Source organism: Perca fluviatilis, chromosome 13 (genome assembly GCF_010015445.1).
Source record: "Perca fluviatilis chromosome 13, GENO_Pfluv_1.0, whole genome shotgun sequence".
In the NCBI taxonomy this organism is placed as follows: domain Eukaryota; kingdom Metazoa; phylum Chordata; class Actinopteri; order Perciformes; family Percidae; genus Perca; species Perca fluviatilis.
The window spans coordinates 31,815,310-32,103,667 of NC_053124.1; the positions used below are offsets into that span (position 1 = coordinate 31,815,310).

The 288,358-nt window shown below is 41.3% G+C and overlaps 10 protein-coding genes and 3 long non-coding RNA genes across 17 annotated transcripts; 5 read left to right on the forward strand and 8 right to left on the reverse strand.

The window, feature by feature from the left end:
* Positions 1-31,745: 31,745 nt before the first annotated feature.
* LOC120570794 lies at positions 31,746-34,031 on the forward strand. Its single transcript, XR_005641131.1, has 3 exons — positions 31,746-31,873; positions 33,684-33,778; positions 33,871-34,031. It is a non-coding gene; the product is annotated as an uncharacterized LOC120570794 (long non-coding RNA).
* An 11,604-nt stretch (positions 34,032-45,635) lies between these two features.
* Positions 45,636-55,079, forward strand: LOC120571697 (E3 ubiquitin-protein ligase RING2-A-like). The gene is made up of 7 exons (XM_039820763.1): positions 45,636-45,922; positions 47,609-47,701; positions 48,153-48,313; positions 51,645-51,860; positions 52,029-52,349; positions 53,137-53,380; positions 54,607-55,079. The coding sequence occupies exons 2-7, from the start codon at positions 47,624-47,626 to the stop codon at positions 54,766-54,768; spliced, it is 1,182 nt and encodes a 393-aa protein (XP_039676697.1). The 5' UTR covers positions 45,636-45,922; positions 47,609-47,623; the 3' UTR covers positions 54,769-55,079.
* A 6,346-nt stretch (positions 55,080-61,425) lies between these two features.
* On the reverse strand, positions 61,426-66,536 carry rps18 (ribosomal protein S18). Its single transcript, XM_039819456.1, has 6 exons — positions 66,427-66,536; positions 65,061-65,159; positions 64,331-64,417; positions 63,553-63,654; positions 62,833-62,924; positions 61,426-61,552 (listed from the first exon to the last, which is right to left on the reverse strand). Exons 1-6 carry the CDS (start codon positions 66,427-66,429, stop codon positions 61,477-61,479), a joined length of 459 nt encoding a protein of 152 aa, XP_039675390.1. The 5' UTR covers positions 66,430-66,536; the 3' UTR covers positions 61,426-61,476.
* Positions 66,537-66,572: 36 nt separating this feature from the next.
* On the forward strand, positions 66,573-102,534 carry vps52 (VPS52 subunit of GARP complex). 2 transcript variants are annotated; one of them, XM_039819454.1, is made up of 20 exons: positions 66,573-66,865; positions 69,088-69,169; positions 71,684-71,736; positions 74,325-74,400; positions 74,776-74,843; positions 76,121-76,296; positions 76,955-77,105; positions 78,164-78,264; positions 80,615-80,747; positions 81,675-81,732; positions 86,770-86,903; positions 89,263-89,418; positions 89,561-89,679; positions 90,456-90,579; positions 92,506-92,601; positions 93,494-93,601; positions 95,013-95,078; positions 98,119-98,230; positions 100,726-100,844; positions 102,018-102,534. In XM_039819454.1, exons 1-20 carry the CDS (start codon positions 66,770-66,772, stop codon positions 102,162-102,164), a joined length of 2,175 nt encoding a protein of 724 aa, XP_039675388.1. In that variant the 5' UTR covers positions 66,573-66,769; the 3' UTR covers positions 102,165-102,534. The 2 variants fall into 2 exon arrangements, with proteins under 2 accessions (XP_039675388.1, XP_039675389.1); XM_039819455.1 differs by having other exon boundaries at positions 69,091-69,169.
* A 4,988-nt stretch (positions 102,535-107,522) lies between these two features.
* On the reverse strand, positions 107,523-117,763 carry lgals17 (galectin 17). Its single transcript, XM_039819458.1, has 7 exons — positions 117,634-117,763; positions 116,637-116,680; positions 113,036-113,404; positions 112,662-112,752; positions 110,196-110,374; positions 109,056-109,109; positions 107,523-108,930 (listed from the first exon to the last, which is right to left on the reverse strand). The coding sequence occupies exons 1-7, from the start codon at positions 117,657-117,659 to the stop codon at positions 108,848-108,850; spliced, it is 846 nt and encodes a 281-aa protein (XP_039675392.1). The 5' UTR covers positions 117,660-117,763; the 3' UTR covers positions 107,523-108,847.
* Positions 117,764-118,682: 919 nt separating this feature from the next.
* LOC120571701 lies at positions 118,683-136,884 on the forward strand. 2 transcript variants are annotated; one of them, XM_039820767.1, is made up of 5 exons: positions 118,686-118,928; positions 121,369-121,716; positions 126,338-126,448; positions 135,769-135,830; positions 136,153-136,884. In XM_039820767.1, the coding sequence occupies exons 1-5, from the start codon at positions 118,892-118,894 to the stop codon at positions 136,297-136,299; spliced, it is 705 nt and encodes a 234-aa protein (XP_039676701.1). In that variant the 5' UTR covers positions 118,686-118,891; the 3' UTR covers positions 136,300-136,884. The 2 variants fall into 2 exon arrangements, with proteins under 2 accessions (XP_039676702.1, XP_039676701.1); XM_039820768.1 differs by lacking the exon at positions 126,338-126,448 and having other exon boundaries at positions 118,683-118,928.
* LOC120571700 lies at positions 131,511-134,683 on the reverse strand. The gene is made up of 2 exons (XM_039820766.1): positions 134,157-134,683; positions 131,511-133,176 (listed from the first exon to the last, which is right to left on the reverse strand). The coding sequence occupies exons 1-2, from the start codon at positions 134,484-134,486 to the stop codon at positions 132,670-132,672; spliced, it is 837 nt and encodes a 278-aa protein (XP_039676700.1). The 5' UTR covers positions 134,487-134,683; the 3' UTR covers positions 131,511-132,669.
* Positions 136,885-138,843: 1,959 nt separating the features above from the next.
* Positions 138,844-151,802, reverse strand: LOC120570725. 2 transcript variants are annotated; one of them, XM_039819216.1, is made up of 8 exons: positions 151,562-151,802; positions 148,812-149,054; positions 143,862-144,125; positions 141,888-141,950; positions 141,081-141,128; positions 140,878-140,991; positions 139,262-139,318; positions 138,844-139,172 (listed from the first exon to the last, which is right to left on the reverse strand). In XM_039819216.1, the coding sequence occupies exons 1-8, from the start codon at positions 151,641-151,643 to the stop codon at positions 138,976-138,978; spliced, it is 1,068 nt and encodes a 355-aa protein (XP_039675150.1). In that variant the 5' UTR covers positions 151,644-151,802; the 3' UTR covers positions 138,844-138,975. The 2 variants fall into 2 exon arrangements, with proteins under 2 accessions (XP_039675150.1, XP_039675149.1); XM_039819215.1 differs by having other exon boundaries at positions 148,812-149,057.
* Positions 151,803-153,954: 2,152 nt separating this feature from the next.
* On the reverse strand, positions 153,955-170,235 carry LOC120570929. The gene is made up of 8 exons (XM_039819626.1): positions 170,148-170,235; positions 169,196-169,272; positions 165,143-165,455; positions 163,553-163,783; positions 156,750-156,815; positions 155,315-155,380; positions 154,550-154,609; positions 153,955-154,332 (listed from the first exon to the last, which is right to left on the reverse strand). Exons 1-8 carry the CDS (start codon positions 170,233-170,235, stop codon positions 154,256-154,258), a joined length of 978 nt encoding a protein of 325 aa, XP_039675560.1. The 3' UTR covers positions 153,955-154,255.
* A 9,456-nt stretch (positions 170,236-179,691) lies between these two features.
* Positions 179,692-188,371, forward strand: LOC120571558. Of its 2 annotated transcripts, none has more exons than XR_005641241.1 (5): positions 179,692-179,835; positions 183,978-184,256; positions 185,617-185,847; positions 186,590-186,743; positions 188,186-188,371. XR_005641241.1 is itself a non-coding variant. In XM_039820575.1 (5 exons), exons 1-4 carry the CDS (start codon positions 179,781-179,783, stop codon positions 186,151-186,153), a joined length of 612 nt encoding a protein of 203 aa, XP_039676509.1. In that variant the 5' UTR covers positions 179,692-179,780; the 3' UTR covers positions 186,154-186,184; positions 188,186-188,371. The 2 variants fall into 2 exon arrangements, 1 of the variants encoding a protein (XP_039676509.1); XM_039820575.1 differs by lacking the exon at positions 186,590-186,743 and adding an exon at positions 186,107-186,184.
* A 22,068-nt stretch (positions 188,372-210,439) lies between these two features.
* Positions 210,440-228,060, reverse strand: LOC120570930. The gene is made up of 5 exons (XM_039819627.1): positions 228,006-228,060; positions 226,859-227,131; positions 223,630-223,875; positions 223,050-223,136; positions 210,440-210,615 (listed from the first exon to the last, which is right to left on the reverse strand). Exons 1-5 carry the CDS (start codon positions 228,058-228,060, stop codon positions 210,440-210,442), a joined length of 837 nt encoding a protein of 278 aa, XP_039675561.1.
* A 43,682-nt stretch (positions 228,061-271,742) lies between these two features.
* On the reverse strand, positions 271,743-273,726 carry LOC120571559. Its single transcript, XR_005641242.1, has 3 exons — positions 273,660-273,726; positions 273,048-273,143; positions 271,743-271,988 (listed from the first exon to the last, which is right to left on the reverse strand). It is a non-coding gene; the product is annotated as an uncharacterized LOC120571559 (long non-coding RNA).
* Positions 273,727-273,800: 74 nt separating this feature from the next.
* LOC120571560 lies at positions 273,801-275,736 on the reverse strand. The gene is made up of 3 exons (XR_005641243.1): positions 275,674-275,736; positions 274,323-274,568; positions 273,801-273,869 (listed from the first exon to the last, which is right to left on the reverse strand). It is a non-coding gene; the product is annotated as an uncharacterized LOC120571560 (long non-coding RNA).
* Positions 275,737-288,358: the final 12,622 nt, after the last annotated feature.

Sequence of the window (288,358 nt, forward strand, 5' to 3'; positions counted from 1 at the left end):
CAGAGGTTATTGTCGTTGGGCCAGATGTTGTTGGGACAGAGGTTATTGTTGTTGGGCCAGATGTTTTTGGGACAGATGTTGTTGTCGTTGGGCCATATATTGTTGTCGTTGTGGCAGCGGTTGTTGGGACAGATGTTGTTGGGACAGAGGTTATTGTTGTTGGGCCAGATGTTGTTGCGACAGAGGTTATTGTTGTTGGGCCAGATGTTGTTGGGACAGAGGTTATTGTTGTTGGCCCAGATGTTGTTGGGACAGAGGTTATTGTTGTTGGGCCAGATGTTGTTGGGACAGAGGTTATTGTTGTTGGGACAGATGTTGTTGTCGTTGGGCCAGATGTTGTTGTCGTTGTGGAAGCGGTTGTTGGGACAGAGGTTATTGTCGTTGGGACAGATATTGTTGGGACAGAGGTTATTGTCGTTGGGCCAGATGTTGTTGGGACAGAGGTAATTGTTGTTGGGCCAGATGTTGTTGGGACAGAGGTTATTGTTGTTGGGCCAGATGTTGTTGGGACAGAGGTTATTGTTGTTGGGACAGATGTTGTTGGGACAGAGGTTATTGTCGTTGGGCCAGATGTTGTTGGGACAGAGGTAATTGTTGTTGGGCCAGATGTTGTTGGGACAGAGGTTATTGTTGTTGGGCCAGATGTTGTTGGGACAAAGGTTATTGTTGTTGGGACAGATGTTGTTGTCGTTGGGCCAGATGTTGTTGTCGTTGTGGCAGCGGTTGTTGGGACAGAGGTTATTGTCGTTGGGCCAGATGTTGTTGGGACAGAGGTTATTGTCGTTGGGCCAGATGTTGTTGGGACAGAGGTTATTGTCGTTGGGCCAGACGTTGTTGGGACAGAGGTTATTGTTGTTGGGCCAGACGTTGTTCGGACAGAGGTTATTGTTGTTGGGCCAGAGGTTATTGTTGTTGGGCCAGATGTTGTTGGGACAGAGGTTATTGTTGTTGGGCCAGAGGTTATTGTTGTTGGGACAGATGTTGTTGTCGTTGGGCCAGATGTTGTTGGCGTTGGGCCATATGTTGTTGTCGTTGGGGCAGCGGTTGTTGGGACAGAGGTTGTGGTAGTTTTGACAGTATTACACAATCTCCTCCCACAACAGGATACTCCAGTGGTTTTGACAGCACTTTGCAAGAAAGGTAGACTACCCAGTCTGGCAGCTGCACACAGGTTTGCAGAAGCGCAGCCAAAGGCTAGAAAACTGTTGGACCCAATCGTCACTGTAGATGAAAATTCCCTGTTTTACTCTGCAGCTTTGGTTGTTGTCAATTATCTATTTTCAGGAAGAAATATTCAGATCCTTCACTTAATTAACCCTTGTGTGGTCCTTCGGGTCCCAGTGACCCGAAGGACCACACAAGGATTATGTACTTCCCTTTACTTTGTTGAGAATTGCTCTCTAAACCCTGTTTGTGTAAAGTAAGTAAGTAAAGTTTATTTCTAGAACACATTTAAACACAGTTTAAGCTGACCAAAATGCTGTACAAACAAAGACTAAGGTGCTGTATTAACCCTTGTTTAGAGAGCAATTCTCAACAAAGTAAACGGAAGTACATAATCCTTGTGTTGTCCTTCGGGTCACTGGGACCCGAAGGACAACACAAGGGTTAAAATTAGCAATACCACAATTAAAAAATATATGTTAAGTATCAGAAGTACCATTTCACAGTGTTCTTTTATATACACTTACATATAACTATATTGTTGGTTTATATTGTGTAACTGATTGATGTGGACCTAATTTCATGTCTCAACTGGTTAATTTTAAGTTGTTTTTATTGAACATTCTGTACCGGTCTACATCAACACTTTAGGTTCACCTCTTCCTCTTACTATTTTAAGATATTAATATATCACAAGTTGGAAGGGGGACGGAGCCAGACTTTGTAAACATTCAGGGCTCAGCCCAAGACTCGGCAGCGGTTGTTGGGGCAGAGGTTGTGTTAGTTTTGGCAGTATTACACAAACTGCTCCCACAACATGATGATCCAGTGGTATTGACTACACTATATAAGTGTGTGTGTGTGTGTGTGTGTGTGTGTGTGTGTGTGTGTGTGTGTGTGTGTGTGTGTGTGTGTGTGTATATATATACATACACACGTCACTTTATGGAGCTACTCAATTCCGAAAACTTTGAAACAAATTGACAATCGGCAACGATTTTCGCAAGACTGCCTATATTCAAAATGCGTGTTGTCTTATTTGCACGTGTTGTCTTATTGTTGCATGCTGTGGTTTATTTGCACGTGTTGTCTTATTAGTGCGTGCTGTGGTTTATTTGCACGTGTTGTCTTATTAGTGCGTGCTGTGGTTTATTTGCACGTGTTGTCTTATAAGTGCGTGCTGTGGTTTATTTGCACGTGTTGTCTTATTAGTGCGTGCTGTGGTTTATTTGCACGTGTTGTCTTATTTGCACGTGTTGTCTTATTGTTGCATGCTGTGGTTTATTTGCACGTGTTGTCTTATTAGTGCGTGCTGTGGTTTATTTGCACGTGTTGTCTTATTAGTGCGTGCTGTGGTTTATTTGCACGTGTTGTCTTATTTGCACGTGTTGTCTTATTAGTGCATGCTGTGGTTTATTTGCACGTGTTGTCTTATTAGTGCGTGCTGTGGTTTATTTGCACGTGTTGTCTTATTAGTGCGTGCTGTGGTTTATTTGCACGTGTTGTCTTATTTGCACGTGTTGTCTTATTTGCACATGTTGTCTTATTGTTGCGTGCTGTGGTTTATTTGCACGTGTTGTCTTATTGTTGCGTGCTGTGGCCTCTCAGGGCCACCGTAGATTGGCCATCGGGAAAACCGGGAACAATCCCGAACGGCCGGTCCATTTCAGGCCGAACCGACCGGTGGTCAAAACGTTTTTTGTTCTTTTTTCTGTCATACGCGACCGGCCTAGCCGGCCGTTCAGCTGCAGCGGAGCGCTGTGTCTGTGTGTGTGTGTGTTTCAGACAGGGCCAAACCAATATTTTCAGTCTTGAGGGGGATATGAGCGGCCCCTCCTAACTTGGACTGATCCTCGTTTTTCCTGACATCCGATTGGCTCAAACTTAAGGCGAAGAGTTTACTTTCAGTCAGGTTTTGATTCGGTAATGTGAGGTAGATAGCAGGAGAGAGGAGGAGGAGGAGCAGGAGGAGAAAGGAGGAGGAGGAGGAGCAGCAGGAGAGAGGAGGAGGAGAGAGAGGAAGAGCAGGAAACAGACAGGTAGAGGGGCAGTGTGCAGGGCTGGGTAGGCAATCATATTAGGCATATCAATCAATCAGATATTTACAGTGCCTTGCGAAAGTATTCGGCCCCCTTGAACGTTTCGACCTTTTGCCACATTTCAGGCCTCAAACATAAAGATATAAAACTGTAATTTTTTGTGAAGAATCAACAAGTGGGTCCCAATTATGAAGTGGAACGAAATTCATTGGCTATTTCAAACTTTTTTAACAAATAAAAAACTGAAAAAGTGGGCGTGCAAAATTATTCAGCCCCTTTACTTTCAGTGCAGCAAACTCTCTCCAGAAGTTCAGTGAGGATCTCTGAAGGAGTCCAATGTTGACCTAAATGACTAATGATGATAAATAGAATCCAGCTGTGTGTAATCAAGTCTCCGTATAAATGCACCTGCTCTGTGATAGTCTCAGAGGTCCGTGTAAAGCGCAGAGAGCATCATGAAGAACAAGGAACACACCAGGCAGGTCCGAGATACTGTTGTGGAGAAGTTTAAAGCTGGATTTGGATACAAAAAGATTTCCCAAGCTTTAAACATCCCAAGGAGCACTGTGCAAGCGATAATATTGAAATGGAAGGAGTATCAGACCACTACAAATCTACGAAGACCCGGCCGTCCCTCTAAACTTTCAGCTCATACAATGAGAAGACTGATCAGAGATGCAGCCAAGAGGCCCATGATCACTCTGGATGAACTGCAGAGATCTACAGCTGAGGTGGGAGACTCTGTCCATAGGACAACAATCAGTCGTATACTGCACAAATCTGGCCTTTATGGAAGAGTGGCAAGAAGAAAGCCATTTCTTAAAGATATCCATAAAAAGTGTCGTTTAAAGTTTGCCAAAAGCCACCTGGGAGACACACCAAACATGTGGAAGAAGGTGCTGTGGTCAGATGAAACCAAAATCAAACTTTTGGCAACAATGCAAAACGTTATGTTTGGCGTAAAAGCAACACAGCTCATCACCCTGAACACACCATCCCCACTGTCAAACATGGTGGTGGCAGCATCATGGTTTTGGGCCTGCTTTTCTTCAGCAGGGACAGGGAAGATGGTTAAAATTGATGGGAAGATGGATGGATCCAAATACAGGACCATTCTGGAAGAAAACCTGATGGAGTCTGCAAAAGACCTGAGACTGGGACGGAGATTTGTCTTCCAACAAGACAATGATCCAAAACATAAAGCAACATCTACAATGGAATGGTTCACAAATAAACATATCCAGGTGTTAGAATGGCCAAGTCAAAGTCCAGACCTGAATCCAATCGAGAATCTGTGGAAAGAACTGAAAACTGCTATTCACAAACGCTCTCCATCCAACCTCACTGAGCTCAAGCTGTTTTGCAAGGAGGAATGGGCAAAAATGTCAGTCTCTCGATGTGCAAAACTGATAGAGACATACCCCAAGCGACTTACAGCTGTAATCGCAGCAAAAGGTGGCGCTACAAAGTATTAACTTAAGGGGGCTGAATAATTTTGCACGCCCAATATTTCAGTTTTTTATTTGTTTAAAAGGTTTGAAATATCCAATAAATTTCGTTCCACTTCATGATTGTGTCCCACTTGTTGTTGATTCTTCACAAAAAATTACAGTTTTATATCTTTATGTTTGAGGCCTGAAATGTGGCAAAAGGTCGAAAAGTTCAAGGGGGCCGAATACTTTCGCAAGGCACTGTACATATAGGATAAAATGCCAATAGTTCCACATACTAGATAATAACTTGACTGAAGCACAGATTGAATTAGAAAATGTTTCATTCTTTGTCATATTTATAACTGATGTTCTTCTCATACATATGTAGCTGCACAATCAGTAAGCAGAGGCAGGGTCCATCACAGGGGAAGCTGAGCCAGGGAGCCAAGCTGAGAAAGTAAGGACACACACACACACACACACACACACAGACAAATCTCAATTTTATGGGACTGCATTGTAGTTTTTGAGTATATGAGTGTGAGTATTTGTAACTATTTGATCACTCCAACTGACTGTGCACATGACATGCTGGTAGTTAGCAGTATACTGTGACTTATGTGTTGGAGATTAGGTTTTGCTGACCTGGTTGTGTTCAGTGCAGTGGTGACTTGCTTATACAACCTGAGGAGGCAGGTGTCATCCTGAAGTTTCTTGAAGGTCTTCAGCGTAATCTGATTCTCTTTATAACAAAAACACTATTAGAATTAAAATAACTGCAAAAAATCCTTCTGCTCGTGCACCAAGGGCACTCGCGTAAAAGGCCTCTCCATCTTAAAGTCCCGGGCTGAATTTCAGTCCCAGTACGGCCCTGAGTGTCACTAAATGAAATTTGAGCGTGTCAGAAGATGTCAGAATATCTTAGGCTACACTGTTCACACCTGGCCTCTTTTTTTAAGCTGCCAGCGTCTGTTTTGCATTATAATCCTGTGGAGTAAACTGTGTTTTCAAAAAAGTCCTGAGCGGGGGGGAACTTCCGGCGCATGAAAGGATGTAGACGTGTTTAGTCAGCGTTCCTCTCCGCTACTCACAAAATCTTCTTCGTACCGCGTCTCTTTTTGTTCACAAACCCGCAACTGTGTGTGTATATACCTTCCTAAGAACTCGTTCAAATTGGAAGTCCAAAATGCCGAAGCCGAACGTCTCCAGCAAAGCCAAATCCGCCTGTGGTCAGGCTACTGGAGCTAGCACCAGCGATAGCTGCGATCCTGCTAACCATTCTCCCACCAGGCCGGACAGGCCTCCAGATAAAACTTATGATATGTGTAAGGAGCTGTGCAAGGAGGTGTCCGTGTCAGTCCTGCATTGCATTAATGAACGTTTTGATGCCTTTGAGGCTAAGTTTCAGTCACTCGCAACTTCGCAGGCCGAACTGCAAGCCCGTGTGGCTAACCAGGAACAAGCTACTGGCGACCTTGACGTCCGCATTTTAGCACTTGAAGCTAAATACACTGAGCTGGTGGGGCGCAACACCCAACTCCAGACCAAGGTGCTTGACCTGGAGGCCCGCTCCCGGAGGCACAACATCAAAATTGTGGGGATACAAGAGGGTGAGGAGGAAGGTAAACCCACTGAATTCGTCTCCAGGCTAATCCCCAAGCTGCTCGGTGACACGCACTTTCCGCATCCAGTTAAAATTGACCGGGCTCACCGCTCCCTCCAGCCGAAGCCGGCCACCGGCGCCAGACCGCGTACCATCCTGGCGCGCATCCATCACTTTCAGGAGAAGGAGTTGATTCTTCGCCTGTGCAGGCAACAGTCCATGGAATATAAGGGAGGTAAGGTCCTTACCTTCCCAGACTACACCAGCGAGGTCATGGCTCAGCGCCGTGCCTTCAGATAAGTGCAACAGGCCCTGCGCGATGAAGGAATAAAACACACACTGCGATACCCGGCCAAGCTCCATGTTTACCCCGCGAGGGGGTTGGCTAGATCTTCGCGGACCCGAAGGAGGCGGCGAAGTCCCTGGAAAGGAATAATGGACGATCCACACACTGACTTTTTTCTATTTAATTCACGGTTGCGCCCAGGTGAGGCAACTATATTTGTTCACAGCAGCTATAGCTGCCCGTTTTGTTTTATATACACTATATTACAACGAACCACTTTGAACTGCTGTCATGTTCATACAGCCTGAGGTGCTGATACTGCTCATATTTTCACTACTTTGGCTGCTCTGTATCGCGGTATCATATAGTTTGTTACTACAACGTCGCGGAGGGGGAGTGCTAGTGGTAATATTCTAGTTATCAGCCCAGTAGCTCCTTACGAGATGAATACGGGATGCTATGTGCCAGGTTCGGGGAGGCACAAGGCGGGCTGGGAGGGGAGGGATGATGTTATTGTTCTCTTTTTTCTTTTTCTTTCTTGTTTTTCGCTATTTTTCATATGGTCAGTAGGCTACTTACACTACTTGGTAGTAAGGGACGCACTTGTCAAGTGGAAAGGGCAATATTTCTGTGAGATTATTTGCTGTTGATGGACAGGGTGGTGAAATTTGTGAGCTTTAATGTGAATGGGTTAAATGGACCTGTTAAACGAAAAAGAGTCTTAACATATCTGAAAAAACTAAAAATAGATATTGCCTTTATACAGGAAACCCACCTGACACCCCTGGAACATAGAAAATTGAAAAGGGAGTTGGATGGCATGTAATATCATCATCCTTTAACTCTAAAGCCAGGGGAGTAGCCATTCTGATAAATACGAACATCCCTGTAACACTTGGAGAAACTGTTGTCGATGCATTTGGAAGGTACGTTTTGGTGAGTTGTCAGATTTACCGGAACCCTGGACTCTCTTAAATTTTACGCACCCAATTATGACGATGAATGCGTTTGGTCCAAGATATATTTTTGAAGGTGTCGGAAGGGCGGGAAAATATTCTTATAGGGGCGACTTTAATTTCTGCCTCAATCCTATTCTGGATAAATCATCTTCATCAGTATCCAAATCTAGAGCAGCCAAAACTACCATAGAATTCATGAAGGAACTAAATTTAGCGGATGTCTGGAGACAAATGCACCCTCAAACTCAAGATTATTCTTTCTACTCTGGGCGCCACAACTCTTTCACTTGGATTGATCTTTTCTTGCTGTCGATGCAGCTGATTCACAGAGCAGTAGAATCTGAGTACTTATCTAGAACATTATCGGACCACCCACCTCTGACCCTGTCCATTTATATGCCTGAAAAGACTACTAATATGTATAGGTGGCGTCTAAATCCTACTCTCCTTCCAAAGCCAGATTTCTGTAAATTTATAAGAGATCAGATTGGCCTGTTTTGTGAGACAAATTGTGCTTCTTCTCCCAATAGTTTTATATTATGGGACACACTAAAAGCCTTTTTAAGGGGACAAATAATATCTTATACCAAAGGTATCAAAAAGAAATACATGGCAGAAATAGAGGAATTGGAAGCAGACATTTTGAAATTGGAGAAAGAGTTTCAACAATCAGGGTCTAAAAAAATACGGCAGTTGTTGGTATGTAGAAAGCTTAGATACAATACTTTTTGATTTGGCAATTGAGCCTTTAGCTGAGGCAATTAGGCAAGATCCGGATATGTATATAGGATATATAAGGGCTTGCGGGTGGGTCAGGCAGTTCATAAAATTAATCTTCTGGCAGACGATGTTATTCTGTACTTAAAGGACCCTGGTAACTCTCTTTCCAAATTACAAACCGTACTAAGCACCTATGGTAATATTTCAGGTTATAAGGTGAATTTGGAAAAAAGTGAAATTATTCCTTTGACAAATTTTGATCACTCCAAACTCCAGCGTACAAGTCCATTTAGATGGCCTATGGATGGTATAAAATACCTTGGGATATTTGTAGACAACAACCTCAAAAACCTGTACAAACTGAATTATCTCCCGCTGCTCAGCAAGATCGAGGATGATTTACGAAGATGGGTGGGCTTGCCTCTCACCTTGTTAGGCAGAGTTAATTGCATTAAAATGAATGTACAATCAATATTGCAGTATTTGTTTCAATCCCTGCCCATTCCACTACCACAATCTTTCTTCAAAGCTCTCAATAGATGTGTAAGACAATTTTTATGGAATTGTAAAGTACCCCGGATATCCATGGGAAAGTTAACATGGGACTATGGCTCAGGGGGACTTTGACTACCAAGCTTTAAAAATTACTAATTGGCAGCTCAAATGAGGTTCATCTCATCCCTCTTTGAGGGCAGTGACGCCCCCTCGGACTGCACCCCCTGAAAGAAAAGGTCAGCGGTGACTTCATTTATAAGCATAATTCTGGAACTGTACACAACAGGACAGACAACCCTATATTGAGGCATCTGATTAAAATCTGGTATGAGGTTCACAAAAGTCTTGGATTGACGGTGGGATTGTCACCTAAAACGCCTCTAAAGCAGAATGAACTCATACCCATGACTCTTGATAATAAGATCTTGGACATATGGCATCATAGGGGAATCCAACACTTGGAGAACTGCTTCGACAAAGGGACTTCTCATGTCATTTGAGCAGCTGAAGAGGAAATACAACTTGTACACAACCTTTTACTGTTATCTCCAATTAAGATCCTTTCTGAGAGCTAATCTGGGTCCTGAAATGACTCTGCCTGTCATGAATGTGGTTGAAAGACTTCTCTATGATGGGAACACACATAGATTTATTTCCAAAATGTATCGCCTGTTGTTGAACGAAAGTGCCCAAAACCAGGGGTGCATAAGTCTAGAATGAAATGGGAGTCAGATCTCGGTGTCACAATTGAGGAACAGTCTTGGACAGAATTATGTCAAAACAGCTTGTCAACTATTATCAATGCCCGTATATAATATTGATTAACTATAATATCTTACATCAGTTATACCTTACTCCAGAAAAATTACATTCATTCAAACCTAACCTGTCAGAAATGTGTTTCAGGTGTGATAGTGAAGTTGGGTCCTTTTTGCACTGTACCTGGCTGTGTATGAAAGTTAAGCCCTTTTGGCAGGATATCAGCTCCACTTTAACCAGGATCATAGGAGTTGATGTTCCTGTGGACCCTGAATTTTGGCTATTGGGGAACTTTACAAGTATTCGCCGCTCTCTAAACAATACACAACTCAAATTCATTGAAATTGCTCTATGTGTGGCTAAGAAGTGTATTGCAGTGTAATGGAAATCTGACTCCCCTCTTCTTATTGATAGATGGACTGTTGAGATGAATAGCTGCATTCCCCTGGAAAAAAATCACTTACTGTCTCAGGAAACGATATGACACCTTTTTGAAAATTTGGCAGCCATATTTGGACCATATCAGTACATCTCTTACTCCAAGCACATGATGTAGTCGTTTGTATTGAGCTTGCTCACTGACCCTTTTATTTATTTATTTATTTATTTTTTCTTTTTCTTTTTCTTTTTCTTTTTCTTTTTCTTTTCTTTAATTTTACAAGGAGGGCTATAAGTTACGGGGGTTTATCCGCCATGTTTTGCCCTGTGTTATGTCGCTATACTGTTGGTGTACTGACATGTTTGTACGCATTATATATGAAACTGAAAATAAAATATTCCAAAAAAAAAAAAGTCCTGAGCGCTTTTTAAACGCCACCGCCGTCTTTTTTTCTGCAACTCAGGGGCATCTGTTTGAAGTTGAAAAAATGTAAATTTTCTGAAAAAAATCTCCCTACATCAAGCGCTTTTTGGACAGCTGACCAATGACAAGCGGAGTAGCCAGACCTGTCGTTTCCATAACCGCAAGAAAAAAATGGAGTCGGAGCACAGCAAGTTATATATGACCTGGTGCTCCATGTACAGGGAACTCACTTTGTTTTATCTAACAATAGCACCTCTCTCTCTCTCTCTCTCTCTCTCTCTCTCTCTCTCTCTCTAGCTCGCTCCACCGCTTTGTTTTATCTAACGTTAGCACCTTTCTCTCTCTCTCTCTCTCTCTCTCTCTCTCTCTCTCTCTCTCTCTGTTCTTTCTCTAGCTCGCTCCACCACTTTGTTTTATCTAACATTAGCACCGCGCTCTCTCTCTCTCTCTCTGTTCTTTCTCTCTATTTAAAGCATTGAGAGATTGTTGTAGCAACCAACGTAATAATAACTTAAGATTCATATAGCGCATTTCATGAAACCCACGGACTCTTTACACAAGTACAGGGGGACAAGGGAAAAGAAAATAGTGGGCCAACAAAAGCTAAATCGAAGAGGGCATAATATAATGTAGGCTACTGACATACAACCACATCGCTCAATCTAAAGTTATTTTATGAACAAAATAGACGTATTACATACCTGAGGGCCAATTCGGGGACGGTTTTGTATCATTTACAATCCCGTAATTGTCTCCATCTGTTAAAAACCTGACTGAGATTGACTCATTTTCGCCTGTTGTCTTTCACTTTCTCTTTTAGCTTTTAGTTGTTTAAATACTTCTTTCCTGTGATGGCTCTGCCCCGGTATCAGCCATAACTGCAACAGATAACTTGTAAAATAACATTAAAATACAATTAAGCCTATATAAAGAAATCTCCTACTTCCTTTTACCTGCATACTTACTAACACAGGATTTTCCAGTGAAATCTGTGACCCATCAGAATGTGTGAATGTAGCGCCGTCTACCTGCCGCAAATCATTTTGTGACTTTGCGGGAAAAGTCTGACCCAGGCAGAGGCATTGATAAAAACTATATAAAAACAGTGTTCTTTTCACTGTTAGTTTTGTTTGCTGTTACAGGACATTTGTGATCATCAGATGGGAAATTACACAGTTTCAGAAAACATTTAAAAGTTACATAGTCACTTTAAACAAGCTACATATCCATCTGTACTTACTAGGTAGAATATCAATGTTGCGGTTATCTGTGTTGCAGCACTTAGCAGATACAACTGCACTCTCAAAACCAAAGTTGAATGAAAATGTCTGAGAGCCTGGGGCTGGACACAGGGAGGATGGTGCACATGCCTTGTAGATTTTCTCTTTTGGAGTTCCAGCGATTTGGGCTACAAAATCAAAAGTACAGTTTATGAGAACACACATAACTTCACAGTACATGTCACTGAGAAGTACTAGATGACATTAAGAAATGACCACCTCGAATGGAAGCTGTTATGCACGCTGTCTCTGAGGAACATGTTCGTGGTTCTGTTTTGCACCACTTATCTGTGCAAGTTTGACACCGAAGTGCTCCAGCTGCAATGAGGAGAAAAACAGTCAATGAATGACGATCACATCTCAAATGTCAAGTGTTTTGATGGTCTGTAATGGCTGAAAACTCTTCTTGTGTACAAGGATTTTAAATGACATGAAGTTGTAATGGTAGGCTATATCTACGACCATTCCGGCCGGATGTCTGTTTCCTTCCACTTTCTTTGTGTTGGCGTTCTAAACTCTGGTGGATTTATGAGGACTATGGTTAACTGCTCCTCAGATCTCTGCAGGGTAAATCCAGACAGCTAGGCTAGCTCCAAAGGGTCCTGCCTTCAAGGAAATTAGCACTTGTCAATGGAGAGTGGCCAGAATCTCTGTACAAATGAAATGTACCAGAGTCTGGTAGGACCAGGCTAGTTTCTGAGAGATATTTGAAAACACGTCTGACCCTGTTATGGTTTGGAATCCGCGGGTTAGTGTTGCAGTCTCAACGGCCGCAAACGGAGAACTTTGGTAACACCAACACTGAAGCCAACGCCTTGCCACCTGATTGGGTCGTATCGGTCATGATGTCTTGTTCTCTGTAGTCGCGCTTTATCTTATCTTATCGTATCTTCCTCCACAGTGCTGTGAAGGAGGGTCTGGCTAGTCCACACAGCATTCCAGGGATGGGAGAGAAACGTGCTCTGGTTTATTGGCATTTCTTTAAACCAATCATAATCTTCTTGGGCGGCACTACGCACTGGAAAAAGCCACAGTGCTGCTGCAAAATAGCCTCTGTTATGGACACAGCTGGCTGTGTTGGAGGTCGGGGTGATGGGTGGGTGTTAACGTACAGGAATTTCAAGCCATAGAGCGCAGTTCACTCCCCAGGGAAAACTAAAGTCTTTCATCCAGGAAATGTGTGTTCCTTGGGAGTGTTTTAATCCAAACCACGATCTTTTTCCTAATCTTAGCTGGTCGTTTTGGTGCCTAATTTTAACTTTCGTTGCGGCAAAACACTTATATTTTGTGGACTAAATTTAACCATTTAACTGCAGTGTCCGCCGAAACGACCGGCAGCTTGCAGTGCCCTGTACCCGGCACTACATGAAAAGTAGGATCTTCGTCAGTAAGCAGCACTGTAGATTGCCGTGGAAGTTCAAGTTTATGACTGCACACGGCAATTTACAGGCAACACCGAAAACTGCAGTGAATTGTCGGAAATTGACGTGGGCTTGCTTGCCGGTTATCCCCCCATGACCCCTCTCCCCTTAATTCTAGGAGAGGCTTTAACATGTAAATGAAAATGCTGTGAGCTATACACATGCCAATCAGGGTAGAAGCAGGGGGAGTTTTACCCCAGGTGATATTTTTCTAAAAGGTATTAACTTCATTTTAAGAAACTTTCTTGAATCTTGAATGTGTGATTAATCTTACAGGTACTCTATCTACAAGATCATCTGGAGCATCGTTATAATCGCCTCCAATAGTCAAGTGTGCATCCTTATATTTGTTTTTAAAGGCTTCAAGTTTCATACAGAGTTGTACAAACATATTTTTCGCTAGAGCGGTAGTGTTGTAGTTATATAAATTGCAAACTATAAAGAAGGAATTGTCTAATTTGAAAATCAAGATTATCCATCTGCCCTCATTTTAGATCACTGATTCAACTATATTGCCTTTAAAATTGTTAAGGAGAATGGCGACACCTGCTGATTGTTGAGAGGCATGACAAAAATAACATTTATCGCCCCATTGAGCATTCCAAAAATTCACATCACTGTCCATGGAATGAGCCTCTTGTAAGAATATCAAATCAGCATTATTTCGTCTACTGAACAAAAAGATTAATTTCCTTTTGGTGCTCACACGTATACCCCTGACATTAAAAGATATTATTTTTAAGGAACTAAAAGGGAAGTCTGTCATAATGAAAGAAAAAAAAAGAGAAAAAATCTGAACTGGATGTCTCTTAAAGTGATGGTTCGGAGTAATTTCACCCTAGGGTCCTTTGCACCATGACCTCGAGCCAAACACTCCCCCAGAAGCTTTTTTCAGCTGGGTCGAACATTGGGAGAGTTAGCATAGAGTAGCGTTATCAGCTGAATAGCTTAGCGCAGGGGCTAATGGATCCGAAGTGTCTCTTAACATTACCCCACTAATAATGACCGAAATGATACCAAACGTCTACAGTAGTACAAATAGGTTATGCACTCATAAAACGATGGATTGTAAAGTTTGTAAGTACACCAGAAGTTTATGAACACTTGCCTGCTGGCTTCTGCTCTCTGCTGCTGCTGCTGTTACTACCGGGCAGTAAGAGTGCTTAGGGCCGTCTACAAATTACAACACCGAAAAAGATGCAACAAAAATATTTATTAATTTAATGATTAAATAAGGTAATGTCTCCAAACCTACCTACCTCAATTATAACTTGTCTCCTGCTAGTTATTCTACAGTACTTACTTTAAAAAATAAGTGAAATTTGTATGCCGAAAGTTGTAATCGGTGCATCTCTAATTTTCAATAAGTCAATGTAAAACATTGGTACTCTTCTTGGAGCTCAGAATAAGACGTCTGCATAGGTCGCCATCTTGGATCAATCCCCTGCTATGCTCTTTCTTCCCCCTCTCCCGGTTGCGATATTACGAATCCCACTATGGCCACACCAAGACCCACCCTTCAATAGCATTTATTTTCCAGGCGTCCATGCTTATGCAAGGTAACGTAACCCCATTTGTACAGGTCCTATCCCCTAACCAATCAGCTATCCTAACCTTAACCACTCGAGGTCAAATGCCTAACCCCAACCAATCGAGCTGCTCCGTAGGGAGGCTCTTGGTGTGGCCATAGTGGGATTCGTAATTTCGCCTCCCAGTCCCCGCCTTCACTGCTTTGATTTGAAAAATAGCAGAGGCAGATGAGTCCTCCAAAAGTTAGACCAAAAGCTTCCAAAGTATAGGAGTATTTCATGCCAACTGGTAAAAGAATGGTCTACTCTGTACACCCTTGTCAAACTTCTCTTACTTATCACGGGAGCACAACCACACACCTAAAAAGGAAACACACAGGAGCTGTTCAAGATGTGCGCACAGAATAGGAAAAGACAACATAAGCATATTATTATTAATGAAACAGCGAGCTTGAATTTACTGTTTGTAATGTTTTAAACCCCGCCATCCATGCAAGTTTAAGAGCGAGCAGCACAGCTGTATGCCTGCCTGCTTTCACCGCGATTCATTATTAGGCAGAGCTAAGTGTAAGTTGCTTTATAAAAGTGTATTTTTTTGGTCTTGTAATTTACAGGAAGCAGAACGCCGTCTTCACAACTCAGAGACAAATTGTAGGCACTGCAAACCGGAGCAACGGTAAGATTTAAAGAATATGCTTTCATTCTTCTGTATAAGGAAATAGATACGTTAATATACCGATCTTAACCGTACATTTTGTTTTCACAGACTAACCTCGCCTCATAATGAGGCCGTGACCTATATTTGCTCGGAGCAAGTCCAGATTTACATGATGCTGACAATGATGCCATTGTGTGTAAGTAACTTTTACTGTTTTCTCCTTCCTTGTTTAATTTTACTGTGACGTTCTATTTTTTTTTATTCATACCACTCTCATGAGACAGAAGGCTACACAGGAGCTTCAGGTAGAAACAACAGATCTTGCATTGCAGGCAGAAGCTGTGAAGAGATCAGCTCAGAGTCGAGCAAGAAGAAAGAGGGTAAGACTTAATTAGATTAGATCCATTTTTGGTCAATGTGACTATTGTTCAGGTGCATTTAATAGATGTGTTGTGTCCATACGCAGTGCATCGCGCAGTACTGATTGTCTTTATTGATTGTTTTTACAGCTGCTGGAAGCAAGACAGAGTGTGCTGGATGGATTGTGCGACCTCCCACTTTTTCGTAGCCAGGAGCTCACCGAGCTGCAGTCAAGATTAGAGGCGATCCGAAGTACAGGGCAACGCACCACAGACGTCTGCAAAATGGACCGAATTAAGACCGAATGCCGCCTATAATTTTTATCATAGGTACACTTCAACTGTGAGAGACGGAATCTAAAACAAAAATCCAGAAAATCACATTGTATGATTTTTAAATAATTAATTTGCATTTTATTGCATGACAAGTATTTGATCACCTACCAACCAGTAAGAATTCCGGCTCTCACAGACCTGTTAGTTTTTCTTTAAGAAGCCCTCCTTTTCTCCACTCATTACCTCTATTAACTGTACCTGTTTGAACTCGTTACATGTATAAAAGACACCACACACTCAAACAGACTCCAACCTTTCCACAATGTCCAAGACCAGAGAGCTGTGTAAGGACATCAGTAGGGTTGGGTATCGTTTTTTTTTTTGATTCCGGTGCTAAATTGATACTTTTAAAACGGTGCCGGTGCCTAAACGGTGCCTGAACCGGTACTTTTCAATAAAGTTAAAAAAAAAGAAGAAGAAAAAAAATAAGGGTAGTAAACAACAGTCAGTGACTTGTTTATTGCTAAGGCCATGGTCAAAATTAAAGATTTAATAATAATGTAATAACTATAACAATAACTTATTTCACCAGTATATTGCTGTTGAACCCCAGATGGGAAAAGGGTATTTTACAATTACTGTGAATGCACCACGAGGCTACCTGTTTTAAGTGAATGCACCGTCTGTGTTGTTTAATTCCGACAATGGCAGCTGCAAGTAAAAGCTCCGTCTGTGTTGTTTAATTCCGACCATATAAACATAGTACTACTAGTACTACTACTGTATATCTATGAATTCCGACAACGGCAGCTGCTGCGCTGCATTGCAGACTGTTACATCCCGCTGTTGAAGTCCTCCACAGTGAAATACAGTCACACTTTACACTGTTTAACGTTAGCTTTCAGCATTTTACCGGTGTTTAATCCAGCTGCTAGCTAAAGGTAGGCTAACGTTACATGCTGTCAGGTGTAGTGTAAAGTCAAGCACCGAAATGAGGCACCGAAACTTTCGTTCTTATTCGGTCTCGTTACTACCGTTTACGTCGGCACCAGTTCCCTATTGGCACCGAGTTTCGGTACCCAACCCTAGACATCAGGGATAAAATTGTAGACCTCCACAAGGCTGGGATGGGCTACAGGACAATAGGCAAGCAGCTTGGTGAGAGGGCAACAACTGTTGGCGCAATTATTAGAAAATGGAAGAAGTTCAAGATGACGGTCAATCTCCCTCGGTCTGGGGCACCATGCAAGACCTCACCTCGTGGGGCATCAATGATCATGAGGAAGGTGAGGGATCAGCCCAGGACTACATGGCAGGACCTGGTCAATGACATGAAGAGAGCTGGGACCACAGTCTCAAAGAAAACCATTAGTAACAAACTACGCCGTCATGGATTAAAATCCTGCAACGCACGCAAGGTCCCCCTGCTCAAGCCAGCACATGTCCAGGCCTGTCTGAAGTTTGCCAATGACCATCTGGATGATCCAGAGGAGGAATGGGAGAAGGTCATGTGGTCTGATGAGACAAAAGTAGAGCGTTTTGGTCTAAACTCCACTTGCCGTGTTTGGAGGAAGAAGAAGGATGAGTACAACCCCAAGAACACCATCCCAACCGTGAAGCATGGAGGTGGGAACATCATTCTTTGGGGATGCTTTTCTGCAAAGGGGACAGGACGACTGCACCGTATTGAGGGGAGGATGGATGGGGCCATGTATCGCGAGATCTTGGCCAACAACCTCCTTCCCTTAGTAAGAGCATTGAAGATGGGTCGTGGCTGGGTCTTCCAGCATGACAACGACCCGAAACACACAGCTAGGGCAACTAAGGAGTGGCTCCGTAAGAAGCATCTCAAGGTCCTGGAGTGGCCTAGCCAGTCTCCAGACCTGAACCCAATAGAAATTTTTTGGAGGGATCTGAAAGTCCGTATTGCCCAGCGACAGCCCTGAAACCTGAAGGATCTGGAGAAGGTCTGTATGGAGGAGTGGGCCAAAATCCCTGCTGCAGTGTGTGCAAACCTGGTCAGGAACTACAGGAAACGTATGATCTCTGTAATTGCAAACAAAGGTTTCTGTACCAAATATGAAGTTCTGCTTTTCTGATGTATCAAATACTTATGTCATGCAATAAAATGCAAATTAATTACTTAAAAATCATACAATGTGATTTTCTGGATTTTTGTTTTAGATTCCATCACTCACAGTTGAAGTGTACCTATGATAAAAAAATTACAGACTTCTACATGCTTTGTAAGTGGGAAAACCTGCAAAATTGTCAGTGTATCAAATACTTGTTCTCCCCACTATATATATATATATACATTTTATTATTGGGGTTTACATTTATAATGACCCAGGGTGACCAATAGTGATTTGTTGGCAGTGATCTGCCAACTAATAAGGTGTGATTTGTCTTGTTTAAAAGTAGTGATTTCAGCCAATACCTGAGTGAGGGAATTCAAGCCAGGCCAGACAGTCTGTGGCTATGCGCAGTTTAGCTGCTATTCATATGCTAATTAGAGCCATTCGCTCTTCCACGGGAGCTCTCCACATACGTTATGGTTCGTTTCCGTCAATATGTGGCACAGACAAAAGCGACATTCACAGGCTGTAAATTGACTTTAACTGCCAAAAATAAGGGAGATTTACGGGGCATTTACGGGGATGAAAATCCCACTTTTCATGCAGTGTAGCTCACAGCCACCTATTTTCGGGCAACCGAACCACCAACTACTGCTGATACAACACGGAGGTCTGTAGCCGAGGTCACCAAGGTCTAGCGGCTTAAACCACTAGCAACTGCTGCTCGGTAGCTTGTAGCCAACCAGCGTCTCCTAATTTCATAGGATATCATACGTTTTCGTGTGCATACGATATCATGAGATGTTCATGAGAATGCGTTCTGAAAACTTTCAGAGAGATCAGACATTTCTCAGGCCTTGGATGTTTCATAGCCAGATTACAAATTTGCACAGTTCCTTTTTTGTTTCCATCAAAACTGAGACATGGTAAGGCAAAAGAAAATATGATTTGCACTTACCAGTTGTGTAGTCTCTTTTGGAATCCTGTTCGTTGATGTCACTTTTTATTGAAAAACTCAGCAGCAACTCGACTCTGGACATGTGGAGAAGGTTTGGGAGACTTTGATCACTTACACAACATTACGCATTTAAAGAAATTTCGTTTTATGGCAGTCAAAATGTTGCAGATGCTGCCACTTTCTGACTTTGTTACTTTGCTGCAACATATACCAAAAGTGAAACAAAACAGCCAAAACAATGATATTACAGCTAAATGTAGTAAATGCAATGCATAGATTTTCATTTGCACATTTGAAAAGTATTGGAGTGTACCAACTAACTTTCTTTAACCCAATCACAATCCTCTTGGGCAGCACTATGGACGCAATAATGGTGCCTCTGCAAAATAGCCTCGGGAAGGAACTTGTTTTGGTGGAACGTGTATGTGTAGTAAATAATGCATAGATTCTCATTAGCGCATTTGAAAGTATTGGAAATGGCACAACTAACTTTTTGGAGAAAACGGATGAACTTTTCATATTTGTCTTCGCAAAGACTTGGGAGAACAATTCTTAAAAAGCAAAGGTCTTTTTCATTATGATCAGTCTCTCCCACAGCAGATGGCCCGGCTGCAGCTGCCACTCATTTACACTATTGTGTCGTCATTCATTTCAAAAGCACAGATTACAACTATCCTGTCTACTAAATTCTTAGTTTTCTAACTTCCTCTTGGGTTTAAATCCAAAAGCTCATGTAGTATTAAGTTTTTTTTTTATAGTTTTAATAAAGACTTTCAAAGCAATCTTTAAAGAAATGTAAGGGGAAAAACTACAGCTAAACATTAACATTTCAGTATTGGCAGTTCCTGATGATGTAGTTATTTTTTTTTGTAAAAAGAAGAAAATAAATTGCAATCAAAGTTTTCACTTCCTCTTTCGTGCCACAAAAATGGGGCATATCAAAGCACATTTGAAAAAACTGTTTGTTTTTATAATTTGTGGGATGATAATGTGGGATCCTAAATAACCCATGTCAAATTGTAATTTAGCATTTCTTTCACACTTTAAACTTTTTTTAAACTAAAAATGTTCCTTTGTAAAATAAGGGTGAAAAAAATCTGCCTACTAAATAATTTACTTTTCTTTTCAACTTGTAAGTCAGATTCAAGATTCAATTCAAGATTCAAAACTTTATTTCCATATCTTAGTGAGCTCACTTCAACAAAGACAGTGAAAGAGAGAAAAAGTAAAGCTACTCACTTAGGGTGTAGGATGTGTGAGAAAATGAAGAGGGGTGGGGGGGGGGGGGGTTGATCATGCAAAACATGCAATAATTAAATCCCCCTTCCAATACCACCATGGATATAGAGCCACTCAGCTGGCCGTGCCAAAGCACTTATCTATGAACTTCAATATTCAATGGAAATTAATCTCAAAATGAAATAGCACAACATGGTGTCAACCACCACCACATTATTTAACCCTCACGTTACACCTGTATGGCCAAGAGTCAATAAAAGTACATGAGCACCTCTATCCACATATTTTAGTGTATTTCTTTTCCAACAGTGTTCTTCCAATTTGTCAGCAGGTGGCGCTGCAGGAGAGACAGAGAGAGAGAGAGTGAGAGAGCCATCAAGATAATACAGGCTTCAAACTTCATCCCCAAGAAGAAACAATCACGGAAAGAAAAAAAACACTACATTGAGTCATTTTATACCTTCGACAAACCACGTGTGATAGATTATACATCATTAAATGTGAGATCATATCAATGAATTATATTTATTTTATAGGCACGTGTGTGTTTTTTATATGATCTGATCTAAGACAAAATTTTGAACTCACATTTTCTTTTTTTTTTGTTATGACAGTTGAATCCACATTAATGAGGAACGAGTGGACTTTTCTCACATGGGGCCCTATCTTGTACCCGACGCAAAGCCCAATGCAAAGCCCAACGCAAAGCCCGACACAAAGCTTGACGCAAAGCCTGACGCAAGTGTCTTTGCTATTTTAAGACCGTCCAGCATCCACGTCGTTTAAACAGCAAATGCACCCGCACCCATCTGTGCGTCCATGGGCGTGCTGGTCTTACGGGCAGGTGTGTTCAAGTGCATTCTGGGCGTATTGCTATCTTGAGGCAGCGGGAAGTGATTGCGCCATTGACCAACAAAAACCTGGTCTAAAGTCAATAGCGCAGCATTTCATTGTTATTTTAACAGCGCATTAGTAAAATGTGCCTAGGCTCCTGCACAGCGCGCGCACACTATGCTTGTTACACACACAGAACACACATGCAAAAGATTAAAAATAAAATGAATACGGTGCAAATCCTCCATCATAATAGCAATGCGCCGAGGTCCAAACGCGCCTGGCTTTTAAAGGGAATGGGAGATGACACTGATTTGTTTAGTGCATGTTATGCCCAAAACACACCTATGAATTAATGAAGACACTAAGTACAGCCCTTTTGAACCATGCACCTGGCGCACAGACCCTTTTTTATGCCGTCAAACTAGAAAAAGTGGATTCGTACACGCCCTAAACACACCTGCGCCAGGCTCTTCACGCCATGCGCTTAGATTGTTAAAATAAGGCCCTTGAAGTTTCACAGGAAAAATAAATCACCTGTCTAGAGAGAACTGTGTTTAAGAAGTAATATACTGGCTGCAGTATAATTCTCCATCTTTTCCCTTATTTCCCCAATAGTAAATACCTGTAATCTGTAACATTCGCAGATAGTGCTGTAATATCATTATTTTCTCCCAGAATGATCTGTCATTTACAGTATGATCCTGTATAACATTAAAACAGTACGATGCTGTGAGATTTTAGTTTTACATTTACATCAAAGGTTTACAGTGATATGATCATACATACAAACAGTTGACATTCAGTAAAACTTAGGGTTCTTGGGGCCCTCGGGGGTCCGTCCAGCCTCGATGCTGACACAGACGGTAACTGACGAGTTCCTTTTTCCTTCCAAATGTTAGGTTTCATTTCTATTACGTGAACCCGCTAATACAAAGGTCACAGCATTTCAAACCAGTGACACGTTAGTGGCATGTTTAACAATGCAGTATTACTAAGTGTGGGTTGAGGAACATACCTAAACTTGCACCTGCATTCCTTCTAAAGATAAACCATGTGACCCAAAATACCCTGCACTTTCATTTCCTGCACTTTGTGTTATTCGCTGTACCTTTTTTCCTATTGTAAGGCAATTGGCCAAAGGTATCCGCCCACATTATTTCAGGAGCTCCAGTGGACAAAAGATATCACGTTTTGGGGGCGTTCCAATCTGCCCGCAGACACGTCAAGGGGGGGGCCCAGAAATTAGAAATATGATTGCCAGCCCCTGGTGCCCTCCCCCCCCAATCCATTGGGCTTGAGAGCTGTGAATCTGACAAATGTGATTTCCATTGGATCAGAGTACTGTCACTTTGCTGCCCGTTCTGCCAATCGCTGCCTTTCCATTTGGTAAATGGATATATACAGTACAGGCCAAAAGTTTGGACACACCTTCTCATTCAATACATTTCCTTTTTATTTTCATGACTATTTACATTGTAGATTCTCACTGAAGGCATCAAAACTATGAATGAACACATATGGAATTATGTACTTAACAAAAAAGTGTGAAATAACTGAAAACATGTCTTATATTTTAGATTCCTCAAAGTAGCCACCCTTTGCTCTGATTACTGCTTTGCACACTCTTGGCATTCTCTTGATGAGCTTCAAGAGGTAGTCACCTGAAATGGTTTTCCAACAGTCTTGAAGGAGTTCCCAGAGATGCTTAGCACTTGTTGGCCCTTTTGCCTTCACTCTGCGGTCCAGCTCACCCCAAACCATCTCGATTGGGTTCAGGTCCGGTGACTGTGGAGGCCAGGTCATCTGGCACAGCAAATAGCCCTTACACAGCCCGGAGGTGTGTTTGGGGTCACTGTCCTGTTGAAAAATAAATGATGGTCCAACTAAACGCAAACTGGATGGGATGGCATGTCGCTGCAGGATGCTGTGGTAGCCATGCTGGTTCAGTATGCCTTCAATTTTGAATAAATCCCCAACAGTGTCACCAGCAGAGCACCCCCCACCATCACACCTCCCTCCATGCTTCACGGTGGGAACCAGGCATGGAGAATCCATCCGTTCACCTTTTCTGTGTCGCACAAAGACATGGGTGTTGGAACCAAAGATCTCAAATTTGGACTCATCAGACCAAAGCACAGATGTCCACTGGTCTAATGTCCAGTCCTTGTGTTTCTTGGCCCAAACAAATCTCTTCTGCTTGTTACCTCTCCTTAGCAGAGGTTTCCTAGCAGCTACTTGACCATGAAGGCCTGTCTATATGAGTGTCTATTACTATGTACAGGCTATGAACAGACTATGACTATGGTAATACAGAATAAATAACTAGACCGTATGTAAGCCTACAGCGGTGCAAATTGTGAGTATTGGAGGACTTATACAATATGTACAGCGATATACAATTTCAGAAACACATTTACAGCTAGTTTACATTAATACAAATATGTACATCAATAAAATGATCATGGGCTCAATCATTCCCACATTCTAAAACCAGAGTAAGTTTGAAGCCTACACACACACACACACACACACACACACACACTACACCAACCCTTTTTACAGTAATTAATTTATACAGTCCCCTTTATATTTATAATAATAATAATCTTTATTTGAAGAGCACTTTTCAAAATCCACTTTACAAAGTGTTTCATTAAACAGCAAAATAAAACAGATCAGTCATAAAATCATCAGGTTTTTAAATCAAAAAAACACAAAGAATATAAGGTGTATAAAAAAGTATGGCTCACTTAAAAAAAGCCTTGAAGTAAACACAACTCCCAATGCAACCACTTACCTCACTTTTTTATGAGAAAAAGCTATTACTTTTTAGAGTGTACAGTGTAATAGTAAAAATCATAAAAAAAAAAGAAATAAGACAATTCAAAGGAGGTTTAGGCTAAAATTAAATCAGGAAAGGCTCTCCAATGAAAGTCTGTTTTGGGAGGGACCTGACATCTGCTGAAAATACTGAAAAGCTGTTCTCTCCCTGCCCTGTTTTGGGTGCTTTTTCCCTGTGTGTCTGTGTGCTGTCTGCGCTTGGCCCATTCAACTTTGCACAGCCGTTCTTCACAGCTGCAGTTCATCGCCAAGATTCAACCCCGCAATACTTAGGGCCCTATTTTAATGATCTGAAACGCAAGTATCAAACGTGAAACGCAAGTTTTCTTTGTGGGCGGATCTCGGGCGCTGTTGCTATGATACCGGCGGGATAAATGACTCTTGCGCCAGACGCAAATCTAAAATGGGTTGGTCTGAAGTAGCTAGGTGTGGTTTGGGCGTAACGTGCAATAAAACAATCAGAGCGTCATCTCACATTCCCTTTAAGAGCAGGCACGCTTGGTTCCATGGTGGATTGCTATTATGAAGTTGGATTTGCCTGGCGCACGCCAGCAGGAGCTGTCCGGCATGTGGCAAAGTAATAAATGCCCGTCTTGACCGGGTGGCGATGTTGCTGCGGCCTCTCGGGCGCATCTCCTCAAGTCTGGAGAGGATTGATGCAGGCATGGAGCGTGGGCCTCCAAACGCACCACCTGCACCTGTTGTGCCCCTTCCTCCTCTCCCCACTCCATCTCCGTCCGCCCGCTCCACCAGGAGCGCATTGCCACTCCCTGACAGAACTAGCCCTTAACAAAACGAAAGAAAAGAAACTAAACAAAATGGATGTATATTATACACACCACATTAATGATTGGGGAATCTTAAATGAATCTGCATTGAGACAGAAAAGGCATGAAATGTTTCAAGCTTTCCAAAAGAAGAAATGACTTGTAGTTTGAAAACCACTGTTTTATGCAACATTTCAATCAACAATTATACACACTGAGTGCACAGAATCGATGCGCCAAAAAAGATTTATTGAGTACATCTCCATAGTTTCAACATTACGTCTTCTTTAAGCAATTGATTTAAAGTTTTAATTCAATAAAATACAAGAATAAAAGTTACGGTGTGTGTCCACTGTCAGGGTCATTTCCACGCTTCCCATTTATTTCTATGGTAGCAATGCATTCTAGTAGCTGATCTTAAATAAAGACAGATTCAGCAACTGTTCAGCCTATTTCTCGTTTAAAAATAAAAACACGTTTCGGTGAACTATTTTCGTTAAATGAGAGATTGCATTCCAAAGGAGCCGCGCGCCTGGGTAGCTCACCTGGTAGAGCGAGCGCCCATATATAGAGGTTCATTCTTCCAGTGGCCGCGTGTTCGACTGCGACCCACGGCCCTTCACTGGAGTCCATTCCCTCTCTCTCTCGCTCCCCTTTCATGTCTTCAGCTGTCCTATAAAAATAAAGGCCTAAAATGCCAAAACAAATAATCTTAAAAAAAAAAAAAACATGCCGCCATTATGGTCGGTTTTGAAATTCGGGAGCAGCCAGCCCCACGTGACGCGTTCGTCCAATAGGAAGGAGGGTGTAGCCTATTTTCTTTGCTTGTCAGTGGTCAGTGAAGAGAAACTTGTGGCAAGCCCACTAGCGTGCAATGCTGGGAAGCAGAGCGATCCCTTCGGTGAAAACAACGCATAAATGTACACATACCATTACAGTGCAGTGTAGAAAACTAACTGACAGCCACTATGGCCCTTCAATAGCATCATATTTAATAAAGTGCAACAACAAACCTTAACTCAAAGTAATCTTTACTTTAGTCCGACCATGCCTTTTACCCTTCTGACTTCAGATGGGTCAATGATGAACAACAACAGTAATTCCTACCCCACTGCACAAGACTAGTGTTAATTTTGTCACCTATTTTTAATTTAGTCTTAGTCTTAGTCTTGTGCCAAAAATTTTTGTTAGTCAAGTTTTAGTCGACTAAAAGTCTCATCATTTTAGTCTAGTTTTAGTCAAAAGAGAACTCAAGGTATCTTAGTCAAGTTTTAGTCGACTAAAAGTCTCGCCATTTTAGTCAAGTTTTAGTCAAAACATTTTAGTCTTTTTTTAATAAAATTATTTCTGATAACCATTTCAGACAAATAGTTATAAAAATAAATAAATGCTATATATATATAAGTTATATAAATATTGAGCCTCTTCCTTAACGACAAAAACAACCACTGCATGAGGAAAGGATATTTTCAATAAAATAAATGCAGCACAAAACTGGCGAGGCGTATTTCAAGTGAACGCAACATGTGTTGTTTTTCAGACAACGGCAGGTGCAGACTGTCGTACGTCTCGTGTTGGAAATAGAGACAAACCTTTACACCGTTTAGCTGTCAGCATTTTAACTGTGTTTAATCCAACTGCTAGCTAACGGTAGGCTAACGTTACCTGCTGCCAAGTGTAGTGTTAACTAGCGCCCCGTGCAGTGATGTTTCGATTGACTCTAACGTCCGATTAGGAGCATCAGAGAGAAGCGCAGGCTATTTGGTCCGGTAGATAACGGTCGTTAGGGCACCTGTCGGTGCCGTAGCGCCGGGTCTCAGTAACAGCTGAATATTCTATCTCATGATGAAAAAGTAGACGATTGTAGACGAAAATGAAGAGAGATTTTATCTTAGTTTTTATTTTATGCCAAACATTTTAGTCTCGTTGTTTTTCGTCAACAATAATGCATGTTAATTTAGTCTTAGTCAGCGTTTTTGGACATTGGCGCAGTCTCGTCATCGTCTCGTCTTAGTCATGGAAAAAAAGGTCGTTGACGAACATATTTAGTCTCGTCTCGTCTGACGAAATTAACACTACACAAGATTGAGACACAATCAAACCTGCACATGCACAAATTATTTTAGAACATACCGACACGCCTCGGGTGTCCCCTGTAATTATGTGAATCTTCATCATCATCACAGGTAGAAATGAATTCCTGCAAATCAAATATTTGTGTTGGTCTCTTGTATGAATGTTCCATTGCGTTTATACAAAAGACCAACACAAAGATTTGACAGGCTACGCCCTCCTACACATATTTTTAGCCTTTATGTCGAATTATCTGGCTTCACTCATGATGTTGGTGTTAACTGCCACACAAATATCATATAAAAAACAATCTAAAAATAACAATAATTTGGTTTACAGCCAATTGTTCTTCTCAGGACAAAGGATATTGGCATAGGATATATATAAGGATATAAGGATATATTATTATGTGATCTCATGGGAAGGCGTATCATAGCATGTCACTTTTAAGGACATTTTACATGCCACAAATGTTAAGCTTTTCTCATGTCATGTAACAGCCTGTTCTCATTACCAGGTCCTGTGTTTGTTTGACCCTTCCTAATATGCAGACTTTCTCGCTCTTAATACTGGGTCACAAAAATGAGTCAGTAGAGACTAAATAGTGTGGAATTACACCTGAAAAGCAGATGTTACCTAAACCCAACTAACCATATCCCCTAACCCTAACCCCCCTAAACCCGAATAACCCCTAGCCATAACGCACCTAACCCTTTACCTGAACCCAACTGTCCCATTCTGTTTTTCCTAAACCCAACTAACCATAACCCCTAACCCTAACCCCCATAAACCCAACTAACCCCTAGCCATAACCCACCTAACCCTTTACCTGAACCCAACTGTCCCATTCTGTTTTTCCTGAACACAACTAACCATAACCCCTAACCCTAACCCCCTAACCCCAACCCCAATAACCCTTTTCCTAAACCCAACTGTCCCATTCTTCTGTTCCTAAACCTAAATGCCACAATGGGATTGAGAATGTGTTGCCATGCAATGAAAAGCTTACTTTGCCAGTCTTACTTACACAACAAATTAAAAAGGAGAATTGAACAATAGGGCTCAAACAGACAATAAAAAAGTTACAATAAAATAGTTTTAAAAGGGGCAAGATTAAAAATGCGTACATTAAAACGTTAGTGTGCCCTTCTCAAAATGCCAAGAAGCTCACTAAACATGGACTTAAACAATTTGAAAATGTTGCAATTTTTTTTATCAAAGTAGCCGGGTTTTTTTCACTGCAAATTGTTGCCATGTGTATGACTTTAAGTTTAACCCTCTGAGGCGAGTCCAAGGGAAGTTTCACAGAACTCCTACTCAAAAAGCGATATAACAAAATTTCATTTTAGACATTTATTTACTATTTCTTTCATATATTACGCTACTTTTCTGAACCCAAGGTCCCAGGTCTAAGGCAGCTCCAGATTCCTGTGTGTTTTTGCAAGCCATGGCTCAATGCAATGTAGGTGTGGTGCAATGGATGATATGCAATTATGATTAGTTATATAAAAACATCAGTTATGTGTACGTCTGCCAAAGGAGTGGCTGCAGTGTGTACTTAATGTACTGAACAAGTACAGAGACAACAAACAAATTTTCTAAGAAACGGCATATATCAACAGAAATATCAACAGTGTCCTCGGACAGAGATCTCTACTTTTATTGAATTTTGGTTGTTTTATTAAATTTTTAAGCATTTTAATAAATAATTGAAATGTTTTGAAACGGTATGCCGACGTATATACCCTTCTGTGATTATCCTTCTTTTAATATTAGTCTAAATAATTCATAATCTCTTTTTTTTAACTCAAGAATTAGGTATAATTTCCGATAAATGAGGTTTATTGATCATGAATTTCAAAAATAATTGTAAAACTAGTAATACATTGGTGTTAGTGGTGTTTATACATGGTAGTAAAAGCATTTAACCTCAAAAAATGCGCCAAAAACATTGAAAAAAGAGACAAAAACAGAAGTCAAGAAGACACCATACAGACAGCTAGGGCAACAAATAAGCTTTCTCAATAAGCCATGCAGAGCTACAGGAAGCAGCAAGCCATTAGCACAGTTACACATTAACAGTATCCCCATTCAGTACAGGAAGCCATGCAAGCATCAAAACACAGCCAAGCATCACAGACCCGAGCCATCTTCTTGCACCGTAATAAAAGGATGAAATCACTCATGAGGGAGGCGTTAATACAGCACAGGTTATGTTGACAATCTGGTCCGTGCAGGATTTGTTCCTTCCTGTTGGCCTCTCATCTTTTGATCCACATTTCTTCCATCCTTCCCAACAAAGGTTTTCAAGTAATTTCTTATAAAATGCACAACTATCACAAAAGCAGTCGCTGTCAATGACAATCTTGGACCTCGCACCCCCTCCAACAATGCTAATTAAATATATATAAACAGAGGAAATAACCAAAATGCAAAAAGAATCTATCTAAAACATAAAATAGACCTATAACATCATAAAAGTGAAAGCCCAATTACTTTGAATACCAAATGATGGAAACTATGAACATTGTAACAAAATTAGTGACTGGAATATATTAACGGGCAAGCCCCACATTTAAACTTTGCTACAAAATGTGATTGCTGTTGCAGAATAAATGTAATGTGTTCTTGGTGACAGGGTTTAAATGAGTTTATAACTTTTTTTGTATACCCCCTCTTCCAGTCTTCTTAGATCATTTTGATTGTCTATACCAGGGGTCTTCAACGTTTTTAAGCCAAGGACCCCTTATCTGAGAGAGGGACGGAGCGTGGAGCCGCTACTCCATATTTTATAAAATGAAGTTGCATATTAAACTGGCAGAGATGGGAAGTAACGAAGTACAAATACTTCGTTACTGTACTTAAGTAGATTTTTGGGATATTTCTACTTTACTTTACTATTTTTTTTGTGGCGACCTTTTACTTTTACTCCTTACATTTTAACACGAATATCGGTACTTTCTACTCCTTACATTTTAAAAATTGGCTCGTTACTTTAGTTTTGTACAAGAGGTCGTAATGTCGGAGAATAGCGCGGACACGCGCCTCACACCGCGAGCGGGCGCGTGCGCCACACAGAAAAAAAAGTGAGAAAAAAGAAAGAGAGACTGCTGTCCGGAGGATAATCAGTTGAGATGGTGTGTGTGCGTCCTTGAGAACTGTAAGTCGTATAACTTATGTTGTCAGTTCATTTAAGCCTGTTGTTGTATTGGTCTATAGTTCCTGCACAGTTAAAGTAGGTTAGCTAGTGATTTAGTTGTTTGTGTTCTTCACCTGTTAGCTAGGTTTCACGTTGCTACACGCAACGTCATTCCCAAGCATCAAAAGAGAGAAGTTGTCCGTGTTTTTACAGACACACCTGGGGGGGGGGGGGGCGAAGTTTGAAACCAGCATCAGCTTTAAATACGGTCCTAATCTAGTCCTCACTAGCAAGTTTCAAATAATTTCACTGGAGTTACCGTTATTATTTTTCACGTGATCAATACCGAATTCAATCTAATTGGATGGGAATATACTGTAGGCTACGTTGCATGTAACGCACCACTACAAGACGACTCGACAGATTCGGCCGCATTCTGCATTCATTTGCGGCAAATAATTGCAGCTTGATGGTGGTAACGTTAGCACTAGTAGTATGGACGGCGACATGATTGAAAATGAAGAAAACAGAGATCCCAGAGATTAGGCAGACAAGCAGCAAGACATTCCCAAAAATCCCTGGCCTTATCTGAGAGAGATGTTTGAGAAGCTAGGTAGGCATCAAGTATGACTCCTGGCCAATGTGCTGTGTAACTCTAAAAGTATGGGGAACTTCTTAATTAATCTATGTTTAGTAATTCATATTGTATCCTTTATTTTATTTCTATATTTGAGCACACACACATGCATGTCGATTCCTTTAAATGTTAAGGGGACGATTAAAAAAGAGAAACTGGATCATTGAATTCATATCTTGCTACTCACATCTCATATCTTGTAACGTGTGTGGTCCAGGTAGCTTTGCATAAAAAGTGGTTGTCATTCGCAAGGCTACTTTTACTTTTATACTTTAAGTACATTTCAAAGCCTGTACTTTGTTACTTTTACTTAAGTAAAGAAGTTAAATCAGTACTTCTACTTTTACCAGAGTATTTTTTAACACAAGTATCTGTACTTCTACTTAAGTACGGGAAGTGAGTACTTTTGCCATCTCTGTAAACTGGGCCTACAATACAATACAAGCCTAAAGCCCTTATACATACATTTTTAGTGCATAGAAAACTAAGCTATAAAAAGACTACTAGAAAACTTTTTAGGGGCCCCACACCCCCTGTTGAAGATATCTGGTCTATGCTATAATTTATCATGTTGGTCTATTCTGTACACAGAACATCTTTTATATCTGTCCTGGAAGAAGGAAGACTCCCTTTTTTTCCCCCCGTTAAAGGAGTTTTGGGGGTTGAGGGGAGTTTTTTCTGAAGCGAGGGTCAAAGGACAGAGGGTGTTGTATGCTATGCTGTACAGATTGGGGGAAAAAAAGCCCCCTGAAGCTGATTTTTGATATTGGGCTATATAAATAGAATGTACTTGACTTATCAGAGGAAAGATGCAAACAGAGCAGGGTCTGGCTAGAAAAACAATGAACATGTTATGAAAATGGGACTAAAATGATACACACAAGGCATCAAATATATATTTTTTTAATTCAAAGAAATGATCTGGCCATGACACATATGGGGTTTGGGCTTATTGTATGTAGTAGCAGCAGTTTTGATACTTGAAACCACACACACACACACACACACACACACACACACACACACACACACACACACACACACACACACACACACAAATAGGAATAAAAACCTATATACTTTCAGGATAAATGCTCCATGAATAGTACAACTATAAAAATGTCCCATTGTGATGCCTTTATGAACAGGTCACGTGTCCTGAACATGTGCTCCTGCAATTAAAATTGTTGCTAACCATAAAATAAACAATACATTGCACTGTCAAATTTGCATGTAATGTCACTCGACAAGTCACACATCTCTATTAACCACTGACGCAACTATACAAAACTTTGCATGCAATAATTAGTCGGACAGAAATGGAGTGGCACTATCCTTAGTCTGGGAGGGCTTATATAATTACTATCCTTAGTATTAATCAGTCATGTAAGGTGAGTCCTACCATATAAATAGAGCAGAAGACAGGGAGCAAAAGACAAACTCAAGGAGAGGAGAGACACAGCAAGATACGCCAAGGAAACAGAATCAATTCACTTTGCCTGACTTCACTACAACAGCCAAGTAAGATAATTTAAAATCACTTTGGTTTCTGAAACCTCAAAGTCTTATCTGCTTGAATGTCTTATTTTTATCATTTGCAGCAGTTATATTGGCATTGTTTCTGAAAATAAACCTGAAGGAGAGATGATCATATGCCTCTCTCTCTCTCTCTCTCTCTCTCTCTCTCTCTCTCTCTCTCTCCCTCTCCATCATTTGTGAATTTGCCCAAGGGTTCCAGTGGCTCCGTTATCCATTTGACTGAATTGAAATTAATAGAATTATTTGTATTACAATTTGTAAGCTTTAAAAATACATAAATTTGGATTTTTGGAGAACAAACGTTTTGCTTTAGTTTTGTAACTCAATTATTAGTGTGGTAAAGAAAATCCACGATTATTTGTTTTCTGCCATTTCAACTAGCATGTTGTGAGTTTTACTATCTTTTTTATGGTAGATTATCGTAACTTCATTGCTTGTTCTGTTTAAGAACATAATAACAATAATAATAATGACATTTGTTGGCTCTAGCTTTTCTGATGTGAGGATTTGCTGCCAGTGTTTTTGACTGTTGGGACTGAAAAGAAATTGAAGGCATTACTTTGGCCTCTGAGCATGTTTGTCAATCATGACTTTAAACAGATTGTATGCACATTTTTTTCACATCACAAGTGGTTCACAGTCATGCCGACTCAGCCAGAGGGCTGTCTAACTGCTCCTTACATATTTGGTTGAATATTTATCAGATCAGAGGGAACTGACAAAATGTCGGAATATGTTGCCATTGTGTTGGAAGTTGTCCATCTCTTGTGCATTTGAATTCTTAGAGCAAAGTTGTGGTGTGCTCCCCATCAATCACTCAATGCTGTCTGTGTACAGAGCAACAAAATGCTGATGAGACTTTTGAGGATTTCTCAGAGCTTTTTCAGGAATGTATGCTGCTGTTTTAGTACTAACGTCATATGAATTCATAGCAACAGTCATATAAGGGAAGGTCGTTCTAATTGTAATTGATTATATCTTCTTTTTTTGTGTTGGGTGTAGCTGCAGTTACAGTTTGAACTATTAGACGCTCCCACCAGAAGTACTAATGTAAACCACAGCTACTCACAAGAAACAGGCTTTTATCTTGAAATTTGGAATACCACTTTAATTTCTATCTGCAAAAAAAAACTTTTTATACATTTACATTTGATACAAAAAGGAAATAGTGGAAAACCATCAACAGCTTTTTCTTTAATTAAATGAACTAGATATGACCCCTTCTTATAATTCTCAAGAGAATCCCAAATACAATTATTTTCCCCATGTATTCCCAGTGGGGGAAGGACACTTGGGAAGATCCAAGCTCCCCCATTCAAAAGCCTGCCAAATTTCCCAAAATGTGGGAAGGCTAGACCTCGACATTTGGCAAGCTTTTAAATGGGACGTTTGGTCTTCCAAAGTGTTATGACCCATAGGGCAAAATTCTCAAATTTTGTTCCCATTTTGAGGTCCTTGGCATGGATCCGGGACCACCAAAATTGAATCACACATTATACAGAACATCATTTTTGATACTGAACAGGTTCTTCAAGTCTAGGTTCATTTCAAAAGATCATCAAGCCAGATTTTCACTTACACTTAGCCTACTGATCTGTGCACTCTGAGGCACATACATGCATCCCAGCCACCCCCCTGGTATTCTCAGTTGGGGAAGGACATTTGGGACTACTCTTGCAGTTTGGGTCAGGAAACTTGAGTAGACCCAGCCCCTTATTTAAAAGCTGGCCGAATGTCCCTATGCATGTAGAGATTAAAAATCTCCTTTTTACTAATTTTCCTTATCTTTCAGGAGGTTCATCTGAAATTCTGGAAGAGAAAGTGGAGGAGAAAAGAAACAGTTCACAATGATCATCAAGACGTTTATCGTTGTCCTTACACTTCTTGGTAAGTGATAAAAAGTAATATAGTAATTGGAAACCACAACTAAATGTGACAATGTGTGACTGAATTCTAACCAAACTCTTAACTTAAAACAGCATTCAACAGTCAGCCTGCTGAAGGAAGCCTGAGACAGAAATGTCCCACAGGAAACACCACTATGGCCCCAACAACAACACCATCACACGCAGAAATTGCAGCAACTGCAGCAATAGCAAGTGCGAAAGCAGCAGCAACAGCGGCATCAATAGCAGCAGCAGCAGCGGCAACAGCAGCAACAGCAGCAGCAACCACTTCTGGACCCACCGCTGTAGCAGCAGCAGCTGCTGCAGAAGCTGCAGCTCAAGCCGCACAGGGCGCAGCAGTAGCTTCTTCACTCGTCATAAATGGAACACTATCACCAATAGCGGCAGCAGAACTGGCAAACCAAGCAACAGAAGAAGCTAAAATAGCATTAACTGCAGCAAAAAATGCTATTGAAGCATCACCAACAACAACAGCAGAAGTAGCACGAAAGATTGCAGAGGCGTCCGGGAATGCATCAGCAGCAGCAGATGAAGCAGCACAGGCAGCAGATAAGGCTGCATCTGCGGTGACAGCAGGAACTGCAGCGGAAGCTACAGCAGCTGCAACACAGGCAGCAGCAGACGCAACCAAAGCTCTAGCAGCACTACTAGCAGCACTAACCGAAGCTAAAGACCAAACCACTGGACCAAGCAGCGAAACAGCAATAATCCAACAATCAATTGCAGCCATAGAAGCAGCAGCAGCTGCCGCAAACGCAACAACCCAAGGAAAAGCAGTTGGAAATGCAACAGAAGCAGCTAAAATAGCTAAAGAAGCAGCCACAGCTGTGTCCAACGTTGTAGCAACACCATCAGCAGTAGCAGCAACTGCAGCAGCTGCAAGTGCGAAAGCAGCATCAACAGCAGCATCAATAGCAGCAGCAGCAGCGGCAACAGCAGCAACAGCAGCAGCAACCACTTCTGGAACCACCGCTGTAGCAGCAGCAGCTGCTGCAAAAGCTGCAGCTCAAGCCGCACAGGACGCAGCAGTAGCTTCTTCACTCGTCATAAATGGAACACTATCACCAATAGCGGCGTCAGCACTGGCAAACCAAGCAACAGCAGAAGCTACAATAGCATTAACTGCAGCAACAAAAGCAATTGAGGCATCAACAACAACAACAGCAGAAGTAGCATTAAAGATTGCAGAGGCGTCCAGGAATGCAGCAGCAGCAGCAGATGAAGCAGCACAGGCAGCAATAAGGCTGCATCTGCGGTGACAGCAGGAACTGCAGCGGAAGCTACAGCAGCTGCAACACAGGCAGCAGGAGACGCAACCAAAGCTCTAGCAGCACTACTAGCAGCACTAACAGAAGCTGAAGACCAAACCACTGGACCAGCCAACCAAACAGCAATAATCCAACAATCAATTGCAGCCGTAAAAGCAGCAGTAACTGCCACAAACGCAAAAACCCAAGGAACAGCTGTTGCAAAGGCAACAGAAGCAGCTAAAATAGCTAAAGAAGCAGTCGCGGCTGTGCCCGACTTTGTAGCAACACCACCAGCAGCAGCAGCAACTGCAGCAGATGCAAGTGCGAAAGCAGCATCAACAGCAGCATCGATAGCAGCAGCAGCAGCGGCAACAGCAGCAACAGCAGCAGCAACCACTTCTGGACCCACCGCTGTAGCAGCAGCAGCTGCTGCAAAAGCTGCAGCTCAAGCCGCACAGGACGCAGCAGTAGCTTCTTCACTCGTCATAAATGGAACACTATCACCAATAGCGGCAGCAGAACTGGCAAACCAAGCAACAGAAGAAGCTAAAATAGCATTAACTGCAGCAAAAAATGCTATTGAAGCATCACCAACAACAACAGCAGAAGTAGCACGAAAGATTGCAGAGGCGTCCGGGAATGCATCAGCAGCAGCAGATGAAGCAGCACAGGCAGCAGATAAGGCTGCATCTGCGGTGACAGCAGGAACTGCAGCGGAAGCTACAGCAGCTGCAACACAGGCAGCAGGAGACGCAACCAAAGCTCTAGCAGCACTACTAGCAGCACTAACAGAAGCTAAAGACCAAACCACTGGACCAAGCAGCGAAACAGCAATAATCCAACAATCAATTGCAGCCGTAGAAGCAGCAGCAGCTTCTGCAAATGCAACAACCCAAGGAACAGCAGTTGCAAAGGCAACAGAAGCAGCTAAAATAGCTAAACAAGTAGCTGCGGCAGCTGTGGCAGCATCGCCAACACCAATCTCCATAACATTGACTCCAACAGCAGCAGCTACAGTGACAGCGGCAGCAGCTTCTGCAGCAGCAGCAGCAGCTTCCACAGCAGCGGCAGCAGCAGCAGCAGCTTCGACAGTTGCCGGAGCAACATCATCCCCAGCTGCAGCAAAAGCAATTGCAGCTGCAGTAGACGCAGCCAGATATGCTACATTAGTGGCAACAGGACAAGCACCCCCGACATTGGCTGCAAGGGCAGCAACGTTAGCTGCCAAGGCTGCCATATCAGCAGCGGCAGCAGCAGCACAAGAAGCAACAACAGCCCCTGCATCGAAAGCACAAGCAGTTGCCCAACTATCAATGGTATCATTAAAAGCATCAAAGGCTGCTGAAAAAGCAGCAAAAGCAGCAACATCGGCAGCACTGGGCAATACAGCAGCGATCGCCCAAGCTACAGAAGCTTCAAAAGCAGTGGCTAACATATCAATAGAAGCAGCTGAAACATTACAATCAGAATTATCATCCGCCAGTGGGGCAGCAGCAATATCAATCTCAGCAGCGCTAACGGTGGCAGAAATAGCAGAAGCAACAGCATTGACAGCATCAACAGCAACTGGAACAGCAAAAACAGAGGACATTGCAGAAATATTGGTATCAGCAGCAAAGGCAGCAGCAAAAGGCGCAGAAGCAACAGCAACAGCTGCATTAGCCGCACTCCCAACTGCAGCCACCAATCCACCCACAGATGCATCACCGCCAGCAACAACTGTGGCACCACCACCCACAGAGAGACAAATCACAGCAGTGTCAATGTCAACAGCCACAGCAGCAGCAGCAACCGCATTGGCAGCCTCAACGGCAGCAGCCGCTGGAGCACCAGCATCCAAAGTAGAAGATGCAGTAATAGCTGCACAACGTGCAGCCAGAGCTGCCACATTGGTAGCAGCAGGACAAGCCCCGGTAGCACTGGGAGTACAAGCAGCCAGAAATGCAGCACAAGCAGCAGAAGCAGTAGCACAAGCTGCAATACAAGCACAATCGCCATCTGCGCCATCAGAAACAGCAAAGGCGGCATTAAAAGTAGCAATGGCGGCAAGCAAAGCAGCAAACGCAACAGCGATGGCAGCTTCGGAAACAGCGGGAGCAATTACAGCTGTAGCAGAAGCTGCGAAAACAGTGTCGACAGAAGCAGAAGGAGCATTAACAGCATTATCAGCAATCACAGGGCTAGAAGCAGCAAAACTGACCGGGACAGAACGTTCGGCAATAGACACAGCAAAAACAGTGGCAGATATAACCGTAGCAACAGCAATAACAGCAGAAACACTAGCAGAAGCTGCAGCAGCAAACAACACCGCAACAATTGCATCAGCAGCACAAGCGGGAGCAAGAGCTGCAACAGCAGCAGCAAATGCAGCAAATGCCACAAATGCCGCAAATGCAGTACTGCAAACGGAATGCCAAGTGACAGCACCAGCTGCAGGCGTACCTGGAACAACCGCAGCGACATCACAAGGAACAGCTGAAGCAAAGCAAGCAGCAGTGGCAGGGTGTACGGCGTCGGCAGCAGCAGCAGCGGCGGCAGCCTCTGCTGCCGCAGCGGCTGCTGGCCCAGCAGCCAAAGTAGCAGCAGAAAATGCAGCAAACGCTTCAAAATTGGCAGCAAGTGCAGCCACGTTACTTGCACAAGGGGCAATAACAGTGGAGGTGGCAGCTGATGCAGCAAAAAATGCGGCAGAAGCGGCAAACACAGCAGCCCTAGCAGCAATACAAGCAGCATCAGCAGCACAACCAGGATCGGCGGCACTGAAAACAGCCCAAATAGCAGCAGCAGCGCTAAAAGCAGCAGGAGCAGCAGAAACGGCAGCAAATGCAGCAAAGTTGGCAGCGGCTTCCAATTCAACACCGGAAATACTCGCAGAAGTTACAGCAGCCGCCAAATCAGTGGTCACGGAAACGGGAGACGCAGCAGGAGACTTGGCGGCACTATTATCAGACCCCACAGGGTTGACAGCAGCACAGCGTGCATCAGTACAAGACGCACAGTCGGTGGCACAGATAGCGCAAGCAGCAGCAATGGCAACGGCAACAGCAGTAGAGGCAGCAACAACGCGAACTGCAGCCGACCTAGCAGCAGCACTGACTTCAAGCACCCATGCGGCGGCAACAGCAGCAGCAGCGGCAACAGCGGCGGCAACGGCAGCAAGTGGGATGGTATCAAGAGTTTCCTCTAGCAACGCAGCAGCATTAACAACAGCAGCAGCAACAACAACAGCCAAACCCGGAGCAGGAGCAGTAGCTGGATCAGGAGGAACATTTCAATTTGAAGCAGGAACAGGAGCCCATGCAGCTGCAATCAACAACCAACTCAGTCTCATTTCTGTCACAGTGGCTGTAATAGCTGCCGTGCTTCTATAAAGAGCGAAGTGATACAGCTACATAAGGATACAGGATTGATGGACTCATAGTTTACCTGTTGGATACAAATATGTAGTTATTATTTAGGTGTATATTTTACTTATTCAATTTATCACTGTTTAGCACTAAATTATGACTCTTCAATAATGTTGTATAAAAGGCAGAGAAGGCAGATGATCAAAGACAGGAGAGGAAGGTTCAGTCCTTACTCTGGGTACAGTGATCAAAGTTTGAATAATTACTTTCACATGTTTGCCACTGTCACTTTAGTAATACTGGCCAACATGGCTGATAGTTCATCCTTTGAATAGGTGTAAATTGTTCTATTTATTATACTATTTATTGTGTGCATGTGTGCATTAGAGTGTACATTAGGTGTATAACTGAAAGTGATCTCTAGAGTCATTTCAGGTCAAGATATAGCACTGTCTTTGTATTTGTGATTATATGAAATTATGTAAATATCTTATTCTGTAGTTTATTGTAATTATTATTTTGAATTGTGAGCGCTTGTGAATGTAAACAGCTGCACTTAACCCAACTCATTAAGGATATGCTATCTTCTTAATCAATGGGCTAATTTATTCATTAATAAATTAATGATAACTGAATTTTTTTTTTGCCTCATTCTGTTTCATTCAACCCCTTAACGAACAGATCAAACTTAACTTTATTTAAAATTCTAGTAGAGATTCTAAAGTTTTCAAAGCTAAATTAAATACATTTTGGGGAGTCTTGGAATATGATTATTTGAATATTCCACGCATATAAACATCATATAGCTTCGATGAAGAGCTGAGACACGATGATACAGATTATATGATGTGACAGCCGACATTCGGGGATAAGATGGTTTCTCCTAATTTAAAGTGTTATGGTAAATATTAACCCTTTAATGGTCCCACCCAGCAAAAAAACTAAATCTGTTTTTGCATTTGCATTTCTTAGTTCCCTTGGGCACTAAAAACGAAGTGTTCTATGAGGAGGAGGTAAAATGGTTGACAAATTGGACTTCATAGCACATACGTATATAAACACTTCATATGTCCTGATATCTGATATTAATAACTCCCAGTGCCTGAATTGGTCCTAAAAAGGTGCCAGTACCCAAATTGAGCCGTTGCATGACATGATCATTGCATGTGTTTTTGATATATTTATATTCATTTGTATATCAGTCCACATTTCAATCTAAATGTAAATGGACTGCATTTATATAGTGCTTTTCTGGTCTTAATGACTCAGGGTTCAGTGTCTTACCCAAGGACACTTCAACATGGGACTGCAGGGCCAGGGATTGAACCACCAACCTTCCAACTCGCAAGCAACCGCTCTACCAGCCACCTCTAAGGAGCCTGATTATACTACCAATCTCACAGTTGAGTCGTCAAAGTGTCTGAAAATGTGGTTATGAAACAAATAAACATTCCATTCGGCCTATATGGGGGGCTGAATATCTGATTTTAAATAGATTTACTTGTTTTTCTCCCATAAATCATTATATATATATATATATATATATATATATATATATATATCCCATTTTGGTATAAATATCAGCCTTGGCCACCTGGGTAGCTAACCTGGTAGAGTGCACGCCCATAACACGGCCAGTTGTTCAAAGGTAATCTGATCGGATTTTAGTTATCGGATTGGATCAAATCTTGAAAATGGGTTGTTCAAAAGGGAAAGAAGGTTTCTGAAATCCGATTAGATTAGTGAATCCAATCCTAGTTTTAATCGGGATCAAACCTTCAGTTTGTTTTGTTCAAAACTTGTCAGTAGGATTTGGATAACTTTGATCCAAAAAAACAGGATTATCCTGATCCCAACAGGGGGTAGGATTTCAAGGTGGATTCCAGGAAGAAAATGTAGTAAAACTTTAAAATTGGTCAAATAATACATTTGTATCATGTAGTGTATATACTTTTATTTATATTTTGCACTTGACTTGTGTAACCGTTGTAACAGTGATAAAGTAGATGAAGTAGACATAGGCTACCAATTAAGCTATTCAGTATAGTAAAGTAAAAATAAAATAAAAATAGAAATGATTTTGTGTAAAAGTGAAGTGAAAGAGCAGAAGCACAGATACTCCTGGCAGAGGAACTAATCAAGCTGACCAAACTGCACCAAGAAGAACCCTGAACGTTCTTTATTTTTTTAACTATTGGACATTTAGCCTTTTGTTTTGTTTTTAAGACATTTTCAAAATATCCACAATATATTTGTTAATGTATATTTGTTTTTATTTGTTGTAACTCAGATGAGGGGTCATCAAAGAAATTATGAATGGAAGTGGATGGTTATGTTATTTTTGTGTTTTGTCTCAAAATAAGAAACACTTACAGTGACCCCATGTTGGCTCTCCTACCTGTTCTTTACATAGCTGGTAGCCCACATTTTGATATGTTGTCCCATTTAGAGCACTGGTAATCCGGATTTGGTAATCTTGAAAACTGTCTATCTGGATCAGGGTGATCCAATCCAATGTTGCTTTGAAAAACCGGCATAAAAGTAAGACGGATTACCTGATCCTGGATAGCTAAAAATGGGATTTCAAAATCCGGATATTTTTTATCCAGATTAAATGTTTTGAACAACTGGCCCTAGAGGTTTACTCCTCGACGAGGGGGCCGCAGGTTCAACTCCGACCTGTGGCCCTTTACTGCATGTTATTCCCCCTTGTCTCTCCCCTTTCATGTCTTCAGCTGTCCCATAAATATAAAGGCCTAATCTTTAAAAAAAAAAAATATCAGCCTATTAATAATACTGTTCATAAAAATTAGAAGTAAGGGTACTCATGTGGACAAAAATCAGAAGTGCCGGTACACGGTATACTGGTGGGTGCTGGCACATTTCAGGCACTGAAAGCAGCTTTATATTCTGTCATAAAGCATATTATGTAGAAAATAATATTCTTTTGAAAGTTTCTTATTTAAAAAATTACAATAAGTCTGAAAAATATACATTACTATGAATTCAAAATTTTAATAGCAAAGATAAATTGGACTATTTGTGAAAAAAAAGTTATTTACACATAAGGCTTACTATAGGTATGTAGGTAGCCAATATAGTTAAGCTTAAGGAGTCACTGTTCCTTCCAGATGGATGTTTACCTTAAAACATGATGCATAAATAATATCCATTTTACATCCATTCTGCCCTGTTTAATATGCAACTCAATTGTGTACAATATATGCGGTAGGGGGTCCCTACTCGCTCTCTCTTTCAGCTTAGGGGGCCATGGCCTAAAAGACGTTGAAGACCTCTGTTTTAGGGGGCTTCAGTGGGTCCCCAGTACAACAGAGAATAATTTATTTTCAATTTAATTTCACCCATAAGTAACACAATGACAAAATGTAGGCCTGTGACTAATTTGGTCATGGGGTTTCATACACTTTCTGTAATAAAACATCTAGAAGCAAAAATCCTATCAGATGGGGGGGGGGGACCCTGGGACAAACTCTTATCAAATGGGGGTCCATGGTCTATATTTGTATCAGTTCATTGGTCTTTGAAGTGAAAACATTTGGGAACCACTGAGCTACTCTATATGGATGTATTAGTACTTTATGTACTTTAAATAGGTGTCCTTGTCACGTCAAGTCAAGTGAACTTTATTGTCAATTCTGCAATATGTGCCAGACATACAGAGCAATTAAAAAAAACGTTTCTCTCTGACCCACGGTGCAACAAGGACAGGTATAATAAGTATAATATAAAAGATAAGTAATATATACCAGGGGTCTTTAATGTTTTTAAGCCAAGGACCCCTTATCTAAAAGTGAGATGGAGCAGGGACCCCCTACTACATATATTGTATAAAATGAAGTTGCATATTAAACTTGGCCTACAATAACGTGTAGGGCGGCCTAAAGCCTTTAAACATACAATTTTAGCATATAATACTAAGATATTAAAATAATAAAAGTAGGCATGATTGTATAAATCATGTTTTAATGTTAAACATACTGTACATGTGGCACAGTGAATCCTCAGGATGAACTGTATCTGTGGATGGCTACCTTAGTTACTACCTTACCTATAAGCCAGTGGGCCTGTCCTCAGTGGCTTTGGCGAATTGCCAAGATACTGCACCCTCCATTCCAGTTGGTGAGGTGATGCCTGTTTGTTGTCAAGTGGCAAAAATAGAAAACAAGAAGAAGCATAATAACTGTCATGGAAGCACCTGCTGCAGGCTCTCATGGTAACAGACGATGTCCACCCCGACGACAGTGGCGATGAAGATAACGTTACGCACCTAAAGTTCATAATCAAAGTTTTTTTTTTACTTTTACTTCTAATACTTAAGTACATTTAATATAAGAACATTACTTTTGATACTTTAAGTACAGTAAATATCAGATACTTTAAGACTTTGACTCCAGTAATATTCTAAAAGGTGACTTTAACTTCTACCAAAGTCCTTTTCTGGTAAGATACTCGTACTTTTACTCAAGTATTGCTTTCAAGTACTTTATACAAGACTGTGTATACTAGTATCCCTGTACGGATCTGATAGGATTGCTATCATTGTTGTACGTTCTGGCTCAGGTCAAACGTTTTGGGAAACATGAACTATTACAGACCATAAACGCCATAGAACTTTCTTTTTATTATCTGCTTTGACAGTGAGTCGTAACAAAATAAGAGCATACATAAACTACTTTAAAGTACATTTTCTTCAGGGCTAAATTAGGTGGCATTGGATCGTTGCATAAACTCCAGCGTAAGTTAAATGGAAAATGAGTTCCTGGCTCACTCCCATAACATTCTTCCGAAGTGGTTAAACGAACAATGTCAGGCTGGTACACCGCGAGGCGTGGTGCAGGCAGTTACATGTTGGAAGGTTAATACCAATCAATTTGTACATTCCTAACACATGTTATGAAAAGGACACCCATTACAACACACCCCACACTCCCTGAAACCTAAATAAAAAATTATATGTTTTCATCACCACTCATTAGAACTGGAACAATTGTTTAAGATGTACCTCTGTTGTTGGAGAATAATGGTGGGCAGAAGGCAAGGCGAGCTTATTTGAGAAACACCTTCCAAACATAAAAGCACTTCAGAAGGGCATATTTAAAACCCAATTACACTATGACTATATATTATAGAGTGACTCAGAGGGATGAACGTTTCTGTAATTTCATGTAATAACTGTAATAACAGAAATCTTTTTTGTTTTTGTATTTCATCGCTAAGCACGTTATGTTTTCAGTTTGGTTCGGTTAGAGTTGAGGGCAGGACAGCAGAGCAAGCTTAGATGAGAAAGACCTTTCAAACACAAAGGCAATTTCAGAGGGGCGTAATTAAAACACAACGAGACAGACAATATTAGAAATTGACTCAGAGGAATTAAGGGTTCAGTGTAATTACAGAAATCTGGACCTAGATTCCTAGAAGAGCACCTTGCCACCCGTTCTCACGCCGAACTCATAAAATACGGACGTTTGGGCAAAAAGCGCCCTTCAGTGTGTTTGTAGAACGCACTGGGGAGAGCAGCAGCTACACAGGGTTTGAAGATGACGTAGCACTAAGAGCGACTACGATAGCGAGTAGTATGAAAGGCCGAAAATACGCATAGCGAGGTTGGTTGGGGTCGTGGATGGGTCAAACACAGGATTTTCACCCAGGAAACCAGGGATGGTGTCCCGTGTGTCATGTTTCCTAAACCCAACTGTCCCGTTCTTCTTTTCCTGAACCCAACTGTCCCATTCTTCTTTGCCTAAACCCAACCGTCCAGTTCTTCTTTTCCTAAACCCAACTGTCCCATTCTTCTTTTCCTAAACCCAACTGTCCCGTTCTTCTTTTCCTAAACCCAACTGTTCTTCCCGGTGTGTCTTGGAAACGTAAGCCCTACCATGACCTTTTCCTTAACCTAACTGCATCAAAAGTGACGCCAATAGTCCCAACCCAGCGCCTTTAGATATGGCGCTAAAGGAGACTTTTAGGGTCAATGGCACCTGACCAAGCGTCCGTATTTTACGCGATGGGAGTGAGAATGTGTTGCCCGTAGTGTGGACCATACGGGGACTTGAAACAGCGACCCTCCGGTTCCCAACCCAACCCCCTACGGACTGAGTTACTGCCACCCCTTTAAATGGCCTTAAAGAAGTGGTTCCAAAGTACCATGTAGCATTTTCAATTTCTATTTATTTTATTTTTGTGGCTTTCATTGCCTTTACGTATAGGACAGATTAAGACAGGGAAGTGGGAGAGAGAGAGAGGGGGAGTGACATGCAGCAAAGGGCCCGCAGGTCGGAACCGAAGCGGTGGCCGCTGCGACAAGGACTGAGTCTCCGTACATGGGGCGCACGATCAACCACGTGAGCTAACCAGGCGCCCCAATTTCTTTTTCTTTCTTCTTTTTTGGACAAAGAAAGCAAAAGGCATGTTGACATAGCTACCCGGCTGCCTGCTGTTATATGTAGATTGTGTTGTCTGTATTTGATGTCTTGTTGTTGTGCTGTTTTAGCCTGTGGCGTGATGCGTGTTTTACTAGACGACCCAAATGTGAATAAGCCTTTGGACTTTATTGTGTTTTTATCCTTTGAGATTTTTTTTATGTCGGCCTATGTAATTACTGCTGTGCGGTAGGGGTGGGAATCGCCAGAGGCCCCACGATACGATATGATCACAATACGATGTTCTAGAGATTTTAATTTTATTGCAATATTCTTCAATATGTTACAATTATTACCCGTTTTCCAACTTCAAATTATGTCCCCAAAGGAAAACTTTGTCAACATCAGTTTTATCTAAAAAAATATACATTTCTCTGTGGCTTAATCTATAATAATACAACATCATTTATTAGTTGATGTATATTTTGTATTAATAATCTGAAAAAAAGTAACTAAAGCTGTCAAAAAATTTTTTGTGAAAAGAACAATATTGGCTTCCAAAATGTTGTGGAGTAGAAGTATGAAGTAGCATAAAATGGAAATACTCAAGTAAAGTACAAATACCGGAACATTGTAGCATATCACTATCTATCTATCTATCTATCTATCTATCTATCTATCTATCTATCTATCTATCTATCTATCTATCTATCTATCTATCTATCTATCTATCTATCTATCTATCTATCTATCTATCTATCTATCTATCTATCCTGTTGTTGTTATACACCGACTGGCCGCTGGGGGCCACTGTAGCTAAGAAGGGGGCGATGCGTTCGCCAAGCAGCGCCGGGGAAAAGGCGAGTTGTTCCGGGGAGAAGAAGAAGAAAGATGTCCACCGTAGCTAACGTTAGCTAGCATCTGGGGCTCGAAAAATGATGCGCCGTTCATCATTTTGTCGTTTTTTCTCTTCGAGCGAGCCACAGCCATAACTAAAACATCCCTCCGTCGACTGTATAAGAACATAACTACGGGAGTGTGTTATTAGAGTGATTCATAACGTAGTTTTTGGGAGGCTGTGTGTGTGTTTGTGCAGGGGGGGGGGTGGGGGTCTCGTCAGGTCAGCTGTCCGTCAGTTAAACGTCAGGTGAGTTTACAGTTTGATTTTCTGCTTTTCCTACTCTCTAATTTCACGTATCCATCGAGGAATAGGAAGATGTTAATGTTTATTTGTAAACCATGCACACATATACAACTTTGCAAACTTGTTTATTGATTGTAACCGTGATGAAGAATCACCGTTTTGTCCCTGTGGCAAGTTTGCTGTTCAGTGTGTCAGCGGGTCTCAGTGGTGTGTTTTATTTTTGTCACAACGATATGATATCAATATAACATCATTGTGTTAATGTAACTTCGCTCTGTTGTTAATGTAGTTTTACTCTAAATGTCTTAATTTTCCTCATGAATTCACTGTAGTTCACAACACAATTCATTTATTCACAAATACCACTTGAAACATTACAATAATACAGTTGGGGGTACAAGATTAATTGGGTAAGTGAATGGGTCCCCAAAAAGCTAGAAAAGCTTATAGGTGGGGGCCCATGATTCAATATAAAGTAGTGGAACAAAGTATAGAATACACAATTTCCACAAATGATGATGACTAGATGCACTAGGCTCTAGTACATACATGACACTACATATACATACAATCATACATACATCCCAGTAGTCCATGAAAAAATAGTTTTAAATTAGATATAGGTTAATAAGAAATATTTTTTAGTTGTCTTTTAAAGTTGATATTCATATAGAGAATGTATCCTCATGTGCAGTGGCTTGCATAAGTTTACACACCCATGCTAAAGTTGTCTTAAAAAGAGGAAAAAAAAACCCCATCTTTTGGAAATTGATCTTAATGCCTTAATTAAAAAAATTAGGAAAAATCCAACCTTTTAAGGACACCAATTTTCTTTGTGAATGAATAATGTTTCGTAAATAAATAAATGTTCTTCCTTAAAGTACAGGGGGCATAAGTATACACACCCCTATGTTAAATTCCCATAGAGGCAGGCAGATTATTATCTTTAAAGGCCAGTTATTTCATGGATCCAGGATACTATGCATCCTGATAAAGTTCCCTTGGCCTTTGGAATTAAAATAGCCCACACACATCGTCAGGTACCCTTCACCATACCTAGAGATTGGCATGGAGTACTTTCCATAAAATCATCTCTCAGTGCAAATCACACCAGCTATTAGGCTAACTGAAATAAAACCATGCCAATCTCTAGGTATGGTGAAGAGTATACGATGATGTGGGGCTATTTTGGATTCTTCAGCATAAACCAAGAACAACAAAAAAATGAACCATGAAATAAAATACAATAATCAGAGGAAATAGTGCATTTTTTGGGGACTATTTTCAGCGGTGGAGTAATCCAAGTTTGGTGCTTAAGTGAGTATTTGTGGCAGCAGGACGGTGTATGTGGGATTGAGTCATAATAAACAGCTGTGTGTGTGTGTGTGTGTGTGTGTGTGTGTGTGTGTGTGTGTGTGTGTGTGTGTGTGTGTGTGTGTGTGTGTGTGTGTGTGTGTGTGTGTGTGTGTGTGTGTGTGTGTGTGTGTGTGTGTGTTCAGTTTGGCTCACTGATGTGTTTTTATGATACATCAGGCTTGTTAGTAGATACATTCACTGTTGGTTTGAGTCTGGAAAAATTTGTGTGGTGTGTTGCTTGGGACTAAGGGCCCTGACAGGTACAGGTGTATAGTTTTTTTTATATATATGTGTGTGTGTGTGTGTGTTCTCTTTCTCTCTCTCTCGGTCCAGTGAGAACCAGTCGTCATGGCGGCTCCGGTAAACATCCAGACTCCCAGTAAGACCTGGGAGCTGAGTCTGTATGAGCTTCACAGGAGCCCTCAGGTAAACCTGTGTGTGTGTGTGTGTGTGTGTGTGTGTGTGTGTGTGTGTGTGTGTGTGTGTGTGTGTGTGTGTGTGTGTGTGTGTGTGTGTGTGTGTGTGTGTGTGTGTGTGTGTTCTGATGTTTCATTTTTTCAATTGTCATATGCTGGTTTTGTTGGTTAATGTAGAAGATGTTGGAGAACTACTGAAGAAGCCTCCATATTAGCACTTTAACATAAAAAAAAAACAGGACATATGGTCCACACTACAGGAAAAATGTGGAAAAGGTACAAAATGAAAGAAGACAACGCAAAATAAAAATACATTTGACTCCTGGGACAGAATAAATGTACACTCTTCCACCATGAAAACCAGCTAAATATGATTTTTAGGATCCTCCTTTAACAAAAATGGGCCCAAAAATGAATGTGTGTCTCTCTGTCTGTCTGTGTGTCTCTGTTTGTCTGTTTAGGAGGCGATCATGGATGGGACGGAGGTGGCGGTGTCTCCCCGCTCTCTGCACAGCGAGCTGATGTGTCCCATCTGTCTGGACATGCTGAAGAACACCATGACAACCAAAGAGTGTCTGCACCGCTTCTGCTCTGACTGTATCGTCACCGCGCTGCGATCCGGGTGAGCGCAATACAACCGCGACTCCTCGCTATTGGTTCTTTTGGATGAATCGACTGTTGGTCTCGCGTTGCCAGACCTTCCTCCACAGCGCTGCGAAGGAAGGTCTGGGTAGTCTTTGTAAATTACAGAGTGTGGTCTAGACCTACTCTATCTGTAAAGTGTCTTGAGATAAGTCTTGTTATGATTTGATACTATAAATACAATTTGAATTGAATAGTCCACACAGCATTCCTGGATAGGAAAAAAAACTCACTGGGTTGTTTGCATTTCTTTAAACCAATCAGAATGGTCTTTGGTGGCGCCAAGCTCCGGACGCAGCGACGGTAGCTCTGCTAAATAGTCTCTGGAAGGAACTTGTTTTGGTGGAACATTTGCACATTGTAAAAGATAACGCCCCATACAATATTAAATGAAGTGAACTGTTGACACAATACAGTAACGTGATCTATTTAAATTAGCTGATACATGGTTAAACCTCATTGGCTCTTACCAGTGTATCTCCGTGTGTACTTCGTCCACAGCAATCCCACCAATCACTCCCAAAACGTCCCAGTTAGAGGAAATGCCCTAAACATATTCTTTGTAAATCACTACGATCATTCCCTAAAAGAACCGAGCAGGTCTGCCTTGTTGCAACATCCAAATTTTCCTTAAAGTGCTCATATTACGCTTTTTGGCTTTTTCCCTTTCCTTTATTGTGTCTTTTTTTTGTGCACGTTATAGGTTTACAAAGTGAAAAAGCCCAAAGTCCCCCCCCCCCCAAAGGGACTTACCATCTCCAACAGAAAACACTGTTCACCAACTGCTCCAAACAGCTCTATTGTAGTCCAGCCTTTACTTCAGAGACAAACGAGGTCACTTTGTAACACATGTTATAATGCTCGCCTAGCAGCTAGCGTTGCACGCCCTCATACTCTGCTTCTGGCTGGCTAGTAGTCCTTCCGTAGCTACTGTCAGGGCATGCCCTCATACTCTGCTTCTGACTGGCTAGTAGTCCTTACCTAGGTACTGTCAGGGCATGCCCTCATACTCTGCTTCTGACTGGCTAGTAGTCCTTACCTAGCTACTGTCAGGGCACGCCCTCATACTCTGCTTCTGACTGGCTAGTAGTCCTTACCTAGCTACTGTCAGGGCACGCCCTCATACTCTGCTTCTGACTGGCTAGTAGTCCTTCCGTAGCTACTGTCAGGGCATGCCCTCATACTCTGCTTCTGACTGGCTAGTAGTCCTTACCTAGCTACTGTCAGGGCACGCCCTCATACTCTGCTTCTGACTGGCTAGTAGTCCTTACCTAGCTGCTGTCAGGGCATGCCCTCATACTCTGCTTCTGACTCGCTAGTAGTCCTTACCTAGTTACTGAGGCTGTGCGACTCCCAACAAAGATGGAACAGAAGTGCGATGCCTCATTCTAAAACAGAGAGCTCAACACACAGGGTGAAAAGAGGAGCTGCAGCAATGTGCAGTACAACAAAAATATGGTGTTTTTTGAAAATGAAAACCATGTAAACCTATTCTGATATAACCTCTAAATACAATTATGAACCTGAAAATGAGCATAATATGGGCACTTTAAAGCTTGCCATTTTCAGACCTGCCAACCTGTACGCATGTTGTGTAGTAGATACGCATTTTGACATCAAAATACGGTGATAGGATTTGTCACTTTAAACTACGCGAAAATCAGTTGACTGTTTTGAGTTCACTCGTTGACGTGCAGCCGTCTCAGTCTAACTCTTGATGATAGTAGGCAGCTAAAACTTATGGCTAAAACAGCGTAGCAGCCACGAGCATGCTGGAAAAAAAACTAAAGAAGAAGAGTTTGACCAATCACACCTTCGGGTCCCTTCCTCTAATGTCAAGTGGGGATATCGGCTACTGATAGTAAAACGAAAGCATCAAATGCAAGTGTTATTCATTCCTCTCTCATTCCCGTTTAGTTTCCCCAAGTTAAACACAAAAGGTTAAAACTGAGCGGAGGATGTGCGGAATGTGTCGGTATCTGTCGGACTTTGGCTGGCCGTTCGGCGCCTTCAGACAAAGCTCAAGCTAACAGGCTAAAGGCTTATTAGCTAGCCAAACACCGAGCGGTAACCTCGGCAAAGATTGGCTCTGTGGGCGCATCAATCTGCTCGGTGTGCGTAACAGAGCGAGCAGCCGCCGGACTCTAACACCTGTTGATCCGCGCAGGACTTCACTGTGAGCGGACTGTTTAGAGACGATGTGACCGGCAGGTAACGTTAAAGGTTATCTGCTACTGTAGCAGAGCTGCAAGTAAACGCTGAACTGAGCTGTGTGTTTTCAGTGTTAACCCTTGTGGTCCTTCGGGTCCCAGTGACCCGAAGGACCACACAAGGATTATGTACTTCCGTTTACTTTGTTGAGAATTGCTCTCTAAACCCTGTTTCTTGTAAAGTAAGTAAGTAAAGTTTATTTCTAGAACACATTTAAACACAGTTTAAGCTGACCAAAATGCTGTACAAACAAGAACTAAGGTGCTGTATTAACCCTTGTTTAGAGAGCAATTCTCAACAAAGTAAAGGGAAGTACATAATCCTTGTGTTGTCCTTCGGGTCACTGGGACCCGAAGGACAACACAAGGGTTAAACACTGCTGCAGGTGTTCATGCACGACTGTTGTTGGTGATTTTCCAGAGGAGGAAGACTTACTCACATCATGTATTGCAGTAAAAGTAGAAAAAACAGTGTTGTAGATTTACAAATGACTTGTCCGTTACAAGTCCTGCATTCAACATCTTCCCTAATATGTAATAGTACAAAAGTATTATCAAAATATACTTAAAGTACCAAAAGTGAAAGTGCTCATTATGCAGTGTAATTTATTTTATTGGATTATATTATGGTCAAATTAATTCTATTAAATATGACTGATGATTTAAATAAAATGTTTTATTTAATTCAAGTAGCCTACTTGAACATAATTATTTTCTAGGGTTTAAAATGTATACAGATTTGAGATTTAATGGCACATTTTTTCCACGTGCGTGCCGCCATGTTCATGAACCAGAACTTCGACAATAAATCAGTAAGTTGCTACTCTCAAAAAAGTTTTTCAAGGTTGGCAGGTCTGCATTTTCAGCCTGCAACGTTGTTTCGAGGTTCCGGTTAATGTGGCTTGATGCCACCGGAGTTTGAAGTTAACTAAAAGAAAGTCTAAAGTGAGGGACATCCGGCGAAATTTTTGACGGCGCCGGAACTATCCCGTAAATATAGACTAATCTCCTAGACTAATACGTTTCTGTCAATGCTTTTTAAAGGCACATATTTTGACTGGAATGCCGTGCAGATACTTTTACCGTCTCCTCCTACCGCAGGAACAAAGAGTGTCCGACCTGCAGGAAGAAGCTGGTCTCCAGGCGTTCGCTGCGCCGAGACTCCAACTTTGACGCGCTGATCTCCAAGATCTACCCGAGCCGCGATGAGTACGAGGCCCACCAGCGCCGCGTCCTCGAGAGACTCAACAGGCTGCACAACAAGGAGGCGCTGAGCTCCAGCATCGAGGAGGGGCTCCGACAGCAGGCCCGCTACAGGTCCGAGAGGTGTTGGAATTGCAATAAAAGTATTTTTTTCTTAAAAGAGTCTACCGAACGAACGCTGGAGATCAGTGAACACGGTGACATCCGCAAAAAAACATGTCTGATAGGCAAACGTATCCAAGCAGATTATCCAGAATATTGTGTATCCCCTCCGCCCTGCAGGAACCACCGGGTGAAGAAGCCGACTCAGGAGAGCGACAACACCACCTTCAGTGGCGGGGAAGACAACGGCGACGCCCGCTCCCACCTGTCCCATGACTCGGCGCCCTCGCACACCCCTCTACCCGCCGGTCAGACCCCGTCGGAGGCCGGCCCGAGCCGCAAGCGGCCGCGGGCGTCCGAAGACGGCTCGGGGCCCGAGGCGGACAGCGGCAGCCCCACGCCTCCGCTGAGGCGCCACAAAGAGGGGCCGGCCTCGGAGATCGAGCTGGTGTTCAGACCCCACCCGGAGCTGGTCCACGCCGAGGACTACAACCAGACCAGGTGAGGCCGACGCATTTGTAACATATGTCAGTTAAAGGTGCGGTAAGCGATGCAAAGATGGTTGATATTTGAACTCAACTGCCAAACAAATGCATTTGTGTTGTAGCTTTTGCGTTCGTGTTGTGGATCACCAGAGTCATATAAGCAACAAATAAGCAACTCAAATAATATTGTTCATGTCCAAAATCAATCTTCATTTATATAGCACCTTTCCAACGTGACAATATGCAATTCAAAGTTATTGAAAAACATCAGATAAGATAAGAAAAATTATACATAAATGGGTTTAGAAACCAATGCACACTAAAATAAAAAAAAATAAAAAAAATGAATAAAATATATTTAAAAAACATTGAAATGTTTAAAATAATAAAATGATAAGACACTACTTGAAAGCCAGACTGAATAAGTAGGTTTTTAGTCTCCGTTTAAAGGTATTTATATTACCGTTCCCTCTCAGAGGAGCTGGAATTTAAGAGGGAGAACCTCCCCCCTTCTTAATTTTCATTATTCATAATAGAAATTGATTTGGCATCCATCAGTGTCCATGTTCAACTCAGTCGGTTTGAACAAATCCACTCCTAATATCCCCCACAGGCCGTGGATTTCTTGCCTTTCGGCATTCTTGGCTTCCGCGATGCGTCTTCGCCATAGCTGAGCACAAATGCCCCCGGTTACGTATATTTCAAATGATAAACGCAGCTCTTTCAGCAGCCTACCCCTGGCATTACGCCACATGACCGCCCCTTCCCTCATATCTCATCAACTGTGCTATCCCTTTGACCAGATACGTGAAGACGACCGCCAACGCCACGGTGGACCATCTGTCGAAATACCTTGCTCTGCGCATCGCTCTGGAGGACAGACGGACCAACGGAGAGACAGAGGACAGAGGACGAGAGGAGGGAGGAGGAGGAGGCGGAGGAGAGGAAACAGGAGGAGCAGCAGCAGGTGGAGAGGGGTCGAGTCTGAGCGCCATCAGTGAGAAACAGTACACCATCTACATCATGACGAGAGGAGGACAGATCTCTGTGAGTAATGTCAATTTTATTTCTATTGCACCATTGTAAATAGTCTGTATTCATGTTTACTCTTAACGAATGATCAAAGCGCTTTTACATAGTACGGGAACCATTCAGCATTCGCACACATTTATACGCTCAATGGTGTTTTAAGGCCCCAATGTCGACTTCAAGGCACCTAACCCTAGTGCTTTTCCAGGCAGCGCTGCCTGGAAGACGACGTAGGGGGCTTAAACCGCCCATTTATACACCGTGGCCGAGGCTGCCGTGCAAGACCTCGTCAGATAAACATTCGCACACATTTACACTCTGATGGCGCTGACAGTAAATATAATAATAAAAAAAATGTTACACCAAAACATTCAACTAAATATTGCACATTCGATTAATAATATCGATCGCATTCTTTCAAGTCTCGATTTCGATTTGAAAGCGATTAATCGTTCAGCCCTAATTATAACCCTGCTATTTACTGACAATTGTTCTTCTAATAACTGTTTTGTGGATTTGAACGCAACTTTATAATCACTTCGGTTTCTCTGTTATTTTTCCTTTATTCAACAACCCTCTCTCCATTCTTTCCTTCCTTCCCACCCTTCTATCCCACCCTCTATCCCTCCCTTCTTTCCCTCCCTCCCTCCCTTCTTTCATTCCCTCCTTCCCTCCCTTATATCCCACCCTCCCTTCTTTCCTTCCCACCCTCCCTTCTATCCCTCCCTTCTTTTTCCTTCTTTCCCTCCCTCCCTCCCTTCTGTCCTTGCCTCCCTCCCTGCCTTCTGTCCTTGCCTCCCTCCTTCCCTTCTGTCCTTGCCTCCCTCCCTCCCTCCCTTCTTCCCCTCCCTCCCTTCTGTCCTTGCCTCCCTCCCTCCCTTCTGTCCCTCCCTTCTTCCCCTCCTTCCCTCCCTTCCGTCCTTGCCTCCCTCCCTCCTTCCCTTCTGTCCTTGCCTCCCTCCCTGCCTTCTGTTCTTGCCTCCCTCCTTTCCCTTCTGTCCTTGCCTCCCTCCCTCCCTCCCTCCCTTCTTCCCCGCCTTCCCTCCCTTCTTCCCCGCCTTCCCTCCCTTCTGTCCTTGCCTCCCTCCCTTCTGTCCCTCCCTTCTTCCCCTCCTTCCCTCCCTTCCGTCCATGCCTCCCTCCCTCCCTCCTGTCCCTTCTTCCCCTCCTTCCCCTCCCTTCTTCCCCTCCTTCCCCTCCCTCCCTCCCTTGTGTCCTTGCCTCCCTCCTTCCCTCCCTCTCAGACTCTGAACGGCTCTCTGACTCTGGAGTTGGTCAACGAGAAATACTGGAAGGTGAGGAAGCCTCTGGAGCTTTACTACGCTCCCACCAAGGACCAGCCACCGCCGCCGCCACCACCACAGCAACCGCAGCAGAAGTCCCCTCCCCCACAGAGGGAGGGATGAGGGGGAGCGCTGTCCTGCTTTTCTCTCCAACCGCACGTCTTCTTCTGAAGGTGGAAGTTCAGTCTGCAAAATAGAGCTCAACAGCACCCGCCAATTTGTTTTTTTTTTTAACGGCTCAGGTTCCCGGAAGTGTTTATCCCCGTTCGATTGTTCCATTGACGTTTTTCAAAAATAATTGCGGGTTGTATAAAGAATTTTACGTCTGGAACCGAGCCAACCAGAAAGGGAGGAATCATCACCATGACACATTTGATTCAGCACGAAAACCCCCCAAAAACATTTTGAAAACGTAAAAAAAAAAAAGGCAAAGGTACAAGACTGTGTGTACAGAAACGATCATAGACTTCTATAGAGAGCCGAAGTCACGCCCCGTCCGGTTGGACCTCATGGGACCTTAACTCGGAAAAAATATAAACGGGGAGAGGCAGATTATTTTTTGATCCCGTTATGAATTGAGCCGTGGATTACAAATGTGATGTTCGTCAATTTAAAAGAAATTAAAGTCCCGTGGACCGGAAGTAGAAGGAGCGTGACTTCGGCTCTCTATTGCAGAAGCTCGCTCTAGCGGTTTGCGGGTACGGTGACCGTTTCCATGGTAACAGCGGGTTGGACCAATGGAGACGTAGCCGTTACGCTTAGGATTGTGGTATTTCTCCACAAGATCGGGAACAAAACATGTTTTTCTTAAAACCAGGTTGATTTCATACGGCAGGGGTCTTCAACGTTTTTTTAAGCCAAGGGACCCCCTTAACTATTCCTGCGGCGTCGCTGTGACGACCAGCCACGCATGAGGCGGTACTATAGCTCACGAAAAAGGAGGACAGGGCACCGCGGTCGAGCAGAGCTGGTACTAGCAGTGGGTAAGCGCCATTAGTGACTGCCTTACCTATGTAGGCCGGTAATTCTATTATTTTCACAAATTGCAAAGCTGATTTATATTTGCAAATAATTTATAATATTAAGATATTAAAATTTTCTTGGAAACTTTCAAAATAAAATGAACAATAATTTGGCAGCGGCCCTGCAGTAACTCTGAGGACCCCACCTAGGGGTCCCGGACTCCCCTGTTGAAGATCCCTGTCATACGGACTCCACAACCTCGGAGCTCAGGGTCAGTCTACCTCGGATATTTAAGACATTATATATATCTCAATTATAGAGAAAATCAATGGGATTTATTTTTTTTTTTCTTCCTTCTGGAACCACACTGTTGAGCTCTATTTCACAGCTTATTATCATCTTATCTTTTTTTGAACAAAATGTACTGGCATTAAGGTTTTTGAAGGAAGATTTATCAAGAAGAAGAGACTACTAAATAACAGCTGGTAAATCTTTGCTTTTGTGTACAAAAAAAAAGCCTTCATTTGAAGATAATGTTCTGACAGTTTATTGGTAATTTGTTCCAGTCGTCAGGGGAGATTTGGGATTATAAACTCCCTTTTTTTTTTTTATATGAAGCTCCTGCAACTCGTTAGCTTTCTGTTTTGAATATCTTATTACTTACAAAACTCAATAACTGCGCACACTTAGAGACAAAAGCTATGGGGAGATCCTTAGGCTTACCAAGCCACCTTCCATCTGAAGCGTTTAAAGACTCTATTTGTCCATTGTTTATTTCTAAAGAAACACGACAATGTATAAAAGGCTCCATTACCTTGTATCTCACGTTATGGCACCGTAGCAGCTGTTTTTGTAAAAATAGGCTAACGATTGTGTCATAAGCACACGACTTTCTGTCACACTGTAATTGCCATATAATCAGGAGAAGCTCGCAGGCAATAGGTCTCCACTTCTCCTCCGGTAAGACCCGAGAGAAAATAGAACAACAATCAAAGACGGTTCTTGGTTGTAAAAACTAGAATAAATTAAATAAATTGTTTCTTAGAGTAATTTGATCTGAATTTAATGTCTGAATGAATCTATTTATGGAATATTTTGTATAATTTAATTTCTAAGAACATGACTGAAGCTCTTTCGCTACTTTCTGCTCTCACGTGGGACGTGTTGCGTCGCTGATGGGAGCTTTTTCTGCAGTTGGATCTAAACTCAAACTTTTAGTGCCGTTTGGATTAAAGACCCACCGCTGTTAACGTAAATGAGCTTAAAGACGCACACGTTCAGTCCTTCCCGTTTCCTGCAAATGCATCCATTGATTTTCTTCTGAACTGCTTATCCTGTCAAGGGCTGGAGCCTATCCCAGCATGCAGTGGGGTGGGACAGGGTGACTACACATTTTAGGGAGCAATGTTGGATAGATGTCAGGGTAATTTCGTTTTTTTTCCCCAACCTGGACCGTATTTTCCGATGTTTTTGTGTGTAACTGACAATAATAGGAACGACAGTCTTTGACATTGGTCTAGTATTGAGCGTGAACGCTGTAACCGGCAGCCACAGGCCGGGCTGCAATGTAACTCTATGGGGCAAATGTGCATCGTCAATTTGCATTATTTTGACACTGACAAGCTCAGATTAATATTCTAAGTGTCTGACGACATTACGGGAAGGATGCCTCCAGAGATAGACCTTTAAAACCTCTTTGAGACCTTTCTGTTTAACCAGAACCAGCTCTGAAGTCGCTAGCGCTAAAACCCACCAGACTCCATTTAAAAAAAAAAAAAAAAAAAGCCAACATATTTTCACATGTAAATCGGTAAACTGTGTGTTTATTTCAACCAAAACTAGAGTTGTGATGGTTGGAAAAGTGGAAAGACAACCCAAAACGTCTTTTCACAGTTTTATTTTGTTTCTGTCAGCTTTGAATGAAGTGTGTTTTACGATGCTAAAATTAGTGTTTATTTACATGGAGTCTGGTGGGTCTAGCGAACGCAATTTCGCGGCTGTTTTTACGTTTAAAAAAAGGATCTTACTCTTTTACAGGAAGGTCGACCTCCTTAGAAATCCTTTCCATAATGTTGTCAGACACTTAGAATATTAATCTTAGTCTGTCAGCGGCAAAACAAGCACTTTTGTGAAGGTAAATCCAAGCTGCGCAATCGCCCTATTAACTTACATTGTAGCTTGTTTCGCCGCTGCCGACTGCAGCGATCTCGCTTAATACTGGACCGATGTCAGAGATCGTTGTTCCCATCAGTCACTCAGACACAAACACATCAGGAAATAAGGTCCAGGTTGAAAAAAAAAAATGGTAGTTACCCTTTAAAGACACAAGCGTTTCCTGCGAATGCATCCATCGATTTTCTAAACTGCTTATCCTGTCAAGGGCTGGAGCCTATCCCAGCATGCACTGGGGTAGGACAGGGTGGCTACACATTTTTGGGAGCAATATTTGAGTTGGTGTAGAGATGTCAGGTAGTAAACCTCGTTATGAAGAGGATGTGTGCAGGTCCTTTGCTGGTTTTATTTCTAAATGTCCTGTAATGTGTAACTTAAAAGAGCTATAAAAATGTGTACAGGTACCTTACACCTGTCTGCTATATTTTACTATGACGTACACCGTTTTCTCATGTTCCACCTTTTAAAGATGTAGCTATAACACCCACCTTACCTCCTGTTTATTTTTTTTCCCGCTGCGAACACACCAAGATTTTGTTTCCTATAGAAAAGTATTTGGTCGACAAGTTTGCATGAAAATGTCACTTCAAACTCACCCTTTAACTCTTCAAAAGCCATAAGCCTCGGTTGGAGTTATTCACCCTCTAGACTCTTCATTTTTGTCTTTATGCACTTTATATTTCCTGCAGCCATATACGTTTTCCTAGCTTACCTCAGTTTTTATGGAATATTTGTATATTATGATTAATGCAATATTTCCTTTTGTTTCTGTTGTATGATTCTCAGTACTTCTGTCAGCAATGCAGCACAATAAACCAAACAAATAACCCATTCTGTGTGAAATGTGATTCGTTTTAAACGGATGCTCTGATTAAAAATTTACTGCAAAATGTTACACGGCTAACGGAGCGGATCAGTGTATTTATAGGTTCTCTTTATCATTTCATTATTGGCACGTGCTATTAAAGGGTAACTACCGTTTACCGTTCAACCTGGACCTTATTTCCCGATGTGTTTGTGTGACTGATGGGAACAACAATCTCTGACATCGGTCCAGTGTTAAGCGAGATCGCTGCAGTCGGCAGCGGCGAAACAAGCTACAATGTAAGCTAATAGGGCAATTGTCCAGCTTTTACCTTCAAAAAGTGCTCAGACAGACTCAGATTAATATTCTGAAAAAGTTATGGAAATGATTTCTAAGGAGGTCAACCTTTCTGTTAAAGAGTAAGATTATTTTTTTAAACATAAAAACATCCGCGAAATTGTGTTCGCTAAACCCACCAGACTCCATGTAAATAAACAGTAATTTAAACCTTGTAAAACACACTTCATTCAAAGTCGAGAGAAACAAAATAAAACTGTGAAAAGCCGTTTTGGGTCGTCTCTCCACTTTTCCAACCATCACAACTCTAGTTTTGGTTGAAATAAACACACCGTTTACCGATTTACATGTGACAATGTGTTAGCTCTATGCACGCTAAAAGTATTGCTTTTTTAAATGGAGTCTGGTGGGTTTAGTGCTAGCGACTTCAGAGCTGTTAAAGGTCTCAAAGAGGTTTTAAAGGTCTTTCTCCTTTAAGGCCAGACATTACAGGCCAAAGCATTGGGCTATTTTGCTTTCATAAGTTTTAACAATACATATCTGTAAAGGTCATTTTCTCAAAATGAGTTCTCAGACTGATCCAGAAATCTCTTAGCCCGGATGCCAGACGAACTTAGCCCTGCCCACAACATTTGACGTCGGGAAGTTCGGTCTGGACTTGATCCGTTGTGGAGCAGCTACGCTCGAGCCAGAGCTGTTCGGACCAATCAAATCGCTAGGGCGGGCTTTATACGACGATGGACAGATGATCAACGGTAACGTAATCAACCAAAGAGCGCTCAAGGAAAATTCGTTTACGACAAAGGTGGCTTCCACAGGAGAATTGAGATGTGTAGATTCCGCCATCGCGTCTGTTATAGAAGATATCGACAGCGCGTTCATTTTAAAAGAGTAACAGAGAACTTGCGATCGAGGCATTTGTCGATTGGAAAGATGTTTTTGCCGTCCTTCCTACGGGATTCGGCAAAAGTTTAATTCAGCTGGCCCCGATGGTCGCTAAGAAGATGGGGCGCGCAATGAAACATACGTCACATACTCCGTTGCTCTGATTGGTTGTAGGTCTATCCGTTGCTCTGATTGGTTGTAGGTCTATCAAATTGAGAGCATAGGCATTTTCTTTCCTGGTTGGGTTGAAACACGCCCCATAATCACAGCCCACCGGAGCAGCATCAGACTCATATTCTGACTAGAATCGGAGTAGGACCACGTCAGGCTAGAAATCTGTCCCGACATACACCAAACTTTTCCACTTTTCATTCCCATCTACAGTACCAGTCAAAGGTTTGGAAACACTTTCTCATTGGGAAAGTCGTGTCCAAACAGCCTGATTTATACATGTAATAGTTCATTAAAACCTGGCTATCCATTTTCTTAGAGCTGTTGACAGTATTTTCTGATTCATGGAGTGATGAAATGAAATCCAAAGGTCCCTCTGAATACAGCTTTTATTGAAACATTCACATTTCTGTTCTGAAAATGTATGTACATTAGCATATTTTAAACAAAGTTTAAAAAACCTTGTCATTAAAAAATAAATGTCTTAATCTCAAATATGTTATTTAATTTTACTTTATTCACCTGTTGTGTTCTGCATTAGCAGAGTTCTCCTGACTGGATTTCTATCTGGTAAGTCAACATTTTATACAAGATTTGTTTCAGTAGGACAGGAAATGAGGAGTGTGTGTGTTCAGGTGCACAGCTGTGACAACAGGATTGTTTGAAGGATATGGTCTTGCTTCAATTTTGACATTTGTCTTTTGAGCCCCTAAACTTAATGGAAGTAACCGTTTCTGCACATTTCACCAAGTCAAATTTAAGACTAAGTCCATTATGAATGATATTTAAGACCTTTATCACAACATCAACTGAGCCCTAAATTCAGTTTTTTTTTTCTTCAAGCCAAGTATCTCTAAACTTGTACTTCCCCAAAAGCTGAAGAACGAATTCAGTTTTATGTCTGTGGTACAATCTGAAAGACGTGCGCCAATCACACGAAAGCTGATTGGCTGCAATAGAAGTTGCACCTTGGTCTCGTTTGTAGTCGTAATGCAGCAAAGTTCCATTTGGACTAGCGACAGAAGGAACTACAACACCACGGAATAGAAGAATAAAAAATAAAATAATGAAGATCCATTTAAATACCTATAACAATAGTATTGTGCAATACGTACAGGGATGTTCCAATTAGAAACTGCCACTGAAAGGAGTTAATATGCTTACTATATAAAGCATATAGTATGTATATGAGAGCATTGTGTTGCATGAGAGTATGTGTTGAGAGATGCTTATTTTCTGTATTTCTGTAAAGCTGCAGAACGGACAGAGTCCAAAACTAATTTCCCTTCGGGGACAATAAAGTATCTTATCACACAAGACTTTAAAAGGCCTAAAATTTTGAAATTCTAGACTTTTAAAAAGCCCCCCCAGAAACCACACGTGAACCCCTTTAACACGACTATATGAAAGTGAAATTCCCCAGAAAAAATAAAATACAAGATAGCACCAGTGTCTTGAAAACAAATGAACGAGCGCTGGGACAGAGATTTTTTTTGTCAACTGTGGCGTTTTATTGAAAACAAGGGAAGCAGGGGAGTTTACTTCTTCTTGGACACGCCGACGGTGCGACCGCGACGGCCGGTGGTCTTGGTGTGCTGACCGCGCACACGGAGACTGGAAGACAAAAAAAATAAAATAGACAAGATTGAGTTAAAACAACATTAAGAACCTCAAACGTTGTGGCTTTTTAATTCTGTGAAACGAGCCAAGACTCTGCTAGAGAAATCTAACAGTAGGTCGAGTACCACATTCATCAGATGCCACTCTCACTCATAAGTGCCGTCGACTTAAGTGAACTTTTAAACATTGCTTTATGACTATAGACCTTTTCCACACCAGACATGTTGACATGTCATAGTAGGAACAGCACAGGTGTATTCAAACCCATTACTGATGGCTGCATTCCACTTAGAGGTCCTGGTATTGTGCATGCTGACTCACTGAAATATCTTACTGGGACACTTGATGGAACTGAGCCATCGTTAAAGTTATGGTTATTAACTACAGCTGTGCTTTTCCTACTATGACAGGTCAACATGTCTGCTGTGGAAGAGTTCCATGGGCATCCGCACTTGAAATAATTCAGAAAAGTGTAGGCAGTATTGGCTCTCTGCGCCACATCTCCTTTGACCCGCCCCCCAGTTACGTCTCTCTCGAATTTCACAGACGTGAAGACCGCGCGGCTTCCCATTTCCAGAGAGAACGCACTTGAGCCCACAGAGAAGCTACGCCAACGGTCGCCAAGACCGTCATGTGTTCACGAGATGCCGTGGTCAGACTCAACGCCATTAAATTTTGCAATCTGATGATTCATCTTAAATTGCATGACAAACATTTTTTAACTGTATGAAGTCCAAATTAAAAACGTACGATATATGATTAGGGTTGGGTATCGTTTGGATTTTTACAATTCCGACGCCGAACCGGTACTTTACAAAAAAAAAAACGATTCCTAAACGTATTCTTGAAAAATGACATCAAAGACGCTTTAGGTTTACTAGCGATCCCGTGCAGTTAATATGCTTTTGAGTCAGTTTTTGGTGAGCCCAGAAGTGGAAAATATGGCATTTTGAAAGTAGCCTACATTTACGTTAGCTAGCTAACTGTAGAATACAGAGAAAGTGGGATATTTTTACATCCGTTTTGGAGCAACAGAGGGAAAATATTTCAGTCGACATTAAGTGGAACCGAAACGTGCGTTCTAATTCGGTCCGATTCCTACCGCTTACGTAGGAACCGGTTCCATAGTGGAACGGGTTTCGGTACCCAACCCTATATATGTGATGCAACAGTGCACTCTCCGGCAGATGGGTGCAGAGACTTGACGTTTGTCTAACTTTGGACTGAAACCCCTAAAAGCGTGTCCCAACTCGGGATCGGATCGGCTCCCTTACCCCCAGAAGTGCCTGAGACCACGGTGAGCCCGGATCTTCTTCAGCCTCTCCAGATCTTCTCTCAGCTTGTTGTCCAGACCGTTGGCGAGGACCTGAGACGAGAACAACAGTCAGGTTCCACAATTCACACCACAGAACACAAGTGGAGCGTGAAGAAAAGTATGCCCTGGAACCACATTCCTGCGGCGACTTTCACACCCGCGGCTCCGTATCGACACGCCCTAGGCGTTAGGTTGGCACGCCGCTCGCCACTGGGACATGCAATGGCAATTAAAAAAAGTTAGCCAACTCACTCAGGCGTTTGACTGACGTGCAAGTAAAAAGTGACCTGCCAAAATCTGCAGTCAGAAGGCTCAACACGCGATAACTGAGTGACACGTGTATGTTTTTTCAATCATTATTCAGTCCTACACCTGCTCATGTAACTTTAGACTTTAAAAGATTTTTTTTGGGTGGATTTTTAGGCCTTTATTCGACAGGACAGCAGAAGACCTATGAGAAAGAGAGAGATGCAGCAAAGGGCCACAGGTCGGAGTCAAACCCAGGCCCGCTGCGTCGAGGAGTTTGCATCTACATACGGGCGCCCGCTCTACCAACTGAGCTATCCGGGCGCCCATAACTTCAGACTTAACGTGCGATACGACACTATCCTAAAGACCCGGGGGAAATGACTTTACGACATTTTCACGGGATCGTGGTTCTGGGCTCGGCGCCACCTACTTGGCTGTATTTGCCATCCTTGACGTCCTTCTGTCTGTTGAGGAACCAGTCTGGGATTTTGTACTGGCGAGGATTCTGCATGATGGTCACCACCCGCTCAACCTGGAGGAAAAAAAAATAAAAAATACAAACAAAACAAATACAGCCGTTACCTCACAGGAAAATTAATTGCGTGTGCCAAAATTCTAACTTGGGAGGCACAATCGGACGATTACTTCCCTCGGCGATAAGTCTGTCACAGAGGAGTGAAGAAACTAGAAAATACATTTAACAAGCTGGAAATAGAATTTTTACAGATTACCAAATAGACCCGGCGATTAATTTAATAGTTGACAACTAATTGATTAAATCTTTGCGGCTCTAAATCCGAGCACAACAGATCATTTCCACAGACAACAGTCAACGCACTGTAGTATCTACAGACGCACGAGTCTCTGCATACAAAAATACAACGCCAGAAAAACAGTAACATACAACACAGACCGAAGCATTCATACTGGAGGCTTTAACCTGTGCAGTAGTTTCATTTATTTATGACATATTCTTAGGCCTTTTAGGGAAGTACAACATACTCATTTTTACTTTATTCTATTTTTGATGTGTATATGTTATGTCTTACATATAATAGTGCTGTAGATGTCTGGTTCAATGTTTGTGTTGTAGATTATCTGTCAGTATGCCTGTACTGCACGACAAATTGCCTTTCGGGGACATTCAAGTTCGCCAAGTCTAAGTAACCTTTTAAAAAACAACAACACACAAATGGACATGGACTCACCTCATCATCAGTCAGCTCTCCGGCCCTCTTGCTGAGGTCGATGTCGGCCTTCCTCAGGACGACGTGAGCGTAACGTCTGCCAACACCCTGAGACCGAGACAGGCAACGTTAAGGGTCACTGCACACCCGACGACACAGGGAGGATGTCTGACGTAGGGCTCGGATACGGTGCTACAAAGACTAGATCTGTCTCATATTTTGGATCTTGACATCGTAAATGCCTCCAGTGTTGTCTTTTCCTGGTTATCGAGGCTGCGTTACAGTTAAGTGATGTCATTTTCTGAACTTACCGGACTAAACTAGCTGTTCTACCATTTGCCTTGGCCCACTTCGTCATTATATCCACATTACTGACATTTATCTAAAAAACAAAACAAATCTAGGCTAATCGTGGAGCTTTTGTTAAAAAGCACCAATTTGTCAAGGCTACAATATTATCGCAATATCGCCATCAGGGTATTTGATCAAGAATATTGCGATATCCGATTATCTCAATGTCGCTCAGCCCTAGTTTTATGTGCAAAATAACCTAAAAGAAAATTAAAAATAAGAGACCCAGAACAGACAAATTGCACAAATAAGCTGCTACAACACATGTGTGCTTAAATACTACAAATTTGAGAATGATCAAGCTGGTCTCATACCGACACGCAAGTATAAAGAATGACGCTCTGAGTTCACGCGAAACCATCCCACAAAGCACTGTACACATTTCAGGAGGAGACCTCACCTTGATGGCAGTGATGGCGAAGGCGATTTTCCTCCGACCATCGATGTTCGTGTTGAGAACACGGAGAATGTGCTGGAACTTCTCAGGAATGACCAGAGACTGAAAACACACAGAGCAGACAGGCGATCAGGGAGGAGGCACGAATCTCACCATCAGCTAGTGAACATTAAATATTGAGCACTTGGGACAACCGTCGATACCAGCACGCTGTGCCCCTTTGGGTGCCCTGGTCGGCCGACTTAACAATATTTCTATCCATCAGTCGGATTTGATCAAATCTAACATTGGCCTTAAAACAAATCCATGAAACGCACTACTGAGGTAAACCCACCAGACTCCCATGTAAATAAAAAGTTATTTAAGCATCGTAAAATACACTTAATTCAAAGTCAACAGAAACAAAATAAGTTTATGAAAAGCCGTTTTGGGTCGTCTTTCCACGTTTCCCCAACCATCACGTCTAGTTTTAGTTGAAATAAACAGTTTATCGATTTACATGTGAAAATATGTTGCTTTTTTTAAATGGAGTCTGGTGGGTTTAGCGCTAGCGACTGCAGAGCTGTTAAAAAGGTCTCAAAAGGCTTACTGCTCAACCACCAGAGTAGAGCCAAAATAAAATGCTCACATGAATACCTTGTAAAGCGGTTATTTCATATTCAACCATGTACCTTACAAGGAGTTTTTGGGTCTAATCAGAAGTGAATGTGGGCCAAATACTGCCGCTAACATTTTTTTGGCTCCAGCTAGCATTGCGAACGGTACAAGAGCGTTTGCTGCTCTAACTACCGACTTGTGTGCATCTCCAGACCTTTCAAAGTGACTCAGACCCATGGAGCTCACTCAGTAAGCAGCAATCCAAAAGCAACTCCAACTGATCCGGCTGCATGTGCATTCACACCGGTGTAACATGCACGCTGCCCCTCAGTCTGATGATACCAACATGCTAACACCTTGCCATTGGAGAGTATGAAGCTTTAGCTCTAACAGCTAGCCGCCTTCAATTGTAAGTGGTTCTTCAACTTTAACAACACCGGTTACGTGAGATGCTTTGTCTGGTTACAGCTTTGCTTAAACAGAGACTACACCGAACAAATGAAATGTTAAGTATAAGCCACAAGCAGAAAACACTTAACAATTCGCGCTAGCTTGTTTGCTGCAGTCAGTCCATACACCTCAGCTCAGCGTTGACAGTAAACTGCGTTAATATGTCAATTTCTGCGACTAATATGCCAACCATTTAACATCTGTCCGGTCGCACAAACTGTACGCGACTCATTAAAACGTCTAAATGGGATAAACGAGTGAGATTAAAGATAGATGATTACGGATTTCAAAACTATACCAGGTTGACAGAAAATGTACTCACCATCTTGGAAGTAGGTTCCGTGCGAAGAGGAAGCCGTTAGGATCTCGCGAGAGTTTGACACTGCCGGCGAACGGAAGTCGGTCCATCACTTATATTCTTTCTGACAAAAAAAGTTGAACACCGGTTAAATCAAACACACAAATATGTAGCTTTGTTAACGCAGTCACACGGAATAACGTTGCATATTAATTAATTTAATGCATTTACTTATCTAGCACAGTATACAGTCGTATTTATATATCTCGTTTCGGTTCATAAACGCAACGACGCGTTTTCGTTGACGACGACCCGGAACCTTATATTGAAGTTTTCTTTTTTTAATTAAACGTTAAAATTGGCCGCAATGGCGGAGGTAGCTACTGCAGTAGTTGGAGCTGTTCCCGATGTAAACACAGCTGGAAACCCGACAGAAAACGCCATGGCGTATTTACAAGACGAGGTGACATTTGACTAACGTTACTTGTATTTGAATCTTCAGTTGTAGTCACAAATAAAACCAACGGTTGCGCTCTTACAGACCTGTAACCTGTTAGCTAGCATTCATAACAAGAAGCAATCATTATCAATAAACTGTAACGCTAACGTTTACTTTTAGCCAACTGAAGTGTGTCTTGCTTTAAAAAAAAAAAAGAAGCTGTGACAGTGAATTATATCTTTCCAAAAGTTGTATTGTGACGTAGTGTGTCCATGTCGCTTGAAGCTAATGTAGCTGTTAGCAAAAAATAAATAAAAAATGTAGCTGTTAGCTGTTAGCATCCTGTCAAAACACTGAAAGGCTCAAGGATTTTCTGAATGTAACCGGTGGCAACAGAGTTAGTCGACATTTGGTCGACAGCAATTTAATAAAGCAAAGCCTTGTTTAAAGAATATTTAGTCTATCTGGGATAATTATTAAAGATTCGACCAGCATGGAAATAGACCTAGTCAGATGTGGTCTAGGTCTGAAAAAATGCAGTGAAATATATATTTCATAAATAGAATAAAGGTTTTACAAATTGAAAAAAATGTTTTTAAAGAGTCTCTAGCTTCTTTGAGATAATCTAGTCCAGGTTTGACAAGTCTCTGTATTAGGGCTGGGCCATAATTCAATATGATAATTTACCGTCTTTCAATGGAATCATATCGGGATGAAATTATATATATCGCGATTTACAATTATGTTGTCTAAATTGATAATAACAAGCACATACTAACTACCTACATTTTCTCAGGAAATCTGTTGGGAAACATTTTTGAGGGAATATCATTTCACTTTTTTTAACATCACACTATTTTTGTGCATGCATGTAAACATAGTCAGCATGTAACTGGAAAAAAAGATTTTTTTTTCACTTTATTTATTTAAAATGTCATTGTAAAAAAATATTTTGTAAAAGCACCAATTGTCAACCCTACAATATCATCGCAATGTTGACATCGATGTATTTGGTCAAGAATATTGTGATATCTGATTTTCTCCGTATTGCCCAGCCCTACTCTGTATAGTGGGGTTTGACCTGCTCTAGATGTGAAAAAGGCAGTGATATCTCCCAATTTTTGCATTTTCACAAATAGAATAAAGGTTTTACAAATTAAAAAAGTGGGTTTTAACGAATGTATAAAACTCTGGGATAATCTGGTCCATTTGACAAGTTTTGGTAGCCTACAGTGTTTTTTTTTTTAATTTTTTATCTGGACCCAGGGAACAAATTAGCACCACTTAACTGCCAAATGCTGTGGCTGGTAGATTTGCTTCACTCACCAGCCCAAAAGACAATTGTAATCTATTGGTTGGCGTCACTAGCCATTTGGCTGATGGACAAATAAGTTAATTTTGCACCCTGTGTCTGGACCTGGTCCAATGTGCTCTACATGTGAAAAAAAACAATAAGTGTAATCTCCCTTTCCTGCATTTTCACAAATAGAATAAAGGTTTTACAAATGTGAAAGTGTGTTTCAGACAGCGTTAAGGTTTAGTCTAAAATGTAACACGCCTTCACAGCAGTAATAGCGAATCGGAAGCAAACTTCAGCATAGTTCTGGGAACTTGTGACTAGGGCTGGGCATCGATCAAAAATGATACTGGTACCGACAACAAAACTGCGACTTCGATACAGGTTCCTAAACAATACCTTTTTCGATGCATTTTTTTAATAAAATAAACAGAAATTACAACATTACAGCGCACTTGTTTTTATTTATTTTTCAGCTCCTACTACGTGAGTCCGTCTCTGTGTAACGTCGAGTTTTTCCTGCGTGTCTCTGCGATCTGTAACGTTAGACAGCCAATCACAGACATTATTAGATCTTGGTAGAAGCACGCTGCGTGCTCATTGGCTCACTGACGCTGATGAGATTTACTCCTTAGGTGTTGAATGACGAGGCTTTTTTCAATACTCTGTACTTCAGAGGCAATTCGGTCAGTGCCTAAAAAGGTATTGAATTCGGTACCCAGCCCTACTTGTGATGGATGTGTCTCCCTATTTACTGAGCCTTCATTGACTAAACAAGTCATTGATGAATCTGTCGATCACAACGATAATCGTTCGGATTTGTGGTGATCCTTAACTTACAGGCGTTAAAGACAGACGTGCCACCACAAACAAATTAGTTGTGCAATAATAATAATATCATTTTTGTTTAAACAATTATTTGTGTGACTGTCTGTCTGTTTTTCTCTAGAAGACTGATGAAGACATCGCAAACCTCAACCTGGGAGAACTGGACATCACCACCGATGAGTTTATCTTGGATGAAGTGGACAGTAAGGCAACATTTATCATTGATATTTCTCATATTGGGATCGGGATACAAAAGAGAACAACACACATGAATGGAGCTACCATGTTGGCCTGCCGCAATCAGTATTATTATTTTAAGTGCTCATATTATGCTCATTTTCAGGTTCATAATTGTATTTAGAGGTTATATGAGAATAGGTTTACATGGTTTAATTTTCAGAAAACACCATATTTTTGTGTGAGGCATCGCACTTCTGTTCAATCTTTGTTGGGAGTCGCACATGCTCATAAGTACTGCTAGCCAGTCAGAAGCGGAGTATGAGGGCGTTCCCTGACAGTAGCTAGGTAAGGACTACTAGCCAGTCATAAGCAGAGTATGAGGGCGTGCCCTGACAGTACCTAGGTAAGGACTACTAGCCAGTCAGAAGCAGAGTATGAGGGCGTTCCCTGACAGTACCTAGGTAAGGACTACTAGCCAGTCAGAAGCAGAGTATGAGGCGTGCCCTGACAGTACCTAGGTAAGGACTACTAGCCAGTCAGAAGAATATGAGTATAGTTCTGCCTGACAGTACCTAGGTAAGGACTACTAGCCAGTCAGAAGCAGAGTATGAGGGCGTTCCCTGACAGTACCTAGGTAAGGACTACTAGCCAGTCAGAAGCAGAGTATGAGGGCGTGCCCTGACAGTACCTAGGTAAGGACTACTAGCCAGTCAGAAGCAGAGTATGAGGGCGTGCCCTGACAGTACCTAGGTAAGGACTACTAGCCAGTCAGAAGCAGAGTATGAGGGCGTGCCCTGACAGTAGCTAGGTAAGGACTACTAGCCAGTCAGAAGCAGAGTATGCGGGCATGCCCTGACAGTACCTAGGTAAGGACTACTAGCCAATCAGAAGCAGAGTATGAGGGCGTGCCATGCTAGCAGCTAGGCGAGCATTATAACATGTGTTATAAAGTGACCCATGTCTGTCTCTGAAGTAAAGGCTGGACTACAATAGAGCTGTTTGGAGCAGTTGGTGAACAGTGTTTTCTGTTGGAGATGGTAAGTCCCTTTGGGGGGGGCTTTGGGCTTTTTCACTTTGTAAACCTATAACGTGCACCAAAAAAGATATATAACCCAATAAAGGAAAGGGAAAAAGCATAAAATGAGCACTTTAAATAATACGATTTCTGTGTCTTTTAGGGTTAAAAACACATCATCAGTACTGTGACTTAGTAAAGATTCAGTTGCCACATGAAGGTATTGAAAGAATATCCCATTTCTAACGGTTTTACAACCTGCAGCAGCTCCTTGCATTTTGGTAAAGCTGGATCCAGCTCTTCTAAAACCTCTTGCATGAAGGGAACTATCAGTTTACATTCATAACGATGCTTCTGAGCAGGGGTTGACCCATACGTTTTTTTCATGGCCGATAACGATACTGATTATTAGTAGTTATTAAAACCCATAACAGATATTTGTAACCGATATGCATTTACAGTAAAAAGGAAAATCTTTTAGTCAGAATTAAGATTTTTTGGACTGTGTTACGTCCCAAAGTGCTAGGGGTATTGGGGCTATCAGGACATAAACATAAACCAGATGTAATTGGTATTTTGAAAGGATATCTATTTTGAACAAGGCAAACAGAACTCACAACGGAAAGAAATGGGCCAATGGGTGCTGTGGATATCAACAAAGGAATATAACAAAAGGAGATCCTCAAAAGGAAGACGTCTACTCAGCTACAGGAAAATAAAAGGATGAACCAAAATCCTGTCTTACTAAAAGACTTTGCAAAACAAAAACACAACGCGCACAGCACCCCTGAATCTAGTGTAGCTAGACAAGACAAACCTGTTGAGTGCAAGAGAGCGGTTTCAGTTTTGAAGCCTAAAACCCTGGCCCACTTCCTCACGCACACACATACCACAACGAGACAAGCCAATCAGGTCTGAAGGCTGCCCTGGACTACCAGCCAAGCGGGCTATTTGAGCCGGAGGCGGACTTCACCGGAGCTCCTCGATTAGGGGCAGCGGTGGCATGCCGCACCAATCGGCTAGGCGGGACTTCCTTTAGCCAACCAATCCGCAGCATGCAAAATGGCACAGCCTGCTCCGCATTTCAGATAAAACGCAATCGCAGTTAAAGACACACACGAGGGTGCCGGCGGCAGCCGTAACAACGGTTACAAACGCCAACACAAGTAGCAATGCCACAGTGTAAAAATAATCGACTACAAGTATATGTCTTGCATAAAAAAAATCTTTAATAAATGTTATTGTAACAAAAAAACTAAATGTAACTGCAGTAAACGTCAATTTCAAAATAATATCTAACTGCTGAAGTGTTAGGGGCACGTTAGGGAAGGGCACGTCGCAAATACAGATCATCTGCAAAAGTGCCAAATAACGGCCCGATGATGGGTCTGTCCCTACTTCCCAGTCCAGCTTTACCCAATCATAAAGAGGAGCTGCAGCCTGGTGAAGACCATCTGCTGTCCAGAGTTGCTGTGCGATGTTTAAATTTGTTCTAAGCGCTGCTCCTCTCTGTCTCCTGCAGTTCACATCCAGGCCAATCTGGAAGACGATCTCGTGAAGGAGGCGCTCAAAACGGTGAGAATATCCCGACGCTAAGGCCGGCTACACACTGGCTGGTCTCAGGCGCGGCACGTGCCTGCTAGAAATAGAACCGAGGCCTATTTTTCACGCGACACGCGAGCGTGTTGGAAGCGTTTCCAGGCAAAATAGAATAGGAAAAGATGTTTATACAGTACAGGCCAAAAGTTTGGACACACCTTCTCATTCAATGTGTTTCTTTATTTTCGTGACTATTTACATTGTAGATTCTCCCTGAAGACATCAAAACTATGAATGAACACATATGGAATTATGTACTTGAAATAACTGAAAACAGGTCTTATATTTTAGATTCTTCAAAGTAGCCACCCTTTGCTTTTTTTGATAACTCTGCAAACCCTTGGTGTTCTCTCAATGAGCTTCATGAGGTAGTCACCTGAAATGGTTTTACCTTCACAGGTGTGCTTTGTCAGGGTTAATTAGTGGAATTATTTCCCTTATTAAAGTGATGGTTCGGAGTAATTTCACCCTAGGGTCCTTTGCACCATGACCTCGAGCCAAACACCCCCCCAGAAGCTTTTTTCACCTGGGTCTAACATTGGGAGAGTTAGCGTAGAAATTAGTCACTGAATAGCTTAAGCGCGAAATGGATCCGAAGTGTCTCTTAACATTACCCCACTAATAATGCCCGAAATGATACCAAAGGTCTACACTAGTATATATAGGTTATGCACTCATAAAACGATGTATTGTAAAGTTTGTAAGTACACCAGAAGTTTATGTAAATAACACTTACCTGCTGGCTTCTGCTCTCTGCTGTTGTTGTTGCTGCTGTGAGACGAGTGCTTAGGGACATCTACAAATTACAACACCGAAAAGAGATGCAACAAAAATATTTTTTAATTTAACTTATTTTTTAAAGTAAGTGCTGTAGTATAACTAGCAGGAGACAAGTAATAATTGAGGTAAGTTTGGAGACATTACATTATTTAATCATTAAATTAATTAATATTTTTGTTGCATCTCTTTTCGGTGTTGTAATTTGTAGATGTCCCTAGCAGCTTTACTGCCCGGTAGTAACAGCAGCAGCAGCGCAGCAGAGAGCAGAAGCCAGCAGGCAAGGGTTATTTACATAAACTTCTGGTGTACTTACAAATTTTACAATCCATCGTTTTATGAGTGCATAACCTATTTGTACTACTGTAGACGTTTGGTATCATTTCGGGCATTATTAGTGGGGTAATGTTAAGAGACACTTCGGATCCATTAGCCTCTGCGCTAAGCTACTCAGCTGATAACGCTACGCTACGCTAACGCTCCCAATGTTCGACCCAGGTGAAAAAAGCTTCTGGGGGGGTGTTTGGCTCGAGATCATGGTGCAAAGGACCCTAGGGTGAAATTACTCCGAACCATCACTTTAATAAAAAAAGCAAAGGGTGGCTACTTTGAAGAATCTAAAATATAAGACATGTTTTCAGTTATTTCACACTTTTTTGTTAAGTACATAATTCCATATGTGTTCATTCATAGTTTTGATGCCTTCAGTGAGAATCGACAATGTAAATAGTCATGAAAATAAAAAGGAAACGCATTGAATGAGAAGGTGTGTCCAAACTTTTGGCCTGTACTGTATGTCATTTAGACAAATAAATATTAATAAATGACATCTCTGACAGTCTCTAGGTTTTGATATAAATACGGACATATAAATGTAATTTAAAAAAATCGATTTTCTAATATTGCACCTGTCAATACAGAACAAAATATTCTGGAGCCTATTTTGCCGTCAATACTGCCGACGTTGTCTTTGCTGTAATCAGATCAGTATATATTTATGTTTAACATGGTATTTCATTTTATCAGTGGGAAACATGTGTACAGACAAGGCTAGCAGCAGCAGCGCCGCGTCAGATGCGTTTCTGGTGTGTAAAGACGTAGAAAACGCCACGCAGCTGACACGCAACAGAAACGCCACGCTCACGCCGCGCAGGCAGTGTTTAACCGGCCTAATGTTTGACTAGCGCCGCGTAGCTAGACCTATCTCCACAGCGCTGTGGAGTAAGGTCTGGCTACACCTACACCACAGACGCATTCTTGGATAGGAGGGGGGAAAAAAGCATTTGTATGGCTAAACCAATCACAATCGTCTTGGACGGCGGTGGACTTTGGGCTTTTTCATTTTGTAAACCTATAACGGACACAAAAAAGATATATAACGCAATAAAGGAAAGGGGAAAGCCAAAAAGCACAATATGCGCACTTTAAAGTTGGATAAAATAACAGAACTAATCAAACAAAATAAAAGTCCTTGTTTTAATCTTACCACGTTATCATACACTTAACCGCGCTCAAAACACTGTGACCTTGCTGAGCGCAACACAGCTGAACCAGTTAGGCCACATTTAAATCAACTTTTCCCGCCCCCAGCGTCGCACGCTGGTCGCCAATGAAACGGCTCCAACAATATTGATTCTTGGGAAAAGAATCGATTTTCCAAATCGTTGCAAAAGAAATCGCGATACATATGATTTTCGATTTTGTTTCCCTCCCACCCCTACAGTGTGTGTATTATATATGTGATGACGGTGGCGTTTCCTCCTGTGTGTATGTGTGTGTGTTCTCAGGGCGTTGACCTCCGTCAGTACTCCAAACAGGTGGAGTCGGAGCTGCAGAGGATCGAACAGGCCTCCATCAAAGACTGTATCCTTTTACATTACATGTCATTTAGCTGACACTTTTATCCAAAGTGACTTACAATTGCTATATCAGAGGTTGGACGCCTCTGGAGCAACTAGGGGTTAAGTGTCTTGCTCAGGGACACATTGGTTGATGTATTGCAGTGGGAATCGAACCCAGATCTCCCACATCAAAGGCATGGGTTATATCCACTGCGCCATCACCACCCATTGAATGAATGAATAAATGAATGTTTTTATTTTTGTGTCTTGCCGCTTTCACGACCCGTCCGTTACACGAGCTAGAGACGTGAAACTTGTCACCGTAACTCGACGGTGATGCGATCGTGGGTTGGATTGAAAGTCCGTCGTTTCGCTTTCCTGAGCGTTCACCTGTCAGACATCAAGGAGAGTCAGAACATCGCTCTCCTGCACAACCAGATCACCGCCTGTGACTCCATACTGGAGGTAAGACGAGATCCCACAATCCACTGCACGCCCAGGTCAGCGTGAGAATAAGGGACAGTGGACGGCTGCGTTTTATGTGGCACAAAATTGAGGCCCGCTCAGATAACGGACCAATCAGTGAGCCCTAGATGCTGTAAATATAAAAAAGCCTAGCCTAGCTTAGCACAGATCCTGGAGGTAACCTGCTCCATCTAGCCTACTGCTCCAATAAGTGACAAAATAACGCAGACATTTTCCTATTTACATGTTGAGATTTGTATAGTCACAGTGTCTTCTAACCGTATACATACTGGGAACTATATTCTCAGAAAGGCGAAGCACTGCTACTCTGCTACTTGGGCGGAGTGATTTGCTCGCAGCACCTGAGAAGCCCCGTGGTGAGGAGCAGAGAGGAACAACGGTGCTTTTCAGGTGTTGCGCTAATCACTCCGCCCAAGTAGCAGAGAGTAGCAGTGCTTCGCCTTCTGAGAATATAGTTCCCAGTATGTATACAGTTAGAAAATGGCTGTGTCTCATGAGACCTTGTTGTTTGTACACGCTGTGACTATACAAATGATGGAGCCGGTTACCTCCAGGATCTGTGCTAAGCTAGGCTAGATGGAGCCGGTTACCTCCAGGATCTGTGCTAAGCTAGGCTAGATGGAGCCGGTTACCTCCAGGATCCGTGCTAAGCTAGGCTAGATGGAGCCGGTTACCTCCAGGATCTGTGCTAAGCTAGGCCAGATGGAGCCGGTTACCTCCAGGATCCGTGCTAAGCTAGGCTAGCGGTGGAGGCGTATAGGGTATGTATGGACTTATCTAACTCTGGGGGAGATACGGTGAATAAGCTAAAATGTTAAACTAAGTACAGTGTTTTCTCTAGGTTTGTGGAAGACTTTTAGGTGCATGTATTTGACAGGGGGGTGTTTAGGGTTCCTCCCTCTAGAAAACGTTACGTTTTTCACAGAAAAAAATATGCCATTTGACATCATTTTGGACCATTACTATCACCATGTTTGTGTGTAAAACGTTGGAAAAGCTAGAGCAGATTATAAATAAGTAACGCTCAAAAAGCTTAAAGACAAAACTTGCTAAAGAAGTCCGACTACAATCTTTAGATCTAAGAAAAGTCATTTAGTTAGTATAGGTTTAGGTAAGTAGGTTTAGGTGCTGCCCAAAACGGCTTGGGCGCTGCACCTTAACCTCATAAACGGTAGCGAAAACCCTGGATAAGATAGACCTTTCGATTTTGAGTTTGACAGCAGCTGTTCTCTGTCTGATTCCATTGGTTGTGTCAGCGCATGGAGGGCATGCTGAGCGGCTTCCAGAGCGACCTGTCCTCCATCAGCAGCGAGATCCAGACCCTGCAGCAGCAGTCGGTGAGCATGAACGTCCGGCTGAAGAACAGGCAGGCGGTGCGCAGCCACCTCAGCCAGCTGGTGGACGAGCTGGTGGTGCCCGGAGTCATGATCTCGTAAGTGGGGGCAGAGTATCGATTTCATCCTTTACATTCTTTTGCCCTCTCTGCCTGTAGCCAAGTAGCCCACATGTCAATAAAATAGTATAAATCTACATCCCTAGATGCTATTATTCTTTATATATAGCCTGCCTATCAATTGGTTTTAAGCGCAATAAACACAAAAATATTTGACCTGAACTTTTTCCATTTGACTGGTAAAATTAAACCTTACTAAAAGAAATTGTGTCCAACAGACTAAAGAAAAACATCTGTGTTTGGTACAGATCCTCGCAAAAATCACACTATAATCATTTTAATATTTGTCAATGCAAAGGAGAATAACGATACAAAAAAAATGTCATTCCCTCCAATATATAGTGAATCATATCGCAATTTAAGTCAAAATCGCAATTGGATATTTTCCTCGCATCGTGCAGCCCTCATAGAAAGTATTTCTATATTTATTTCAAAATAAGGCGTGTCTTGAAGATGACCATATGTGTGGATATTTAGTTTATTGTTTATAAAGGTTCATATGCTCCTGCAGCTAAATTTAAAAACCCGTAAGTGTGAAAAAGTAGAGTAGTGTTGGCCTGCCGTTGCCCCGTGTCGTCGCAGCACCCATAGATATGATTTTTATACATATATATAAAATGTTTTCTGTCTATGGCAGCACCATCCTGGACAGCCCTGTGACGGAGCAGGAGTTTCTGGAGCAGCTCCACGAGCTCAACAACAAGATCAACTTCGCCAAGGAGCTGAGCTTCAGAGAGACGCTGGCCTGCTCCGACATCCAGGACATCGTCGACCGCCTCAAACTCAAGGTGGGAAACAGAGAGAGGAGGGGGGGGCAGGGGGGGGGCAGTTTATAACAAACTCCTCACCAGTGGATATGTTGCTCCTAGAGGTGTGACGAGATCAAGGCAACGAGGCAACTTGGTCATGCCTAAAACAAGATGAATTCAGAACCCAGCCCTTACTGAGACATTAGATCACAATATCCTACAGCCTAAAGTGACTTCATCAGATCTCTGTTGTCAGCCCAACCCCCTCCAACCCCCCCCAAAAAAAATTCAATTAACTACAATGTAAGACCAAGAAAAGCCAATTCTCACATTCGAGAACTTGTAACTAACTTACCCTTAACAGCTTGAACAGGAAATTGAAAATTAAAATAGTTGGATATACATTTCTTTTAATCTGTTAATCTGACTAATTGTTGCAACTTTAAAGATAACCGTTGGATGAAAAGCCACCAGTAATGCAAAAACACATGACATTGTACAAATATTTAGTGCAGCACAAACATTCTGTAGAGTCATTGTTGTCTCTTTTATTTGAAGAAACTGGTTCCCCCCTGATTTTCTATTTATCCTTATTCTTCTGTAAAGTTACTCTGTTAATTGTATATGTATACTAGCTCAGATTACTAGCACAATTGTGGGGAAACCCCCAAAACACCTGACCCAAATATACACTGACAGAATGAGGAAGAAAGTTAGGAAAATAAGTGCAGATAGTACACACCCTCTTTCCAGCCAGTTTGATTTCCTGAAGTCTGGGAGTGCCTCTGGCAAAAAGTGTTTTTAAAAAAAAATACTTTATTCCAAATGTTCAGTACCCTCAACCAAACCAAGTGATCAAACTGAGCCGCTATTTTAATGTATTTAAGCATATTTATTTATTCTTTTTTAATCCTGATATTTTTCATTTCATCTTTTTTTATACTCCACTTACTATGTGTGAGATGTCTGTATGTTTATCTGTCTTGTATGTCTGGTGAGCCAAATAAAAATGTCAACCCTGGTGGAGAATAAAGATTTAGTCTGTTCTTTTCTATTAATAACCTGAAACTAAAATGAATATTTCTTTCTCACTTCAGGCGGTGTCAAAGATCCGAGAGTTCATTCTTCAGAAGATCTACTCGTTCAGGAAGCCGATGACAAACTACCAGATCCCGCAGAACACTCTGCTGAAGTACCGGTGAGCACAGCGCCACCTGCCGCGTCTCGCTTCCCGTTCTTACAGACAGTTTCGGCTCCTCTGCTTTATTTGGTTCTTTACTGGAGGTTTGATTGTGTAAAAAAAAAAACAACAAGAAAAGTGAAACATTTTATGACTTGTCAGTTTAAATGGACTTTGAGTCTAGGCCTTCACGATTTAATCTAATGGCAATCGGGATGGGACTCGGCAGTGTTTGTAGTCCAGACCACCTAAACCGAGACCAGGTCATTACCAGGACCGGAGTGTATCGAGACTTTGAGACTGAAACAAGACCAGGGGCCCTATTTTGCAAAGCCCGACACGAGTTGTCCAGCGCCCACGTCGTTTAAATGGCAAATTAAAAAAAATGCGCGCACACTATGCTTGTTAAGCACACAGGGACGCACGTGCAGCAGCGCGCACACACACGCATTCAGAAGATTGAAGATAAAAACGCACGAGCAGATCAGTTTCTTCTCCTGAAAATCCCTCCTTCCTGCTCAGCAAATCCTCCATCATAACCGCAATGCGCCGAGGTCCAAACGCGCCTGGCTTTTAAGGGGAATGGGAGATGATCTCTGATTGGTTTATTGCATGTTACGCCCAAAACACACCTCTGAATTAATGAAGACACTAAGTACGATTCGGACACGCCCTAAACGCACCTGCGCCAGGCATTTCACGCCGTGTGCTTGGATCGGTAAAATAGGGCCCCAAGACTTTGAGGGGTCGAGACCGAGTGAAAACCAGACTAGACCACACAACTTAAAGAAACGGTCCATACACAACTAGCTAATATGTAAAGCTAATATTCGCTAAATCCCTTTGGGTGAAGAGATTTATGGAGAGTTTTGGTACAGAGGCAGATTGATAACTTTGGCTAGCTAGCTTCGCTAGCGTCACTTACACCGATCGGATATCTGCTCAGCAATTCGTCCTGATGGAGTCCTGTGTGGCGCCGACGCCCGCCGACGCAATCTGAAACCGTGTCAACGGGAACACGTGCAGCTCCAGGCGCGCCTCACATACCGACCTCAAGAACACCCGGATCTAGTGTCTGCTCAGCAATTAGTCCTGAGGGAGTCTCGTTCGGCGCCAACACAAACTGAAACTGTGTCAACTGGTTTTCATACAACACGTTTAGCTCCTTGACTTCCTGCTGCAGGTTTCTCCTCCAAACCGTCTCTGAAGAGCAGGAACACCATCTTCACTCTGGGCCAGAGGGGGGCATCCTGAGTCCCGTGGAGCTGGAGGGGCCCATACTGGTCCCACATACAACCTCTATATATGGGCACCCGCTCTACCAACTGAGCTATCTGGGCGCCCTCAAGAATTTTTTTTTTTAACTACAGTTAAAGGTGCAGTAGGTAGGATTGTGAAGATCCAGGACTTAGCCCAAATATTTGAACATCGACAACTTCTCAGTCCCCCCCCCTTCCGCTAAAGCCCAAAATGGTCTCCTAAGCCCATGTGTGCATGTGCATGGGCAGTGATAGACACGAAGTTAGACACACCCCGGCCCTGATTGGTGCATCTAAACAGGGAGCGGTGGATCTTTGCAAATCGCACTACAGGCTGTAGGTGGTGCCAGAGGAGCCATATTTTTATTTAAATGACCTGCTTTGTGTAGTTCTTTGCTGAATAAAACTGACAGAAAGTTAGTTTTATGAGGCTTACCTACTGCACCTTTTAATGTACGAAGTCTGTCTTACAGCTTTGTTAAATTTAGAGATGCACCGATTGCCACTTTCTGAGGAAAGCGTTTTTAAACAGTAACGTTAATACAGCGTGTCGGAGGAATACAGCGTCTCTTTTATTTTTTATTTTTTTGTCTCTTGCAGCCGGACGTCAGAGGCAGAGGGAACGTCACCGCAGCGTTAGCTAACGTTAGCTTCTTGTCTCATCTGGGGTCTGATCAACAGTAAATTCATCAAAGTCAGGGTGCCCAACGCTATTTTCCGATAAACTGTAGCTGTCATATTTCACGGGACCCGCGGTTTTCATGTTCCTCAGCCTCAGAGGGGAGAGAGAGCGAGATCAGTAGAGCAGACGGCTCTGCAGAGCCGTGTAGAATAACAACTTCATAACATTTCATAAACAGCTGATTGAGCGGCGGTGCGCGATGTTAATCACACGGCGCCCGAGTGCATTTGACCGGCATAAAATCGGCATATGTCAGACTGACCTGCCGGTCGCCGGTCATGGCCGGGCACGTGAAAATCGGCCAATTCCGGTCACTGGCCGGTCAATCGGTGCATCTCTAGTTAAATTCTCAATTTTACGATTCCATCCATGATACATTTAAACTTCCGCCCTTTTTGACTCTGTGCTTTGTTTCGTCTCGCTGTAGATTTTTCTACCAGTTCCTTTTGGCCAATGAGAGAACGGTTGCAAAGGAGATCAGAGACGAGTACGTGGACACGATGAGCAAGATTTACTACAGTTACTTCAAGTCGTACAGCAGCCGGCTGCTCAAAGTGCAGGTCGGTGGATTCTGTTTCATCAAACTCACACACGTGCAGTTTTAGGGATCCTTACAACAAGAAGACTCAGCCTCGTCTGGTCTCCTGTGCTTTATTTTAGACACAGCTTTGTTAGTATACAGATTAGGGCTTCTTTTATATATTCCTTTAACACAAGCTTACTAATCAAAATGTAGTTTTCTAGACAGATGTAGCATATGTTGCCTCATAGGGCTGGGCAGTATGACAGTGTATAGTGTAAACAATATCAAAGTGTTTAGCTTATATATTTTTCCATATTGTTTCTATCGCGATGTTGAAAAACCAGTGGCCGAACTGCGTTACGGCAATATTTACGTCCATACAGTGAATATGAGATAACATAACCTGTATCTGGATAGAATATTTTGGCCATATCTCCCATATCTGATCAAATAAATAGATATCCGAATTTGAGCCGCAAAGATTAATCGATAAATCATTTAGTTGTCAACGATTAGTTCATCGCCAACTGTTTTTATAATCAATTAAAATCACTTTGAGTCATCTTTTGAGAAAAAAAAAAAGCTTGTTAAGTGTGAACATTTTCTAGTTTCTTCACTCGTGTGTGACAGTTAACTGAATATGTTTGAGATGTGGACAAAACAAGACATTTGAGGACGTCATCTTGGGCTTTTGGGAAACACTGATCCACATTTTCCCCATTTCCTGACATTTTATAGACCAGACAACTCATCCATTCATCAAGAAAATAATTGTTAGTTGCAGCCCTGATCAGAATACACTGTAAAACAGAAACATGTTGAATTCAATCAAATAAATATAATAAATTCAATCAAATAAAGCTGAAAAAGAAGAGATTATTTCGGTAAGTCGGGCAGGAATGTTGTATCAGCAGCTACGCGTTTTCAGTATTTGTGACGTGATGTTTCTGTGTCCCGTCGGCAGTACGAGGAGGTCGCAGACAAAGATGACCTGATGGGAGTAGAAGACACAGCCAAGAAAAATATCCTTTTTACGGAGTAATGTGCCACAAAAACGGGGGGAGAAGAAGACTGCTAGCTAGTAAACAGTGATTGATATTTATATACCTATGGTGAACATTGTTATGGGAAAACTCTGAAGTTCCTGTCTTCCTGAAGGTGTGTTTAAACTCCTGCTGGATGGGTTTAGTTTAGCTGGACCTTTTTAGATAAACAAAGAGATTGCAGGCGCCATAAACTAGATGCACCAAATCCAGATTTTTGGGGTTCGGCCGAATATCGAATCCACTGGTTAAGATTCTGCCGAAACCGAATACTGAGTCCTCCTCCCATCCTCAGTCCATTAACACAGTAAACGCATCAATGAAGTAAACAACATCCACAGCAGTGTATTTTTCATTTAATTTCATTTTAACTGTAAAAAAAACAAAGATTTTTTTGTCTATTTATTTATTTTTTATGCGCTTTGACGTTTTTTTCCCCCCACGTTTTTGAATCTTTTCCGACATTTTTGTCACTTTTTTCAACGTTCTTTTATCGTTTCCCCCTCCCCCCCCAAATGCTATAAAATTGAAAAAATTAAAATTCAATGAAATTAGTGAACTGATCATTTATTTTAGTTGTGAAGAGTAACAGTTGTAGGGAAGCATCCAAATAAAAAAAACTGACAGTTTGGTTGAAAGAAAACCCAAATTTCTGATATAGAAGCTTTTTGAAAATGGGTCAAATTTGACCCGAGGACAACAGGAGGGTTAAAAAATTATCATTCCAATGGAATAGTTTTTTTTTTTTTCTTCTTTTGGGAACCCAAATTTAACACGCACAAGTTTTGGTTTCCGTAGCAGCAAACATCCTTCCAGGCTTGTTGCGTTGCAGCCATGGAGCGCAGGAAGTGGCTTTATTTTACTTTGAAAAAGTCCGCTAAAACTGTAAACCACAATCGAAATCAAAATAAAGCGTTCCTCTCATCTGTGAAAATAGGCATGTGACCGGAGACCGGAAGAGCAGGAACTCCATGTGAATGTAAATCACCGAGGCAAACTGCAAGGCATTAGCCCAGTGGTTCCCAAATGTTTCCATAAACTGACACAAATTAGACCACTGACCCCCATTTGATGAGATTTTGTCCCAGGGGAACCCCCTTAAGAATCTCACTTTAGGACAGGGGTCTTCAACATTTTTTAATCCAAGGACCCCTTATCTAAAAGTGAGATGTCCTGTAGCTAGGGGTATCAGGACATAAACATAAAACCGGATGTAATCGGTAATGGAAAGGATATTTATTGTAGAATCAGGCAAATTAACAAAAGAATGGGCCGGTGGGTGCTGTGGAAATAAACAACAGAATAGAACAAAAAGAGATCCTCAAAAGGAAGACTATTTCTACACTAAAAAGTTCAACAAAAATCCTCTCTAGCTAAAGGTACTTTACAAAACAAAACACAATACTCCCAGCACCCCTAAACCTAATGTGACTAAACTACAAACCTGTTAAATGCAAAGATGGAATCAGTATTTCAAACTCAAGCCTTGGCCCCCTTCCTCACTCAAGCAAACATTTGCACAAACGGTCTGGTCTGGCAGCTGCCCTCAGCTGCAATCAATCAGGCCCTTTTACTTGGAGGCAGCCTTCCTCAATTGGCCGGTCAGTGGTGGCATGGCTCATCAATCAGCTTCCTCCTCCAGGAACTGGGCGGGACATCCTCTGTCCATCCAATCCTCAGCATGTGATGGCACAGCCTGCTTTGCATCTCGCATATTACACTCAACTAAACATACACGTGAGGGTGCCGACGGCAGCCGTAACACAGGCGAAGTGTTAGAACACGTGGCACTGAAACAACAGTGGCTGGCTGCTTTCCAAGAATAATGACGACAAGAGCTGGCAGATAATAGAGGAAGGAGGTTTGAAATTAGGCCTACACAGTTGCACAGTTCAGTGTTTGTAATATATATGCTGACCTAATTACCCAGGCGTGCCTCACATACCGACCTCAAGAACACCCGGATGTAATATCTGCTCAGCAATTAGTCCTGAGGGAGTCTCGTTTGGCGCAAACGCCCGCCGTACAACACGTGCATCTCCTCCACGTTTCTTCTCCAAGCCGTCTCTGAAGAGCAGGAACTCCATCTGAGTGTAAATCACCGAGGCAAACTGCAAGGCATTAGCCCAGTGGTTCCCAAACGTTTCCATAAACTGACACAAATTAGACCACTGACCCCCATTTGATGAGATTTTGTCCCAGGGGAACCCCCTCAAGGACCCCAGAATCTCACTTTAGGACAGGGGTCTTCAATGTTTTTTGACCCCTTGGAGCAGAGACCCCCTACTACATATATTGTATAAAATGAAGTTGCATATTAAACTGGGCCTACAGTAACGTGTAGGGCAGCCTAAAGCCTTCACACATACTATTTTTGCATAGAATACTAAGCTATTCAAATAGCCTACTAATTGTTGGCATGATTTCATAAATCATGTTTTAATGTTAAACATACATGTGGCACAGTGAATCCTCAGGATGAACTGTATCTGTGGATCTTAGTGACTACCTTACCTATAGGCCAGTAAGCAGAGGGGATTTATATTTGCTAGGGGGTCCCGGAAGCCCCTGTTGACGATCCCTGCTTTAGGAACCCCTGCATTAGGCCGAGTCCTCCTAAAGGATATTTACCTAACCCTGACAGGCCATATCATTGAATCCAGTTAATATATACGTTGATCTGGTTATGATCGTCAGCGATGATAGGTCGGACCTGCGTCTTTTGGTCACGCTTCGTGTGCAGCAGCTGTCTTGGAGGGGCTTTAGTTGAGCTGCAACGTCATGAGTCATAGAGCCACGTTCTGTTTGGAGACCGATAACAAGCAAGCAAACGCACACAGATAGGATGAGTTATAGGCTGAGGTCCGATTTGTTTTCATTACAGTGTGAACAGCCCAAGTCACAAGGCATCCCATCTTTTCTAGTTGTGATTTGGGCCACTTTCATATGTGGTCCAAATCCATTACAGGTCAGATTCTTTTTTTATTTATTTTTTAAATGCGAGCTCAGTCTAGACCGTCAGATCATGCCCAGTTGAGTCTGATGCGGGCCACATTTTAATAAAAAATAACGTCAGTCCAAAAAAAAAATCGTAATTGAGCATTACGGCCTGCAGTCTGAACGTAGCCATAGTGGGACTAACATGTTACTAACGTAACATTTGAATGCAGTCACAAGGCCGTAATTTTTTATATATTTTTTAATAGTTTCCTTGACACAGGCGAAGTGTTAGAACACGTGGCACTGAAACAACAGTGGCTGGCTGCTTTCCAAGAATAATGACAACAAGAGCTGGCAGATAATAGAGGAAGGATGTTTGAAATTAGGCCTACACAGTGGCACAGTTCAGTGTTTGTAATATATATGCTGACCTAATTACCCAGGCGTGCCTCAAATACCGACCTCAAGAACACCCGGATGTAATATCTGCTCAGCAATTAGTCCTGAGGGAGTCTCGTTTGGTGCAACCGCCCGCCGTACAACACGTGCATCTCCTCCATGTTTCTTCTCCAAGCCGTCTCTGAAGAGCAGGAACTCCATCTGAGTGTAAATCACCGAGGCAAACTGCAAGGCATTAGCCCAGTGGTTCCCAAACGTTTCCATAAACTGACACAAATTAGACCACTGACCCCCATTTAATGAGATTTTGTCCCAGGGGAACCCCCTCAAGGACCCCAGAATCTCACTTTAGGACAGGGGTATTCAATGTTTTTTGACCCCTTGGAGCAGAGACCCCCTACTACATATATTGTACAAAATGAAGTTGCATATTAAACTGGGCCTACAGTAACGTGTAGGGCAGCCTAAAGCCTTCACACATACTATTTTTGCATAGAATACTAAGCTATTCAAATAGCCTACTAATTGTTGGCATGATTTCATAAATCATGTTTTAATGTTAAACATACATGTGGCACAGTGAATCCTCAGGATGAACTGTATCTGTGGATCTTAGTGACTACCTTACCTATAGGCCAGTAAGCAGAGGGGATTTATATTTGCTAGGGGGTCCCGGAAGTCCCTGTTGACAATCCCTGCTTTAGGAACCCCTGCATTAGGCCGAGTCCTCCTAAAGGATATTTACCTAACCCTGACAGGCCATATCATTGAATCCAGTTAATATATACGTTGATCTGGTTATGATCGTCAGCGATGATAGGTCGGACCTGCGTCTTTTGGTAACGCTTCGTGTGCAGCAGCTGTCTTGGAGGGGCTTTAGTTGAGCTGCAACGTCATGAGTCATAGAGCCACGTTCTGTTTGGAGACCGATAACAAGCAAGCAAACGCACACAGATAGGATGAGTTATAGGCTGAGGTCCGATTTGTTTTCATTACAGTGTGAACAGCCCAAGTCACAAGGCATCCCATCTTTTCTAGTTGTGATTTGGGCCACTTTCATATGTGGTCCAAATCCATTACAGGTCAGATTCTTTTTTTATTTATTTTTTTTAAATGCGAGCTCAGTCTAGACCGTCAGATCATGCCCAGTTGAGTCTGATGCGGGCCACATAAAAAAAAAATATAATAACGTCAGTCAAAAACAAAACAAAAAATCGGATCTGGCAATAAATCGGAATTGAGCTCTACGGCCTGCAATCTGAACGTAGCCATAGTAGGACTAACATGTTACTAACCTAACATTTGAATGCAGTCACAAGGCTGTAACTTTTTTTTTAATAGTTTCCTTGACACAGACGAAGTGTTAGAACACGTGGCACTGAAACAACAGTGGCTGGCTGCTTTCCAAGAATAATGACGACAAGAGCTGGCAGATAATAGAGGAAGGAGGTTTGAAATTAGGCCTACACAGTGGCTGTGTGTGCACGTGTTTGTAATGTTTATGCTCAACTAGTTACCCAGGCGGCGCCTCACATGGTCGGTATGTGAAAGAACACCCGGATCTAGTGTCTGCTCAGCAATTAGTCCTGAGGGAGTCTCGTTCGGCGCCAACACAAACTGAAACTGTGTCAACTGGTTTTCGTACAACATGTGCAGCTCCTTGACTTCCCGCTGCAGGTTTCTTCTCCAAACCGTCTCTGAAGAGCAGGAACACCATCTTCACTCTGGGCCAGAGGGGGGGCATCCTGAGTCCCGCGGAGCTGGAGGGGCCCATCCTGGTCCCACATACCGCTCAGAGAGGAGACAGCAGGGTGAGACGCCACAACACATTTTCACCCCGTTCTGCTGAGTAGGAGTTAGAATTAGGGTCCCTTTTTTAAGTCCTCACCGTTAGCTGGATAACTGCTTATTCTTTTCTTTTCAATAATTATCCATCACAAATTACAACAATTAGTTTACAAATTGGATTGCAGGGATGAGTCATAGTGGTGGTCTGATTTTTTTTATTTATTTATTTTTTTTCAAAGGAACTGGCAAATAATCGAGGAAAGGTTTGAAATTATGCAAAAAGACACGCCTCAGGTACATGCTCACCTAATTACCCAGGCGTGTCTCACATACCAAACAAGACCAATCAAACCGTCAATCAAGATTTATTTATATAGCACTTTGCAGCAACCAGCAGGTATCTGCTTCACAGCAGTAACAAGAATAAAACAACATATCATTCATCCAAAGGACTGAAACGTAGAAAACAGTAAAACCAGAAAAGGTGACATAGAAACAGGAGGAGGAGAGGGAAATTGTCACACCACTACTACGTATTAAAAGCCATTCAAATACATTCACAAATAGGTTTTGAGTTTGGACCTTTAAAAGAGCTACATCCGAAATAGTGCGAATATCAGGCGGTAACTTGTTCCGGAGTCTCGGGGCAGCAACTGACAACCTTGATAAACCTACCAAACATAAGAACCCCCAGATCTAATATCTGCTCAGTAATTAGTCCTGAGGGAGTCAGATACCCGTTTCAATACCTGAGCTTGCCTATTGGCCGATATTGAGTACCAATCCGATTCCAGTGCGTTTAATATATATTACATCTATGTTATTAATATTTTGTACTAATATGTTTTTGTATACTACTATCCCCGTGGGCCTGGCTCGGGTTAAACCCTTTGTAAAACATTGACAAATGCATACCCTGAATGCATTTCATAGAACTCTCTTTTATCATCTAGTTTGACAGTCTGACTGAAAAATAACATAAACTACGTACTTTAAAGTTTTTTCCAGTTAAATTACATGGTGTAGGATCGGTGCATAGACCGTACCGTACTTACCGATACGTATAGCATTTATTGTGTCGAGATGCATCTCAAAGTGCATCACAAAACAGGATGGAAGGACATTTTCATGTTCATGCCGCTCAGGAACAAAACTCTTTGTACGGCTGGCAAACACACAATAAATGACAATTAAATGTTCAACAACAAAGACCCTAAACCTTAAGAACAATAACCGATAAATAGGAATACATTTTTTATTAATTAATAGCAGAAAAATATAAAACCCAACCCCAAATCGGAGGTAGTAGGACTATCCAAATTTCCAAATGAAAAAGTTGACTTTAGTTTCTTAAATTTCCGAGATTCAAGAGGAGGCTCAGTTTAGGGCCATAAAAACCGAACATCAGAAACATGACGGGAGAAGAAGTGAAACTAAACTGTTGATCAGCACTGACATCTTGTGGCATCTTATACAATATGTTTTTGGAAATTCAGAATGAAAGGTTTTAAAATTAGGGCTGCCCCCCTCCATTATTACTCTAATCGCTCGTTTTGGTCTTTGGTCGACTGAGATTTCATTTTTTTAATAGTTTTTTTTTCTCTGTTGAATGGCTTTTTTTTTTTTTTTTTAACTGATCTGTCGATTTAATCAATTAGTGGACAAAATCATGGGAGTGTTATGTGAGTCAACTAAGAATTGATTTAGTCGAGGACAGTCTTACTAATCAGTAGGGGTGTAAGAAAAAATCGATACACTTGAATATCGCGATATTTTATTTTGCAATACTGTATCGATTTTCAAAAAGGCAATATTGTTTTTGTTTTTTGTTTTCGTTCAAAAATATTCACGTAAGACATTGGTTCACGTTTATGATGGCTCTGCTGAGAAGCCCCACTAGTGTCCTTGCCTAACAGTGCCTAACAGTGTCTGACTTTTTGCTAGAAGCTAACAACGTAGCTATGGCTAAACTTTGGCCTACTTCAGCAAATGCATATTAGCTCACTAAGAACCTGGGAACCACAATCCCAAACTGGCAGTTTGATTTTCTGTGTACTGAATTGTTTACCTTAATTAATCTTCTTTGACTTTTATGCACATCATGTCTTTTTTTTAAATATTAGTTTTTCTAAAATTATACTTAAAAAAAAATCTCAATATATCGCCTTACGCACAGTATCGAAATATATTGCAATATATTGAATCGTGACCCGTGCATCGTGATATGTTTCGTATCGCCAGATTCTTGCCAATACACAGCCCTACTACTCAGGGAGTGACATTAAATGAATTTCAGTGTAAACTGACAATAAAGTTGTATCGTATCATTACAGAAGATCATGTAAATAAACGGTATATGGAATGCTGATCTTTCTCCTCCAGTATCCCTACGAGACGCTGTTCCGCAGCCAGCACTACGCTCTGCTGGACAACGGCTGCAGGGAGTACCTCTTCCTCTCCGACTTCTTCATGGTGACGGGGAACTCCGCCCTCGACCTCTTCAACAGCATCATGGGGAAGACTCTCAGCATGTTCCTGGTACCGACGACGCACCTTTTTGGTCTCGTTCGAGCCTCAAGTTCAGGACTTTTGAAATGTTTTTTAATGCCGCATGGAGACAACAATGGCGCCATGTTGTATAACTCATGTCCTGTTCTCTGTGTCTGCTCCGTCTCTGCAGAAGAGTATGTCCACGTACGTGTCCGACTGCTACGACAGCATCGCCGTCTTCCTCTGCATCCACATCATCCTCCGGTTCCGAGCCATCACCGCCAAGAGGACCATCCCCGCTCTCGACAAGTCAGTGTCCCATTTGTGGCTAAAAGAGTGTGCTTGAAATTCAGTTATTGTTAGTCTGTTTTAGGGCCTCAAAGGTATTGTAACTCACTCCGCATGTTCCAACCAGCAGCAGTAAGATGTATCTTTTTAACCTTTTAAAGCTACAGTGCGTAGTTTCTGTCGCCCCCATGAGGAATTCTAAGTAATGACAACACTGTCGGCGCGTCCACATGATACAAGCCTTCCTTGGCCGCGCACCTTTTGAACGTACACGTTCCATCAAAAACAAGTTCCTTCCCGAGGCTATTTTCCAGCGCCACCAGGGCTCCGTGCGGCTATAGCGCCGTCCAAGACGACTGTGATTGGTTTAAAGAAATGCCAATAAACCAGAGCAAGTTTTTCCTCCCATCCCGGAATGCTGTGTGGACTTGCCAGACCCTCCTCCACCGTGCTGTGGAGGAAGGTCTGGCAAAGCGAGACTACCCTAGGCCGTATTGGAGAAAGGGAGTGAAAACGTGTATAGAAAGAGGCGCATACTTAGTGTTTTCGACCATTTAGACAAAAGGTAGATAAAATCATCCTGAAAAAGATTAATGAAATCGCTCCTAAATCACAATCCTAGCTTGAGCGCTGCTTACAGTTTTAAACCTATATCAAGCTGTGTGTGTGTGTGTGTGTGTGTGTGTGTGTGTGTGTGTGTGTGTGTGTGTGTGTGTGTGTGTGTGTGTGTGTGTGTGTGTGTGTGTGTGTGTGTGTGTGTGTGTGTGTGTGTGTGTGTGTGTGTGTGTGTCTGTCAGGTACTGGGAGGCCGTGTTGGAGCTGCTCTGGCCAAGGTTCGAACTGATTCTGGAGATGAACATCCACAGCATCAGAAACACAGACCCTCAGAAACTAGGAGTACTGGACACCAGACCCCACTATGTAGGTCTACACACACACTCACATACTAGGGCTGGGCAATATATCAATATTGTGATATGAGACTAGATACCGTCTTAGATTTTGGATATCGTAATATTGTGATATGACATGAGTGTTGTCTTTTCCTGGTTTTAAAGGCTGCATTACAGTAAAGTGATGTACTTTTCTGAACTTACCAGACTGTTCTAGCTGTTCTATTATTTGCCTTTTCCCCACTTAGACATTATGTCCACATTACTGATGGATTATTTATCTAAAATCTAAGTGTGAAGATATTTTGTTAAAGCACCAGTTGTCAACCCTAGAATATCACCGCAATATCGGTATTGAGATATTTGGTCAAGAATATCGTGATATCTGATTTTCTCCATATCGCCCAGCCCTAACACACACACACACACACACACACACACACACACACACACACACACACAGACCCTGCATGTGTTTGATCACACATGTATCACCACATACATCAGTGTGAAAGGGTTGAAGGAAACTGAGACACTCGGAGGGTAAAGTTTAGAACTTGCCCTGATGAAACCCTAAATGGCTGAAACGTGTTGTCGTGTTTTAATGATTACGCTAGAAATATATTGAATATTTGATGATTTAAAAATCATATATATATATATATATTTATTTATTTATTTTTTTTTTAATCCAGAAATTCGTAACTTAAAGGAACACACCAACTTATTGGGAATTTAGCTTATTCACCGTAACCCCCAGAGTTAGACAAGTCGATACATACCCTTCTCATCTCCTTGCGTAGTTGTAAAGCTGTCTGATCGGCTCCAGCGGCATCAGCCCATAACAGAACAGGCAGGTGAATGGTTCCAGAAATCCTACTGCTCGAAATAAGTGAAAAAACGCCCATTTACATGTTGTGATTTGTAGAGTCACAGCGTGTACAAAAACAACGTAACATGAGACACCGCCATCTTCTAACCGTAAACAAACCGGAACTATATTCTCGGGCGGAAGAATATAGTTATCGGCGGAGTGATATGCCTCGAGCAAGCCTGTCTGGTGCTCTTTACGTTGTTTTTTACACGCTTGTGACTCTGACAAATCACAACATGTAAATAGGAACATGTTGGCGTTATTTTGTCACTTTTGTCACAATTCGGAGCAGTAGACTAGTTGGAACCAGTTACCTGCAGGATCTGTGCTGGGCTAAGCTAATGCTGGAGACGTCAGACAGCGTTACAGCACGCACAGAGATGAGAAGGGTATGTATGGACTTGTCTAACTCTGGGGGTTACGGTGAATAAGCTAAATTCCCAATAAGTCGGCGTGTTCCTTTTAAGATATGAAACTGTGTTGCCAACAGTGACGTTGTAGAGCACCCTCTGGTGGAAAAACTATGCAACGCCAACACTCAAACATGGTTGAAGGGGGTTTCGTCTGTTTTTATTTAATTTTTTTAATATTCAATTATCAGAATCATTTTTCATTTGTCATAAATGATTCTGATGAATGAATATAAAAAAATATATATATCAGCCATTATAAATGCCAATACCGATAGTTTGGAAAGTATATGTGCGCCCATATCTGCCCACTGACCCAACCCGGCCATGAATTTGAAGGAGTGGAAACCCTGAATATTACGCTTTACTATAAGGAAGCCACTATTAGGTTCATAATCAAAGTTTTTACTTTTACTTCTAAAAAATTACGTACATTTTATAACAGAAAATTACTTTTCATACTTAAGCACAGCAAATATCCTATACTTTTAAGACTTTTACTCCAGTGATATCCTAAAAGGCGACTCTTAACTTCTACCAAAGTCATTTTCTGGTAAGATACTTGTACTTTTACTCACGTATTGCTTTCAAGTACCTTATACAATAGACTGGTGCAGACTGCATCGCGGCATATGCCAGTGTGTTTGAGTGTGTATTTTTTTCATTTCAGATCACTCGTCGCTACGCGGAGTTCTCGTCAGCTATCGTCAGCATCAATCAGACATTTCCCAATGAGAGAACCCACACTCTGCTGGGGCAGCTGCAGGTATAACACACACACACACACACACTCACACAAACGCACTTTAATATAACTAAGTAAATGGATAACAACAGATTTACATAACAAATCAAGTAGCTAGAACAGCAGTAACGTTTTACAAAGTATGATAATAACAATTAATTATGTAACCAAAACATAATTAAGTATATAATTCAGTAAGTAACAAAGCAGTTAAGGTTCGGCAGAAACCGATCCCCGTCAAAAAGCCCAATATTCGGCCGAATCCGAAGCCGAATCCTGGATTCGGTGCATCCCTAGAAAGAAATAATCTGCATGATCGACAGGATAGCTTTCTAGTCAAATAATGTGGGAATTGTGTAGAAGTGCACACATTCAGAGTCACTCCAGTGTCCCCTGCACTCATGTTCCTCTTACTGTTGTAAGATAGATAGATAGATAGATAGATAGATAGATAGATAGATAGATAGATAGATAGATAGATAGATTACCAAAAATGGTAAATTACAGTGTTACAGCAGCAAAATATCAGATACACAGCACACATACAGAATATACATGAAATAATAGGATACAATATACATGAAATAATAAATAGGATAGAATACAAGAACAAATATTTAAAATATATACAAGTTGGGAATAAAACTGTAACAGTAAGTTTTTGATCATGAAGGGTTTTGCAGGTTAACCGTTTTTCTGGATTTTAACCAGTTTTTAGTTATCTATTTCAAAGCTATTCCATTTAAGTACACTGTAAAGCAAAGTATTGACCCATTTTAATGTCAAAATAAAAGCTCTGAGAGATCACAGTGTCCTGAAGTGAAATAAATGGTAGATTTTATTTTATGACTCTCCTCCACAAACTGAGTGGGTCACGTATGGTTTAAAAAAACATGACTTATTTGTTTTGCAGGTCGAGGTGGAAAACTTTGTGCTAAAGATGGCGGCGGAGTTCCCCTCCCGACGAGACCAGCTCATCTTCCTCATCAACAACTACGACATGCTGCTCAGCGTCCTCATGGTGAGCTGGGTTGGCCTGCGTCTTCACCGCACCTCCTTCTCATCCTTACAGTGCGTTCCATTTACCTCGGAACTCGGAAGCCGAAGCTGGGAATGATGTCACACCCTAGTTGAATGCAGGTTTTTTTTATCGTGGGGTTGTTATTGTTACCAATACCAGTTGATTCCTTTTTTTTCTTTTTTTTTTTGTGTGCATACAAATATACTTAACAACATGTCCACAGATAGAAGTTGGACAGGACTGTGTGTACGGCTGATTTAGAGAGACACAAGGAAGACCGAAGTGCTGATAAACTGTACGCTACTACAGCTTTCACTACTGTTGATGCAGAAAGCAGCCATGTTGTTTTTTAGTTTTAGTTTTGGAAAGATAATTTTTTGGGGGGCATTTTTAGGCCTTTATTGACAGGACAGCTGAAGAAATGAAAGGGGAGAGAGAGGGGTGAATGACACGCAGCAAAGGGCCGCAGGTCGGAGTCGAAACCGGGGCCTGCTGCGTCGAGGAGTAAACCCTCTATATATGGGCGCCCCGCTCTACCAACTGAGCTATCCGGGCCCCCGCCATGTTGGTTTTGGAGCTCGTGGTACGGTCAGTACACGATCCGTGCCGCCTGCACGATCCGTTCTGCGCATGCGCAAAATGTTTGCGCATGCGCTGTTGTACGAGGATTTACGACACTGCACGATCTGTTCCACGCTTCTGGTCGACAGCCTCCACAGGCAAGCTAACGTTAGTTTAGCTAACGGCTAATTCGGCTAACCGCTAGCTGATTGTAGCGGTCTGCCGTTAGCCTCTACAGGCAAGCTAACGTTAGCTTAGCTAACGGCTAATTCGGCTAACCGCTAGCTGAGACAGCATGTAATAACTTTAAAAGACCCTCAAAATAAAACTTGAAAATAAACGTTAACCTATATAACAGCTGTTACGTCAGTTCTACTTTACTTGTGCTCATTTAAAATACAATCACCCAATACTTGTCTTTATTGTTATTACTGTAAAGTCTTAATTTAGCTGTAGCCTGCTTTTCCCATTAAGTTTGACTCAATGTTATTTTAGACTGTCAGCTAGCGGTTAGCCGAATTAGCTGTTAGCTAATCTAACGTTAGCTTCCCAGTGGAGGCTAGCGTGGAACAGATCGTGCAGTGTCGTATCCTCTGTAAAACAGTCTTGCGCATGCGCAGAACGGATCGTGCAGGCAGCACGGATCGTGTACCGACAGGTACTGCGAGGTTGTCCGACTTCCCAACTCGGAAATCCGGGTTCAGGGGGACTGTTTCCGACTTTGACCTCGGAAATTCCGACCCGTCCCCCCGCCTCAGAGTACAAATGCAATGCACTATTACACGTCAGGACTTAAAATCTCCTTGTGGTGAAATCCCTGTGTGGTGATTGCTGTTCCCTGTTTGTCCAGGAGAGGGCAGCAGACGACAGTAAAGAAGTGGAAGGTTTCCAACAGCTGCTGCTGGCCAGGACTCAGGTAAACGTCTAATTTGACAAACTACTTTTTTTTTCAGGGCCTTGCGGTCCAGGATGGTGCTGTCTCCGTACCGTACACTGATGTTCCGCGTCAATAATGCAGGAGTAGAAATTGTTCAGTATTTGAGGGGATACCCAGACTTTCCTCAGGCGCTCTGAGGTTTTACGGTCTCTGCCTTGCCTTGAGTGAAACCTTTTTTTTTTTTTTTTTGACCTAGGGGAATTTACGTTGCACAAAGAACATACCTATACAGTACATAACAGCACATAGTATAACATTAAACATAAAAAGCATGGAGATCACAAGAACATTCATTAAATAGGCAGAAATCGGGAAATGGATTAGAAAGTTCACCATTTTCAGAACATGTTTTTTTTTTTTTTTAAACTGGACCTTATTTTCCTGTGTTTTTGTGCCTGACAACTACAACAATCTTTCAAATTGCTCCAGTATTAAGCGTGAACGCTCTAACCGGCAGCCACAGACCGGGCTGAAATGTGCGATGCTGTGCATCGTCAATTGACCGTTCACAAAAGCCACGCCCCCTAGTTCTTGTTACTACGCCCGTCAAACAATTGAGAACCAAACACATAGCCATGGCTGGGTTGAGCTCCATACCTATTGGTATAAGTGATTGGTTTTGGAGTAGCAGACATATCCTCCAGGGCACGACAGAAAGGGCTGCAATATGCAGTGGAGGGATATGTTCAATGACCGTCAACCTCTTGCTAAATTATCTGTGTCGACCTCTTGCTAAATTATCTGTGTCGATAGCAACATGTGCTTGACAGGCTAACCGCTATCAGGCTGCCTGAATTTCCTACGGAATAATAAAGTATCTAATGTTCTAACTTTACTACTTTCGATAATAATGCTATATAGAACCGCAACTGTTAACTTAAGTCCAGTTTTACAGATTGTTGTTATGTACTTAGCTACTTAAACTACTTATTGATAATTGATATAAGTTAGCTCGCTAGCTTTACTTACCTTGGAGCAGACATATGTATGCTTATTAGTCTTCGAGGCATTTAGCTGTGAGTGAGGTCTCCCACACCGCTTAATCCATTGTCGGCATCTTTCCGCTTGGGTCTTGGGCTTTGGAAAGGCGAAAAAAACGACCCCTCCCTCTAAACCTTTGTGGTACCTGGTGTCAGACTTGCGGGTGCCATAGGTGCATCGTTTCCCCATCTTGCTGAAATCGCAATGTTTGACGGGGGTCCTTCTCCTTAGTTACAGTTGCTGAGCTAGGATTGGACGAGGACCGTTCGAGGGAGGGGTTTTGCGAACGGTCAATTTGGTCCACTAAAAGTGCATTTTTGCCAGATTAATATTCAAAGTGTCTGACAACATTATGGAAAGGATCCCCAGATGTGTGCCTTTTTTAAAACCTCTTTGAGACCTTTCTGTTTAACCAGAAACAGCTCTGAAGTCGCTAGCGCTAAACCCACCAGACTCCATTTAAAAAAAACAATACTTTTAGCGTGTGTAGAGCCATCATATTTTCAAATGTAAATCGGTAAACTATGTGTTTATTTCAACCAAAACGGCTTTTCATAGTTTTTGTCTACTTTGAATTAGAGATTCACCAATTACAACTAGGGCTGCTCCCTCTTAGTCGATTAGTCGATTAATCGGTCGTTTTGGTCTTAGTCAACTTAGATTTCTTTAGTCATTTAGTCATGTTTGATGCTTTTTTCATGCTGAATGACTTATTTCCGAGAAACGTACGAGCACATCTCTGGTAAACACAAGAATTAAAGTGCTTTTGCGTGACTCTTTGCGGAGAAACTCAGATTTACAGATCTGTCGATTAAATCAACTAATCGATTAGTCGGTACACCTGAATGAGTGTTAATCGACTAAGAAGTTCTTCAATCGAGCACAGCACTAATTACAACTTTCTAGGCCGATTCAGATTTTCTTTGAGTTAGACCAGCCGATACCGATTTTAGCCAATTCCAATTTAATTTTTTCTAAACACTTTACAGCACACGCAAATATTTATTTTCTATCTTTTCTTTAATAGAACATTCATCACAGAACATAGAACATTTTTGGAACAGATAATTGATCGCTATAAAATAGAACTATATAAATTACTCCTGGTTTGGGACATTCACACACATCTAAAGAGCAACGTTAGAACCATTTCCTTCTTTTCACATCTGATATCGCACTAAAGAAATGTGATTTTGGTTTTCGGTGTGGTCCCTCCACGCCCTACTTTCTCCTTGCAGGTGTTGCATTTGGCAAACTTGTTATCTTCTGCACACACGCTGAAGAATGTCCAAACAGCTGACGTGCTACAGGTTAATTCACGAGGTTCCCTACAGGTGCGAGAATAGCGCCGACACGCGCTTCACGCCGCAAGCGGGTACGCACGACAAACGGAGGAAAAGTTGAGAGAAAGGAGAAAGAGACCGTGCTGTGGCGTCCGTGTGTGCGTGCGTCCTTGAGAACTGTAACTCGTATAACTTCTTTTGACGGTTAATTGTAGCGTTGACCGGCATGAAATCGCCATATGTCAGACTGACCTGCCGGTCGCCGTTCACAGCCGAGCACGTGAAAACCGGCCAGTTCCGGTCACCGGCCGGTCTATTGTTGCATCTCTACTTTGAATGAAGTGTGTTTTACGATGCTAAAACTACTGTTTATTTACGTGGAGTCCGGAGGGTTTTGCGAACATAATTTTGCAAATGTTTTTATGTTTAATAAAGGATCTTTCTCTTCAACGGAAAGGTCGACATCCTTAGAAATCCTTTCCATAATTTCGTCAGACACGTCGAAGTGGACATCAGGGAACGTAAAGCTGTCCACCGAGGACCTGTTTATATTAAGGGGGGGGGGGGCTCATTGTATTTATTTTTTTTAAGATTCTGGCGGTTTTCACAGTACGTCACAGTCATTTTGTATTATTTTTTTTCTTGTATTTCTATGCTTTATTATAGTTATTGTTTTGGCTTTTTCTACCAACAGCATTACACAAAATATATTCAAAAAAAAAATGCCACCCACTGGTGTAATTTTTAACCTCCAGGAGTTTATCGAGGAGATTCTGTCTCCCCCCTTCGGAGGGATGATCGCCTTCGTGAAGGAGGCCGAGGCTCTGATGGAGAAAGGGCAGCTGGACCGTCTAAAGAACGATGAAGGTGAGAAGGGTCGGTTTTGTTTTGGTTTGATATTTTCTTTTATTCACAATTTTTAAAGGGATACGCCACCGTTTGTTGAAATAGTTCTTATCACGGTCTCCCCTGGCTGTAGATAGGTGGGCCAACGCATTTTTTTTTTTTCTCAGTGCAAGTAATTCGTTTTTTTTTTTTGGCTCACTTTTACTCACAACATGCTAACCGGCAACATAGGATTCCATTCACTACGCTAAGCTAACTAGCGGCGGCCCTGCCGGTGTTGCACCGGACTAAAACGATGCATGCACTGAAACTGCGTTGGCCCACCTATCTACAGCTAGGGGGGACCGTGATAAGCCCTATTTCAACAAACGGTGGCCCTTTAAGGTTAATCAAACCTTGTACTTTAAAGAAAGAAGGAGGAGAAGGAGGATATCTGGAACAAGCCAAAGTAAAAAAATAAATAATAAAAATGGCATTAAATGAACATTGTTACGGAGCCCCCCTGGTCCCACTTTGTCATAAAAAATGAATTATAACTAAAAAGAAGCTTTATCTCATGGCCACGAGATACTGTCTCGTGGCCATGAGATAATTCTTCTTCATATTTTATAGTCTATATTTATACTTTTTACATGTGTATATATGTCACAAAGTGGAGCCAGGCAGCCAGAGTTTTCTTATGTTGTATATAGTGTGGTGTTTTGGGTGTTTTTATTTTGTATATAGTGTGGTGTTTTGGGTGTTTTATTTTGTGTATAGTGTGGTGTTTTGGGTGTTTTTATTTTGTATATAGTGTGGTGTTTTGGGTGTTTTATTTTGTATATAGTGTGGTGTTTTGGGTGTTTTTATTTTGTATATAGTGTGGTGTTTCGGGTGTTTTATTTTGTATATAGTGTGGTGTTTCGGGTGTTTTATTTTGTATATAGTGTGGTGTTTCGGGTGTTTTATTTTGTATATAGTGTGGTGTTTTGGGTGTTTTATTTTGTATATAGTGTGGTGTTTTGGGTGTTTTTATTTTGTATATAGTGTGGTGTTTTGGGTGTTTTATTTTGTATATAGTGTGGTGTTTTGGTTTGCCTGGCACAGAACTGAAGACTCCTCCCAGCGCACCTGAGGCAGATCTCATCAGGAGAGATGCTGGAGGAACACGAGAATATTGTACAGAATGTGAAGTATTGCACTACACTACAGGGTCCAGTTTAATAACAAAGGGTCCATGTGTCAGACACTTTACTATCTTGAGATAGTATCTCTTGGCCACGAGATGGTATCTTGAGGCCTCAAGATACTATCTTGAGGCCACGAGATAGTCATAATTAATTTTTTTTTGACAAAGTGGGACCAGGGTGGCTCCGTACATTGTTAAATACTGCCACTGATTTAAAAACTCAGCGTCACAGAGCTGCTTCTGTTGTCAACAGACTCTTGAAATCCCCAACATCCTGACTGATGATATCACAGCGTGAGCGGCGTTCTTTCGGTTCATGCTTTGGTTTCGTTTTATAGAGTAATGACCAGCTTTCTTTCTTCAGCATTCAGCCGTCCTCTCACTTTTCTTTCTCCTCTTGTGAGTCTGAGGCTGCAGAAATTTCTGCCCCGTCTCAGACCTTTAGCTTCCCACATCCTGTTTTTTTTAACACAGTTCTTGCTCTGTTTCCTCTCACACTCGCATCTAACCCGCCCACTTTTTTGTGTGTATATACATATACATATATACATACATACATATATATATTTATATATATTTATATATATTTATATATATATATATATATATATATATATATATATATAGTTGTCTTCCCGTCAACCATGCAACTTTTGGATTTTTCTCGGTCAGAATTTCAAATGCAAACTTTTTGTCAACGTTTTGGCCTCCTTCCCAATGTTTTTGTAACTTTTCCCAATGTTTCAGTCACTTTTCTTTCCCAAATTTTGAGCTTTTCCTGACATTTCTTTGTCACTTCTGTCAACGTTATTGTCACTTTTCTGATGTCTTTAAAACTTTCCCCAATATTTTTGACATTTTTGACGCTTTTCCCGACGTTTTTGTCACGTTCTTCCAAATTCTTTTTTGTCACTTCTTCCGATGTTTCTGTCGATTTTTTTTTTTTTTTTTTCCTGCACTTTTTTTGGACTTTTTTGTTGTTTTTTCCCCACGTTTCTAAAAGCTATTTCCCAAATTGTTGTCACGTTTTTTTCAACCTTTCATAAATTTTTCTTCAAATGCTATAAAATTTAACAAAACACCCAAATTCGATGAAAGTAGTGAACTGATCATTTATTTTACTTGTGAAGAGCGTTGTATGGAACCATCCACGTTATTGACAATTTGGTTGAAAGAAACCCACATTTGTGATGTAGAAACCTTTTGGAAATGGGTCAAATGGGACCCGAGGACAACGGGAGGGTTAAATCCGTACACGCTCACAAACTTGTCAAAGTAGAAAGAAACTGTGTGATCACCTGACGTCAGAGACGGGATTCAGATCCCTTCCTGTCTGTGTGTCCCGCAGCTCGTATCACTCAGCTGGTCCGCGGCTTCTCCAGCACGTGGAAGCAGTCGGTGGAGTCCATGAGTCAGGACGTCATGAGGTCCTTCACCAACTTCAAAAATGGAACCAGCATCATACAGGTGAGGCGGCAGACAGGCGAGACAGGTCAGGCAGCAGACAGGCAAGACAGGTCAGGCAGCAGACAGGTGAGATGGCAGACAGGCGAGACAGCAGACAGAGGAGACAGGCAAGACAGGTCTGGCAGCAGACAGGTGAGACGGCAGACAGGCGAGACGGCAGACAGGCGAGACAGGTCAGGCAGCAGACAGGCGAGACGGCAGCCAGGCGAGGCGGCAGACAGGTGAGGCGGCAGACAGGCGAGACAGGTCAGGCAGCAGACAGGCGAGACAGGTCAGGCAGCAGACAGGTGAGATGGCAGACAGGCGAGACAGCAGACAGGCGAGACAGCAGACAGAGGAGACAGGCAAGACAGGTCTGGCAGCAGACAGGTGAGACGGCAGACAGGCGAGACGGCAGACAGGCGAGACAGGTGAGGCAGCAGACAGGTGAGATGGCAGACAGGTGAGACAGCAGACAGGCGAGACAGCAGACAGAGGAGACAGGCAAGACAGGTCAGGCAGCAGACAGGTGAGACGGCAGACAGGTGAGGCAGCAGCCAGGCGAGATGGCAGCCAGGCGAGGCGGTAGACAGGTGAGGCAGCAGACAGGCGAGACGGCAGCCAGGTCAGGCAGCAGACAGGTGAGATGGCAGACAGGTGAGACAGCAGACAGGCGAGACAGCAGACAGAGGAGACAGGCAAGACAGGTCAGGCAGCAGACAGGTGAGACGGCAGACAGGTGAGACGGCAGACAGGTGAGACAGCAGACAGGCGAGACAGTAGACAGAGGAGACAGGTGAGGCAGCAGACAGGCGAGACGGCAGCCAGGCGAGGCGGCAGACAGGTGAGACAGGAGACTGGTGAGACGGCACACAGATAAGACAGCAGACAGGTCAGGCAGCAGACAGGTGAGACAGGCGAGGCAGGAGACAGGCGAGGCAGCAGACAGGCGAGGCAGCAGACAGGCGAGACAGCAGAAAGGTGAGACGGCAAACAGACCCAAAGATACAACTATGGAAAGAGGCAAAACAACAACAAAAAGACCCAGAACAATTAAAAGAGGCTAAACAACTGTAGTTTGTGTCTGTCTCTTCTGTCTGTCTGTCTCTGTCTGTCTCTTGTCTGTGTCTGTCTCTCTGTCTAAGAGAAAGTGAGTGGTGTAATGAAGCAAACACTGTCCTGTCCCCGCCGTAGGGCGCTCTGACCCAGCTGATCCAGTACTACCACGGCTTCCACAAAGTCCTGAACCAGCCGACGTTCCGCAGCCTGGCCGTCCGCTCGGAGCTCATCAACCTGCACCACCTCATGGTGGAGGTGAAGAAGCACAAACCCAACTTCTGAAGGGGGGGGGGGCTCCGTCAGCGGGGAGCTCCTCCGCTAAAGGATCGACAAAACCAGACTGGCTGGCTGTTTTTGAAACATCAGCATAATACCTGAAGGTGTTGATTCCTTGCAGGTATCCCCTCTCTCCCTCCCTCCATCCCTCCCTCCCTCCCATCTGAAGAACGTGAGTCATACTGTACATTTATTTTGGGAGGCGTTAACAAAGCAGACATTTTCCACTCATCTGAAGAACAAGTCGTATCATAGATCTGCAAGTGTCTGCACAGAGACACAAGCTGGATATGAACCAAGTCATTTTCAATGTTTCTATTTTATTTCACTTTACGTCAGTCATCAAAGGTGCTGAAAAGTAGAGGGGTGGCAGGCAGATATCCATAATAATAAAAATAATCAAGCCGTAGAGCCACTGCTTGTCTGTAAAATCAGTTTTAATTTAATATTGTAAAATTGAAGTTATGATCCTGAAGATTTTAATCACGGTTTTGGGCGCCGGTGGTCTCCGGTGGTAGCTGCAGGCGTGTCGTGCTCATGGATATATTCTGAAAGACCTGGACGCAGCGTTCGAGGCGGACCCGCGTATTCCTATGAGAGTTGCTCGGTGGCGCACAAAGCCAAAAAAGTTCTACTGCAGCGTATACGATTACCCGGATGATCGGCACCGCTACCTGCGGCCCATAAAGCAGGCGCACTATAGACGTAGCGCTCCACTTACTTGAATGGGGATTCAATGATGTAATCGTGCGGCTCTTCTAGTATTTTGATCCAGTTCTATTAGTAAAACGAGTCATTTCGCGTGGAGGGTCGTGACGCTCCAAAATACGTCTCCACTGATTCACAGACGTCAATAAGTCTGTGAGGCTGATATCTGTGAGATCAAATTATCACAGAAACACTGGATTATGTTCCTATTTATGTGAGGGCAATTTGAATCCAGCACAAGAATGAAAGGCAGACCCCTCCGCCGCTAACGGTGAAAACTGCACTGCACTATATAGAGAGACAGGTATGTACGTTAAACAGCCCTGCCATAAATAGTGATTAAAATCTTAGGGATTATATCTTTAAAAAAAATGAAATGTACTGGTGTAAAATGTTCCTGTTTTTATGATGAAAATATAAAAACAAGAAGTTTAGTAAAGCAACACAAGCAACTTGTAAATCGGCCGAAAGTTAGGCCGCCTGTACGCTGGCTGCGTGGCATGAGCGTGGCGTTTCTGTTGCGTGGCGTTTTCTATGTCTTTGCACACCAGAAACGTGTTTCCCGTCGATAAAATGAAATGTTAAATATATACTGATTTGATTACAGCAAAGACAACGTCGGCAGTATTGACGGGAAAAATAGGCTGCAGGATATTTCGTTGTGTATTGACAGGTGCAATATTTGAAAAATCGATAATTATTTATTATTTTATTTAATTAAATTTATATCTGCATTTATGTCAAAACCTCGAGACTTTCAAACATCAAAATGTCATTTATTAAATGTATTTGAGTCAAAATGACATATAAACATGTTGTTCTGTTCTATTTTGCCTGGAAGCGCTTCCAACTCGCTTGCGTGTCGCGTGAAAAATAGGCCTCGGTTCTATTTCTAACAGGCACGCGTTTTTGGCGCGGCTCGAGCCGCAGCCTGAGACGGGCGTGTCACGCAGGCAGTCTGCAAGCTCTAACCTGTAAAACGGACACGCCACGCAGCTGACACGCACGCTCAACGCCACGCAGCCAGTGTGCAGGCAGGCTTATATGAGAATTTGGGACGTTGGTTACGAAACACTGAACAGATGTTTGTTTCTGTTTTTTCTTTGTCTTTTTAATTTAATCCAAAAGAAGAAATCATACGCCTATAATAAGATTTGATTTATAACATTTATAACCCTGCACTAGTGAGAGAAGCTCTTGCAAAACTTTTTTTTTTGTCCATCTGTGATGCAGCTTCAATGAACCTCAACAGGTGAGACTGAACGTTAAAGGATACAGCTGCTGATATTCTGTATTTGTCCTATTGGCTCTCAGCCTTGTTAGTGGTGTAGAAATAGAGATTTCTTTTTACTTTACCCATGGCCCCGACAACTAGCGTTATAAGCTAATTAGCGGTTTGCGCTAAAACTGGTCACATTCGATTAGCATGAAAACATATCCCAGAGAACGGTCGACTCGGTACACGTGTTATTAAGGTTCATTTTGCGCCGGATTTCTCCTTGATACTTTTAATAACGCAGCAGGTTAGAGGGAACCTTGTACACTTTTAGAATCGCTTTTCATATCCAAGCAGAATTGGTTTTGCAACTGAAATACCCAGAATGGACATTGAATCGGAAATCACCAACCCAATCGGGATCTGTGAATCGGAATTGAACCAGCCAGCCCTAGTTAGCTGTGCGTTTGCCGGGGGACTATTTTCAGCAGCGGATTAATCCACATTTGGTGCTCTAGTGACAAAACTTGTTAATAGATACAGTGCTCAGCATAACTGAACACACCCATGCTAAAGTTGACTAAAAAGAGGAATAACAAACCATGTTTTGTAAATTGATCTTAATGCCTTAATTAAAAAAATTTGGAAAAATCCAACCTTTAAGGACACCAATTTTCTTTGTGAATGAATAATGTATCGTGAATAAATAAATGTTCTTCCTTAAAATACAGGGGCATATGTATACACACCCCTATGTTAAATTCCCATAGAGGCAGGCAGATTATTATTTTTAAAGTTATTTCATGGATCCAGGATACTATGCATCCTGATCAAGTTCCCTTGGCCCTTGGAATTAAAATAGCCCCCCCACATCACATTGGGGCTATTTTAGAGATTGGCATGGTTTTATTTCAGTTAGCCTAATAGCTGGTTTGATTTGCATTGAGAGATGATCTTGTGGATTTTTTTATTCCTCTTTTTAGTCAACTTTAGCATGGGTGTATTCACTTATGCTGAGCACTGTACATTCAGTGTTGGGTTTGAGTGACTATGAGAAAAATACAGAGTACCACCAGACTTATCCTTTAAGGATTCCTCCCTCACCTTGTTATAACACACTGAGGGAGCGCATCTTGAAGTTGTTGTGTGCCTTAGCTCGTTTATGTAGCTGTGCAGAGTTCATCAAGTTGCATTCATTTTGTGTGGATCTGTATGTGAAGTCATTCCAGTGTGAACCGACCAGTCTGTGGGGTATTAACAATGAATAATGGAAATACGACATGATTTTGTTTGCTTGTTTTATTTTCATTTATCAGAGAAAAACAAATTTTAATACTGTAAACTAAATACCGTAAATATGACCAATCACATCACATCAAACAAATCACAGTTCAGTATCTACAAACAACATATATTTTTATTTGTTTACAATAATGATCATTTAGATTCTAATGGAAATGAAAAAGCAATGGCTTTCTGAAAGACAGGAAGTTAAAGGGTAACTACCGTTTTTTTTTTTTCAACCCTATGTTTCTGTGTCTGAGTGACTGATGGGAACAACAATCTCTGACATCGAGATCGCAGCAGTCGTCAGCGGAGAAACAAGCTACAATGTAAGTTAATAGGGCGATTGTCCAGCTTGTATTTACCTTCACAAAAGTGCTCGTTTTGCTGCTGACAGACTCAGATTAATATTCTAAGTGTCTGACAACGTTATGGAAAGGATTTCTAAGGAGGTCGACCTTTCTGTTAAAGAGTAAGATCCTTTTTTTAAACATAAAAATCCGCAAAATTGCGTTCTCTAAAGCCACCAGACTCCATGTAAATAAACAGAAAGGTCTCAAAGAGGTTTTAAAGGTCTATCTCTGTAGAGATCCTTTCCATAATGTTGTCAGACACTTAGAATATTAATCTGAGCTTGTCAGTGGCAAAACGAAGGTAAATGTGAAGGTAAATACAAGCTGGACAATTACTATTAACTTACATTGTAGCTTGTTTCTCTGCTGCCGACTGCTGCGATCTCGCTCTCGACCTCGTCGATCAGGTTGAAAAAATAAAAAAAGGGTAGTTACCCTTTAATCTAGTTAGTATGTAATTAGTTAAATAAATATGGTTATTGTGTGTGTGTGTGTATGTACATGCACATGTATACATACGCATGTACATACATACAAAGTCTTTTTCCAGTGTCAGATAAACCAAAAACAATTTTGTTCAAATTTTTTAACTTTTGACATCTCCAAATTATGAAATTGCACCCGTTTTGAATGTAATCCCTCCATTGAATGGGCGGTTATCAGCCTCATAGTTACTGTAAGGGTTAAAAGGGCACTGCTACACTAACTAGTGGGCTCAGAAGGCCGTTAACATCTATTCACGGGGTAGAAGGCGCCGCTAGTATGGCCAGGAACCTCTTGGCGACACTTTTTAAACACACTGGGAGTCCCAGAACTAACTAACTTACTTGGTTGGTTAGGTTTAGTAAAAGATCGTGGTTTGGGTTGAAATGCTAATGTTGGTTAGGACCGTTACATAAGGGGGAGCGTGCCTATGTTCCCACAGCCCAATGTTCCCACATTTCCAAGATTTTTTTTTTTTTTTTTTCAAAATTAGGCCCTATGTTCCCACATTTCCTTTTTCATAAATTTGTATCAGATTTTATCCCCCTAACCCTAAAAAAAAAGGATCGGGCTTAAATTGATGGGAAATGTAGGAACACAAGACCTAATTTTGAAAATGTCCTAGAAATGTGGGAACATAGGGCCTAATTTTAAGAAAAATCTTAGAAATGTGGGAACATAGAGCCTTATTTTAAGAAAAATCTTAGAAATGTGGGAACATAAGGCCTAATTTTAAGAAAAATCTTAGAAATGTGGGAACATAGGGCTGACCCCACATAAGGAAAGTTACGTAAGAAAGTTAACTGACTTAACTTAAAAAAAAAAAATGTCAACGTTCATATTTGGTTTCACACTAACACCTGTCTCCCGGGTGAAAGTCCTGTTATTGTTTAAACATTACGTGAGAAAGTTAACTTACGTAGCCTACGTAACTCCTAAAACGTCAACGTGGACTTTTTGTTTCACACGGGACACGGAACACCGGTCTAATGTAATAATATGATGTTAATACGAAGTACTTCCTAATCTAAACTAGTCGTTTTGGTGTCTAAACTTAACGCCCCACCACCCCAACCTTCCACACTTTATTCTACGTCATCTTACAGCGCCGCAGTGGAGCAGTTGCTCTGAGCGTCTAATGCTGACGCGGATGGGTTATCCAGCTTTACCAATAGATGATAACGTCCTACTGAGCAAACTAGAAGGCAGAGTAGGGCCCTAGTGCCTCATTTCTACGGTAGTGATGACTCCTATTCAATCGGCCGATGACGTTCAAAACGGGTGAAGTTGACCACTCGTAACCCTCGCGTGTTAAAATGAAATCATTGTGAAATTACAGTTGGCCCGGTCAAGAAATACTATTGCACATATTCTCCAATACAAAAAGAAAACATGTTTTTTACACTTGTATGGATTTCACAAATTGGAGCATGTTAATTAATGAGCGTTATGCCGAAAACACGCCAAGCCTCAGGCGTCCTGTGTCATGTTGACCTGTTTACAAAGAATTTCTTTCCCCGCTTGAAACGAATGAAAACGCCTCCCGGCCGCAGAAAGGTCTATTTATTGCGGTGTTTTTCGGCATTAGAAATGCTGGTTTGGTGTATTTCTGAATAGAGCCAGGCTAGCTGTTTTCCCTCTGCTTCCAGTCATTGTGCTAAGCTAGGCTAACCACGTCGGGACTCCAGCTTTATATTTAACGGACAGATATGTGAGCGATATTAAGGTTGCTTTCACACCTGCCTCGTTTGGTCGGATTGTCCGGTTGGTTTTGGGGGGCCGGTTTGAAAGCTCATCCCAACTCTGGTGCGGACCAAACAAACAAACAAACTGTGGTCCGCTTGAAAACGGGGTCACGGTTTAGCTTCCAAGTGAACTAGAATTCGCTTCACTTCAGGTGAGAACGCAATTCGACCCAAACACAGGAGAGAGCCAACAACAGAGCATTTAACTAGCTTGTAATTTCAACCTTACACACAATTTAGAGACGTATATATGATTGAAGCGATGATAACTTTTAAGATCCATAACCGGTTCTGACCCTACATCGTTGGTCATCATGTGTGACATCATGATCTTTCTCTCCTTCACTCGCTGTAATTTTGAAAAGTGTCGAGTTTCGGATATTCTGTCCAATAAACAAGCGACCGTCCCGATCGCGTGACCTGTGTCAACAGCGTTTGGCGCGATAAAAGTGCGTTGTGAACGCAAACCGAACTAAGTGGATTATGTAACAATGTTGCAACTTCGCTCGCCAAATCCCACTGAGTCCACCGAACTATAGCTGCGCAAGCACCCTGAGGGGTCTCATCAAACTCTCGAAGTTAATATATTTCCAAAAATTGCAGAATTCTTTTTAATTCCTTTTAAAACACATTTTCTTTTCAAACCGTAAATTTGTTTTAGACGTCAGCCTGTCGAACAGCAATACAAAGTTGTTGTTGTTTTTTCAATCACATCTCACACACTCTGTCACTCTACTTAAGTTACAATCAACACTCCCACCCATTAGAAATGCAATTCAAAAAGTTCAGAAACACGCTACAATATCTGACCGAAAGACGGCCTTTATATGATTTGCTGGCTACAGTGTGTTATGTAGTTGTTGTGCATCTATGTCCAGTTATTTTGCAGAGGAGATCTTCTCAGAGCAGATGAATAATTTGGAAACCCGTGACAAGAACAGACAAGATGAGGAGTGCTGAACAGCTGCTTTTGGCAGCGTCATCTGGAACACATGAGCAGACGTGGAGATGGAGGGTTTATTAATACTTTTGAAACCTCATTCCCTTCATGCGAGTTGTCTTTTTAAGTTTGCTTCATGTGCCAGAATATAAATGTGGTTTTTCTCACCTGTTGGTACTTGATTTTCCTGGGTCTGGTAGAATTTCCGAGCAGTGTACTTTTCTGTGAAACAGTGAACAAGTTGCATGTGACAATGATGCAAATCGTAATTCAAAACAGCTTGAGGTAAGATTTTATGCAAAACAACATATGGTTGTCGTTTCCAGTCTGTACACAAACCAGGGATGGACCCAAAGGCAAAACTCAGAGAGCAGTCGGGTAAAGTCAGATGTTCAGCTTTACTTGTAGTCAGAAAGCAGAAAACAGGCATGAATCGTGGTGTATATATGCTGCACGGCTTAAAGGGTAACTTTTTTTTTTTTTTTCCCCAACCTGGACCCTATTTTCCTATGATTTTGTGTCTAAGTGACTAAACTAGTCCAGTATTGAGCAAGATCACTGCAGCCGCGATACAGGCTGCAATGGAACCACTCCGGGCAAATGTGCAGCTTCAATTTAAAAAATTTTTTTTTTTATAAAAGAACGTTGAAAAAAGTGACAAAACAACGAAAAAAGTGACAAAAACGTCCGAAAAAGATGCAGGAAAAGTTGCATAGTGGGCGGGAGGACAACACGAGGATTAATACTGGACTCATTTAAAAAATTGTCATCAGACTTAAAAACCTGGGGAAACTCCAGGTCCAGGTTGGAAAATACCGAAGTTACCCTTTAATGAGGAAGCGGGAACAGGTGTGCAGGTGGGTGGGTGGGTGGGTGGGGGGGGGGGGGGCAGGCGACTGGGTATGGAGGGAATGCGGGGGTTACTGCAGGGCAGCAGGATCTGAAACGACAGGAGAGTTCATGTTTGGCAAAAGCAGAGAGCAGCTGTGGCACAAGAAAACGCCTCGTTTGAAGTCAACGAAGTGAAACGTGCAAGCTTAAACAACCGAAGAGAAGCCTTTCCAACAAAACATTTCCTGGTTCAAAGTCGGTGATTTCAATCTTTATTCACAGTGGACTGGCATTACCAGAGGACATTCCGTGATATTTACTACCCATGACTAATGGCTAATATTCTGGACAAAAGCAAAAAAACAGAGAAAAGCTGAAAATCCTCTTATTTTACAAGCTGTAATCAGAGAATATTAGGCTTTTTTTTTAAATGACTTAAATAACAAAGATTGACTAATGGATGAATTGGCCACTCACCGTTCACAGAGAGCTGCACGGTGCTGACAGCGAGGCCGTTTGCATCCAGAACTTTGTACGTCCCTTCATCCGAGCTCGCTAACTTCTTAATGGTCAGCTGCTCGTTGAGCGGATGTTTCTCCAGACGCGGAGAGTCTTCGTCCCCCCTCATCCACATGTCCGACCACTCCGAGCTGTTCCTGCGGAGCACAGAGTTCAGGACCTGTTAGTGGGCATTTTATTTCAAAATTCACGGTTTTCCGTCCGATCGTTTACAGATTTCGACGATTACACAAACTCCGGGGGGCAGTTCCGAGCTTGTGTTTGGTGTTTTAAAAACTTTCTCGTGGCAGCCATAGAGGCAGTGATGTTTCTTATTTCCTGTTTCCTGTGCCTCCAAACACACCGACAAGTCTGATCTCTGGCATAGTGTCACCCCCCCTCCCCCCTCCGAGAGTAAACTTTTAAATTAGGGTTGGGCGATACTGTATACCGCGATATTCGGTATTACCTGCGATATAGAAAACAGATGTTAAGGTGGACTCAGTTCTGCCTTTCTGCTGCTTTCAGTGTTCTGATAAAAAACAACAAATTGCTTGTTGAATTTAAAACAAATTAAAGGAAATCATTTCCAACTTTCTTTTATCGAACATGTTGAACACTGAATAAATATAAAAGGCAGCGCTTAAAGAAAATTAAGTTTTTCTACATTATTTTCTTTCAACTCTTGACAAATCGTCCTGCCAGCGTGTGCGAGCAACAGAAAGGCACCTCGGCATAATAAAAGCCTGGAGGGACTCATTCAAATTATTGTTTTACTCTGAAGTAAAAGGCTGTAAATATGACTTCCTGGTTCCTTTGTCTGCTGTGGATCTTAAAAACCCCAAAACGGTACATGTTCCAGAAAACGTCAACACAACACGTCAAGGTCAATAGATAATTAATAGGTAAAAACAAATGTAAAGGTTAAATTCCTAAATTAGATCTACCTACTTTGGAAAAGTCCCCTACGTAGATAAATGCATTTTCCAAAGCCTGCGTGATTCGGACTCTGTATTTTGTAAGCAGACCTCATCGGGTGACTCAAAACTTTCCCAGCAGCCTGTAATCGGGGTTAGTTTGATGCAAACAGCAATTATGTAGGAGGTTTAGGGGGGGGGGAATCAACCTATCTGAGTGGGTAACTTGAGTGTGGCAACAGAGACGAGACAAGTACGTAAGCGATGAGAGTGTGTGATAATTCGAAAAGAAGAAATATGAGAGCATACACGATAGGGGGTGTTGAAATTAGGGATGCACGGAATCCAGATTTTTGGGGTTCGGCTGAATACCGAATCCACTGGTTTAGATTCTGCCAAATCCGAAACCGAATACCGAATCCTACTCCCATCCCATCAAGTTTTTAGCTGTGACTGTCCTTCCTTTGCCGTACCTGAAGTTGCTGCGTTTCGCCTGCTGTCTGGAGATTCCTTCGTGCACAACTCGTATTCTTTCGGATGTTTCGTACCAAATGTTGTAACAGCGTCTATGTTGTGTGTTGTTTAGGGTCCTCGCCACCACCAGACAAATCGCCGTTGCAAATTGAACATGTAGCTGCACTTGAACGGCCTTCTTTTGACTGAAAGTACTGCCAAAGAACAACTTTTTCTGCTCACCAGTTCCATTTCCACTTCCTCGCAGCCTACTGCATTGAACGCTCCACCTACGTAAACACCTTCCCGTAATCAACGGCGCCGTCATCACGTCGGCCAGCGTTGGCGCGCGTAGTGCAATGTAGGGTTCGGTTCGGTGTACAAAAATCCTGGATTCGGTGCATCCCTGGTTGAAATGTATACTTTCTATGATGCATCGCGATGCGGACGTGGACAGAACATCATTGATTATATATGGCCAGAATGCACCCGAACACACCTCCCTGTAAGACCAGCACGCCCACGGGCGCAGGTGCATGTGCTATTTAAACGACGTGGGCGCTGGACGGGAAACTGACAACTGCGTCGGTCTTTGCGCTGCGCTGCGCCGGGTGCAAGATAGGACCCATGGAGCGTTAAGAGCAACAACGGAAGCGAGTAGCATGAAGGACCGAAATGTCCTGGTAAGGAGGTTGGTTGGGGGTCTGGGTCAAACAACACAGGACTTTCACCCAGGAGACCGGGGTGCGTGTCCGCATGTCAGTTAAACGTACATCCTGGCGCTAAAGGAGACTTTTAGCGTGAACGACAAACCCTAAAGGCACGTGACCAAGCGTCTGTATTTTTAAGCGATGGGAGTATATATGCTCAGATATATCAGATTGCTTGAATTGGTTGATGAAAACCATGTGTAGCATAATAATATAATGGTATAATAATATAATTAATAATTAGGTGACGCATCATGATATCGAACTGAATGGAATCGTTGACCGGATAATCGTAATCGAATGAGGAGACCGGTGAAGATTGACACCCCTAATACATGAGAAATTGGGAGGATGGGACAGCTCACCTGCCCTGGAAGACGACTCTCACAGAGTGCCGGGTGTACAGATCCAGGACCAAGTCCTCCCCTGGACCTCGAGACTGAAGGGATTTGTGGTCTAAAGAGAAAAAAAACGAGAGCAAAGACGTGTCAGCCAGAAGCTCCACCTCTCGTAGAGCAGCGCTGTCTAAACTCAATTTCACTGACAAAACTTTTAGAAAAAGCAACAAAACAACGAAGAAGCTCCAAAAACTAGGTGGGCCAAAATGCATTGTGAACCTCAATTGATATGCGGGCCGGATCTAAATCTGCGAGGGGCCAGATTTGGCCCGCGGGCCTCCAGTTTGACACCTGTGCTGTAGAGGATATGAGATGAAGAAAAAGGAAAGACCTGGACTAACCGAACACGGACAGCTTGACGCTCTGAATGAAGACCCTGGTCTTCACGTTCCTCCGTCCGTCCACCACCAAGAAGCTCTCGTATCGGCCCGTGTCTCCGATCTGAACGTCGCTGATGATCAGCGAACAGTCGCCGGAGCCCAGCTTCTCCTCGGAAACCTCCGCGCGGCCCTCGAACTCCTCGGCCTGCCACTTCTGCTCGCCGCGCTGCTCGAACACGGTGTCGTCCGGCGTGGCCCACTGGATGTGGCAGGAGGCCGGCGGCGCCTGCGCGCCCAGGCGCTGCTTCCAGCTGCAGGGAAGGACCGCCTGGTTCCCCACCAGGGAGGTGACCGACAGGGACTCGGGGATGGAGGAGAGGGAAGAGGAGTCTGGAAGAAGAAGAGGAGGAGGAGGAGATGAAGGAGAGTGTCCTCCCCGACATGGAGGTAGCCTACTTGAGAGGATGTGTTGTGCACGATGCAGGGTTATTCTAGTACACTATCAGGAAACTAAATACTGCGGAGCCCCCAAAAGGGGGACATGGGGGATTTTTTTTTTTGTTTTTCTGGAGCGCACGAGAGACTTTCTGGTGTGCACGAGAAACCCAATCTAACGGAGTGAGTAATACTTTCAAAACATTTCAAAATCAAACGCCTAGGTTCATGGTGATTTGGGCTGAATTTGACTTATCGCAGCGACACGCCCTTCGACCATGATGCAGCTTTTTGTTTTTCTGGGTCAAAATGTATAAAAAGATTTTTTTTCAATATTTTTCAGCACATTTTTGACGTTTTTGAAGATTTTTCCCAGCATTTTTGTCACTTTTTCCCCATGTTTTTTTTTCCACTTTTTCAAATTCAATGAAATTAGTGAACCCTAGTGTTGACTTCGGGTGAAATTGACCCGGTTTTCAATTTTAGTTTTATATCAGAAAACATGGGGCGTAGAAATGAGCGCTGAAAATGTGTAGAAGGAAAAAAAAAAATAGTGTTTTTTTCAAGGTTGACGGGAAGACAACACAAGGGTTAACTTGTGAAGAGCGTTGTATGGAACCATCCACATTACTTTGTCTTAAAATTTGGTTGATAGAAAAACCCACATTTCTGATATAGAAACTTTTTGAAAATGGGTCAGATTTGACAACAAGGGTTAAGATCTCTATCGTGAGTGATGTCGTTTATTTCATTCTTTTATTACTGCTTGTTACTACTTTGCATGATGGAAGATGAAGATGGCTCTGGTCTGTGTTGCTCGGCTGTGTGGCTTCTCGTCCTAAATGGGGGGTACTGTTAATGTGTAACTGTGCTAATGTCTTGCTGCTTCCTGTAGCTCTGCATGGCTTCTTGAGAAAGCTTATTTGTTGCTCTAGCTGTCTTCATGGTGTCTTTCTGACTTCTGTCTGTCACTTTGAACCTGTACTAATTAATGTCTTGCTGTTTCCTGTCGCTCTGCTCTCAAAACATCTTGCCAAAGGACTACAGTTCAAAATGAGTACATGTATTTAACAGCTGGAGTTACTCACGTTTATCCATAACATATACAATATAAGTTACAATATAAGGGGCAGTGGTGACCTAAAGGTTAGAGAAACCAAGTGGCCGTCGTGGGTTCAATGCCCATACCGACAGGATTAAAATCTGGGTGGTGGGAAAGTGAAAGAGGCAGCGCTTTTGTCAGCATTTCCCGTCTAACCTTGTCAGATTAATAATTGTTTAACCCTTGTGTTGTCCTTCGGGTCCCAGTGACCCGAAGGACAACACAAGGATTATGTACTTCCGTTTACTTTGTTGAGAATTGCTCTCTAAACAAGGGTTGATACAGCACCTTAGTTCTTGTTTGTACAGCATTTTGGTCAGCTTAAACTGTTTAAATGTGTTCTAGAAATAAACTTTACTTACTTACTTTACAAGAAACAGGGTTTAGAGAGCAATTCTCAACAAAGTAAACGGAAGTACATAATCCTTGTATTGTCCTTCAGGTCACTGGGACCCGAAGGACAACACAAGGGTTAAGGCCCCAAAAGGTCAATTTATTATTATTTCTTCTTTCCTCTTCCATCAATCTTCTCTGACGAGCCCTCAGCTTTATCCGGTGACCCCTTTGCGGTGGCCTGAACTGAAGTTCAGCGACCGTATCGCTGGTTGCTGAGGAGCGAATTTTAGAAGAACAACAGTGTGATTCATCATTCATCGTCCAGCTGCACTACTTTGAATGACAGTTTAAAAATGATGCTACGCATTCTCGTGAACGGGTCTGTATGATAACGGTATGATATGACAAAAAAAACGTGTGAATAACAAATTCTGGTCGCATTACAGTGACGTTTATCCAACAAAAGGTTACTGCAAGCAGGCTTCAGGCGGACGTTTCTGCAGCTGTTGACCCTGGAGGTAACCGGCTCCATCTGGCTTGGCTTTGCACAGATCCTGGAGGTAACCGGCTCCATCTGGCTTGGCTTTGCACAGATCCTGGAGGTAACCGGCTCCATCTAGCCTAGCTTAGCACAGATCCTGGAGGTAACCGGCTCCATCTAGCCTAGCTTAGCACAGATCCTGGAGGTAACCGGCTCCATCTGGCCTAGCTGACAGATCCTGGAGGTAACCGGCTCCATCTGGCCTAGCTTAGCACAGATCCTGGAGGTAACCGGCTCCATCTGGCCTAGCTTAGCACAGATCCTGGAGGTAACCGGCTCCATCTGGCCTAGTTTAGCACAGATCCTGGAGGTAACCGGCTCCATCTGGCTTGGCTTTGCACAGATCCTGGAGGTAACCGGCTCCATCTAGCCTAGCTTAGCACAGATCCTGGAGGTAACCGGCTCCATCTAGCCTAGCTTAGCACAGATCCTGGAGGTAACCGGCTCCATCTGGCCTAGCTTAGCACAGATCCTGGAGGTAACCGGCTCCAACTAGCCTAGCTTAGCACAGATCCTGGAGGTAACCGGCTCCATCTAGCCTAGCTTAGCACAGATCCTGGAGGTAACCGGCTCCATCTAGCCTAGCTTAGCACAGATCCTGGAGGTAACCGGCTCCATCTAGCCTAGTTTAGCACAGATCCTGGAGGTAACCGGCTCCATCTAGCCTACTGCTCCCAATAAGTGACAAAATAACACCAACATGTTCCTATTTCCATGTTGTGAATTGTATAGTCACAGCGTGTAGAAATAACAAGGTCACATGAGACACAGCCATCTTCTAACCGTATACATACTGGGGACTATATTCTCAGAAGGCGAAGCACTGCTACTCTCTGCTACTTGGGCGGAGTGATATGCTCACCGCACCCGAGAAGCCCCGTGGTGAGGAACAGAGAGTAGAAGTGCTTCGCCTTTACAGAGAGGGATTTATCTTTTATTTACTTTTTAATTTTTTTATTTACATGTCATTCCTTCTTTCTTCTGTATGTACCTGCATAAATATGTACATATGTGCGTACCTGTGGCCTACATATTCATCTAATTTCATAAGTGTACAAATAATTTCTGCTTTTATACTATGTGGGACTTGGGGTGGGGGTGAAATAGTAAAAACAATAATAAGCCCTTATGTTTATAGTAACATTTCCAGTGAAAATCAATAAAAACCTATTCATAAAAAGAAGAAGAAATGTGCCGTTGATACTCACCAACTAAACTGCCAATCAGGAAACAGTGTAGATGCACGAAAAACCTGAAAGAAAGACGTGATTCATGAGGAAAATGCTGCTTTATTCTTTTCATAATCTGTCAAACAAACATCACAACACATAAATAAGATTTGATACGAGTAGAAGTTAAGGAAACGACAGCAGAAGAGAAAAGAAAAGGGTGATGTTTCTCCTTCCTCCAGAGGTCACTTTATGGTTTTATTTAAAAACATTCATCATTTCATTGGACTGATTCAGAAAAGCTAACAGACCTTATGAAAAATGTCCATATTTATTCAATATGAGTGAATATCACTTCTGATGCAGGGTGGAGTCACAGCAGAATGTAAATAAAAAGAGTGATACGTCCGTATTTAACGTTTAAAAACAATGAAATAGGTTATAATATATTCATATAGAAATCCTTTTACATCATCAGCAGGGACATTATATCTTTAAAAACAGAATGCAAATTAACACCCTCAGCTGTACACTTCAGGCTATTATTTACATTTGTTTGAAAAGAGCTGACTTTGAGATTGTATTATATATATATATATATATATATATATATATATATATATATATATATATATATTATAATGTTGTAATCTGACATTTAATGAGCATCCCTGTCCATAATTAGTCAGCCTATCGCTGACTCTCACTCTAATCTCCTTCCAGTTAAGTTTCGTTTCTTTGCATGCATTTGTTTCCCCAAAAACGAAACAGCTGCTGTGTCACCAAGCGCTGAAGTGAGTCTGTATAAAAATATGCTGATGCTTTTATTTTGCACATATTGATATATCTTTTCAATCCTGCAGCCTGTAATAATCTCATTCACTGCCCTGTTTAAGTTTAGAAAGCTATTTGTGATTGTTCTGCATGAACATATGGGAAAACGGTTTCTATTTTTTAAATGCAACTAAAGATTCAGAAGTCCCTGTAGGCTAAAGGATGCTTTTAGTTTGAAAATAAAGTGAAATGTTTGTCTTACCATTGTCGCTTTGGGATAGTTTTCATTTTGTCTTCTGTTTGGAAACCTGTTCAGTCCTCTTCTCTTTGCTCCGCAGGACGCTGTCTGAGGTGTGAGTGTGTTTCTATTTACACTCCGCTGTAGATCACACTCAAATCAGCTGGCAGCTGGAAGTTTCGACTTCCGGTATGCGATGTTACAAAATAAAAGTTTTTTTTGTTTTTTTTAACCTATAGGTTTCAAGATGACGGATGAAATAATGTTCCTGTTCAGAAAATATCTTGTGTTGTGTTAGTACTCTGAGTGAAACTAAGAGGCTTTATTTCTTTAGTGTTATTTTACAGAAATGAGTTTTTATCTGCGCAACGTTTTTTAAATAAGTTTTTGTTTCTGTTGCTTTTTGTGAAGCTCCATTTAGGCTCGTTTATATATTTATTTTTATTTTTTTTTTTTTTATATTTTTTTTTTTTTTTTTTTTTTTTTTTTTTTTTTTTTTTTTTTTTTTTTTTTTGCAATTGTATGCGATGAAATTGCGGGAACTTGCAAAAATTGCGGTTTGATGAAAAAGAGAAAAAAAAAAATGATTCTATTAATGATATTAATGGACGTGAGCACGTGTGACGTCACCCATTGGCTTGTGGAGATCTGCTATGAGAGGATTTGAGACGAGAGGGAGGAGTGAGAGTAATTCCATTTTAATATAATTGTGTAGGCTATGCATTGAGGGGAATATAGTTCTAACGTCCCAGAAATGTAAAGAAAGATTTTGATATTTTGTTTCCAGGGATTTTTTTTAAACTTTTTTACTCTCCCTGTGTTGAGCCAACAAGCTCTTCTTCTTTTTCTCACGAGGTTAAAATGTTTTTATTTCTCGCCTCCTTAGAAGCACAAGGCTCTTATTTTGAAGGATTTCCCGTTAATATGACATTTACAGATACAACTTGACGGATCTCCGCAGAAACGAAACCTAAACGGCTGAAACGTGTGTGTGTGTGTGTGTGTGTGTGTGTGTGTGTGTGCGCGTGTGTGTGTGTGCGCGTGCGTGCGTGTGTTTGCAGCTCTGTGTGTGTGTGCGCGCGGGTCTGCGTCTGTATGTTTAGTGGAAAATCTTCAGTCTTCCGTTTTCTAAAGATTCTGGTGGTCTCTACTTTCTATCTGTCTGTCTTGCTGCATAATAAAGTCCCCGCTCACTTCCTCCCACTTAAATCACTGTTTGTTCACTTAGTGAAGGGTTCAGACCTCGTGCTCCTGCAGCCTGGAGAATACATTGTTTCACTAAATGATGGCAGGTGTCACACGGATCCTCACTTTCATTTGTAAGTTACTGAATTATTTCGTTTTTTATTTGATTATAATATGTGTTGATTTTAAATGCAGACAGGCAGGGCACAATGCTTCCCACGCTCACTTTGGATATTAAATTCAAGGGTGTGTCAATGACTCTCACAATGCTGTGTGCAGAAATGTAAGAGCTTTGGGGATAAGCTACATTTAGAAGAGTATTGTTTCTTTTTATCGTGTCTGGTTTGTTTATTTGTGTTTGTGGTCATGATTTGGACTCATGAATCAGGTGGTGGATGTGGTGAAGTCACTCCGTGGTAAAATAACCAAAAACTAAACTGAAAGAAAACAAAGTGGTGGGTCTGAAATGGGACATCTGGGAGCTGTGGGACTTCTTTTCTTAGTCTCTGGGTTTCAGAGGACACACCCATGTCTCTGTGCTACAGCTGGCCCCTGCAGTCCCTCTGAGGCTTTAGGCTTTTTTAGGGCTGCACAATTAATCGCAGTTTTATGGAAATGGCAATATTACATTACATTCCATTACATGTCATTTAGCTGATACGGAGCCCCCCTGGGGACAGCTGATAGAAAATTCTGTTCCCTCGGTTTTATAAACTGTACGCACTGATTCATATATATGCTCTAAACGTAAGCAAAATTAGAACGATATTCACATATTTGAACTTCTGGGATCAATTTTCTACAGTGAAATGTTACACATTATTGGGCTCTATGAGCAGCCAGCGGCGAGACTGCAGTGAGACGAGTGCTTAGGGACTGTCTACAAACTACAACACCGACACAAAACTATTAATTTAATGTTTAAATAAGGTAGTGTCTCCAAACCTACCTCAATTATAACTTGTCTCCTTGTAGTTGAACTACAGCACTTACTTTTAAAAAATAAGTTTGGAGACACTACCTTATTTAATCATTAAATTAATAAAAAAAATTTGTGTGTTGTAGTTTGTAGATGGTCCCTAAACGCGCCCGGTCTGACTGACTGCAGTCTCACCGCCGGCTGCTCATAGAGACCAATAATGTTATTTCTCCAGGTCGGAGGACGGCTCGTTTTGATGAAAATGAGTTTGTAGCTCGTTGTTTACCTTACTTTAGGAAAGATGCGTTGTTTGGGATTTATAGGTCCCATGACATGGTGCTCTTTGGACGCTTTTATATAGGCCTTAGTGGTCCCCTAATACTGTATCTGTGGCCTTGACCAACTGCCACTTTGCTTGTTTGAAAGCCATGATGTCTCTCTCTCTCTCTCATGGATGGGCCAAATTCTCTGGGCGGGCAAATCAGAGAAAGGGGAGGTAACCTTTCCTCTTATGACCTCATAAGGAGAAGATTCCTGTTTGGTCCATCTGAGCTTTCATTTTCTCAAAGGCAGAGCAGGATAACCAGGGCTCGGTTTACACCTTTCACCATTTCTAGCCACTGGGGGACTATAGGCAGGCTGGGGGAACTCATATTAATGTTAAAAAACCTCATAAAGTGAAATTTTCATGCCATGGGACCTTTTTAATAACATTTCACTATAGAGAATTGATCCCAGAAGTTCAAATCTGTGAATATCTTTCTAATTTTGCTTACGTTTATAAAACCGAGAGCACAGACTATGAATCTGTGCGCACGGTTTAGTTTTTTCTAACCCCAGGGGGGCTCCGTAAACTGACGCTTTTATCCAAAGCGACTTACAATTGCTATATCAGAGGTTGGACGCCTCCGGAGCAACTAGGGGTTAAGTGTCTTGCTCAGGGACACATTGGTTGATGTATTGCAGTGGGAATCGAACCCAGATCTCTTGTGCACACAGGGGCAAAACTAGAAAACTTTTCCCACTTCGGTCCCCCTACAGGTTGGAAGCGGAATTGTCCATCACCGCGATGAGAATCACGATTGTCAAAGTTCCTTCTAATATCGTGAATCATATCGCAATTGCAATATCAGTCAAAATAAAAACAATTAGTTTCCTCATATCGTGCAGCTAGCTGATGCAATTGAGAGGTGGAAACCTTAACGCAGTACAGAGAGTTGGCGACCCCTCCTGCTGGGGGCGGGACTTAATGCTGCTCTTTATCTATACTGTAGAAATTGTTGACTATAAACTGAAGAAGGATCCCAAGTAGGGCTGCACGATATGAGGGGAAATTGCGATACACGATAACGCTGAATACCGCGATAACGATATTACCTGTGATATAGAAACGGGTGTTAAAGTGTACGCAGTTCTGCCTTTCTGCTGCTTTTAGTGTTCCTATAAAATACAACAAATTGCTTTGTTGAATTTAAGACAAGTGGAAATAAATAAGTTGAAGAAATTGAACATTGAATTGAACATAAAGGCAGCACTTAAAAAAAGAGAATAACGGTTAAATTTTAAAGTGCAGTTTTCTACGGAGATTTCCTTTCAACTGACACCAAAGCGTCTTTCTCTCTGACCTCTCTCCTCACCTGTCCCGCTCTCCTCAGGTATCGCGGGATGTCACCTGTCGGCAGCCTCGCCCGTCCCCCGCCCCGCCCTGGTGGTCCCAGCGGGACAGAACGTCTCGCTCCCCTGCAACCTGACGTCCGAGATCACCTGGTACCACCTGCGCTCTGACCAGCTGCTGCCTCTGCTCACGGTCTCAGCATCCAAATTCGGAGAGGATGTGGTCACCCCTCACGCCGCGGACGTCGGCCGCTTCCAGAGCCTCAGCGGAGCAGGACGCGGTCTGGACATCCTGGAGGTGGGGGAGCGGGACGCCGGGCTCTACTTCTGCATCGGACGGTGCTCAGGAGCCGTTTGTCTTAACAGAGGAATCAATCTGGTGGTCGACGGTAAGAACGTCATTTATTTACTAGGGTTGGGGGTCAATACGGCAGAGTATCGCAATATTTTCTGTGGTAAGGGACCGTTCGGTATTTATGGAATGGACCACCAGAGGAAAATAGGGGAGGGTCATGTCTTTTATTCTTTGTTGAGGGGAGGGTCATCCATGTAGCCCTCAGTCTCGAACATTTCACATTTCATGTGAATACTAGTTTATTAGAGCAGTAACTCAGTATTTGAAGTAATGCAGTAATGCAGGAAGTGTGCATTTAGGATGCATCAGATGAGAAAGCAGAGGGTTAATCACGTATGTCATGGCTGTAAAAAAGCAATGGGAATCTGTATATCTTTGCCAAGCACAAACCAGTACAGAAGGTGGGGGACGCTCATCCCTTTTTTCCAAATCGTTTTGGAGGGTCATAGAAAAATTATTACTGGCGAGGGGAGGGTCATGTCTATTTTGACTAAAGGTCCCAAAATTCCTCCGGTGGCCCCTAAAATAAATAACAAACAGTCCCTAATACTGTTTGGATACACAGACGCCGAGTATCGATTAGGGCTGCATGATATGAAGAAAATAATGCAACGTGCAAAAAAAAGTCTCCCCTGTATGAATATATTTCGACTTAATATTGTGTCAAGTCTTCGCTGAAAGGTTACATGTTGTTTGAGTAAAACTCAATCAGTCCATGTTTCTGCACACTTCCCCAAAATTGAGTCTGACATATGTAGTATATGAACATGAAATAAAAGTATGTGGGTTTGAACAACAATGGAGACACATTGGTTTTGGACGAAGCCGCACACTTTAGTGTCAACTAACAAAACAAATAATCTAATTTCCTCACAGAAACTAATAATAGGTTTGAAAATAGCAACACGTTGAAGGCTGAATAAAGTGCAGCCGCTCAGCTGACCTAACGGTCGTGCAGACATTTCTGTGGAAAGCAGTGGTTTCAGTGGTGGCAGCTTGAGAGGAAATGTTCTGTTTTGTCATCAGTGGTTAGCTTGATGTTGACGCCAGTTTATGAAGTGAGCAGCACTTTATCAACCGTCTTTTCCTCTCTGCACTGGATGAGGTTTGGAATAGATTTTTTTTTTTATATCAGGGGCGATTCTAAGGATCAGAGCTTTAGGGGGTGCCTGGCGCCCTTTTTTTTTAACGAAATTCTGTTAACCCTCCTGTTGTCCTCGGGTCAAATTTGACCCATTTTCAAAAAGTCTCTATATGAAAAATGTGGGTTTCTTTCAACCAAATAGTCCCAAAAAATAAATAATGCGGATGGTTCCATACAATGTTCTTTAGTGCAAAAATAAATGATCAGTTCAATACTTTCAATTAATTTGGGTATTTTATTAGATTTTATAGCATTTGAGAAATTCTTTTTATAGAAGGTTGAAAAAAGTGACAAAAATGCTTCAAAAACATGGGAAATAAAAACAGAAAAACTCCAAATCGACAGACATCAGAAAAAGCTTAAAAAACGTGATTTAAAAAATAAATAAAAAGACGACAAAAAATGTTGTTTTACTAAAATTGCACATACTACTGTGCAATTTTTGCGATATTTATTCTCGCGACAAATGCAATATCCCCCATAGTTGTCACAGACCCATTACCCTTAGGATACTGTTTATAACCTGTATATATGTATTACTTCTACTGTACATATTGTATAAGCCCTCCAATACTCTCAATTTGCACCGCTGTACATACTGTCTAGTTATTTATTATGTATTACCATAGTCCTAGTCTGTTCATAGCCTGTACATAGCTGTAGTAATAGACACTCGTATAGACACATCTGTATACTTATATATCATTCATATCTTGCACTCCGTAAACACTGTAGCACATGCTATTTAAATATCTTATTTAATCACTGCTTAAAGCACTTCTGGTTAGACACCAACTACATTTCGTTGCTCTGTGCTTGTGACATGTGCAATGATAATAAAGTCTAATCTAATCATCTATGTTTATAGCTCCTGATTTACAGTGGTACTCTTACTCCAGTTACAGCATGTATGACTTTGGCCTGTGTTAAATGTCCAAATAGTTGAAATGTTCAGACACCACAAAGTTAAACTGAAAGATTTCAGCGCACATTAAATCTGGTTTGTTTTCAATGTCAATGAAATACACGTACGAGAGCTCCAAAAGGGATGTTGCTGGTCCCTGTTCAAGCAGCAATTAAGACTCATATTTACCTTTTTCGTAATGGGTTAAGTGCAGCGGTGGAATGTAACTAAGTACATTTACTCAAGTTCTGATGTTTGATTCTAAAGTAAACTAGCCAACAATATAACGGACTACAAGTCCAGCTGAGATGATGAGACCATTAAACACACAGCTGGTTGGGTCCTTTACACTTTCTACAATTGGAGGATTTTTATTTACTTTTAATACTTCAACTACATTTTCCTGATGATACTTACAGACTTTTACTGAAGTAACATGTTCAATACAGGACAATTTTTAACAGGGTGGTATAAGTACTTAAACTTAAGTCAAGAATCTCAATACTTCTTCCACCGCTGGTTAAGTGGCCGTAGTAGTTATGACGAGAGCCAATCAGGAAGTAATGTGACAAAGTATAAGAGTGCTGAGGCAGGTCGCGTTGGTTTATGGGTCAAATAAACACAGGACTTTGACCCAAAAGACCGGGATTTGGGTCCCGTGTGAAAACAAAAGTAAACAGCGAGGAACAAATGGAGCCACATCACGTTCATGTCTATATCTCATGGGTGACGTAGCCTATCTGGATCTGGGATTCTTTGTGCACTTATTCCAAGCGTACAGTTACAAAATATTAGAGCACAGCAGCCATGACACTGGTCAGCACGTTTTGTTTTAAACTAATGTGTTTCAATGGGAAGGATCTTTCGTGGTCACAACACGAGCAAAAGTAGCGAGTAGTATGAAATGCCGAAAATCCGCGCAGGGAGGTTGGTTGGGGGTTGCATGGGTCAAACAATACAGGACGTTCACCCAGGAGACCGCGGACCGTGTCCCGCGTGGGACGTTTCCTTTCCCCGTTCTCCCCTTCTTTTCCTAAACCCAACCTCCGTAGAGATGCTTCCCATTACGTGCTAACTAGAGTACTGAGCGGGCCGCATTTTTCAGTCCGAGCCCGGCCCGCGTCCGACAGAGCAGTAACCGAACCCGGCCCGAGCCCGACAGGCATTAAGATATTTATGTCTGAGCCCGACACAGTTAAAATCTTGTTTTATTCCCCTCATACTAATGACACGTGTACGTCTGTTTGTGTGGAAAGCCCGCTTTTATTAAAGTGATGGTTCGGAGTAATTCACCCTAGGGTCCTTTGCACCATGACGTCGAGCCAAACACCCCCCGAGAAGCTTTTTTCACCTGGGTCGAACATTGGGCGAGTTAGCGTAGCGTAGCGTTAGCCGCTGAATAGCTTAGCGCGGGGCTAATGGACCCACGTTTGTATCTCTTAAATGACCCCACTAATAATGCCCGAAATGATACCAATGGTCTACACTAGTATATATAGGTTATGCACTCATAAAACGATGGATTGGAAAGTTTGTAACTACACCAGAAGTTTATGAACACTTGCCTGCTCTCTTCAACTCTCTGTTGCTGCTGCTGCTGCTACCTGCAGTTAGACGAGTGCTTAGGGCCGTCTATAAATTACTACACCGAAAAGAGATACATCAAAAATATGTATTCATTTAATGATTAAATAAGGTAATGTCTCCAAACTTACCTCAATTATTACTTGTCTCCTGCTAGTTATATTACAGCACTTACTTTAAAAAATAAGTTACATTAAAAAATATTTTTGTTGCATCTCTTTTCGGTGTTGTAATTTGTAGACGGCCCTAAGCACTCGTCTTACAGCAGCAACAACAACAGCAGAGAGCAGAAGCCAGCAGGCAAGTGTTATTTACATAAACTTCTGGTGTACTTACAGACTTTACAATACATCGTTTTATGAGACAACTATATATACTAGTGTAGACCCTTGGTATCATTTGGAGGTCGATACGAGATACAAGCGTGGGTCCTACTCCGCTAAGCTATTCAGCGACTAGCGCTACTCGTTAACTCGGTCAATGTTAGACCAGGTGAAAAGCTTCTGGGGTGTTTGGCCTCGAGGTATGATGTGCAAAGAATAGGGTGAATTACTCGAACCATCACTTTAAGCAATAGTAGGAAGGCATTGGAAGGTCAACAGCTGAGTATATCGCCCACGGTGGCAAAGGCACGCGTTAACACAGGCGCGCACCTACATAATAAGCTGTTTAATTTAAAATGTTCAATGCCTTATCGCGCTGATGTGACCGAGCCCGACCAGAACATTACTAAATATCCATCCGACAGGCTCGGTTCGGGTAGCCATCCTCTAGTGCTGACCACCACCAAAAACGAGATAAACGTGTCCGTGTACACGAATCAATAGATTCCAAATAACGCGTCCATTTGGCGAACTGCCGTGAGACCGGGTTGTCTTAAAGCTGTGAGATTTCACATGAAAACAGTAATGAGTACTGCAGCGCTAATATTTCCAAAACTGTTACAAATCGGAGTCGTAACGGAAGACCAGAAGTGGGAAAGTCATCAGTCAGTGAACTGCTCCTGTGTTGTTGTGTTTCCAGGAGTTGACCGGGAGTCAGCCAGGCAGCCATGTTGGAGTCTGGCGATCTGCCTTCTTCCTGCTTTACTCGTCCTCTGTTTCCTCTTCATCGTTGGATTCTACCTGTGCTCAGGTGTGTGTGTGTGCGTGTGTAGGAAATATTCCTGTGTGTAATGCGCGCACCGTGTCTTGTGTGTGTGTGTATTATTATTATTATTGTGTGTGTGTGTGTATTATTGTGTGTGTGTATTGATGTCGCGTGTGTTGTATTATTGTGATGATATTGTGGTATTGTGTGTAGAATATTACGTATTGGTGTACAGCTCTGTGTGTATTATTAGAATATTCCTCTGTGTGTGTGATGATGTATTATTATTGATATTATTATTGATAGCGTCGTGTGTGTAGAATATTCCTGTGGTGTATTGCTTGCAGGCTGTGTGTGATGATATTGGGTATTCCTGTGTGTATGCTTGCAGCTCTGTGTTGTTGTGTTTTGTGTGTATTATTGTGTGTGTGTTGTTTGTAGAAATATTGTGTGTGTTGTGTATGTGTTAGTGTGATATAGCGTGGTGTTGTTGTGTAGGAAATATTCCGCTTCGTGTGCTTACAGCTCTGTGTGTATTATTATTGTAAGATATTCCTCTGTGTGTGTGTATTATTGATATTGTTGTGTGGGAGAATATTCCTCTGTATGTGTGTGATATGTGTTATTGTGTGTATTGTAGGAAATATTCCTCTGTGTGTGTGTGTGTGTGTTTGTGTGTGTGTTATTGTTTGTGTTTTGTGTAGGAAATATTCCTGTGTGTTGTTGCAGCTCTGTGTGTGTGTATGTGTGTGGGGGTATTCCTGTGTGTATGCTTGCAGCTCTGTGTGTGTTTGTGTGTGTGTGTGTTGTTTTGTAGAAATGTTAGGTATTGTGTTATTGTTGAAAATATTCCTGTGTGTGTGCTTGCAGCTCTGTGTGTTTTTGTGGGTGTGTGTGGGAAATATTCCTGTGGTATTAGTGCTTGCAGCTCTGTGTGTGTTTATTATTGTGATAGCGTGTGTGTATTAGGAAATATTCCTGTCGTGTGCTTGCAGCTCTGTGTGTGTGTGGTAGAAATATTCCTCTGTGTGTTGTGTTTGTGTGTGTTTGTTTTTGTGTAGGAGATATTCCTGTGTGTGTGCTTACAGCTCTGTGTGTGTGTGTGTGTGGGGGTATTCCTGTGTGTATGCTTGCAGCTCTGTGTGTGTTTGTGTGTGTGTGTGTAGGAAATATTCGTGTGTGTGTGTGTGTGTGTGTGTGTGTGTGTGTGTGTGTGTGTGTGTGTGTGTGTGTGTGTGTGTGTGTGTGTGTGTGTGTGGGAAATATTCCTGTGTGTGTGCTTGCAGCTCTGTGTGTGTGTGCGTGTGTGTGTGTGTGTGTAGGAAATATTCCTGTGCGTGTGCTTGCAGCTCTGTGTGTGTGTGTGTGTGTGTGTAGGAAATATTCCTGTGTGTGTGCTTGCAGCTCTGTGTGTGTGTAGGAAATATTCCTGTGTGTGTGGTGGTGTGTGTGTGTGTGTAGGAAATATTCCTGTGTGTGTGCTTGCAGCTCTGTGTGTGTGTGTGGGGGGGGGGTATTCCTGTGTGTATGCTTGCAGCTCTGTGTGTGTTTGTGTGTGTGTGTGTGTGTGTGTGTGTGTGTGTGTAGGAAATATTTGTGTGTGTGTGTGTGTGTGTGTGTGTGGGAAATATTCCTGTGTGTGTGCTTGCAGCTCTGTGTGTGTGTGTGTGTCTGCGCGTGTGTGTGTGTGTAGGAAATATTCCTGTGCGGTGCCCTGCTCTGCAGCGCGCGTGTGTGTGTGTGTGTGTGTGTGTGTAGGAAATATTCCTGTGTGTGTGCTTGCAGCTCTGTGTGTGTGTGTGTGTGTGTGTGTGTGTGTGTAGGAAATATAGTATAGTAAGGGGGTGAAAGTGAGGACAGTGTCCCCACCCAGTGGTTGTAAGTACTCAGTACATGCACTCGATACTGCACTTGAAGCACATTGTTAAGCTATTTGTTAGGTTGTCTTATTTTGCATTTGAACGCATCATGTAGAGAGCTCAACTGCTGCTCACATTTCTGTTCAATGTACACAGAAGGATTCACAGCTGCATGTTAATTTAAATTTTTTTTTATTTTCAAGTAGTTACTCAACAATGCTGTGTGTAAAACAGTTATTCTATGTTATATTTCTACTTTACCACATTAATCTGACAGCTTTTCTTACTTTGCAGAATCAAATTATTAACACAACATAACTAATTACGATGTGATATTAAGCCACCCAGCAGTTTATACAGTTACACAGTAAATCACAGTGCATGTGCTTGCAGCTCTGTGTGTGTGTGTGTGTGTGTGTGTGTGTAGGAAATATTCCTGTGTGTGTGCTTGCAGCTCTGTGTGTGTGTGGGGGAAATATTCCTGTGTATGCTTGCAGCTCTGTGTGTGTGTGTGTGTGTGTGTGTGTGTGTAGGAAATATTCCTGTGTGTGTGTGGTGTGTGGGGGATATTCCTGTGTGTGTGCTTGCAGCTCTGTGTGTGTGTGTGTGTGTGTGTGTGTGTGTGTGTGTGTGTGTGTGTGTGTGTGTGTGTGTGTGGGAAATATTCCTGTGTGTGTGTGTGTGCTTGCAGCTCTCTGTGTGTGTGTGTGTGTGTGTGTGTGTGTGTGTGTAGGAAATATTCCTGTGTGTGTGTTTGCACGTGTGTGTGTGTGTGTGTGTGTGTGTGTGTGTGTGTGTGTGTGTGTGGGAAATATTCCTGTGTGTGTGTTTGCACGTGTGTGTGTGTGTGTCCTCTACCTTTGTGAGGACCAAAAGTTTAGACAGTGAAAGTGAGGACAGTGTCCCCACCCAGTGGTTGTAAGTACTCAGTACATGCACTCGATACTGCACTTGAAGCACATTGTTAAGCTATTTGTTAGGTTGTCTTATTTTGCATTTGAACGCATCATGTAGAGAGCTCAACTGCTGCTCACATTTCTGTTCAATGTACACAGAAGGATTCACAGCTGCATGTTAATTTAAATTTTTTTTTATTTTCAAGTAGTTACTCAACAATGCTGTGTGTAAAACAGTTATTCTATGTTATATTTCTACTTTACCACATTAATCTGACAGCTTTTCTTACTTTGCAGAATCAAATTATTAACACAACATAACTAATTACGATGTGATATTAAGCCACCCAGCAGTTTATACAGTTACACAGTAAATCACAGCCGCATGTTCATTTCATTTTTATTTTTTTATTTTCAAGTAGTTACTCTCATCAATAATAACAATGCTGTATGTAAAACAAACCCGCAGAGTTAAAGTGATTTATACAGAGCTTGTTTAAAAGTAAAAAAAAAAAAAGGAAGTTTAGGGTAAGTAGGTCAGCAGGAAGTCCTTAATCCAGCAAGGCAGTGAAGTAAGGTTGCCATTTGAGAGGGGGCGGGTTGATGCAGAGACTGTATAAGTGAAGCCAAAACATCTGGATCGCCCAAAGATGGTTTCTGTCATTTCGGGGTAGTTCTGATCACACTGGTGTTAGTTCAAGTGTTAATTTTTCTGATCAGTGTTTTTTTTTTTGTTACTTAATGCTATAAAAGCAGGGTGAAACCATAGTGATTGACAGCTGGGATTGACTCGTGATTGGTCGGGCAGGTGTGTGACCGGGACTTTGATGCTGCTACATCCGTGGTTGATGCTCCACGCCCTTGACCGGCAGCTGATTGGATGAATGCGTCACGTGGGTCTGGCCGCTCGAGAATTTCAACCGAGCGTCACGGCGGCCAGTTACGAATACGATCTCGTATTTTACGAAAATAGGTCACCAGGATGTTTCTGAAAACATTTTAAGCGAGTTGTATCGTACAGTTGCTGAAATCTGTCTTCATTTCAGATCGACAAAGGTCAGTTGGAAAGATTTTCGTCTACTTCTACTGGATGGTCGCGTTTCATTTGCATAAAGATGGGCATCGGCCGGATTTTTGGACGCGCAGCAATTTTCAAATGCAGCGCCGCCTTCCCAGGATGCTTTGCGGGCGCGTTAAAGTCACTTGACGTCACCCAGAGGAATAAAGCGGAGCGACAGAAGCCTCGCACGGACAAATGGATCAGCACTGTATGGTTGAGAGGGAAAAGCAGCATTATTTTTGATCAAATGTAAGAAAAAAGGCAGTACTGGTTCGTGGGTTTTTCTTACACCCCTCTAAATCTTGATCCATGGTCCTGCGGAGGCTCCCCGCAGCCTACGTAAGTTTATACTTGGTGCGTTGGTGTGCGCGTCGATTTCTTAAAAGAAAATGTTTCAAATATTAGGGTGTAGCGTCGGTATCTCAGATCGCAGATTTAACGCCGAAGCATAAATCACGCTTTATAAACAAAAACCGCGTCAGGAGCCTTTACTTGTTCACAGTGGGAGGGTGTAAATCATTTTTTACGTGAGGTTTTATGTTGATAATTGAGAAAACTTCAGGTTGAATTAACTTCCCTGATAAATAGGGCCTGGGTATCGCCAGTGATTTCCCGAATCGATTCGATTCTGACTCTTTAATATTAACATTCATTCAATAATATTTTGAGATCTCTACTTTTGAGTAAAAATAGAAATTTTGAGCATATCAAACACTTCATTTCCTGCCTTCTGGTGAATTGTTCTGCAACAATTTGTGCCTTTTTTGCATCAAGTTATGGAGCAAATTTTTTAAATGTAAATTAAATTATAATAGGTTTTTTGGGGGGGGTTGCACCGGCCAGTTTTGATTATTAGTGGGGTTGTAACCCCCATCCCCCTTTTAATTTACTTATAATTCACCAGGTATTACATATATTAAACATATCAAAAGATCGATTTGGGGATTTTATTAACCCTTGTGTTGTCTTCTCATCCAATATGCACGTTTTTCTGCAAAAAATTTAAAATTAAAACGTTTATTTTTTCCAAGTCTTTTGTCACTTATTCTGTTTGTTGATTTTTTTTTCTGCGCTTGTTTTTTGACATTTTTGTAGTTTTTTTCCACTTTTTGAAGCTTTTTTTCCAACATTTTTATCATTTTTCTTTTTCTTCGAATACTATAAATTAAATAAAACACCCAAATTCAATAATAGTAGTGAACTGATCATTTATTTGACTTGTGAAGAGCCTTGCATAGAACCATCCATGTTATTTTTTTGGACAATTTGGTAATTGTAAAACCCAAATTTCTGATGTAGAAACTTTTTGAAAATGGGTCATATTTGACCCGAAGACAACAGGAGGGTTAATCGATAACAGATCACAGATTCAAACAAAGAAAAAAACTAATTTAATTTGAGAATGGATTATTTGAACCCAGCCCTACTGATAACAGTGTTTGGTGTCTTAAACCCCCAACGTCGCCTTCCAGGCAGCGCTGTCTGGAAGGCACAAGGATTAGGCAATGGTTAGGGGCAGGGTTAGCGTTAGGTGTGTCACTGCCCGATGCGAGTCGAGTTCCGATGTGAGTCGCGCATGCGTCACTTTGCGACAAGTAGCCGCCAAGATGCTAACGGCTTTTTGAGCTAACGCACAGTCTATGAGCTGACGTTAGCAACTGCTGCTGCTGCTGGCTACAAGTTAGCAATCAAACACAACAAAGGCTGTCACTTGAATGGCGTTTTGAGCTAACGTTAGCAATCAAACAATCATAGCTAGCTACCATGTTTTTGAAATGACTCGACTCACATCGGGCAGTGACAAGGTGTCTTGAAGTCAACGCTCGCAGCGCTGCCTTTAAGTCGACGTTGGGGGCTTAAACAAACAAAGAAAAACAAACAAAGAAAAAACAAAGAAAAAAACTAATTTCATTTGAGAATTAAATAATTTGTACCCAGCCCTACTGATAACAGTGTTTGGTGTCTTAAACCCCCAACGTCGCCTTCCAGGCAGCGCTGTCTGGAAGGCACAAGGATTAGGCAATGGTTAGGGGCAGTGTTAGCGTTAGGTGTGTCACTGCCCGATGCGAGTCGAGTTCCGATGTGAGTCGCGCATGCGTCACTTAGCGACAAGATGCTAACGGCTTTTTGAGCTAACGCACAGTCTATGAGCTGACGTTAGCAACTGCTGCTGCTGCTGTCTACACGTTTTTGAAATGATTTCCATCTTCTGCTATTGTATGTAAACGTTTATTATTTTATGGATTTCACAAATTTCAGTAAGACACGTTATGCCGTAAACCGTTTGAATCTGAGCATGCCCGACTCACATGAGCACTCGACTCACATCGGGCAGCGACAAGGTGTCTTGAAGTCAACGCTCGCAGCGCTGCCTTGAAGTCAACGCTCGCAGTGCTGCCTTTAAGTCGACGTTGGGGGCTTAAAACTCCATCGAGCGCTGATAACTCGTCCTCACACCAGCTGCAGCAGCAGCCCGTACGGTCGGATGGACTCCTGCACGATGGCTCTCGCCTGGACGTCGTTGCACTCTTTGGGGACGTAGACCAACCAGACGTCCTCCCGCTGGCACTTCACCCTCTTCGACGGGTTGATGCGGTTCTGGAGAACCACTTTGTACGTCTTCCCGTCCACTTTGGACTTGAACTGCTTGCAGTACTTCTCCGCCAGCTTGATGTCCGGCGTGGAGTACGCCCCTCGGCCCCTCGTCTCGGCGTTGACCAGCGAGGCGGCGGCGGCTTCCAGGAAGCAGGGCTCGTCGCCGGGGCTACCGCCGTGGGTCAGGATGATGCCCAGGGAGCCGTCCATGTTGTGTCCGTGGTAGGAGACGGGCCAGGCGTCCTTCCCCGTCCCGAGCCAGGTGTCCCCGTCGTACTTCCGCACGACCTGCAGCGCGGCGCGGTTCCAGCCGCAGGGACGGATGTACGGCTCGTTGCCGCGCAGGAACGTCTTGCTGCCGTCCTGGAGGGAGGGGGCGGGGGGGGGTCCAACAGGGTCAGGGGGAAACGTTAATTATGCTACATGCTTGGGGGTTACTCCCTTCCTCCATTCTTCCTTTCCTTGTCCCTTCTCGCTTCAAAAAATGCACCCCCCCACCCGGTCATTGTCCACTCCTTTACGAGGATGGTGTCAGTTTACTTAAGAGGAATTCAGACTATTTCAAACCAGTCTAACTGCCTCCATTATGTCAGTATAACCTTTAACCGCCTTATATGTCAGTGTTTTGAGTGTGTGTGTGTGTGTGTGTGTCACTATGTGTGTTATTTTGCCAGGAACAGCCATTCTTTTAAGATGACTGATCTCCACTGTACTAGTAAATATTCCTCACTCCTTTCTTCACTCACTCTATCCTTCCTTCTCTCTTTCCTTTAATCCCTCGCAATCTCCCTCCCTCCCTCCCTCCCTCACTCTCTCCTTCCGTCCCTCGATCTGTCTTTCCCTCCCTCACTCACTCACTCCTTCACTCCTCTCCCTCCTTCCCCCTTCTCTCTCTACTTTCTCTCTCTCTTTCCTTTTTCTCTCTTTTCTACTCTCTTTTTTCTTCTTTCTCTCTTTCCTTTTATCCTCTCTCTCTCATCCCCTCTCTCCTTCCCTCCTCTCTCTTTCCCTCCCTTAAACCCCTCTTTCTTTTTTTCTTTTTTTCTTCCACTAACTCTCCCCACCCTCTCTCCATCTCTCTCCTTTCTTTCTTTCCCTCTCTCCTTTACTCCCTCCCTCTCTCTCTTTCTTTCTTTTTTTTCTCTCTCTCTTTTTTTTTTTTTTCTCTCTTTCCCCCTTTTCTTCCCCCCTCTCCTTTCCCCTTTTTTTCTTTTTCTCTCTCCTCTTCTTTTCCCTCCCTCTCTTTTGTTTTACTTTTTTCCCCCCTTGCAAAAATGCATCTCTATGATCGGACGCATGATTTATTCAAAAAAGAAAAGCCGCAAGAACAAATCGCCGTCCACCTTAATGTTGGTGAAGTCGTAGTCGTACTGCGGATCGAAGAAGTCCTGCGGGTTGATCTTCACCGTGGTCCTGAGGCTGGGCTGCGGCCCGGCGGAGGACGGGCCCTCAACCAGACACGGCGGGGAGCTGTACAAATCCTCGTCCTGCAGGGACAAAGTCCCCAGGCTCGGGTACTCCAGCTGTTTGAGCCCCTCCTGCTTGTAAAACTCCTTGAGGGCCACGATGTTGACAAAGTCCTGCGGGGTGAGCTGGGAGGCCCCCGCTGTCGGCTCGACGTTACAGCCGGAGAGGGCAGACAGGGCCTCCAGACACAGCTGACGGTCTGGCATGGCTGCTGACAGGCACAGGAAGGCAGGAAACAACCTTTACTACAACTGCGTCAAGTAACTGCTCTTTTCTTAAGAGTTTGAGCTGTTTTTTGTCTTGAGGAAAAGGTAGAACGCGAAGAGGGGAAGCCACTTTGTCTGCGTCGACACAAACAGCTCGCCCAAGTTTCAATTTCATGCTTTCACTTTCAGTAGCAGAGTGTGAGTCACAGCCGGCTCGGCTCTGAGGGGCGGGGCTTAGTCATGCACACATTACTCATAGATAAGGAATGAAAGGACGGAGGAAAAGAAAGGAAGCATACGAGGAATGAAAGGACAGAAAGGACAGGGATAATCAAATAAACAAGGAAAGAAAAAAAAAAAAAAAAAAAAAAAAGAAAAGAAAGGACTGAAGGAAGGACGAAAAGAAGAAGGAAGTAAACAAGGATTGAACGGATAGAAGGAAGAAAAGAAGAAGGTTATAAACAAGGAAAGAAAGGATAGAGGAAAGGAAGCAAATAAACGAGGAATGAAAGGACGAAAGGAAGGAGGAAAAGAAGAAGGAAGTAATAAAGAGGAAAAGAAGAAGGAAATAAACAAGGATTGAACGGATGGAAGGAAGAAAAGAAGGTTATAAACAAGGAAAGAGGACAGAGGATAGAGGAAAGGAAGGAAATAAACGAAGAAAGAAAGGACTGAAGGAAGGAGGAAAAGAAGGAAACAAAGGACAGGAAGAAGGAAATAAGGGAAGAAAGGACTGAAGGAAGTAAAAAAGAGAGGAAAAGAAGAAGGAAATAAGGATTGAAAGGCCGGAAGGAAGAAAATAAGGTTATAAACAAGGAAAGAAAGGACAGAGGAAAGGAAGAAAATAAATGAGGAATGAAAGGACGAAAGGAAGGAGGAAAAGAAGGAAATAAACAAGGAATGAAAGGATGGAAGAAGGGAGACGAATGATTTCAGAATTTTCCTCAATTTTTTTTTTTATATTATATTTTGGGCTTTTCCGCCTTTAATTTTTGACAGGACAACTAGGGGAGAAAGGGGAGAGAGAGGGGGAAGACATGCAAGAAATTGTCACAAGTCAGATTTGAACCCTGGACCTCTGCGTCGAGGCATAAACCTCTCAGTATATGTGCGCCTGCTCTACCCACTGAGCCAACCCAGCCACTTCTCCTCATATTTCATCTACATTCAGAGCCAGTGAACTGTTGAATCCTAAACCAGATCCAAACAGAAGATCAGCTGTTTTTGCCGGTGTAATCTTTCCACCTTGTGCTTAACACCCCCTCTCTCTCTCTGTCTCCAGGGAAACCAGCTGTTTGCTGCTGTAATCCAATGAGAAGCAACACAAGGCAGAGCGTCACCGAGGTGTGTAGATCCTTCTGTCCTTTCATTCCTGGTTTATTTCCTTGCTTATTTCTTTCCCTCTTCCTGTCTTTCTTCCTCCCGTCCTTTTATCCTTTGTTTGTTTCCTTCTTCTTTTCCTCCATTTTGAGAAAACATGTCGTTCAACCCGGAAACCGTAGCAAAACGTTGCACACTGTTGTAAACTTGAACGTGCCACAGATTTTTCACAAGCTACTTGTTTTTAAAAATATAGATACGTTTATTGATCTTAAATAATTGATCTAATATGAATGCGAGTTTTCCTGTGTGAATGTGGAGGTTAACTAGTGTCTTGTCTCTGCAGGAAGTGTCTTTGCACTATTCCAGTCTGAAGCATGCAGACAAGCACCGCCCCTCGGGCCGAGGAGGGACAGGATTGGTCGAAGAGGACGTCACGTACTCGGCAGTGACCAGTCGCAAGAACCCAACTGGTTCCCACGGGAACAGATAAAACGACTCACTGTTGTTATTTGTGTTTTTAACAGAAGAAGAAAAATTCTCTGCTTTCAAATATGATTCATTTGAGATTTTATAAACGTGGCTTTTTATAAACAATTACTTTTTTTTTTTTTACTGTTTCTGCTCTTTAAACAAGTGGAAACTTTCCTTTTTAAATACAAGTTTCTATAACTGATCTCTCTCTAAAGCCAATTTCAAGAACTATTTTTCCCCCAAAATATGCTGGAGTAATGAAAGCACTGTCCTGTGTAAGTTTTCTTTAAACTGTGATATTTCAAGCTATTTCACTGATAAGCTTTTCACATTAAAATGCAATAGACTGTGTGAAATGTGTTCAAATGAACATCGTTTACATACACGTAAACACAACAGAAGAATGGTAAAATGTCACTGTACCACTTTAGATACATATAATGATAGAAAGTTTATTTGTACAAACCATGTATATCGGAGTAGTATGTAGCATCCACTGTGATTTGTGTGTCTGTAGCTTAGTATCTGTCAACAATTGTAATTTCCCCACTGGGGATCAATAAAAAAGTATAGTATAAGTATAGATTAAAAAGAATTAACCGTAAATACATCACTTTGTTTTTTTTAAATCATTTTTAATAAATACATTGTGATAAGAAAAGCTCCGGTCTTGTTTAATTTCTACAACCCGTCCTTTATGTACTGAGCCCCTAAAGGGACATGGGGAATTATTTACTTTTTTATTGTACTTCTCGTATGCACGAGATAATTTATGGTGCGCGCGAGAAACTTTTACGTGAGCAGGAGACGCACGCGAAAGCATCTTATGCTCACGAGATACCAATCCGAGGCTAGACGCAAAATGATGCTAACAAAGTACTGCTAACGTTATGTGGCTAGAGTTAATATTTCACATCCACAGCATAAAATTGGTTACAGGGTTTCCACCGGGTCTTAAAAATTCTTAAAAAGTCTAAAATTTCAAAATCCAAATTTGAGGCCTTAAAAAGTCTTAAATTCGCTGAAGTTTTGTGTTCTAGGCTTTCAGCTTCCATGTGATTGGCGCGAGTCTCTTTCGGATTGTACCGCAGACATAAAACTGATTTTATTCTTCAGCTTTGGGGAAGTGAAAGTTTAGTGATACTTTGCTTGAAAAAAAAATATCATTCATTATGGACTTAAAAAAGTCTAAAAAAAAGTCTTAAATTTGACTTGGTGAAACTTGCAGAAACTCTGGGTTAACAGTAACCTTATAATCTTTCGTGTGCTCACGAAAAAAGTTATCTTTGCTAACGAAAAAGTTTCTCCGACCCAGAGTGTTTTTTCCTCCTATCCCAGAATGCATCTGTGGTGTAGCCAGACCTTACACCACAACGCTGTGGAGATAGAGCTGGCAATGCGAGACTAAAACGCGTCTGACACGGACAATCTCCTGTTGTGTGCTACATGTGTGAAACGGAAACTCCGGACCTGATTCTCCGGACATTGTACGGATTTCATTTGAGAAAACGGCTCAGGTCTGGTATTAATCTTGTCATCTAACTCTTAGCAAGAAAGCAAGTAGGCTAATATCCTAAAAGGGACATGGGGAACGATTTATTTTTTCTCGTACTTCTCGTGTGCAAAAGATAATTTCTGGTGTGCACGAGAAACTTTCAAAATGATGGTAACAAAGTACTGCTAATGTGGGAGCATGCCTATGTTCCCACAGCCCTATGTTCCCACATTTCCTTTTCCATGAATTTGTATCAGATTTTATCCCCCTTTCTCCCAATCTGGTAGCCAATTACACCCAACCTATTATCCAGTAGCAATGGACTACCGATAGAATGTAGCTTTTAGCTAAATCTGGTGGAACCCTAACCCTAACCCTGGAACAAACAGTAGGGCTGTGGGTATATAGGGCCTAATTTTAAGAAAAAGCTTAGAAATGTGGGAACATAGGGCTGTTGGAACATAGGGTCTAATTTTAAGAAAAAGCTTAGAAAAGTGGGAACATAGGGATGTTGGAACATAGGGTCTAATTTTAAGAAAAAGCTTAGAAAAGTGGGAACATAGGGATGTTGGAACATAGGGTCTAATTGTCAGTGGAAAAAAAATTCTTAGAAATGTGGGAACATAGGGCTGTGGGACCATAGCTGTGGGAACATAGGGCTGACCCCGCTATTATGTGGCTAAATTAACATTTCACATCCACAGCATGACAGTAACCTTACCCCCACCCTTATAATCCTAGTTTGTTGATGACACTATCAGGTAGACATTTCGTTGTGCTTTCAGGAAGATGAATTCCTCCTCCTCGGCAGCCATCCTGACTGGTACTCTGATTGTTTTTTTCTCGTGGAATCTCCGGACATTGTACGGATTTCATCTGAGAAAAAGGCTCAGGTCTGGTATCAATCTTGTCATCTAACTCTTAGCAAGAAAGAAAGTAAGCGTATATCCTAAAAGCTCGGACAATTACCCATTTTATAAGAACCTATTTTATGTATTCATGTGTTTTTAATAGCTGTGCGAGGGAAATTTCACTTAAAGGGGCAATTGAGTAAAGTTAAAATAGGTATACACGGTACATAAATGTTTTAATCACATTGGGATACATACAGTACTGTAGGAAAGTGCATTAACATGTAGGTTAAGATGAAAAACAGCCTCTCATTGTTTCATATTTAACATTTTGTTGCTCTCCTGACTGTCAGATGGCTGCGACGGGATGCAGCAGAAAGCGTTTCTGTTGGGCAGCCGGTCTGGTGATGACCGAAGAATAGATGACGTCGTGGTGGTTCTGGTCCGGTGGAGGCCTGCTGGGTCTCTCCCTCCAGTTCTGTCGGCCCAGAGAAGCGTAATGGATCGTCTCCTCCGGCAGGGATGGACTCTCTGGAACCTCCCGCTCTGCAGAGACACCGGTGTGTACGGTATGTACGGTGAAAACTGATATGAGGATAAATGTAACGTACGGTGCAAAGGGTGGATGGTTTTACCGGTTTGCGTGTTGGACGTATTCCACGGCTGCAGCTCCGTGTCATCAAGCTTCTGGGCTGCAGACAAACAGAAGACAATGAAAGAAATGCAAAACAACCTATCCCAGAATGCATCTATTTTATTTATTTATTTATTACAGGGACAGTGCATATTAATATACATTTCTGTCAATATGCTAGAGTTAGCCAGAAGGCTATTTTTCATCTGCAGTCCCTATACAGATGGTAAAAGTCACCCTAAAAGAGAGTAAAATTACATAATTACATAACAATATAACAATACATTTGGTAAAAATTACTATTAAGCTAAAATGTACAATAGAAACATAGCAGACCAACAATCAGGCAAACATCAGACAAAGACATTAACACATGCACACACACAAGGCAAGAAGTCAGCAGGGGGCAGCGAGAGCAGTTCTAAAAGTTAATGATAATGTTGACAGCTCTGATTATCAATAAGCCATTTCTTTAACTGGATCTTGAATGTACTATATTTATTTAGATTTCTGATGGTTATGGGGGTGAGGTTCCACTCAGTAGCAGCTGGAACAGAAAAAGCAGTGTGGCCTAAATGGAATGATACAATCTCCCCTCGCTGCACCTCTGGCTCTGCTCTGATCAGATGTTCGGATGTTGACAAACTGGTAGAGAGGAGGGGATGATAAACCGGGAATCATTTTATAGACATGACATAGATTTGAATATTTGACCATGTTTTCCCAGTTGAGTAATCTGTGTTTTTGTAATATTGGACACTGATGAAAAATGCTTGGTTTCTTGTCCAGAATTTTAACAGTTTGTTTGTAAAGTGACTGCAGAGGTTTCAGAGATGTTACACTAGCTTGGGACCAAATGGGTAAACAGTAAGTGATATGTGAGAAGATCATACAGTGCATGCACGTTTTTGCTGCCTTTGTGGACATTTGATGGCGAATGTATCTAAAGTTACTAAGGTTGAATTTGATTTGATTACAGACCCTTTTTACATGTGATGTAAATGACAACTTTGAATCAATTAAAACCCCCAGATATTTGTATTCTGACACGATCTGCAGCCTTCCCACTAACACTAAAACATCCGGCTCAACGCTGAAGTTTCTGTGGGACTTGGCGAAGAACATTGCTACTGTTTTTTATGTGTTCAACTGCAGGCAGGATTGTTTCAACCAAGCTGTAATATTAACCATGTAGTTAGTGAGCTTCTCAGCCACCTGAGATATATTACTACCATGAACGTAGACTACGGTGTCATCAGCGTACATCTGCACAGAAAAATCTGAACGGATGGACGGGAGGTCATTTATGTAAAGTGAGAACAACAAGGGTCCCAAATTTGATCCTTGAGGAAGACCAGTGGACAGACTGAGGACCACTGATTTAAATGACTGGACTCTGACATGTTGGGAGCAGTCAGTGAGGTAAGACTCGCGCATCTGAGGAAAAATTTAAACTGCGTAATTTTGTCAGCAAGATTTTATGATTGACTCGTAGACAATAGTGTCTGTGGTGTAGCCAGACCTTACTCCACAGCGCTGTGGAGATAGAGCTGGCAATGCAAGACTATACGAAGGGTAAAGCATTGTGAAACGCTTTCTGTCTGTATCTTCAGATACCTGCACATCTGCGTTTCTTCTTCCTCCTGCAATTCATGCCGGTCAGTAAAACACAGACGCCGACCATGAGGAGAATCATTACCGCCAACCCCACGACCGCAACCATCAGCAGCGCTGTGAGACCACAAACACAACATCTGCTCAGCAAAACATTCAAACATCTGTAAACTTTCTGCTTGAGACAGGTGATGGTGCTGACTCACCATTCTCAGTTCTCTTCTTCTCCTCCTCCGTCTTTGTTTCAACCACATCTGATGAACACAGCAGGAAGTTTAGTTTAGCAATCAATACCCGTTTTATCAAAATAATGTCAGGTATAGACAGCAGCGGTTCTGGACCATTTCAAATTGATGGACCAGGCTGCACTGTGAGAATTATTTATTTATTTTTTTTTACGGAAAATCCAAAAACTGAGGTAAGACTCGCGCATTCTGAACATTTACAAAAAAATCCTCTGTACCTTTAAGCAGACATTTCTGTTAATCCAAAAAAATCAAAATATGGAAAAACACCTGGGGAAAATCATTACAGAAAATTCCTTCATACACAGTATATTAGCCCGTATTTCTACGGACATTTCCAACAGTGTGGGGCCTACATGTGATAAGTCTACGTGATACGCAGGTATACACAGTATACCTACCACATTACATTAGACTACACCACTGCCACCAACCCTCCATAGGTCTTCTTCTACAAAAGACAAACGATACACATATAGCAGTAGACCCAAGAATACTCATTCAGTGTTAACCTACGTTTTATTTATCACTGCACATGAATAATATCCCCTCTTTGGGGATAAAAGTGGGTTTAAAAATTTATGGAATTTTTTGCCACAGTTAGGGGGTTAGAGGGGGGTCAAGGCTTAATATTACGGGGGGCACTTGCCACCCTTCCCTCCCCCCACCCTTAGAACCGCCACTGGGTATAGATCATGGATAAATGAATTCAAACTTAGCAGAGGAACTAAATTATGTGCCCCTGAGCTGGTGTTCAGAACATCCTACCTGTGACAGCAGCTGTTGCGATCGTACCGGTGGTTTGCTCGATGCTGGTCGACTCCGGCTGCACTGATTTATCAAAAAAGATATAAAGATATATATGTGAACAAAGGACACTTTTTTGTTTGTTTGTAAATGTCAAAGTTCATCAAGAAAATACAAACAGTTTAGATCGAACGTGACGTCTCACTTACACAACAATCACTTCCGGATAAGTCTATATCAGGCGTCGGCAAACCTTAGGCACGCGTGCCACCATGGGCCCGCCGGGACCTTAACCAATGGCACGCTGGCAATATGTGTGCAAGAGAGTTATTGATGTGTTGAAATCATGGTTGAAATGCTGAAGCACTCAACCAAATTACAACGTTCACAGTTGCGCGACCTGTTATTTACAGTAGTTTGATTGACTCATATCTCTCACTGGGAACAAAACAAAGAGGATTACCAACGGACGCAGGGGCAGATGAACTAACGCTAGTCTCGTTACTGTAAGTAGGCTACGTTAAAACCTTCGTGAGTTAAAAGCCAATACTTATCAATGCACTCACCTGTGTAGACCGACATAAACACGTAGAAAGCGATATTTCAATCTGCTCTGTCTGCTCAGTTCACTCTTGTCCTCCGCGCAAACACAGCTCTACTCTGCAAATAGCAAATTTTTTACAAAACAAGCTAAAACAAAAGCTGTCGGTTTATAGTCTGTTTATCTTAGTTTGCAGGGAATCTTGAAATTTTGACAAATTCTTAGGAACTTAAGCTGGCTGAAGAAACCATCCTCTCCGATGGGGCTACTTAATATGCACGTGAATGACGCAATCGTTATGTTCCTCTACTTCATTCTTGATAATGATGCTGGTTATTGTGTTATTATTATTTTTGCCATAGCATCGTTTCATTGAAAATGAGGCATACAGGACCTGCTTATCAGTACATTCATCATTAAAGCTGGGCTTTTCCACTCAACTTTTCACTTCAGGTTCTTTGACAGTGATATTTTTGTCAGCCCATTTTCCACCAATCAGGATGCTGCATACTAAAACCATGTTTCCATAATCATAATAATAATATACAATAATAATAATTACAAGGTCCTGATTATGAGAAATAAATGTTATCAAATGTTGCTATGGAATAAAATTACAGATTCCCTGGATATTACATTTTGATGTGATGTCATAATTAAACTTAATGTTGACATGGCACACTAATAAACAAGACATTTTGAAAAGGGCACTTCATATCAAAAAGGTTGCCGACCCCTGGTCTATATCCACAACGTTCCACCTCCAGGATTGCTCCCTTGCCGACGGAAATTCCTCATTTAGGCCGGATGTACGTTACCTTCCTCTTTCTTTGTGTTGGCGTTCTAACCTCCGGTGGATTTATGAGGACTATGGTTAACTGCTCCTCAGATCTCTGCAGGGTAAATCCAGACAGCTAGCTAGACTACCTGTCCAATCTGAGTTCTCTTTTTGACCGTACTCATGTTCCACCAAAACAAGTTCCTTCCTGAGGCTATTTTGCAGAGGCACTGTGGCTCTGAAACGATTTTGGAAACATTATTTTAAGGTACAAAAGAATCTTTGGTATTGCTTTAAAAAAGAAAATGCTGTTGACTTTTATTTATACAGGACATGAACCCTGGTCTCCTGATTGAATGTTTTGTTTGATCCATCCTCCACCCCAAACTGCCTCCTTATGCAGAAATGTTTCTCTCTTATACTTTGTCACCTTACTTCCTGCTTTGCTCTCTTCATTACTACTACGGCCACTAGAGGGCGCCGCCACTAAAACATAAATACAGGTCGGAATTGTTGATGAAAAAACAACATATTGGGGTGTTTTTCAGAAGAGGATAGTCTTTTTTGGTACAAAACAAAGCATGATAACCTTTTTTCTATAATAGATTTTGTAAATTAACTTTTTTAGGAACATTTACATCAAATCAAGTAATTAAATTCCAGCTAAGAGAACCACCTGTCAGGACGGTGAGTCTGGCCAGCAGCTCTCCGTTGCACTTATACACTCCGGCGTCCTCCGGCTGCAGGTCCTCGATCTGCAGGGCATTGTTCCCGAGGCTGAGCCGCGACCTCTCTGCTCTCACCGTGCCATTTTTGAACTGGGTGAGGACGGTCACCCACCGCGCTCCTTCCCTCCGGTGGGACCACTTCTTCTGAGTTCTGGAGGAGCCGCTGCAGGGAAGCAGCAGCGTCCGGCCTGCAGACACAGCGAAGTCAAGGCCTGAGGGAGCAGACACAAAGAGGCGTAATTTACAACCCCTCCAATAATCAAAACTGGCTAGTGCAACCCACCCCAAAAACCTAATGGGCCCTATCTTGCACCCGGCGCAGCGCAGCACAAAACCCGATGCAAGTGTCTTTGCCAGTTTAAGAACGACGCAGATGTCAATGTCCCGTCCAGCGCCCGCGTCGTTTAAATAGAAATGCACCTGCGCCCATCAGTGCGCCCATGGGCATGCTGGTCTTACAGGGAGGTGGGAGGTGTGTTCACGTGCATTCTGGGAGTATTGCTATCTTGAGGCAGCGGGAAGTGATGGTGCCATTGACCAACAAAAACCTTGTCTAAAGTCAATAACGCAGCAATTCATTGTTATTTTAACAGCGCATGAGTAAAATGCGCCTAGGCTCGTGCACAGCGCGTGCACACTATGCTTGTTACACACACAGGGACGCACAGCAGCACACAAACATGCAAACGATTAAAAATAAAACATTTACAATGTGAAATAGTATTATGAAATGATCTGCTCACCTGCTTTCACTTCACGCACAAGCAGATCAGTTTCTTCTCCTGAAAATCTCTCCTTCCTGCTTAGAAAATCCCCCTTTTGAACCGTGCACCTGGTGCACCGACCCTTTTACCCGCCGTCAAACTAGCAAAAGTGGATTTGTACACGCCCTAAACGCACCTGCGCCAGGCGCTTCACGCCGTGCGCTTAGATCGTTAAAATAGGACCCAATATAATTTCCTTTACATAAATAAGGACATTTGCACATTAAATTGTTGCAGAAAAATTCCCTGGAATGCAGAAAATTAAGTGTTTGACACTCAAAAGTAGAGATCTCAACCTCCGCCCAATGTTGAACCCAAAGTTACGCCCTTGGCAGACACACAGAGGCCATTGGTACTTTACACAACTGACAGGATTTCACCTGCAGTATTTCTATGTAATCATCTGATGAACCTAAATTCTGTCTGAGTCACTGTAGACTCCTTACTTGTCTGTTGTGCATGCATCATGTTCTCACATGTTCCTTATTGGTGGTTTAAACAACAAGCCATGACAATATGCGGTTTATTCCTCCCCTCTAATTTTAATACAACCCACAGGAGTGTTTTCTGTCCTCATATTTAAAAAAAAAAATTTAATTTTTTTTTTTTAATTTTTTTATTTTTTTTTTAAAAAAATACTGTTTTTTTTTTTTTTTTTTTTTTTTTTTTTTTTTTTTTTTTTTTTTTTTTTTTTTTTTTTTTTTTTTTTTAAAATAAAATATAATAAAAAAAAAAATATATAAATTATAATATATTATTTATAATTTGAATTTGAATCATGAATTTAAAAAAAGAAAAGAAATCGGGATGTGTTTTCATCCAATTTTACTTAAATCCACACACAAAACATATTGATCCAAACGATTTCTAAATGTAAAAACACAAACAAAATACATCTTAACACTCCATAAAGTTGATTGAACTGGGTGTCAAGGCGTTTGGATAGTTTCATCTGCAATACAATGGTGTCCTGTGGGTTTGGACCGGACGTCACGTAACGTGATAGGAGCATCACGAGCGTACAAAGCAATGATGCGAAAGACAGAAGCCTTAGCTTTCTGCCGCAACAAGAATGGATGCTCTAGCTCAGTGGTTCTCAAGCTTGTTTTCAATAATGTTCCCCCTTTGAACAGTTTTTTTAAGCCATGTACCCTCTAACCAGCGCGAATAGATTTTGGTAGAAAAAAAAGTCTCTATAAAGAAGAACAATACAGCGATGTCAGCGATAGATTTACTAAACAACAGCCTTGGACCTGGAAAACATTTTTAAAAAACGACAAAACCTTGGAAATAGATGGTAGAAAGAAGGAAGTAAGGCAAGAATAGGTCAAAAATAGTAATAAAAACTTTGGAAAAAAAAAAAACAGTAGAAAGAAGGAAGGCAACACCTGGGCGAAAAAAGGGAAAAAATTCAAATAAGCGACAAATTTGAAAAAAGAGACAAATAATTCAAAGAAAAAAAGACAGTAGAAAAAAGTAAGGAAGAAAGGCAAGAAACAAGTGACAGAACATTTCAAAAAAGGTGACAAACTTCAAAAACAGCGACAAAAACTTTGAAAAAAGCGAGAAAAAACAAGACAGTAGAAGTAACTACAGCATATGAACTGAAAAAGATTTTGCAAAAAATGTTACGTACCCCCTGCAGTCCTCCAGAGTACCCTTAGGGGGACACGTACACCCTGCAGTCCTCCAAAGTAACCCTAGGGGGACACGTACACCCTGCAGTCCTCCAGAGAACCCCTAGGGGGACATTTACACCCTGCAGTCCTCCAGAGTACCCCTAGGGGGACACGTTCACCCTGTAGTCCTCCAGAGTACCCCTAGGGGGACACGTACACCCTGCAGTCCTCCAGAGTAACCCTAGGGGGACACGTACACCCTGCAGTCCTCCAGAGTAACCCTAGGGGACACGCATTACCCTGCAGTCCTCCAGAGTACCCCTAGGGGGACACGTACACCCTGCAGTCCTCCAGAGTACCCCTAGGGGGACACGTACACCCTGCAGTCCTCCAAAGTACCCCTAGGGGGACACATACCCCCATTTGAGAAACACTGCTCGAGCTGTTATAGTTTTTTATTTTAGATTGATTTAAAGAGGATCATAAACAATGACCTCCAGCGGCCACCAGCGGGGGGTCTGTTTAAACCACGTTTGTCAAACTCTAGCCAAATCCGGCCCCACGCAGATTTTGGTCAATTTAGGTTCATAATAAATTTTGGCCCTACCTAGTTTTTTTTTCGACCTTCTTTGTCGCTTTTTTCCTTGATGGCTAAGTAACTTTTTGGGAGGATTTCTGTTGCCCGAGCTGTAAGTGAGAAAACTATACCAGACATGCAATAATACAGTAAAAGATGCTTGACTTTTTCAATGAAAATAAAAGCATGTGAATAAAACTCTACATGTCTGGCCCTTGATGTGATGCTGCATTTCCCAGTGTGGCCCTTATTGAAATTAAGTTTGACACCCCTGGTTTAAACACTTTGTTACGTAATACATTCTGTATCAGAGGCAGGTTTTTAAGTCTGCCTGAAGAAATCCCGCTAAAACTGATATGATTTGAATTTGTCATGAGTCAGTTAAAGTAGGTAAAGGAGGTCAGATGCGGAAGATCCGGAAATGCATTACCAATCAGAGCAGACTGGGCATTTTCGGGAGGGGGGCTTAAAGAGACAGGCCCCAAATGAAGCTTTGCAGACAGAGGGTGAATACAGGTATATTCAGGGAGACAGTGAGAGAAATATAATGTGTTTTTTTGAACATTAAAGCATGTAAAGATGTTCTAGTAGAAACCCAAAATACAAGTATGAACCTGAAAATGAGCATGATATGGAACCTTTAATCAATAAATAAACATTAAAGGAGATGTACTAATAAAAGTATAATACACCCTAAAAGTGAACCAACAGAAAAGGGAGACAAATGTAAAAAAAAAAGCTGAAAAATGTTGGTATGTGTTTAAAATTACTGTATATTTCTTATCTTGCTATGAATATATAATATATAATGATGTAGATATAATATATACAGGAACTATTTACAGTTGGATATAAGGGGTATTGAACATATTGTTTATAACACTTTATAGATAGTTTTTACTTTTGTATATTCTGATCTTTATTTACAGTATAAGACTGCAACACACTTGTATTTTTATATTTGTTTTGTTCAAAGTGAAATAAAGAAACGAGAAACTAGGAAGAGGACTGGTTCCCTTCAGCTCTTGAGGTCTTCACATAGGCACAAGAAATGCTGACTAATACTGTAGGTCTGAGTTATTTTGGTGTGAAAACGCCCCAAGAGAACTGAGTTTGGTTTGTTTAAAGAGGACTATATGTAAAAACACCCAAATGAGATAACCAGTGATCACTCATGTTGTACTAATATTGTGTCTTTTTCAACAGGAAGTGAAGAAAGATGCCCCGTCTATGATGACGCACATGTACAGGATGGATTTTTTTTTTTGCTTTAGCCGACACATGGTGAGAGATAAGACATGTTCCTTTTTACAAAAAAAACCACCCAAAAAAACTAGACCGACAACTTCTGCTTTCTATTTTGATCGATGTGAAATTCACTTCTCCACTGTGTTTTGCTTTACAGTGGAGAAGTGAATTTCACATCAGTCTCAGTGAGATTGGGGACATTGCTGACAGACTCTATTTCAGCCCAATGGTCCTACAGCCCAGTGGTCCCACAGCCCAATGGTCCCACATCCCTATGTTCCCACATTTCTAAGAATTTCTTTTTTTTCACTGAAAATTAGGCCCTATGTTCCCACATTTCTAAGATGTTTCTTAAAATTAGGCCCTATGTTAGGGTTAGGGTTGCATTCCATCTGTAGTCCATTGCTACTGGATAATAGGTTGGGTGTAATTGGCTACCAAATTGGGAGAAAGGGGGATAAAATCTGATACAAAGTTTTGAAAAAGGAAATGTGGGAACATAGGGCCTAATTTTGGAAAAAAACGTAGAAATGTGGGAACATAGGGCTGTGGGAACATAGGGACGCTCTCCGCATAATATGAGAACTTTATGGACTTAACAGAGCATGTTTAGAGTCAATCAGGTGATTCGAAACTTGTTCCTGATTGGAGAAATTGGAAGTGTTACAACTATCCCCGGTCTCCCCTTACCTGTTAGCACCTGCAGCTCGGCCACCAGCCGCTGGTTACAGCGGAACTTCCCGCCGTCAGATTCGTCGAGCCGCGGGAGGCAGAGGCTGCCGCCGGGGTACAGGATGTAGCGTTGGCGGTTGTCGTAACTGCCGTGTCGAGTCACCACCGCCCTGTCCCGATGAGTCCAGACCACGTCAGAGCTGTCGGACCCGCCACACTGCAGACAGACTTGGTGATCCTCCGGCACTGAAATCCGGATCACTGCTGGAGGACAGAAACAGGAATCTCCCTGAGAGCTTTTCTCATTCTGTTTTAGTACTTTTATTTACCTGGTTTTACTTAGTGTTGTTTTAAAACCAGTTCAACTCTTCGCAATTCCGTGTTAGAGACTGTCCTCCCCCGAATAAACAGCCACATAATGCCTACCATACATGAGAAGACTTTAAACAGACTTTGAAAAGACTAAAATCTGACACCATCTCACATCTAACGTTAGAGACAGTCATAATATGTAAAGACTGGGGATCTTGTAGGGTCACACATTTCAAGACTACAACTAGATTTGTTTTGAAAATGTAATCGCGATTCCCGGGCGCATCCCCAGGCGCAGGGGCACACAACGACGGGAAAACGAAACGCCACATGCCGGCCACAACAACGGGACGGGCCGTCACTCGCGGGGCGCGACCCCCGGGCGAAGGGGCACACAACAACGGGGGAAATGAAACACCACAACAGCGGGACGGTTGTGGTTAGGAAGACAATAACGAGGAAAGAACTGCAACACGCGGGACGCGAGCCCCAGTGTCCGGGGTGAAAGTCCCGTGTTGTTTGACCCATCCACCACCCCCGACCAACCTCCCTGCGCGGACTTTCTCCTTATCAATACTACTCGCTACCGTCATCGTTCTGTGATCACGAAATATGCTTCCCATTGAAATACATTGCTTTAAAATTCGTAATCGCCACACGAAAAAGACAACATTTACGTGTCCTGTCCACGACTTAATAGATTCAATAACGTGACCATATCACGAACTGCCATGAGACCGGGCGTGCGTTAGCTGGTAACTTGAAGGGAAAGTTTGCAGATTTTCTGTTCTGCCGTACACGCAGATGAATGTCTCCAGTACCCGGGCGGTCTGCATTTATCTGCCGGTAAAACTCCCGTTGGATGACTCGCTTCAGAAGGGTTGAAAATCAGCAACGTTCCCTCTTTCTACCGCTAGCGTTTAGCTTGGCGTGGCTCCATAGCAACTATAAACACCACTGGCTCTAGCTGTTTGCTGCTTCCTGTTTGGTGCTTTTCCAAAATTCTGAACCACCCCTTTAATCTGAGTCTGTCAGCGGCAAAACAGCACTTTTGTGAAGGTAAATACAAGCTGGACCTTTGTCCTATTAACTTACATTGTAGCTGGTTTCGCCGCTGCCGACTGCAGCGGTCCCGCTTAAGACTGGACCGATGTCAGAGACTGTTGTTCCCATCAGTCACTCAGACATAGAAACATAGGGAAATAGGGTCCAGGTTTAAAAAAAAACCTGGTAGTTACCCTTTAAAGACATGACTTAATTTCTTTTTGACGGCACCACATCATAAAACGGAAATATTCCGTCCTCTACATTTCCCCAGCTGCTGTTTTGGATGCAGAGCTGTGTCACTGACATCCTGCTCATGGTCAGTTTTTAGCCTTGCTTCCTGTTTTATCTCATGGAAACATGCTCATCGTGTCATCCAGTCAGCCTCAAATGACAAAGCAGGAAAGAAACGCTCAGAACAATGACTGCCAGTGTGAATGTTATAACAACACATTCTCACTCCCATCGTGTAAAATATGGACGCTTGGTCAGGCGCCTTTGGTGTTGTTATTGGCGCTAAAAGTCTCCTTTAGCGTCACATCTAAACGCGTCGTATCTGACGCTGAGAGCTGCTGCCCAAGCGTCCGTATTTTACGAGTTCGGAGTGAGAACGGGTTGGTTATTAGGAGAAAATGAACGTTTGAAATGTGCAGGAATGTCTTTATGAAAGAATTAAAAGTCTAATAATAACAATACAACTAAAAAGATGTGAGGGCTAATACCTGTTTTCTTTTTGATATAGTTTTAAATAGTCACTGGAATCATAGTTATTTAAATTTAATTGATTATTTTCACTTCTTTTACTAGTTGACAGTTCATGCTCCATTATTAACGTAGAAAGGGCTCAAATGTTCTTTTCTGTTGTTTGAGGTGCTTTTTCCTCAGTGTTTCTTGTTTATTCTATGTAAAAAAAATAACTTAAGTTAAGTAACTTTTACTTTATATATATATATATATATATATATATATATATATATATATATATATATATATATATAGATATAGAATATATATACTATACTTATTCTTAGTTTATATCACAATCATACAGTATAAAATACCTTTTTTAAGGACTGTTAGACAAAGTCCCAAAGTAAGTACCGTCATTCTTTTTTCCCCAAGAAACTACTTTAAGTTAAAAAAATATATAAATTTTTTCTATAGTATTTAAGGTCTCACACTGTGAAATGTAATTTGTCTTTCACTTAGACATGAAGAGGAGCCAACGTACAGTATTTCCTTAAGATGCACAGCAAACAACTCAATAAGCAATACAAAAATCTAATAAAATGACTGTTATTAAAAGATTGAGTAATGATGATTTTGTAAATACACTTTTGTAACACGAGTCCAAAAGCAAATACAAAACCACAGTTGATATTTAAGTGCTGATAAATGAATCAGACACCCACCTGTAGCTGTGGAGGATCCACTGCAGCAGATCACAGCGGAGTGCAGGAAACAAACGTGACAGAAGATGATGAATGTGGACATCTTCGCATGGAAAACATCAAACTACTACTGCTGCTGCTGCTGCTGCTGCTGCTGATGATGATGATCCAAGTCTGAAGCCTCAGCATGTGAGGCACTTTTCCACTTGTTGCTCCTCTTCTTTTAACTCTTCCCTGTTTGTTACAAAGACTCTGTGAAGAACGGAGCGCCATCGTCTGTATACGTCACAGACACATGGAGGCTTGTACTGCCAGCATTTAGCAGCTGCCTTCAATAATAACTCAACCAGTCTCCCTTGTGTTGTCTTCCCGTCGGCCGTGCAACTTTTGGTTTTTCTGGGTCAACGTTTAAAACTGCGCTTTATTTGATGTTTTTGTTATTGTTTTTCCTGCGTTTTTCAAGCTTTTTCCAACGTTTTTGTCACTTTGTTCAATGCTCTTTTATCAATTTTTTTTTTTTAGAATGCTACAAAATTGAATAATTCAATGAAAGTAATGAAATTATCATTCGTTTTACTTGTGAAGACTTGAATGGAACCATCCACCTTATCTTTTTTGACAGTTGACAACCCAAATTTCTGATCTAGAAACATTTTTGAAAATGGGTCAAATTTTACCCAAGGACTACATTGCGCCCCTAGCGGTGGCAGAAATACGACCTAATATCTAAACCAGAGAACGTAACGGTCGTGGTTTTGAACGTAAAAGTTGGGATTTTAAACACGTGTTTAAATGTGTGAAATGTTTGCAGTTTGGTGATGTTTAGGCCCCTATTAAAGCAACAATAGAGAACTTTTCTCGCTTCGGTCCCCCTACAGGTTGAAAGCGGAATTGTCCATTACCACTGTCTGTTGTAGTTTCTTATGTCTCATTCGAACTACAGATCCGCTGCCCGATCTGGCAAACTTGCATAGTGCGGTTATAGCCGATAGAGGGGCCGCAAAGCGAATGCAGAAGTGACGTTCACCCTGTTACGAGTTGATGAACTACTGAAACGATTTTGGAAACATTATTTTAAGGTACAAAAAGTTCTCTAGTGTTGCTTTTAGTTTAGAAAAGGTCATGGTTTTTGGGTTAAAATTAGACGTTACTTTACTTTCCAAAGGTGACACATGTCAACATGACGTTCGTAAAGTCTTTTTGTAAATATAGGTTGTATTTTCCTGCTTGAACAACAGGCTTCTGGGAGCCATGGTCTCTAATAACTGTAAAAATATATTGTAAACAACTGAAGAACAAAGATGCAACATCACCTACTTTCAAATTCTGAAAACATTAAAATATTTTGAACTTAAAGACGATCTAAAACGACAATCTCAACTGTAAACGAGAACCAACATCAGCTTTTAATTTGAGCATTTATATTTAAGATATACTAGACTATGGGCTCGTAGTCCTTACCTAGCTACTGCGCATGTGCGACTCCCAACAAAGATGGAACAGAAGTGAGATGCCTCACTCTGTAGCTAAAACAGAGAGCTCAACACACAGGGTGAAAAGAGGAGCTGCAGCAATGTGCAGTACAACAAAAATGTTATTTCAAAATGAAACCATGTAAACCTGTTCTGATATAACCTAACTGCAATTATGAACCTGAAAACGAGCATAATATGAGGACTTTAACTAACTCGTACTGACTTTAAATTGTAAATGACCAATTAGAAGAACACAATTTTCACAACATCAAATTGTCTTTATTAAATACTTTGCAGAGTTAAATTTTGAGAACATGTGAAAATAATATAACAGATATAAGCTGATATATACATGTTGTTAAATTAAAGGTCCTATATTGAAAAGGTTACATTTTTACCCCATTTTTTTCATAATAAAGCTGATTTGTGGTGCTATATAAATACTGTGAAAGTAGTCTCGCATTGCCAGCATGAAGACAGACATGTTACTGAGCACCACTCACAAATGAATCAATGCAACCAATCAGGTATAGTTTGTATCTTCATAATCTCGCATTGCTCTGGTTCATAATAATAATAATAATAATAATAATAATAATCTTTATTTATAGAGCACACCAAGCACAGAGCTTCACAAACCAACACAACAAGCCAGTCATAAAAACATCAGGTTTTCTAAAACAACAAACTAAAAACTATTTGATGTTATTGGCATTTCTTTAAACCAATCACAATCGTCTTGGACGGTGCTAAGCGCCGGACGGATCCATGGTGCCTCTGCAAAATAGCCTCTGGAAGGAACTTGTTTTGGTGGAACGTGTACGTTCAAAAGTAGTTTTAGTTGTGCAACAGAAAACTCAGATTGGAAAGATAGTCTAGCTAGCTGTCTGGATTTACCCTGCAGAGATCTGAGGAGTAGTTAACCATAGTCCTCGGAAATCCACCGGAGGTTAGAACGCCAACACAAAGAAAGAGGAAAGTGACGGACATCCGGCCAAAAAGAGTGACATCCGGAGGAAATTTCCAGCGGCATCGGGGCATTCCCGTAAATGAATCGTTGTTGATATATGGACTACTGTGAAAAATGTTCAATCCACAGAGAAATGCACACAGCCAGTATTCAGAAACTGTGCCTTCAAACGAGCCGTCCATTGTGATGTCACAACTATACTATAAATAGGTAGAAAGTGTTGCTACAGAACTGTTACAGTCATTCCCCGGCTGCAGCGACGGAGCAGAGTTATTGGTTCTGGTTGTTTGCTGTCGCTTTGGGTTTCTTCAGTAAACAATACGTGTTGTCAATTTGCTGTGACAAACCTGTGGGCCGAGAAAAAATACAGATTTAATAATAATTTTGTCCGTTTCATCAGAGTAAAAAAATCACCATCTGCTTCTCATTCAGTGTTTTGTTAAATATATATTAATATTATTTAGTTTCTGTACTTCCAGTTTTAAATAGAATCTGTCTTTTTACATATATCATGGCCTCTTTGACCCAGTAAACCTGCTTATATATCCTAAATGTTGAAGTTACCTTTATTATTATAATTGTTGCCAATCAAGGAATATGGGGACTCATTAGGAAGCGATGTCACTGTGAGAAGGAATGAAACACAATGAATATATAATATAAGACAGGATTTCCACCCAGGAGTCCGATGTTTGTGTCCTGTTCTTGTGCCACGTGTCACTGAAATGTACATTATGTAACCCCACCCACCATCTTTTCCTGAACCTAACTATCCCCTACTTGCGCCGCATGTCAGAAAAATGTACGTCCCGACTCAGACGCCAAGAGCCCAGACTAAGCGCTTTTAAATATGACGCCGAAGGGCTAGACGCAAGTCCCAAGAGTGTCAAAAAGTTAAAAGTTAGGCTAATGGTCCCAACCGAGTGCATCTAAATATGACTCTGTGTTTCTCAAATGGGGGCACGTGTCCCCCTAGGGGTACTTTGGAGGACTGCAGGGGGTACTAGACATTTTTTGCAAAATGTTTTTCAGTTACAAGGCTGTAGTTCTTTTTCAAAGTTTTTGTCGCTGTTTTTTGAAGTTTGTCACCTTTTTTTGAAGGTTTTGTCGCTTGTTTTGACCTATTCTTTCTTCCTTACTTTTTTCTAGTGTCTTTTTTTCTTAGAAGTTTCTGTCTCTTTTTTTCAAAGTTTTTGTCACTTCTTTTGAAATTTGTCACTTCCTCCACCTGCCAAAATAAAAGATGTCTTCTTGGTTGTTTTGTTGGATGCAGAAAAATCTAAATGCATTTTTTCTTTCAAAGAAAAAGGAACATGTCTTATCTCTCACCATTAGTCGGCTGACGCACAAATCCATTCTGTATCTCATCATAGACGGGGCCTCTTTCTTCACTTCCTGTGACAAAGACACATCAGTTAAACACATCAGTGTTTTCACATATAGTCCTCTTTACACAAACCAAAATCAGTTCTCCCGGCGTGTTTTCACACTTGGTTCGTTTTTCCCCCTTCCAAAATAACTCTGACCTATTTTGTTTTTTCTGGGTCAACATTTAAATCTTTTTTTGTAGCTTTTCCTGATGTTTTTGTCACTTTTTAAAAAATTTCTTTCCCTTTGTTTTTGTAGCTTTTACGATGTTTTTGTTGCTTTTTCGAGTTTTTGGTCACTTTTTCTGACATTTTTGTCACTTTTTTCAACGTTCTTTTATCAAATTTCTTTCATATGCTACCAAATTGAATAAAACCCCCAAATTCAATGAAAGTAGTGAACTGATCATTTATTTTACTTGTGAAGACACTGTGAAGACTTGTTGAATGGAACCAGACAACGTTATCTTTTTTGACAGTTTGGTTGAAAGAAAACCACATTTCAGATCTACAAACCTTTTTGAAAATGGGTCAGATTTGACCCGAGGACAACATTGTGCCTAGCCCCTAGAAATCTAGACGCACCCTAGCGGCAGCAAATGTAATTCGCAGCCAGGGTCCGTCTAGCAACTCTCCGTTGGCTTGTGAGCTGGAAAAACCAAACTCTGGTCAGGCCAATCACATCGTGTGTAGAGTCGGTGGGCGGGGCTTAACATAATGACGGCAGAGTTGCGACGGTTCCGCGTGAATTCCCCGCTACTTGAAAACAAAGAAGATGGCTGCTGCTGGCGAACAGCGGTCTTTGGAATCTGCTTTGGCCGCGACTCTGGAAGACTTGGAGTTTAGCTTTTCTTTGAGAAAAGAACAAAGAACGGCACTGAAGTCATTCTTAAAAAAATTAAGATGTGTTTGGCAAATACGGCAAAAGTTGAATCTGTCAACTAGCGTTGCTCTGGTTGGTTGTAGCGCTATCCTATTGCGTGCAGAGGGAATTTGAAAGACAACCGATTATCCCGCCCCTCGGATTGAGCCCTGCCAATGGTGAGTTCCCAGACCCAACATCTGGATGTGGGTCTGGCTTGTTAGGCTACATTGCGGCCCTAGCGGTGGCAGAAATACGACCTAATATCTAAACCAGAAAATGTAACAGTCGGGGTTTTGAACGTAAAATTCGGCATTTTAAACACGTGTTTAAATTCGTGAATGTTTGCAGTTTGGTGATGTTTGGGCCCCAAAACTATTAAGTTTACAAAAAGATCATGGTTTTTGGGTTACAATTATACTTTACTTTACTTTCTGAAGGTGACCAAAGTTTAGAAGAAGAAATTTGGGTTAAAATCAGACGCTATACGTCACTTCCTAAAGGGTAAGAAAAGGGAACTTTTCTTATCTCTCACCATTAGTCGGCTGAAGCACAAATCCCTCCTGTATCTCGTCATAGACGGGGCCTCTTTCTTCACTTCCTGTGAAAAAGACACATCAATGTTTCCCATATAGTTCTCTTTACACGAACCAAACTCAGCTCTCTTGGGCGTTTTCACACTTGGTTCATTTTTCCGCCTTCCAAAATTACTCTGACCTATTAGTCTGAATTTTGTGTGCATATGTGAAAACTTCAAGGCCTCATCAGAGCTGAAGGGAACCAGTCCTCTTGCTGGTTTCTGGTTTCTTTATTTCATTTTGAACAAAAAATAACCATAAGATGAAATATAAAAAATAAAAGTGCGTTGTGCAATACAATACAGAAAAAGATCTTAATATAAAACATGGCAACAGAGCACAAAACAATCCACAAAATAAGACAATAACCAAAATGTATAATAAACAATGTGTTCAATATGTCCCAAAAGTAGCGGGATGAAGCAGAAGCTTGTTTACTTTCCCCACCCCTAATATCCAACTCTAAACAGTTCCAATACATATTATATCTTCATCACTATATATAATATATATTCATGGCAAAATAACAAACAATGTGAAACACCTACCAACATTTTATCAATCTTTTTCTGTTGGTTCCCTTTTTGTGGTTTATTTATACCTTCTTTTATTAGTGCATCTTCTTAAATGTGTATTTATTGATTCAATGTTTGTCCTTTTAATGTGTAAACAGGTCAGGTTTGATTTACCTCGTCTTTTAAACCGTCTCCGAGTGAAGTAGACGATGATGAGGAAGAGGAGGAGGAGGAGGAAGGAGACGACTACTCCATACACCCAACTAGGAAATTGTCGAGGGACTTCAGGGTCAGCTGGAAGACAAAGTAAGAACTAATTAACACTTTGAACAATTGCATGTCATTTACAAACACAGCTCAGTTTTTGTTACAGCAGAAGACAAATCAAACAGAGACAGTTATTATATAAAGTATTATTTGTCGTGCATGTGTATTTCAAAACAATTATATACACTTGAGAGGCTGTTGTATCTACAGGTTAAGATATAAAAACCAACAAAATAATAAAACAAAGAAAGAATTGATGGTCCAGGTAGTCGCCAGACCTTCCTCCACAGCGCCGCGGAGGAAGGTCTGGTGAGTCCACACAGCACTGTGGGATGGGAGAAAAACGTGCTCTAGTTTATTTCCATTTCTTTAAACCAATCACAATCGTCATGGGTGGCACTAAGCGCCGGACAGAGCCATGGTGCCTCTGCAAAATAGCCTCAGGAAGGAACTTGTTTTGGTGGAACGTGTACGTTCAAAAGTTGTTTTAGTCGTGCAACAGAGAACTCAGATTGGACAGATAGTCTAGCTAGCTGTCTGGATTTACCCTGCAGAGATCTGAGGAGCAGTTGACCATAGTCCTCACAAATCCACCACAATTACACTTGTGCTTTCCATAAACTGTTGTTGCTTTAGCCTATTATTTCAGTTGTAACCCTGGCAGTGGGAAGCAAATAAAATATATAAAAACATAATTCAAACCGATGTGAGCATTGGTGACACACAGCTCAAGAAGCCGACAAATAACCGATATGTAATTCCCTACCATTAATATATATATATATATATACACACAGTACAGGCCAAAAGTTTGGACACACCTTCTCATTCAATGTGTTTCTTTATTTTCATGACTATTTACATTGTAGATTCTCACTGAAGGCATCAAAACTATGAATGAACACATATGGAATTATGTACTTAACAAAAAGTGTGAAATAACCAGAGATGGGAAGTACGAAGTACAAATACTTCGTTACTGTACTTAAGTAGATTTTTCGGATATTTCTACTTTACTTTACTATTTTTTTGTGGCGACTTTTTACTTTTACTCCTTACATTTTAACACGAATATCGGTACTTTCTACTACTCCTTACATTTTAAAAATTGGCTCGTTACTTTAGTTTTGTACAAGAGGTCTAATGTCGGAGAATAGCGCGGACACGCGCCTACACCGCGAGCGGGCGCGTGCGCACACAGAAAAAAAGTGAGAAAAAGAAAGAGAGACTGCTGTCCGGAGGATAATCAGTTGAGATGGTGTGTGCGTCCTTGAGAACTGTAAGTCGTATAACTTATGTTGTCAGTTCATGTAAGCCTGTTGTTGTATTGGTCTATAGTTCCTGCACAGTTAAAGTAGGTTAGCTAGTGATTTAGTTGTTTGTGTTCTTCACCTGTTAGCTAGGTTTCACGTTGCTACACGCAACGTCATTCCCAAGCATCAAAAGAGAGAAGTTGTCCGTGTTTTACAGACACACCTGGGGGGGGGGGGGGCGAAGTTTGAAACCAGCATCAGCTTTAAATGCGGTCCTAATCTAGTCCTCACTAGCAAGTTTCAAATAATTTCACTGGAGTTACCGTTATTATTTTTCACTTGATCAATACCGAATTCAATTTAATTGGATGGGAATATACTGTAGGCTACGTTGCATGTAACGCACCACTACAAGACGACTCGACAAAATTCGGGCGCATTCTGCATTCATTTCGCGGCAAATAATTGCAGCTTGATGGTGGTAACGTTAGCACTAGTAGTATGGACGGCGACATGATTGGAAATGAAGAAAACAGAGATCCCAGAGATTAGGCAGACAAGCAGCAAGACATTCCCAATCATCCCTGGCCTTATCTGAGAGAGATGTTTGAGATAGGCTAAGGCATCAGGTATGACTCCTGGCCAATGTGCTGTGTAACTCTAAAAGTATGGGGAACTTCTTAATTAATCTATGTTTAGTAATTCATATTGAATCCTTTATTTTCTTTCTATATTTGAGCGCACACACATGCATGTCGATTCCTTTAAATGTTAAGGGGACGATTAAAAAGAGAAACTGGATCATTGAATTCATATCTTGCTACTCACATCTCATATCTTGTAACGTGTGTGGTCCAGGTAGCTTTGCATAAAAAGTGGTTGTCATTCAAGGCTACTTTTACTTTTATACTTTAAGTACATTTCAAAGCCTGTACTTTGTTACTTTTACTTAAATAAAGAAGTTAAATCAGTACTTCTACTTTTACCAGAGTATTTTTTAACACAAGTATCTGTACTTCTACTTAAGTACGGGAAGTGAGTACTTTTGCCATCTCTGGAAATAACTGAAAAAATGTCTTATATTTTAGATTCTTCAAAGTAGCCACCCTTTGCTTTTTTTGATAACTCTGCAAACCCTTGGTGTTCTCTCAATGAGCTTCATGAGGTAGTCACCTGAAATGGTTTTACCTTCACAGGTGTGCCTTGTCAGGGTTAATTAGTGGAACTTTTTACCTTATTAATAAAAAAGCAAAGGTTGGCTACTTTGAAGAATCTAAGACATGTTTTCAATTATTTCACACTTTTTTGTTAAAAACATAATTCCATATGTGTTCATTCATAGTTTTGATGCCTTCAGTGAGAATCTACAATGTAAATAGTCATGAAAATAAAAAGGAAACGCATTTGAATGAGAAGGTGTGTCCAAACTTTTGGCCTGTACTATATATATATATATATATTTTTTTTTTTTCATAAAAATACCCATCAGGGAATGTTAACGGGGTTGTCGGTCTCTAAATGTTTTAACTTTTATGAGCGCACCCCTCTCTCTCTCCCTCTCTCTCCCCTCTCTCTCTCCCTCTCTCTCTCTCTCTCTCCCCTCTCTCTCTCCCCTCTCCCCTTCTCTCTCCCTCTCTCTCCCCCTCTCTCCTCTCTCTCCTCCCCCTCTCTCTCCCCCTCTCTCTCTCTCTCTCCCCTCTCTCTCTCCCCTCTCTCTCTCTCCCTCTCTCTCTCTCTCCCCTCTCTCTCCGTGCACCGAGCTCCGCCTGATCTTCTAAGAACAGTGACGCCGTTATCAATCGAGTATTGATTGGTCAGTAGGCGGGGCTTTTACACCGGTTGATCTCTAATCTCCAACATAACCTGCTCCTGACCAGGTTAGGTTTTCAGCATAAGTTAACCACGGCGATTGAACCCGGTAACAACTAATCCACAGTCGTGGTACAGAAAACCCTGGGTTGAACCTTAAGTTAGCTCGTTAACACCAAATCCTGCTTCGTAGTACAGGCCTCCTAACTATGATGGTTGCATCTATTTGTTGTAAACTTTGATTCTGTCCTGTCCAGTTACCTGCGTTGGTGTAAGTGTTGGTTGTTGTTTTTTTGTTGGTGTTGGTTTGGTGGGGGGGGGGGGGGGGTTTTGGGGGGGTTTTTTTTTTTCTTTGTTGTCGTCGTATCTTTATCAGTCCGAGGTGGAGTTGATGGTACAGTTGTTACTTCTGCTTCTGTTGGAGGAAGTGCTGCTGATGTTTGTCTTGTTGTTGCTGTTGTCGGGGTTGTTGTTGTTGTCCGGGTTGTTGTTGCTGTTGTCGAGGTTGTTGTTGTTGGGGTTGTTGGGTTTGTCCTTGTGGTTGTGGTTGTTGTGGTTGTGGTTGTTGTGCGTGGTGCCATGTTACCTTCAGAGCAAGAAAGACAACCGAGAGATAGAGCATGAACATACTTTACTACAGAAAGTGCTGCTAAGATTGTACACTCAGTTTGAAATGGTTGACAGGCTATGAACTCTCTGTGGTCCGTCATTTTGCAAAGTGTTCTCACGGCTTGCAGAGGATGTTGTTTGCTTGACTTGTCACGTTTTAAAATACAATTAACCTCAAAGTTCCGTGTGAAGGCAGCGCGTTTAACCTGGCCTCTTGCTTGTGGTTATTTTTCAGCAGTTTCTATTCAAAGAAATAGAGACAATAGATAGCATTCTTATGTCTGTCCCGGTAAATATGAAGCCACAGCCTGTTAGCTTAGCGTAGCATAAAGACGGTAGAGAGGAGGACAGCCATAGGCGGAAATCACGGGGGGTCGGACCCACCCCATCTTAGGGCTGCCCCCTCAAAATATCATTAGAAACCACGCTGTGTATTGTAAATATTATATACTTCAAATAATTGTGTAAGCGGTAAATCAGTATAAACGCATAAAGGGCAACAAAATGCTTTTTAAGTTTAGAAACATTTTGAGTCCCCCTCCCTTGCCTCACAGTGGTTTGGTCCACTGCTTGGTTTCTTCCTTTACTTTAACTGTACGCAGAATAAAAGCCCGGTTGGACTCATGGGAGAGAATGAATCTGGCCAGTAAGAACACCGGCAAGGCTGTTTTACTACGTTAAACATCAGATGAAGTGATTATTTTCTCTAATACAGAACAGAGTTGTCAGTCAATAATACCATTCAAATTCCATTTGTTATTTTTTTAATATTCGAATATTTAATGCTCATATGCAGCCTGTTATAAATATGTACTACACTACGAGGCTTATGGGCGTTAATGTCACTATAAGCATGTGGTAGTTGTTACACGTTCTGTCCACTAGAGGGACTTCCAACATCAGCCTGGCCTACGTCATGGCGCGTTGCATTTCTGGCACAACGCTCTGTTTACATTAGTTTCCACCACAAGCACACAGTGACAAACACAAATCAACAGAGAACTCTGTAATGAAACATTATCTAACAAGCGTATTGAAGCGGCTCTGTTGTAAAGGCTAACGGTGCTCAGTTAGCACAATGACATCATGTTGGAAAGCACAGCCGAAACGATTTGTCATAAACTAAGTAACAATAGTGTTAGCCACGATGCTAACGGCATTGATAGCTAAGCCAAACGGTGATGTCACTACTATTTTAGTGATTTAAAAGCAACCTGTTTCTTGCAGATTGTCACGTTACTGTGATTGTGAATCCAGCTGTTAGAAGGTGATATACGAAGTCAGCTGTAGGGCAGCTAACATTAACTTTAGCTGTCTCCATGAATCTCCCAGCTAAGCTAACTAATGATAACATAAGCATTTTGGCTTGGTGGATGTCGATTTTAAAGTCATGTTAAAACAATTTTACCATTTTTCTTCTGATTTTCAGCTGCAGCCTGTCACTCCCCCTTGTACTAATGTTACGTAACGTTAGCTCACAATGCCTTGTGTTTCTCACTCCCATAACTTATTGTTCATCAGACGTGACATGAGAAGAGGGAGATTAGCCAACGTTAGCCAACCTATTTCTAAAAAAATAAATAAATCACATTTGAATTGTAATTTCAGCATTCAAATAGTATTGATTTTTGTACTATTCGAATTATATTCGACTTTCGGAATTCGTTCCAACAGCCCTAATACAGATGATGCTGAGTCAATCATTAATTAGTCATGACAAAGAAATTGTGCACTTTTTCACGAGTCCACTATGTTAGCGTTATAAAGTTAGTTACTTAGCTTGTTTTGGTAGCTTGAAGGATAGTTAATTAACGTTAGCTAACGTTAGCTTGCTAATTCCACCCAACATGCTTTCACTATAGTTACAGAAACTGAGCCTAACAAATTTGTCACTCATTTGGCCAGGGCACTGTGCTTTTCTACGCTGTTACAAGAGTGTGTAAATGAAACATTAAGTTGTTAAACTTTACCAATTTATTGTCCGGCCGGCTGCCTGGCTAGTTAGTTAGCCTGCATGCTAGAAGGCTCAGTTCTCAGTTCAGCGTCATCTGTATTAGAGAAAAGAATCACTTCATCCGATGTTTGAAGTAAATCAAATAGCGTCGCCAGCCTACTACATATCCATACCAGAACAAATCTGGCTGTATTATTTCTGTCAGTGTAAAAAAAATTACGTTTATTGTCCCTAAAAAAATCACTTACCAACAGATCTAAAGCTCACTGAATGACACATCATGTCTTGTTTGTTTAATATGTGTTTACTTCCGCCCATATTTCTGTGTTTCTCTCTGATTTCCTTTTTCTTACCTTTGATTACATTCAGATAAACAGCTGGTTTTCCATCACAGTAGTAAAGTCCGGAGTCACCAGGCTGCACGTCTGTTATAGTCAACGTCTGGTCAACAGGGGAAACATCAAACCTTCTTAGTGGTATTCCACCAGAGTCTCTGGTCCATGTTGGAACATGTGATGCTCCGACATCATGAGGACATGTCAGAGTGATGCTGGTCCTCTCTGGAGCAGGGACTAGAGTTGTTCCTGAACACAACAAACATACTGAGTCAGTACAAACATAGATTCATGTTTATAATGAACCATCATAAATGTATTACACATGTTCAGTATAAAGTCAGAGGCCATTTGAAGAGTTTTAGGGTTATTTTCACTTAAAATGTGCTCCATGTTTATGAGGTTTTAGAGGAGAGATCTTTCCAAATGTGACTACACAAGAACAAGATGACCCTTTCACCATGTTGTTAAAATTATAATAATGATAATAAATGCATTTAGTCCTTCATTTAAACAGATCCATTTTTTCAAGAGTAAGCAAAGTTTTTTGTAGCACTTGTTCCCTTTGTGAGGAGCTCAGTTTAAACATGTGCTATGACGTTTAAATGTCTTGTCACATTATTAGGCCTATTAATAATCAGATATGTGATCAGAGTTTGACAATTTTTGCACTTTTAAGACAAATAATGTGTTTGATTTCATAGTTTGTTGCGCACATTCAAATCTTTATAATTGAAACTAAACACTTAAACCCAGACATGCAGATGTAGGCTGCACCAAAAGCTCCTCAAATACAGGAAGTAAATATTCCTGCCAATCACAGTGCAATGAATTTAAAACTTGATTTTAAATCCTTGTTCAGACATAAATAATGATTGTATTATACTTTACAAAATAGTTGCCATTAAAGGTTAGAAAAGGTGCATTTACATTTGAATTATGTAATTTCATTATTGTGCCAGAACAGCCCGTTCTCATTCCGAACTCGTAAAATAAGGACGTTAGGGCAGTGGCTGTCAGCGTCTGATGCGACGTAAAAGGCACCCTTCAGCGTATTTATGTAACGAACCGGGGACACCCGAACTTAGATAAGATTTAGCGAGCAGTATATAAGGAAGAATCGCTGCGTAAGGGGGTTGGTTGGGGTGGTGGATGGGTCAAAACACCGGACTTTCGCAGGAGACCCTGGGTTTGCGTCCCGTGTGTAACGCTTGTTAGAGTCGGTTTTTTCGCGCCTTTTTGTTTCCTCCCGCGTGTCACGGAACCGTACGCCCACCCACGACCCTTTCCTAAACCCAACCGTCCCGTCCTTCCCGCGTGTCACGGTGTGTACAACCGTTTAGTAGTCTCGACCAAGCGCGTCAAAAGGGACGGCAAGCGCGTTCACTTGACACGTTAAAGGAGACCTTTGGCGGTCAATAAGAACGAGAAAGGCTCCTGACCAAACGTCCTTATTTTACGAGTTGGGTGTGAGAACCTGTTGGCCAGAACATATTTTTTTAATCAAAGTTTTTTTTTTTTTCTTTCAACATTTAGCTTAGAGACATGATTCTGAAAAGCAGGAAGAGAAACAGAAAGCAGAACGATTTTATTGGAGTTAGATGTTACCTGATGGGATCACCGTCAGATCTGCAGCTGCTTCATTGTTACAGAAGTATCTTCCAGAGTCTGAGATTACAGGATTTAGAATGAACAGTGTCTTATCAGCTTCTGAACCGTATCGACTGCCCGGTATGTGTTTTATTTCTCTGCCTACATTAACTGTTATTATGTCAGTTTTGTTTCCATTCCTCTCTCTGCTCCAGGTCACGTCTCCCTCCACAGAGTGAGGACATCGCAGAGTCACCCGTGTCTTTTCTTGAACTATTTCATGGATTATTCCTGCAAAAGAAACAAAATTTACAATAAATATGAATCTGTTCTCAGATTGTCAGCATTTCTAATATTTAATTAATTTATAATAATTTACACTATTGTTATTACACACTACACACAGGCCTGAAATACACACACACACACACACACACACACACACACACACACACATTCTCAGGTCCTTTGCGTGCACTAATGGAGAGATGTGAGAGTGAGTGGGTTGCGGCTGCTGAACAGGCACCCTGAGCGGTTGGGGGGGATTCAGTCAGTGCCTTGCTCAAGAGCACCTTGGCATTGCCCAGGAGGTGATCTGGCATCAAGCTACTAGTCCACCTCCCTACTTCGGTGCGTACGGGGATTTGAACCAGCCGACTCCCAACCCAACTCCCTACGGACTGAGCTACTGCCACCCCAAATATAGAATATAATAATATATAATAATATTGCAAATAAGTCAAAAGTGTTTTCACACTCAGACTCAACATCAGTCGAGTACTCATCGATTGAGACATTGATTTCTTTACTAAAACAGAAACAACAGAGGGGTTCAGTGTCTGACAACATTATGGAAATGATCCCTACAGAGATAGACCTTCCTGTTAAAGAGTAAGATCCTTTTTGTCTAACATGAAAAAGCCCCGAAATCACCATCACCAAACCCACCAGACTCCATTTAAATAATCAATGCTTTTATCAGCATAACACACACTTGATTCAAAGTCAAAAGAAACAACATAACACTGTGAAAAGCTATCTTGGTTCGTCTTTCTAATGATCCAACAATCACCACTTCATTTTGGTTGAAATAAACCCTTAATTCACCCATTTACATGCGAAAATATGCTGGTTCTATACATGCTAATAATAGTAATGTTTATTTACATGGAGTCATGTTCAAAAAAAGGGATGTTACTCTTTAACAAAAGGTCTATCTCTGTAGGAATCCTTTCCATAATGTTGTCAGACATTACAGTACTACTACTACTACAGTAATAATCTGAGCCTATCAGCAGCAAAACCTTTAGTGGACACAAACTGATGGTGAACATTTGTCCCATAGGGTTACATTTGCAGCCGGTTTGTGGCTGCCGGTTAAAGCGTTCTCGTCCAATCCTGTACCAATTTCAAAGATTTTTGTTCACATTAGTCACTTAGACACAGAGATGGCAAAAGTACTCACTTCCCGTACTTAAGTAGAAGTACAGATACTTGTGTTAAAAATACTCTGGTAAAAGGAGAAGTACTGATTTAACTTCTTTACTTAAGTAAAAGTAACAAAGTACAGGCTTTGAAATGTACTTAAAGTATAAAAGTAAAAGTACCCTTGCGAATGACAACCACTTTTATGCAAAGCTACCTGGACCACACACGTTACAAGATATGAGATGTGAGTAGCAAGATATGAATTCAATGATCCAGTTTCTCTTTTTTAATGGCGTCCCTTAACATTTAAAGGAATCGACATGCATGTGTGTGTGCTCAAATATAGAAAGAAAATAAAGGATACAATATGAATTACTAAACATAGATTAATTAGGAACGTTCCCCATACTTTTAGAGTTACACAGCACATTGGCCAGGAGTCATACTTGATGCCTCCTAGCCTATCTCAAACATCTCTCTCAGATAAGGCCAGGGATGATTGGGAATGTCTTGCTGCTTGTCTGCCTAATCTCTGGGATCTCTGTTTTCTTCATTTTTCAATCATGTCGCCGTCCATACTACTAGTGCTCGCGTTACCACCATCAAGCTGCAATTATGTGCCGCAAATGAATACAGAATGGCGACCGATCTGTCGTGTACGTCTTGTAGTGGTGCGTTACTGCAACGTAGCCTACAGTATATTCCCATCCAATTAAATTGAATTCGGTATTGATCACGTGAAAATAATAACGGTAACTCCAGTGAAATTATTTGAAACTTGCTAGTGAGGACTAGATTAGGACCGCATTTAAAGCTGATGCTGGTTTCAAACTTCACGGACAACTTCTCTCTTTTGATGCTTGGGAATGGCGTTGCGTGTAGCAACGTGAAACCTAGCTAACAGGTGAAGAACACAAACAACTAAATCACTAGCTAACCTACTTTAACTGTGCAGGAACTATAGACCAATACAACAACAGGCTTAAATGAACTGACAACATAAGTTATACGATTTACAGTTCTCAAAGGCCTTTACACACCATCTCAACTGATTATCCTCCGGACGCAAAATTACGAATCCCACATGGCCCCGCCAAGACCCCGCCCTGAAGCAGCTTGATTGGTTAGGGTTAGGCATTTACACCTCAAAAGTGGTTAAGGTTAGGGTTAGGGGATTGGTCAGGGGATAGGACCTGTGCGTGTAAGCATGGACCTGGCCAATTGTAGTGTGTGAATGCTATTGAAAGGGCGGGTCTTGGCGGTGGCCATAGTGGGATTAGGTAATACGCCCTCCGGACAGCAGTCTCTCTTTCTTTTTTCTCACTTTTTTTTTCTGTGTGGCGACGCGCCCGCTCAGCGGTGGTAGCGGTGTCCGCGCTATTCTCCGACATTAGACCTCTTGTACAAAACTAAAGTAACGAGCCAATTTTTAAAATGTAAGGAGTAGAAAGTACCGATATTCGGTGTTAAAATGTAAGGGAGTAAAAGTAAAAGTCGCCACAAAAAAATAGATAAAGTAAAGTAGAAATATCACGAAAAATCTACTTAAGTACAGTACACGTATTGTACTCGTTACTTCCATCTCTGCTTAGACACAAATGCATGGGCATATAGGGCCTAGGTTGAAAAATAACTTAAAATTACCTTTTAAATAAAGGGTTTAAAAAGTACTATGAGTGCCTCCAGATGTTTTTGTTTTTTACCAACTAACACAATGGGCTTCCATTAAAAGTAAAACATTGTCAAATTTTTCCTCCAAGTTTTGAAGCCCAAAGTTTAACTTTGACCTTTAAATAATTAAACTCTGTGTCACTCACAGTTTCAATCTTCACACTACAATGACAAAGTAATAGGCAATATCTGAGCAGATCAGAATCAGAAAAGGGTTTATTGCCACAATCAGACACACCCCGTGGAATATGTCTTTGTGAATGGTGGAAACATACACAAACAAACATTTAAAATTAAAGGTGCAGTAAGTGATGCTGCACAAAGATTGTTGATATTTGAACTTTCGACCGCCCCAGATTCACAGACAGATAACTACTGGGCAGCGGCACATTCACATACTGCCACCCTTCCCCCCCTCCCCAACTACCATCAACTGTCTCCGCCTGTTGCTGATTGGCTGGAACAATGCTTTGTGGCTCATTCACGCGTCCTTTTCCAGTCACACAGCGCGGGGCTCTGTATTATCACCGCATTTTTTTTTTTCAGCGCTCAGAAAATGGAGAGCTAGGTGACCCTGAGGAGATATGATATTCACTCAATTTGACAAAAACTTTTAATGGATTAACATCACTTACTAAGAAATAAACACATGAATAGAAACTGTTATATACAAAAAGCTGAATATGCTGAGTGTAGAATGCAACAACTATACAGTATGTGCAATGGGCAGATGTATAGATATACAGATGAGGGACATCACGTTTAGAACATTTTGTTTCGTAGTTCCGTAATGACGAAATAAAACTTTATTGCCCTATGTATTTAAGCGATCAAGACTTTTCTAAAGCAGTTCCCCTCAACCGTTAACCTCACACCGACTACAACCTGTTGCATCTCTACGAGTTGAACTACAAATATCATCTTTTAAAACTGATGAGACCCGAATTGATTAATTAAAAATAAAGTCCTTACCTGCAGCGGCCTTATAGCGCAAGCACTAAGACGAGCAGGTAGATATTCACCCTCATCCTCCACGCAGACTGACGTGACTGATCAGTGATCACAGTTTTCATCTGAAGTGAGAACAGGAACTCGGCTGCTCGCTGTCAGTGAGCGTAGCGTGCAAATAGAAACCCACAATGTTGTCTCCATATTGATGCCTGCCTCTATTTCCTCCTGTGGTTAATGAAGGCTGATGTTTCCTCTCATTTTTTTTTACACGACTCATAGAGTGCCACAACTAGACACTCACTCAAATCAGGCTGTTCTCATGAACTACTCGCTCATACAGTTACTAAAAGCAATGCACTGTACAACACTACACACAACCGGTCTACGGCAGTTAACCTGTCTCATGGAAGTTCGTGTAAATGTGACGCGTTATTTGAATCTATTGATACATGTTCACGGAGACGTTTTTGTCGTTTTTCGTGGTGGACAACACGAAAATGTGAAGTAATGTATTTCAATGGAGAAGCATATTGTTGGCCACAGAACGAAATTGGGAGTAAATATAAAAGTCGAAAATCCGCGTAGGGAGGTTGGTGGGGTGGTGGATGGGTCAAACAATACAGGACTTTCACCCGAGACGGGGGTCGCGTCCGTTCTCGGCGTTTTTGTTTCCGGGGATGGCGTCCCTGCATGTGGCGTTTTGTCCCGCGTGTTACTGTGGCGCATCTCCCGGCGTTTAAAGCCCTTTCCCCCGGCGTTTAACGGCCCTTCCCCGGCGTTTAAGGCGCCCTTTAAGAGCGCCCCCTTCTCCAGCGTTTAAAGCGCCCTTTCCCGGCGTTTAAAGCGCCCTTTCTCCGGTGTTTAAGGCGCCCTTTCCCGTAAGGATTTTCCTAAACCCAACCTCCGCCATCCCGTTATTGTAGAGGCTTCCCAGCCGGCCGCCCCGCCCGGAGCCGCCTCGTGAACGCCTCACCGGAGCTGCGTCTGGCGAAGCGCCTCACGTAGAAGCCTCGCACCGGCCGCCTCGATGGTTCCCCAGCGAGCCACCTACATGGGCGCATCCCGGCTTATGGGCGACCTTTCGACGCCTCAGCGTCCTTTCCCCGAGAAAATAATGTGACATTTAGCACTAAAAATAGCGTGAGCAGTTACACGTAAAAGCGAAGCGCGTCTCCGTGAACCACGTATCAATAGATTAAGAATCGCGTGTGGACATTTACCACGAACACAGTAATGGCGGGGGCCATTGTAAGGGATAACAGTCATCCCCTAACTAGGGTTGGAGTACCGAAACCGGTTCCCGCCATAACCCGGTAGGAATCGGACGGATTAGAGCGCACATTTTGGTTCCTCATTTCGGTTCCACTTAATGTATCGACTGAAATGTTTTCCCTCTATTGCTTGAAGCGGACTAAAAAATATCTCGCACTTTTTCTGTAGTCTACTAATTTTTAAAATGTATATTCTCCTCTGGGCTAACCAAAACCGGACATAAATGCATATTAACCATTCCCTTGGCGTTATTGGTAGTAAACAATACACTTGCTCTGCTAGTCTATCGTTAGCTAGCTAGCTTTTGGATGCATTTAAAATGCCTAAAAGCAAAAGTGGTTGAAAGTGTGGCTGTATTTCACAGTCAAGGATTCCGTGTTAGGTGACTTAGGTTTACTTATTATATATTTAAGTACTTTAAAACATTAATATATTGTTTCCGTTTAATATATAAAAAAGCTCTATAAAGAGCTTTTCTTTGATGTCATTTTCAGTTTTTAAGAATCGGTTTAGGAAGGAATGCGTTTTAAAGTACCAATTGACATCGGAATGGTAAAAATCGAAGCTTGATATCCAACCCTACTCTAACGCACCCAGTTTGTTATTGCATTTCAGTAGGCGTAAAAAATAACTCCAGTTCATTAAAGCTTTCGCTGCGTAACTTTTTGATAATAATGAACGTCCATTACATTCAAGCCGTTGCCAAATGAGTTGCTACAAAGCTAATTAAGACTATAAGCTCCACAAAAACTCTCTCTGGATTTCTCAGTATGGCTATAATCAGAAGATTGTGGCGTCCGGCAACTTTAGCGTTCAGAAACTCCCTCCGTGTCCTCCTTGGCAGTACGCTGGAGAAGGGAAGGATCATGGAGAGCTTGTATCATGTGGGGCTTACACCGACGGTTTTGTTGTCATTACTTAGATTTCCTCATGGGGGCGACAGAATCTACACACTGTAGCTTTAATGTCTGTAAATGAACATGGGGCAAAACATAATTAGCAGGGCAGGAAAGAACATTCTTCACTACTGCTTCACAGAGCTATAAAACCAAATAACATAATCCCTAAGCATAGGGAATGCAGATTTATTAAATGTGGAAAAACCTGATTTTTTAGGCTGCATGTTTGGAGATCATCTTCCCTATGTGAAACTTCATAGCCGGGATCGGACGGATACACGGTTTTTCTCGCATTTCTATGCATGTGTCACCTTTAAAGGAGACCTATTATAAACCGATTACAGGTTCACACATTTGTACTTTTATTGTTTCTACTAAAAACATATTTACATGGTATAATAAAACAATTTTTTTTCTCATACTGCCATGGTTGCCACCTGTATTCACCACGATACAGCCTATATCGACGACGTTTTAATTTGGGACTGTTCATGTGCAGCAAATTCATTCCCTCATTTCAGCCGTCCGTTACCTTCCTCTTTCTTTGTGTTGGCGTTCTAACCTCGATTGGATTTCTGAGGACTATGTTATGCTCCTCAGATCTCTACAGGAGGTAAATCTGAACGCTAGCTGAGCTATCCGTCCAATCTGAGTTTTGTTTCGACTAAAACAACTTTTTTGAGCGTACACATGTTCCACTAAAACAAGTTCCTTCGAGGGCTATTTTTGCACAGGCACCGTGTGGCTCGTCTGGCTTAGTGCCGCAAGACGGTGTGTTGGTTTAAAGAAATGCCGACTAAAAACAACTTTTGAACATACACATGTTCCTGTGTCTATTGGACCATGAACAGGAAGCACAACAAAGACAAAGAGAACTACAATTTAAAGTTAATTGACACCAAGGGCATAGGTTTGGTTTAAACATTGAGAGAACATTATCTATGAGGAACCTGGGGGTCCCTCCCCATAAGTTGCAGGCATCAAACACTTAATTTCCGGCATTGTGGTGAATTTTTTATGCAACAATTTATTGATCTTTTGGCATCAATTCATGCTGATATTTCTTTACATAAATGAAATTATTGACAGCATGTAAATAATAACTAGGGAACAGATTTTTTTGGGGTTTGGCGAATGCGATCCACTGGTTAAGATTCTGCTGAATCATAAGCCGTTACCTGAAGTTGCTGCATTTTGGCTGCTGTCTGTAGATTCCTTAATGCACAGCACATTTAACTCGGATGTTTCATATCAAATGTTGCTTAACAGTGCCAAGTGTTGTTGTGTATTGTTTGGGATCGCTAGAACAGCGAGACAAATTGGCATTTACAAATTGAACATGTAGCTGGACTTGAATGGCCTTCTTTTGGCTGAAAGTACTGCCAAAACAACAACTTTTCTCCACGGGTTCCATTTTCACTTTCTCACAGCCTATTGAGTTAGGCAGCTCCACCCTCGTGTAACGCCTTCCGTCATGTTGGCGTCATTACGTCGACCAGCGTGGTAAGGGTTTGATTCGGTGGAAAAATTCTAAGGTTAAGTAAGAAACTGAACCTCGTCAAAAAGCAATATTCTGCCAAATCCGAAGCCGATTCTGGATTACGGTGCATTCCCTAATAATGATGGTCAAAAATGAGGCAAAATTGCATTATTGTAAATTGAAAAACATAACATTTTCTTGAGGGAATGTGCACTTAAGTCTTCCACAAACCTAGAGAAAACACTGGTTTAGAGGGGGATGTTAATGTGACCAATGATGGACGTAGCTTTCCTGTACACAGCTGAACTGTAAAGGTTTTTTATCTTTCGTGCTGTTCTGACAATCGTAAGAAAAAACATTACAAAGTTTAAAGTCCAAACCAGAGGGAGCTATTACTCTCTCTCTCATCCGGCTTGCATACACTTTCTCCAGGATGTTCTGACTGTCCCCAAACTCTGTCTTATGGAATCAACATTGTCAGTGAAACTCAATCAGTCGTCCAATACGTGTACCTGAGGAGGGTCTGATTCTGAATGGTTCTTGTCTTCCAGAGATTCCTTATCCGTGGCAGATGTGTGTTCGTGCGGTGATCGGAATCCTCTATTTAATCATCATGATCAGCATCACCGTCACCACCTGGAGGAAAGGTGAGTACACTTTAATCTCCAGCAGTTCTTTCATAATACTCTTCAATGAAGTCATGTTCAGAAACTCAAAACATTCTATTACGTTTTTTTATTTTGAAAAAACTTTGCTCATAATATCAGAAATAACTTCAACAGTTAAGGATTTATAACTCCAATGCACAGGCGTAATTTACAGGGGGATGGGGGTATTACAACGTCCCCCCAATAATCAAAACCTTGTAGTGCACCCCCCCAAAAACTAAAAAAACTCAAATTATAATTTCCATTACATAATTACACATAAAAAGACTTTGCAGCATAGCCATGTTCCAGAAAGGTTCATGAGAATGCAGAAAATGAAGTGTTTCTGTTTGACGCTCAAAATTTCAATTTGACTCCATATTTGGAATCTCAAAGCCCCCAATGTTGGACCCAAAGTTACGCCCTTGCTTCAATGTACAGTGTTCTATGAACTGTTGCTGCTATTATCACACATCTTTGTCCCAGTAGGTTTTTGAGATATTCTGCAAACAAACAAACAGACCAATTTGGAAGTCATGTATAACCATAAACATGTATCTAATAATTACCATAACCAGAGGTGATTCCAGGATTTTTTAAGTGGGGTGGCACAGAGGGGAACAATAATCAGTAAGGGGGGCCCAGAGGAGGGGCATTTTATCAGAATACAGCATAGAAAATCTGGTTAGTAATATAGGAAATATTGGATAGGATAGAACAGCATAATGTAATTCTTCTAAATATAACATCACATTCATTATTAAATTAATTTGTCATGTGACAAGGGCTGGGAAGATTGGCAGAACAGGCAGCCAAGTGTCATCCAATGGAAGTCTCAATTGTCAGATTGACAGCACTCTAGACCAATGGATTGAGGGAGGGCAATCATATTTCAGGGGGTGCTGTTCCACCCCATGTACCCCTTCTAGCCCCACCCCCTGCCATAAACGCTGTTTTACATGTTGACATTGACTGAAAAGTTGTATGAAAACATCACGTCCATGTTTATTTTCTCTCTTTTGCAGCTCGACAAACAGAAGCGACACACAGCAGAAACAGGAAGTGATGTCTGATCCTCCATCACGCAGAAACGAGAACAGTAAAAACTCAACTGTCATCGGCGTTCATCCTCATTCAGTCCAACAGAAACCAGTCCTCCTGCTGCTTTCTACACAATGACGACTACAGAAACTACTGTTACTTCTTCTACCATTGATGTTCTGCAGCAACTAGAACCAAACGGGGGAAACAATGTAATAGTTGAACTGTAATGACCTGTTTGTATTGACCTGCCTGAAAAAATAATGGACAAAACCTCCAGGCCTAAAAAAGTGAAGCCAAAGATGAAGTGACTTAAAGCTGCATTCTGTCCAGCAGGGGGCGACTCCACTGGCTTCAAAATGAAGTCTGTTTTCATAGAAGTCTATGAGAAAATGAGCCTATTTCTCACTTTCTTTGTTTATATCAGTAAACATTTTCATAGAGTTTATGGTCTCAATCGCTAGTCTCAAGTATTCTTCCATACAGCATGATGTTCATTTAGTAAATTATGGTTGCATTTATTTTAAAATAGACGATAAAGCAGAGGATGCTTCAGGACCTGCCAATCAGGAAAGAGGCTTAGCGATGCTAACCATGCTAACACTGTGGACCTGCACTTGTTTTTGTGTTTTCACCTTAATATTAATCATCAAAATGAACTGGCCATGTGCGGTTTTACAAAACCAAGATGGCGACGTCTGTATTGCCAAACTCGAGGCTTCTTAACAACAGTCCACAAACCAAATGCAGTCCACAAACCAACATCACCGATGCTAGATCTGTTACCTTTGCAGTCTCTGGTTAAAATTCAAAATGTACAGTTCATACGTGTAACAAAGCATTTTTTTTTCTTTGTATGGGGTTACATTTGTGCCAATAGTCACATGCGCTCTGTCGGACTGTACATGTGACGAACATTTCACTGTGTCAATCATAGGCGTTGATTTCGTGGGGGATGCAGGAGATATGTCCCTCCTCAATATTTTCCCTCCTTAAAAATATGAAAGACAACACCAAAAGAGGTAAAAAATAACTGTTTAACCCTTCTCGTCCAAGCTTGTCGTATACGAGGAAAATCGGCATCTCCGATTCATATTTTAATCATTTTACAGCCATAAGAGCTGCAGACTTACCGTCTTTTCCAGCTAAACGCTAACACTCTGGCTGTCACGGTGGTGTCTTTGGTGTCTTTGTAGCCCCTACAGGAGGTTTTCGGAGTCTTTGAGCAATAAATCCCATGATGCTTTGGGGGACGCTTGTTTTTTGTCTTGTAAACCAGTGGAAGGCAGGTCCGTTACACATTAGGACCATATAAGGCCGGCAATACGTCATCCGAGGGAGAACAAAGATTGTTTATTATGAGGAGAGATCACTCAAAGTCAGAATAGTAAGATGTGACCAAAGATAGTCTATTACCATTCTAAACCGTTCTACAGAGAAGAATGGCATCACTGTTTTGAGTTTTGGCATAAGTTTTGGCCATTTTTGAAGAAATGTAAATAGTTTGTCTGTACAGTTTCATTATGTTTATTTTTTGCACTGGATGACTCCAAATATATATGAGAACTGTTTTAGACAACACAAATGCTTGTGTAGCATTGCTGTGTGTGATATCAATAAATATGACTTGATTATTGGCATAAGTGAATGTCATGAGGGCAAAAACGCCTGGACTTTTATTTGAAAGATATTTTGTCAACTGTATCAGTTATGTTTATTTTTTTCACTGTTTGACTCCTAATACATATGAGAACTATTTTAGACAGGAAATTGGCTTAGCTTTTATTGCTGTGTGTGTGATATGAATACATATCTGTGAGATTCAATTTCTGTTTTATTTATTTATTTGTCTTTATGGTCCTAGAACCTTTTTTTACATTCAAGTGACCTCACTGCAGCACAAATCTTCTAATAGCCCAGCTTGTTCTGAAAAGAATATTTTATTGATTGACTGCATAACAGGGTTGATGTTTACAAGATTTTTTTAGAAAATTAAACCAGACAGACCATGAGTTGTCAAAAAGGGTGCAGAGGGTTAATACAACAACAAAGTGAACAATACAGGAGATAACTTAATGTTAATAATAATAATTTCATTTATGTAAAGAAAAGACATTTCCAGCATGAATTGATGCCAAAAAGACACAAATTGTTGCATAAAAAGTCACCACAATGCCGGAAATTAAGTGTTTGATGCTCAAAACTTTATGGGGGAGGACCCCCAGGCCCTCATAGATACAATGTGTCTCTCTCAATGTTTAAACCAAACCTATGCCCTTGGTGTCAATTTAACTTTAAATTGTAGTTCTCTTGTCTTGTTGTGCTTCCTGTCTGCGGTCCAGCACACAGACACAGGAACATGTGTATGTTCAAAAGTTGTTTTAGTCGTGGCATTTCTTTAAACCAATCACAATCGTCTTGGGCGGCACTAAGCGCCAGACGGAGCCACGGTGCCTGTGCAAAATAGCCTCGGGAAGGAACTTGTTTTAGTGGAACATGTGTACGCTCAAAAGTTGTTTTAGTCGGAAACAGAAAACTCAGATTGGACAGATAGTCTAGCTAGCTGTCTGGATTTACCCTGTAGAGATCTGAGGAGCAGTTAACCATAGTCCTCAGAAATCCACCGGAGGTTAGAACGCCAACACAAAGAAAGAGGAAGGTAACGGACATCTGGCTGAAAATGAGGGACATCCGGGAATTTGGCAGCGGCACATGAACAGTCCTGTAAATTAAACGTCATCGATATAGGCTAGACAAAAGGTGAATACAGGTGCAGCAACCATGGGCAGTATGAGAAAAAAATTATTTTATTATACCATGTAAATATGTTTTAGTAGAAACACAAAAGTACAAATGTGTGAACCTGTAATCGGTTTATAATAGGTCTCCTTTAAAGGTGACACATGCATAGAAATGCGTAGAAAACTGTGTATCCGTCGGATCCCGGTTGAAGTTTCACATAGGAAGATGATTCCAAACATGCAGCCTAAAAAATCAGGTTTTTCCACATTTAATAAATCTGCATTCCCATGTTTAGGGATTATGTTATTTAGTTTACAGTTTGTGCAGTTGCAGTGAAGAATGTTCTTTCCTGCCCTGCTAATTATGTTTGCCCCATGTTCATTTCACAGCATTAAAGCTACAGTGCGTAGATTCTGTCGCCCCCATGAGGAAATCTAAGTAATGACAACAAAACTGTCGGTGCGTCCACATGATACAAGCCTTCCATGATCCCCCCCTTCTCCACGCAGTTGCTAGTAGCCAAGGAGGACACGGAGGAGTTTCTGAACGCAAAAGTTGCCGGACGCCACAATCTTCTGATTATAGCCATACTGAGAAATCCAGAGAGAGTTTTGTGGAGCTTATAGTCTTAATTAGCTTTGTAGCAACTCATTTGGCAACGGCTTGAATGTAATGGACGTTCATTATTATCAAAAAGTTACGCACGAAAGCTTTAATGAACTGGAGTTATTTTTTACGTCTACTGAAATGCAATAACAAACTGGGTGCGTTAGGAGTAGGGTTGGATATCGTTTTTACGATTCCGATGCCGAATTGGTACTTTTAAAACGATTCCGATTCCTAAACCGATTCTTAAAAAACTGAAAAATGACATCAAAGAAAGGCTCTTTTATAGAGTTTTTTTTTTTATATATAAATGTAACAATATATTAATGTTTTAAAGTACTTAAATATATAATAAGTAAACCTAAGTCACCTAACACGGAATCCTTGACTGTGAAATACAGCCACACTTTCAACCACTTTGCTTTAGGCATTTTAAATGCACTAAAAGCTAGCTAGCTAACGATAGACTAGCAGAGCAAGTGTAATATGTTTACTAGCAATAACGTCAAGTGAATGGTTAATATGCATTTATGTCCGTTTTGGTTAGCCCAGAGGGAGAATATACATTTTAAAATTAGTAGACTACAGAAAAAGTGAGATATTTTTTAGTCCGTTTCGAAGCAACAGAGGGAAAACATTTCAGTCGACACATTAAGTGGAACCGAAATGAGGAACCAAAATGTGCGTTCTAATCCGGTCCGATTCCTACCGGTTGCGTAGGAACCGGTTTTCGGTACCCAACCCTAGTTAGGAGATGACTTAAGCTATCCTTACAATGGCCCTGCCATTACTGTGTTCGTGTAAATGTCCACGTTATTCTTAATCTATTGATACGTGTTCACGGAGACGTTTTTCTCGTTTTTACGTGTAACTGTCACGTTATTTTTTACGTGTAAATGTCACATTATTTTCTCGGGGAAAGGACGCCGGGAGGCGGCCGAAAAGGTCGCTCCATAAGCCGGGATGCGCCCGCGAGGCGGCCCACTGGGGACCCGCCGGGAGGCGGCCGAAAAAGACGCTCCATAAGCCGGGGCGCCAGCGAGCAGCCGCTTGAGGCGGACCGGCTGGGGACGCCACACAATAACGGGATGGCGGAGGTTGGGTTTAGGAAAAATCTTACGGGGAAAGGGCGCCTTAAACACCGGAGAAAGGGCGCCTTAAACGCCGGGAAAGGGCCTTAAACGCCGGAGAAACGGCTTTAAAGGGCTATACGTGCCGGAAAGGGCCTTTACACGCGCGGAAAGGGATGTAAACGCGCCGGAGAGCGCCACAGTAACACGCGGGACAAAACGCCACACGCAGGGACGCCATCCCCGGGAAACAAAACGCCGCAAACGGGACGCGATCCCCGCTCGCCCGGGTGAAAGTCCTGTATTGTTTGACCCATCCACCACCCCGACCAACCTCCCTACGCGGATTTTCGACTTTTTATATTACTCCCTACAATTTCGTTCTGTGGCCACGAAATATGCTTCCCATTGAAATACATTACTTCACATTTTCGTGTTGTCCACCACGTAAAAAACAACAAAAACGTCTCCGTGAACATGTATCAATAGATTCAAATAACGTCACATTTACACGAACTTCCATGAGACCGGGTTGCACTGCCGTGAGACCGGGTTGTGTGTAGTGTTGTACAGTGCATTGCTTTTAGTAACTGTATGAGCGAGTAGTTCATGAGAACAGCCTGATTTGAGTGAGTGTCTAGTTGTGGCACTCTATGAGTCGTGTAAAAAAATGAGAGGAAACATCAGCCTTCATTAACCACAGGAGGAAATAGAGGCAGGCATCAATATGAGACAACATTGTGGGTTTCTATTTGCACGCTACGCTCACTGACAGCGAGCAGCCGAGTTCCTGTTCTCACTTCAGATGAAAACTGTGATCACTGATCAGTCACGTCAGTCTGCGTGAGGATGAGGGTGAATATCTACCTGCTCGTCTTAGTGCTTGGCTATAAGGCCGCTGCAGGTAAGGACTTAATTTTTTTAATTAATCAATTCGGTCTCATCAGTTTTAAAAGATGATATTTGTAGTTCAACTCGAGAGATGCAACAGGTTGTAGTCGGTGTGAGGTTAACGTGTTGAGGGGAACTGCTTTAGAAAGTCTTGATCGTTCAACTACAGGCAATAAAGTTTTATTTCGCATTACGGAGCACGTAAACAAAATGTTCTAAACGTATGTCCTCATCTGTATATCTATACATCTGCCCATTGCACATACTGTATAGTTGTTGCATTCTACACTCAGCATATTCAGCTTTTTTGTATATAACAGTTTCTATTCATGTGTTTATTTCTTAGTAAGTGATGTTAATCCATTAAAAGTTTTTGTCAAATTGAGTGAATATCTCCTCAGGGTCACCTAGCTCTCCATTTTCTGTGCGCTGAAAAAAAAATGCGGTGATAATACAGAGCCCCGGCTGTGTGACTGGAAAAGGACGTGAATGAGCCACAAAGCATTGTTCCAGCCAATCAGCAACAGGCGGAGACAGTTGATGGTAGTTGGGGGAGGGGGGGAGAGGGGTGGCAGTATGTGAATGTGCCGGCTGCCCAGTAGTTATCTGTCTGTGAATCTGGGGGGGGGCGGTCGAGTTCAAATATCAACAATCTTTGTGCAGCATCACTTACTGCACCTTTAATGTTAAATGTTTGTTTGTGTATGTTTCCACCATTCACAAAGACATATTCCACGTAGGTGTGTCTGATTGTGGCAATAAAACCCTTTTCTGATTCTGATCTGCTCAGATATTGGCTGGTTACTTTGTCATTGTAGTGTGAAGATTGAAACTGTGAGTGACACAGAGTTTAATTATTTAAAGGTCAAAGTTAAACTTTGCGTTCAAAACTTGGAGGAAAATTGTGACAATGTTTTACTTTTAATGGAAGCCCATTGTGTTAGTTGGTAAAAAACAAAAAACATCTGAGGCACTCATAGTACTTTTTAAACCCTTTATTTAAAAGGTAATTTTAAGTTATTTTTCAACCTAGGCCCTATATGCCCATGCATTTGTGTCTAAGCAGAGATGGGAAGTAACGAAGTACAAATACTTCGTTACTGTACTTAAGTAGATTTTTCGGATATTTCTACTTTACTTTACTATTTTTTTTTTGTGGCGACTTTTTACTTTTACTCCTTACATTTTAACACGAATATCGGTACTTTCTACTCCTTACATTTTAAAAATTGGCTCGTTACTTTAGTTTTGTACAAGAGGTCTAATGTCGGAGAATAGCGCGGACACGCGCCTCACACCGCGAGCGGGCGCGTGCGCCACACAGAAAAAAAAGTGAGAAAAAAAGAAAGAGAGACTGCTGTCCGGAGGGCGATATTACGAATCCCACTATGGCCACGCCAAGACCCGCCCTTCAATAGCATTCACACACTACAATTGGCCAGGCGTCCATGCTTACACGTACAGGTCCTATCCCCTGACCAATCCCCTAACCCTAACCTTAACCACTCGAGGTGAAATGCCTAACCCTAACCAATCAAGCTGCTTCGTAGGGCGGGTCTTGGCGTGGCCATAGTGGGATTCGTAATTTTGCGTCCGGAGGATAATCAGTTGAGATGGTGTGTGTGCGTCCTTGAGAACTGTAAATCGTATAACTTATGTTGTCAGTTCATTTAAGCCTGTTGTTGTATTGGTCTATAGTTCCTGCACAGTTAAAGTAGGTTAGCTAGTGATTTAGTTGTTTGTGTTCTTCACCTGTTAGCTAGGTTTCACGTTGCTACACGCAACGTCATTCCCAAGCATCAAAAGAGAGAAGTTGTCCGTGAAGTTTGAAACCAGCATCAGCTTTAAATGCGGTCCTAATCTAGTCCTCACTAGCAAGTTTCAAATAATTTCACTGTTTTTTTACCGTTTTTGATCAATACCGAATTCAATTTAATTGGATGGGAATATACTGTAGGCTACGTTGCATGTAACGCACCACTACAAGACGACTCGACAGATTCGGCCGCATTCTGCATTCATTTGCGGCAAATAATTGCAGCTTGATGGTGGTAACGTTAGCACTAGTAGTATGGACGGCGACATGATTGAAAATGAAGAAAACAGAGATCCCAGAGATTAGGCAGACAAGCAGCAAGACATTCCCAATCATCCCTGGCCTTATCTGAGAGAGATGTTTGAGATAGGCTAGGAGGCATCAAGTATGACTCCTGGCCAATGTGCTGTGTAACTCTAAAAGTATGGGGAACTTCTTAATTAATCTATGTTTAGTAATTCATATTGTATCCTTTATTTTCTTTCTATATTTGAGCACACACACATGCATGTCGATTCCTTTAAATGTTAAGGGGACGATTAAAAAAGAGAAACTGGATCATTGAATTCATATCTTGCTACTCACATCTCATATCTTGTAACGTGTGTGGTCCAGGTAGCTTTGCATAAAAAGTGGTTGTCATTCGCAAGGCTACTTTTACTTTTATACTTTAAGTACATTTCAAAGCCTGTACTTTGTTACTTTTACTTAAGTAAAGAAGTTAAATCAGTACTTCTACTTTTACCAGAGTATTTTTTAACACAAGTATCTGTACTTCTACTTAAGTACGGGAAGTGAGTACTTTTGCCATCTCTGTGTCTAAGTGACTAATGTGAACAAAAATCTTTGAAATTGGTACAGGATTGAGCGAGAACGCTTTAACCGGCAGCCACAAACCGGGCTGCAAATGTAACCCTATGGGACAAATGTTCACCATCAGTTTGTGTCCACTAAAGGTTTTGCTGCTGATAGGCTCAGATTATTACTGTAGTAGTAGTAGTACTGTAATGTCTGACAACATTATGGAAAGGATTCCTACAGAGATAGACCTTTTTGTTAAAGAGTAACATCCTTTTTGTTGAACATGACTCCATGTAAATAAACATTACTATTATTAGCATGTATAGAACCAGCATATTTTCGCATGTAAATGGGTGAATTAAGGGTTTATTTCAACCAAAATGAAGTGGTGATTGTTGGATCATTAGAAAGACGAACCAAGATAGCTTTTCACAGTGTTATGTTGTTTCTTTTGACTTTGAATCAAGTGTGTGTTATGCTGATAAAAGCATTGATTATTTAAATGGAGTCTGGTGGGTTTGGTGATGGTGATTTCGGGGCTTTTTCATGTTAGACAAAAAGGATCTTACTCTTTAACAGGAAGGTCTATCTCTGTAGGGATCATTTCCATAATGTTGTCAGACACTGAAGCCCTATTCAAACAGGATTAGTAGAATTTTTACATGACAAATTACAGACATGGCCGATTCGCACGGGATAGGGCTTTAGAATAATAATCTGAGCCTGTCAGCAGCAAAAACAGCCCTATTAGTGGACGGAAACTGACAGTACGCAACTGCCCTTTAACGTTGCAATGCAACTTGTTTCGGTCTTGCCAATACTGGATCCATTTTAAAAAAAATGTTCCTATCAGTTATTAGACTGATTGAAGGTTGAAAAAGTTACCCTTTAATACATGGATAACCAAGACATTTTGACTCCATGGGTCTTCATCCGAATGTTTAGAGGAGCGTGGCTGCAACCTCCATTAAAAATATATATTCCTCTGTATCTTTAGTCTGACAATCTGTTTTAGTAAAGAAATCAATGTCTCAATCGATGAGTACTCGACTGATGTTGAGTCTGAGTGTGAAAACACTTTTGACTTATTTGCAATATTATTATATATTATTATATTCTATATTTGGGGTGGCAGTAGCTCAGTCCGTAGGGAGTTGGGTTGGGAGTCGGCTGGTTCAAATCCCCGTACGCACCGAAGTAGGGAGGTGGACGAGTAGCTTGATGCCAGATCACCTCCTGGGCAATGCCAAGGTGCTCTTGAGCAAGGCACTGACTGAATCCCCCCCAACCGCTCAGGGTGCCTGTTCAGCAGCCGCAACCCACTCACTCTCACATCTCTCCATTAGTGCACGCAAAGGACCTGAGAATGTGTGTGTGTGTGTGTGTGTGTGTGTGTGTGTGTGTGTGTGTGTGTATTTCAGGCCTGTGTGTAGTGTGTAATAACAATAGTGTAAATTATTATAAATTAATTAAATATTAGAAATGCTGACAATCTGAGAACAGATTCTTATTTATTGTAAATTTTGTTTCTTTTGCAGGAATAATCCATGAAATATTTGAAGAAAAGACACGGGTGTCTCTGCGATGTCCTCACTCTGTGGAGGGAGTCGTGACGTGGAGCAGAGAGAGGAATGGAGACAAAACTGACATACTGACATTTAATGGTGACAGAAATATAAAACACGTTGATGACCCGGGCAAACGATACGGTTCATTAGCTGATAAGACACTGTTCATTGTAAAAGCTGTCGTCTCAGACTCTGGAAGATACTTCTGTAACAATGAAGCAGCTGCAGATCTGACGGTGATCCCATCAGGTAACATCTAACTCCAATAAAATCATTCTGCTTTCTGTTTCTCTTCCTGCTTTTCAGAATCATGTCTCTAAGCTAAATGTTGAAAGAAAAAAAAAAAACTTTGATTAAAAAAATATGTTCTGGCCAACAGGTTCTCACACCCAACTCGTAAAATAAGGACGTTTGGTCAGGAGCCTTTCTCGTTCTTATTGACCGCCAAAGGTCTCCTTTAACGTGTCAAGTGAACGCGCTTGCCGTCCCTTTTGACGCGCTTGGTCGAGACTACTAAACGGTTATACACACCGTGACACGCGGGAAGGACGGGACGGTTGGGTTTAGGAAAGGGTCGTGGGTGGGCGTACGGTTCCGTGACACGCGGGAGGAAACAAAAAGGCGCGAAAAAACCGACTCTAACAAGCGTTACACACGGGACGCAAACCCAGGGTCTCCTGCGAGAAAGTCCGGTGTTTTGACCCATCCACCACCCCAACCAACCTCGTTACGCAGCGATTCTTCCTTATATACTGCTCGCTAAATCTTATCTAAGTTCGGGTGTCCCCGGTTCGTTACATAAATACGCTGAAGGGTGCCTTTTACGTCGCATCAGACGCTGACAGCCACTGCCCTAACGTCCTTATTTTACGAGTTCGGAATGAGAACGGGCTGTTCTGGCACAATAATGAAATTACATAATTCAAATGTAAATGCACCTTTTCTAACCTTTAATGGCAACTATTTTGTAAAGTATAATACAATCATTATTTATGTCTGAACAAGGATTTAAAATCAAGTTTTAAATTCATTGCACTGTGATTGGCAGGAATATTTACTTCCTGTATTTGAGGAGCTTTTTGGTGCAGCCTACATCTGCATGTCTGGGTTTAAGTGTTTAGTTTCAATTATAAAGATTTGAATGTGCGCAACAAACTATGAAATCAAACACATTATTTGTCTTAAAAAGTGCAAAAATTGTCAAACTCTGATCACATATCTGATTATTAATAGGCCTAATAATGTGACAAGACATTTAAACGTCATAGCACATGTTTAAACTGAGCTCCTCACAAAGGGAACAAGTGCTACAAAAACTTTGCTTACTCTTGAAAAATGGATCTGTTTAAATGAAGGACTAAATGCATTTATTATCATTATTATAATTTTAACAACATGGTGAAAGGGTCATCTTGTTCTTGTGTAGTCACATTTGGAAAGATCTCTCCTCTAAAACCTCATAAACATGGAGCACATTTTAAGTGAAAATAACCCTAAAACTCTTCAAATGGCCTCTGACTTTATACTGAACATGTGTAATACATTTATGACGGTTCATTATAAACATGAATCAATGTTTGTACTGACTCAGTATGTTTGTTGTGTTCAGGAACAACTCTAGTCCCTGCTTCAGAGAGGACCAGCATCACTCTGACATGTCCTCATGATGTCGGAGCATCACATGTTCCAACATGGACCAGAGACTCTGGTGGAATACCACTAAGAAGGTTTGATGTTTCCCCTGTTGACCAGACGTTGACTATAACAGACGTGCAGCCTGGTGACTCCGGACTTTACTACTGTGATGGAAAACCAGCTGTTTATCTGAATGTAATCAAAGGTAAGAAAAAGGAAATCAGAGAGAAACACAGAAATATGGGCGGAAGTAAACACATATTAAACAAACAAGACATGATGTGTCATTCAGTGAGCTTTAGATCTGTTGGTAGGTGATTTTTTTAGGGACAATAAACGTAATTTTTTTTACACTGACAGAAATAATACAGCCAGATTTGTTCTGGTATGGATATGTAGTAGGCTGGCGACGCTATTTGATTTACTTCAAACATCGGATGAAGTGATTCTTTTCTCTAATACAGATGACGCTGAACTGAGAACTGAGCCTTCTAGCATGCAGGCTAACTAACTAGCCAGGCAGCCGGCCGGACAATAAATTGGTAAAGTTTAACAACTTAATGTTTCATTTACACACTCTTGTAACAGCGTAGAAAAGCACAGTGCCCTGGCCAAATGAGTGACAAATTTGTTAGGCTCAGTTTCTGTAACTATAGTGAAAGCATGTTGGGTGGAATTAGCAAGCTAACATTAGCTAACGTTAATAACTATCCTTCAAGCTACCAAAACAAGCTAAGTAACTAACTTTATAACGCTAACATAGTGGACTCGTGAAAAAGTGCACAATTTCTTTGTCATGACTAATTAATGATTGACTCAGCATCATCTGTATTAGGGCTGTTGGAACGAATTCCGAAAGTCGAATATAATTCAAATAGTACAAAAAATCAATACTATTCGAATGCTGAAATTACCATTCAAATGTGATTTTTTTTTTTTTGAAATAGGTTGGCTAACGTTGGCTAATCTCCCTCTTCTCATGTCACGTCTGATGAACAATAAGTTACGGGAGTGAGAAACACAAGGCATTGTGAGCTAACGTTACGTAACATTAGTACAAGGGGGAGTGACAGGCTGCAGCTGGAAATCAGAAGAAAAATGGTAAAATTGTTTTAACATGACTTTAAAATCGACATCCACCAAGCCAAAATGCTTATGTTATCATTAGTTAGCTTAGCTGGGAGATTCATGGAGACAGCTAAAGTTAATGTTAGCTGCCCTACAGCTGACTTCGTATATCACCTTCTAACAGCTGGATTCACAATCACAGTAACGTGACAATCTGCAAGAAACAGGTTGCTTTTAAATCACTAAAATAGTAGTGACATCACCGTTTGGCTTAGCTATCAATGCCGTTAGCATCGTGGCTAACACTATTGTTACGTAGTTTATGACAAATCGTTTCGGTTGTGCTTTCCAACATGATGTCATTGTGCTAACTGAGCACCGTTAGCCTTTACAACAGAGCCGCTTCAATACGCTTGTTAGATAATGTTTCATTACAGAGTTCTCTGTTGATTTGTGTTTGTCACTGTGTGCTTGTGGTGGAAAATAATGTAAACAGAGAGCGTCGTGCCAGAAATGCAATGCGCCATGACGTAGGCCAGGCTGATGTTGGAAGTCCCTCTAGTGGACAGAACGTGTAACAACTACCACATGCTTATAGTGACATTAACGACGCATAAGCCTGCGTAGTGTAGTACATATTTATAACAGGCTGCATATGAGCATTAAATATTCAAATATTAAAAAAAATAACAAATGGAATTTGAATGGTATTATTGACTGACAACTCTGTTCTGTATTAGAGAAAATAATCACTTCATCTGATGTTTAACGTGAGTAAAACAGCCTTGCCGGTGTTCTTACTGGCCAGATTCATTCTCTCCCATGAGTCCAACCGGGCTTTTATTCTGAGTACAGTTAAAGTAAAGGAAGAAACCAAGCAGTGGACCAAACCACTGTGAGGCAAGGGAGGGGGGACTCAAAATGTTTCTAAACTTAAAAAGCATTTTGTTGCCCTTTATGCGTTTATACTGATTTACCGCTTACACAATTATTTGAAGTATATAATATTTACAATACACAGCGTGGTTTCTAATGATATTTTAAGGGGGGGGGGCAGCCCTAAGATGGGGTGGGTCTCGACCCCCCCGTGATTTCCGCCTATGGCTGTCCTCCTCTCTACCGTCTTTATGCTAAGCTAAGCTAACAGGCTGTGGCTTCATATTTACCGGACAGACATAAGAATGCTATCTATTGTCTCTATTTCTTTGAATAGAAACTGCTGAAAAATAACCACAAGCAAGAGGCCAGGTTAAACGCTGCCTTCACACGGAACTTTGAGGTTAATTGTATTTTAAAACGTGACAAGTCAAGCAAACAACATCCTCTGCAAGCCGTGAGAACACTTTGCAAAATGACGGACCACAGAGAGTTCATAGCCTGTCAACCATTTCAAACTGAGTGTACAATCTTAGCAGCACTTTCTGTAGTAAAGTATGTTCATGCTCTATCTCTCGGTTGTCTTTCTTGCTCTGAAGGTAACATGGCACCACGCACAAAACCACAACCACAACAACCACAACCACAAGGACAAACCCAACAACCCCAACAACAACAACCTCGACAACAGCAACAACAACCCGGACAACAACAACAACCCCGACAACAGCAACAACAAGACAAACATCAGCAGCACTTCCTCCAACAGAAGCAGAAGTAACAACTGTACCATCAACTCCACCTCGGACTGATAAAGATACGACGATAACAAAGAAACAAAAAAACAAGAAGAAGAGTAAGATGAAACAGATCTTCATATGAAATTAAATGGATGAAACAGGGTTTAACCTGAAAGAGCATGTAAAATAAATACTGTACTATGTATTCCTCTGCCACACACAGAAGGTAAAAAGACAACAACAACAAGGACAAACCCAACAACGGCAACAACAACCCCGACAACAACAACAGCAACAGCAACAACAGGAAATACAACAGGTAACACTTCCACCAACGCAGGTAACTGGACAGGACAGAATCAAAGTTTACAACAAATACGATGCAACCATCATAGTTAGGAGGCCTGTACAATGAAGCAGGATTTGGTGTTAACGAGCTAACTTAAGGTTCAACCCAGGGTTTTCTGTACCACGACTGTGGATTAGTTGTTACCGGGTTCAATCGCCGTGGTTAACTTATGCTGAAAACCTAACCTGGTCAGGAGCAGGTTATGTTGGAGATTAGAGATCAACCGGTGTAAAAGCCCCGCCTACTGACCAATCAATACTCGATTGATAACGGCGTCACTGTTCTTAGGATCGAAGTCAGGCTCCGGAGGGAGGGGGGGGGGGGGGGGGGGGGGGGGGGGGGGGGGGGGGGGGGGGGGGGGGGGGGGGGGGGGGGGGGGGGGGGGGGGGGGTATCTAAAAAAAAAAAAAAAAAAAAAAAAAAAAAAAAAAAAAAAAAAAAAAAAAAAAAAAAAAAAAAAAAAAAAAAAAAAAAAAAAAAAAAAAAAAAAAAAAAAAAAAAAAAAAAAAAAAAAAAAAAAAAAAAAAAAAAAAAAAAAAAAAAAAAAAAAAAAAAAAAAAAAAAAAAAAAAAAAAAAAAAAAAAAAAAAAAAAAAAAAAAAAAAAAAAAAAATAGTACAGGCCAAAAGTTTGGACACACCTTCTCATTCAAATGCGTTTCCTTTTATTTTCATGACTATTTACATTGTAGATTCTCACTGAAGGCATCAAAACTATGAATGAACACATATGGAATTATGTTTTTAACAAAAAAGTGTGAAATAATTGAAAACATGTCTTAGATTCTTCAAAGTAGCCAACCTTTGCTTTTTTATTAATAAGGTAAAAAGTTCCACTAATTAACCCTGACAAGGCACACCTGTGAAGGTAAAACCATTTCAGGTGACTACCTCATGAAGCTTATTGAGAGAACACCAAGGGTTTGCAGAGTTATCAAAAAAAGCAAAGGGTGGCTACTTTGAAGAATCTAAAATATAAGACATTTTTTCAGTTATTTCCAGAGATGGCAAAAGTACTCACTTCCCGTACTTAAGTAGAAGTACAGATACTTGTGTTAAAAAATACTCTGGTAAAAGTAGAAGTACTGATTTAACTTCTTTATTTAAGTAAAAGTAACAAAGTACAGGCTTTGAAATGTACTTAAAGTATAAAAGTAAAAGTAGCCTTGCGAATGACAACCACTTTTTATGCAAAGCTACCTGGACCACACACGTTACAAGATATGAGATGTGAGTAGCAAGATATGAATTCAATGATCCAGTTTCTCTTTTTTAATCGTCCCCTTAACATTTAAAGGAATCGACATGCATGTGTGTGTGCTCAAATATAGAAAGAAAATAAAGGATTCAATATGAATTACTAAACATAGATTAATTAAGAAGTTCCCCATACTTTTAGAGTTACACAGCACATTGGCCAGGAGTCATACTTGATGCCTCCTAGCCTATCTCAAACATCTCTCTCAGATAAGGCCAGGGATGATTGGGAATGTCTTGCTGCTTGTCTGCCTAATCTCTGGGATCTCTGTTTTCTTCATTTCCAATCATGTCGCCGTCCATACTACTAGTGCTAACGTTACCACCATCAAGCTGCAATTATTTGCCGCAAATGAATGCAGAATGCGGCCGAATCTGTCGAGTCGTCTTGTAGTGGTGCGTTACATGCAACGTAGCCTACAGTATATTCCCATCCAATTAAATTGAATTCGGTATTGATCACGTGAAAAATAATAACGGTAACTCCAGTGAAATTATTTGAAACTTGCTAGTGAGGACTAGATTAGGACCGCATTTAAAGCTGATGCTGGTTTCAAACTTCGCCCCCCCCCCCCAGGTGTGTCTGTAAAACACGGACAACTTCTCTCTTTTGATGCTTGGGAATGACGTTGCGTGTAGCAACGTGAAACCTAGCTAACAGGTGAAGAACACAAACAACTAAATCACTAGCTAACCTACTTTAACTGTGCAGGAACTATAGACCAATACAACAACAGGCTTACATGAACTGACAACATAAGTTATACGACTTACAGTTCTCAAGGACGCACACACACCATCTCAACTGATTATCCTCCGGACAGCAGTCTCTCTTTCTTTTTTTCTCACTTTTTTTTCTGTGTGGCGCACGCGCCCGCTCGCGGTGTGAGGCGCGTGTCCGCGCTATTCTCCGACATTACGACCTCTTGTACAAAACTAAAGTAACGAGCCAATTTTTAAAATGTAAGGAGTAGAAAGTACCGATATTCGTGTTAAAATGTAAGGAGTAAAAGTAAAAAGTCGCCACAAAAAAAAATAGTAAAGTAAAGTAGAAATATCCGAAAAATCTACTTAAGTACAGTAACGAAGTATTTGTACTTCGTTACTTCCCATCTCTGGTTATTTCACACTTTTTTGTTAAGTACATAATTCCATATGTGTTCATTCATAGTTTTGATGCCTTCAGTGAGAATCTACAATGTAAATAGTCATGAAAATAAAGAAACACATTGAATGAGAAGGTGTGTCCAAACTTTTGGCCTGTACTGTGTATATATATATATATATATATATTAATGGTAGGGAATTACATATCGGTTATTTGTCGGCTTCTTGAGCTGTGTGTCACCAATGCTCACATCGGTTTGAATTATGTTTTTATATATTTTATTTGCTTCCCACTGCCAGGGTTACAACTGAAATAATAGGCTAAAGCAACAACAGTTTATGGAAAGCACAAGTGTAATTGTGGTGGATTTGTGAGGACTATGGTCAACTGCTCCTCAGATCTCTGCAGGGTAAATCCAGACAGCTAGCTAGACTATCTGTCCAATCTGAGTTTTCTGTTGCACGACTAAAACAACCTTTGAACGTACACATGTTCCACCAAAACAACACTTTTTTGCAGAGGCACCATGGCTCCATCCAGCACTTAGCGCCGCCCAAGAAGATTGTGATTGGACTAGCCAGACCCTCCTCCGCGTTGTAGTCGGTTCCCAGTGGACTTCTCTAGCAAGTTTTGTCTTTAAGCTTTTTGAGTGTTATTAATTTATTATGTGCTCTAGCTTTTCCAACGTTTTCAATACAGACATGTAAATAATAACTAGGGAACAGATTTTTGGGGTTTGGCCGAATACCGAATCCACTGGTTAAGATTCTGCTGAATCATAAACCGTACCTGAAGTTGCTGCATTTTGGCTGCTGTCTGTAGATTCCTTCATGCACAACTTTTATTCTTTCGGATGTTTCATATCAAATGTTGTAACAGTGGCGATGTTGTGTATTGTTTGGGATCCTTGCGACAACGAGACAAATTGGCATTGCAAATTGAACATGTAGCTGGACTTGAATGGCCTTCTTTTGGCTGAAAGTACTGCCAAACAACAACTTTTTCTACTCACGAGTTCCATTTTCACTTTCTCACAGCCTATTGCGTTGAACGCTCCACCTACGTAAACACCTTCCCGTCATCAATGGCGGCGTCATTACGTCGACCAGCGTAGCGCGCCTACTGCAAGCGTAGGGTTTGATTCGGTGGAAAAAAAATTCTAAGGTTCGGCAGAAACTGAACCTCGTCAAAAAGCGCAATATTCTGCCAAATCCGAAGCCGATTCCTGGATTCGGTGCATTCCTAATAATGATGGTCAAAAATGAGGCAAAATTGCATTATTGTAAATTGAAAAACATAACATTTTCTTGAGGGAATGTGCACTTAAGTCTTCCACAAACCTAGAGAAAACACTGGTTTAGAGGGGATGTTAATGTGACCAATGATGGACGCAGCTTTCCTGTACACAGCTGAACTGTAAAGGTTTTTTATCTTTCGTGCTGTTCTGACAATCGCAGAAAAAAACATTACAAAGTTTAAAGTCCAAACCAGAGGGAGCTATTACTCTCTCTCTATCCGGCTTGCATACACTTTCTCCAGGATGTTCTGACTGTCCCCAAACTCTGTCTTATGGAATCAACATTGTCAGTGAAACTCAATCAGTCGTCCAATACGTGTAGCTGAGGAGGGTCTGATTCTGAATGGTTCTTGTCTTCCAGAGACTCCTTATCCGTGGCAGATGTGTGTTCGCGGTGATCGGATCCCTCTATTTAATCATCATGATCAGCATCACCGCCCCACCTGGAGGAAGTAGTGTACACTTTAATCCTCCGCAGTTCTTTCATAATACTCTTCAATGAAGTCATGTTCAGAAACTCAAAACATTCTATTACGTTTTTTTTTTATTTTGAAAAAAACTTTGCTCATAATATCAGAAATAACTTCAACAGTTAAGGATTTATAACTCCAATGCACAGGCGTAATTTACAGGGGGGATGGGGGGGGTATTACAACGTCCCCCCCAATAATCAAAACTGGCTAGTGCACCCCCCCAAAAAACTAAAAAAACTCAAATTATAATTTCCATTACATAATTACACATAAAAAGACTTTGCAGCATAGCCATGTTCCAGAAAGGTTCATGAGAATGCAGAAAATGAAGTGTTTCTGTTTGACGCTCAAAATTTCAATTTGACTCCATATTTGGAATCTCAAAGCCCCCAATGTTGGACCCAAAGTTACGCCCTTGCTTCAATGTACAGTGTTCTATGAACTGTTGCTGCTATTATCACACATCTTTGTCCCAGTAGGTTTTTGAGATATTCTGCAAACAAACAAACAGACCAATTTGGAAGTCATGTATAACCATAAACATGTATCTAATAATTACCATAACCAGAGGTGATTCCAGGATTTTTTAAGTGGGGTGGCACAGAGGGGAACAATAATCAGTAAGGGGGGCCCAGAGGAGGGGCATTTTATCAGAATACAGCATAGAAAATCTGGTTAGTAATATAGGAAATATTGGATAGGATAGAACAGCATAATGTAATTCTTCTAAATATAACATCACATTCATTATTAAATTAATTTGTCATGTGACAAGGGCTGGGAAGATTGGCAGAACAGGCAGCCAAGTGTCATCCAATGGAAGTCTCAATTGTCAGATTGACAGCACTCTAGACCAATGGATTGAGGGAGGGCAATCATATTTCAGGGGGGGCTGTTCCACCCCATGTACCCCTTCTAGCCCCACCCCCTGCCATAAATGCTGTTTTACATGTTGACATTGACTGAAAAGTTGTATGAAAACATCACGTCCATGTTTATTTTCTCTCTTTTGCAGCTCGACAAACAGAAGCGACACACAGCAGAAACAGGAAGTGATGTCTGATCCTCCATCACGCAGAAACGAGAACAGTAAAAACTCAACTGTCATCGGCGTTCATCCTCATTCAGTCCAACAGAAACCAGTCCTCCTGCTGCTTTCTACACAATGACGACTACAGAAACTACTGTTACTTCTTCTACCATTGATGTTCTGCAGCAACTAGAACCAAACGGGGGAAACAATGTAATAGTTGAACTGTAATGACCTGTTTGTATTGACCTGCCTGAAAAAATAATGGACAAAACCTCCAGGCCTAAAAAAGTGAAGCCAAAGATGAAGTGACTTAAAGCTGCATTCTCTCCAGCAGGGGGCGACTCCACTGGCTTCAAAATGAAGTCTGTTTTCATAGAAGTCTATGAGAAAATGAGCCTATTTCTCACTTTCTTTGTTTATATCAGTAAACATTTTCATAGAGTTTATGGTCTCAATCGCTAGTCTCAAGTATTCTTCCATACAGCATGATGTTCATTTAGTAAATTATGGTTGCATTTATTTTAAAATAGACGATAAAGCAGAGGATGCTTCAGGACCTGCCAATCAGGAAAGAGGCTTAGCGATGCTAACCATGCTAACACTGTGGACCTGCACTTGTTTTTGTGTTTTCACCTTAATATTAATCATCAAAATGAACTGGCCATGTGCGGTTTTACAAAACCAAGATGGCGACGTCTGTATTGCCAAACTCGAGGCTTCTTAACAACAGTCCACAAACCAAATGCAGTCCACAAACCAACATCACCGATGCTAGATCTGTTACCTTTGCAGTCTCTGGTTAAAATTCAAAATGTACAGTTCATACGTGTAACAAAGCATTTTTTTTTCTTTGTATGGGGTTACATTTGTGCCAATAGTCACATGCGCTCTGTCGGACTGTACATGTGACGAACATTTCACTGTGTCAATCATAGGCGTTGATTTCGTGGGGGATGCAGGAGATATGTCCCTCCTCAATATTTTCCCTCCTTAAAAATATGAAAGACAACACCAAAAGAGGTAAAGAATAACTGTTTAACCCTTCGCGAGCCGTGTGTTAGCACGTGAGGAAAATCGGCATCTCCGATTCATATTTTAATCATTTTACAGCCATAAGAGCTGCAGACTTACCGTCTTTTCCAGCTAAACGCTAACACTCTGGCTGTCACGGTGGTGTCTTTGGTGTCTTTGTAGCCCCTACAGGAGGTTTTCGGAGTCTTTGAGCAATAAATCCCATGATGCTTTGGGGGACGCTTGTTTTTTGTCTTGTAAACCAGTGGAAGGCAGGTCCGTTACACATTAGGACCATATAAGGCCGGCAATACGTCATCCGAGGGAGAACAAAGATTGTTTATTATGAGGAGAGATCACTCAAAGTCAGAATAGTAAGATGTGACCAAAGATAGTCTATTACCATTCTAAACCGTTCTACAGAGAAGAATGGCATCACTGTTTTGAGTTTTGGCATAAGTTTTGGCCATTTTTGAAGAAATGTAAATAGTTTGTCTGTACAGTTTCATTATGTTTATTTTTTGCACTGGATGACTCCAAATATATATGAGAACTGTTTTAGACAACACAAATGCTTGTGTAGCATTGCTGTGTGTGATATCAATAAATATGACTTGATTATTGGCATAAGTGAATGTCATGAGGGCAAAAACGCCTGGACTTTTATTTGAAAGATATTTTGTCAACTGTATCAGTTATGTTTATTTTTTTCACTGTTTGACTCCTAATACATATGAGAACTATTTTAGACAGGAAATTGGCTTAGCTTTTATTGCTGTGTGTGTGATATGAATACATATCTGTGAGATTCAATTTCTGTTTTATTTATTTATTTGTCTTTATGGTCCTAGAACCTTTTTTAATTCAAGTGACCTCACTGCAGCACAAATCTTCTAATAGCCCAGCTTGTTCTGAAAAGAATATTTTATTGATTGACTGCATAACAGGGTTGATGTTTACAAGATTTTTTAAGAAAATTAAACCAGACAGACCATGAGTTGTCAAAAAGGGTGCAGAGGGTTAATACAACAACAAAGTGAACAATACAGGAGATAACTTAATGTTAATAATAATAATTTCATTTATGTAAAGAAAAGACATTTCCAGCATGAATTGATGCCAAAAAGACACAAATTGTTGCATAAAAATTCACCACAATGCCGGAAATTAAGTGTTTGATGCTCAAAACTTTATGGGGGAGGACCCCCAGGCCCTCATAGATACAATGTGTCTCTCTCAATGTTTAAACCAAACCTATGCCCTTGGTGTCAATTTAACTTTAAATTGTAGTTCTCTTGTCTTGTTGTGCTTCCTGTCTGCGGTCCAGCACACAGACACAGGAACATGTGTATGTTCAAAAGTTGTTTTAGTCGTGGCATTTCTTTAAACCAATCACAATCGTCTTGCGGCACTAAGCGCCAGACGGAGCCACGCGGTGCCTGTGCAAAATAGCCTCGGGGAAGGAACTTGTTTTAGTGGAACATGTGTACGCTCAAAAGTTGTTTTAGTCGGAAACAGAAAACTCAGATTGGACGGATAGTCTAGCTAGCTGTCTGGATTTACCCTGTAGAGATCTGAGGAGCAGTTAACCATAGTCCTCAGAAATCCACCGGAGGTTAGAACGCCAACACAAAGAAAGAGGAAGGTAACGGACATCTGGCTGAAAATGAGGGACATCCGGGAATTTGGCAGCGGCACATGAACAGTCCTGTAAATTAAACGTCGTCGATATAGGCTAGACAAAAGGTGAATACAGGTGCAGCAACCATGGGCAGTATGAGAAAAAAATTATTTTATTATACCATGTAAATATGTTTTAGTAGAAACACAAAAGTACAAATGTGTGAACCTGTAATCGGTTTATAATAGGTCTCCTTTAAAGGTGACACATGCATAGAAATGCGTAGAAAACTGTGTATCCGTCGGATCCCGGTTGAAGTTTCACATAGGAAGATGATTCCAAACATGCAGCCTAAAAAATCAGGTTTTTCCACATTTAATAAATCTGCATTCCCATGTTTAGGGATTATGTTATTTGGTTTACAGTTTGTGCAGTTGCAGTGAAGAATGTTCTTTCCTGCCCTGCTAATTATGTTTGCCCCATGTTCATTTCACAGCATTAAAGCTACAGTGCGTAGATTCTGTCGCCCCCATGAGGAAATCTAAGTAATGACAACAAAACTGTCGGTGCGTCCACATGATACAAGCCTTCCATGATCCCCCCCTTCTCCACGCAGTTGCTAGTAGCCAAGGAGGACACGGAGGAGTTTCTGAACGCAAAAGTTGCCGGACGCCACAATCTTCTGATTATAGCCATACTGAGAAATCCAGAGAGAGTTTTGTGGAGCTTATAGTCTTAATTAGCTTTGTAGCAACTCATTTGGCAACGGCTTGAATGTAATGGACGTTCATTATTATCAAAAAGTTACGCACGAAAGCTTTAATGAACTGGAGTTATTTTTTACGTCTACTGAAATGCAATAACAAACTGGGTGCGTTAGGAGTAGGGTTGGATATCGTTTCGATTTTTACGATTCCGATGCCGAATTGGTACTTTTAAAACGATTCCGATTCCTAAACCGATTCTTAAAAAACTGAAAAATGACATCAAAGAAAGGCTCTTTTATAGAGTTTTTTTTTATATATTTAAATGTAACAATATATTAATGTTTTAAAGTACTTAAATATATAATAAGTAAACCTAAGTCACCTAACACGGAATCCTTGACTGTGAAATACAGCCACACTTTCAACCACTTTGCTTTAGGCATTTTAAATGCACTAAAAGCTAGCTAGCTAACGATAGACTAGCAGAGCAAGTGTAATATGTTTACTAGCAATAACGTCAAGTGAATGGTTAATATGCATTTATGTCCGTTTTGGTTAGCCCAGAGGGAGAATATACATTTTAAAATTAGTAGACTACAGAAAAAGTTGAGATATTTTTAGTCCGTTTCGAGCAACAGAGGAAAAACATTTCAGTCGACAATTAAGTGGAACCGAATTAAGAGAATGACTTAAGCTATCCTTACAATGGCCCTGCCATTACTGTGTTGTTGTAAATGTCCACGTTATTCTTAATCTATTGATACGTGGTTCACGGGAGACGTTTTCGTTTTTACGTTAACTGTCACGTTATTTTTACGTGTAAATGTCACATTATTTTCGAAAGGACGCGGAGAAGGGCCGGTGCAGTCGCTCCATAAGCCGGGATGCGCCCGAGGTGGCCCGGCTGGGGACCACGGAGGCGGCCGAAAAGGACGCTTCCATAAGCCGGGAGGCGGCCGCGAGACGGCGGCCGCGAGGCGCCGCGGTCGCGGCGGGCGCGCGCCGCTGGGGACGCCCACAATAACGGGATGGCGGAGGTTGGGTTTAGGAAAAATCTTACGGGGAAACGGGCTTCTTAAACACCGGAGAAAAGGGCTTTAAACGCCGGAAAGGACTTTAAACGCCGGAGAAAGGGCCGTTAAAGGGCGCCTTAAACGCCGGGAAAAAGGGCGGTAAACGCCGGTAGGGGCGAAACGCCGGGAGATGCGCCACAGTAACACGCGGGACAAAACGCCACACGCAGGGACGCCATCCCCGGAAACAAAACGCCGCGAACGGGACGCGCATCCCCGCCGCGGTGAAAGTCCTGTATTGTTTGACCCATCCACCACCCCGACCAACCTCCCCTACGCGGATTTTCGACTTTTATATTACTCCCTACAATTTCGTTCTGTGGCCACGAAATATGCTTCCCATTGAAATACATTACTTCACATTTTCGTGTTGTCCACCACGTAAAAAACGACAAAAACGTCTCCGTGAACATGTATCAATAGATTCAAATAACGTCACATTTACACGAACTTCCATGAGACCGGGTTGCACTGCCGTGAGACCGGGTTGTGTGTAGTGTTGTACAGTGCATTGCTTTTAGTAACTGTATGAGCGAGTAGTTCATGAGAACAGCCTGATTTGAGTGAGTGTCTAGTTGTGGCACTCTATGAGTCGTGTAAAAAAATGAGAGGAAACATCAGCCTTCATTAACCACAGGAGGAAATAGAGGCAGGCATCAATATGAGACAACATTGTGGGTTTCTATTTGCACGCTACGCTCACTGACAGCGAGCAGCCGAGTTCCTGTTCTCACTTCAGATGAAAACTGTGATCACTGATCAGTCACGTCAGTCTGCGTGAGGATGAGGGTGAATATCTACCTGCTCGTCTTAGTGCTTGGCTATAAGGCCGCTGCAGGTAAGGACTTTATTTTTTTAATTAATCAATTCGGTCTCATCAGTTTTAAAAGATGATATTTGTAGTTCAACTCGAGAGATGCAACAGGTTGTAGTCGGTGTGAGGTTAACGTGTTGAGGGGAACTGCTTTAGAAAGTCTTGATCGTTCAACTACAGGCAATAAAGTTTTATTTCGCTAACGGAACACGTAAACAAAATGTTCTAAACGTATGTCCTCATCTGTATATCTATACATCTGCCCATTGCACATACTGTATAGTTGTTGCATTCTACACTCAGCATATTCAGCTTTTTGTATATAACAGTTTCTATTCATGTGTTTATTTCTTAGTAAGTGATGTTAATCCATTAAAAGTTTTTGTCAAATTGAGTGAATATCTCCTCAGGGTCACCTAGCTCTCCATTTTCTGTGCGCTGAAAAAAAAATGCGGTGATAATACAGAGCCCCGGGCTGTGTGACTGGAAAAGGACGTGAATGAGCCACAAAGCATTGTTCCAGCCAATCAGCAACAGGCGGAGACAGTTGATGGTAGTTGGGGAGGGGGGAGAGGGGTGGCAGTATGTGAATGTGCCGGGCTGCCCAGTAGTTATCTGTCTGTGAATCTGGGGGGGGGTCGAAGTTCAAATATCAACAATCTTTGTGCAGCATCACTTACTGCACCTTTAATTTTAAATGTTTGTTTGTGTATGTTTCCACCATTCACAAAGACATATTCCACGTAGGTTGTCCGATTGTGGCAATAAAACCCTTTTCTGATTCTGATCTGCTCAGATATTGGCTGGTTACTTTGTCATTGTAGTGTGAAGATTGAAACTGTGAGTGACACAGAGTTTAATTATTTAAAGGTCAAAGTTAAACTTTTTGCGTTCAAAACTTGGAGGAAAATTGTGACAATGTTTTACTTTTAATGGAAGCCCATTGTGTTAGTTGGTAAAAAAAAAAAAATATGCTGGAGCACTCATAGTACTCCTTTTAAACCCTTTATTTAAAAGGTAATTTTAAGTTATTTTTCAACCTAGGCCCTATTTACCCATGCATTTGTGTCTAAGCAGAGATGGGAAGTAACGAAGTACAAATACTTCGTTACTGTACTTAAGTAGATTTTTCGGATATTTCTACTTTACTTTACTATTTTTTTTTTGTGGCGACTTTTTACTTTTACTCCTTACATTTTAACACGAATATCGGTACTTTCTACTCCTTACATTTTAAAAATTGGCTCGTTACTTTAGTTTTGTACAAGAGGTCTAATGTCGGAGAATAAGCGCGGACACGCCCCTCCTACCGTAGCGGTAGCGCTCGTACACAGAAAAAAAAGTGAGAAAAAAGAAAGAGAGACTGCTGTCCGGGGGGCGATATTAACGAATCCCACTATGCGCACGCCAAGACCCGCCCTTCAATAGCATTCACACACTACAATTGGCCAGGCGTCCATGCTTACCGTACAGGTCCTATCCCTGACCAATCCCCTAACCCTAACCTTAACCACTCGAGGTGAAATGCCTAACCCTAACCAATCAAGCTGCTTCGTAGGCGCGGGTCTTGGCGTGGCCATAGTGGGATTCGTAATTTTGCGTCCGGAGGATAATCAGTTGAGATGGTGTGTGTGCGTCCTTGAGAACTGTAAATCGTATAACTTATGTTGTCAGTTCATTTAAGCCTGTTGTTGTATTGGTCTATAGTTCCTGCACAGTTAAAGTAGGTTAGCTAGTGATTTAGTTGTTTGTGTTCTTCACCTGTTAGCTAGGTTTCACGTTGCTACACGCAACGTCATTCCCAAGCATCAAAAGAGAGAAGTTGTCCGTGAAGTTTGAAACCAGCATCAGCTTTAAATGCGGTCCTAATCTAGTCCTCACTAGCAAGTTTCAAATAATTTCACTGGAGTTACCGTTATTATTTTCACGTGATCAATACCGAATTCAATTTAATTGGATGGGAATATACTGTAGTACGTTGCATGTAACGCACCACTACAAGACGACTCGACAGATTCGGCCGCATTCTGCATTCATTGCGGCAAATAATTGCAGCTTGATGGTGGTAACGTTAGCACTAGTAGTATGGACGGCGACATGATTGAAAATGAAGAAAACAGAGATCCCAGAGATTAGGCAGACAAGCAGCAAGACATTCCCAATCATCCCTGGCCTTATCTGAGAGAGATGTTTGAGATAGGCTAGGAGGCATCAAGTATGACTCCGGGCCAATGTATGTGTGTAACTCTAAAAGTATGGGGAACGTCTTAATTAATCTATGTTTAGTAATTCATATTGTATCCTTTATTTTCTTTCTATATTTGAGCACACACACATGCATGTCGATTCCTTTAAATGTTAAGGGGACGATTAAAAAGAGAAACTGGATCATTGAATTCATATCTTGCTACTCACATCTCATATCTTGTAACGTGTGGTCGTAGGTAGCTTTGCATAAAAGTGGTTGTCATTCGCAAAGGGGTACTTTTACTTTTATACTATAAGTAAGTATCAAAGCCTGTACTTTGTTACTTTTACTTAAGTAAAGAAGTTAAATCAGTACTTCTCCTTTTACCAGAGTATTTTTAACACAAGTATCTGTACTTCTACTTAAGTGCGGAAGTGAGTACTTTTGCCATCTCTGTGTCTAAGTGACTAATGTGAACAAAAATCTTTGAAATTGGTACAGGATTGACGGACGGCTTTAACCGGCAGCCACAAACCGGGCTGCAAATGTAACCCTATGGGACAAATGTTCACCATCAGTTTGTGTCCACTAAAGGTTTTGCTGCTGATAGGCTCAGATTATTACTGTAGTAGTAGTAGTACTGTAATGTCTGACAACATTATGGAAAGGATTCCTACAGAGATAGACCTTTTTGTTAAAGAGTAACATCCTTTTGTTGAACATGACTCCATGTAAATAAACATTACTATTATTAGCATGTATAGAACCAGCATATTTTTAGCAAATGGGTGAATTAAGGGTTTATTTCAACCAAAATGAAGTGGTGATTGTTGGATCATTAGAAGAGCGAACCAAGATAGCTTTTCACAGTGTTATGTTGTTTCTTTTGACTTTGAATCAAGTGTGTGTTATGCTGATAAAAGCATTGATTATTTAAATGGAGTCTGGTGGGTTTGGTGATGGTGATTTCGGGGCTTTTTCATGTTAGACAAAAGGATCTTACTCTTTAACAGGAAGGTCTATCTCTGTAGGGATCATTTCCATAATGTTGTCAGACACTGAACTGTTTTAGTAAAGAAATCAATGTCTCAATCGATGAGTACTTCGACTGATGTTGAGTCTGAGTGTGAAAACACTTTTGACTTATTTGCAATATTATTATATATTATTATATTCTATATTTGGGGTGGCAGTAGCTCAGTCCGTAGGGAGTTGGTTGGTGGAGTCGGCTGGTTCAAATCCCGTACGCACCGAAGTAGGGAGGTGGACGAGTAGCTTGATGCCAGATCACCTCCTGGGCAATGCCAAGGTGCTCTTGAGCAAGGCACTGACTGAATCCCCCAACCGCTCAGGGTGCCTGTTCAGCAGCCGCAACCCTCACTCTCACATCTCTCCATTAGTGCATAAGGACCTGAGAATGTGTGTGTGTGTGTGTGTGTGTGTGTTGTGTGTGTGTGTGTGTGTGTATTTCAGGCCTGTGTGTAGTGTGTAATAACAATAGTGTAAATTATTATAAATTAATTAAATATTAGAAATGCTGACAATCTGAGAACAGATTCTTATTTATTGTAAATTTTGTTTCTTTTGCAGGAATAATCCATGAAATAGTTCAAGAAACGACGGGTGACTCTGCGATGTCCTCACTCTGTGGAGGAGACGTGACCTGGAGCAGAGAGAGGGAATGGAGACAAAACTGACATAATAACAGTTAATGGAGGCAGAGAAATAAAACACATACCGGGCAGTCGATACGGTTCAGAAGCTGATAAGACACTGTTCATTCTAAATCCTGTAATCTCAGACTCTGGAAGATACTTCTGTAACAATGAAGCAGCTGCAGATCTGACGGTGATCCCATCAGGTAACATCTAACTCCAATAAAATCGTTCTGCTTTCTGTTTCTCTTCCTGCTTTTCAGAATCATGTCTCTAAGCTAAATGTTGAAAGAAAAAAAAAAACTTTGATTAAAAAAATTTTTCTGGCCAACAGGTTCTCACACCCAACTTCGTAAAATAAGGACGGTTTGGTCAGGAGCCTTTCGTTCTTATTGACGCCAAGGTCTCCTTTACGTGTCAAGTGAGCGCGCTTCTCTTTGATGGCGGCTTGAGTCGAGACTACTAAACGGTTGTAAACACGTGACGCGCGGAAGGGCGGGACGGTTGGGTTTAGGAAAGGGGTGGGTGGGGTACGGTTCCGTGACCACGGGAGGAAACAAAAGGCGCGAAAAACCGACTCTAACAAAGCGTTACACACGGGGACGCAAACCCAGGGTCTCCTGCGAAAGTCCGGTGTTTTGACCCATCCACCACCCCAACCAACCTCCTACGCATCGATTCTTCCTTATATACTGCTCGCTAAATCTTATCTAAGTTCGGGTGTCCCCGGTTCGTTACATAAATACGCTGAAGGGTGCCTTTTACGTCGCATCAGACGCTGACAGCCACTGCCCTAACGTCCTTATTTTACGAGTTCGGAATGAGAACGGGCTGTTCTGGCACAATAATGAAATTACATAATTCAAATGTAAATGCACCTTTTCTAACCTTTAATGGCAACTATTTTGTAAAGTATAATACAATCATTATTTATGTCTGAACAAGGATTTAAAATCAAGTTTTAAATTCATTGCACTGTGATTGGCAGGAATATTTACTTCCTGTATTTGAGGGACTTTTGGGTGCAGCCTACATCTGCATGTCTGGGTTTAAGTGTTTAGTTTCAATTATAAAGATTTGAATGTGCGCAACAAACTATGAAATCAAACACATTATTTGTCTTAAAAAGTGCAAAAATTGTCAAACTCTGATCACATATCTGATTATTAATAGGCCTAATAATGTGACAAGACATTTAAACGTCATAGCACATGTTTAAACTGAGCTCCTCACAAAGGGAACAAGTGCTACAAAAACTTTGCTTACTCTTGAAAAATGGATCTGTTTAAATGAAGGACTAAATGCATTTATTATCATTATTATAATTTTAACAACATGGTGAAAGGGTCATCTTGTTCTTGTGTAGTCACATTTGGAAAGATCTCTCCTCTAAAACCTCATAAACATGGAGCACATTTTAAGTGAAAATAACCCTAAAACTCTTCAAATGGCCTCTGACTTTATACTGAACATGTGTAATACATTTATGATGGTTCATTATAAACATGAATCTATGTTTGTACTGACTCAGTATGTTTGTTGTGTTCAGGAACAACTCTAGTCCCTGCTCCAGAGAGGACCAGCATCACTCTGACATGTCCTCATGATGTCGGAGCATCACATGTTCCAACATGGACCAGAGACTCTGGTGGAATACCACTAAGAAGGTTTGATGTTTCCCCTGTTGACCAGACGTTGACTATAACAGACGTGCAGCCTGGTGACTCCGGACTTTACTACTGTGATGGAAAACCAGCTGTTTATCTGAATGTAATCAAAGGTAAGAAAAAGGATCAGAGAAACACAGAAATATGGTGGGAAGTAAACACATATTAAACAAACAAGACATGATGTGTCATTCAGTGAGCTTTAGATCTGTTGGTAAGTGATTTTTTAGGGACAATAAAGCGTAATTTTTTTCACACTGACAGAAATAATACAGCCAGATTTGTTCTGGTATGGATATGTAGTAGGCTGGCGACGCTATTTGATTTACTTCAAACATCGGATGAAGTGATTCTTTTCTCTAATACAGATGGCCTGAACTGAGAACTGAGCCTTCTAGCATGCAGGCTAACTAACTAGCCAGGCAGCCGGCCGGACAATAAATTGGTAAAGTTTAACAACTTAATGTTTCATTTACACACTCTTGTAACAGCGTAGAAAAGCACAGTGCCCTGGCCAAATGAGTGACAAATTTGTTAGGCTCAGTTTCTGTAACTATAGTGAAAGCATGTTGGGTGGAATTAGCAAGCTGCGTTAGCTAACGTTAATTAACTATCCTTCAAGCTACCAAACAAGCTAAGTAACTAACTTTATAACGCTAACATAGTGGACTCGTGAAAAGTGCACAATTTCTTTGTCATGACTAATTAATGATTGACTCAGCATCATCTGTATTAGGGCTGTTGGAGCAATTCCAGAAAGTCGAATATAATTCGAATAGTACAAAATCAATACTATTTGAATGCTGAAATTACAATTCAAATGTGATTTTTTTTTTTAGAAATAGGTTGGCTAGCGTTGGCTAATCTCCCTCTTCTCATGTCACGTCTGATGAACAATAGGTTACGGGGTAGAAACACAAGGCATTGTGAGCTAACGTTACGTAACATTAGTACAAGGGGGTGACAGGCTGCAGCTGAAAATCAGAAGAAAAATGGTAAAATTGTTTTAACATGACTTTAAAATCGACATCCACCAAGCCAAAATGCTTATGTTATCATTAGTTAGCTTAGCTGGGAGATTCATGGGGCCACTAAAGTTAATGTTAGCTGCCCTACAGCTGACTTGTATATCACCTTCTAACAGCTGGATTCACAATCACAGTAGCGTGACAATCTGCAGAAACAGGTTGCTTTTAAATCACTAAAATAGTAGTGACATCACCGTTTGGCTTAGCTATCAATGCCGTTAGCATCGTGGCTAACACTATTGTTACTTAGTTTATGACAAATCGTTTCGGCTGTGCTTTCCAACATGATGTCATTGTGCTAATGAGCACCGTTAGCCTTTACAACAGAGCACGCTTCATACGGCTTGTTAGATAATGTTTCATTACAGAGTTCTCTGTTGATTTGTGTTTGTCACTGTGTGCTTGTGGTGGAAACTAATGTAAACGAGAGGTCGTGCCAGAAATTACATAGCGCCATGGCGTAGGCCAGGCTGATGTTGGAAGTCCCTCTAGTGGACAGAACGTGTAACAACTACCACATGCTTATAGTGACATTAACGGCGCATAAGCCTGCGTAGTGTAGTACATATTTATAACAGGCTGCATATGAGCATTAAATATTCGAATATTAAAAAATAACAAATGGAATTTGAATGGTATTATTGACTGACAACTCTGTTCTGTATTAGAAAATAATCACTTCATCTGATGTTTTAGCGTGAAGTAAAACAGCCTTGCCGGTGTTCTTACTGGCCAGATTCATTCTCTCCCATGAGTCCAACCGGGCTTTTTTTATTCTGCGTACAGTTAAAGTAAAGGAAGAAACCAAGCAGTGGACCAAACCACTGTGAGGGCAAGGGAGGGGGACTCAAAATGTTTCTAAACTTAAAAGCATTTTGTTGCCCTTTATCGTTTATACTGATTTACGCTTACACAATTATTTGAAGTATATAATATTTACAATACACAGCGTGGTTTCTAATGATATTTTAAGGGGGCAGCCCTAAGATGGGGTGGGTCTCGACCCCCGTGATTTCACTATGGCTGTCCTCCTCTCTACCGTCTTTATGCTAAGCTAAGCTAACAGGCTGTGGCTTCATATTTACGGACAGACATAAGAATGCTATCTATTGTCTCTATTTCTTTGAATAGAAACTGCTGAAAAATAACCACAAGCAAGGGGCCAGGTTAAACGCTGCCTTCACAGGAACTTTAGGTTAATTGTATTTTAAAAACGTGACAAGTCAAACAAACAACATCCTCTGCAAGCCGTGAGAACACTTTGCAAAATAGCGGACCACAGAGAGTTCATAGCCTGTCAACCATTTCAAACTGAGTGTACAATCTTAGCAGCACTTTCTGTAGTAAAGTATGTTCATGCTCTATCTCTCGGTTGTCTTTCTTGCTCGGGAAGGTAACATGGCACCCGCAGCATAACCACAACCACAACAACCACAACCACAAGGACAAACCCAACAACCCCAACAACAACAACCTCGACAACAGCAACAACAACCGGACAACAACAACAACCCGACAGCAGCAACAACAAGACAAACATCAGCAGCACTTCCTCCAACAGAAGCAGAAGTAACAACTGTACCATCAACTCCACCTCGGACTGATAAAGATCTGGCGACAACAAGAGCGTAGCGCGGGTAACTGGACAGGACAGAATCAAAGTTTACAACAAATCACGATGCAACCATCATGGTTAGGAGGCGTCCCTGTACTCTGAAGCAGGATTTGGTGTTAGCGAGGCTAACTTAAGGTTCAACCCAGGGTTTTCTGTACCCGCGACTGTGGATTAGTTGTTACCGGTTCAATACGCCGTGGTTAACTTATGCTGAAAACCTAACCTGGTCAGGGAGCAGGTTATGTTGGAAATTAAGAGATCAACCGGTGTAAAGCCCCGCCTACTGACCAATCAATACTTCGATTGATAGCGGCGTCACTGTTCTTAGAGATCGGGCGAGACTCGGTGCCGAGAGGAGGAGAGAAGGGGAGAGAGGGGAGAGAGGGAGAGAGAGGAGGAGGAGAGGGGAGAGAGAGAGGGGAGAAAGGGGGGAGAGGGGAGAGGGGGAGAGAGAGAGAGAGAGAGGGGGAGAGGGAGAGGAGAGGAGTGCGCTCATAAAGTTAAAACATTTAGAGACCGACAACCCGTTAACATTCCTGATGGGTATTTTTATGAAAAAAAAATATATATATATATAGTACAGGCAAAAGTTTGGACACACCTTCTCATTCAAATGCGGTTTCCTTTTATTTTTCATGACTATTTACATTGTAGATTCTCACTGAAGGCATCAAAACTATGAATGAACACATATGGAATTATGTTTTTTAACAAAAAGTGTGAAATAATTGAAAACATGTCTTAGATTCTTCAAAGTAGCCAACCTTTGCTTTTTTTTATTAATAAGGTAAAAGTTCCACTAATTAACCCTGACAAGGCACACCTGTGAAGGTAAAACCATTTCAGGTGACTACCTCATGAAGCTTATTGAGGGAGAACACCAAGGGTTTGCAGAGGTTATCAAAAAGCAAAGGGTGGCTACTTTGGAAGAATCTAAAAATATAAGACATTTTTTCAGTTATTTCCAGAGATAACAAAAGTACTCACTTCCCGTACTTAAGTAGAAGTACAGATACTTGTGTTAAAAAATACTCTCGGTAAAGAAGTAGAGTACTGATTTAACTTCTTTATTTAAGTAAAAGTAACAAAGTACAGGCTTTGAAATGTACTTAAAGTATAAAAGTAAAAAGTAGCCTACTTGAATGACAACCACTTTTTTATGCAAAGCTACCTGGACCACACGTTACAAGATGTGAGATGTGAGTAGCAAGATATGAATTCAATGATGATCCAGTTTCTCTTTTAATCGTCCTTAACATTTAAAGGAATGCGACATGCATGTGTGTGTGCTCAAATATAGAAAAGAAAATAAAAGGATTCAATATGAATTACTAAACATAGATTAATTAAGAAGTTCCCCATACTTTTTAGAGTTACACAGCACATTGGCCCGGGAGTCATACTTGATGCCCTAGCCTATCTCCAACATCTCTCTCAGATAAGGCCAAGGGATGATTAAGAATGTCTTGCTGCTTGTCTGCCTAATCTGGGATCTCTGTTTTCTTCATTTCCAATCATGTCGCCGTCCATACTACTAGTGCTAGCACGTTACCACCATCAAATAATTATTGCATAAACCGAATCACAGAATCGGCCGAATCTGTCAGAGTCGTGTAGTGGTGCGTTACGTACAACGTAACCTACAGTATATTCCCATCAATTAAATTGAATTCGGTATTGATCACGTGAAAAATAATAACGGTAACTCCAAGTGAAATTGGCTGAAACTTGCTAGTGAGGACTGAATTGGACGCATTGCAAAGCTGATGCTGGTTTCAAACTTCGCCCGCCCAGGTGTGTCTGTAAAACACGGACAACTTCTCTCTTATAATGAACCGCCATAAATGTATTACACATGTTCAGTAAAGTCGAGCTACTGAAGAGTTTGTGGCTATTTTACCTTAAAATGCCCTACAAGTTTATGAGGCCTTAGGAGGAGAGATCTTTCCAAATGTGACTACACAAGAACAAGATGACCCTTTCACTCATAAGTGTTAAAACATAACAACTGATAATTAAATGCATTTAGGTCCTTCATTTAAACAGGATCCATTTTTTCTGAGCAAAGCACCGTCTCAGAGGAGCTCAGTTTAAACATGTGCTATGTAATGTCAGCTGCCTGGCCACTATTAGGTCATTAATAATCAGGATATGGACTGGGAGCTTCTACTACCTGCACCTTTTAAGACAAATAATGTGTTTTGATTAGTTTGCTGCTACATTCAAAATTTCTTTACTGAAACTAAACACTTAAAACCCAGATGCAGACGTAGCTGCACCAAAAAGTTTCTCCTCAAATACAGGAAGCAAATATTCTGCCATTATGCAATGAATTTAAAACTTGATTTTAAATCCTTGCCCACGGCAAATAATGATTGTATGAGTACTTTTACAAAATAGTTGCCATTAAAGTTAGAAAAGGTGCATTTATACTTGAATTATGTAATTTCTGCTGTACAGAACAGCCCGTTCCTCATTCCGAAACCTCGTAAAATAAGGACGCTAGGGCAGTGTTGCCAGCGCCTGATGCTTAATGTGAAAAGGCACCTCTTCAGCGTCATTTATGTAACGAACCGTGTGGACACCTCAATCCTAGATAAGATGAAGTGTATAGTATATATGAAGAATCGCGTATCGAGGTTGGTTGGGGTGGTGGATGGTCCAAAACACCGACTTTCTCAAGAGGAGACCCTGGGTTTAAGGCGGCCCTGCGTAACGCTTGTTAGACGGTTTTTTACGCTCTTCCTCCCGTATCACGGAACCTTGCATGTTTCACCCACGCTTCCTTTTCTCTTAAACCCAACTGGGTCTCCGGTCTCTTCCTCAAGGCAGGTCACGGTGTGTATAACCGCTTTTAGTAGTCTCGACTCAAGCTGCTGGCTATAAGGATGTGCAGCTGCTTCACTTACGCGTTAAAGGAGACCTTGGCGGTCAATAAGAACGAGAGCGTCTCTGACCAAACGCCCTATTTTACGAGTTGGGTGTGAGAACCTGTTGGCTAGAACATATTTTTTAATCAAAGTTTTTTTTCTTTCAACATTTAGCTTAGAGACAATGATTCTGTTGAAAGTAGAAGAGAAACAGAAAGCAGAATGATTTTATTGGAGTTAGCTGTTACCTGATGGATCACCGGGCCAGATCTGCAGCTGCTTCATTGTTACAGAAGCATTCCTTCCAGAGTCTGGCACTACAGCTTTTACAATGAATAGTGTCCTATCAGCTAATGAACCGTATCGTGTCGGTCATCAACGTGTTTTATATTTCGGTCACCATTAAATGCTCGTACGTCAGTTTTGTCTCCATTCCTCTCCTGCTCCACGCCACCCAATTCTCCCATAGAGTGAGGATCGCTAGATACACCCGTGTCTTTCTCTTCAACTATTTCATGGATTATTCCTGCAAAAGAAATAAAATTTACAATAAATAAGAATCTGTTCTCAGATTGTCAGCATTTCTAATATTTAATTAATTTTATAATAATTCTTACACTCATTACGGTCACTACACTACACACAGGCCTGAAATATACACACACACACACACACACACACACACACACACATTCTCAGGTCCTTATGCGCACCAATGGAGAGATGTGAGAGTGGGGGCTGCGTTGGCGCTGAACAGGCACCCTGAGCGGTTGGGGGATTCAGTCAGTGCGTTGCTGCCGAGCACTCTTGGATTGCCTAGGAGGTGATCTGGCTCGTTACTGTCCACCTCCTATTTCTCAAAAGCGCATCGGGATTTGTACCAGCCGACCTCCAACCCAACTCCCTACGGACTGAGCTTACTGCCACCTTCCTAATATATAGAATATAATAATATATGGGCCAATATTGCATAAGTGCAAAGTGTTTCTACACTCAGACTCAACATCAGTCGAAAGTACCCACTCGCATTGAGACATTGATTTCTACTAAAACAGATTACTGCTGGACCAAAGATACAGAGGAATATATATTTTAATGTAAGGTTGCAGCCACGGCCCTCTAAACATCTCGATGAAGACCCATGGAGTCAAAATGTCTTAGGTTATCCATGTATTAAAGGGTAACTTTTTCTAACCTTCAATCAGTCTAATAACTGATAGGAACATTTTTTTTAAAATGGATCCAGTATTGGTAAAGATCAAACAAGTTGCATTGCAACGCTAAAGGGCAGTTAAGTGCACTCGTCAGCTTCCTCTTCACTCAATAGGGCTGTTTTTCGCCGACAGGTCTGTGATTATTATTCTAAAGCCCTCATCCCGTATGTAATCGGCTATGTCTGTAATTTTGTCATGTATACCTTACTTAATCCTGTTTGAATAGGCTTTAGTGCCTTAGTAAATATGGGATCCCATACAGATAGACCTTTCCTGTTAAAGAGTAAGATCCTTTTTGTCTAACATGAAAAAGCCCCAAATCACCCATCACCAAAACCCACCAGACTCCATTTAAATAATCAATGCTTTCATCAGCATAACATTACACTTGATTCAAAAGTCAAAAAGAAACAACATAACACTGTGAAAAAGCATCTTGGTTCGTCTTCTAATGATCCAACAACAATCACCACTTCATTTTGGTTGAAATAAACCCTTTAATTCACCTATATTTACATGCGAAAATGATGCTGGTTCTATACATGCTAATAATAGTAATGTTTATTTGCTATGGAGTCATGTTCAACAAAAAGGATGTTACTCTTTAACAAAAAAGCTCTATCTCTGTAGGAATCCTTTTCCATATGTTGTCAGACATTACAGCACTACTTACTTACTACAGTAATAATCTGTGCCTATCAGCAGCAAAACCTTTAGTGGACACACAAACTGATGGTGAATATTTGTCCCATAGGGTTACACATTTGCAGTCCGGTTTGTGTGGCTGCCGGTTAAAGCTGCTCACAACTCCTGTACCAATTTCAAAGATTTTTGTTCACTATTAGTCACTTTATAGACACAGAGATGGCAAAAGTACCCTACCCTTCAGACTTAAGTAGAAGTACAGATACATCTGCGAAAAAAATACCTTGTAAAAGTAGAAGTACTGATTTAACTTCTTTACTTAAGCAAAAGTAACAAAGTACAGGCTTTGAAATGTACTTAAAAGTATAAAAGTAAAGTAGCTCCTATAATGACAACCACTTTTATGCAGTTACCTACCCGACCACACATCGCTACAAGATATGAGATGTGAGTAGCAAGATATGAATTCAATGATCCGTCTCTTTAATCGTCCCCCTTAACATTTAAAGGAATACACGATGCATGTGTGTGTGCTCAAAATAGAAAGAAAATAAAGGATACAATATGAATTACTAAACATAGATTAATTAAGAAGTTCCCCATACTTTTAGAGTTAATACAGCACATACTGGCCAGGAGTCATTCTTGATGCCTCCTAGCCTATCTCAAACATCTCTCTCAGATAAGGCCAGGGATGATTGGGAATGTCTTGCTGCTTGTCTGCCTAATCTCTGGGATCTCTGTTTCTTCATTTTCAATCATGTCGCCGCCCATACTACTTAGTAGCTAACGTTACCACCATCAAGCTGCAATTATTTGCCGTAAATGAATGTAGAATGCGGCCGAATCTGTCGAAGTCGTCTTGTATGGTGTGCTACATGCAACGTAGCCTACAGTATATATTCCCATCCAATTAAATTGAATTCGTATTGATCAATGAAAATAATAACGGTAACTCCAGTGAAATTATTTGAAACTTGCTAGTGAGGACTAGATTAGACCGCATTTAAAGCTGATGCTGGTTTCCAAACTTCACGGACAACCTCTCTCTTTGATGCTTGGGAATGACGTTGTGTAGCAACGTGAAACCTAGCTAACAGGTGAAGAACACAAACAACTAAATCAATTAGCTAACCTTTACTTTAACTGTGCAGGAACTATAGACCAATACAACAACAGGCTTAAAATGAACTGACAACATAAGTTATACTGATTTACAGTTCTCAAGGACGCACACACACCATCTCAACTGGATTATCCTCCGACGCAAATTATTTCAATCCCACTATGGCTAATGCCTAAGACCCCTCCCTACTGAAGCAGCTTTGATTGGTTAGGGTTAGGCATTTCACCCTCGAGTGGTTAAGGTTAGGGTTAGGGGATTGGTCAGGGATAGGACCTGTACGTGTAAGCATGGACGCCTGGCCAATTGTAGTGTGTGAGCTATTGAAGGGCGGGTCCTGGTGTGGCCATAGTGGGATTCGTAATATCGCCTCCGACAGCAGTCTCTTTTCTTTTTTCTACTTTTTCTGTGTGGCGACGCCTCCGCCTGTGTGAGGCGCGTGTGTCCCGCTTATTCTCCACATTAGACCTCTTGTACAAAACCAAAGTAACGAGTTTCAATTTTTTAAAATGTAAGGAGTAGAAAGCACCGACTATTCGTGTTAAAATGTAATAAGTAAAAGTAAAAAGTCGCCACAAAAAAAATAGTAAAGTAAAGTAGAAATATCCGGTAAAATTCATTTCTAGTACAGTAACGACGATTTGTACTTCTGCTTCCCATCTCTGCTTAGGACAACAAAAGCATGGGCGTATATAGGGCCTTTTAGGTTGAAAATAACTTAAAATTACCTTTAAACAAAGGAGTTAAAAAGTACTCATGAGTGCCTCAGATGTTTTTGGTTTTACTAACTAACACACATGGCTTCCATTAAAGTAAAACATTGTCACAATTTTCCTCTCAAAGTTTTGACGAAAGTTTAACTTTGACCTTTAAATAATTAAACTCTGTGTCACTCACAGTTTCAATCTTCACACTACAATGACAAAGTAACCAGCCAATATCTGAGCAGATCAGAATCAGAAAAGGGTTTTATTGCCACAATCAGACACACCTACGGGAATATGTCTTTGTGAATGGTGGAAACATACACAAACAAACATTTAACATTAAAGGTGCAGTAAGTGATGCTGCACAAAGATTGTTGATATTTGAACTCGACCGCCTCCTAATTCACAGACAGATAACTACTGGGCAGCCGCACATTCACATACTCGCCACCCTCCCCTTCAACTACCATCAACTGTCTCCGCCTGTTGCTGATTGGCTGGAACAATGCTTTGTGGCTCATTCACGTCCTTTTCCAGTCACACAGCCGGGCTCTGTATTATCACCGTATTTTTTTCAGCCACAGAAAATGGAGAGCTAGGTGACCCTGAGGAGATATTCACTCAATTTGACAAAAACTTTTAATGGATTAACATCACTTACTAAGAAATAAACACATGAATAGAAACTGTTATATACAAAAAGCTGAATATGCTGAGTGTAGAATGCAACAAACTATACAGTATGTGCAATGGGCAGATGTATAGATATACAGATGAGGACATACGTTTAGAACATTTTGTTTACGTGTCTCCGAATGCGAAATAAAACTTTATTGCCTGTAGTTGAACGCATCAAGACTTTCTAAAGCAGTTCCCTCAACACGTTAACCTCACACCGACTACAACCTGTTGCATCTCGAGTTGAACTACAAATATCATCTTTTAAAACTGATGAGACCGAATTGATTAATTAAAAAATTAAGTCCTTACCTGCAGCGGCCTTATAGCTAGCACTAAGACGAGCAGGTAGATATTCACCCTCATCCTCACGCAGACTGACGTGACTGATCAGTGATCACAGTTTTCATCTGAAGTGAGAACAGGAACTCGGCTGCTCGCTGTCAGTGAGCGTAGCGTGCAAATAGAAACCCACAATGTTGTCTCATATTGATGCCTGCCTCTATTTCCTCCTGTGGTCAATGAAGGCTGATGTTTCCTCTCATTTTTTACGACTCATAGAGTGCCACAACTAGACACTCACTCAAATCAGGCTGTTCTCGAACGACTCGCTCATACAGTTACTAAAAGCAATGCACTGTACAACACTACAAACAACCCGGTCTCACGGCAGTGCAACCCGGTCTCATGGAAGTTCGTGTAAATGACGTTATTTGAATCTATTGATACATGTTCACGGAGACGTTTTTGTTGTTTTTACGTGGTGGACAACACGAAAATGTGAAGTAATGTATTTCCATCGGAAGCTATTATTCGTAACACCTAAGAACGAAATTGTAGGGAGTAATATAAAAAGTCGAAAATCCGCGTGGGGAGGTTGGTCGGGTGGTGGATGGGTCAAACAATACAGGACTTTCACCCGGCGAAGCGGGATCGGGCCCCGTTACGGCGTTTTTTTTCCGGGGATGGCGTCCCTGCGTGTGGCGTTTTGTCCCGCGGTTGTATGCTGCCGTCTCGGCGTTTTAGCCACTTCTTTCCGGGCGAGCATATACCCTTTCCCTTTCCCGGGCGCCATTTTAAACGCCTTTCTCCGGCGCTTAAGGCTTCTTTCCCCGGCGTTTAAGGCGCCCTTTTCTCCGGTAAGCTGGCGCCCTTTCCCGGTAAGATTTTTCCTAAACCCAACCTCCGCCATCCCGGCTATTGTGGGCGTCCCCAGCCGGGCCGCTTCGCGGGTCGTCTCGGCTTCTCGGCTTATGGAGCGCTCTTCCGCGCCGGTTCCCTAGTGGGCTCCGCTGGCGTATCCCGCTTATGGAGCGACTTTTCGGCCGCCCGGTTCCTTTCCCCGAAAATAATGTGACATTTACACGTTAAAAATAACGCGTGACAGTTACACGTAAAAACGAGAAAAACGTCTCCGTGAACACGTATCAATAGATTAAGAATAACGTGGACATTTACACGAACACAGTAATGGCAGGGCCATTGTAAGGATAGCTTAAGTCATCTCCTAACTAGGGTTGGGTACCGAAAACCGGTTCCTACGCAACCGGTAGGAATCGGACCGGATTAGAACGCACATTTTGGTTCCTCATTTCGGTTCCACTTAATGTGTCGACTGAAATGTTTTCCCTCTGTTGCTCGAAACGGACTAAAAATATCTCACTTTTTCTGTAGTCTACTAATTTTAAAATGTATATTCTCCCTCTGGGCTAACCAAAACGGACATAAATGTATATTAACCATTCACTTGACGTTATTGCTAGTAAACATATTGCACATTTGCTCTGCTAGTTATCGTTAGCTAGCCAGCTTTTAGTGCACTTATAAAATGCCTAAAGCAAAGTGTTTGAAAGTGTGGCTGTATTTCACAGTCAAGGATTCCGTGTTAGGTGACTTAGGTTTACTTATTATATATTTAAGTACTTTTAAAACATTAATATATTGTTACATTTATATATAAAAAAAACTCTATAAAAGAGCCTTTCTTTGATGTCATTTTTTCAGTTTTTTAAGAATCGGTTTAGGAATCGGAATCGTTTTAAAAGTACCAATTCGCGCATCGGAATCGTAAAAACGATATCCAACCCTACTCCTAACCACCCAGTTTGTTATTGCATTTCAGTAGACGTAAAAAAATAACTCCAGTTCATTAAAGCTTTTCGTGCGTAACTTTTTGATAATAATGAACGTCCATTACATTCAAGCCAATGGTTGCCAAAAGAGTTGCTACAGAAATTAAGACTATAAGCTCCACAAAACTCTCTCTGGATTTCTCAGTATGGCTATAATCAGAAGATTGTGTGCGTCCGGCAACTTTTGTTGCGAGAAACTCCCTCCATGTCCTCCTTGGCTACTAGCAACTGCGTGGAGAAGGGGATCATGGAAGGCTTGTATCATGTGGACGTCACCGACAGTTGTGTTGTCATTACTTAGATTTCCTCATGGGGGCGACAGAATCTACGCACTGTAGCTTTAATGCTGTGAAATGAACATGGGGCAAACATAATTAGCAGGGCAGGAAAGAACATTCTTCACTGCAACTGCACAAACTGTAAACTAAATAACATAATCCCTAAACATGGGAATGCAGATTTATTAAATGTGGAAAAACCCTGATTTTTGGGCTGCATGTTTGGAATCATCTTCCTATGTGAAACTTCAACCGGGGATCCGCACGGATACACAGTTTTCACGCATTTCTATGCATGTGTTACACTTTTAAAGGAGACCTATTATAAACCCGATTACAGGTTCACACATTTGTACTTTTGTGTTTCTACTAAAACATATTTACATGGTATAATAAAATAATTTTTTTCTCATACTGCCCATGGTTGCTGCACCTGTATTCACCTTTTGTCTAGCCTATATCGATGACGTTTAATTTACAGGACTGTTCATGTGCGGCGGCCAAATTCCCGGGATGTCCCTCATTTTCAGCCAGATGTCCGTTACCTTCCTCTTTCTTTGTGTTGGCGTTTAACCTCCGGGTGGATTTCTGAGGACTATGGTTAACTGCTCCTCAGATCTCTACAGGGTAACTCAGACAGCTAGCTAGACTATCTGTCCAATCTGAGTTTCTGTTTCCGACAAAAACAACTTTGGGTACATACAGTTCCACTAAAACAAGTTCCTTCCCGAGGCTATTTTGCACAGGCACCGGTGGCTCCGCCTCGCGCTTAGTGCCGCCCAAGACGATTGTGATTGGTTTAAAGAAATGCCACGACTAAAACAACTTTTGAACATACACATGTACCTGTGTCTGTGTGCTGGACCGCAGACAGGAAGCACAACAAGACAAAGAGAACTACAATTTAAAGTTAAATTGACACCAAGGGCATAGGTTTGGTTTTAAACATTGAGAGAGACACATTGTATCTATGAGGGCCTGGGGGTCCTCCCCCATAAAGTTTTGAGCATCAAACACTTAATTTCCGGCATTGTGGTGACTTTTTATGCAACAATTTGTGTCTTTTTGGCATCAATTCATGCTGGAAATGTCTTTTCTTTACATAAATGAAATTATTATTATTAACATTAAGTTATCTCCTGTATTGTTCACTTTGTTGTTGTATTAACCCTCTGCACCCTTTTTGACAACTCATGGTCTGTCTGGTTTAATTTTCTAAAAAAATCTTGTAAACATCAACCCTGTTATGCAGTCAATCAATAAAATATTCTTTTCAGAACAAGCTGGGCTATTAGAAGATTTGTGCTGCAGTGAGGTCACTTGAATGTAAAAAAAGGTTCTAGGACCATAAAGACAAATAAATAAATAAAACAGAAATTGAATCTCACAGATATGTATTCATATCACACACACAGCAATAAAAGCTAAGCCAATTTCCTGTCTAAAATAGTTCTCATATGTATTAGGAGTCAAACAGTGAAAAAAATAAACATAACTGATACAGTTGACAAAATATCTTTCAAATAAAAGTCCAGGCGTTTTTGCCCTCATGACATTCACTTATGCCAATAATCAAGTCATATTTATTGATATCACACACAGCAATGCTACACAAGCATTTGTGTTGTCTAAAACAGTTCTCATATATATTTGGAGTCATCCAGTGCAAAAAATAAACATAATGAAACTGTACAGACAAACTATTTACATTTCTTCAAAAATGGCCAAAACTTATGCCAAAACTCAAAACAGTGATGCCATTCTTCTCTGTAGAACGGTTTAGAATGGTAATAGACTATCTTTGGTCACATCTTACTATTCTGACTTTGAGTGATCTCTCCTCATAATAAACAATCTTTGTTCTCCCTCGGATGACGTATGGCGGCTTATATGGTCCTAATGTGTAACGGACCTGCCTTCCACTGGTTTACAAGACAAAAAACAAGCGTCCCCAAAGCATCATGGGATTTATTGCTCCAAAGACTCCGAAAACCTCCTGTAGGGGCTACAAAGACACCAAAGACACCACCGCGATGCCCAGAGTGTTAGCGTTTAGCTGGAAAAGACGGTAAGTCTGCAGCTCTTATGGCTGTAAAATGATTAAAATATGAATCGGAGATGCCGATTTTCCTCGTATACGACAAGCTCGGACGAGAAGGGTTAAACAGTTATTCTTTACCTCTTTTGGTGTTGTCTTTCATATTTTTAAGGAGGGAAAATATTGAGGAGGGACATATCTCCTGCATCCCCCACGAAATCAACGCCTATGATTGACACAGTGAAATGTTCGTCACATGTACAGTCCGACAGAGCGCATGTGACTATTGGCACAAATGTAACCCCATACAAAGAAAAAAAAATGCTTTGTTACACGTATGAACTGTACATTTTGAATTTTAACCAGAGACTGCAAAGGTAACAGATCTAGCATCGGTGATGTTGGTTTGTGGACTGCATTTGGTTTGTGGACTGTTGTTAAGAAGCCTCGAATTTGGCAATACAGACGTCGCCATCTTGGTTTTGTAAAACCCGCATTACGGCCAGTTCATTTTGATGATTAATATTAAGGTGAAAAAACACAAAACAAGTGCAGGTCCACAGTGTTAGCATGGTTAGCATCGCTAAGCCTCTTTCCTGATTGGCAGGTCCTGAAGCATCCTCTGCTTTATCGCTCTATTTTAAAATAAATGCAACCATAATTTACTAAATGAACATCATGCTGTATGGAAGAATACTTGAGACTAGCGATTGAGACCATAAACTCTATGAAAATGTTTACTGATATAAACAAAGAAAGTGAGAAATAGGCTCATTTTCTGCATAGACTTCTATGAAAAACAGACTTCATTTTGAAGCCAGTGGAGTCGCCCCCTGCTGGACAGAATGCAGCTTTAAGTCACTTCATCTTTGGCTTCACTTTTTTAGGCCTGGAGGTTTTGGTCCATTATTTTTTCAGGCAGGTCAATACAAACAGGTCATTACAGTTCAACTATTACATTGTTTCCGCCGTTCTTCTAGTTGCTGCAGAACATCAATGGTAGAAGAAGTAACAGTAGTTTCTGTAGTCGCCATTGTGTAGAAAGCAGCAGGAGGACTGGTTTCTGTTGGACTGAATGAGGATGAACGCCGATGACAGTTGAGTTTTACTGTTCTCGTTTCTGCGTGATGGAGGATCAGACATCACTTCCTGTTTCTGCTGTGTGTCGCTTCTGTTTGTCGAGCTGCAAAAGAGAGAAATAAACATGGACGGATGTTTTCATACAACTTTTCAGTCAATGTCAACATGTAAAACAGCGTTTATGGCAGGGGGTGGGGCTAGAAGGGTACATGGGGTGGAACAGCACCCCTGAAATATGATTGCCCTCCCTCAATCCATTGGTCTAGAGTGCTGTCAATCTGACAATTGAGACTTCCATTGGACGACACTTGGCTGCCTGTTCTGCCAATCTTCCCAGCCCTTGTCACATGACAAATTAATTTAATAATGAATGTGATGTTATATTTAGAAGAATTACATTATGCTGTTCTATCCTATCCAATATTTCCTATATTACTAACCAGATTTTCTATGCTGTATTCTGATAAAATGCCCCTCCTCTGGGCCCCCCTTACTGATTATTGTTCCCCTCTGTGCCACCCCACTTAAAAAATCCTGGAATCACCTCTGGTTATGGTAATTATTAGATACATGTTTATGGTTATACATGACTTCCAAATTGGTCTGTTTGTTTGTTTGCAGAATATCTCAAAAACCTACTGGGACAAAGATGTGTGATAATAGCAGCAACAGTTCATAGAACACTGTACATTGAAGCAAGGGCGTAACTTTGGGTCCAACATTGGGGGCTTTGAGATTCCAAATATGGAGTCAAATTGAAATTTTGAGCGTCAAACAGAAACACTTCATTTTCTGCATTCTCATGAACCTTTCTGGAACATGGCTATGCTGCAAAGTCTTTTTATGTGTAATTATGTAATGGAAATTATAATTTGAGTTTTTTTAGTTTTTTGGGGGGGTGCACTAGCAAGTTTTGATTATTGGGGGGGACGTTGTAATACCCCCCCCATCCCCCCTGTAAATTACGCCTGTGCATTGGAGTTATAAATCCTTAACTGTTGAAGTTATTTCTGATATTATGAGCAAAGTTTTTTTCAAAATAAAAAAAAAACGTAATAGAATGTTTTGAGTTTCTGAACATGACTTCATTGAAGAGTATTATGAAAGAACTGCTGGAGATTAAAGTGTACTCACCTTTCCTCCAGGTGGTGACGGTGATGCTGATCATGATGATTAAATAGAGGATTCCGATCACCGTACGAACACACATCTGCCACGGATAAGGAGTCTCTGGAAGACAAGAACCATTCAGAATCAGACCCTCCTCAGGTACACGTATTGGACGACTGATTGAGTTTCACTGACAATGTTGATTCCATAAGACAGAGTTTGGGGACAGTCAGAACATCCTGGAGAAAGTGTATGCAAGCCGGATAGAGAGAGAGTAATAGCTCCCTCTGGTTTGGACTTTAAACTTTGTAATGTTTTTTTCTGCGATTGTCAGAACAGCACGAAAGATAAAAAACCTTTACAGTTCAGCTGTGTACAGGAAAGCTGCGTCCATCATTGGTCACATTAACATCCCCTCTAAACCAGTGTTTTCTCTAGGTTTGTGGAAGACTTAAGTGCACATTCCCTCAAGAAAATGTTATGTTTTTCAATTTACAATAATGCAATTTTGCCTCATTTTTGACCATCATTATTAGGAATGCACCGAATCCAGGAATCGGCTTCGGATTTGGCAGAATATTGCGCTTTTTGACGAGGTTCAGTTTCTGCCGAACCTTAGAATTTTTTCCACCGAATCAAACCCTACGCTTGCAGTAGGCGCCTACGCTGGTCGACGGTAATGAGCGGCGCGCCATTGATGACGGGAAGGTGTTTACGTAGGTGGAGCGTTCAACGCAATAGGCTGTGAGAAAGTGAAAATGGAACTCGTGAGTAGAAAAAGTTGTTGTTTGGCAGTACTTTCAGCCAAAAGAAGGCCATTCAAGTCCAGCTACATGTTCAATTTGAAATGCCAATTTGTCTCGTTGTCGCAAGGATCCCAAACAATACACAACATCGCCACTGTTACAACATTTGATATGAAACATCCGAAGAATAAAAGTTGTGCATTAAGGAATCTACAGACAGCAGCCAAAATGCAGCAACTTCAGGTACGGTTTATGATTCAGCAGAATCTTAACCAGTGGATTCGTTATCGGCCAAACCCCAAAAATCTGTTCCCTAGTTATTATTTACATGTCTGTATTGAAAACGTTGGAAAAGCTAGAGCACATAATAAATTAATAACACTCAAAAAGCTTAAAGACAAAACTTGCTAGAGAAGTCCACTGGGAACCGACTACAACGCGAGGAGGGTCTGGCGAATCAATCACAATCTTCTTGGGCGGCGCTAAGTGCTGGATGGAGCCATGGTGCCTCTGCAAAAAAGTGTTGTTTTGGTGGAACATGTGTACGTTCAAAGGTTGTTTTAGTCGTGCAACAGAAAACTCAGATTGGACAGATAGTCTAGCTAGCTGTCTGGATTTACCCTGCAGAGATCTGAGGAGCAGTTAACCATAGTCCTCAGAAATCCACCAGAGGTTAGAACGCCAACACAAAGAAAGCTTAAATCGGGCCTAAATGAGTGAAAACAGACGAAATTTCCGTCCGTAACAGAGCAATCCCGGAAGCGGAACGTCGTGAATATAGAGTATGACTTTTACAACTAAGCTTAAAAAGATTTACTTCAAAGAAGTACTAACTGAAAATGTTCAGCAACCTACAAGTGTATACCAAATTGTAGGCCATACTTTTATCAAAAAGTGGACATAATGTTCACACATCATCAGGATTATGATGGTTGCATCGTTTTTGTTGTAAACTTTGATGTACGTTTCTCAGAACAACTTTGATTCTGTCCTGTCCAGTTACCTGCATTGGTGGAAGTTTTAATTGTTGTATTTCCTGTTGTTTTAGCTGTTGTCTGGGTTGTTGTTGTTGGGTTTGTCCTTGTTGTTGTTGTCTTTTTACCTTCTGTGTGTGGGGGAATACATAATACAGAATTTATTTGACATGCTCTCTCAGATTAAACCCTTTTTCATCCATTTGATTTCATATGAAGATCTGTTTCATCTTACTCTTCTTCTTGTTTTTTTGTTTCTTTGTTGTCGTCGTATCTTTATCAGTCCGAGGTGGAGTTGATGGTACAGTTGTTACTTCTGCTTCTGTTGGACATAAGATGGGGCATAAACATACTTTACTACAGAAAGTCCTGAGAAGATCTTACACTCAGTTTGAAGTGGTTGACAGGCTGTGACCTTTCTGTGGTCCGTCATTTTGCAAAGTGTTCTCACGGCTTGCTGAGGATGTGGTTTGCTTGACTTTTGACTTTGATGTTTTAAAATACCATTAACCTCAAAGTTTCATGTGAAGGCAGAAACCTCAGGTTCTTTTTCCACCAGTTTCTATATAAAGGAATAGAGACGATAGAAACCACTGCCATGTCTGTATGGTAAACATGAAGCCACAGCCTGTTAGCTTAGCTTAGCATAAAGACTGGAGAGAGAAACAGCTAGCCTGGCTCTGTAACACAAAAAGTAACACAAATCTCTTACTAGCAGCTCTAAAGCTCACTGAATGCCACATCATATCTTGTTTGTTTAATATGTGTTTACTTCTGCCCATATTTCTGTTTCTCTCCGATTTCCTGTCTCTTACCTTCGATCACGTGACCTTTGATCACGTTCAGATAAACAGCTGGTTTTCCATCACAGTAGTAAAGTCCGGAGTCACCAGGCTGCACGTCTGTTATAGTCAACGTCTGGTCAACAGGGGAATCATCAAACCTTCTTAGTGGTATTCCACCAGAGTCTCTGGTCCATGTTGGAACATGTGATGCTCCGACATCATGAGGACATGTCAGAGTGATGCTGGTCCTCTCTGGAGCAGGGACTAGAGTTGTTCCTGAACACAACAAACATATTGAGTCAGTACAAACATGGATTGATGTTTATAATGAACGGTCATAAATGTATTACACATGTTCAGTATAAAGTCAGAGGCCATTTGAGGAGTTTTAGGGTTATTTTCACTTAAAATGTGCTCCATGTTTATGAGGTTTTAGAGGAGAGGTCTTTTCCAAATGTGACTACACAAGAACAAGATGACCCTTTTACCATGTTGTTAGAATTATAATTAGGGGTCTATTAGGTACGGTGGCCCTGGGAGGCCACAGCATGCAACAATAAGACAACACATGCAAATAAACCATAACACGCAACAATAAGACAACACATGCAAATAGCCCACACCACAACGGAAGTGTTTCCAGGGGACACTTTTAAGTGATGCACACGTGCGTCAACCATTGGCGTTTCAGGTACATAGACAGACCAACAACAGGACAATTTTAACATTTTTGCCATTTCATTCATCACCAAATTCACTTCTGAGAACTTTAGATGTTGAATATAGGCAGTCTTGCGCAAATCGTTGACGAATTAACAATTTGCTTCAAAGTTTTCAGAATTGAGTAGCTCCTTAAAGTGATGCGACAGCCAGCTAGCGCCTGCCGGGGCCGCTAGCTCGTCGCTCAGACAGTCATGCTCGGACACAAATATAATGTATATAGTCTATGTCATCATTTAAACAAGTCTCCTGAAGAGAAACGGGTATCTCTCTTCCCCCCCCCCCACCTCTGCCTGCTACTGTGGCCGTGTGTGTGTGTGTGTGTGTGTGTGTGTGTGTGCGTGCGTGCGAGCGTAGGCGCCGATTTATGTTTTCCTCCGTGGATGCTCAAAAGTACTCAAAAATTGTTTGCATTTCAGAACGTTAGGAAATGGACAGCGGCTTAACTCGATAATAAAGCCGTAAAATAGGCTTTCAACTCAGGACAGCGCCACTTCTCACAAATACAGAGAGGACTGGAGATGAAAAGCTAAACTAACACATAACTACGATCAGCTTCGTGGGAAATTAAGAATCAATGCCACCAACATAACCAATCACACTATGACAGACGCTCCACTTAGCACCAACTGCAATGTTTAATTTTAAATGAATGTAGCCTACTGGCAGGCTGGCACACGTAGGGTGCTCAGTATTTTATTATTATGTATCACCGCCTGTGTGTGTGTGTGTGTGTGTGACGGCCGGCCAGCGAGGTTTTTAAGCCTGCAAGCGCTTGTGGAGTTTAACTCTGAAAATGCAGCTGTCTGAGCGACGAGCTAGAGGCCCCGGTAGCTGCTAGCTAGCTGGCTGTCGCATCACTATATGGAGCTACTCAATTCCGAAAACTGAAGCAAATTGTCAATTCGGCAACGATTTTCGCAAGACTGCCTATATTCAACATCTAAAGAGTTCATTTCTCGCCTAAAACATACTCAGAAGTGAATTTAGTGATGAATAAAATTGTTAAAATTGTCCTGTTGTTGGTCTGTCTATGTACCGGAAACGCCAAAAGTTGAGGCACGTGTGCATCACTTAAAAGTGTCCCCTGGAAACACTTCCGTTATGATGTGGGCTATATGTGTTGTCTTAGTGTTGCGTGCTCTGGCCTCTCAGGGCCACCGTAATTAGGGGGCTAGGGGTCTCTTAACCAAAACAATGGATTGTAAACACAGACTTTTGATGACTTTGGGAAGTTGCGTGGAATTATGGGAGTGGTAGTTTTTATTGTTAAACACCATCGCTGGTTAGTATGCATTCAGTTTATTGATGTTGTAACCTCATAATGTTACCCACCAAACATTAGATTAGAACTTTCTAGGCCGATTCCGATTTCCGATTTTCTTTGAGTTTGACCTGCTGATACCGATTTTAGCCGATTCCGATTTCATTTTTTCTAACCACTTTACTTTACACTTTACTTTACACTTTACACTTTTCATTTTTTGAACAGATAATGGATCACTATAAAATATAACTATATAAATGACTCCTGGTGTGGGAAATTCACACACATCTAAAGAGCAATGTTAGAACCATTTCCTTCTTTTCACATCCAATAACCAACTTTATATAATAAATATAGCCTTGCAGTATAAAGATATTTCTCAAAACACACATGCAGGCCTGTTTGAACGTCAACAGTAACGTTACCTGAAAACATAAACGTCCCCACTCATTTTACACACAGTTTTACAACAAACTAAACGCTGGGGGAAGATTACTACGTTTTTAATGTTGGTGTGGAGCAGTATATTCACTCCCACTAACCTGGAAAGCGTTTTAAACAGTAACGTTAATACAGCGGTTCGGAGGAATACAGTCTCTTTTTTTTTTTTGCTTGCAGCGTCAGAGGCAGAGGGACAGTCACCGCAGCGTTTGCTAACGTTAGCTTCTTGTCTCATCTGGGGTCTGATCAACAGCAAAAATTCATCAAAGTCAGGGTGCCCAACGCTATTTTCCAATAAACTGTAGCTGTCATATTTCACGGGACCCGCGGTTTTCATGTTCCACTTATTGAGCCTCAGAGGGGAGAGAGAGAGCAGCTGAGATCAGAGCAGACGGCTCTGCAGAGCAGTGTATAATTACGACTTTATAACATTTCATGAACAGCTGATTGAGCGGGCGGCGCTGATCTTGGGGCGGATGTTAATCATGCGCGGCCGTAAGTGCTTTGAGCGCCCATAAAATCGGCATAAGTCAGACTGACCGGCCGGTCACCGGTCATGGCCGAGCACGTGAAAATCGTCCGATTCCGGTCACTGGCCGGTCAATCGGTGCATTTCTAAAATAATGATTATATTATACTTTACAAAATAGTTGCCATTAAAGGTTAAAAAAGGTGCATTTACATCTGAAATGCATCATTTCATTATTGTGCCAGATCATATTATTTTAATCAAAGTTTATTTTTTATTAAACATTTAGCTTAGAGACATGATTCTGAAAAACGGGAAGAGAAACAGAAAGCAGAACGATTTTATTGGAACTTTGATGTTACCTGATGGGATCACCGTCAGATCTGCAGCTGCTTCATTGTTACAGAAGTATCTTCCAGAGTCTGAGACGACAGCTTTTACAATGAACAGTGACTTATCAGTTAATGAACCGTATCGACTGCCCGGTATGTGTTTTATTTCTCTGCCTCCATTAACTGTCAGTATGTCAGTTTTGTCTCCATTCCTCTCTCTGCTCCACGTCACGTCTCCCTCCACAGAGTGAGGACATCGCAGAGACACCCGTGTCTTTTCTTCAACTATTTCATGGATTATTCCTGCAAAAGAAACAAAATTTACAATAAATAAGAATCTGTTTTCAGATTGTCAGCATTTCTAATATTTAATTAATTTATAATAATTTATACTCTATTGATCCCCAATGGGGAAATTACAATTTACACTCTACACACAGGCCTGAAATACACACACACATGCTCAGGTCCTTCACATGCACTAAAGGAGAGATGTGGTCTGCAACTGCTGAACAGGCACCCTGAGCAGTTAGTGGGGGTTCAGTGCCTTGCTCAAGAGCACCCTGGTAGTGCCCAGGAGGTGATCTGGCATCGCTCCAGCTACCAGTCCACCTCCGTACTTCGATGCGCCTCCTTCAGAAGCCTCACCCCAGATTCAGGGACAGATAACTACTGGCCGGCCGGCACATTCACATACTGCCACCCACCTCCCCCCACTACCATCAACTGTCTCTGCCTATTGCTGATTGGCTGGAACAATGCTTTGTGGCTCATTCACTCCATTTTCCAGTCACACAGCCAGGGCTCTGTATTATCACTAAAACTATACCTTTTAATAAGAAATAAATACAGAAATAGAAACTGTTATATACAAAATGGCTGTTTAGCATAAGAAAAAAGAGGCTGAATGGGCTCAGTGCAGAATGCAAAAACTATACAGTATGTGCAATACATATACAGATGAGGACGTAAGTTTAGAACATGTTTGTTTACGTGTTCTGTAATGCGAAATAAAACTTTATTGCCTGTAGTTGAATGATCAAGACTTTCCAAAGCAGTTCCCCTCAACACGTTAACCTCACACCGACTACAACCTGTTGCATCTCTCGAGTTGAACTACAAACATCTTTTAAAACTGATGAGACCGAATTGATTAATTTAAAAATAAAGTCCTTACCTGCAGCGGCCTTATAGCCAAGCACTAAGACGAGCAGGTAGATATTCACCCTCATCCTTACGCAGACTGACGTAACTGATCAGTGATCACAGTTTTCATCTGAAGTGAGAACAGGAACTCGGCTGCTCGCTGTCAGTGTGCGTAGCGTGCAAATAGAAACCGACAATGTTGTCTCATATTGATGCCTTCCTCTATTTCCTCCTGTGGTCAATGAAGGCTGATGTTTCCTCTAATTTTTTTACACGACTCATAGAGTGCCACAACTAGACACTCACTCAAATCAGGCTGTTCTCATGAACTACTCGCTCATAAAGTTACTAAAAGCAATGCACTGTACAATACTAGACAGTAATGGCAGGGCCATTGTAAGGATAGCTTAAGTCATCTCCTAACTAGGGTTGGGTACCAAAAAAAGGATTCCTACGCAACCGGTAGGAATCGGACCGGATTAGAACGCACATTTCGGTTCCTCATTTCAGTTCCACTTAATGTGTCGACTAAAATGTTTTCCTTCTGTCGCTTCGAAACGGACATAAAAATATCACAATTTCTCTGTAGTCTACTACTCTTAAAATGTATATTCTCCCTCTGGGCTCACCAAAACGGACATAAAAGCATATTAACCATTCACTGGACGTGATCGCTAGTAAATATATTACACTTGCTCTGCTAGTCTATCGTTAGCTAGCTAGCTTTTAGTGCATTTAAAATGCCTAAAGCAAAGTGGTTGAAATTATGGCTGTATTTCACAGTCAAGGATTCCGTGTTAGGTGACTTAGGTTTACTTATTATATATTTAAGTATGTAGCAGCGCCACTGCTGTAGACCTCTGTTCACAGATAACCACAAATACACAGGGAGGAATATTTGCCACAGCTCTTTATTTGGTGATCGCATCAGCAATGAATTGTCCCACAATCCGTCTGGAGCTCTGTCGCTCCCACTTGGCCCGAGGCTCTCGGTCGCGAGGGCAAAACTTGCGCTGTCCAGCCCACCACACAGTGTCCACGTCTCCTCTCTCACAGTCGGCCATCAAAAGCTGGCTCCGGCTCACTACTGCTTTAAAGGGAGAGCATAATTAGACAACTCGCTGCAGCTGTAACAATCAGTCCCTCCCTGCCTGCTCACCTGAGCCACCCCCTCCTCCCCACACTCCCTCTACACCTCCACAAAGTACTTTAAAACGTTAATATATTGTTAAATTTAAATATATAAAAAAAAAACCTCTATTAAAGAGAGCCTTTCTTTGATGTCATTTTTAAGTTTTTCAAGAATCGGTTTAGGAATCTGAATCGTTTTAACAGTACCAATTCGGCATCGGAATCGTAAAAATCAAAACGATACCCAACCCTACTCCTAACGCACCCAGTTTGTTATTGCATTTCAGTAGACGTAATGAATAACTCCAGTACATTAAAGCTTTCGTGCGTAACTTTTTGATAATAATGAACGTCCGTTACATTCAAGCCATTACCAAATGAGTTGCTACAAAGCCAATTAAGACCATCAGCTCCACACAACTCTCTCTGGATTTCTCAGTATGGCTATGTTCAGAAGATTGTGGCGTCCGGCAACTTTTGCGTTCAGAAACTCAAGTGAAGATAATTACATAAGTGAGTCAATGTTTTTTAATCCTCTGTGTCCTCCTTGGCTACTAGCAACTGCGTGGAGGAGGGGGGGGGGCGTGGTGCGTGATCATGGAAGGCTTGTATCATGTGGACGTGCCGACAGTTTTGCTGTCATTACTTAGAATTCCTCATGGGGGGCAGAATCTACGCACTGTAGCTTTAATGCTGTGAAATGAACGTGGGGCCCTCATAATTAGCAGAGCAGGAAAGAACATTCTTCACCCTCAACTGCACACACCGTAAACCAAATAACATAATCCCTAAAGATGGGAATGCAGATTTATTAAATGTGGAAAAACCTGATTTTTTAGGCTGCATGTTTGGAATCATCTTCCTATGTGAAACTTCAACAAGGATCCGACGGATACACAGTTTTCTACGCATTTCTACGAATGTGTCACCTTTAAAGGAGACCTATTATAAACCGATTACAGGTTCACACATTTGTACTTTTGTGTTTCTACTAAAACATATTTACATGGTATAATTTTTAAAACACACAGTTTTTCTCATACTTCCCATGGTTGCTGCACCTGTATTCACCTTTTGTCTAGCCTATATCGACGACGTTTAATTTACAGGACTGTTCATGTGCCGCTGCCAAATTCCGGATGTCCCTCATTTTCGGCCAGATGTCCGTTACCTTCCTCTTTCTTTGTGTTGGCGTTCTAACCTCCGGTGGATTTATGAGGACTATGGTTAACTGCTCCTCAGATCTCTGCAGGGTAAATCCAGACAGCTAGCTAGACTATCTGTCCAATCTGAGTTTTCTGTTTCCGACTAAAACAACTTTTGAGCGTACACATGTTCCACTAAAACAAGTTCCTTCCCGAGGCTATTTTGCAGAGGCACCGTGGCTCCGTCTGGCATTTAGTGCCGCCCAAGACGATTGTGATTGGTTTAAAGAAATGCCACGACTAAAACAACTTTTGAACATACACATGTTCCTGTGTCTGTGTGCTGGACCGCAGACAGGAAGCACAACAAGACAAGAGAACTACAATTTAAAGTGGTAAATTGACACCAAGAGCATAGGTTTGGTTTAAACATTGCGAGAGACACATAGTAACTAGGAGGGCCTGGGGGTCCTCCCCCCATAAAGTTTTGAGCATCAAACATTTAATTTCCGGCATTGTGGTGAATTTTTATGCAACAATTTGTGTCTTTTTTGCATCAATTCATGCTGGAAATGTATTTTTTTTACCTAAATGAAATTATTATTATTAACATTAAGTTATCTATTGTTCACTTTGTTGTTGTATTAACCCTCTGCACCCTTTTTGACAACTCATGGTCTGTCTGGTTTAATTTTCAAAAAAAAACTGGGCTACTGTCACTTGACTGTAGAAAAAGGTTGTGGGACCATAAAGACAAATAAATAAATAAAACGGAAATTGAATCTCACAGATATGTATTGATATCACAGACACAGCAATAAAAGCTAAGCCAATCTACTGTCTAATACACTTCTCATTTCTTGGGAGTCAAACAGTGAAAAAATAAAACATTATAACTTATACAGTGGACAAAATATCTACATTTAAAAAAAAAAAAAAGCCCAGGCACTTTTGCCCTCATGACATTCACTTATGCCAATAATCAAAATAATAATCTCAATATCATACACACAGCAATGCTACACAAGCATTTGTGTTGTCTAAAACAGTTCTCCTATATATTTGGAGTCATCCAGTGCAAAAAATATACATAATTAACACTATATAGACAAACTATTTACATTTCTTCATAAAAGGCCAAAACTTATGCCAAAACTCTTAACAGTAATACCATTCTTTTTGCTCGATGGTGTTTTAAGCCCCCAGCGTCTCCTTCCAGGCAGCGCTGCGACTGTTGACTTCAAGGCACCTAACCCTAATCATAACCATAACCCTAACCATTACCCTAACCATAACCATAACCATAACCATTGCGTAATCCTAGTGCGCTTCCAGTCTCCTTCCAGGCAGCGCTGCCTGGAAGGAGACGTTGGGGGCTTAAACCACCGATAAACATTCTTCTCTGTTGAATGGTTTAGAACGGTAATAGACGATCTTTGATCACATCTGACTATTCTGACTTTGAGTGATCTCTCCTCATAATAAACAATCTTTGTTGTCCCTCGGATGACGTATTGCCGGCCTTATATGGCCCTAATGTGTGACAGACCTGCCTTCCGTTGGTTTACAAGACAAAAACAAGCGTCTCCCAAAGCATCATGGGAAACAAAATGGATTGTTAGCATGAGAGCTAGCGGCAATTGGCGGCCGAAAATTCATAAATTATGGATCAATCTTGGACGTAAGAGTTTGGATTTATTGCTCAAAGACCCCGAAAAAAGGCCCAAGTTCCAGGCTGGATAGAAACCTCCTGTAGGGGCTACAAGGACACCAAAGACACCACTGTGACGGCCAGAGTGTTAGCTTTTAGCTGGAAAAGAAGGTAAAAAAACAGTTATTTTTTACCTCTTTTGGGGTTGTCTTTCATATTTTTTTTAAGAAGGGAAAAATATTCCTATTCTAAATATTGGGGGGACATATCCCCTGCATCCCCCACGAAATCAACGCTTATGACTGACACAGACTAATGTTCGTCACATGTACAAAAAATTCATTATGACTATCTCGTGGCCTCAAGATACTATCTCGTGGCCTATCTCGTGGCCACAAGATAGTATCTTGAGGCCACAAGATAGTATCAATAGTACGCATTGGCGTTGTGCGAGTGCGATTTGGGCAAAAATAGAAAATCTGATTTCAACCAGTCTATAGAGAAAGGGACTACAGTCTTTACCCTTTTCTGTTTGAGGGAGGGGGGAAGAGGGCCAGCAGCACGCAACGTCCACTCTGCTTTTCCCGGCGCCAACGCGCCAATCCGCCAAACATCCATAGCTGTCCTCCGGCTCCAGCTCCGCTGTCCTGCCCGTCTATCTGTGCTCCGTCCTGCACTCCTGTAGCACACACACACAAACACACACACACACACACACACACACACACACACACACACACACACACACACACACACACACACACACACACACACACACACACACACACACACACACACACACACACACACACACACACTATGGCGAGTGGATTGTGCCACGGATAACCTACCGATGGAGACTGTCGTGTGACTCTAACGTGTGGATACACTACACGGTCGCCAGTGTACATAGTAGTTGATAAGTACGCCGCCACACCTAGGGGTCGTTGCCAGATGTGCCAAAAACTAAAATTGCTCTAAAAGTACTGACAGTCTAAAAATAATACGAAAAATTTAATTGTAGTACATCATCAGCTTATGTGGCCTGCACTGTTGGAAGAATGCATTGCAACTCTAACATTGATTGAACATTGGTGCCATCTACTGGATCATTTGCACTAATTGCCTTACTGTTTATAAGCTTCATAGATCTGTTTACATGTAACTTTTTGTACGTATGTGCATATGCATATGCATGTATACACTATATATAAGTTATATCTGTACATAGTAGTAAAACGTTCATGTTTAACGTTACCTTGTTCATCTTTGTTTTCTGTTCTGTTGAAGCAACACAAAGCCGGACTCAAATTCCATTGTGTTTACACTTACTTGGCCAATAAAGCAGTTTCTGATAAAACTCCAAAATATAAGTTCTTGAAGAAAAATGTTGCCAAAGCAGTTTACAGAAAATTCATAATGTCACATATTAAATACATAGGTGTCACATAGATTCTATACTGTACTGATCGCTGTACTACACACTAAACTCTTGTCGTAACCTTTGTTTGTCATTTCCTTCGCGAGTTCCTGATAAATTATGGCATTTCTTAGATTTTCGCTATCTAAAATAGCCGTCATATTTTGCTCGTAAAATAAATTCAAAAAGTCTCTTGTCTCCTCGTTCGTCCACTTACATCTGTCTTTGTCGTCACCTGTCGTGTTCAAACAGAGCGGAAATCCTGGGCGGAAATGAACTAGAACTTCTTCTTCTTCGTTTTGTGGCGGGTTGCAACCATAAAATGACCTAAAACTTAATCGCAATTCATTAATTTGTTCGGCAAATAACGTTTCCATCAGTGTTTATCGCATAAGCCGTATATCGATCAAGATAAATTCCGATGAGACCGAACGTATTTCCTTTGAGTCGATATTCATGAAATTCAATCGAATTTCCATAAGGCATTTTTCATTCAATATCACTTAATTCGGATAAAAACGTGTGGATGGAAACATAGCTACTGTGACGCTGAAAGTGACTCCCAATCAATGTTCCATTTAACACTAACAACATTTCAATACCAAAACATGAGCCATTTGTTTTCTGCAGTGCACGTTTTTTATCCACTTGCCTGTGTGTGCATCCTGTGCGTGTTGCTCCTCCTTGTGAATCCTAAATAGCGCGCCGAGCCGCAGATCTAGATGCCATCGCAGGGTGTCTGGTGGCAGACTGGAGCAAAGACTGCTATAGGAGCAGTTACCGCGGATACAACTGCCCACCGTCCTGGGAGTGCACCATCCCTTTATCACTATTAAATCACTGTTCTTTATTATCAACTTTTCATTCCTTTGAAGACATTTGGCAGAGCAGCATTGTCTTTTTTTTTTCTACCAAGTTCGATTGCTTTGTGAACTTTTAGCTTACTTTTAGTTCTTAACACAGAGTCTGTTTCAGCCCCCCCCCCTCCCATTTCCCCTTCTCACACAGCTTCTCTGCACGGCACCTTCTCAGCAAGCAGGGGCGCCTGAAGCTGCAGGGGGCGCCAATTTTCATATTCTCCACACAGTGAAATGATAAATAATAGAAGTTTTAAGTGCTTGCCCCCATGTTTCATCAAAAATGCCGCCTGTGTTTAGGCCCCATGTTACTTTACTTTCCGAAGGTGATGCATGTGTCACTGAACATGACGTTTGTATGTAAAGTCTTTTTGGTTATGTTTTACACCAAAACTACTTAGTTAAGAAAAAGTGGTTTGGGTTTCAGACGTTACTTCACTTCCTAAAGGTTACACACGTTTCATACGGGACTCGAACTCTGCTCTCTCGGGTGCTAGTTCTGCTTTGCTCCCGTCAACCACCACGGCCACTAGAGGGCGATGCTACTATAAACATAAATATAGATCGTATTTTGCTGCTTGACCAACAGACTTCTGGGAGTGATGGTCTCTAATAACTGTAAAAATATATTGTAAAGAACTGAAGAACAAAGATGCAACATGTCACCTACTTTCAAATTCGGAAAACATTAAAATATTTTGAATTTATAGAAAGAAAAAGAACAATCTCAACTGTAAATGAGATTCCAACTTCATCTTTTAATTTGAGCATTTACATTTAAGATATTCTATTTGTCCTCTAAATAAGATTTTTTTTCTCGCTCTTCTCTCTTTAACATCTTCTGTTTTTCTAATATTTCTAATTTTTCTAATCTTTAATATTTATTCTGTGTAAAAGTAAACTTATCCTCCTTAGATTTGTTAAAGTGTATCTGTCAATCAAAGCCAAAAGAAATAATCATTCATTAAAGTATTAAGTTTATTTAACTAACTCGTACTGACTTTAAATTGTAAATGACCAATTAGAAGAACATCAATAACAACAAATTGTCTTGATTAAATAATTTGCAAAGAGTTAAATTGTAAGAACATGTGAAAATAATATAACAGATATAAGCTGATATATACATGTTGTTAAATTAAAGGTCCCATATTGAAAAGGTCACATTTTTACGATTCGTGGTGCTATATAAATACTGTGAAAGTAGTCTTGCATTGCCAGCATGAAGACACACACGTTACTGAGCACCACTCAAACCAAAATGAATCAATGCAAACAATCAGATGTAGTTTGTATCTTCATAGTCTCGCATTGCTCTGGTTTATAATAATAATAATAATAATAATAATAATAATAATCTTATAGAGCACACCAAGCACAGAGCTTCACAAAACAAACACAAGCCAGTCATAAAAACATCATGCTTTCTAAAACAACAAATCAAAATTATTTAATGTTATTGGCATTTCTTTAAACCAATCACAATCGTCTTGGGCGGTGCTAAGCTCCGCACGGAGCCTCGGTGCCACTGCAAAATAGCCTCAAGAGGGAACTTGTTTTGGTGGAACATGTGTATGTTCAAAAGTTGTTTTAGTTGTTCAACGCCAACACAAAGAAAGAGGAAGGGGACGGATATCCGGCTGAAAAGAGGGACATCCGGCGACAACGGGGCAATCCCGTGAAAGTAACAAAAATGTTTAATCCACAGAGAAATGCACACAGCCAGTATTCAGAAACTGTCTAGAAAGTGTTGCTACAGAACCGTTACAGTCATTCCCCAGCTGCAGTGACGGAGCAGAGTTATTGGTTCTGGTTGTTTGCCGTTGCTATGGGTTTCTCCAGTAAACAATACGTGTTGTTCAGTAAACAATACGTGTTGTCAGCGAGCTGTGACAAACCTGTGGGCCGAGAAAAAATACAGATCATAATTTTGTAAGTTTCATCAGACTGAAAAAAATCACCATCTGCTTCTCATTCAGTGTTTTGTTAAATATATATTAATATTATTTAGTTTCTGTATTTCCAGTTTTAAATAGAATCTGTCTTCTTACATATATCATGGCCTCTTTGACCCAGTAAACCTGCTTATATATCTGTATATGTGTTAAAGTTACCTTTATTATTTGTATGATTTCCAACCAATGAATATGGGGACTCATTAGGAAGCGATGTCACTGTGAGAAGGAATGAAACACAATGAATATATAATGCATGTTACCAGAAATATGTTATATTAATATTTGGCCAAATGTTGATGAGAGCTCAGTCTTTACCGGTCTTCTTCTTCACTGGTGGAAGATCAGGGATGGTATCGTACGTGGGACCATGTCGGTTTGATCCATCTGTTGAAACATTTTACCAACGAGCATTATTAACCAAATTAGTACAACTGGAGACCCATTTGTCTGCCTTTTCTAAAAGGTATGAAAATCAGTTAATTTATTTACAACCTGTTCTCAACCTGACTCGTAAAATACTGACGCTTGGTCAGTAGCTCTCAGCGTCAGATACCGACGCAAAAATCACCCTTCAGCGTCTGTATGGAACGCACCGGGCAGAGCAGCAGCTTGACCACCGCGCTTTAAGATGACGTCGTATTAAGAGAGACAACGGTAGCGAGTAGTATGAAGAACAAAAATCTGCAGAAGGAGCTGGGGGGGGTGGATGGGTCAAGCAACACAGGACTTTCACCCAGGAGATCGGGGTTCGTGTCCCGTTCTTGTCCCGCGTCAGTTAAACGTACATCCCGACCCAGACGCCAAGAGTCCCGACCAAGCGCTTCTAAATATGACTCTAAAGGAGACTTTTTGCGTCAATAACAAACGCCAAAGGTACCTGACCAAGCGTCGCTATTTGACGCGCTGGGAGTGAGAATCTGTTGTTATTTACCTGAAACATCTGCCATGCAGTGTGCAGCTGCTTGTGCGGTCAATGTTCCTCCACCTGCCAAAATAAAAGATGTCTTCTTGGTTGTTTTGTAAAGATGCAGAAAAACCTAAATGCATTTTTGTGTATGAACATATCAAATATAGTCTGTCAGAAATGCTCCCATTCTCACTGCATATAAATGAAAGCAGGGATAAAACAGTGAAGAAGTTAATTTTAAATCAATCAGAATAGAAAGAGGAACTTGTCTGATTTCTGTTTGTCAAAGAAAAAGGAACATTTATGTCTCAACATTAGTCGACTGCAGCACAAATCTCCCCTGTATCTCGTCATAGACGGGGCTTCTTTCTTCACTTCCTGTGAAAAAGACACATCAGTGTTTCCTCTTTAAACGAACCAAACTCAGCTCTCTTAGGCGTTTTCACACTGGTTTCATTTTTCCGCTTCCAAAATAACTCTGATCTATTAGTCAGAATTTCGTGTGCATATGTGAAGACTTCAAGGCCTCATCAGAACTGACATGTCATAGTAGATAGATAGAGATACTTCATTAATCCCGAAGGAAATTAAGGTGTCCCATAGCTTATACACATACACACAGAGAGGCACTAGGGTTGGGCGATGTCCCCTAAATTGGCAGTTGACGATGGTTACAGTAAAACATCGTGATGGACGATGATATCGTCGTCGGGGCTGGGGCGGGTAGCGGTAGCTTTACATAAATAATTTTTCCTACTACTATGGGCCAACAGTTAACTTAGAAACGATTAGAGATACATTTAAATGCCCTCTGTAAATGGTGCCCTGCTGGTAGGTTTTACAACATGACCTACTTTCACTTAAGTACGGTGCAGTAAAATCAATCAGATGTCCGTGATCTGCGTAACGACAGTACAGTGGGACGTCTACCTTCAACAGAGCGACAGTAATAACCTAACATACCATCATTACTTTAATGTTAATGAGTTTAAACTACATTCACGGTTATGTTTGCACTGAATAACGCATTCAATAAACAGAAACATAACTCTTGCAGCGCACATGAACAGATGCGCAATATTAGCTCACACATAAAATAGCACCCTCGTGAATTAGCCTGTTGCTAACGTACATTCATAAATCCTGCATAACATCGTCCCGTACCTACAGGACCTCAGACTTATTGATGCACGCACACAGACAGTAGTGTCGGCAAACTTAATGAGGGGAGAAAGGAAAGTGTGATAGCGCTCCACTTATAACGCTTTTTTCTCTCACTCGAGACCGCTGTATCCAACGTTACTAGAAGGTAGAGCGAGCTACAGCTGACAGGGAGAGAGAGAGAATTTATCACTACAGCCAATCTTGTCTTTGTGTCTTTGCTAGTTTAAGACCGACGCACTTGTCAATTTCCAGTCCAGCGCCCGCGACTAGGATTAGTGTGTTTGACGGGGGGGAAGAGAGACACATCACGATGGTTGCTCTCCATCGTGATGTCGGGCAGCCATCACGATGGACGATGATATCGTCCATCGGCACAACCCTAATAGGCACACAGACATCCACGTACACATACATACTTCAAAAAAAGTAGTATGAAAAGCACAAGTGTATTCAGAACCATTATTGATGGCTGCATTCCACTTAGGAGAGGTCCTGGTATTAAACCATTAATGATGGCTGCATTCCACTTAGGAGAGGCCTGGTATTAAACCATTAATGATGGCTGCATTCCACTTAGGAGAGGTCCTGGTATTAAACCATTACTGATGGCTGCATTCCACTTAGGAGAGGTCCTGGTAATTAACCATTACTGATGGCTGCATTCCACTTAGGAGGGGCCCTGGTATTAAACCATTACTGATGGCTGCATTCCACTTAGGAGAGGTCCTGGTATTAAACCATTACTGATGGCTGCATTCCACTTCGGAGAGGTCCTGGTATTGTGCATGCTGACTCACTGAAATACCTTACTGGGACACTTGATGGAATTGAGCCTCCGTAAGGTTATTAATTTCAGCTGTGCTTTTCCTACTATGACAAGTCAAAATGTCTGCTGTGAAAAAGGTCCATTAAGTTTAGAAATAGGTCATGGTTTTTGGGTTAAAATTAGACTTTACTTTACTTTCCGAAGGTGACGCACGTGTCATATGCCAAACATAGCGTTCGTAAAGTCTGTTTGGTTATGTTTTACGACAAAACTACTTAGTTAAGTTCAGAAGAAGTGGTATGGATTAAAATCAGATGCTACTTCACTTCCTAAAGGTTCCAAACGTTTCATATGGGACTCAAACTCCGCTCTCCCGGGTGGCGTATTTACGAATCCTACTATGGCCATGCCAAGACCCGCCCTACGAAGCAGCTTGATTGGTTGGGGTTAAGAATTGACCTTGAGTGGTTAAGGTTAGGATAGCTGATTGGTCAGGGGATAGGACCTGTACAAATGGTTACGTTACCTTCCGTAAGCATGGGCGCCTGGCCAATAGTTGTGTTTGAATGCTATTGAAGGGCGGGTCTTGGCGCGGCCATAGTAGAATTTGTAAATACGCCGGCGGGTGAAAGTCCTGCTTTGCTCCAGTCAACTACCACGGCCACTAGAGGGCGCCGCCACTATAAAAATAAATATAGGTCGTATTTTGCTGCTTTTTGGTTATGTTTTACAGCAAAACTACTTAGTTAAGTTCAGAAGAAGTGGTTTGGGCTAAAATCAGACGCTATACTTCACTTCCTAGAGGTAAAGGGACCTTTAAAAAACAACATTTCTTATCTCTCACCATTAGTCGGCTGAAGCAAAAATCCCTCCTGTATCTCGTCATAGACCGGGCCTCTTTCTTCACTTCCTGTGAAAAAGACACATCAGTAAAACACATCAGTGTTTTCACATATAGTCCTGTTTTCACATTTTTCTGTACATAAAGATCTTTATGTACAGTCTATGGTTGCAACATACAAAAGGAAAAACTATATCTATGAAGTGTTATAAACAATATGTTCAATATGTCCGAAAAGTAGCGGGATGAAGCAGAATCTTGTTTATTTTCCCCACCCCTTCTATCCAACTCTAAACAGTTCCTATACATATTATATATTCATCATTATATATAATATATATTCATAGCAAAAAACAAGCAGTAATGTGAAACACCTACCAACATTTTTCAGCTTTTATTTTATTTTTTACAGTTATTCTTTTTCTGTTGGTTCACTTTTTGGGGTTTATTTATACTTTCTTTTATTAGTGCATATTCTTAAATGTGTATTTATTGATTCAATGTTTGTCCTTTTATTGTGTAAACAGGTCAGTTGTGATTCACCTCGTCTTTTAAACCGTCTCCGAGCAAAGTAGACGATGATGAGCAAGAGGAGGAGGAGGAAGGAGACGACTACTCCAATCACCCAATATGGTTGATGGACTTCAGGAGCAGCTGGAAGACAAAGTAAGAACTAATTAACACTTTGAACAAATAGGATGTAATTTACAAACACAGCTCAGTTTTTGTTACAGCAGAGCACAAATCAAACAGAGACAGTTATTATATAAAGTATTATTTGTCATGCATGTGTATTTCAATACAATTAGGGATGGGCGAAAAACGTGCTCTGGTTTATTGGCATTTCTTTAAACCAATCACAATCGTCTTGGGCGGCGGACAGAGCCACGGTGCCTCTACAAAATAGCCTCGGGAAAGGATTTGTTTTGGTGGAACGTGTGTACGTTCAAAGGTTGTTTTAGTCGTGTGAGAGAAAGCTCAGATTGGACAGATAGTCTAGCTAGCTGTCTGGATTTACCCTGCAGAGATCTGAGGAGCAGTTAACTATAGTCCTCAGAAATCCGCCGGAGGTTAGAATGCCAACACAAAGAAAGCCCAAGGCAACTGAAATCCGGCCTAAATGAGTGAAAACAGGCGGAATTTCCATCTGCAATGGAGCAATCCCAGAAGTGGAACATCATGAATATAGACTATGACGACTAAGCTTAAAAAGATTTAACTTCAAAGAAGTACTAACTGAAAATGTTCAGCAAGCTACAAGTGTACCAAATTGTAGGCTTTACTTTTATGAAAAAGTGGACATCATTTTCACACATCACCAGAGGCCTGTACTATGAATCAAGATTTGGCGTTAACGAGGTAACTTCAGGTTCAACCCAGGGTTTTCTGTATCACGATGGTGGATCACTTGTTGGAGGTTATGTTGGAGATCAGAGATCAACCGGGGTTAAAACACCACCTACCGACCAATCAATACTTGATTGATAACGGCGTCACCGTTCTTAGAAGATCAGGTGGAGCTTGGTAGAGAGAGATAGAGAGAGAGAGAGAGAGAGAGAGAGAGAGAGAGAGAGAGAGGCGCTCATAAAAGTTAAAACATTTAGAGGCCGATAACCACGTTAACATACCTTGATGGGTATTTTTATGATAGATATAGATTTTCAGCGGAGGGAATTACGTATTTTTTGGCTTCTTGAGCCGTGTGTTGCCAATGCAACACATCAATTTGAATTATGTTTTCATATTTTTTATTTTCTCTAACAAACGCTTCCCACTGCAGGGTTGCAACTGCAATAACAGGCTAAAGCAACGACAGTTTATGGAAAGCACAAGTGTAATTATGGTCAGATCTTGTGCCTGACTGATGGGGAAGTGACCAGTGTAGTCTAACGTATTGTAGTGGGTGTACTGTACTGTATATGGGGAAGAATCTGCCTTTGGGGGAGGTGGGGCCGTATCATAGTGGGGGTGTCAGGGTGTCCTCCCCCAGGGAAGTTTTAAGCATCAACGACTTTTATTTCCTGTATTCTGATACACTTTTATGCACCAATTTATATCAGAAATACCTTTATTTAGCGTATGTGAAGAAAAAAACGCAGATGACAGCATAAAATATATCAAAAATATAATATAAATTATGTTGTTACATGCCATTGGGCATTTTTAAGTGGGTATATGGAAATCCTGGAGCTTTCTTAACGCATAACAGCGTCAACTTTTGTTGCCAACTTTCCTTCCTGCGTTTTGCCTGTAAAACCGTAAATAAATCCAGAGGCCTGTACTACGAATCCAGATCAACACACCCTGGACTTCTGTCAGTTACCCGGCTTCACCTAACCTAACAACCGCGGTCCAGCATAACCTGTGTCACGACGGTGGTTATCAACTAGTTCAATCAACCCAGGGTTTCTCAATCCAGCGACACGCGCGTTCACATTAAAGAGGCGGTGTTTGCGCAGCACGACATATCGCAAACATCTATCAGAGACACATATTTTAAATAAGACGAGCAAACTATAATTCTACATAAATATGAAGAACACAGACTCGGTTTTACAGGGAAAACGCAATACAGTCGCTGCTTCCTAAAACAGGAGGGAAAGCTGGCAAAAAAAATAGCCGGCGCTGTAAATGCGTAAATCACAACTCTTATCAATATCACTTCCCCATCAGTCAGGACCAAGATCTGACCATAATCACACTTGTGCTTTCCATAAACTGTTGTTGTTTTAGCCTATTATATTATCAGTTGTAACCCTGGCAGTGGTACGTGATCGGGAGAGCAAATAAAAAATATAAAAACATAATTCTAACCGATGTGCGCATTGACAACACTCGGCTCAAGAAGCCGACAAATAGCCGATATGTAATTCCCTCCCATTAAAATATCTATATATATTTCATAAAAATACCCATCAGGGAATGTTAAGGGGTGGTCGGTCTCTAAATGTTTTAACTTTTATGAGGGAACCGAGCTCCGCCTGGTCTTCAAAGAATGGTGACGCCGTTATCAATCGAGTATTGATTGGTCAGTAGGCGGTGCTTTAACACCGGTTTATCTCTGATCTCCAACTTAACCTGCTCCTGACCAGGTTAGGCGTCCAGCATAAGTTACCACGGCGATTGAACCCGGTAACAACTAATCCACCTTCGTGATACAGAAAACCCTGGTGAACCTGAAGTTAGCTCGCTAACGATAAATCCTGCTTCGTAGTACAGACTTCCAAACTATTATGGTTTCATCGTTGTTGCTGTTGCTGTTGTCGGGGTTGTTGCTGTTGTTGCTGTCGGGGTTGTTGGGTTTGTCCTCATTGTTGCTTTTGTTGTTGTCGTTGTCTTGTTAACTTTTGTGTGTGGCAGAGGAATACATAGTACAGTATTTATTGTGTGAAGGCAGAAACCTCAGGTTCTTTTTTCACACGTCTTTTCATAACGTCTGTTATGAAAAGACGTGTGTAAAGTAGTAACAGTAGTAGTAGTAAAGTCTGGAGTCACCAGGCTGCACGTCTGTTATAGTCAACGTCTGGTCAACAGGGGAATCATCAAACCTTCTTCGCTTTGTGTCTCTGCTCCATGTTGGAGCTCCATGGCGGCCATTTTACTTTCCGCCATAAGCTAGTTATACATTCTGCATCATATCTCCTGAACCATATATGATAACAGAGACAGGCGATGTCTAACCCTACTCTCCCAACCAGTCCTCCAAACCATATGACGATATACGTAGTTTATCCCTACCCTCTAATATGACCACACAAGAGCGCTTCATAAATTATCGCTATTATGTTGTGTTTTCCGTGTCTTGTTACCTCCACTCCGAGGTGGAGTTGTTACTTCTGCTTCTCAGTGTTGCCAACTTTTTTCCAATGAAAGTAGCTAGCACCAGCTCCAAAAGTCACTAAAAGTAGCTAGATGACGGCATATGCTCATTTGCATATTTGTGACATCATTATGCAATAATTTGCATAAAGCTTAGTGGTTGTGTCAGCAAGGTACATAGAAAGAAATAGAAATCTTTAGGGACCGTTTGGTATTTATGGAATGGACCACTGGACGAAAATAGGGGAGGGTCATGTCTTTTTATTATTTGTTGAGGAGAGGGTCACCCAACATTTTTTAGTGGGGGGCACCCAACTTTTGTGTGGATTGTTTAGTGCATATTTTTCCATGTAGCTCTCAGTCTCGGCCCCCCATCGCTAGCAGATGGGTCTGACCCAACAAAAAGAGTCGGGTATGGCTGCAGCCTGGAGACCTCCTGTCTCATGCCTCCCATCTCATGCCCTCCCGGCTGCTGCTGTCCCGAGCTTCGACTTTTCAGAATAAAAGCTTGCGTCTGTTCCGCTATGTCTTCGTACTTTGGTGTTTTGGATGTTTTTGAACTAAACAGTACGGCAATCATGCTAATGAATACAATTATTTTTTCAGCAGATGTCTTAATTATAACACGATGGAGCTAGCAGATTAGTTTTGTGTTGGGCGTGATTTATTCACTGTTGGACACGCCCAGGCATGAGATGGGAGGGCATGCCTCCCATATGTAATTTGTTATTACCTAGTGTGCTTTGTTGAATGGTCTCAATGTTTTATTGTTTTATTTCATGTGAATAATGGTTTACTAGAGGAGTAACTTAGTATTTGACGTAATGCAGTAATGCAGGAAGTGTGCATTTAGTTTCCATGTTTATTGTGTTTCCACTGAAATGGCCCCCACACCATAACAGAGGAGTACAGAAGGCATCAATAAATTGTTGGGGAGCGTCATGCATCTTGTCCCAATTATTTTGGAGGGTCTTAGAAAAATGTATTGCTGGCAAAGGGAGGGTGAAGTTTATTTTGACCAAAGATCCCAAAACTCCTCCGGTAGCCCCTTAAATAAATAACGAACAGTCACTTTTAGCCAAATAATCACAATTTCACTACAGGAATTTATATTACATTATAATTATTAGTTAGGTAGCCTATATTTGAAGTGAAAAAAAAACAATTCTACAAAGGGAGGGAGAAAGATTGATAAAGAATTCTCAAAGAAGGCTGGGTTGCGCAGGGCCAGGCCAGCTCAGTGGTGTCTTTCTCCCGTCACGTCCCGCTGTCTCTCGTACGTACACTAGCCTCTGCACCCTGTCCCCCCTCCCCTTCTACCTGCAGAGAAGGGAGGGGGCTGCTCCTCAGTCACAGAACAGAAGAGAGAGGTGACTGTTTTGGCGGCCACGAGAGAGAAATATCTTGTGTGCTCGCTGGACAATACTGGCGTCTTTTCTAAAAGAAAGTTGTCAGATTTGTTGCTAGTTGCTTTCGTGAAAAAAAGTCGCTATGGGGGTCTGAAAAGTCTGTAAATCTAGCGACAAAGTCGCTAAGTTGGCAACACTGCTTCTTCTTTTGGAGGAAGTGCTGCTGATGTTTGTCTTGTTGTGGTCTTGGTTGTTGTGTGTGGTGCCTTGTTACCTTCAGTGCAAGAAAGTGAACATAAGATAGGGCATGAACATACTTTACTACAGAAAGTGCTGAGAAGATCATACACTCGAAAAGTGAAGTGGTTGACAGGCTGTGACCTTTCTGTGGTCTGTCATTTTACAAAGTGTTCTCATGGCTTGCTGAGGATGTTGTTTGCTTGACTTGTCACGTTTTGAAATAGAATTAACCTCAAAGTTCTGTGTGAAGGCAGCGTTTAACCTGTCCTCTTGGTTGAGCTTATTTTTCAGCAGCTACTCAAAGGAATAAATCTTTAGAATTGAAACTAAAAACTTAAACACACAAGTGTAGATGTAGGCTGCACCAAAAAGCTCCTAAAATACAGGAAGTAAATATTCCTGCCAATCATAATGCCATGAATTTAAAACCTGATTTTAAATCCTTGTTCAGACATGAATGATTATATTATGCTTTACAAAATAGTTGCCATTAAAGGTTAAAAAAGGTGCTTTACATTTGAAATGCATCATTTCATTATTGTGCCTGAACATATTTTTTTAATCAAAGTTTATTTTTTATTTTTATTAAACATTTAGCTTAGAGACATGATTCTGAAAAACGGGAAGAGAAACAGAAAGCAGAACAATTTTATTGGAACTTTGATGTTACCTGATGGGATCACCGTCAGATCTTTAACTGCTTCATTGTTACAGAAGTATCTTCCAGAGTCTGAGACAACAGGTTTTACAATGAACAGTGACTTATGTAATGAATGGTATCGTCTGCCCGGGTCATCAATGTGTTTTATGCGTCTGCCTCCATTAATTGTCAGTATGTCCGTTTTGTTTCCATTCCTCTCTCTGCTCCACGTCACGTCTCCCTCCACAGAGTGAGGACATCGCAGAGACACAAATGTCTGTTCTTCAACTATTTCATGGATTATTCCTGCAAAAGAAACAAGATTTTACAGTCTCAGATTGTCGGCATTTCTAATATTCAATTAATTTATAATAATTTATACTCTTTATTGATCCCCAATGGGGAAATTACAATTTACACTCTGTTGTTATTACACACTACACACAGGCCAAAAATATATACACACACACACACACACACACACACACACACACACACGCACGCACGCTCAGGTCCTTTACATGCACTAATGGAGAGACGTCAGAGTGAGTGGGCTGCAACTGCTGAACAGGCACCCTGAGCGGTGTGGCGGGGGTTCTGTGCCTTGCTCAAGAGCACCTTGGCAGTGCCCAGGAGGTGATCTGGCATCTCTCCAGCTACCAGTCCACCTCCGTACTCTGGTGTGTATCGGAACTTGAACCAGCGATTAAGCTAGTGTCACCCCAAATATATAATATAATAATATTACAAATGAGTCAAAAGTGTTTTCAGACTCAAAATCAGTCGAGTGCTCATCAAATGAGACATTGATTTCTTTACTAAAACAGATTTTCAGACTAAAGATACAGAGGAATATATATTTTTAATGGAGGTTGCAGCCACGCTCTTCTAAACATCTTCTTACAGTTTTTTTCGATTGCTAAACGACAGTGGGCACAACTGGAGTCACATGTGCAAAACTCAAACTACAGTCTGCACTACCTACAGTCACCTGAGCTAAACAGTTCACATCACCTGCAAAACCCATTCAAAGCAACACAACTCTTAACACACATCTCAAAACAGGCTCAGTGCAGCCAAACAGTATGCACAGGCCTCACTGAGATAACACACACTGTCACTCAGAACACACTGAGGGTAAAAACACTAGCCTCAAACACCAATACAGAAATTACAAATTTCTCATCTTTACAGTTTGAACAATTTGAGTGACTTGACACTACTCAACAGTTTATTTAAGGAAAAAATATAGATTGTATAGCATACCAATTTTTACATAAGGTAAACAAGAAGGAATGAAAATCATCAGTTTTCTTCAATAAAGTATTTTGTCTCTAGTAATTTATGGAATTACTGGGGGGAAAAAACTAAAGGTACATACGTAACAGTACCAAAGAATAGTGTGACTAATCCTGCCTCTCTCCAGCATCATGTGGCAAGTTCTCTTCATCACATTGGATGTATGCATCATCTCTAAATACAAATTAATGTGGTGTTTCTATTGCTTTCACCTCCATTACTTTCTGAAAAACAGTAAGAACACAGTTTTACTATTGTAAAGATATAGTGTTTTTCACTTTTTTTCATAGCTGTGTATATAACCTCAGACATCTTATCTGGACATATTGGTATCTTTGCTCTTTTACCTGTTTCTCTCAAACAGTACAGTGTAGAATTGTTTCATTCTTATTTGGTGTTTGTATACAAAAAAGGCTTTCTGATCTTTCTCTGTATAAATACCATATATGTTCACTAACTAGTCTAAAACAAGACACCTGCTTAGGCTTTCAGCTAAAATTGCAATCAGCAGTGTTTGATAGGCACCAGACTGAAATCTATTCTGTTTTGAATGTGTGGTTAACAGTTTTGACAGCAGTGTGTTAGCATTTGAACAAAGTGCTGTAAATCTACAGTGTTGTGCACGTTGTGGTTAAAGTCATGGGATAAGTGTGTAGAGTTTTGAAAACTGTGTTCAAGCAATGAAAAATGAACTAGAGTTTGGTCCACATGAACTGCTGCTGTGCAGACTGTAGTTAGAGTTTTGCACATGTGACTCCAGTTGTGCCCACTGTCGTTTAGCAATCGAAAAAAACTGTAACATCCAGATGAAGACCCTTTGAGTTGAAATGTCTTGGTTATCCATGTATTAAAGGGTAACTTTTTCAACCTTCAACCTATTTTCCCATGTTTTTTTTTGTTGTTTTTTTAAAAAATGTATCCAGTATTGGCAAGACTGAAACAAGTTGCATTGCAACGTTAAAGGGCAGTAGCGTCAGTTAGGGCTGTTTTTGCCACTGACAGGCTCAGATTATTATCTTAAAGCCCTATCCTGTGCGAATCGTTCATGTCTGTAATTTGTCAAGTAAAAATTCTACTAAACTTGTGTGAATAGGGCTTCAGTGTCTGACAACATTATGGAAATGAACCCTACAGAGATAGATCTTTCTGTTAAAGAGTAAGATCCTTTTTGTTTAACATGAAAAAGCCCCGAAACACCATCACCAAACCCACCAGACTCCATTTAAATAATCAGTGCTTTTATCAGCATAACACACACTTGATTCAAAGTCGAAAGAAACAACATAACACTGTGAAAAGCCATCTTGGTTCATCTTTCTAATGTTCCAACAATCACCACTTCATTTTGGTTGAAATAAATCCTTAATTCACCCATTTACATGCGAAAATATGCTGGTTCTGTACACGCTAAATATACATGTTCATTTACATGGAGTCATGTTTAACAAAAAGGATGTTACTCTTTAACCAAAAGTCTATCTCTGAAGGAATCCTTTCCATAATGTTGTCAGACACTTAGAGTAATAATCTGAGCCTGTCAGCGGCAAAAACTTTTAGTGGACATAAACTGATGGTGAACATTTGTTCCATAGAGTTACATTGCAGACCGGTTCATGGCTGCCGGTTAAAGTGTTCTCGCTCAATCCTGTACCAATTTCAAAGATTTTTGTTCACATTAGTCACTGAGACACAATGCATGGGCAAATAGGGCCCAGGTTAAAAAATACCTTAAAATTATCCTTCAATAAAGTGTTTAAAAAGTACTAATCAGAGTGCCTCAGATTTTAATATTAATCTTTTGAACCCAAGTTTTGAACCCAAAGTTTAACTTCAACTTTGACCTTTAAAGGTGCTGTAGGTAGGATTGTGAAGATCCAGGACTTAGCCAAAAAAATTTTAACATTGAAATCTTCTCAGTCCCTCCCCCTTTATCGCTAAAGCCCCAAAACGGTCTCCTAAGCCCCTCCCCCCACAAGGGAGAATGAATGTGTGTGCATGAGCAGTGATTGACACGCAGTTAGACACCCCCCCTGGCCCTGATTGGTGCATCTGAACAGGGAGCGGTGGATTTTTCGCACTACAGGCTGTAGGTGCCAGACGAGCTGGATTTTTTTTAAATGACCTGCTTCATGTAGTTCTACTGGAACATAGGGTCAGTTTCAGCAAATATGACAGAAAGTTAGTTTTATAAGTCTTACCTCCTGCACCTTTTAAATAATTAAACTCCGTGTCACTCACAGTTTCAATCACTACAATGACAACAAAGCAACCAGCCAATATCTGAGCAATATCTGATCAGAAAAGGGTTTTATTGCCACAATCAGACACACCTACGTGTAATATGTCTTTGTGAATGGTGGAAACATACACAAACAAACATTTAACATTAAAGGTGCAGTAAGTGATGCTGCACAAAGATTGTTGATATTTGAACTCAATCGCCCCCCCAAATTCACAGACAGATAACTACTGGGCGGCTGGCACATTCACATACTGCCACCCCTCTCCCCCCCTCCCCCAACTACCATCAACTGTCTCCGCCTGTTGCTGATTGGCTGGAACAATGCTTTGTGGTTAATTCACGTCCTTTTCCAGTCACACAGCCAGGTCTCTGTATTATCACCGCATTTTTTTCAGCGCACAGAAAATAGAGAGGTAGAAGACCCTGAGAAGATATTCACTGAATTTGACAAAAAGTTTTAATGGATTAACATCACTTACTAAGAAATAAATACAGAAATAGAAACTGTTATATACATAAAAGCTGAATGGGCTGAGTGCAGAATGCAAAAACTATACAGTATGTGCAATGGGCAGATGTATAGATATACAGATGAGGACATACGTTTAGAACATGTTTGTTTACGTGTTCTAAAGCAGTTTCCCTCAACACCTTAACCTCACACCGACTACAACTTGTTTCATCTCTCGAGTTGAACTACAAAAATCATCTTTTAAAACTGATGAGACCGAATTGATTAATTAAAAAAAATAAAGTCCTTACCTGCAGCGGCCTTATAGCCAAGCACTAAGACGAGCAGGTAGATATTCACCCTCATCCTCACGGAGACTGACGTGACTGATCAGTGATCACAGTTTTCATCTGAAGTGAGAACAGGAACTCGGCTGCTCGCTGTCAGTGAGCGTAGCGTGCAAATAGAAACCCACAATGTTGTCTCATATTGATGCCTTCCTCTATTTCCTCCTGTGGTTAATGAAGGCTGATGCTTCCTCTAATTTTTTAACACAACTCATACATTTGCCACAACTAGACAGTAACTCAAATCAGGCTGTTCTCATGAACTACCCGTTCATATAGTTACAAAAAGCAATGCACTGTACAACACTACACAGTAATGGCAGGGCCATTGTGAGGATAGCTGGCCCTTGAGTCCTCTCCTAACGCACCCAGTTTGTTATTGCACTTTCACTAGAAGTAACAAATAAACTCCAGTATATTAAAACTTTTTGATAATAATAAATGTCCATTACATTCAAGCCATTGCCAAATGAGTTGCTACAAAGCTAATTAAGACTATCAGCTCCACACAACTCTCTCTGGATTTCTCAGTATGACTATGTTCAGAAGATTGTGGCGTCCGGCGTCTTTTGTGTGCAGAAACTCAAGTGAAGATAATGACCTCTTCTGAAGAGTCCTTCATGTTTTTTTAATCCCCCGTGTCCTCCTTGGCTACTAGCAACTGCGTGGAAGAGGGGTGGGGGTGCTGCGTGACCACGGAAGGCTTGTATCATGTGGACGCGCTGACAGTTTTGTTGTCATTACTTAGAATTCCTCATGGGGGGGGGGAAGCAGAAACTACGCACTGTAGCTTTAATGTTGTGAAATGAACGTGGGGCCCTCATAATTAGCAGGGCAGGAAAGAACATTCTTCAAAGCAACTGCACACACTGTAAACCAAATAACATAATCCCTAACCCCTTAACGCCGACTGTCGCTAATTTGCATCAAACCCCTTCCATTCCGACTGCAGGCAAGATAGCGTGTGTATTCCCACCAAAGCCGGTTTGTTTACATGCGATACATACCTCGGAACCTTTTGCATGCACTGGTTTCTAGTAAGACCAGTCGGGGTGGGAGATACATCCGGTTCACGGAAGCGAAATTAAACCTAACCCTACCCCTAACCCTACCCCTAAACCTAACCCTACCCCTAAACCTAACCCTACCCCTAACCCTAAATAAACTACTGTCAATGTTAGGGAGTAGGAGAGTGTTTTCTTTCTTGCCGTTGTCAAGATCCATGTATTTGTCAATTACAGTTTAGAAGTTCTAACAACTTTGTGACATGAATGAAATCTACTGTGTTTTATTAATTTTACCATTTTGTAAAGAATTTTACCATAATGCCTGTTGTCGCTAATTTGCATCATACCTAAATTTATATCTATTCCATATGCTATAGACAAATTAACAATCTCAACTTAATTTAGCATCAGCTTGGAGCCAGAAACACACATAATATTTTGTTTATATAATTGTGAATAAATTCAGGCGTCAAGGGGCTAAAGATGGGAATGCAGATTTATTTAATGTGGAAAAACCTGATTTTTTAGGCTGCACATTTGGAATCATCTTCCTATGTGAAACTTCGGGCGGGATCCACCAGATACACCGTTATTTGTATGTATTCCATGTTTAATAAACATCGTCAAATTAGTTGGACTTTAGTATGCATTTCTACCAATGTGTCACCTTTAAAGGAGACCAATTATAAACCGATTACAGGTTCATACTTTTGTACTATTCATATTCATATTTCAATGGATATTCCAAATATATTTAAGACTTAACCTATAATTAACTATGTGTGGAGCTAATTCTCTGTTTTGGTAGGACACACACACACACACACACACACACACAAACAAATACATACACACACAAACACACACACACACACACACACACACACACAAACACACATACACACACAAACACACACACACACACACACACACACACACACACACACACACACACACACAACACACACACACACACACACACACACACACACACTTTGTATTGGTGAGAGAATGCCAGTGTTATGAAATGATTTTTTTTTTTTTTTTTTTTTTTTTTTTTTTTTTCTCTCTCTCAATTAATTGTGCTTTAATGGCATGAACAAAGAAAAATGTTGCCAAAAGAGTTTACAGAAAATTCATAATGTCACATATTGAATACATAGGTGTCACATAGATTCTATACTGTACTAATCGCTATACTACACACTAAACTCTCTCTCTTTGTCTTTTCACCTGTCACCTGGCAGGAGAACATAATGTGTGCTATTCTTTCTACAGTCACATGCACAGTCACTGTGAGGCTGAAACTGACTCCAAATCAGTGTTCCATTTAACACTGACAACATTTCAATACTCAAACATGAGCCATTTGTTTTCGCTCCTCCTTGTGAATCCTAAATAGCGCGCCGAGCCACAGAGCTGGATGCCATCGCAGGGTGTCTGGTGCCAGACTGGAGCAAAGACCACTATAGGAGCCGTTACCGCGGATACAACTGCCCACTGTCCTGGGAGTGCACCATCCATTTATCATCTATTAAATCACAGTTCTTTTTTATCAACGTTTCATTCCTTTGAAGACATTTGGCAGAGCAGCATTGTCTTTTTTTTACCAAGTTGGATTGCTTTTGTGAACTTCTACTATGTAGCTTACTTTTAGTTCTCAACACACAGTCTGTTTCATCACCCCCTGCCCTTTCCCCTTCTCACACAGCTTCTGTGCACTGCATCTTCTCAGCAAGGAAGGGCGCCTGAAGAATCAGGGGGCGCCAATTTGCCACACAGTGAGATGATAGATAATAGAAAACCGTTCTGCGGTGCAGATGATCATTATTATTTTGTGCTCATGCCGCCAGGGCCGGACTGGCCTGGGCATCAAGACTCAAGGCTAAAATGTGAAATTATTATTATTATTGTAGCATTGGCTACACTGTTGCATGTAGTTCAAAGTCGAGATCATGTTTATTTTTTCACAATCAACTATATCAACATTTTATGTTGATGCACTACTATATATTCTTATTATTTTATTTTAAGAAATTGGCCTTACAACTGGCCTCTTCCTCCCTGCCATCTTCATCTGCCTCCTCCTGATCACTCCCTGCCTCTGTCCCTCTCTCTGAATCTGCAGCCTCCTCTTCATCCCTCACAGTAAATTCTTCCTTTCCCTCTTCTCTTTCACTTAATTCTGCATCTCCTTCTGTGGTGTTCTCCTGCTCTGAAACGAAAAAAATATTTAATATAAATGCAACGTTTCGACTGTACTGGGTCTCCTTCAGGCAAATGGTGAACACATTTGATGAAGGGATATATGTAGGGCTCAAATTCAGCTGACGCACCATCTGGCTTCAATTAGTCTGACTAGGTCTGAACGGCCCAAAAAAGTAGGACCCCAGTAGGGGTCGAAACGTTGCATTTATATTAAAATTGGGAGTTTAAAGCAGTGTTGCAGACATTAAATGTTTTTCGTTTTAAGTACTTTCATTTGTCCTGCACCTGCCAGAAGGTGGGATGCGCACACAATTACTTTTATAAGTACTCGCTGTGTGTGAACGCCGCTCTGCACGTTTGATGCAGCCTCCCCCCCCACCCCCCATGAAGCTACAGACACTGTTTTTGACGTAATTTAACATAATATTTTGATTGAACGGGTTGCAAAAATCTACATATAATTAGGAAAGTGAAGACCGCATTTATAACGTGATCTTACATAATATTTGACGATGCCCAGGGCCCATTAGATGTCCTGTGCCCCTATTGCAAGTGACCAGTTGCCCTAATGGTTAATCCGGCAGAGCTCTTTCTCTCCCTGACCCTGTCTTTCACTGTTTGAATCCTGAAAATATTGTAAACAAATTAATAACATAATTAATTCCACTGGTCGGACAGTTTAGCTCTGTTTCAGACTGATACCTCCGGTTCAGGCTGGTCCTCAACACGTGCCTTTTTCAGTTGCGGAAAATACTTTTAAATTCTAATCTGGATTGAAGCAGCAAACATTCAGTGTAAGAGTAAAAAAATGACATAACATTATTTATAATACGTTTATTTGATTCACAGCTGCTATATAGTGTTTTGACCTCGACAACCCAACTGCATTTTACCGCAAACTTGCGACTAGTTAACTTTCTAAAGCAGGCACAATCGCTTGTTTGATAAGAGTCGGGTCAGTGATTGTGAATGTGTGATTGTGTAAAGGTTTTCACGAGATATATACCAACCTTTCGTGAACTCTCTCCTTTACGGAGACAGATGCTGAGTGCACGGTGGGCTTGATGGTGTTTTAAGCCTCCAATGTCTCCTTACAGTCAGCTTGCCCTCACCTTAACCCTAACTATAACCATTGCCGCGCTGCCTGGAAGACGACGTTGGGGGCTAAAAACACCAAACACCGCACAGTGGGAGGAGCTGTGTGTGTGTGTGTGTGTGTGTGTGTGTGTGTGTGTGTGTGTGTGTGTGTGTGTGTGTGTGTGTGTGTGTGTGTGTGTGTGTGTGTGTGTGTGTGTGAGGAAAGCAGGGAAAGGAAATGCAGAAGAAAGTGTTTTAAATAGTGTTTAAAAAAAAAAAAATATATATATATATATATATATATATATACAGTATATATATATATATATATATATATATATATATATATATATATATATATATATATATATATATATATTGAAACGCAATGTGCGGCGGCCGGTGTTGATAGTGAGGCGCACCGCCACACATTAGTCTGTGTGGGAAACACTGCACAGAGAAATGCACACAGCAAGTATTCAGAAACTATGCCTTTAAATGAGCCATCCATTGTGATGTCACAACTATACTATAAATAGGTAGAAAGTGTTGCTACAGAGCCGTTACAGTCATTCCCCGGCTGCAGTGACGGAGCAGAGATATTGGATCTGGTTGTTTGCCATTTCTTTGGGTTTCTCCAGTAAACAATACGTGTTGTCAGCGAGCTGTGATAAACCTGTGGGCCGAGAAAAAATACAGAACACAATTTGGTCTGTTTCATCAGAGTGAAAAAATCACCATCTGCTACTCATTCAGTGTTTTCTTAAATATATATTGATATTATTTTGTTTCTGTATTTCCAGTTTTAAATAGAATCTGTCTTTATACATATATCATGGCCTCTTTGACCCAGTGAACCTGCTTATTCATCCTATGTGTTATAGTTACCTTCATTATTATAATTGTTGCCAATCAAGGAATATGGGGACTCATTAGGAAGCGATGTCACTGTGAGAAGGAATGAAACACAATGAATATACAGTATAATGCATGTTAACAGAAATATGTAAACAGAGTATTTGGCCAAACTTTTTTCCGATGTTTTTGTCTTTGATAATTTTTCTTTAAACGCTGTAAAATTGAATAACGCACCCAAATTTCACTGAAAGTAGTGAACTGATCATTTATTTTACTTGTATGGAACCATCCACATTATGTTTTTGGACAATTTGGTTGAAAGAAAACCACATTTCTTATATAGAAACTTATAGAAAATGGGTAAAATTTAACCAAGGTCAACAGGAGGGTTATCTAAATTAGCACACCTGGAGATAATCCCATTTGTCTGCTTTTTCTAAAAAGTAGTCAGAAAATGTGTTCATTTATTTACAACCCATTTTCATTCCCAACTAAAATACTGACGCTTGGTCAGTGGCTCTCAGTGTCAGACACAGACGAAAAAATCACCCTTTAGCATCTGTACCACAGCAAAGAGTATAGAAGTACCAAGAGGCGAAACTCAATAGAACATTGTGTTGCGTTCAGTCCAAGATGGAGGAGCTGCACTCAACAGAACATTCCATTGCAACAAACTCACTGCCCGATGTGAGTCGAGTGCCGATGTGAGTCGCGTATTGCGTCACTTTGAGACAAGTAGCCTCCAAGACACTAAGCTAATGCACAGTCTATGAGCTAACGTTAGCAATCGAACAATCATAGATAGCTAAAACGTTTTTGAAATGACTGCTGCTGCTGGCCACAAGTTAGCAATCAAACACAACAAAGGCTGTCACTTGAATGGCATGTAAAGAGTAATGTTTATTATTTTATGGATTTCACAAATTTCAGTTAGACACGTTATGCCGTAAACCATTTAAATCTGAGCATGCCCAACTCACATCTGCACTCGACTAGAGCTGGTCTGACTCGGCTAACATCGGGTATGATACGTTATGCCGTAAACTGTTTTAATCTGAGCATGCGCGACTCACATCTACACTCGACTCACATCGGGCAGTGACAGCACCCATGACCAAGGTGCAGCTTGCAATGGAACGTTCTATTGAGTGCAGCTCCGCCATCTTGAAATGAACGCAACACAACATTCTCTTGAGTTTCACATCTTGGTACTTCTATACTCTTTGACCACAGCACTGTAAGATGACGTTGTATTAAGAGACAACTAGGGCTGGGCATCGTTTGGATTAGAACAATTCTGATTCCAATTCCGATTCTTCCTTTTGATTCCGGTTCTTATCATATCTCGATTCTTATTCTTTGAGGGGTGGAGTTGAATCGGGTCGCATGCTTATTTCACAAATAAGAGGGAAGTTTTATTTTGATGCAATGGTTGTTTGCAGTTTTCAACGTAAAATAAAGCCACACTAGAGCGCTGCTTACTGTGCTCCATGGCTGCAACACAACAAGCGCCTGGTCGCTACGGAAACCAAAACTTGTGCATGTTAAATTTGGAACCGATGATCAGATTTGAAACCAAATCCTCCAAACGATTCCATTAAAGAAATGATTCCAAAGCCCAACCCTAGCGACAGCGGTAGCGAGTAGTATGAAGATCGAAAATCCGCATAGGGAGCTTGGTTGGGGTGGAAGATGGATCAAACAACACAAGACTTTCACCCAGGAGACCGGTGTACATGTCCCCTTCTTGTTCCGTGTGTCACTGAAATGTACATTATGTAACCCCACCCAACATCTTTTTCTAAACCCGTTCTTGTGCCGCATGTCAGTTAAACGTACGTCCCAACCCAGAGCCTAGAGTCCAGACTAAGCGCTTCTTGGTTTTGTTAGATGCAGAAAAATCTAAATGCATTTTTTGTGTATGAAGATATGAAATATAGTCTGTCAGAAATGCTCCCATTCTCACTGCATATAAATGAAAGCAGGAATAAAACAGTGTAGGAAGTTCATTTCAAATCAATCAGAATAGAAAGAGGAACTTGTCTGATTTCTTTTTCTTTTTCCAAAGAAAAAGGAACATTTCTTATCTTTCACCATTAGTCGGCTGAAGCACAAATTCATCTTGCATCTCATCATAGATGGGGCTTCTTTCTTCACTTTCTGTGAAAAAGACACATCAGTAAAACACATCAGTGTTTTCACATATACAGTAGTCCTCTTGAAACAAACCAAACTCAGTTCTCTTAGGGCATTTTCACACTCATTTCTCCGCCTTCCAAAATAACTCACTGACCTATTAGTCAGAATTTTGTGTGCGTATGTGAAGATGTCAGAGCTGAAGGGAACCAGTCCTCTTGCTGGTTTCTGGATTCTTTATTTCATTTTGAACACAAAATAACTAACATAAAATATAAAAATACAAAGCGCGTTGCAGCCATAAACTGTACATAAAGATCTTTACATACAGTCTATGGTTGCAACATACAAAAGGAAAAACAATATCTATAAAGTGTGTGAAATATGTTCAATATGTCCAAAAAGTAGCGGGGCGAAGCAGAAGCTTGTTTATTTTCCCCAACCCTCATATCCAACTGTAAACAGTTCCTATACATATTACATATTGATCATTATATATAATATATATTCGTAGCAAAATAACAAACCGTAATGTGAAACTTTTTTTTTACAGTTATTTTTTTTTTGTTGGTTCCCTTTTTTGGGTTTATTTATACTTTCTTTTATTAGTGTACCTTCTTAAATGTGTATTTATTGATTCAATGTTTGTCCTTTTAATGTGTAAACAGGTCAGGTTTGATTCACCTCGTCTTTTAAACCGTCTCCGAGTGAAGTAGACGATGATGAGGAAGAGGAGGAGGACGAAGGAGACGACTACTCCATACACCCAACTAGGAAATTGTTGAGGGACTTCAGGGTCAGCTGGAAGACAAAGTAAGAACTAATTAACACTTTGAACAAATAGCATGTCATTTACAAACACAGCTCAGTTTTTGTTACAGCAGAAGACAAACAAACAGAGACAGTTATTATATAAAGTATTATTTGTTGTGCATGTGTATTTCAATACAATTATATACGCTTGATAGGCTGTTGTATATACAGGTAAAAATACTGTATAAAAACCAACATAATATAAAACAAAGAAAGACTTGATTGTCAATGTAGTCTCGCATTGCCAGACCTTCCTCCACAGCGCTGCAAAGGAGGGTCTGGCGAGTCCACACAGGGGACCATCTGGGATGGGAGAAAAGCGTCGAATTTGTCGAATTACGTCGAATTTTTAAATTCGACATAATGTTCATACATCACCTGGACTATGATGGTTGCATCGTATTTGTTGTAAACTTTGATATACATTTCTCAGAACAACTTTGATTCTGTTCTGTCAAGTTACCTGCGTTGGTGGAAGTTTTAGTTGTTGTATTTCCTGTTGTTGTTGTCAGGGTTGTTGTAGTCAGGGTTTTTGTTGCTGTTTTCGAGGTTGTTGTTGCTGTTGTCGGGGTTGTTGTTGCTGTTGTCGGGGTTGTTGTTGCTGTTGTCAGGGTTGTTGGGTTTATCCTTGTTGTTGTTGCTGTTGTTGTTGTCGTTGTCTTGTTACCTTCTGTGTGTGGCAGAGGAATACATAGTACAGCATTTATTTTGTAAAGCCAAAAACCTTAGGTTCTTTTTCAGCAGTTTCTATTTAAAGGAATAGAGATGATAGACACCGCTCTCATGTCTGTACGGTAAACATGAAGCTACAGTCTGTTAGCTTAGCTTAGCATAAAGACTGGAAACAGAGGGGAGCAGCTAGCCTGGCTCTGGTCAACTTGTTTTTAATATGTACAAAACCAGAAAGTGTAAACTGACACATTGTGGTGTCACGGAGAGTTATATGCTGGACGAGCCTCTTGGAAATTACCGCTCTACTCTGTTTCTCTCTGATTTCCTGTCTCTCACCTTTGATCACGTTCAGATAAACAGCTGGTTTTCCATCACAGTAGTAAAGCCCGGAGTCACCAGGCTTTGTAGTGTGTCTCTGCTCCATGTTGGAGCTCCATGGCGGCCATTTTACTTTCCGCGATAAGCTAGTTATGCATTTTGCATCATATCTCCTGAACCATACATGATAACACAGACAGGCGATGTCTAACCCTACTCTCCCAACCAGACCTCCAAACCATATGACGAGTTTATCCCTGTTTGTCTTGTTGTGGTTGTGGTTGTTGTGTGTGGTGCCTTGTTACCTTCAGAGCAAGAAAGAGAACATAAGATAGGGCATACTTTGCTACAGAAAGTCCTGAGAAGATCATACGCTCAGTTCGAAATGGTTGACAGGGTGTGACCTTTCTGTGGTCCGGTTTGCAAAGTGTTCTCACAGCTTGCTGACGATGTTGCTTGACTTGTCATGTTTTGAAATACAATTAACCTTTTCATGTTTCACAACAAGTTTCATGTGAAGGCAACATTTAAATTGCCCCTCTTATTTTTCAGCAGTTTCTATTCAAAGGAATAGAGACACTAGATAACATTCGTGTGTCTGTCCAGTAAATATGAAGCCACAGCCTGTTAGCTTAGCTTAGCATGAAGTAGATAGGAGGACAGCCATAGGCGGAAATCACAGGGGGGGTCAGGACCTACCCCATTTTAGGGCTGTAACCCCCCTTAAAATTTCATCAGAAACCACGCTGTGTATTGTGAATATAATATACTGCAAATAATTGTGTAAGCAGTAAAACAGTATAAACGCACACGGGTAACAAAATGCGTTTTAAGTTTAGAAACAATTAAAGTCCCCCATCCCTTGCCTCACAGTGGTTTGGTCCACTGCTTGGTTTCTCCCTTTACGTTACAGTTTTCATTTCCATAATGTTGCCAGACACTGAAGCCCTATTCACACAGGATTAGTAGAATTTTTACTTGACAAATTACAGACATGAACGATTCGCACAGGATAGGGCTTTAAGATAATAATCTGAGCCTGTCAGACATTTCAACTCAAAGGGTCTTCATCTGGATGTTACAGTTTTTTTCGATTGCTAAACGACAGTGGGCACAACTGGAGTCACATGTGCAAAACTCAAACTACAGTCTGCACTACCTACAGTCACCTGAGCTAAACAGTTCACATCACCTGCAAAACTCATTCAAAGCAACACAACTCTTAACACACGTCTCAAACAGTATGCACAGGCCTCACTGAGATAACACACAGTGTCACTCAGAACACACTGAGGGTAAAAACACTAGCATCAAACACCAATACAGAAATTACAAACTTTCTCATCTTTACAGTTTGAACGATTAGAGTGACTTGACACTACTCAACAGTTTATTTAAGGAAAAAATATAGATTGTATAGCATACCAATTTTTACATAAGGTAAACAAGAAGGAATGAAAATCAGCAGTTTTCTTCAATAAAGTATTTTGTCTCTAGTAATTTATGGAATTACTGGGGGAAAAAACTAAAGGTACATAACAGTACCAAAGAATAGTGTGACTAATCCTGCCTCTCTCCAGCATCATGTGGCAAGTTTTCTTCATCACATTGGATGTCTGCATCATCTCTAAATACAAATGAATGTGGTGTTTCTATTGCTTTCACCTCCATTACTTTCTGAAAAACAGTAAGAATGCAGTTTTACTATTGTAAAGATATTGTGTTTTTCACTTTTTTTTATAGCTGTGTACATAACCTCAGACATCTTATCTGGACATATTGGTATCTTTGCTGTAACTGTATGCAGAACAAAAGCCCGGTTGGACTCGTGGGAGAGAATGAATCTGGCCAGTAAGTACACTGGAAAGGCTGTTTTATTCACTTTTCTCTAATACAGATGATGCTGAGTCAATCTTAAATTTGTCATGACAAAAAAATTGTGTATTTATTCAGGGGTCCACTATGTTATGTAGGAGTATTTTATTAAGAGAATAAGAGCGTAGGGAGAGCGTAGGGAGAGGGTAGTTCGGGGCTGATTCGTATCAAGATGCTGGTGGACCGGGCTCTGACTTGATGTCTATTGCTAGGGAAACTTAGACTCTGTTTTTGTGAACCCACAGCACTGTGCTTTCCTATGCTGTTACAAGAGTGTGTAAATGAAACATTAGGTTATTAAACTTTACCAATTTATTGTCCGGCTGGCTGGCTAGTTAGTTAGCTTGCATAGTAGGAGGCTCAGTTCTCAGTTCAGCATCATCTGTAAATCTGAATAATTTCATCCGATGTTTGAAGTAAATCAAATAGCTTCGCCAGCCTACTACATATCCTTTTACAAGAACAAAGCTGACTGTATTATTTGTGTCCCCTTCAAAAATTGCCCCCCCCCCATCTGTTAGATGAAATGTACGCCCATGGGAACAGCTAGCCTGGCTCTGGCCAAAAGCAACAAAAAAATCACCTACCATCATGATTTCCTTTTTCTCACCTTCGATCACGTTCAGATAAACAGCTGGTTTTCCATCACAGTAGTAAAGTCCAGAGTCACCAGGCTGCACGTCTGTTATAGTCAACGTCTGGTCAACAGGGGAAACATCAAACCTTCTTAGTGGTATTCCACCAGAGTCTCTGCTCCATGTTGGAACATGTGATGCTCCGACATCATGAGGACATGTCAGAGTGATGCTGGTCCTCTCTGGAGCAGGGACTATAGTTGTTCCTAAACACAACAAACCTACTGAGTCAGTACAAACATTGATTCATGTTTATAATGAACCGTCATAAATGTATTACACATGTCCAGTATAAGTCAGAGGCCATTTGAAGAGTAAGTTTTAGGGTTATTTTCACTTAAAATGTGCTCCATGTTTATGATCTTTCTAAATGTGACTACACAAGAACAAGATGGCCCTTTCACCATGTTGTTAAAATTATAATAATGATAATGAATGCATTTAATCCTTCATTTAAACAGATCCATTGCTCAAGGGTAAACAAAGTTTTTCACTTGTTCCCTTTGTGAGGAGCTCAGTTTAAACATGTGCTATAAAGTTTAAATGTCTTGTCACATTATTAGGCCTATTAATACTCAGAGATGTGATCAAAGTTTGTCAATTTTTGCACTTTTTAAGATAAATAATGTGTTTGATTTAATTGTTAGTTGCATATGTTAAAATTTTCAAAATTGAAACTAAAAACTTAAAGGGGTGATAGAATGATTATATAGGGTATTTTACATTGTTCCTTAAGGTCTCCTAATGGGGTATGTAACATTGGTTGGGCTGAAAATTGCCCAAATGATATTTTATTAGGCCCTTAACTACCCTGTGAATATGGCTCTATTTGGAACAAGAGCTTTTCTTCCAAATATGGTATGCTAATGAATATTCAGAATGAGCTACGCGCTGATTGGTTTGAGCAAACTACATAAAACACATGGGAGACTCGACAGCAGGTCTCATTGCAAAGTTATACATTGTTTATCGGGCTATTTCGTTATTAACTTCACTTCTGATACTTTTTTAAGCGAGAAATCAACTATATAAAGCTCAAATATGGGCCGTTTTACGAAAATTGATGGCTAATTGCAAATTTGGTAAGACTGTGTGTCGGAGTTTAGCCGCTGGTGCTGCCTCGCCGCCCGCCGGTGCTGCCTCGCCGCCCAGCCTGCCTTCCTTCACAGACCCCGGCCTGCTACGAGTGCTTGGAGCTCCGTCACGGCAGCCCACAGCAGGGACTACCAACACCGCTGCCCTGACAGAGCTCCAGGGCCTTCAACTCCTCTCTTCCTGCTAGCTAAATGGCCCGTTGTGTGAGAGTGAGAGCTCCAGTGCAACGAGCTTGTTACACCAGCAATCTGTTACCTCATGTTACACACATGTCACGCCACTTATACAAAATCTAACTAAAGGTCTTATAAAGCTAACAACGGTGTCCGATTTCAAGTTAATGAATATTTGTGAAGACAAAGTGTTTCGTTAGCTGTGACTGTCCCTTCAATCCTAGCTACAAATCACGGATAGTTAGCTTCCTTTTCGCCTTAATTCGATTATATTACAGTTCTAATTTCGTCACGCCACTTACACAATATCTAACTATATGTCTTATAAACCTCACAACGGTGTCCGATTTCAAGTTAATGAATATTTGTGAAGACTAGGTGTTTCGTTAGCTGTGACTGTCCCTTCAATCCTAGCTACAAATCACGGATAGTTAGCTTCCTTTTTGCCTTAATTCGATTATATTACAGTTTGAATTTCGTCACGCCACTTACACAACATCTAACTATATGTCTTATAAACCTAACAACGGTGTCTGATTTCAAGTTAATGAATATTTGTGAAGACTAGCTAGGTGTTTCGTTAGCTGTGACTGTCCCTTCAATCCTATCTACAAATCACGGATAGTTAGCTTCCTTTTTGCCTTAATTCGATTATATTACAGTTTGAATTTCATCATGCCACTTACGCAACATCTAACTAAAGGTCTTATAAAGCTAACAACGGTGTCCGATGTATGTCCTTTTTACCCACTGAACTGTCGTTATTCAACTATGACAGGGTAAAATCGGTTTTGCATTCTATCACCCCTTTAAACACAGAAGTGCAGATTTAGGCTGCACCAAAAAGCTCCTCAAATACAGGAAGTAAATATTCCTGCCAATCATAGTGCCATAAATCCTTGTTCAGACATGAATAATTAGTATATTGTACAAAATAGTTGCCATTAAAGGTTAAAAAATGTGCATTTACATTTGAATTATGAAATTTCATTATTGTGCCAGAACATATTTTTTTAATCAAAGTGTATTTTTGAATTTTTATTAAACATTTAGCTTAGAGACATGATTCTGAAAAACGGGAAGAGAAACAGAAAGCAGAACGATTTTATTGGAGTTTGATGTTACCTGATGGGATCACCGTCAGATCTGCAGCTGCTTCATTGTTACAGAAGTATCTTCCAGAGTCTGAGACGACAGCTTTTAGAATGAACAGTGACTTATCACCTAATGAATGGTATCGTCTGCGCGGGTCATGAATGTGTTTTATGTGTCTGTCACCGTTAACTGTCAGTATGTCAGTTTTGTTTCCATTCCTCTCTCTGCTCCACGTCACGTCTCCCTCCACAGAGTGAGGACATGGCAGAGTCACCGGTGTCTTTTGTTTAACTATTTCATGGATTATTCCTGCCAAAGAAACAAAATAAGAATCTGTTCTCAGATTGTCAGCTTTTCTAATATTTAATTAATAATAATTTATACTCTTCATTGAACCCAAATGGGGAAATTACAATTTACACTCTGTTGTTATTGCACACTACACACAGGCCTAAAATATACACACACACACATGCTCAGGTCCTTCACATGCACTAATGGAGAGATGTCCGAGTGATTGGGCTGCGACTGCTGAACAGGCACCCTGAGCAGTTGAGGGGGGGTTTGGTAACTTGACTCCGCCAGATGGATTGCATCGCATTTGCTCGGCATATCCATCTGGGAACTTTCCGTTTGAGAACTTTTGGGAAGGGGCGAAAAAACTGGTTAGCTGATTGGATAAACCATCTGTCTATCACCTATGTTGGTGATAGACGGGCAAAATCAACCAATCAGATTAAGGAAGCGTATTAAAATACAACCACAAGCCAGGCTACCCCTGCTGCTTCAGGCAAAGCATAGCTCGTTAGCTCAGCAAGCAAGCAACATGTCGGTAAAGGATATTTGCCGTTTGTGTAAAGAGAATTTACGAATAAAAGGCCCCATTTCAGGTTCCCGGTCAATATTCCAAAAGAAGGATCCAAGAGAAAAAAGCATTAGCGAGCGGCTAACAGAATTAGGGCTACCGCTGTCTGAAAATACTGGTTAGCTGATTGGATAAACCATGTGTCTATCACCACCTAAACCCGCCTCAAAACCAACGCTGATTGGTCGGTCGTTTGGCGAACCCTAAATATATAATATAATAATATATAATAATGTTGCAAATGAGTCAATAGTGTTTTCAGACTCAGACTCAAAATCAGTTGAGTACTTATTGAATGAGACATTGATTTCTTCACTAAAACAGATTTTCAGACTAAAGATACAGAGGAATATATATTTTTAATGGAGGTTGCAGCCACGCTCTTCTAAACATCTTCTAAACATCTGGATGAAGACCCTTTGAGTCAAAATGTCTTGGTTATCCATGTATTAAAGGGTAACTTTTTTAACCTTTAACCTATTTTCCCATGTTTTTGTGTCTAATGACTGAAGAGAACAACATTAAACATTTTTAAATGGATCCAGTATTAGCAAGACCGAAACAAGTTGCATTGCAACGTTAAAGGGCAATTGCGTAATGTCAGTTTCCGTCCACTAATAGGGCTGTTTTTGCCACTGACAGGCTCAGATTATTATTTTAAAGCCCTATCCCATGCGAATCGTTCATGTCTGTAATTATTCAAGTAAAAATTCTACTAATCCTGTGTGAATAGGGCTTCAGTGTCTGACAACATTATGGAAATGATCCCTACAGAGATAGACCTTTCTGTTAAAGAGTAAGATCGTTTTTGTTTAACATGAAAAAGCACCGGAATCACCATCACCAAACCCACCATTTAAATAATCAGTGCTTTTATCATCTTAAAACACACTTGATTCAAAGTCAAAAGAAACAACATAAAACTATTAAAAGCCGTCTTGGTTCATCTTTCCACTCTTCCAACAATCACCACTTCGTTTTGGTTGAAATAAACACTTAATTCACCCATTTACATGCGAAAATATGCTGATTCTATACACGCTAAATGTACATGTTTGTTAACATGTTCTGTAACGCGAGATAAAACTTTATTGTCTGTAGTTAAATGATCAAGACTTTCCCTCAATACGTTAACCTCACACCGACTACAACCTGTTTCATCTCTGGAGTTGAACTACAAACATCATCTTTAAAAACTGATTAGACCGAATTGATTAATTAAAAAAATAAAGTCCTTACCTGCAGCGGCCTTATAGCCAAGCACTAAGACGAGCAGGTAGATATTCACCCTCATCCTCACGCAGACTTACGTGACTGATCAGTGATCACAGTTTTCATCTGAAGTTAGAACAGGAACTCGGCTGCTCGGTGTCAATGTGGGTAGCATGCCAATAGAAACACACAATATCGACTCATATTGATTCCTTCCTCTTTTTCCTCCTGTGGTTAATAAATGCTGATGTTTGCTCTTATTTTTTAACACGACTCATACAGTGCCACAACTAGACAGTAACTCAAATCAGGCTGTTCTCATGATCTACTCGTTCATATAGTTACAAAAAGCAATGCACTGTACACACTACACAGTAATGGCAGGGCTATTGTAAAGATAGCTGGTCCTAAAGTCCTCTCCTAACGCACCCAGTTTGTTATTGCACTTTCACTAGTAGTACCAAATAAACTCTAGTACATTAAAGCTTTAGTGCGTAACTGTTGATATTATTAAACGTCCGTTACATTCAAGCTGTTGCCAAAATGAGTTGCTACAAAGCTAATTAAGACTATCAGCGTCCGGTGACATTTGCGTGCAGAAACTCGCAACTGCGTGGGGGAGGCTTGTGGGTGTTGTGTGATCACAGAAGACTTGTATCATGTGGACGCGGCGACAGTGTGGTTATAAGTCTTAGAATTCGTCATGGGGACGACAGAAACTACGCACTATAGCGTTAATGTTGTAAAATGAACATGGGGCCCTCATAAGAAAACAAAACATAAAGAACATTCTTCACTGCAACTGCACACACAGTAAACCAAATAACATAATCCCTAAAGATGGGAATGCAGATTTATTAAATGTGGATTTTTCGTGCTGTGCGTTTGGAATCATCTTCCTATGTGAAACTTCGGGCGGGATCCACCAGATACACAGTTATTTGTATGTATTCCCTGTTTAAGAAACATCGTCAAATAGGTTGGACTTTGGTATGCATTTCTAAGTATGTGTCACCTTTAAAGGAGACCTATTATTAACCGATTACAGGTTCCCGAAAAGTTACGCGAAGCAGGGTTTGTCCGTACATCCAGACGCTAACGGTGCGTCGCCGTTTACATCGGGATATTGCCAATTGATTACAAATGCCATGTATACAGGAGTAACTCTCTCTGCTCACGCATGTAAACGGGTTATTCCGAATGTTTCAGAAACCCGAATAGTGACCTTAACCCGACCATAACCCGAAAATTGACAGCTTGTAAACGTAGTCATTGAAGAGGTGGTTGAAAAGGCGTTCGCATGGTTGTCTGTGAAGATAACAGTTTCTATCTAGAAACAAGAAGACACCCCCCTTGTAAAGCGTGTTTTACAGTAACCGCAGCTGAGCTGGCGCTTTCATATGTGACGTCATAAAATCGCCGTGACTATTTATACCTGCGCTGGTGATCGCGACACTAGTTGCAGTCTTCTCCTGAACAGCGGTGGCGCTAATGAGCAAAGGCTACCGACGTTGCTCTTTCTATGGACTAGAAGAAGAAGACAAAGGTAAACAACGGCAGAACTGGCAGCAGCATTGCCGTCAATGCTTCGATTTGATTCAATGACCTACTTCGTCGGATCGAGCCTTTCATTCACCATAAAAGAACTCATCTTAACCCAGTAAGTTTACCAGAGAGACTTGCAGTCACTCTGAGAGTCCTGGCATCCGGTTGTCGGCGAACTCGTTCAGGCCTCCTGTTTCCGCTTTGTCGCGCGCCGCTGAAAAAAAAAGAGCCGTGCGCGACCTCGACTTGCGCGCCATAAATCGGACACGCCGGCCGGATATTACGTCATTTTGATGTCACGATGTCGCGCGCCACCTCAGACGCGTCTAGTATATAACAGCTTTAAGGTAATAAAAGTTTGAGGGAGAGAACGGATAAGCTCTCATTTCGGAGGACAACTTGGTGGACCAGGCTCTGACTTTATGTCTGTCACTAGGGAAACATAGTCTCTGTTTCTCAACCCACAGCTGTGTTGTAACTCTTATGCTGGACTCAGTAAACTTTGCTTAACTGAAGTCGTCCCAGATTGATCCTTGTGTGCTGGTAAACGTTAGCCTGACGTGGTCATACTCAGATTCTAGTCAGAATGTGAGTCTGAAACTGCTCCATTGGGCTGTGATTATGGGGCGTGTTCCAACCGAACCAGGAAAAAAAATGCCTCTGCATTCATTGGATAGACCTCTAACCAATCAGAGCAACGGAACTCAACACTGTGTATCGTCTCCATAGCAACCAGTCTTTGCACAATGCATTCGTTCTAACTTCCGACCTTTAGACTTTTTTGAAGCTGGATATATCATTTGTTTCTTGTAAATATAGATGTGGATAATGTTAATGATAGTGACATGCTCGCTACAGTTGCATTTCTAGAGATGGATCGGTGAAAAAACGTTTTATTTCTCTGATTCACGGCTTGGTTCTAGCGCCGGCGGTCCCTCTCTTCAGTCTGTCTCTCTTCAGTCTCTCTCTATCTCTCTCCACCATATAACACTCTCTCTCTTCAGTCTCTCTCTATCTCTCTCCACCTATAACGCTCTCTCTCTTCAGTCTCTCTCTATCTCGCTCCACCATATAACACTCTCTCTCCAGTCTCTCTCTATCTCTCTCCACCATATAACGCTCTCTCTCTCCAGTCTCTCTCTATCTCGCTCCACCATATAACGCTACCGTGCTTTCGGGCAGTTGTTGAGGCTCCTCCGCTGAGGATTTTAAAATGAATGCGCTGTCGATATCTTCTGTAACAGACGCGATGGTGGAATCTACACCTCAACTAATTCAACCCAAGCGTTCTTTGGTGACGTGATTGATTATGTTACTGTTGATCATCTTTCCGACAATCTGATTGGTCCGAACAGATCCTGTTCGGGCAATAATTGCTTCTCAACGGAGCGACTCCAGACCGAACTTCCCGACCTCGAATTTTGTGGGCGGGGCAAAGTTCGGCTGGCATCCAGGCTAGGTAAACGTAAGTCCAGTAGAAAAAGGCGCTGGAATTAATTAACTGGAGTCAGATTAGACTGGCTTTAGGGCCTTATTTTGGACATAATTCCCAATACAGCTATTAGAATATTTGTGCTGCAGTGAGGTCACAAGAAGTTAAAAAAAGGTTGTGGTACCAAGGTTGTTGTCTTTCATATTTTATTGAGGGGGATAAATCTACCTCTTCTAAATATTGTGGGGGGCATATCCCTGCATCCCCCCCAAAATCAACACCTATGTTTCACACAAACAAATGTCATCAGTGGTAGAAAAAGTAACAGTAGTTTCTGTAGTCGTCATGGTGTAGAAAGCAGCAGGACTGGTTTCTGTTGGACTGAATGAGGATGAACGCTGATGACAGTTGAGTTTTTACCGCTCTTGTTTCTGCGTGATGGAGGATCAGACATCACTTCCTGTTTCTGCTGTGTGTCGCTTCTGTTTGTCGAGCTGCAAAAGAGAGAAAATAAACATGGACGTCATGTTTTCATGCAACTTTTCAGTCAATGTCAACATGTAAAACAGCATTTATGGCAGGGGTGGGGCTAGAAGGGGGACATGGGGTGGCACCAGCCCCCCCTGAAATATGATTGATTTTCTATGCTGTATTCTGATAAAATACACACCCCCCCCCCCCTCCCCCCCCCTGGAATCGCCCCTGGCTATGGTAATTATTATACATGTTCATGGTTATACATGACTATGAATCCATCAATGAATAAATCGTTGTCATCAAAACAAAAGGTTCCTTTATCATTGCTTAGACCAAGATAGTCAAAATGCAAAGACATCTTGTGTACTCTGAAAGTGTGATAGTTACCCACTCTATGATATAGTACTGTCCCAGTTGCTAACATTGTATATTTAGGCAGCTGAATAGTATTGATGTCCGCCATGGCACACACTATACTTTCAACAAAACATTTATTTCTCATTGTATGTACACACCAGCCAACTGTGGATACATGTAGAAAGCCTCTAAAGAACAAAAAGATACAACAGCAAAATGACCAGGAACTACTGTACCATATGTGAAAGAAAATAGGCTGCACTCTCCGACCAGCCTCTGTCATACTTAGGCCGTAGTTGATTACATGGTCTATAATTGTTTGTTATTCTCTGTGCCTTTCTCTGGCTCTTACTTGTCCTCTGTGTCTCCCTCCCCCTCTCCCTCTCCCTCTCCCTCTCCCCGTCACCATACCACCCCCTCTCTTATGCCCCTTCCTTCTGCACGGGCAGGCTCTTGCCCCTGTCTGTCTCTTGCATGCTCATTATTCCTGTAAAATTCAGTCTTACTCTTGCAGTATACAGTAAATTGTGTTTGAGAACTGATTGATAACAGGATGAGTTTCACCTGTCAGCTGAATTTGACAGTATTTGCATTTGATTTATCTAAATTGGGAGGAAATTAAATTGTTCCCCAATCTAGCCTACGTCTATCCATCCGACAACTTTTACAACAATACCACATAACTATCATGTATCTGTGTGACAGGTTATTGCGATTGTTGCCCTTTTAATCATGTAGGGATTCACACAATGATGTGTCTAACTGCATTTGAGAGTAATATGATTCAATAGCAAATGAATGCAAACCTTTTTGATCTGCAAGGCTTACTCTGTGCATTTTCATGTAATGATCAGTGACTGTGAACAACTGACCTAATGTTCATGAACGTAAATAGTCATATAGTTTGACAGAGTTTAAAGTCATTCGACGATTGTGTCAAAGCGATTGAGAATAACACTATAAACGTTATTTTTCATGTGTAAATCGAGATCAGTCCTGTTGAGTTTAAAGGGTATAATAAGTTATATGAAATTCCAGTTTAGCAGAAGAAAATGTCACCAATAAGGTGAAGAATAACTGATTGAAGTTCTTACCTGCAGTGACGTTACAGCCCAGAACAAAGGCCAACAGGCAGCTGTGGATATTCACCCTCATCTTTCTACAGACTGAAATGACTCGGTGCACAGAATAACGTCTGATCATCTTCTATTTAAGTTGAGAACAGGAACTGTGTAGTAAAATGGGACGTTGTTTCGCGATAGAAAAAGAAAACACTTCATGCACGCACTTCCCATTATGATCGATGAACACTGATGATGATGAACACAAGTTCTCAAGATTATAAATAGCACATGTGGAAATCATTTGGTGAAGAGCATTGTGAGAAATGAGCTACCGCGCAAATAAAAATGTCATTACTGAAATGTACTCGTACAACTCTGCAGAATCCTCTGAACTTATTTTATTAAAATATTTCCTTATCACAGCAGCGGAACGAAAGCTCAGTGCTCATTGACAGAGGTAACAAAAGATAAATTAGAAAAGGTTTTATTGTCACAATAAGTACATTAATGTGGAATTTGCCTTGGTGAATGGTGCATACTGTACATACACAAACAAAAAAACATATTAAACATTAATATGAAATAAATAATATACATATTAACTGTATTAAAAGAGGCTGAATGGGTTGAGTGCAGAAATGCGAAGAATATATAGTCTGTATCATGTTTCGTCCCTTTGTCAAGTTGTTGTTTTGAGTTCGTATTACATTTTCTGTTTTATTTTCCACTTCCTGTTTTATCTTGAAGGTTTCCTGTTCTCCCTTGTGTTGTCTTGTTTTACTTGCTGATAGTTTTTAGATGCTCTTGTTGCTGCGTGATGGAGGATCAGACATCACTTCCTGTTTCTGCTGTGTGTCGCTTCTGTTTGTCGAGCTGCAAAAGAGAGAAAATAAACATGGACATGATGTTTTCATGCAACTTTTCAGTCAATGTCAACATGTAAAACAGCATTTATGGCAGGGGGTGGGGCAAGAAGGGGGACATGGGGTGGCACTAACCCCCCCCTGAAATATGATTGCCCCCCTCCCCCCCCATCAATCCATTGGGCTAGAGTGCTGTCAATCTGACAATTGAGACTTCCATTGGATCAGAGTTCTGTCACTTGGCTGCCTGTTCTGCCAATCTTCCCAGCCCTTGTCACATGACCAACTAATGTAATAATGAATGTGATGTTATATTTAGAAGAATTACATTATGTTGTTCTATCCTATCCAATATTTTCTTTCCTATATTACTAAGCAGGTTTTCTATGCTGTATTCTGATAAAATGCCCCTCCTCTTGGCCCTCCTTACTGATTATTGATGCCCCCTGTGCCACCCCACTTAAAAAATCCTGTAATCGCCCCTGGTTATGGTAATTATTACATACATGTTCATGGTTATACATCACTTCCAAATTTGGTTTGTTTGTTTGCTTGCAGAATATCTCAAAAAACTACTGGGACAAAGATGTGTGATAATAGCAGCAACAGTTCCCCCATGTGGCCGTTCAAAAAACACTTTACATTGAAGCAAGGGCGTAACTTTGGGTCCAACATTGGGGGCTTTGAGATTTCCAGTTTTGAGCAAAATTGAAATTTTGAGCATCAAACAGAAACACTTAATTTTCTGCATTCTGGTGAACTGTTTTGGAACAATTTATGCTGCAAATGTCTTTTTATGTGTAATTATGTAAAGAAAATTATAATTTTTTTGTAGGGGGGGGGTGCACTAGCCAGTTTTGATTATTGTTGTAACCCCCCTCCCCCCCAATCCCCCTGTAAATCATGCCTATGCATTGGAGTTATACATCCTGAACTGTTTAAGTAATTTCTGATATTATGACAAAGTTTTTTTCAAAATAAAAAAAAACTAAACGTAATTGAATGTTTTTAGTTTCTGAACACGACTTCATTGAAGATGAAGATTAACGTGAGATTAACGTGTACTCACCTTTCCTCCAGGTGGTGACGGTGATGCTGATCATGATGATTAAATAGAGGATTCCAATCACCGTACGAACACACATCTGCCACGGATAAGGAGTCTCTGGAAGACAAGAACCATTCAGAATCAGACCCTCCTCAGGTACACGTATTGGACGACTGATTGAGTTTCACTGACAATGTTGATTCCATATGTAAGACAGAGTTTGGGGACAGTCAGAACATCCTGGAGAAAGTGTATGCCAGTCAGATAGAGCGAGTAATATCTCCTTCTGGTTCGGACATTAAACTTTGTCATTTTTATTTTCTTCGATTGTCAGAACAGCACGAAAGATAAAAACCTTTACAGTTCAGCTGTATACAGGAAAGCTGCGTCCATCATTGGTCACATTAACATCCCCTCTAAACCAGGGTTTTCTCTAGGTTTGTGGAAGACTTAAGTGCATGTATTTGGCGGGGGGTTTAGGAGCCCTCCCTCAAGAAAATGTTTTTCAATTTACAATAATGCAATTTTGCCTCATTTTTGACCATTATTATTTACATATCTGTATCTAAAACGTTGGAAAAGCTAGAGAACATAATAAATACATAACAATCAAAAAGTGTCCTGTCCATTTACCTGCGTTGGTGGATGTTTCAGCTGTTGTATTTCCTGTTGTTGTTGCTGTTGTCGGGGTTGTTGCTGTTGTCAGGGTTGTTGCCGTTGTCAGGGTTGTTGTTGTTGTCAGGGTTGTTGTTGTTGTCTGGGTTGTTGCTGTTGGAGGAAGTGCTGCTGATGTTTGTCTTGTTGTGGTTGTGGTTGTGGTTGTTGTGCGTGGTGCCTTGTTACCTTCAGAGCATGAAAGAGAAGATAAGATCATACATGGCATGGACATACTTTATTACAGATCATAGACGCTGTTTGAAATGGTTGACAGGCTGTGACGTTTCTGTGGTCGGTCATTTTGCAGAGTGTCATGTTTTAAAATACCATTAACCTCAAAGTTTTGTGTGAAGGCAGAAACCTCAGGTTCTTTTTCCACCAGTTTCTATATAAAGGAATAGAGACGATAGACACCACTGCCATGTCTGTACGGCAAATATGAAGCCCCAGCCTGTTAGCTTAGCTTAGCATATAGACTGGAAACAGAGGGGAACAGCTAGCCTGGCTCTGTCCAAAAGTAACAAAAATCTCTTACTAGCAGCTCTAAAGCTCACTGAATGATACATCATATCTGGTTTGTTTATTATGTGTTTACTTCCGCCATATTTCTGTGTTTCTCTCTGATTTCCTGTCTCTTACCTTCGATCACGTGACCTTTGATCACGTTCAGATAAACAGCTGGTTTTCCATCACAGTAGTAAAGTCCAGAGTCACCAGGCTGCACGTCTGTTATAGTCAACGTCTGGTCGACAGGGGAAACATCAAACCTTCTTAGTGGTTTTCCACCAGAGTCTCTGCTCCATGTTGGAACATGTGATGCTCCGACATCATGAGGACATGTCAGAGTGATGCTGGTCCTCTCTGGAGCAGGGACTAGAGTTGTTCCTGAACACAACAAACCTACTGAGTCAGTACAAGCATTGATTCATGTTTATAATGAACCGTCATAAATGTATTACACATGTTCAGTATAAAGTCAGAGGCCATTTGAAGAGTTTTAGGGTTATTTTCACTTAAAATATGCTCCATGTTTATGAGGTTTTAGAGGAGAGATCTTTCCAAATGTGACTACACAAGAACAAGATGACCCTTTCACCATGTTGTTACAATTATAATTAGGGGTCTATTAGGGGGCTAGGGGTCTCTTGACCAAAACAATGGATTGTAAACACGGACTTTTGATGACATTGGGAAGGTGCATGGAATTATGGCAGTTGTAGTTTTTATTGTTAAACATCATCGCTGATTAGTATGCATTCAGTTTATTGATGTTGTAACCTCATAATGTTACCCACCAAGCATTAGCATTAACGTTAGCTACTTGTCAACCAGCACATTGTAGTAATGTTAAGCTGGATCGATATTGATATGTATCAATAAATAAGCTCTCTGCTGTATTGCTGTGTTGCAAAGTGGCATGTAATTAATCACAAAATGATTCCTTGTGGCAGAAAAAGCAGTATTACGGTTACAAGTATTTTTTTTTGTGACATAGTATGATTTACAATTAATCCTGAACGTATCATCTGGGTGCCTGTGTTTTGACGGAAGTTTTGAATAACTAGAAGGGGAAAGGTTATATGTAACCACTGACAGGCAACTAAAGGAAAATAATACATAATGTGTTTTCGTAGTTAGTTGCGTACATTAAAATCTTTATAATTGTAACGAAAAATTTAAACGCCGAAGTGCAGATGTAGGCTGCACCAAAAAGCTCTTTAAATACAGGAAGTAAATATTCCTGCCAATCACAGTGCCATGAATTTAAGACTTGATTTTAAATCCTTGTTCAGACATAAATAATGATTATATTATACTTTACAAAATAGTTGCCATTTACATTTGAAATGTATAATTTCATTATTGTGCCAAAACATATTCTTTTAATCAAACTCTATTGTTTTTATTAAACATTTAGCTTTGAGACATGATTCTGAAAAACGGGAAGAGAAACAGAAAGCAGAACGATTTTATTGGAGTTTGATGTTACCTGATGGGATCACCGTCAGATCTGCAGCTGCTTCATTGTTACAGAAGTATCTTCCAGAGTCTGCGATTACAGGATTTAGAAAGTACAGTGACTTATCAACTAATAAACGATATCGTCTGCCCTGGTTATCAATGTGTTTTATGAGTCTGCCACCTTTAACTGTCAGTATGTTAACTGTGTCTCCATTCCTCTCTCTGCTCCACGTCACGACTCCCTTCACAGAGTGAGGACATCGCAGAGATAACGGATTCTTTTCTTTAACTTTTCATGGATTATTCCTGCAAAAGAAACAAAATTTACAAGAAATAAGAATCTGTTCTCAGATTGTCAGCATTTCTAATATGTATACTCTTTATTGATCCCCAGTGGGGAAATTACAATTTACACTCTGTTGTTATTATACACAGGCCTGAATACACACACACATGCTCAGGTCCTTTACATGCACTAATAGAGAGATGTCAGAGTGAGTGGGCTGTAACTGCTAGCAGGCACCCTGAGCAATGGGGGCTTGCTCAAGAGCACCTTGGCATCGCCCAGGAGGTGATCTGGCATCTCTCCAGCTACCAGTCCACCTCCGTACTTAGGTGCGCCCCCTTCAGAAGCTCCACCCCCAGATTTAGGGACAGATAACTACTGGCCAGCCAGCATATTCACATGTTGCCACCTCCCCTCCCCCCACTACCATCAACTGTCTCCGCCTGTTACTGATTGGCTGGAACAATACTTTGTTGCTCATTCACTCCATTTTCCAGTCAAACAGCCTGGGCTCTGTATTATGACCGCTTTTTTTTCAGCGCACAGAAAATAGAGAGCTAGGAGACCGTGAGGAGATATTCACTCAATTTGACAAAAAGTGTAATGGATTAACATCACTTACTATGCCTTTAATAATAAATAAATACTGAAATTGAAACTGTTATATACAAAATGGCTGTTTAGCATAAGAAAACGGAGGCTGAATGCAGAAAGCAAAAACTATACAGTATGTGTAATGGCAGATGTAGATATATAGATGAGGACGTACGTTTAGAATAGTTTCCCTCAACACGTTAACCTCACACCGACTACAACCTGTTGCATCTCTGGAGTTGAACTACAAATATCATCTTTTAAAACTGATGAGAACGAATTGATTAATTTAAATAATAAAGTCCTTACCTGCATTTATTTAGAATAAAGAAAAATGTGTGATTAATTGTGATTAATTGCGAGTTAACTATGACATTAATGCGATTAATCACGAGTCAATATTTTAATCGTTTGACAGCACTAGTATAGAACAAGTTTGTTTATGTGTTCTGTATTGCGGAATAAAACTTTATTGCCTGTAGTTGAATGATCAAGACTTTCTAAAGCAGTTCCCCTCAACACCTTAACCTCAAACCGACTACAACCTGTTGCATCTCTACAAACATTATCTTTTAAAACTGATGAGACCGAATTGATTAATTTAAAAGATAAAGTCCTTACCTGCAGCGGCCTTATAGCCAAGCACTAAGACGAGCAGGTAGATATTCACCCTCATCCTCACGCAGACTGATGTGACTGATCAGTGATCACAGTTTTCATCTGAAGTGAGAACAGGAACTCGGCTGCTCGCTGTAAAGTGTGAATAGAAACCCACAATGTCGTCTCATATCGATGCCCTCCTCGATTTCCTTCTGTGGTTAATGAAGGCTGATGTTTCATCTAATTTTAAACACAACTCATACATTTGCCACAACTAGACAGTTAACTCAATTTTGTTTGTTTTTTCAAATCAGTCTGTTCTCATGAACTACTCGTTCATATAGTTACAAAAAACAATGCACTGTACAACACTACACAGTAATGGCAGCTGGCCCTTGAGTCCTCTCTTAACGCACCCAGTTTGTTATTGCACTTTCACTAGAAGTAACGAATAACTCCAGTACATTAAAGCTTTAGTGCGTACCTTTTTGATATTATTAAATGTCCGTTACATTCAAGCCGTTGCCAAATGAGTTGCTACAAAGCTAATTAAGACTATCAGCTCCACACAACTCTCTCTGGATTTCTCAGTATGACTATGTTCAGAAGATTGTGGCGTCAGGTGACTTTCTCGTGCGGAAACTCAAGTGAAGATAATGACCTCTTCTGAAGAGTCCATCATGTTTTTTGTGTCCTCCTTGGCTACTAGCAACTGCAGGGGGGTGGTGCGTGATCATGGAAGGATTGTATCGTGTGGTCGCGCCGACAGTGTCAGGGTACAATGGTGGACTCAAATGCACAACTCAGGACGAGGATGAATCAGATCAGATTAAAATTAAAAGATTAAAAACCAGCCCGGTCTCACGCCAGGTCGTGTAATAGTCCCGTTATTTTAATCTATTAATTCGTGGACAGGTTACGTAAATGCCGTTTTTTTCGTGTGCCGATTACGAAATTGAAAGCAATGCATTTTAATGGGAAGCATATTTCGTGATCCCAGAACGTTGACGGTAGCGAGTAGTTGATAAGGCTAAAGTCCGCGTTGGGAGGTTGGCCGGGGTGGTGGATGGGTCAGAAAACACAGGACTTTCACCCCGGAGACCGGGGATCGCGTCCCGCGTGTGGCAGTTCCTTTGTCCCGCGTGTCACGGTTCCTTTCCCCGTTCTTTTTTTTTTCTAACCCCAACCGTCTCGTTATTGTGGCGTTTCATTTCCCCGTTGTTGTGTGCCACTGCGCCCGCGAGTGGCGGCCCGTCCCGTTGTTGTGGCCGGGCGTGGCGGCGCCCGCGGCGGGCGGCGCCCGGCCGCGCGATAGCACCCCCCCGTGGGCGGCCCGTCCGTTGTTGTGCCCGTGGCGGCGCGCCTCATTTCCCCGTTGTCGCGTCCCCCAGAGCAGGTTCGAAAAGCGTGACGTCAAAATCGTAACCTGTCCACGACTTAATAGATTAAAATAACGTGACTATTACACGACCTGGCGTGAGACCGGGTTGTTAAAAACAGACAGGACATTAGTGTTGACTGCTCCTTTTGGAAACTGGCTCCTGAACATGTCTTTTGGCCCTGTAGTTGTCCAACATATTGAATCTGAATTGTCCTCGTCATACCAAAGCTTACTGTTTGTCCAATGCTTCCACCATTAATCTGATCCTGTTAATATCTAACGTTCATATTTACAAGTCTAAGGTTGCTAGCCACAAACCATCCTTTTTTGTCTTTGAAAATTAACTCTAACATTTCATCAATTCAATAATCTAAAACCAAGAAAGCTATTAAAAGCATCAACCTGTATATGTTGATGGAGTGATTTCTGTTCTTTGTGTTCTTTGTGTGCGCTGCCTGTCGCTGAATGCTCTTTCTATACAGGAGAAAAAACATCCATAATGCTCAATCAATATCAGGATGTTCCTATTTGTGAGCCTCGACCATCAGATTCAGCTGCTCTTTGGCCTTTGAAACCATGAAGCGCAGTCAGCGCTGGATGAAGTATTCAGATTACTGCAGTAAAAGTATTAATACCACACTGTAAACATACTCTTACTGTTATAGTTAAAGTCCTGGATTGGAAGTAAACGTGTGTAAGTGTCAGCAGGAGAATGTAGTTGTAGAAGGTGTAAAGGATCCAAACAGTTGTGTGTTTAATGGTCTACAAACAAACACACACACACACACACACACACACACACACAGACACACACAGACAGAGTTGTGTGTTTAATGGTTTCATCATCTCCGCAGACTTGGATGCTGTTATATTGTTGGCTAGTTCACTTTATAATCAAACATCAGATTTTATAAACTACATGTGTTCTGTGTGCAGGAATCTTAATGTGTAAAGTAACTATTAAAGGGGTGATAGAATGCAAAACCGATTTTACCCTGTCATAGTTGAATAACGACAGTTCGGTGGGTAAATAGGACATACATAGAAGCTCAAAGTCCCACTGACACCCCTTTACTATGAAAATCTCATATTTTGAAACTGCTGCTGAAAACGGGCGAATCCCAACAAAGCTGAGTTGCTTACGCAAGCGGCTTCAAAACCGAACCTTAAGAGAACAGTCACGCCCCAACATTTACATAGGCTACACAACTGACCTGAGATCAGGTAGTCTTCTGAATCTAGCTAGGTCACGCAGATCTCTGCTATTCCATTACAAAATTCACTTCTGAAACTTTTTTATGCGAGAAATCAACCATATAAAGCTCAAATATGGGCCGCTTTACGAAAATGGATGGCTAATTGCAAATTTTCTCCGACTGTGTGTCGGAGTTTAGTGCCGGTGTTGGTGCTGCCTGGGTTGCTACATCGCCGCCCTGACCGCAGTGTCGGCGAGCTTGTTACGCCCGCAATCTTTTAGCCCGCAGGTTCCAGTAAATCTTATAATGGGTATGTGTGTTGAGTTATTTAAACAAACAATCGGGGAAATAAAGCCTCTTGTCCGCGAGTCTCATTGATAGAGCCGCGGTTAGATGGAGTCCATCAATGAGAGCTAGCTAGCCTCCTCCTAACTCTGACATTCACAAAAATACATTCAATTGATATCCGAAATCGGACAAGTGTTAGCTAAGCTTTGTAAGACCTTGAGGAACCTGTAATATTCATGCCGTGACGAAATTCAAACTGTAAATATACTTTAGTTATTCGAAAGTGAGCAAGCTGCGATATTTCCCCATTGTAATGAATGGGAGATATAGCAAGCAGCTGCTAGTCCTACAAAGGCAAGGCAAGACAAGGCAAGGCAGCTTTATTTGTATAGCACATTTCAGCAACAGGGCAATTCAAAGTGCTTTACATAAAACATTAAAGAGCAGTTAGAAAACAATTTTAAACAATTTTAAAACATTAATAAACAAATTAAAACAAGAATAAAATTGATAGTGCAGTATAAGAATAAAAGTTACAGTGCAGTATAAGAAATTAAAGTTAATAAAATAGATTATTTAAAGAAAAGCAACATCAAAAAGATTGGTCTTTAGCTTAGATTTAAAAGAACTGAGAGTTTGTTCCAGATATGTGGAGCATAAAAACTGAATGCTGGTTCCCTCTGTTTAGTTCTGACTCTGGGGACAACAAGTAGACCTGTCCCAGACGACCTGAGAGGTCTGGGTGGGTCATAGTGTAGTAGCAGATCAGAAATGTATTTTGGCCCTAAACCGTTTAGTGATTTATAAACCAGTAAAAGTATTTTGAAATCAATTCTTTGAGGCACTGGAAGCCAGTGTAAAGACTTCAGTACTGGAGTGATGTGATCCACTTTCCTGGTTTTAGTGAGGACTCGAGCAGCAGCGTTCTGAATCAGTTGCAGCTGTCTGATTGATTTTTTAGGGAGACCTGTAAAGACACCGTTACAGTAGTCAAGTCTACTGAAGATAAAAGCATGGACAAGTTTTTCCAGATCTTGCTGAGACATAAGTCCTCTAACCCTTGATATATTTTTAAGGTGATAATATGCTGATTTTTTAATTATGTTAATGTGGCTGTTAAAATTTAGGTCTGAGTCCATGACTACACCAAGATTTCTGGCTTTGTCTGTTGTTTTTAACATTGTCGTTTGAGCTTGACTTTCAATCGTTCCTCTTTTGCTCCAAAAACAACCACCTCCGTGTTTTCTTCATTTAATTTAAAAAAGTTCTGGCACATCCAATCATTAATTTGTTCAATGCACTTATTTAATTGTTGTATTGGACTATAGTTCCCTGGCGATAAGGTTATGTAAATTTGTGTGTCATCTGCATAACTATGGTAAGTTATTTTGTTGTTTTCCATAATCTGAGCCAGTGGAAGCATGTAGATGTTGAACAGAAGAGGCCCCAGAACTGAGCCTTGGGGAACTCCGCACGTCATGTTTGTATGCTCAGATGTATAATTACCTATAGACACAAAGTAGTCCCTATTCTTTAAATAGGATTCAAACCACTTTAGTACTGAGCCAGAAAGACCAACCCAGTTTTCCAATCGGTCAAGCAATATGTCATGGTCTACTGTATCAAATGCAGCACTAAGATCAAGTAATACTAAGACTGAAATTTTGCCACTATCTGTGTTTAAGTGGATGTCATTAAAGACTTTAACAAGAGCCGTCTCAGTGCTGTGGTGTGGTCGAAAACCTGACTGGAAGGCATCAAAACTGTTGTTTAGCAATAAGAAAAGATTGAGTTGTTGAAAAACCACTTTTTCTATGATTTTACTTGAAAATGGAAGGTTTGATATTGGCCTATAGTTGCTCATTAGTGTCGTGTCTATATTGTTCTTTTTTAGGAGTGGCTTGATGACTGCAGTTTTCAGGGCCTGTGGAAAGATACCTGAGAGCAGAGATGTGTTTACAATCTGTAGAAGATCAGAAGCCAAACACTTCGAAACATTTTTGAAAACACCCGTTGGTAGAATATCAAGGCAACAGGAGGAGGTTTTCAGATGTTGTATAATGTCCTCCAGGTTTTTAAGGTTGATCGTATGAAATTGTGTCATGTTAGAATTTGTTTTGCGTGCATACTGTGACAACACATATCCTGTACTTGATATGGAGGCACTGACTGTTTGTCTAATTTTCTGAATTTTGTCTGTGAAGAAGGAGGCAAAGTCGTTGCAAGCCTTGGTAGACAACAGTTCAGATGCTACCGGTACTGGAGGGTTTGTTAATCTATCAACAGTAGCAAACAAAGCACGTGAATTATTATTGTTTCTGGCGATAATGTCAGAGAAAAAGGACCGTCTTGCATTTCTTAGTTCCAGATTATAAATGCGAAGTCTCTCTTTATAAGTGTTATAATGGACCTGGAGATTAGATTTTCGCCAACTGCGTTCAGCTTTTCGACACTCTCTTTTTTCTGTTCTCACACCTATAAAATTTCTCCATGGAGATCTTTTCTTACCAGAGACAGTTTTGACCTTAGTGGGAGCAATAGCATCAATAACATTCGTAATTTTACAGTTGAAATTATCTACCAGCTCAGTGACTGAGGCCCCAGTGAGGGTTGGTGTAGCGGAGAAAAGCTGAATGAATGATTCACTGGTGTTTTCAGTAATATACCGTTTTCTGATTAACTTTGTTTGAACACTTTTGGGCACAGAGATAGTGCTGTTAAAGAAAACACAGGAATGATCAGAGAGAGCAACATCAGTCACCACAACCTTGGGAATGTTCAGACCCTTGGAGATAATCAAGTCCAGAGTGTGCCCCTTATTGTGCGTGGGCTGTGTCACATGCTGAGTCAGTCCATAGCTCTCAAAAACACAACACAGTTCTTTGGTCCCTCGGTCCTGGGGGTTGTCAACATGAATGTTAAAATCACCAGCAATAATTACACGGTCAAAGTTAATACAGATTATAGACAGCAGTTCATTAAAATCGTCAAAGAAGGATGCACAGTATTTAGGTGGCCTGTAGATATTTAGAAGTACAGCTTGAGGGGAGGATCTTAGCTGAAGAGCCACATATTCAAAAGAAGCAAAATTTCCATCCGTCATTAAACAAAATGGCGACTCCACCTCCTTTCTTATTCACTCTATTCTCACTCATTAAACTAAAGTTAGGGGGGGCTGACTCAATGAGAACAGCAGCACTGTTATTATGGTCCAACCAGGTTTCAGTTAAAAACATAAAATCAAGATTGTTCTTGATAATGAAATCATTGATTAAAAATGATTTTCCTGCCAAAGATCTAACGTTTAGTAGGGCTAGTGTTAGTGCGTTTTCATTTTTTGGGACAGACTGTGGCTGACGAGGAATGGATGCTAAATTTGCAAAGTTTGCAGTTACGTGCTTATTCGCCATTCTTTTTCTATTACCTATCACAACATAAATTGTGGAAGAACCTAATACGCAGGGCCCAGGCTTGTCTTGGAAAGAGTCATGAGTGCTACTATGCATGCAGCCTGGACCCGGCCCATATCAGTTAATGCTTACTGCATTTTGCACACAAGCATCCTTATCAGTTTGGGGAGAAGGAGTTAGCTGCCGTCCTTGAGGGGGCAGAGGTGCCTGGCGTTTTACGATGGGAGAAGGAAGGGGGGCATACTTGGTTCCAGCATTTACCAGCTGCTTCATCTGGTCAGTGAACTCCAACATGGGGATGGGGGAAAGAGGGGAGAGCGACATATCCTTAAAGAGGTCCTCATAGCTGTCGTGGTTGTCACAGGGGCTTGAGGAGTGTTGCACGGGTGAGAAGGGGTGTTGAGATTTCTCATCTCCGGTCTTTGGTCTCCCATGGTCAAATCTTTGCTCAGGTGGGGGCTGTGGTGGCTCACTGCCGCACTTTGTTGTTGTGTCTTCCTCTTGTTTTGGTTCATCTTGTCTCGTGCCCTTGGCCAAGGGAGCAGATGTGTAAAGTAGGCTAGAGGTGAACAGCTTTACTCCTGGCTTGTTAAGGAATAGTCCATCTGCTTTAAAAAGATGTCTGCAGCCCCAGAAAATGTTAAAATTGTCAATGAACTGCAGAGAATGGTTGGTACATGCATTTGAAAGCCATCTGTTCAGTGCCAACAGTCTGCCGAATCTCTCTGCTCCTCCTCTGACTGGCGGTATAGGGCCACTGATAAACACCTTTGCGTTTAGGGAGTTGACTGCGTTCAGCAGATTCATAAAGTCACGATTCAGCACTTCAGACTCTTGCTTTACAACATCATTTGACCCTATATGCAGTATAATGTTCTTCACAGTTGGGTGTGCTGCTATGATATCCTGGATTCTTTGGGCCAAATCAGAGACCATGTCTTTGGGAAAACAGAGTATTTTGGTGTTTTTACTGCTTTTTATATCTTTCACAGCAGAGTCACCCACAATCAGAGTTTGGGGCCCAGTCGTTAGCTTTCCTGTAGCTTTTTATTTTCTTGTATGCTCAGTCCTTACCCTGCTGTGTGACGATGAGACGTAATCCAGGTTATGTCCAGTGTCCTGCAGCAGAGGAGCAAATCTGTTCTTCACCTGCACACTCAGTTGTTGGGGAGGCATTTTGTTGCTGATTTTCCCTTTTGCAGTTGTCCACGGCTGTGTCCTACTAAGTATAGGGGTTGAAGAGGCACTCTGCCTAGGTGGTAATGCAGGCCAGCCGGTCATATCACAAATCTCAGGGCGCTGTGCTCTGCCCGTTAGTCGTCCTCCCTTTTCCCAGGAAAATGATTTACTCTTAGGCTTTGCACCAAAAGAGTTCCAGGGAGGACTGCCACTTGTTGATTTATTATCCGTTCCACAGCCCTCTTGTTTCTTTGTGGTCTTGCTGGTGCTAGTTAGCCGTGTGTTAGCATGCTTTTGTCCATTGTTTTTGGTCACTGGTAAAGTGGTGTCATTTCCACATGATCCGTTCACTTCCAGGTTTACTTCTAACCGGTAAATTTTGGTTTCCAGAACTGCAATCTTCTGAAGGAGTTTGTAGTAGTCCTCTATGGAGAAGGGTGGCATCTTGCTGCTAATTAGCTTTAGCTACAGTCACTTTAGGACAGGCTTGAGCTATTGGTAGGCCTCGGTCACGCAGAAAAATGTTCAAATATGACAATAGCCTACTATGTCTACAAAAAATGTATAGTCCAGTGATTTATAAGTATCCAGGAGCCGCTGCTCATAGTTTCTCTCAGAGGAAAAGCAAGATTATCAGCAGAAATATGCAAGCAGAAGCAGGAGCAAGCAGTAGAGCGTCTGCACTGTAAGAAGCAGGAAGGGAAAGACGCCTCGCGTTCATAAAAATGCCTTAAAATCAAATCGGACACAACGGTTAGCTTTATAAGACATTGGGGAATGATGTTGTATAAGTGGCGTGACGAAATTCAAACTGTAAATATAATTTAGTTATGGCGACAGTGTAGCTAGCTAGCTGCGGTATTTCCCCATTGTAATGAATGGGACATATAGCAAGCAGCTGCTGGTCCTACAAAGACGCCTCGCGTTCATAAAAATGCCTTAAAATCAAATCGGACACAACGGTTAGCTTTATAAGACATTGGGGAATGATGTTATATAAGTGGCGTGACGAAATTCAAACTGTAAATATAATTTAGTTATGGCGACAGTGTAGCTATTGTTGAAGTTAAAAAGTTTAAACACAATGTACTTGCTAGATCTAATCAAATAACTACACTAATCAGCATTTGATTGCCTCACCCAAAAGCTAGCTTCTAAAGAATTAATTAGGTCATGGCTGTTATTTAGCATACTGTAGGAGACTCATTGTCCCCACAGGAAAGGTAACTGCTAGACGTGATTAGAACAAAGGAAATGCAAACTCTGTAAACTTGAATACAATCAACACTTCCATGATAATCAACCTTAGTCTGTGACCTGGAGTAAACCTAAATTCAGGTGTGTCCTTATCCTGAGGGAGAGGATAAATGGGGGCTCCTGAGATGATCTCAGGACTGTTCTTCTGTGACTCCACAAGAGAAGCATGAGAGCAGTCCGCTGTCAGCTGCAGTGTAACATTTGTGTTTTCATGTTTTATGTTTAATTGTGTCTTGACTGTCGTTTTCATGTTGTTTTATTAAACCCTCTTGCTTGACTTCCAATTAGACCCGAGCCTCTCCTTCGTCCTCAGAAATCTAAGAACACGTCATTTAGGTTTTTCTAACAACGTGATTTTTCGGGGACAAAAGGAAAAAAGGCGAATTGAAAAACTGGAGTGCTGACTGCTGATCTCTCACACAGGGCCCGAAACTGAAAGGTGAGCCAGAACCTGTTTTTATCGAAAATCTGCAATAGTTAATTTAGAAAAATTTAGGTGGGAGAGATCAGCAGCGTCAAACTCGTAAGTGTATTAAAATCCCAATTGAAAACGATAAGTCAAGGCAATGTATGTGATTTTGTGTGATTTGTATGTGTTAAAGCTTAAAAAGCCTGAAAGAAGGTCCATGGTATAGTAAATGCACAGGAACCGACCGGGACGGGAGACCCGAGTAGCGTTTGAGCCGCGTGCAAGTAGGAGTCCGTTTGAATCGGCCGGGTCAGAACCAAAGAATAAATTAAAAATTTAAGGTGCACCAACATTAGGTTGAAATCGTTTGAGTCGTGTGCAAAATTACAGGTCCATTTGAATTGGCCGGGTCAGAACCAAAGAATACATTTTAAATAGAAAGGCCGGGGGACGGCGACAGAAAATTAGTTTCTGTGAAGGCACGGAAGAAAACATTTAGACTTTTTTAAAGCCAGTGTAAACAGCTGTGAAGGATAAGACTTGGTAATGCTGATCTTGCGGCGACGGCGGGGATAAAGCGCCATTGGAAGATACTTCAGTTTTCCTCGTGACCCATGGTATGGAAATAGGAAAATCAATTTAATATAGGTATAGTCGAATTGTGTAAAAAACACTTAGGAAATTGTACAGAGGCCTACTGTAAATATTTTTGAAATAGAATTGTGGTGTTGGGATTTGAGTCCGAGGCAGAGACTCCGCGCTGTGTGTGTTTTGTGAAAAATTGTAAATAAGATTGTTTTTGTTTGAAATCGAGAGCGTGCAGCTCAGCAGCGTTGATTGTGATTGTAAAATAACTCATTGTATAAATAAGATTGGTTTGTTCAATTGAGAGCGTGCAAGCTCAAGCAGTGTGGTTTTAAACAGAAAAAAGCGTCCATTAGCACCTATTCTGAAAATGTGGGGTGGATTCTTAAACTAAAAAAAAAAAAAAAAAAAAAAAAAAGTGATCATCTTTGAGCTTTACTCTGTGGAGGAAAGGGCTTGAAAATACTTGGTATTAATCAGATTTTGTCACTACAAAGTACAAAGAAAAATTGCCTGTCCCTGTGTGGCAGAACGAACAGTGGCTTCAACAGGGGGACAAAGTAACTAACTAATTGCGAGCAAAATTACATAGGTTATTTGTTTACGAGTTTGTTTTTGTTTTTAAATTTTTTCTAAGATTTCTAAATTTTCTTTTAGAAGTCAGGGATAGACTAATCAACATCATGGCAGAACCAGTCCTGCCACAACCAAACCTCATGCTGTACCAGCAACCCCACAAAAAGGAAAGCGTAGAAACAGAACAAGAGGATTCTTTGGCTGCTTCATCTGCGGGCAGCTTACACACTGGGCCAGAGATTGTCCTATCAGGGGTCCCCCAGCACAAATACCTTATGATTACAACAGACAATTGGTATGTCTACAGACAAACAAGAGGCTTGAATTAACTGAAGAAAATATACAGAGAATGCAGGAACAGGCAAGCATCTGTGAGCAAAACCAGTGGCTTTTAAAAGGTGCAAAAAAGTCAGAACAAGGTCTTTGGAGATCGCATGATGGCCGCGCGGTGGCACCTGCAAAACTCTGTCATTTGTTAAATAACTGTAAAAAGTGGAATGCTAACAGAGGGAGATTCTACAACTGCCAGGGCTGCCCACAGATAGCTCAGTGTTGGATTTGTGGAAGATAAGAGCAGCAGATAATAAGGACTCTCACTAATTTTACTCAAGTTCTTCTTCACAGGTCCAAATCTGTCACCGGAGCACCACAGAACGACACCAACTCAGGACAGGCCCCCTCCCAAACTGAAAGAGGTTAGAACTAATTTGACCACGCTGTGAACAAAAAAGTAGGTTTTGATTGGCATAATGATGAATTATGAATAGACACAACCACCCAGAAAAAATTGCTTCTGTTAGTTTGGTAAACTCATTCAAGAACCCTTTTTGAATTTTGTCCCACAGTTATCTCCTTTGATTTGAACCAGAAGTTTTACCAGTAAAACAGAATGGAGTATGAACTGAGTAAAATTAAAATGTAATCAAATGATTAGTTTCATTTAGATTTCTTT

Excerpts from the sequence above, each read along its gene's own strand:
- LOC120571697 (XM_039820763.1), top strand. The coding sequence starts at position 47,624 with ATGGCGGCTCCGGTAAACATCCAGACTCCCAGTAAGACCTGGGAGCTG. Across the intron at positions 47,702-48,152 it reads AGCTTCACAGGAGCCCTCAG|GAGGCGATCATGGATGGGAC; the intron begins GTAAACCTGTGT and ends TTGTCTGTTTAG. Across the intron at positions 53,381-54,606 it reads CGAGAGGAGGACAGATCTCT|ACTCTGAACGGCTCTCTGAC; the intron begins GTGAGTAATGTC and ends CCTCCCTCTCAG.
- rps18 (XM_039819456.1), bottom strand. Across the intron at positions 64,418-65,060 it reads TCGCCATCACTGCCATCAAG|GGTGTTGGCAGACGTTACGC; the intron begins GTGAGGTCTCCT and ends TCTCGGTCTCAG. Across the intron at positions 62,925-63,552 it reads AGGATGGCAAATACAGCCAA|GTCCTCGCCAACGGTCTGGA; the intron begins GTAGGTGGCGCC and ends TTCTCGTCTCAG.
- vps52 (XM_039819454.1), top strand. The coding sequence starts at position 66,770 with ATGGCGGAGGTAGCTACTGCAGTAGTTGGAGCTGTTCCCGATGTAAAC. Across the intron at positions 66,866-69,087 it reads TGGCGTATTTACAAGACGAG|AAGACTGATGAAGACATCGC; the intron begins GTGACATTTGAC and ends GTTTTTCTCTAG. Across the intron at positions 80,748-81,674 it reads GCCGGCTGCTCAAAGTGCAG|TACGAGGAGGTCGCAGACAA; the intron begins GTCGGTGGATTC and ends TCCCGTCGGCAG.
- lgals17 (XM_039819458.1), bottom strand. The coding sequence starts at position 117,659 with ATGAAAACTATCCCAAAGCGACAATG. Across the intron at positions 116,681-117,633 it reads ACTATCCCAAAGCGACAATG|GTTTTTCGTGCATCTACACT; the intron begins GTAAGACAAACA and ends TCTTTCTTTCAG. Across the intron at positions 109,110-110,195 it reads CGTGCAGCTCTCTGTGAACG|AAAAGTACACTGCTCGGAAA; the intron begins GTGAGTGGCCAA and ends ACTGTTTCACAG.
- LOC120571701 (XM_039820767.1), top strand. The coding sequence starts at position 118,892 with ATGATGGCAGGTGTCACACGGATCCTCACTTTCATTT. Across the intron at positions 118,929-121,368 it reads ACGGATCCTCACTTTCATTT|GTATCGCGGGATGTCACCTG; the intron begins GTAAGTTACTGA and ends CGCTCTCCTCAG. Across the intron at positions 121,717-126,337 it reads AATCAATCTGGTGGTCGACG|GAGTTGACCGGGAGTCAGCC; the intron begins GTAAGAACGTCA and ends TTGTGTTTCCAG.
- LOC120571700 (XM_039820766.1), bottom strand. The coding sequence starts at position 134,486 with ATGCCAGACCGTCAGCTGTGTCTGGAGGCCCTGTCTGCCCTCTCCGGC. Across the intron at positions 133,177-134,156 it reads ACGACTTCACCAACATTAAG|GACGGCAGCAAGACGTTCCT; the intron begins GTGGACGGCGAT and ends CCCTCCCTCCAG.
- LOC120570725 (XM_039819215.1), bottom strand. The coding sequence starts at position 151,643 with ATGTCCACATTCATCATCTTCTGTCACGTTTGTTTCCTGCACTCCGCT. Across the intron at positions 141,951-143,861 it reads CAGACTCACCGTCCTGACAG|TGCAGCCGGAGTCGACCAGC; the intron begins GTGGTTCTCTTA and ends TTGATAAATCAG. Across the intron at positions 139,173-139,261 it reads TACGTCCAACACGCAAACCG|AGCGGGAGGTTCCAGAGAGT; the intron begins GTAAAACCATCC and ends GTGTCTCTGCAG.
- LOC120570929 (XM_039819626.1), bottom strand. The coding sequence starts at position 170,235 with ATGCGCCCATGTAGGTGGCTCGCTGGGGAACCATCGAGGCGGCCGGTG. Across the intron at positions 155,381-156,749 it reads TGTGCTTCAGCCGACTAATG|GAAGTGAAGAAAGAGGCCCC; the intron begins GTGAGAGATAAG and ends TCTTTGTCACAG. Across the intron at positions 154,333-154,549 it reads CAACAATTATAATAATAAAG|GTTTGTCACAGCAAATTGAC; the intron begins GTAACTTCAACA and ends CTCGGCCCACAG.
- LOC120571558 (XM_039820575.1), top strand. The coding sequence starts at position 179,781 with ATGAGGGTGAATATCTACCTGCTCGTCTTAGTGCTTGGCTATAAGGCC. Across the intron at positions 179,836-183,977 it reads TGGCTATAAGGCCGCTGCAG|GAATAATCCATGAAATATTT; the intron begins GTAAGGACTTAA and ends TTTCTTTTGCAG. Across the intron at positions 185,848-186,106 it reads TTATCTGAATGTAATCAAAG|ATGACGCTGAACTGAGAACT; the intron begins GTAAGAAAAAGG and ends TCTCTAATACAG.
- LOC120570930 (XM_039819627.1), bottom strand. The coding sequence starts at position 228,060 with ATGAGGGTGAATATCTACCTGCTCGTCTTAGTGCTTGGCTATAAGGCC. Across the intron at positions 223,137-223,629 it reads CAAAGGTCACGTGATCGAAG|AAGCAGAAGTAACAACTGTA; the intron begins GTAAGAGACAGG and ends TATGTCCAACAG. Across the intron at positions 210,616-223,049 it reads ACAAAAAAACAAGAAGAAGA|GAATAATCCATGAAATAGTT; the intron begins GTAAGATGAAAC and ends TTTCTTTTGCAG.